This window comes from Amblyomma americanum, chromosome 6, assembly GCF_052857255.1.
Source record: "Amblyomma americanum isolate KBUSLIRL-KWMA chromosome 6, ASM5285725v1, whole genome shotgun sequence".
Classification (NCBI taxonomy): Eukaryota; Metazoa; Arthropoda; class Arachnida; order Ixodida; family Ixodidae; genus Amblyomma; species Amblyomma americanum.
In genome coordinates this window covers 9,251,584-9,500,435 of record NC_135502.1, presented here as the reverse complement: position 1 = coordinate 9,500,435, position 248,852 = coordinate 9,251,584, and the positions used below count along the sequence as shown (strand labels likewise).

General features: G+C 46.9%; 10 protein-coding genes across 12 annotated transcripts; 4 read left to right on the top strand and 6 right to left on the bottom strand.

The window, feature by feature from the left end:
* The first annotated feature begins 3,474 nt into the window (after positions 1–3,474).
* LOC144094545 (uncharacterized) lies at positions 3,475–4,951 on the top strand. The gene is made up of 3 exons (XM_077628463.1): positions 3,475–3,678; positions 4,544–4,618; positions 4,694–4,951. Exons 1-3 carry the CDS (start codon positions 3,580–3,582, stop codon positions 4,937–4,939), a joined length of 420 nt encoding a protein of 139 aa, XP_077484589.1. The 5' UTR covers positions 3,475–3,579; the 3' UTR covers positions 4,940–4,951.
* A 13,643-nt stretch (positions 4,952–18,594) lies between these two features.
* LOC144094462 (uncharacterized) lies at positions 18,595–29,170 on the bottom strand. The gene is made up of 6 exons (XM_077628394.1): positions 28,693–29,170; positions 27,081–27,193; positions 23,517–23,626; positions 21,991–22,140; positions 21,307–21,404; positions 18,595–19,239 (listed from the first exon to the last, which is right to left on the bottom strand). The coding sequence occupies exons 1-6, from the start codon at positions 29,100–29,102 to the stop codon at positions 18,828–18,830; spliced, it is 1,293 nt and encodes a 430-aa protein (XP_077484520.1). The 5' UTR covers positions 29,103–29,170; the 3' UTR covers positions 18,595–18,827.
* A 10,847-nt stretch (positions 29,171–40,017) lies between these two features.
* LOC144094544 (uncharacterized) lies at positions 40,018–49,229 on the bottom strand. Its single transcript, XM_077628462.1, has 5 exons — positions 49,083–49,229; positions 46,951–47,015; positions 42,072–42,239; positions 40,991–41,083; positions 40,018–40,248 (listed from the first exon to the last, which is right to left on the bottom strand). Exons 1-5 carry the CDS (start codon positions 49,087–49,089, stop codon positions 40,168–40,170), a joined length of 414 nt encoding a protein of 137 aa, XP_077484588.1. The 5' UTR covers positions 49,090–49,229; the 3' UTR covers positions 40,018–40,167.
* Positions 49,230–51,319: 2,090 nt separating this feature from the next.
* LOC144094461 (disintegrin and metalloproteinase domain-containing protein 10-like) lies at positions 51,320–80,251 on the top strand. Its single transcript, XM_077628393.1, has 14 exons — positions 51,320–51,355; positions 52,790–52,946; positions 53,767–54,035; positions 56,323–56,637; positions 58,473–58,671; positions 61,237–61,421; positions 65,015–65,213; positions 66,335–66,491; positions 69,331–69,429; positions 73,414–73,601; positions 73,700–73,799; positions 75,425–75,692; positions 76,904–77,077; positions 79,906–80,251. The coding sequence occupies exons 1-13, from the start codon at positions 51,320–51,322 to the stop codon at positions 77,018–77,020; spliced, it is 2,289 nt and encodes a 762-aa protein (XP_077484519.1). The 3' UTR covers positions 77,021–77,077; positions 79,906–80,251.
* A 6,469-nt stretch (positions 80,252–86,720) lies between these two features.
* Positions 86,721–153,704, bottom strand: LOC144136270 (unhealthy ribosome biogenesis protein 2 homolog). The gene is made up of 29 exons (XM_077668479.1): positions 153,459–153,704; positions 153,338–153,371; positions 153,095–153,236; positions 152,870–152,981; positions 147,295–147,417; positions 143,725–143,865; positions 142,774–142,910; positions 139,803–140,127; positions 137,026–137,105; positions 136,824–136,917; positions 136,189–136,473; positions 132,570–132,840; positions 126,743–126,954; positions 124,485–124,715; positions 121,418–121,564; positions 121,166–121,329; positions 118,689–118,829; positions 116,324–116,585; positions 113,561–113,830; positions 110,107–110,220; positions 109,170–109,256; positions 106,716–106,994; positions 101,763–102,050; positions 96,110–96,235; positions 95,388–95,495; positions 93,678–93,873; positions 92,908–93,007; positions 88,671–88,782; positions 86,721–86,902 (listed from the first exon to the last, which is right to left on the bottom strand). The coding sequence occupies exons 2-29, from the start codon at positions 153,351–153,353 to the stop codon at positions 86,750–86,752; spliced, it is 4,716 nt and encodes a 1,571-aa protein (XP_077524605.1). The 5' UTR covers positions 153,354–153,371; positions 153,459–153,704; the 3' UTR covers positions 86,721–86,749.
* A 3,995-nt stretch (positions 153,705–157,699) lies between these two features.
* Positions 157,700–160,054, bottom strand: asun (integrator complex subunit 13 asun). Its single transcript, XM_077668480.1, has one exon. The coding sequence runs from the start codon at positions 159,867–159,869 to the stop codon at positions 157,767–157,769; it is 2,103 nt and encodes a 700-aa protein (XP_077524606.1). The 5' UTR covers positions 159,870–160,054; the 3' UTR covers positions 157,700–157,766.
* A 145-nt stretch (positions 160,055–160,199) lies between these two features.
* Positions 160,200–164,464, top strand: DCTN6-p27 (dynactin subunit 6). Its single transcript, XM_077668483.1, has 7 exons — positions 160,200–160,405; positions 160,496–160,563; positions 160,656–160,761; positions 161,268–161,344; positions 162,385–162,432; positions 163,527–163,669; positions 164,256–164,464. Exons 1-7 carry the CDS (start codon positions 160,371–160,373, stop codon positions 164,361–164,363), a joined length of 585 nt encoding a protein of 194 aa, XP_077524609.1. The 5' UTR covers positions 160,200–160,370; the 3' UTR covers positions 164,364–164,464.
* A 9,614-nt stretch (positions 164,465–174,078) lies between these two features.
* Positions 174,079–180,605, top strand: LOC144094543 (acetylcholinesterase-1-like). Its single transcript, XM_077628461.1, has one exon. It carries the CDS (start codon positions 175,279–175,281, stop codon positions 176,851–176,853), a length of 1,575 nt encoding a protein of 524 aa, XP_077484587.1. The 5' UTR covers positions 174,079–175,278; the 3' UTR covers positions 176,854–180,605.
* A 1,748-nt stretch (positions 180,606–182,353) lies between these two features.
* LOC144136266 (acetylcholinesterase-1-like) lies at positions 182,354–195,473 on the bottom strand. Of its 2 annotated transcripts, XM_077668473.1 has the most exons (3): positions 192,742–195,473; positions 188,646–190,186; positions 182,354–185,118 (listed from the first exon to the last, which is right to left on the bottom strand). In XM_077668473.1, exons 2-3 carry the CDS (start codon positions 190,184–190,186, stop codon positions 184,938–184,940), a joined length of 1,722 nt encoding a protein of 573 aa, XP_077524599.1. In that variant the 5' UTR covers positions 192,742–195,473; the 3' UTR covers positions 182,354–184,937. The 2 variants fall into 2 exon arrangements, with proteins under 2 accessions (XP_077524599.1, XP_077524598.1); XM_077668472.1 differs by having other exon boundaries at positions 188,646–195,473.
* A 1,545-nt stretch (positions 195,474–197,018) lies between these two features.
* LOC144136269 (acetylcholinesterase-1-like) lies at positions 197,019–242,717 on the bottom strand. 2 transcript variants are annotated; one of them, XM_077668477.1, is made up of 3 exons: positions 241,538–242,717; positions 198,687–200,228; positions 197,019–197,331 (listed from the first exon to the last, which is right to left on the bottom strand). In XM_077668477.1, the coding sequence occupies exons 2-3, from the start codon at positions 200,207–200,209 to the stop codon at positions 197,160–197,162; spliced, it is 1,695 nt and encodes a 564-aa protein (XP_077524603.1). In that variant the 5' UTR covers positions 200,210–200,228; positions 241,538–242,717; the 3' UTR covers positions 197,019–197,159. The 2 variants fall into 2 exon arrangements, with proteins under 2 accessions (XP_077524603.1, XP_077524604.1); XM_077668478.1 differs by lacking the exon at positions 241,538–242,717 and adding an exon at positions 228,710–229,067.
* Between the last annotated feature and the right edge of the window lie 6,135 nt (positions 242,718–248,852).

Genomic DNA, 248,852 nt, shown 5'->3' with positions numbered 1-248,852 from the left:
TTTTGCTATTAATGTTTTTGCTATCGTCAAAAGCGTTACCCATTGCCTTTTTATGGCAGTCTTAACTGCTCGATGCAAGCGACGGAAACGCTGTAAAAGAAAGCTTTTGCTACACATCAAAAGGATGACCCACTACCCTCAATATTTCCATAACAGTATCTTACAATTTTTGAATATTCCAAATTCTTGTCCGAGAATGTTGGACATGTTTGGGATGTTTTTGTATCTTTGGCTCCTACACGCATCTGTTCCCCGATCTTTGCGTTCAGGCTAACAATATGATCTAGAAAACAGTAAATAAATGTAACACTTGTACCCGGAAAACGCGATTTTGCTACAGCAGCCGAAAACAGCAATTTCACACTGGTATTCTTTAGCTGAAATTTGAGATCGTCCGTCGGGAGAGACGGTTAACGTGTGAGACTAAAAAATTGATGACCGGCAGGTGCCGAAGAGAGTATGGCATGGGTCCGAATGCCGTTATGTGCAATGCCAAAGTCGCATTTATATCCAAGAGAAGGAAGTTGCGCCGGTCTCAGAGGCCCCCGCAGATGCTCGCGTCGGGTTCAGTGGCGGTGAGAGCAATATAATCACGTAGTGCGCTCCACTGATGCGTGCAAAGCTCAAGGTACACTCGCAGCAAATGAAGCCTTGAGCGAAGCAGTGTCATTTCATACTCACCGGCACGGCTTTCAGCCGCACAGCACGAGTTCACGGGAGCGAATGCCGGCCGTGGCGGCCGTAGTAGTAGTAGTAGTAAAGACTTTTATTCGACCATAATTTATAGGCCGAGCATGTCGACCGCCTGGGCGACCAGAAGCCGCTGTTCTTCTTCCCCTTCAGCGCCAAGCCAGTCGTATAGTTTCATGAAGGCGCAGCTCAAAAACTCCCTCTTGCTGTGCGTCGTCAGCGCACGTCCAAGAACTCAAGGTGGCCAAAATGTATCCTGAGCACACCACTGCGGCAACTTACTCTCTCTCTCTTTCATTCCTTCCCATTCGGCGCCGTTCAGGTGTCCACCGAGAATGAGATATTTACTGCGCCCTTTTTTTCCCCTCAGAAACCAAAGCGCTTGTACCTTCTTCCGGCCCGTGTTTTTCTGGCGCACTGCTCCTTAGTTATGGCACACCAACTGGCCCAGTCTTCCGTTTTACCGACTCAGAAACCAAACAAGGTTAGAGACAAACGAACGACTTCATACTGCGTCTCAGCACTGCATGCGTAATGCCTACCCCTGATATCGACACAGACATCCGTTTCGAAGAGGAAGGACACTTAAGCCAGTCCGAGGAGAAAGGCCGCCGGCCTCCTTAATCTTTGGCTTGCTTGGCCCGCGGACTACGTCGCTGCAGACGAGGTGCAGCAGGAGTGGGTGGGCGATGAGACAAGCAAGGCTATTTGTCGCAACGAGCGCAACAATCGAACGAGGAGGTGCTGTAGCGCTATAAAGTAGTTGGAATGCGCAGCAGCCTGTTTGATGAATGCGTTGCTGCTGTGCAGGCGGTGCGTTGGTCCTGGTATGAAAGCCAGTGCAGTTCTCCATGCAGCCGCGAACATTCAGTTCGTGGTGTGTGCGGCGCTGTAGACAGAAACGAGTACAGTGAGGCATAAACACAACGGCGCTGTTCGTTCATTTTGTACTTCGTCGCTCAGCGCTGCGCGACACGAAATAATTACCAGCCAACTTGCCCCGCAATATCCCATCCCTAGGGCCTTCAAGGTAATAAAATGAAATGAAATGAGTTGTTCACCATGCAAATGGTAAGCACTCGATGTGGCATTTCGGATTCAACTCGTTGTATTTAACAAAAAAGGTTGGCCTGGCTACTGCGCATAGAGTCCGGCCAATGTCGGAGCACGAGTGACGTCACGCACGGCGCAGGCGGCCGCCGCCGACTCCGTCGCCTTTTCTCTCTCTCTCGCCCCCTAGAAACACCGAGCCACAGGTGTTCCGCCACTGCGCAGCGCCACGCCTTTCCTCAAAATCCTACTTTCAGTTTTTAGTTCTCTCTTTCTTCTTTCTCTCCCTCCTTTATCCCTTCCTTTACGGCACGGTTTGGGTGTCCACCGAGATATGTGAGACGGTTACTGTGTTATTTCTTTTCCTCAAAAACCAAACAAAACAAGTGAGCCGACGGCGTTCATAGAATTCATTTGCGTTGACAACTTTGCAAAGGCTGTTCATTTTCACGAAAGAAAAGGCGCACAACCGGCTCCGTGGGACAGTGGAGACCTCAATCTCGCTTTCATTTGCATGGCGTTGGTGTCAAAAGCCTGCTTTGATTGCGTTCCGCACATTGGATAGGCAGCGCGCCCTCCCTGCCACCCTGGGAGGTCGCATGCAGTTAATGGTTGATCGCGAGAGATTGATCACCAAATGAACGCTACGGCCTAGCTATTGCTGCAGTGCCGCATGTCAGCCACAACGCTGTCAGTGCTAATTCATTCATTCCACATCTCTCTCTCACCACGAATCAAAGCACGAATGAGGCGTCCACATATCCAGGGAGCCATTTATGCGCCCTTCCTTTCCTCAAAGCCATCGCCGTCTAGAACATTGTCAATGACAACGCCAATGAACACAGTGAACGCCGATATCTTTCGCTTGGTATATCGTGGATAACTGATCTAATCCACATTAATTTTTTCTTATCGAGTTGCTGGATGCAACGGACGCCGGACAGATCCATTGCCGTGGGTATGAGCCATTAAAGGCTTTCGCCGTAAAAGAGTTAAACAATGATGATGATAATTGGTTTTGGGGGAAAGGAAATGGTGCAGAATCTGTCACGTATATCGTTGGACACCTGAACCGCGCCGTAAGGCAAGGAATAACGGAGGGAGTGAAAGAAGAAATGAAAAAAGAGGTGCCATAGTGGAGGGCTCCGAAATAATTTCGTCCACCTGGGGATCTTTAACGTGTGCTGACATCGCGCAGCACACGGCCGCCTTAGCGTTTTTCCTCCATAAAAACGCAGCCACCGAGTTAAACAACCACTTCCATTTTTTTTTTCTGCTGAAAAGACTATGCAGCGGCAGCATATAGCCTCTAAGTCAGCCGTGAGGGCGCACGTGCCGGTGAGCTGGGTGCAGCAGGCCTGGCGCATATAGACCGTTTACAGAGAGCAGTTCGCCTAGTCGACACTCGCGGCGCCACCGCCGTCGCGACATCAGTGGCCTTCTGGATAGCAGGCGACTGCAGGTGGTGCCTACGGGCTGCTGACTTCGCTGCTGTATCCGCTATGCTCTGCGGCCAAAATGTGGAAAAGCAGAGGCAAAACGTGTTCCGTGTTCGATTGTAAGAACTGCGACGCAGATTTGAAGGTTTGGAATGTATCTGTCTGCGAAACGCACGGGCCTCAACTTCACGAAGATTGAAGCAGAATTGACATCTGAGCTAGTTGGTTGTTCATTTTCAAAAATTATATAAAGCGCACTTAGGACAACAGACAAGGGAGACCAAGGGAGACAGACAAGGGAAGCGCTGTGTTGTTTGGTCTCCCTTGTCTGTTGTCCTAAGTGCGCTTTATATAATTTTTGAAAATTCACGAAGATTGTCCGTGCACTAGGCCTTTTGCAATGCATAGATTTCCGCAAGGAGAGAAGAACAAGTTGGTACGACAGCACTGGATTGCGAATCTACAGAGGAAAGACTTCAACCCCGGCTCATCGGCTAGGGTGAGTACACATGATAAAAGTGAAAACACCGGTTGCTCGGGTTGTTTGCTGACGGTATACCTGTAACGCCGGCAGTCACCTGCGCGCTCGAGCCGCTGTTCAAATGAATTTCTGTGCATGGTCTGACGGAAGGTTTTGGTTTGCCAGTATCGTTTCAGTCACCTTGCATTCAGTGTTCATCTGAGAGTAGGGTAGTACGGCTTAGAGCCTGCTGTTTTAATTGTAAAAATGATCTAACCTAGGACCGAGCTAAACGGGCTGATGTATGTACATGATGTACGTACATACATGTCCGCGTTTAGTCGGTGCCTTTCGAGTCGGCTGTGCATTCGCGCTTGAAGCGTAGATCCTTTGCATTGTAAGTACCTTATCTCTACCATCTCGTTTCGAAATACTTACGCGAACGTGCGGTGCTGGCTGCATTTCATTTTCGCCACAACGGGGAGGTACTACGTACGTGTGTTTGCGCACGTGAGATAGGCGATTTCATATTACGGCCAGAAGCTTTCCAGGCATTGTGCTGGACTTTTTTTCGTTTATGAATATTGGCATCGCACATCCGAGGAATGCTGTTGGGCTATCTTTGAGTGAGTGCAAACGCCGGTTGAAAAAATTTTTCTTGGTTGTGTGCCCCGGTTTATGGAAAACAAAACTTCTCAAATATGCATTGTGAAAATATTATGGTGCAATATTTCTGAAGAGCACAAAGGAGAAGTGCAATGCCTGGACAGTTGCATGAAATGACCATATTACATGTTTAGTTAGAATGACCATATCACATATTTTCTTGTATTTGTGGTGTTTGACGTAGTCCGCTTGCACTGGTTGTCAGAACTTAAGTGGCCTTCATACACATTTCTTGCAGGTATGCTCAGTTCATTTCATTGATGCGCGTCCCTCTAAAGACAACCCGTACCCAACACTGCACCTTGGAACACCGGTATGGCTTTCGGAGGTTTGTTCTGAACTGCAGTTTATTTATTTTTTTGTATTTTCATACTCTGCAATATTTTAGACTGCTCACCACAAGGGAAGAAGGAAGCTGGTGCAGCACGATGTCAAACCTTTGGAGCCTGAGACCTGTTCAACAGCTGAACCTTTGTCACACCATTTATCAGACGAGCAAGATGAAGAGAGTGCTGCAGCTGATGATCACCTGCCTATAAACATTCAGCAAATCCTTCAGCAAATTCTCTGTATAGTTGAGGGATGGTTTGCCATCTGTGTCAGGCATTTCAACCATGTAGTTGTAGACAACTGAAATAAAGAATGATATCAGTACAGTATGTCATCATGTGTGCTTTTTATGTAGCTAGTTTTGTGGTAATAAAACTTTGTCCCCATGCTGAAAGTCGGATGCCAAGAAATCTAGTAAGGTTCTGCATAATACACTTATGCTTTCAGTTGCTGACAAATAATGAAAACATTATTTGTGCCTGATCGGCCGCGTCAGTCATGCTGCGACCCACCGCATATGTTTACGATGGTTGAACGGCTGGTATTAGCTCCTGATGTTCGACTTTGCAAAACCAAAATAAAAGGACTGCTTATTAAATGTCTCCACAGTTCCAACCTTTTTTGATCTAACATGACTGGCGCAGAAGCATGCAGTGAGGAATATTGTCACTTGTGCTGATAGTTTTACGTCGCATTTTACTAGCGGCTGCCAGTTCTGGCTTACTGTCCACGCTGGAAACTTCGCTTATCGTACGCAAGGCTAGCGCAGTAGATTGCGCGATGCCATGCAGCAGCTGTAGGTTAAACGCAGGTGTTGGGGATTTTTTGCAGAATGAGGCCGTTACGAGCCAGCTGCACAAAAAGTACAACTTTGCGCAACTAACTTGTGCTGCAATCAAATCTGGGAAGTTCTCGCTTTAAACTCACGCACGAAAACAGTCATAAGCACACCAGGACAGAAATCCAAGCAGTGTTTTTGGCTTTAGAAAAGCGGGAAAAGACAGACAGCGAGCATACCATCGTCACCAAGCAAAGCGATGTGGCGTGAAGGCTCACACAAAAACAAGAGCAAAGAGTCCTAAAATACAAAAAAAAACAGCGCACTTACACGGCCGCTGAAGCTTCGGCCAAAGCTTGGTGTCATCCACCCATCCTGCATCCATTTTGCGAGCAAAAATAAGTACTATCGCAGTAAAACGCGCTTGCAGATGAGGCTTCCGCACAGGCAGGCAGCGGAGTCAGAAGGCCAGCAATGGAAGAGTGGTCACGTGACCAAATATGGCGGCGCCCATGCTTCCGCGCTGTAAAGCGTCTATAGACCAACCACCAGCACGTGGGCACTGGCGGCGCGCGATGCGGTAGCGGTACGCGCTATGAAAAAAAAAATGGCAGTCGCTTAGCTCAGCTATGCCAGGATAGCGTAGCGAGAGCTGCAGCCGCGCGGTTCATGTTTCGGCCGATATGTGAGATATTGCGCCATTTCCTTCCCCCAAAACCAAATTTTCATACAACGCCGACCCGCCGCGGTGGCTCAGTGGTTAGGGTGCTCGACTACTGATCCGGAGTTCCCGGGTTCGAACCCGACCGCGGCGGCTGCGTTTTTATGGAGGAAAAACGCTAAGGCGCCCGTGTGCTGTGCGATGTCAGTGCACGTTAAAGATCCCCAGGTGGTCGAAATTATTCCGGAGCCCTCCACTACGGGACCTCATTCTTCCTTTCTTCTTTCGCTCCCTCCTTTATCCCTTCTCTTACAGCGCGGTTCAGGTGTCCAACGATATATGAGACAGATACTGCGCCATTTCCTTTCCCCCCAAAACCAATTATGATTATACAATGCCGGTGCACTTTGATGCGTTCAACGGAATGGTAAAGTGTGATCTATCGACGCCTGCCGTGGAGACCGACACCCAAACCGCGGCCGTAAGGGAACGAAAATGAAGTGAAAATTATGTTTAAGGAAAGTGCAATGAAGAAGACGACAGTGCGCCAATACCAACGACGATGAAGATGTTTGGGCGGCCTCGGCGACCGGCTGCCGCGCGCATTGGAGAGCTCGATCTCGCTCTCGACCACTGCCTACCATCCCCAAACCAACGGCCTCACTGAAAGAATCAACCGGACTCTTGGAGGCATGCTTGCCATGTACATTTCCTCCGACGCCTCCAATTGGGATCAAGTACTTCCACTCGTCACTTATGCTTACAATACTGCCTCTCAAGTCACAACCGGTTTTTCTCCGTTCTTTCTTCTATATGGCCGTGAACCTTGTCTCCTGGATACCATCCTTCCGTACCACCCCGACAGCTCGGAATGCACTTTTCTCTCTGGCGTTGCCCGTCATGCCGAGCAGTGCCGCCAGCTGGTTCGCTCGTTGAAGTACCACTCAAGGCCTCCGCACATATGCGAGTGACCGCGGCCAGTCCGCCCATGACTTTCCCACTGACTCGCTCGTCTGGTTGTCTGTGCCGGCTGCCTCTAAGTTTGCAGTTAAGTACCTCGGCCCTTACCGCGTCTTGGAGCGCACGTCACCTATGAACTACACCGTCTAGCCAGTGACCCCATCTTTGGATCACCGCTGTAGGGGCCGCGAAATTGTTCGTCAGCCGGCTAAAGCCATGCTACGACCCCCTTGTCATATCTTATTCTTGAGTCGGCAGGATGGCTCCCTCTTGTCGCCGGGGCAGTTGCAATGAAGAAGACGACAGTGCGCCAATACCAACGACGATGAAGAGGCTTGGGTGGCCTCGGCGACCGGCTGCCGCGCGCACTGGAGAGCTCAAACTTTACTCTGGAAGTCCGTACTGGTGTCGCCGCTGCTGGGTCAGTTTGCGCCACGGTTACAATAAACCGCTCTTCAAAAGGAACTTACACGTCTCGCAGAGGTCCCGGTGGCATCGCATGCGCATGTCATGAAATTGGGTTCTGCCGCGGTGGTTTAGTCGTTAGCGCACTCGGCTACTGACCCGGAGTTCCCCGGTTCGGATCAGACCGCGGCGGCTGCGTTTCGGTGGAGGCGAAACGCTAAAGCGCCCGTGTGTTGTGCGACGTTAGTGCACGTTAAAGATCCACAGGTGGTCGAAATTATTCCGGAGCCCTCCACTGCGGCACCCCTTTTTAAACGGAAAGCTTTTTAAAGCGAAAGCTTTACTGGCCGTGAACTTGCGATTTCGCCTTGGCGGTGCTCCGAGGAGGCACATGACGTCACAACGCGCGCCTCGCCGCGGAGCCGAACCGTTCTGGCTGTGCCAGCGGCGGCTGGCGCACTCGGCGCGAAATAGAGACGTGCTCCAAGTCTCCGCCAGTGCGGTCAGAGTGCGCTGAAGCCGCCGAACGCGTCGGCGGTCAAGCGCAGTTGTAGTATAGAGGGTCTCGCTTTGGCCGACGTGACGTCGCCGTGCAGCACGCGCGCGCGCGTTACGCCGGAGTATAAACGCACCTTAGCAAAGCCTGCGTTTAACCGCTAACCAACGTATTCGGTGGCAGCATCTATGGGAGCCACTGAAACCCCCACACACTCACTGAATAAATAAAAAAAAATTGGCAGTGGCTTAGCTCGACTATACCAGGATATACGTAGCGAAAGCCTTAATATATAAAACAAAAACCCTGTGCCGAGGCTCGGAATCGAACCAGGGCCTTTGGCGCTTGAGGCGGAGGCGCTACCCTTCCGCCACGACGCCTCAAGCTTGAACCATGAATAAAGGCGCATCTAGTGAATGCACTCTTCCGATGCAGAGGTCTCCGCACATTCGCTGCGTATATCCTGGCCTAACAAAGCTAGCTAGGCCATCAGCAATTTTTTTCTTTTCTTCTTTCACTCCCTCCTTTATCCCTTCCCTTAAGGCACGGTTCAGGTGTCCGCCGATATGTGACAGATACTGCGCCATTTCCTATACCCCAAAACCAATTTTTCATAAAGCGCTTCCCGCCGCGGTAGCTCAGTGGTTAGGGCGCTCGACTACTGATCCGGAGTTCCCGGGTTCAAACCCGACCGCGGCGGCTGCGTTTTTATGGAGGAAAAACGCTAAGGCGCCCGTGTGCTGTGCGATGTCAGTGCACGTTAAAGATCCCCAGGTGGTCGAAATTATTCCGGAGCCCTCCACTACGGCACCTCTCTCTTCCTTTCTTCTTTCACTCCCTCCTTTATCCCTTCCCTTACGGCGCGGTTCAGGTGCCGAACGATATATGAGACAGATACTGCGCCATTTCCTTTCCCCCCAAAACCAATTATTATTATTATTATAAAGCACTGGGGAACTTTGATGCGTTCAGTGGAACGGTAGGTGTGATCCATGCAACGCGTGCCGTGCAGACCGACACCCGAGCCGCGACCGTAAGGGAAGAAAAATGAAATGGAAATTGGTTTTTAAGGAAAGGAAACTACGCATGTCTCGCCTGTCTCAGATATCTCGGTGGACACCCGAACCACACCGTAAGCGAAGGAAAATGAAACCATGCGCCGCGCACGTGCTGCCCCGGTCTGGTTTCGCGCATGCGCACTATCGGCCTCCCAGGCCCACAGCGAAATGCTTAACTGGGTAGCGTAGTGTAGCTCTCGCTACAAAAGTGAATGCGGATTAGCTCAGCTAATCAAGGATATACAAAGCGAGAGCTGTCGGTGTTCATTGTGTTCATTGGCATTGGCGTTGACAACGTTCTGGACGCCGAAGATTTTGAGGATCCCAGGGTCAGTGGACGCTTCAATCGTGCTTTGAGGTACGTGGCAGTGGTGAAAGAGATGTGGGCTGCATGTATTAGCGCTGACAACGTTGTGGCAGACACGTGGTACTGCAGCAATAGGCTGCATTGATAGGCTGCAGCGTTTATTGGGTAACCAAGCTCTCGATCAACCGTCAACTTTCACCTGCCAGGGCGGCAGGGTGGGCGCGCTGCCTATCCAGTGTGCTGAACGCAATTAGAGCAGGTTTTTGCTGTTGGACACCAACGCCACGTACATGAAAGCGAGACTGAGGTGTCCACTGACCCAGGGAGTCAGTTGTGCGCCTTTCGTTTTGTGAAAACGAACGGCCTCTGCAACGTGTTCAACGCCAATAAGCCCAATGAACGCCGGCGGAGTAAATTGAAAATTGGGCTTTGGGGAGGAGGAGGATCAAATTTATTTTCAACAAAAGTAGCAGATGGTGTGGGGTTATAGCCCCGTCAAGTGGCCATGAGCCCGTGGCGTTCGGCGACATCTAGGGTCACAACCCGGATCTGTGTGTCCGAGTCGGAACTGAGCAATGCGGCCTCCCACTGGTCTGGATTCGAGAGCTGCAAACATCGAGGAGGGGAGTCCTATAGGGCAAGCCGGGAGTATGTGGGATAGAGTGGCATGTTGGCCACATAGTTGACAGGAGGGAGAGTAGACCCCAGGGTATATGCGGGTATATATCGCGGGGTTGGGGAAGGTGTTCGTTTGGAGTTGCCTCCACGTAACCTCTTTGGGTTTGGTTTTGAAAGGCGCGGCTCGGCGCAGAGGCGGAACACCTGTGGAACGGTGTAGCTGGTTGCTATGGTGACGGCGCATGCGCAGCTGTAACCTCGGGCAGGCACTTCGAAACTCGCTTCTACTAGCCTAATGTAGCTTTCACTACAAAAAAAAATAATGAGCCGACGCTGAGGCAGCGATCGAATATCGAGAGCTAACACACCTAACATAGGTCGCCGGTTCGAATCCCTGCCACGAGGGAGGCTCTAACTTAACTAGAAAGTTTATGCTGCACGAGACGCGAAATCGTATGCCACCATCCGAACACTCTTGCGATAAACGGCTCAGCCGCAATGTACTTATGAACATTCATGAAGGCGTGGAAATGGGGGGTACATAGATCGCCGGTTCGAATCCCTGCCGCGAGCTGACTGTAAGGACTGGTACCGAGAGCATATGTCATTCTCGGAAGCAAAAAAGGCAATGTCATCTGTATACACATAGGTTGTTACCATATAACTGCAGGGAATACTGATAATTAAGATGTTGAAGAGAACAGGGGAGAGACCACACCTTGGGGTACTCCTCTCGCTTGTCGAAATCTGCCAGAGGAAACATCGTTCTGGAAGCAGAAAATTTCTCTGTCAGCCAGAAATCCATAAACACGTGCCGCAAAGTACCTCGGAAGCCCTACAGCTTGTAAACTTTGCAACAGCGTTCAGTGCTCAACTCTGTCATAAGCCTTCGACACATCTAAAGTAAGAAGCGCGGCGTATTGTTTTCGGTGAGAAGCTAATTGTATGCGGCTCTCCAGGCCGGTATGAGCCCACCACATAGAGCATCTTGGCCTGAAGCCTATTCTCTGAAATGACTGATATTATTCGGCCATGCAACACTCTTTCAATTAGCTTTACAAGATTCAATGTTAAAGAAATCGGCTTTATATTGTCTAACACGCAACCGTCTCCGTGCTTTTTAAGTACAGGGATAACCTTCGCTAGACGCACTATTTGAAATCCATGGCCCTCTAAGCGAGTAATTTAAAAGCGCCAGTAAGTCGTCAGGAGATTCCTCTAAAAAAATTTAATCATAGAACAAATGGCATCATCACGGCCAGAGGCGCCCCACTTGGAATAATAATAATTGGTTTTGGGGGAAAGGAAATGGCGCAGTATCTGTCTCATATATCGTTGGACACCTGAACCGCGCCGTAAGGGAAGAGATAAAGAAGGAAGTGAAAGAACAAAGGGAGAAGTAGGTGCCGTAGTGGAGGGCTCCGGAATAATTTCGACCACCTGGGGATCTTTAACGTGCACTGACATCGCACAGCACACGGGCGCCTTAGCGTGTGATGTGCGATGCCAGTGCACGTTAAAGATCCCCAGGTGGTCGGGACACAGTTTTCGAGAGCTCAGCGATTGTTTGGATTGGAAAACGTTTATTTCGTCAAAAGGCAGATACAGACGGCCCGCACTAGATGGCCACCAGCCCATGGCTAGCGGCGACCTTAGCGGCCCACTCGGTGGCCAGGGCCTGAATGCCCGGGTCCGAGCTGACCGGAACGGCCTCCTCCCCCTGCTCAAGAGAAGGAATTTGTACTATATCCTCCGATGGAGGTTCTTCTTTACATTGCCGCAATATATGATCATATGTGGCTGTGCCGCCACAGAACCTGCACTCGGGGTCAAAATCATTCGGATACATTTTTGCCATTTCGTGATTTCTGTTTCGGCTGTCTGCCCTGTTAAGTCTCTGAATTTGTTGTTGTTGTTGTTAGCCTATCAAAAGATGGCACATCCCCACTCTGGGGGATTGGCCAAGAATCGGGTGGCTATTCACCTGAACGCAGTTAATAAAAAGGAAAAGCACGTGGGAGCGCAACACCGGTGAATTCTTCCTCATGAACAGAAAAGGGATGAGAGTTTTGATTTCAAAATTATAAGAATAATAATAAAGAGAGGGATTGAATTTATCTCAATCCGTGATCTTTGTCTTCTTCTACTCTTTTGTAGCGAAAGTTACATTGGCCACGAACTCGCAGTTTCGCGGTGCTCGCATTCCCACCGTGGTCGCACCGCAACACGTGACCAACCATGTGACTGGTCACGTTATCCACCGCGTGACGAACCACGTGACCAGCCACGGCGCCACCTCCTCGCCATCTGGCATGACGTCAGAGGAAAAGCCGCTCGCCGCGCCGTCGGTGTGACGGGGGACAAAGAGGAGCCTAAACCAAGCTATGCCTTTGCTTTCGCTACGTATATCCTGGCGTAGCCGAGCTAAGCCACTGCCATTTTTTTGTGCTTAGCCGTTTTGAGGGTGGTGGCTAAAATGTAATAGTCACTACCTAGTGCGTGCCCCGTGTTGAGCCATTCGACTCCCAGTATACTCCTTGCGAGGTTTAGGTCCGGGGACGTGTCGACGTTGACACTATTACCTAGCCACGTGCATTCCTGCGAGATATTTAATACGGAAAGACACAGGTTTTGGGTCGCTTGCCATGCTATGTTTCCTTTTTGGCTGGCCTTAACGCCTATCCCTATTCCAGATGCGGAGCGTTGAGGCCAACCGTATAGGCTTCTAACCAGTAGTTCCAGAATATCCTTCCCTCTGTCTCTCGGCGGGCTGTATAGGCTGAGAATCGGTTTCCGTAATCTTGGCTCTTTGGCACTATCTCGAGCAGGGCGTAGTCCTCCTTGGAGCTGTCTACGTTGTACTGTATCAGGAAGCGCACCTAAAGTTTGCCGCCACTGCATCAGCGCCGCCTCTCCCCTGGTGGTCATTTCTGAACTTCTGTCCGGGCACGTCGCCGGAAGCGCATTGAGTCAGCAACGTCTCGACTGGTACGCGTGCTGCTCGCACCGCTGGCCTTCTCTCTTTCATTGTGAGCACGTGCTGTCCTGCTCGCAAGTGCACAAAAGAGGGGTTTGCTGCTCGGTGTGAGTCGCGGCGTTCAGAGAGTGGAGAAACTTATTGTTGCGTCGCGGGCTGTCACAGTAGTTCTCAGAACGCCAAGGGCCAAGAGCTGCCCGCATAATTCGACAGATTTCCTGGACATGTCCTACATTCCTGAAAAAAAATTTCAATATTGGTAAATTCTAAGGTACTGTAATGGAAATATTGAAGGCAATGGTCCATCCTTTCAATGCGTAGGAAAATCTTTTAAAATTTTTCCATCGCTCGCATCGAGCGGTTGACGATAGCAAAAACTTTAATAGCAAAAAAAAATGCTACCCTGTAGATGGGATATTGTTATAGTCAAATCTCCCAATATATGAAAAAATGCGTTCATACACGCTTTTTCGTTCAAAAATGCTTATTTGCGGAACTGTTTGGTCCGAATCCGACTTATTGCCCTTATCACTTCGTCGCCGCATTGCCAGCTTTTGCTTGTTTCATAAATTTTTCCATATCTCACTAGGCCGCGCACCCTACGCAGTCCCTCCAGCCCGCATATCTCATCGTCTCGTCATCCTTTTCAAGTTCCCGACCTCGTGCCCGTACTACCACCTTTGCAGCATCATTTTTTCCCCGTACTGCAGCAGACTGGAACGACCTGCCCAACGACATCGCAGCCATCATGTGCTCATCCAAATTTTCCAATAATGTTACCAGTCATGTTTCGTTGTGTTAACACTTGCTCACCAAAATATATGTACCCACCCTCTATGTAATACCGTTCGTAATAAAATGAAATGAGATGGTTAAGAACCAGAGACGGCAAGCCTGGATAACTGCTGTGCACAAGGTGAATTAAGCTTTTTTCTCTGTTTGGTATGTTGCACGTGTAATGTTATTTCTGACCAGTTTCTGCTGTAATTCACTAAGCATGCAATGTTTAATTAGTAGAGCTCGCGCTAAGGAAACTCATTTTATTTTTATTTGTTTCTGCCAGTAAATCTCTCCGCCGGGCAGGTAAGGTAAATCACTATTTTGGAGACTGACATCAGCAGCTTTGTTATGCAGACGCGAGTGAGGCAAGGTCAGTGATCCCATCGTTGTTCCAACGTGTCATGGGTGTGCGTGCACTGTGATCGGCATTAAAATAAATACACCAACCGTTTATCTCAATGAACTAGAGAATTTTTTCTGTTAGCCACGCGAGCAGCTGGTAGGCGCATTTCGTGCATTTTTTCGTTTTTCTCTTCAGCCTCGAATATCGCCTTATGGGCACTTCATTTTATGTTCAAATAAATATTATTTTCATTAATCTGCAGCGAAGAACGTAACGAAATGCCAACAATTAGGCCAACAGAGTTGCGTGCACCGAACTGCTCAGCCACCCAACAATTTTTTTTGTGTGTGTGTGAGAAATGAGGGGATGAAGCCCCTCATTTCTGCCGCAAGGCTAGGCCTATTTTATGCAGAAATAAAGACAAAATTAAGTATTTTGCGAAAATGGCCGCGCGAAAAAAAAAGTGTTTACCTCGAATTCCACATCTAAAATGCACTTGTCATTTACTTGCGACACACATTTCGCCGTTAAGCCTGGACTCCATGTGCGCGAAAGAGCGAGCGACGCGACAAGGCGGCACGGCGACGCTCCCTCCGTTGCTTGTGGGCAACCTACATGCAAGCGAAGGCGGCAGGCGACGCGAACCCGCGACGTGCGCAGCGGACTCAAGCTTAGAAACACGCCCGTAACCTGTTCTCTCTCTTAAAATTTTGTGAGTGTGCCTCATAGTCAGGGCCAAAGGAATATTTCCTCTACGGCAGCGGTGTAGCGCCAGTGGAGATAACCAAGCCGGCGTGCGTGCGGAGACGTAGTTACATCACGGACTCACAGGGGAGGTGTGCTTTCGTTCGGTGCCTGTGCACTCCGGCCAAGTAAAAACACTTCCATAAACTGTCAGCGCAGTCTGATTGTAAGTGAGCAAACTATAGTATACCAGTAAGAATGTGCGCCGCGAGTGTTTCTGCACAGTTGGAGCGCAGCGGCACGGTGGATCGAACGCCGGTACCCACGGCTCGACACGCATCTCTCCCTGCAGTACGCCCGCTCGCGGAGCCCGCTCCAAATGCTGTTAGCCCTCCGCACCCAACAAGTGGATTGTTGTAATTATTTAAATCATGCGGGTCTGCCTCTCAGCTACAAAACCAAATATTTTCTCGACGGTGGCGATGACCAAGACGACGGGCAGGTTTCGTGAGATGTACCCGTGAGAAACCGTGGACAAACCGGAAACGGCTTTGGGGGGCTCTGATTGGCCAGTCGCGTGGGGGACTTCCGGGCGACGCGCGAAATTTTCTGTGGGTGCAGATCCGAGCGACACGGCAAGCGACACATGCATTTTGCTTCGCGCGACGGCGTCGCTCGTCGCTTGCCGCCGTCGCCTTCGCGTTCGCGTGAGTTTTCGTGTACATGGAGTCCAGGCTTTACGAGGTAACGGCGTTTTAGTCGACAATCTTATCCACAGAGTGGACCTGACCCATTAGCAGTTCTTTTTTCAAGTTGACCCTGGAAAAAAGTTCACTGTCCGCTATTTCTTTAAAGCCGCATACCAGAGTGTACTGTACATTTTCATAATCGTCTGACGCTCGTCAGCGCTCAAGCACGAGGGAAAAAGTACACGACTGCGCAAACAGATTTGCAGGCAGGCCATCGCGTGCAATGCATGTGCAGAACTGGCCTTTTTCAAGAGAAAGCGCGCTCCTCGCGCTGCTACTGAATGGGAGGGGTGACCGGCCTATCCGATCAATTGTGGGAAGTCGACAGGAGAGGGGGCTTTTCGCTGGCACCTGCAGCGCCCCCCTGCCGATCTGCGGTCGGTGTGACATTACGCTCCACTAGCGTGGCGCAAAACGTGCCCGTGACGGTACGGCGTCATATCCCGGTGGTAGGTATGGTGTGTTTCCCGGAAGTTTTGCTGCTTTTACTGCCCGCTAGCTTCTTGTAACGCATTAACATCTGGCGGACGCTTTATGTTTTATATATGGCGCTGCAAGTTCCCCGCTTAAGGCGGAAGCCTCTGCAGTTCCACTGGCACACATCAATTTGCTGTGCCATGATGTTGCGCAGCGATTACTGGCTGCAGACCAGGCAACGGAGGAAGGCGTGCCTCCAGTTCACTTAGTTTTTCCATCACTCGTTGGAATTGTGACCTCATAAAAATTGTCCAATGTGCTGACAAATCTCGGAGGAGAAGAAAAGCCGAAAACCGATGCTCAATTCCTCTGCACATCTCTTCTAAAGACTTAAAAAGTTCCGCGGTTGTCTGAACTAGGTAGACTGTGTTCATGGCGGTCGGGATTAGTTTCCTGGACTTAAGGTAATTACATAGAGCACGCCTATTATCAGATTTAGAAATAAATTCGTAGTGTGGAGTATCGTACAACTAATTCGCACGAGACACGGCGTGCTTAAACGTAGCCGCAATGAACTTACAATCAATCCAATTTTTCGGGGCACTGATTGTGTAGAAGTTCCTTCGATGCAAGTGCACTCTGCGCTTCACCAAAAACATGGCGGCTGTCTCATATTTGCCTGGACCAAGAGCTCAGATTTTTTTCGATCTCCAAGGAAAACTGAACAAGGGGGATGACATTGTCCCCACTGTTCGAATTACATAATGCTTGAATGATTTAAATTGAGGATATTTTTAAAGCTTTTGAAATTTATGAAGGTGCGCCGAGGACTGGTAGGAGTGGTCATCTGGCACACAGCTTGGAAACTGATCGGAAAGTGATCACTATTAGAGGCACAGTCAACTGGCGTCTAAGCGGAAACAGTTACTCTTGGGGAGGAAAATGTCAGGTCCGACGCTGAGTGAGACTGGCCTCGGACAAATGTGGGGAGACCCGAATATAGGCAAATGAGGCTATTTCCACAAGCCCAGTCTCACAAGCGTGTACCGCAGCGATCTGTTCTAAACTCCCACGAAACATCGTGCGAGTAGAAGTCCCCAAAAATTAAAACTTGCGTCCTGTGGGAGGGCACAACCAATTTTAATGGCCGCCATCTTGGACTCGATAAACCGAAACTATGTCGCCATTTCGTTCCTTGACGTCATACTCACATAGTTCCACCCCTATCCACCATATTAGACCGTGACGTCATCATTGGCACGCGGCAGGTGGTTGTTTCTACAATGCTATTGTAGATGGCGCTACAAGTCTCAGTGCGAGATGTGCTGTTTTCTAGTTGCTGCCACAGATCGCGCTGTGATCTCAGGTTGGTAGCAGACCCCACGAAATCTAGAAACGTGATGAGTAGTTGCTGCCACAGATGGCACTGTGATCCCAGGGTGGCAGCAGACCCCTCGCAATCTCGAGACGTGATGAGCAAGAGCTAACGCTCTTAAAAACAGCTAGTTGGCTGGGCTTTGGAAGCCACGAGCGTCATCGACTGCCGGCCACTTCACGAGACCAAGAACAAACGCAAGAATGTGTTAAAGTTCACCACCACCACTACTTGAAAAAAACTGTGCTTTCGCGCAATATTTTGTGCTTCGCAGTGCTAACCCACCAGCCATTTTTTGCCTCGTCTTCGTCTCGTGCGTCGCGTTGGATTGCAGAGCATTTATTTCGTCAGAAGGCAAAATGCAGATGGTCCGGGCTAGGTGACTATCAATCAGTCCACGGCTGACAGCGACCCGAGTAGAACCTCGAGATGTTCGACGATTTATTTCTCCCGCCAAAAGTCACGTATCTACTACGTCACGTTTTTGTTTTAAATTTGTGGGCGTTCTTACTATGCCGTTGAGCCTCCTTTGTGGTCTAGGCTGTGAACTCCGAGCTCCGGGTAACGCACACCACGCGCGGCCGTTCTCACGGCGGCGCAGCGGAAATGCGAAATAAACACAACACGGAACAGGACGCTTTGCCCGGGGCCAAACGTTTATTGGTTTCTCCCAAAACCGCTGGCTGCTGCATCTGCGGCCCTTGCCGCCTGGCTTGGTCATGCGGCTGACGGGGCAAGATGGCGACAACAAAGAGGGAAGACGGGGAGGCATTTACCTGACCTCCTCTCGCTGTCGCTGCTCGCTAAAGTATCTCCCCGGCCACGGCCGGCACCCGCCGATCTCGGCGCATTTGCCCGTTGTCACTTTCGGCCAATCAGCGACCGTTCCGGCGGCACCTGGCGGTGCGTGCTTGCGACCGATTTGAGAAAGGAGGCGGCGCAGCGCTCTCGAGCGGACCTTTTGGCTACTCGTCCGTGGGGAAGGAGGAAAGCGGCCGCTTTCCTGCGTCTCCACGGCGTGCCCCGCCGGCCAGGGAACGATAGGGCACTCCGAAACTCCCACAATTATGTGCTTTAACTGCCTACACGGTTCGATCGTTTTGGCTTCTATGCAAGCTACACTACATTCTTCATCTTCCTTTGTTCAGAAGCCAATCCGCGTTCCTTCCTTTGTTCCTTTATATTCGTACTCGAATATTCGCGCAGCCCTAGTGCAAATGCCTTGCTAGCCACAGACAGGTCGCTAAGGCTAACTTTACAATATTCCAGGCCAAGAACCGTTAAAATGAAACGAGGGGATTATTCTGTGTGATTTTCTTTATTTCAGTGCAACCAAAGTAAAAATGCGGTTAACACAACAATAAAAAACCTAACTATTGCACAAATTTCTTGCCAAAACACATCGCAAAGCAATCTCCAGAATGAACGGGATAGATTTACACTTTGGAAAAGATGCTGGGACAAGATGCAACGGAATGAATACACTAAGTTAAAAAAAAAACAGTTGTACTTAATTAAGTGAAGAAAAAAAAACCAAGCAAACGGTAAAACAGTATCGTCAAGTTCTAAAGAAATCATCTGGTGCTAAAATTTAAAAACAGTGTTAAAGGAATCGCTTTTTTCAGCCCATTTCGCTGGGGTGTCCTCATAACTGCCGGCACGAAACTGAAGCAGCTTGTCCTCGTCGCTGTTGCTCCAACGCTGCTGCGAGGCTTCCCCCGAAGACGCCTGCTGCAGCTCCAGGTGCTGCAGACGCAGGGCGGCCTCGGCGTCCAGGTCTCGGTAGAAGACCGCGCGGCCCCTGGGCGCCTCTACGTCGTGCGGCGCGGGAGACTGCTCCCAGCAGCGGCATGCGGCCGCAGTCGGCGCCCACAGGCTCGAGTCTTGGCAGCAGGCCAGCGCTGCCCGGACATCGCGGTTGCGGTCCCAGCTGCAGGGGAGAGGCCGTTCCTGTTCGAAGGGGCGTCTGCCACAGCACGTGGGCGGCGAGCGGGCGCTGGAAGAAAGCGCCAAGGGTAAAGAGCGGTGGAGGAGGTGGAGCAACCTCATGAGGCGCCATCATGGTACTGTCTACTTAGCAGTGGTTCAGCCGACCATCTGTATTACAGCGAGAGCTCTACCTTAGACCTTCCTCGGCCGACTGTCACACCTAGGATGTCTGCATCGAACGGGACCACCCCTGCATGCAGCTGTAACAGAAAAACGAACCTGCCAAAATTTGAACAGGGATCTTCCGATCCGTACCAAGACGCGTTATCGGTCGTGCCACACACTGCTCCTTAAAATTACTGAGTGGGAAATGTGGCCCAAGCGTTCATGCGTTTCTGAAAAGAAGACTGTTCGTCTAGCAAGGGCATGCCGGGAATATGAGGTTTTGCATTTGGCTTCGCTATTGTATTGGGCCGATAGCGTGTATTCTGCCGTGGAACCATGACTCCACAGTGATAGCGCGGCTGCAGCCGCGATGTTCTCCACGATGCGCTGATTGAATTCTTCTAATAGAGCATGTTTTACTTATGAAAATGAGCGTGAGCAAGTTGAGCGTGAGCAAATGGGCATCAAGCTCGAATGGAAATTAACAATGCATTCCTCTGATATTTGGCTCTGGAAAATTAATATTCTTACGACTGAATCCAAGTTTTTGGCGCAACACTATCCGCGCTAAAAACGAAACCTCTTCCAGGCATGCCCTTGGTGGGTGAAGTTCACCCCGCCAATTTTTATCTCAAGTGGTTCGCAGTGCAGTGGAAGTTACGAGCGCTAGGCGACGCCGTGCACAAGTGTGTTATCACGCGCTCGCGAGTCACCGAGCGTTTACGCCACTGCGAACCACTTGCGAGATTGAGCATAGGGATGCATGAGAATATGTGGTGCCACACGGCCAGACGCACTCGTCCATACTGCAGCGCCATGCGCCTATATGGCCCGCCGAGGTGGTTGAGTGGTAATGAAGCACGGCTGCTGAGCACGAAGACGCAGGATAAAATCCCCGGCGCGGTGCTCGCGTTGCGATATAAGCGAAACGCAAAGAGACACCCATGTGCTGTGCGATGTTAGAACCAGGTGGCGAAATTGATGCCGAACCCTCTAGAATCACTGATGGTTTTCCCAAGTGCCGCGCTTCTTTTCCTCGCACAGCTGGGCTTGTAATATATATGCCTTCCGCGGCCCAATGTTGTCAAAACAGCAAATACCGTCATTTGCAGGAAGATTTTCATAGAGCGGCGGACTTCCAACGCCTCTGGGCTTTCCTCTAGAACCAGCATACATGCGAAAGATGTTTTAAAGAGCTGAGAAAATTATTGTTCCCCGTTTATTCTGAGTGTACATTCACGTTCTCATAAGTATAATATGTCACTGATTATAACGACGTTGCAAAGGCGGATACAAAAGGAACCACGGATGCGACTGCGGCGTTAAGCGCTTGAGTCAGGGCCAGCCAAGAAGCTTCCTAATCCGGTGGCGGGGAAATGAGGATTGACCCGCAGCGGTGCCTCAGTGAGGGCATTCGGCTACTCAGCCGGAGTTCCCGGGTTCGAACCCGGCCGCGGCGGCCGCATTTCGATGGAGGTGAAGCGTAATAATAATAATAATTGGTTTTGGGGGAAAGGAAATGGCGCAGTATCTGTTTCACATATCGTTGGACACCTGAACCGCGCCGTAAGGGAAGGGTTAAAGGAGGGAGTGAAAGAAGAAAGAGGCGCCGTAGTGGAGGCCTCCGGAATAATTTCGACCACCTGGGGATCTTTAACGTGCACTGACATCGCACAGCACACGGGCGCCTTAGCGTTTTGCCTCCATGAAAACGCAGCCGCCGCGGTCGGGTTCGAACCCAGGAACTCCGGATCAGTAGCCGAGCGCCCTAACCACTGAGCCACCGTGGCGGGTGGAGGTGAAACGTAAAAGGCGCCCGTGTGCTGTGCGATGTCAGTGCACGTTAATGATTCCCAGGTGATCGATATTATTCCGGAGCCCTCCACTACGGCACCGTTCTCTCTTCTTTCACTCCCTCTTTCCTCCACGTCCGTAACAACGGGCGATGGCTACATATAATGGCACGAACCTTAACGGCAGTTGAAGGGCGCCAGCTTTCCAGAGCGAGCCTTGAGGATATGTCAGGTCCTGGATATCAGGAGGGATGGTTCCCGGTCGGCTCATCCCCTGTGAAGTAACAAAGAAAAGTTTGCCTCATTTCACCGAAAGCATAAAAACTGCCAGTTATATCCGATGGCAAACAAAGCCTAAAATTCCGACACTACATGTTGAGAAGGAAGCCAAGGAGTCTCTCTCTGGTTCTTTGTCAATACAAGTGTCTGAATTTCGCGTTTCCTTTTGCTGAAAGCACGTACCGATTAGGACGCCAAAAATTCAATCTTAAGGAATAATCGTTATCAGCAAATAATAGACACTACGTCTCATCGGCGCCGCACATGCCACAAAACAGCGGCGAATCCTAAATAAGCAGGTCTCGAGGCTAGTTATGAAACGAATAAGTACTGCTATACAGAAGTAGTTGCTATCAAAAATTGTGGATCGACAGGCTAGGCGTATACATATTGTCTGCATGGCATCTTTCATTACAAGGGTAATGTGTAAGCATAGAAGATTACATCTATGTTAGGTCTTATCACCGCTAATACTATAGCGGGACTAAATTTTAACCGTGAGTTTAACGATAAGCTCGTGGACAGCGGTTCTACTCTGCCCGTGCGGTCAAGGGCCAGTACGGCAGAATCTGAGCTCTCACCTTGCCTGAAAGCACTTCATGAAGTGAGCCTTCCTTAAGGAGAATCAGCACCGGCTCCTCGCCGCTTGGCCAACAGTCCTCGGCGAGTGGAAGAATCCGCGCTGTCACCCGGTAACGAATGTCCCACTGTCGAGCTGCATGCATCGGTAGCTAAAGGGAAAATGAGATGCACGAGTACTGGATCCGATTATGTACAGTAACAGCACCACCTCCTCCCGAACCCACAAGAGCGGCACTCCAAGCAGCTCTTCAATCACGTGATCGTGCTGGACACACACTCGAGAGAAATCATTCCTCGTCCGACTTGGCATCCTCACTTAAGGCACCTGCCTTTCCGCCACCTTAATTTTCCCGAGGCGGGCAAAAATATTGATAGTAGAGAAGCCTGGGAGACCCTCTAAGAAGCCCGGACCCTGAGCTACAGCGCACCACCATCCATCTGGCGGAAGAGGCCGCTACCAGTCAAGGACTGCCAGCCAGCCTCTAACCGCGGACGCGCAACTCCCCGTCTCCCAGGCCCGCGTGCTGGGGGTGGGAAGAAAAGTCTTTTCTGATGGAAATAAAAGTTGTTCAATCAATAAAAAAATTGGTATCTTCACTGGCCAGCACGTGGGCGCCTGCGTTCTTGGTTACGAAATAACACGACTCTCATCGCGGAGAGCACGCTGCATATTGTTATCACTGAAAGCTGGTTCATAACCATCTGTGTTAAAGGAGGGCCAGCTACATCTATGCAGCCGATTGTGAATAACAGATCTGGCACGCTTGGAGCAGAGGTGAACGTCACCTCCTTCTAGGTACGCTTTGGCAATCATATCAACGCTACGAGTACACCGCAAGAAGGAAAAAGTTGCGATTACACCCCTGGTATAGTGCGGATGATGGCCGCTAGATGGTTCGCATTGTACTTTTGCAATTGCTGCATTTGCTTTCACGCATGTGTGTGCGAAGATGTTTGCTTTGTCAGGGTTATCACGAGTGCTTCACGGTGTGAGAAATGCTTTGGCACGGACCTGACCGTCTTGTCGGGCAGCGTCCCGAGAGCGTTCGTCCTCTTTTTTTTCCACGGTCAGCCTCGGCTGCATCCATGGATCTCCTGAAACACGGCTCATGTTCCACGGCTTTATCATAACTGCTGCGGCTCCTACTGCGCAGGATGGCGCGCGATGCAGTCATTTCAGTACGTTTTCTGGAGCGGCCTTGGGCTCCGCCTCGTTGCAGCCGCATGCCCCACCAGACGACGACGAAGTTCATGCAGGCGCGAGGCACTGGGTGGTCACGACGGCGGCTGCTATTACGTGGAGGCCGAGAACATTTGCTTTAACAGCCAGCTTTGTTAAAGGCGTTAAACCCGTTGAGGAGCTCAGCCGGGAAATGTAGAAGTGAGATCCTCATTCAGTAAAGAAACGTCGCCGCTGCAGTTGAAGCTTCTGAACGCGTTGGCGCGTGTGACGCGAGCACTGAATGCCCGAGACTCCAACAACTACGTGCTGGATTCGCCACTATGCAATCACCATGGCACTCACCGAGGTGCGCTGAGACCGCTCACGAAGAACCGGCGCCAAATCGAGCGTCAGTGGCGAGTGGGCCCAACCGAGGCCGTCGAGCAGGTTTGGCTTGGGCACCAAGTAGGATGCTGCGTGGAAAGCAGATCACGTTAGACGGCGAGAAAAGTAATCTAAACCGAACGAGGTGTGGACAGCGACAGTGAGGTGGACGAACAAAGCTAAGAAAAATGAGCTCACGTAGAAACGCCATATTTAAAAAACTCACACACACACGAGCACGCTCGAGTGTGTGTGTGCGTGTTTCTCCCTCCCGTCCTGTGTTATTCTGCGCAAAGTTTTTTAAATATGTCGCTACACCAACTGGCCCAATGTTCTGCCCTATTAAACGTATAAACGCGAATAGCCGGCGTAAATTACATTGAAAAACAAGATAACGGCGACATAACGTTGGAGGCTCCGTAAGTTGTTGCGTCGAAACAAAAGTGCGTCTGCCTACTCCCACGGGTGATATGATGCAAGTAGCAGCGAACCCGGCCGGGGCAGTTTTAGTGCGAAAACGCTACTCCATGCGATCAAACTCAACCTTAATCTCGTGGCTTACACGGCCTTGAGAGTGCAGAAATAAAAATATTGCAGCGACTGGGTTTCGAACCCGCGGCGGCGCAAACAGATCAGCTTTGCTGGCCACTGCACGGGAGCACTGTGCTCTCGCCACCGCCGATCACGCCCCCTGTTAAACTGCAACACGCTCCCGCGCTGTGCATTCCACATCGCTGTCTTATCAACTTCCAGCCGCAGCGCGAAGAGTAACATTGTCGCAAGACTTGCCGATGACCCAGCAAAGCAAACCCATTTGAAAAAATAAGAGACGCCGACCAGTGAAAAAAAGGTTCGTTCTTGACGTTTCGGCTTCCACACGGAAGCCTTGTTCACAATGAATTCATCGCTGCCCAAAATCCACAAGCCAGACGCTCCTTTGCGTCCCATCGTGGATTACACTCGCTCCCCCCTGCATAACCACTCGAAGTTCTTGCACCAGGTCCTTTCTCCGCTCCTTGGCCAGAGTCCCAGTCACGTCCGCAATTCGTTCGACGTCGTCGAGAAGAACCCCAGCACCTCAATCGATGAAGATGAGGTGATATTGTCGTTTGACGTCAAGTCCCTGTTCACGAGCGTCCCGACAGACCTTGCTGTAAGCATTTGCACCACTGCCCTCGAGGCTGATGTTACTTTGCCAGAACGACCACCGATAGACGTACCGGACCTGCTCAGGCTTCTAGACTTCTGCCTAAAGAACACGTACTTCGTTTTCATGGGCGATTTTTACAAACAGGTGCATGGGACTCCCATGGGCTACTCAGTTTCGATTACGGCTGCCAATCTCAGCATGGAAAAGCTGGAACAGCGGGCGTTGGCCTCCTTTGTCCCTTCCCCGAAGGTATTTTTCCGCTACATAGACGACTGCTTCTGCATCAACCAAAAAGGCGTGGTGAGCAAGTTTCTGCACAATCTTAACAGCCTGGAAAGAGCCATTCAGTTTACTATAGAAGAGGAATTGGACGACAGACTGCCATTTCTTGACGTCCTTGTTTCACGGGAAGGCCAGGGTCTATCTTTCAGCGTATACCGAAAGGAGACGCACACTGGTCGCTACCTATATTTCAACTCAGTGCACCCTGCCAGCCATAAGAAGGCCGTTGTTAGCACGTTATTGCAGCGTGCGAAAAGGTTGTGCACAAGGCCCGAGAATGCGACCCTGGACGCGAAAAAGGTACGGGATGATCTCAAAAGCTGTGTAGGCGCTTCATCGACGCGGTAGAACGTCAGTTGTCAAAACAAGGACAACCGGACGCCCGCCCTCCGCTCAAGAAACGGGCTTCTGTGCCGTATGTACCTGGTACAAGTTAATGCCTGGCACGTGTCCTACGGGAATATGACGTGCAGGTGGCACATGTTCCGGCCAGAAAGATGCGCCATCAGCTTGTGAAGGTGAAGGACACATTGCCGAAGGAAAGATTCCCCGGTGTTGTCTACGAAATCCCCTGCGCAGACTGCAACGGTGTGTATGTCGTGGAAACTGGGAACTACCGGAAGCGATTACAGCAGCACGCTCGGGACGTAAAAAATGAAAACACTCGCAACAACGCCTTAGCGGAGCAAGCCGTCGTGAATGGCCACAAAATTGACTGTGACAAGGCAAGGATCATCGCAACCGAAAATGTAGCAGCATCACGACTTCATCTGGAATCTCTAATCATGCAAACTACGTCACACACGTTAAACCGGAACGACGGTAATCTACACCCGATATACGCACGCTCCTTGCGCCGATTATTCAATCAAATTTAAACGACCCTTTTTTGGTGATGAATTCAATGTGAACAAGGCTTCCTTGTGGAAGCCGAAACGTCAAGTAAGAACCTTTTTTCACGGGTCGGCGTCTCTTATATTTTTTCAAATGTACGCTCCCGGCCAGACGGGATTCCATCACACGCTCAACTTCAAAGCAATACCATGAGCCAACCAGGCTAAACACATGCTTCGTACCATTTTTTTTTTTACTTTGCCAGGCGAGCCCGGTTCACGGGTAATTTTGCAGACACTTTTTGCCTTCACCGTTCTGTACGGATCCGCTGCTTCATTTGGTTTTCATGGCGCTTCCAAACAGAAGCCACGGGGCGCGAACGGGGATTTGGCACTCCAATATCTAAGCCACCGTAAAAATTTCTGCCAAGTGTTGCCTTCAGTTTGGCATTGAGCGGCTTCAGTGACTTGCGGAATACTGTGCTACGGATTGGATTATCCGCTGGTAAAGAGCCTGACGCGAGGGGTGACCTCTATTTGTAACAGGCAAAGGCAGGCTAGTTGGTGGTTAACAATAGAGTGCATATTGAAACCGCGCAAAAAGAACGACGAGGGACGAAGCGGGACGCGTTTTGTCCTGTGCTTCCTTCTCTTCGTCCCTCGTCGTTTTGCGCTGTTGCAATATGCACTCCATTGTGACCGCCATTGACCTTATGCCACTCGATGGTCCGACACTCCTGGTGCAAAGATGCACTCGTTATCATTCATTTGCTTTACGTATTGTTACCCGCGCTTCTCTTTTTAATGCAAAAGCATTATATGTCCCATTTAGCGCAGAAGCCGTCCCCTTTCAGCCGCTGTCTATGACACGAAATTCGGATGACGCAGTACGCCGGTGTACGATGTCGTAACCTGAGCTCGCAATTAAAAAGTCAAAGGGCCTCATTCCTTTCTGGCTCATCTCGTTCAAACACCCCAACATGAATAATAATAATAATAATAATAATAATAATAATAATAATAATAATAATAATAATAATAATAATAATAATAATAATATTACACGAACGAAGCGGTTAAAGAGGCATTGGCATTAACCTTGATTATGGCCGGGTATGTTACCGAAGTTACGACGAAAATGTCACGGCCGCTCGACCTTCCGCCGGAGTGAAAATATTCTGACGCACCCATTTGGCAGTGCGCCACGTGAGGATGTGCATGATAGGGCGACCCGTACTCAGTCATTAACTGGAGGTGTAATCCTGCACTCGAACGTACCACTTTCAGAACGGTACGGATCGCCTCGCTCGCCATCCAGTTGGACATCCACGGCGACGAAGTAGCGCTGGAGGATATGGAGCCCCCGAAGCCGCACGTGAAGGCAGCGTAAGCTGCGCGCAGAACAGAACAGCAGGAACACGTCAGTGCATGTTGTAAGTCCACACTTAGCTATACAAGGTGCAGTTAACGAGAGATGCAGCATGCGTATTTCCTGTGGTCGTGGCAACAGAGTGCACTCACAGGTCAGGCAACGTGGCACTGCATGCGATCGCCAGGAGATAGTTCACTTTACATTGAAATGCATGTGGAACGAAGTGCGAGACTTTTTGGATCACTCAACACGTAGGTGAAATTTAGTGCATGAATAATTTTTTTTAGAAAAATGAAAGGCGCAGTAACTCGCTTCTCGGTGGACACCCCAACCGTACAGTAAGGGAAGGGATAAGGCGGGAGTGAAGCAGAAAGATCGAGGTATGTACAGTATTGGACAGCTCCGGGTTAATTTCGACCATCTGGGGTTCTTTAAAACCTTTAACGAAATCTCGTAACATAGGGCCGTCCTTTTGCATTTCGCTTACATTGAAACGCGGCCACCGCGGCCGAGATTTGATCCCGCGTTCCTGCGCTCAGCAGACGAAAACGCTTACCATTGCGCCACCGCGGCTTTTTTGTAGCGATAGCTATATTACTGTAGCATTTCGAGCCTTCAGCGTGGCGGCGGCGGCGCTGCCACGCCATGGCTGCGCCTCCACGCTGTCACGTTGTTGGTCACGTGATGCGGAGCAGCTGCCGGCAGCACGGCGCCGTGGCTGATCGCGGGGTTCGTCGCGTGGTTGGTCACGTGACCAAGTTCCACTCAGCCAGCTGTGGCTATTGCGTCACTCCAGGTTTAACCAGAGCTAAACCACCGCCAATTTTTTTCCCAAACGCCGCTCTAACAGCTAACGCCATAAAATGTTTGGTTCATGCATGATATCGTAATGACTCTCAGAACAGAGCAGCGTCTTGCGAGAGATCTCACGCATGCAGCCTTGACGGCTGCAGGAATGACGGAATGACGGCTGCGTATGAAACCTCAGCAGGAATGACGCAGGAATGACGCAGGAATGACGGCTGCGTATGAAACCTCGACTCATGATGCGGCAGGTAAATAAAGAGAATGTTACTAGTCATAATGGCCGATGTGCTGTCTTTTTAAGAGAACTAGCATTGAGAGAAACGATTGTTATCGTCAACTGTTCCGAAAATTTTAAATGCGAAAAAAAAAAACAGTGGACGATTTCTATCTTCCCCAACTGAAATCATCCGCAGTTAGTAGAAGTGGTGGAAAGCAAGGAAATACCAAGCCCCGACGCTAACCATTCGACTACACACTTTGCTCTACCGTGAGGCTGGGCTTTCAAGGGCTTTCCTCTCGAAAATTGCTTTACAAGGTGTTATTTCGTCAAGGGCTAAAGCACACTGGTACAAAGCGGGCGACAGTTGCAACCAAGCACCGTACTCCCACCAATCCTGCGTCGTCTTACAAGGTTCAAAGAACACTGCAAAAATGATAAAAGTCTTATTTGACACGACGATTACGTGTGCAACGAAGGACAGAGAGGCTCACCTGCCGGCGACGCTGGCGGACACCAAGCCATCAGTGCCGACGACAATTTCGGCAGTCGCATCGGCCCACTCGTTCCGAGCCCGACAGGCGAGGGACGCCGGCTGTCTCCGGTGAGCCAGTGCAACCAGCGTGCTCACCGTCCTCGGCACGGCCGTCCGATGGAGAGGAACAGAAGGCCCAGGCCCTTCCTCCACATCCCTGCGACGCGCGTCCTCTTCCAGGAGACAGCGAACACCGTTGCAACCCCGAGGATATTCCTGGTTTCCTCGGTAAGTTTGCGCTTCGTCCGGAAAGCAGCCGTGCTCAGCGTTGACCAGCGAAGCAAACGCCCCCTTCGCGGTCCTGGCAATCGAATTCCACAACAGGAGCCTGGGAGACGGCCCGCCGCGATCGGCCATCGCTGCTTCCATCAGCTCAGCAAGTGACCACAGCACCGCGCACGACGACAACGCACCGCTTAGGCCAAGTGGCACGAAACACGGTTGCGGCGCTGACGTGGCTTCCAAAGCTCACGCGGCTTCCGAACACGATGTCACGTGGCCCGGTGATAAGCGCGAAGAAAGGCAATCGTGACGTCACTGAGAAGCGTTCACTAGTTGTGGGAGGCGCTGCTGTGTAATGCTTGTATCGAATATCGCTGCGAATTTAGCCCAGCCTGCTCTAGCACTTTTTCAGTGCACTTTGCTGGGTGAGGTTGGGAATCATTGTGTGAACAATTTTTTTTGCTCTCTCTTTTTACTGCTAGTCTGGTGTATTTAAGCGCACTTACAGAATAAGTCACTCCGAGGGTTATCTGTTGTTGAAGCAGCTGTCGTTGTCACTTGGGCGGACGCGGTTGCTGCGACGCGCGTCTCTCAACCTTTCATCTCACATCTTCCAACTGTCCTCTGCACGCTGCAGTGGATGTAGCGTCTCTCAACCTTTCATCTCACATCTTCCAACTGTCCTCTGCACGCTGCAGTGGATGTAGCGTCTCTCAACCTTTCATCTCACATCTTCCAACTGTCCTCTGCACGCTGCAGTGGATGTAGCTCATTTGGATCCAGTCGTTGTTGTTGTTGTTGCCTTCGTGACATGGCACATACCCACGACGGGAGATTGACCAGGGTTCAGTGGGGAGACCCCATAGAATAGGGTAAACTGGTGCCAAGCTAATGATTGTGCCTGGGGTGAAATTTGAGAGTAAGTAAAAAGAAAAAGAAAAAACCTGATCCACTCGGCGTGTCTGTGCACTTTGCTCTTCATTCTCCCTTCAGTCGCAACAAATAAATCCAGTTGACAGCGATGGCTCGTGTGCGCAGCGCTTTTTATTGTTCAGTGTTAGAGCTACTTTACCACGCTTAATAAAACCGAATGATTATTGAACGGTGTTGATATCCTTCGGCAGTGTTATGCAAAGTCGCCGCGACCGAGGATTAGTAGTAGTAGTGGTTTATTAAAATAACAATAAAAAGGAAGGATACGATTTTTGCTAGCCCCGGCATCCGCCATCGATAGTGAAGCACCTGAGCTGGGGCAGCGGAAATAAAGGATAGCAGGCAGAATGGAGAAATGAAATGAAAGAGGTGGGGGGACAGGAAGAGAGGATGGGGGAGAGGTAATATACACAAACTATTGACACTTTAAGAAATGCGTCCAGGGGCCAGATTCCGCAACTGCGACAAATTCTGTCACAACTTATTGAAGTGACGTCAAAATGACGACACGATGAGACGTCACCACGTGATGCAACGAGGAATCAGCCGATTACAGCACGGCGGCGCCCCGAGAGCATTCGAGAGATCGTCTGCTTAATTTTTTTTTAAGAAATAAGAAATAAGCAGCGATGAAAATAACTAATATTTTATTTTGCAAAACATTGTGTTTAGAATTTGAAAATATTAATTAAAACAAAAAGCGTTTGAAGTTGTGCTCTTAAATTGGCTGGTTGGTAACTTTCGGTGCGGGGGTGTGCTGACGGCAGTAAAAAGGCCGCATTGCACGAAAGCAGCTGTTTCACGCCGTGTTATTATTTTTTGCGCGGCGTCTGGAATCGAGCTGCTGTGCGGTTGACCTAAGTGCGCAGAAAAATTTCAACGAATGCAGTGAAGGCTAGGTGACTTTCGAGCGAACTTGCAAGAAGCGCTTGGTACGAAATCGACGAAGACAACTTGAAGTCTGTGTTGTCCGGCTCCTTTGATCGATGACAAAAATGCCAAACGGTGAGGCGTTGCAGTATGTGACGAGTGGTTGTTTGTTTATTTTCCTGGCTAGGGGCACCGACCGTGTGAGAAGAAGGAAGATGGACCTCTTCTTTCTCGTCTGCTACTAGCACCTTTCTAGAGCATTAAAAGTCTTTCCTACCTACCTTTATTTTCCTTTGGGAAACAGAAGACGACCACGAAGTTCGATTTGCTAGGAAAAATAAAGTGTTTTGCCAGCATAAGCTTGTCTTATTTATATGTAGCTGTGTGTCACAGAGGTGACGATGGAACCCACTGCGTACTAACTTTATAAATTGCCTCCAACACTCGCGGTACGTATTTGCTCACCGCCGGTTGTGCGATGCAGACGTACGCCTCATTACCAACGGCAGCCTAAAAGCCGCCCGTGGCAAAAAAACCCCGTCCATATAGCACATGCCGCCGCACCGACAGCGCACTCGCGCGCAAACCTCCAAGTTCATCGGCGACTTCGTCGCACAGCCACTACACAGTCTGCTTCTCCAGTCGAAAAAGCATCGAAACAGCTCGTCCGGCAAATCCCCAGGTGGTCGAAATTATTCCGGAGTCCTCCACTACGGCACACCTCTCTTCCTTTCTTCCTCCACTCCCTCCTTTATTCCTTCTCTTACGGCGCGGTTCAGCTGCCCAACAATATATGAGACAGATACTGCGCCATTTCCTTTCCCCAAAAACCAATTAAAAAAAATCAAACGCGTCTTCGTGCGCCCTCCTTCGCCGTTGCACGCGCCAGCGCAGCCGCCTCAGTCGTATCGCCGCGTACACCGCCGCCATTTTCTGTCACAAAGGCGACGGTCAAATTGACGGCCTCAAAACTGTGACAAAAAACTGTCAAATAGCGGCTGCATAATTAGGTGTGCAACGTCATCACTTCTGCTACATCCGTGACGTCATCTGCAGCCACCCATGACGCAAAAGAGCAAAATGGCCGCCGGCCACGACCGAACAATAGGACAGAGGCATACTGACACTTTTGTGACAAGTTTTTTACAATTTTACTAATTGACAGTTACGTAATCTGGCCCCAGGTTGTGCGCGTGATTAGTTCATGATGTAGCACTCGCGCACAGAACTATGTTGACTACAACTGGAGTAGGGCGTCCAGTTGTTAACCGTCCAAGGTAGAACTCGCGGAGAATTTCGGTCACTGCGTGTAACTAACTTGCGGAGAACAGACGGGACCGAGTGCACTTTTACTCCCCTCGATTAGGGTGGAATGTTGAGGGGCTGCACGGACAACATTCAAAACAATATTGAAATATGGCGAATCTTTTTTTTCTCTCTTCTTTCACTCCCACCATCCTCACTTCCCATAGGTACGGTTCGGGTGTCCACATAGATACGAGACAACTGAGACATTTCCTTTCCTCAAATACAAAATTTCAAATTTTCGCCGCGGAGTTACCATGACCCTTTCCTGTCAAGCTCCAGCTTCCCAACCTGCACAAGAAGCCATGAATGCGCACTCAGTGTTGCACCTTCAGGTTTTCATAAACCCGTGTTCAGGTTGCAATGCTTTTTGTTATAGATTTAAATAAAAAGCTTCACGCAATGGCTGTACCTCATAAATAGAAGGAGATTTTGCCAAATGTTTGAAGGATCGAGTCTGACATTTTAGTTCAAAAGAAGAAAAAAACTAGTACGCCTACGGTGGTTTCATGCGATTGCTTAGGATTCACACAATACTGTACTCGGCTGCAATGGCATTACGTGACGTGACGTAGTCTGTCCAGAGATTATCTGACTTGCACCGACAGAGATACATGTTTAGAGCGGAGCTCCACCGAAAAAAAAAATAGAGGACGCTTAAGCTTCGTCTTTAAGAGTGAGACGCGACAGCGTGTCGCAGCGTTGCCGAGGAGTACACGGAACGCCATCGCCCGTTCGGCGCGACGCGTGGCCCGTTGGACAATTGAAGGAAAGGACGCCTGTCTCACATAGCTCGGCGGACACCCGAACCGGGCCGTAAGGGAAGGCAAAATCAATCGATCGATCAATCAATCAATCAATCTATCAGTCAATCAATCAATAGATCGATCGATCAATCAATGAATGGTCAATCAATCCTTAACGCTATCGCGTTAAAATTCCTTTCCTTACAGCGCCGTTCAGGTGTCCACCGAGATGCGCCATTTTTCGCTCACGGCCAAGGACGCCGGCGCCGACGACACCGGCTTTTCTGCGACACGCGCTCCTTAACGTTGTCGCGTTAAAATACGCCTGCCGGAGAGCGTTCCTCTGCTTTGTGCGCCCAACGCGTCTCAGTCAGACGCAGTATGGGCTGCGAGCGGAGTCGGAAGGAAGAGAAATCGCCAATAATAAATGGCCAGAACCTGCTCCAGAGATTGTTTCGCTCATCATTTCACCGTCAAGGTTTTTTTTTTTTGAATAAAAGAAATGGCGCAGTGACTGTTTCACATCTCGGCGGACATCCGAACCGCGCCGTAAGGGAAGGGATAAAGGAGGGAGTGAAAGAAAAAGATGCCTTAGTGGGGGGCTGCGGAGTAATTTCGACATAGCAGAAGAGGCCCAGGCTCGTCGCAGCAGCTTTTTCCGCACACTTTTAGGTGCATTAATATGCTCTAGCTGATAAATGCGCTGGGCCGCTGCGCTTAGCTCTACCAATATTCCCCCCTACAATACGCCTCAAGTATGACTGACTTGTGATACGACTTTCTTAATACGTCCGAAAAAAAATTGGAGGACGCTTAAGCTTCGCCTTTAAGAGTGGAACGCGACAGCGTGTTGCAGCACTGCTAGGGAGTCCACGGAACGCCATCGCCCGTTCGGCGCGACGCCTTGCCCGTTAGGCAAATCGCTCTGTTACGTACGGTGAAACGGACGCGCGGAGCGGCAAACCACGTCGCGTCGCGTTAAATATTAAAGCCGATTTTAATACCCTCAAGTCGTGGCTCACAGTAATGATTCTTCTCATCTTTGCAAGAGCGGCAGAAGGATATTGCACAGCACACGGGCGCCTTTTGCGTTTCGCCTCCATCGAAACGCGGCTGCCGTGGTCGGGTTCGAACCCGAGAACTCCGGCTCAGTAGCCGAGCGCCCTAACCACTGAGCCACTGTGGCTCTCCTCCGCTCCTTCTGGCCTCTAAATAAAAAAAATACAAAATGTCTGACTGCTGGGTTCGTGAGTACAATTCCTTTTTCTAGACACGAGTTTCCGAAAGGTGAATTTGTGGGACACCATATATGGACATCCATAGTGTGTCCCACAATCTGAAAAGTTTGGTTTATGGGAGTTTAATGTCCCAAAGCGACTCACACTATGAGGGACGCCGTAGTGAAGGGCTCCGGAAAGAACCACCCGGGGTTCTTTAACGTGCACTGACATCGCACAGTGTACGAGCCTCTAGTATTTCGCCTCCACCAAAATGCGACCGCTGCGGCCGGGATCGAACCCGCGTCTTTCGGGTCAGCAGCCGGGCCCCATAACCACTGAGCCACCGCGGCGGCTCAGTCTGAAAGGGTTTGGCAACAAATATGGCGTGCCGATGGTGTTTTCTGCATCAGGCAAATTGGCCAAGATGTGCCCCAAGGTCAGCAGTTGCGGCCCTGTGAGTTCGGGCTGTGGAAAGTATGGTGTGCCACTGGTGTGGTATATGAAATCCCTTTTCATGTGGCAAGGTATATGCCAGACAAACTGGTCGCTGTGTCAACGAACGCACCAGGGAACGCTGAACGATCTCTAGATAACGTTTCAGAATCGTTCCAGAATCTAGCCTCCCACTGCCGCTCTTGCAAAGATGAAAACGATCATAACTGTGAGCCACGACTTGAGGGTATTAAAATTTTAAGGCGAAGTATGGACAGATTAGCCCGCGAATTGTCAGAAGCGTCTTTTATCAAGGAAAGAGGCAACATGTGCGTCAGCACCACATCAGTCTCCCTGCGAGCCAGTGAATTCAGATTGCTAAATGGCAGTAATATGCAGACTGCTCACCTGAATTTACTAGGGTTTTCGTTTTTTTTTTTCGCTGCCATGAATGCTCATGCGCTCAGCACCTTCATGCTTCAATACAAGTAGCTGCAGTACAACGCCCGTCCTGTCAAGTTCTTTCTGTGTCCTCTTAAAGTGTAGCGCTGGGTTACGTTTCAAGTAAAAGGAAGGTTGAAGCGCTTCTGACTCGCAACTTGAGGGACGCAGGTTCGAATCCTGAATAAAAGCTCAAAATTTTTCTTCAAGTTGAAATCATATACCTTATGAAGTTACATGACGACATATGCGGTGACCTTTAACTCACACTACATATGTTTTTAATCACTCATACAACGAGTGACATCACTTGACATCCCGTGCGACGTTAGTTTCGCTGCATGACGCCGACAGTACGACGGAGATTTTTGCGCTGAACGGCATAAATGCGTTGTGCTGCCTCGTGCCATTGTGGGTGACATACATTTCCTTGCCCGGGTTTTTATAACCTGCATTAGGCATTTCTGCGCAGCAACAGGAGACCGTATGTCTGACTTCATTAGTATGGGTATACGCACGCACGGTTATGTGTCACTCCATGGACAGCATCGCTGACGCGACTGTGGAGTTCGCTGACCTTTCCGCGAACTGGTCGGTCTCGTGTTCGCAAAGAAGGCCGCAGCAGTGGGGTCGGAAGTTGCCAACAAAGGGGCCCGTCCCGTCCTTGCCTCTTCTTCGTGCGGCGGACGTCCTTGACATGTGACGTCCTTGACAGCTGTTGACATGTGTTCGTTGTCAAGGTGTTGCCGAGGCTACGGGAATGCACGAGATACGGCTGAGTATTAGCCGAGTGACCGTGAAACCCACTATTCCCGTAACGACTGTCTTCTCTTTCGATGTTCTGTAAACAACTCTAGTGATCGTCTCGTCGGCATATGTTTGTCGCGTGTGCGAAAGAGATAGGAAAGTGGTAACGGCTGTGCCGTGGGAGAGGATGGCCGCGTTTAATAATAATAATAATAATAATAATAATAATAATAATAATAATAATAATAATAATAATAATAATAATAATAATAATAATAATAATAATAATAATAATAGGTTTTTGGGGAAATGAAATGGCGCCGTATCTGTCTCATATATCGTAGGACACCTGAACCGCGCCGGGGCGCTCGGCTACTGATCCGGAGTTCCCGGGTTCGAACCCAACCGCGGTGGCTGCGTTTTCATGGAGGCAAAACGCTAAGGCACCCGTGTGCTGTGCGATGTCAGTGCACGTTAAAGATCCCCAGGTTGTCGAAATTATTCCGGAGCCTCCACTATGGCGCCTCTTTCTTCCTTTATTCTTTCACTCCCTCCTTTATACCTTCCCTTACGACGCGGTTCAGGTGTCCAACGATATATGAGACAAATACTGCGCCATTTCCTTTCCCCAAAAAACCAATTATATGAACCGCGCCGTAAGGGAAGGGGAAAGGAGGGAGTGAAAGATGAAAGGAAGAAATAGGTGCCGTAGTGGAGGGCTCCGGGATAATTTCGACCGCCTGGGGATCTTGAACGTGCACTGACTGCACTGACATCGCACAGCACACGGGCGTCTTAGCGTTTTTCCTCCATAAAAACGCAGCCGCCGCGGTCGGGTTCGAACCCGGGAACTCCGGATCAGTAGTCGAGCGCCCTTGTGCTGTTTGTGTATTTGATTACAACCACTCCTTTCCCAAAAGTTTAATCAGTACTCTTTCCCCAATCTGTGATTAATTGGCGGAAGCCTTATTTTCCTTTCCCTGTAATCTTATTTCTTGTAATCTTATTGGTTGCAGTCCTCGCTAAGGGCGGAGACAGAGGGTTTAAAAACAAGCTCTCTGGGTTGAACGGGGGCTGAATTCGTCTGATAAACGGTTTAGTCATGTTGTGAATAGTTTTCTCCTTGCTTTGTTTCTTCTTGTTTTATTTATGTTGTAAATAAATAGTTAACCTTCTTCTTTCTTCGAGTAACGTGAATGCTTGCGAGCTAGAACTACCAGGTCATCAAGAAACCCCGATTTCATCATCAGCAAGGTGTTTCCTCTCATCACCACCTGAAGGGGGAAACTCAACTGCGACCCTAACTAAAACCGCGGTAGTAAGGCTACTTTGGAAATTCCTGGCGGACGCTGGCTTCACGGGGCACTGGTACGAGGAGAATTTTGTTTAATTTATGGACGACGTGGTCAGTGTAAAACACTAGCAGCACTGTCCCCTTAACGGCACCACCAGCGCCACCGTGAAGTGACCATCTTGACCTCAGGAGGGTGCACGGCGGCTCCATATGTTTGTGGGCAGCAGAAAATGTGCCTGGAGGCTGTCTAGGCTCCCCTATCCGCGCCATCGTGCACCCCCTTTTCCCCGCGGGGAATTCGCGTAACCGACTGAATAGGGCGACTTCTTTCGGAAGCGACATGTTCCTTCGAACAATCACACCTGACACCTGCGCCCAGTTCTTTTGGCGGAGTCCTATGGTTTGCTCACGGTCGGACACGTTACCTCCTGCGACTCCGGTGCGTGGTGATCATTAAAAGTGTGCGCTCGCAGGCCAGGATTCTTTTTCAAATGGTACTGTCCAGAGCATGCAGATCTATATGCCTGTGGCACTTTGACAGAGTTTCACCGTGACTGTGAGCAGTGATCAGAGAGCAGTATAGAGGACTTCCCATATAGCCTTATATCTAGAAGAATTTTTATATGAGAACACTTATCTTAATCTTCAGGAAATGGCAAGCTCTCAAAATAATAATTCGCAATAAAATAAAACCGTGATGGCTCGAAATTACATTGTATTAAAGGGACGTATTGTAACCACGGCAAGATAAGTGAAGAAAACGAGAACAGCGCTTTCTCTCGTAGCATTTGCCTAAAATGCGCTGTCTTGTCAAAAACGCATTTTCTAGTGAAACTATCTTTGTTCCTTTGCAGACACGACTGCGTTATTAGCTTGCAGTTTATCATTCAAAATGCAAGCTGGAAAATTCAGGGGAATTTCGCGGAAAATACAAGCTTTACTGACGCTTTCGACGCACAGGGTGGTCCAATCTTAGTGCGAACACACGAGCGTGTGACCGCTCTCTCTGGAGGGCCACTGCCTGCGACACAGCCACCCATCGTAGCAAAGTGGCGCAGGAGAGAAGATGGACCTGGACGCGATGCTTCGCGTCGCCTGCCATTTCGCTTCGATGCGCGGCCGTGTCGGGCGCAGTAGCGTTCCAATGCGCTCGCGTGTTCGCACTGAGAACGGACGACCCTGCAAACGAGGTTGTGTAGAAACAATTGACTCTTAATTTCCAGCTATTTTCCCTAATTATAATCATTTCACATTTTCTTGTCTGGTGTTTATCAAATGATGAAGCCACCCCGCGCAAGAAGTATTTTCTTAGCAGAGACTAATAGAAGGGCATAAGTGAACAGTGCTGTAGTGAGCTGACCACCGCCGAAAACTTAACGGCACTTGTGACAATTCTACCGCTCTCAGGACGGTGAAGGAATAGTCCAAGGAGCGGTAGTTCCTTTTAGTACAAAACTTACCTCCGATCCACACAGGTTTTTTGCGCCATTCATCCTGCGTACTATTTTCGGCGCAAAAGCACCATAAAGGACTGAGAAAGATCTCAATTCATTATAAAATTCAGTCTGAGCTGAGCTACAGTATGCAACTCAGTCTGATGAGCAGTGGAACGGAAACGGCTAAGATTAGCCAGCATGCAAGAACTGCAAAAAGTGCACGCCGCATCCGTGCTCCAAGTCGTGTGGCGATATGGCTGAGGGGGGCCGTTCGATTCACGCTGAGCTCGAACTAGCGGGCGTTAGAACTCCATGTGTGCGAACTTCCGAGTAAACTGCGAGCAGCTCAATTTCCACGCCTCCGCTCAAAAATGTCATACTTGTCCGGAAGTAACTCATATGCGCTTCCGGCTTCGCGGTTGCACCTCCCCAGTCTCTCTTTATAAGTACAGTACGTCCTCAACTAGGCAGGCGCATTGACTTATGGCCGTTGGCAACTGTAGGCCTCAAATAAATTCGACATATTTCTTTTGCCATGGCTGCGAGGCGGAATATAAGATTTTGCCGGTAAAAGAACTGGAATGACATTTATTGCGTATTACGTACGAGGGCTCCGGGGGATGAGATGCGTGCTGTGCCGCTCGATCCCCAGCAAGCGTACCGCTGCGCTCCACAAGGCGCCGAGCAATTGCCGCCGGCACAAATGCTATCGATAACTTGCTTAAAATACGCAGAACGAGGTGACAGATTACGAGATTGTTTACAAACCCGGACGAAGGCAACCAGTGAACAGACGTCTGCTTGCATACGTCGCGTCGCTTGTCGCTTGCATATACGACCTGGTGTGAGATAATAAGGTGGACTGCTGAGCTAGTTGGTACATGATCAATTAAAGCAGCAGCAGAGAGAAACGAGGACGATGCTGCTTGAACTGAATATTTCTTAGAAAAGCCGCATTTTTATCCTGAGGAACTGCTTTGTGTATGCCAGTTGTGTATGTGAGCTGGCGTGAGTGACGGTAATGCTCGCCGCGCACAACCGCGCACAACCGCGCACAACGTCCGCCGCACCTTTATTGAGAATGAACTGGGTCCGTCGGACGTGTCTTTTGACACTTCGTTAAATAAATGCTGTGAAGTTTAACCGAAAAAACGGAGTCATCATTTTCTCTCGGTTGGTACTTTCACTCTCCCGATCTGGCCTTTAAGACGGGTAACCAGTTATTCGCCGCTCTTCAGCGACCGCAAGAAAAAAAAAACACGAAATTAATCACGGCAGAATAAAGTTCGCTCAATGTTTACGTCATTCCACAGCCTCGGTTCCGTCCTTAAATGCACATCTGAAAGCTACATTTCCGCAGCGCAATTATTTGGCATGAACAAAAAGAATGCTTTTATTTGACGATCACCGCTACGAGAAATGGCAGGTGGCTTCATCAGAGAGCTCACCGCATACTATAGTATATGAATGCCATTTATGCGCTGTCGGTTACATCCCAATATGTAAATAGAATTGCAACGAATAATCTCCGTGAAGACGACATGAAGGAAATGTCCGGCGTGTGCGCGCTATCCGCTCTTTGTTCGCTGTGATCTGCGCCCTCTGCTCCGGTCGTCTTTGTGCCTGCCTGGACTTCGGGCCACGTAACAGCATGTTAAAAGACTAAAGCCACGCGTATGCAAACACGCGTGCCAAGCCTTCTGCGCAGAAATAAAATCGGTTCGGTCTCCGACAGCGGCCACGGCTCGCAGCCGGCTGAGCGTGCGAGGCCTCGTTTATTCGCCCAGGCTACCCCTCCTTGATGTACTGCTTGTACACGATGTAGCCGCTGTGCGCAGCGTGGACGGAGCCGCACAGGATGGCCACGATCTGCGAGCAGAGAGCGGCACAAGGTTTGGCTGGCGACAACAGCGGCAATCCGAGCTCTGGCACTGCACTCTGTGTTCGACAATAATCATCAGAACAGAAAGTACGGCGATATAACAACGTAGCCAGACCATTCGTGCGCCTGATTAAAGGCACCTCCTGCAAGCATGTACAGCAGAACCTCGCTGGAACGAAACAGTGTATAAAAAATAATGGCTATAGCGAGGAAACAGTATTGCATTTACGAATTTTTTTTACAAGTGGCTCAAACAAACCCCAAATGAATTACGTTGGCTACTTCGCGCTGAGTATGTCGACGTGTAAATGGTGCGCAACAGCTGCGTTGTCGTTAGATGCGGCAAACTGAAATTACCCCACATAACCTGTGCTCTCAAGCGCTACGCGAAACCTGCGCCAATCTTTTCCCGCCTCAAGCAGGTCCCGCATGGAGTACTTCTCCACACAATTAGTTTTATACGGCTCTTTGTTTTCGTTCAAACACTCCCCGAGTTCTAGAGAAGGACGAATGATGCGTGGCTGAGTAATATGGTTTCGCGGACGCAAGACTTCCGCAGCCTCCGCTGCGTTGCCTGCTGTGTATGAAACGGAGTATGGCTACGTCAAATGACGCCGAATATTCAGTGCGTTTAAGAACGATTCGACCCCCGTGCAGACACTTCTGCCCCGCATTGTGGTGCACTGTGCCTGCACTAAGAACAAGTGTGCGTCCCCGCGTTGCACCCACCGCTTGCATGGTGTTGCCTCCCTGCTTGTCGGCGATGATCTTCACGCCGCATACGATGAGTGCCAGCGTGGCCGTCCACTGGAACATGTGGTACTGCGAGGTACCGCGCTATCAGCACGAGGCACTGCTGCGCGGGTTGCCGCCACGGCGCGGCTATCACGCCGCGTTTACATGAACTTGACAGAATGCGGGTCGAGTGATCAATCGAAAGAGCAGCTTTTGAGAAGCAAAGTCGTGACTACTCCTCTACTCTCTTACACGATGTTCTTCACTTTCCCTCAAAAAGTGGACTCAGTTCGACTTTTGTCGAGTTCATGAAACACATTTGAGTCCGGACTAGTCTGTTCACGGGGTAGCTCCCAATGTAGAATAAAATGGTTTGTATCAAAGTTCGAGCTCGGACTGATTGGTCATTTCGTTGGTTTTGTGGCAATTGGTTGCTCACGCGAAATAGTCCTATATGAAAGAAATGCCTTGAAAGTCACATTTCTTAACCATCATTTCATCGTCTGTCAGTCTTAGGTGCTGTGTGTTGTCTCTTGTAATGCTTTTCATAAGCTTTGATTTCTCTCGCTCTTCTCGTCACTGCCAGCGCGCTAGAATCTAAGGCAGAATCCCTGTTACCCTTCGTCAATCATGCCACTACCGTCATGCGTCTGGTCCAGCTTGTCTCACTCAACATACATTTGCTAACATACTCGCCTCACAACTCTTAATGCGAAACCGCTCAACACTGGCACCTAATTTTTAGTGACGTAACGCTGCATGTATTGATGCAACATAAGATATCACGGGTGGCGAGAATTTCAATCATCTTTTGGAACGGCAGCTCAGCGCGACATTTCAGGGCCCTTTAGTAATAGACAATGTGACACTCAGTGCCGTGAGCATACCTAGCAGAGAACGGTTACCTGCAAGCCTGAACCCCTTTTGAAATGAGCAGGCTGCTGTGCTTCGGGAGCGATACGTCCAGAGAAACGGGGTGTAGCAGACGCATCTGGAAGGCTCTTCGACTTGCGACACCTATCGTCGCCAAAGGACTGAAGAAAAAGACACGCAGTTCGCATCGTCTGCTGCTTACGTAGAAGATGAAGGGCAGCACTGAGGCAGTGTCATTTGACAGCACGGAAGCGGTCATGAAGAGCAGCCCGTTGACACCGTAGCCCATGCACATGCTGAGCAGACACCTCTGCGCGTCCGTATCCAGGGTGCCCATGTACAGGAACAGGAACAGCAGCATGTCCCCGGCCTGCCAGAGAAAGCTTGTTCCCTTAGTGCTGATAATACGACTATGACAAACGTCATAGCTCGGAAAGTTGTGCAGTTATGGACACCGAAGGTAAATATCAAACTAAACAAGACAAATAAATTATTCCTAGAGAACAGCATCGACGTTTTCAGAGCGTAAAGGTGGCTGTGTTGCAGAGAAAATCGCAAATGAAAGGTCCCGAAACCCTTCCGCATTCAAATCGCCCGCGTTGAATGGTGGAGTGACCTCATTTCTGTGACGCATTTGCGATGGAGCTCTACAACCAAACAGAGGCGTCACTTCAGAAGGAAGCAAACACGACCGGAAACCAGAACTAGCCCGCCAGCCCGAAAAGAAATTGGTTTATTTCCCCAAGTTTCACGAGAGATGCATTCATATTGCCGCGAAAATTTGCAGTGTTTGTTCATTCTTCAAATCTGCCGCCACACAACTTTATCGCTTTGTTTGCGACGCAAGACGCGTCTAGATTATTCTCGATTGATCGCAGCCAGGCAGAGCTGATTCTACGTTGTTCCGGAATGTTCTAGTAACTTTGCAGGCTTTATCTTGAAAGTTCGCTATCAGCTTTAAATTGAGCACGGCCGACAGCGGCGGGCATTCTGTTCGACGACCGCCGAGCACGCTTGTCGCTTCGCCGCCGCCGAGTGATTCAGTCCATTTTTGGTGCAAGTCAGCCCAATAAACAGTTTTCTTTTAGAAGACCTTTTGTCCGTCTTGATCGCCGCTTCGACTGCCGTCACCACTACGTGACAATGTACTTTCACGACTACACCAATCAGTTTATTTTTATTTTATTTTATTTATTTCACCCTCAAGGCCTGGGGCATTACAGAAGGGAACTGGAAAGGAGGATCTATCCGCCATCAGACAAAAAGCTCGACAAAAGCCGGGAGGTAACGTGGCGTCAGCTCCAGACGCGAGCCTTCTTCAGCCCATCGAGACTGGCACACATGTATCCAACGCAATACAATCCGGCTTGCAAAGAATGCGGCGAGATAGCCGGATACGACCACATTCAACGGAGCTGCAAAAAAGAAGACCGCCACCGTCTGGAAGACGTTGCAGTAACGAGCGGTAGCTGTTTTGTTCAATAGATGAAGAAAGCGAAGAAGAACGCACCGCTCGTCTCGAGAAACAGAATGTAATACCCTTTGAAACGGAGTGGATTGCCACCACGCTCGGGCTATGCGTGCACGCACGCCGCCTAGCAGAACGATCACCGCCTAGCGCTATCTATCAGAGAATTTAAGATGCACGTCTACCCATTGTCGAGTGGCACCCCCTCAAGATAATTCCAAACGGAATTTGTTTCGTTTGGGGGGTCAAGGTGGGCCCAGAATTCGGCTTGCGGTGCGATATGGTAACGCTTCAACAAGTAATTGCATGTATACAATGCTTACCTATTAATTGTGGTTTTATGTCTATACCACAACCCACAGTGTTTTATTTGCCAACCAAATTCGGTATACAACTGTCCCTGGATGGGTGCCCGTTGTTGTTGGAGTACATATAGCGGAACGAATATATGCTTGTATAGTGGTCCCGTAACGGTACAGTTTTCCTAGCCGTTTTAGAATATTTTTTAGTGAGTGGGGGAGAAAGGGATGAGAGGGCATAACAAGTTTTAATGACCGCCATCTTGGATTCAAGAAACCGAAACTATGCCGCCATTTCGTTCGCTGGCGTTATACTCGCATAGTTCGACCTTTATCCACCACATTGTACCGTGACGTCTTCATTGGCACGCGGCAGGTGGTTGCTTCTACAATGCTATTGTAGATGGCGCTACAAGTCTCAATGCGAGATGCGCTGATTTTCTAGTTGCAGCACAGATGACGCTTTGATCTCGAAGTGGTAGGAGACCTCACGAAATCTGAAAACGTGGTGAGTAGTTGCTGCCACAGATGGCGCTGTGATCAAGGGCTACAGCTGGCCCCACAAAATCTCTTAAAAGGCGCCGCCACCGGCGGGCCTACTACCAGTCCCTTCTCTAGTGCGGTGGGAGTCTATACTGGCCAGCTCAGACCCGTTGACGCAAGTCCGGGCCACTGAGTGGGCTCACAAGGTCGCCGAGAGCCATCGGCTCGAAGCAATCTAGTATAGAGCCCACTAGTGTTCAGTGCTGGCAATAAACGTTTTCCAATCCAATTCAAGAAATAAAAGGCGCAGTAGGTCACTTTTCTTTCGACTCCTGAACCGCACCGCGAGGAAAGGGAGGAAGGTGAGAGTGAAAGAAAGGAAGAGAGAAAGAGGTGCCGTAATGGAGGGCTCTGCAATAGTTTCAACCACCTGGGGATCTTTAGCGCGCACTGACATCGCACAGCACACGGTCGCCTTTTGCGTTCCGCCTCCATCGAAACGGGGCCGCTGTGACCGTGTTCGAACCCGGGTACTACGGCTCAGTAGCCGAGCGAACTAACCACTGAGCCACCGCGGCACAGGGAACAGATGCCTAGCCCCCTCACCCCCATCGAAAGGCAGATGCTTTCCGCTGCATCGCGTGCGGCTGAGCCTCGGTGCAGCGTACGCTTACCGCAGAAATAGGCTTCGTAGGTATGTAACAAACTGCGTGAAGTTATCGAGGGCAGCTGCAGACTGTAGAACAAACTGCCGATCGCGCTCACACACGTATACATCGGCGGCGACGATGCTAGCGTATGGCCTTCGACGCGTTGTGTTATCGTGACGTATACATGCGGGCTTCAAGGGATCCTCAAATGCATGCGAGCAGCAGTCGCGCCTCTATGGTATTCCATTCAAGGCCATATCTCCGAGAAGAATTGCAAGCCAGCTGCTCATCACACGGCGCGCTCTGCTGTCGATTATCGTGCGTTTGTTGACCTACGCAGTAAGTATGGTCGCAGAGGAGGAGGAGGAACAAACGTTTATTTAAATGACGATGGTTGAAGTTCTTGTAGTAGACGACCCTTGTGAATGACTCTGCTGTGGTTGTTGCAATTTCTACCTTCGTGTATCAGGGTACGCTCCGCCTGGCTGTATGTTGCGCCTGTGTCAGCAGGGAATGCACGCATAATACTGGCGAACACACATCAGCTAGTTGAACGTGTTTCTTGTGGAAGCGAGTGCATCGTTAATACCACTTAGGCTGCATAACGTACCTGTATGCTTCAGACTCGCCGTATACAGAGAACGAACACTCGAATGAAAACCACTAAAATCAGGCCTTGCGTGTATGTATGGTGCATGTATGGTGCCCGCGCTGGGAAACTTTTCTTATGTGATGAGCGAAATCGGAAAGGCGACTGTGCATGCACGCGATTTTTCAACATATCTCAAAGCATTTTCGCCTATTCACAGAAAACACGGACGACCACGCGCTCGCATCGCGCTTCATGCATTGACGACATGCATGTCTGCATGCCTACTAAATTTCAGAAAAAAAACGGACACATTGCAATTTCAGAAAGCAGCCCGCAAAACGCAGCCGGTTCTACGGCTGAAGTGAGAACGAAACCGCTTCGCCAGCAGCGTAGCAAGCACAACATGGGTACAAGCTTTATTTAGGGTGAAATGCTGGTGAAATGGGTCTTTGACCCCACCTTGAGAAGAAAATAAGTTGCGCCATGGCGCTCTTTGGCCACAGATGCCCTTGCGCCGTAAAAAACCATCATCATCATCATCATCACCATCATCACAACAGTGCGAATGCCGTTGAGAGCTTGTAGTTTCAACTTACTGCGTACAACGGTCACACGCTATACCTGAGCGCTCAGAATGTGAGGCGAAATATTTTGCGCTCGTTTTTGCGTCTTGTCTGTCTCTCGGTCGTCTGTTTAGCGCTGTTTGATAAAACGCCTACGCTGGCCGCGCTGCTTTGGTCGTATTTCGACGATAATTGCCCATTAATGGCTAAATAGCCCTCCTCGATAAAGCGCACAATACATTACCAGCCGCAGTTGGACGATTTCGCGGGTGGCGCGGCGCCAAGTGTACTTCGATTTTACGCTATCTTCTGGCTTATAAAAGCTTCGTTTTCTGGAAATATTACATGCTTGCATTACGTGACGATAACCTCAGTCTAGCCTGACTTAGTATTCCCCCTTTAATGTCCCTTTAAGCTGCCTGTTAGCGTTGCTAAACAGTGCCTGCCAAGCTGCTCCAGAACTAATTGCTGACTTGTCACGTCGGAATATAGCGTCAGGTTAAGTTAGGTTAAGCCATGCTTCAGGTAGTGTAGGGTCTGTACAGGAAAAAAATACAGGGTGCGTCAAAACTCACGAGGCCACAGGGTATGCTTCCTTATAGTGGGGCGTTTACAACAGCCACAAACCTCGAAGTCTAAGCAGAGGTAGGAGAAGTGTCACTCTCACATCTTGGAACCTGGTAGCTTCACAGGTTACATGGGTGCCAGAATATCCTGCTGAAAAGCAGACCCTGTGGCCTAGGAACTTTTGACGCGCCCAGTACCTGTCGCGGCTACTAAGAAACAATCAGAACGCGCAGTTGATCATGCTCTGTGACTGCCAACCTGCCTGCACATGATGTAGGGCCCGCGTGCGGCGGATTCTCAGGCACCAAAAATCAACTTCCATAAGTCCTTGCTAGCGACGCTAAATAAAGACATCAGCCAATGCCACAAGTTTAGCCGTGCACCTCGAGCCCTTCCTGTGATATCGGCAACAGGCCTCTTTGACAAAATCTCCTAAAACAAAAGAAAAGAGAAATTTACCGTTTCTGTTACGTTGAAGAATCCGTGCCAGGTATCGAAGTACGTCTTGACAGCGTTTCCTACCGCTGCAAATGCAAGGCGAGAAAATTAGAAGCACTTGCACGTCAGATCAATTATAAGCGTTGTTTTGCATTTTCTCTTTATTTCCCATTTACAAATTATCGCGCGGCGTAATCGTTGCAGAAGACATTACAAAAGGGTGTTACAGCACGCACGTACACACATAAGTACTATACGTCGTCATTAACATAAATCGCACTTCAGTCAGCCGATTCTATATACTGCGCCGTTGTTAGGCAAAAAAACGAGTCCGCATAAATGTCATTCATTTCATGGTGCGCACAAATTTTAAAAGTATGTATATGCACCTAAAAAAGTGCAGCTGTTTTATGTAAATGTCTTTATTAATCAGGGTATTATATTTAAGTATTGAGCACAAACGCTTGAATAATAGCTCTGTTCAGAAAAGGAAATTATTTTCAGTTCAGCTTGCCTTCGGTTGCTCGTGCGCTGTCTTTTCTCTCATGCTATCTCAAGAACGCGGCTTCGATGTTTTGAATTTACTCCAGGTTTTTGTCGGTGTTCTGCTCCAGGGGTAATAGGCAGCACGGCCATGTTCCGGAATAGTCCCAAAGCAAGTAAGTTAGGACGTGTTTAGTATCTACATTTCCGCTGAACGAAGCGTAGTTATTTTTTTTTTAACTTTAGTAAAATTTAGGAAGGGAGGGGGGCGTCCCTTACTTTTGCTCACGATAGTACATGCAGTCTAGTGCGATTTGAAGGTTACAGAGTTCGTTCTGGCCAAAAACGACTAATACATTTTTTTGTTGTTGCTGGCGGGACAGTCGCTTCGTGTGCAACAAAAAGGACAATACTGTATAGAGAAATCATTGGACTACAGCTAAGATCTACCTCTTGCGAAAATAAACCTCGTTAGTGCAGCTTATTCTGAGTAGGTTAAGCGTGGGTTATCATCTTCAAATCAAGCAGGACTATACATATGGCTGCGTAGTGTTGCCAACCCGTCTCTGAAGAAAGCTTTTGCAAGTCTCTGTCTACTGCCGCATAGGGGAACACATAATTCTATTGTTGCAGCCAACTCGTTTAGAATGTGTAGCCGCAGAAAGACTGGCCTTTCAACGTGTCGAATGCTAAGCTTGACTGCGCTTCTTGCCAGAACGAGCCCTATAGGCCCCTTTATATGACCTTTCATATGACAAAGAATACTGCTTCTACTGACAATTTTCGATGGCCTCAATTTGGGAACTGGTTTGTGCAACGATTAAATACCTGATTAGACGAAATGTTCTGCTCTATGAGCCTCGACTTCACGAAACGGATAATGTAATATTCATCGCAAAATGCGCTTTTAGCAGGCATACTACCCCGATTGCACGTACGGTGTCCTAAGGATGTTATCCATATCTAAATTCAACGACATCTCACTTCGGGTCTAATAGCCGTTTTGCCGCGGCAGAATAAGAAAACATACCCTTTAATAAAAACCACGACGACAGCCAACACAATAAAGGTTCGTGAAAGAAAATGTCAAAAGTGTAGCGCAGCATTAGACAGAGGCGAACAGCACGCGTGCTAACAGCACAGCGCTCATGCTGTTCGCCTCTGTCACTGTGTCTTTCGTCTACCGCTGCGCTAGTTGTTTTTTTTCATGAACTATATGCATCAACAAGCCCAACAAGCCACGATGTCCACCTATAAAAGTGCAGCTGGTTACGACGAAAGAGCTTACAAGAAAACTAAACGCGCCGAGGTAACTTAACAGAACTCGAATACACGGAAGAAAAAGGCCTAAAAACACTTAATTGTAGTGAGTGAGAAACGGCTGCAAGACGGCTTGATGCCCTGACAGCGCGGTATACTTGAGCAATAAAACAGCTTGTGTTCGAGAGGGTATCGAGAGCGGTGTTCGAGAGGGGTGGTGCTTATAAAAAACGCCAATTAAGAAATGAGTCCAAGTTTACACAGGATTGCTATGCAGTGGCGACTGGGAAAAAGGCAGTCGCAGTGGTGGCATAGCCGACAAAAGGGAGATAGAGTTGGGGCATCAGGCTGCGAGCAGCTCCATTGGGCAGACAGTGTAAGTGATGGGAAAATGAAACCACGGCACTTACACGACATTGTGACGAGTGAGTGGCGGAGGCGAGGAAATGGAACAGCGGGGTTTCAGCTGCAAACTGGCCGCTACACAAGCAGTGCTATAATCGTTGGCGCGTGCACCGTCTTCTTCGCTGGGCACTCAACGTGGCAGGTGGCGCTCGCAAATGGTGTGGTGGAATCTGACAACTTGCGCTCGCACATTGCCGAGGTGCGGTACCCCACCTTGAGTTAAAAAAAAAACCTTGTGCCATGGCGCTCTTTGGCTACAGATGGCCTTGTGCCATAAAAATTATCATCATCAGCAGCGTAGTTTATTTTTCTTTCAAAAAAATTTGTTTTATTTTTTCTATAATTTATTTTTACTTACTGCATGACACTCAATGCCTCCTTTTAATCAAGTCGAACGAACGTTCCTCAGTGGTCGAGGGGTAGTGCGTCCGGCTCATGACCCAAGGAGTAGGGGTTCTATAGTCCCGGCTCGACCATTTTTCTTTCTGTGCAACTGCTTTTCTTTCTTCAGAGGCACTACGTAATGATGGTGGAATGACGCCACGACCCTGCAGCCCAATAAGGAGTTGTGTAGTGACGTAAACTCTGTTGTACTGTGAGATCGTTGTGGGGTGTTTGAACTACACGTGCGAGGTCATGTGGAAGTGACGTCACGACACTCTCGCCCAAACGGACTTTCTCGTCACAACGCGGGCGCTGGGTTTTCCACTGAGCAGGACCCTTAACGCTGTCGCGTTAAGCGTTAATACAGTCGTACTTTGCGTAGGCATATTTTGCAGTTGTGATCTAGCCAAAGCGCTATTGCTATGGGTGAGGACCAAACTTAACTTTTGGTACCTGACGTTCTATAAGCAGTACTCTGATGGACGTTTCGCTTTAGTGCGCATGCCGAAAGTGAAGACGAGCTTTTTTTTTTTTGTTCCTTGTTCTGCGCAGCATCAGCAGCCGTGCTCAGTGCCCGGATATCACCGAAGGGTTTATTTTCTTATTTGTTATTTATTCATTTATTTAGGCTACATGTTTATCCAGTACATTCCGCTTTCAGGTACGACACTGAGAATAGTGAAATTGCCCGATCCTAAGTACTTAGTTTATGCCAGCCAAAAGCGACGGACAATGTGTACGAGCAAATAATTGCACGAGTCCACGAGATTTCGTTGGTGACGTGTCAAGGAACTTGAATAAAGTTCGCAGAGAAAGAAAAAGCAGGAAGACCGGAGAGCTTGGAAATTTTTTTCTTCTCCTCATTTTTTTCTTTCTTCGATGATCGTCCTTCATTTCACGTGGTCGTTAATATAACTGATGGAACTTTCAGCTTGCACGTCTGTTTCCTGCTCCCCACCCGTTGTTAGGACACCAGTCAGGCGGAGGCCTTCCCGTCAGCAGCTCGAGCCAGTTCCAAGGATGAACCAGAAGCCAAAGAGAATGAAGTGTGCGATGGAGCCTGGTGTGAAAGCTACCGCTTGCTTGCTTGTCCTTATCGCCACCATTGCGACCGAAGGTAGGAGCTGCGCAAAGGCTTTTCCGCTTGTTCTCTCTACTCCCTCTCTGTTCCACGCTCGGCAACTTTTCCGATACACGGCAAGGTTCACGTATTAGGCAAATGCACAGAATTAAAACGGGAAGAGGGGCTACTGGTGAACGATAGCCAATAAAGACTACTCCGCCCAGAAAGACACGGGACAACAGAGAAAGGGTCACAACACGGGCGTTTTGCTGTGTTGATTTTTTTTTCTTTCAACGCTGTTCGTATTTGTTCGGCGTTGCAGTTGAGGAAGCCTCCCTCTATGGAGTCGATGTGAAACGACAACATAACAGCAGTACGGTGTAATTAAAAGCAGCTGTGCGGCTGCACAGGAAATCGATGCAGTCGTCCAGTTGAATTCCGCATCTTGGTCTGGGACCCAAACCATGGACTATGCACTGAGGCCAGTAAACATGTACGGCTAACAGACGGCAGGTCGCACTAAACAGCGACTCAGGGCGATGACTATCGTCTGCAGCTCGCCGACTGAACGAGTGGGTGGCGCACTTCGAGCCGCTGTGGTACGAGCCGCAACGCGTGCGCAGGGACCACGTGCGACTGCGGCGCTCCCTGCAGCAGCAGCAGCGGCGACAGCTCACGGGACTCGTCTTCCTGCGCTTCTGGGCTTTCGACAGGCAAGCTTTCCGAAACACGCACACGACGCTTCAGAAGGTCGCGCGAAATATGCGCCGAGAAAGAACCGCCACAACGGCACCGATGCGAGCAGTCGGCGGAGTGAGGCGCGAGAAGCAGGTGATCTGAAGCGGCTTTCAGGTACTGAATTCTGACTGGAGCAGCCCAGGATGGGGCAGACGATGGGCTCGTTAGGATCGTTAGGATGCGCGTGTGAAAGGCGGCAACAGTGTCTAGAACCAGGTAAGGCATAGAAGTATGTTCATTTTATTAACGCCATAGCGTTAAGCCTCCTGTTCTGCAGAAAATCCGGCGACGCGTTGTGATCTTAAAGCCCAAAAAACCATAAACCCCACGGTGGCAGCACCTGCCATTGCAGGGCAGTGGCGCATCGCTTAACCACTGCACCACTGCGCCAGGAGTCTTATGAGGACTTCCAGCGATCTATGAATGTAAGGAAGAGAAGGACGAATTCCGCATATATGGGCATTAACGCATTAACGCTATCGCGTAATGCCCTTACGACGAATCTTAGGTGTCCCCTCAAATTTTTTGCTTTGAGGGCTGATAGAAAATGACGAGGTCGTCTTGTGTACATATTTGCTTCTGCTTTGTGAAAATAAAAATTATTTTATTTTCCCAAAAAAAGAATAAATAAAATCCCTCAAATTCTTTCTTTGGTTTCTAAGATTGCTGGTCTCTTTCCTGATCTAAGCCTGCTGCGGCAATTTGTGTTTTTGTACACATGGGCCGAAGTGACCGTTCGCTATATTAATTCGGAGTTTGGCGTCACGCAACCTACCATTATGTTGTAAACTAGTCCGAAAGGCATGGCAGCGGTGTTTGCTTGGCCGCTCACTCTCGCTGACATGTTTGGCGCGCCGTGCTTTTTGTATGGTACAACTCTGCGCTGCAGAACCATAGTGAGCCACTATAACCTCCCTTCTCTGAGCACGCGGGAACAGAAGTTGCGTGTCTAAAACATACGCCAATATTGCACTTTGCACGTGACACTTCTATGGCGTATTCCATAGCCGGCACCAGCACAACCGCACTCACACCACACTTCGCTCTCTTTGACGAAAAAGTAACAGGAAGAGCTGACTAGAGACTTACTTTGCATTCTACAGCTCTAGAACATTTGATGTCCATCTGTCATTGCATTATCATCTATCGCCCTGACTGGACACCGTCTCCGACTCGCTAACCGTCAGTTATGGTTACGTTCGGTGCAGCTAAAACTGGAGGCGTGAAAAGCCTCCAAAAATGCGATGGGCTAAAGAGTACGCCCGCGAACGAGTTAAAGAATGCTCTATAAAGAATTACCAGAAAAGAGGTGTGAGAGCGGAGCCAGTTGCATGAACCATTTTATTTCAGAACTGCTCTAAGCAAGGCAAGAAGTAAATGGGTAGGTACAGAGAGAAGTCACCGTAGTTTGCAGCCACAGTGCGCAGAGGCATCGGCTGACTTTCAAAACTTTCTCCGGCATACATGCATCAGGTGCTTGGAAAGAGCACAGACATTTTTCTTTGTGCTTTCCACCTTTTGAAACAGACGCCAAGTCATGTAAATACAACGTCACTCTGCAGGAACTTCATCCTGAAGCTGAGGCCAGACGCGTCCGTCTTCCACGAGAACTTCACGCTGGAAACAGAGACGCTGGGCAGGCTCATACCAGACGTTAGCCACATCTACAGCGGCCAGCTGTTTGGTCAGTACTGTTCTGGGTTGGTTCTGGGGCCAGTATATAGTACGCAGCATGCCACTGCGCACAGCTCTTCTTTGTTGAGAAAAGGCATTGTCGCGTTGTGCAGGGCCGTTCAGAAGTGCTTATGGCGGAATAATGAAGGGGGCGGATGTGAAAAAATTCAGAAATAAAGAACTGCATCGGCCTTCTTTTCTTTAGGATATATAGGTCAATAGTGGCCGTGTTTGGGCGAGTTGGTTTTCCATGCTGAACGTAAAAGCGCAAAAGACAAGGACAGAATAAGACAGACAACACGAGCGCTCGTGTTGTCTGTCTTATCCTGTGTCCTTGTCTTATTGCGCTTTTACGTTCAGCATGGATATATAGGACCTGATTACCCACCGCCTCAACTACTACTTCGACCGTTTTCCATGAGTACGCCCCCCACCCCCACCCCTGCCTCTACAACTCTTAGGGAGGTCAAGAAGAGGTTTCGCTGCCGAAATTTAACAGAATGCGGCACGAATCGTGAAAATCGCATCATATGAATGGTGTAACACATTAGCGAGCTGCATTATTTTACTGCGGCAACAAAACAAATTGGCGGTGGTTTAGCTCTGGTTAAACCTGGAGTGACGCGAAAGCTACAGCTGGCCGAGTGGAACTTGTACACGTGACCAACCACATGACGAACCACGTGATCAGCCACGGCGCCGCGCCGCCGGCAGCTGCTCCGCACCACGTGACCAACCACGCTGGAGGCTCGGAATGCTACCGTAATGTAGCTATAGCTACAAAAAAAATAGAAAACTGAACGATAACTTTGTTATTTCCGTCGCCATAGACGATCCTTCGAGCCGTGTGTTCGGTGCGCTGCACGGGGGCGTGTTTGAGGGCTCCATACGCTCCCTTCGCGGACGCTTCTACGTGGAGAGGTCGAGCAGACTCTTCGGTGGCCAGCGAAAGCCGCCTTTCCACTCGCTGGTGTACGCTGAGAACGACGTGCGACTTCCGAACGGAGCCGACCCCGAAAGAGGGGTTCGCCTCTGCGGCCTCAGCGGCGGCGCCAGGCGTTGGATGGACGCTGCGCTGGACGGAATGGCGAAACGCCCCGTGAGTATACCATTGGACGCGGCCGCGGTTTTGTTCGAAGCCTGGAGAAAGAACATGCGTAGTTCAGCCATTCCAAAAGTCAGGCTGAGAACGCTGAGCGCTGCGATTCGAGACAAGCCGCCAGCTCGTCTTTCTTGAGGATCCAGATTTCCAGCGAACTATGGAAGCAAGCGTGTAACTTGTGGGGACCTGCCCTGCAGCCCCCTGAGTTTGCTTTCCCGCGAGGCATCGTGCAGCGGCAGTCTCACCTCGAAGCTGAGCGCATTCCCTTGTCAGTTACAATAACTGGCAAGAGAGGGGGCCAGCACCGCTTCGCGGGGGACTGCCAAAGCCCGCGCGCGGGAGAGGGGGCTTGGGCTGGGATCTTCGGCCCGAGCGGACGTGTCGCTCGCGGCTCCGCTCTTCGCCGGCGGGGCGAGGAAGTGACGGGGAGACGGCCTCCCGTACTCGTCCCGTCCGGCCTTCGAAGTATATATCCCTTGCCCTAGCGCGGGCGAACATTCGCTCGGAACCTTGCTGGTGAGTCGGACGACCTCGATTCATTAGCGTACCTTGTTGCTAGCTGGCGTTATTGTAGCTGTAGCAATAAATGCCTGTTTGTGTCAGCCAATATATCGTTCCTTTGTTCCCCCAGAGCAAGGCCCGCCGTGGTCGGCGATCGTTCCGTAGCGTACGCGATCACGGGGTGAGGTTCGGGCGGCTTTGAACCGTGTCAGCCGCGATTGAGTGGGGAGAACGTACTTATCTCCCCAATTCAAACCCCACAAACTAAACCGTGTGTTTGACCCGTAATATGCAGCTTCTTTAACAGCAGTGCAGCTGCACAAAGTTAGTATCGAAATCCAATGGAACCAATCAGTGCCTTTCGCACGGAGCGCATTGTCAGCTGAAAAGATTAGTTTAAACCCTTAATTTAGAAACAGTCCAAAATGCAATATGTGTTGTGATCCTTCTATTGCAGTGAATTCTTTCTAGTAAATCATCTGCTTATTTGCTTTCTCTGTTTGTACGAAAAAGCAGTTGCCAACACAGTTGCACATATGCAGCTAAAGACTTCGATGAAGTTGCTCGTCACACTTCCACGATTCTTCGACATCAAATTTAATCGTCAGGCAGCTGTGAAATATTGCAAGGTACTGTTTGGAAATATTGAACCTAATGGTCCATTTTTCCGATGCGAACCAAAATCTTTCTTTTGAAGTGGAAACGTTTCTGACGGTAGCAAAAAGAGGTTAATACCAAGAAAATGCAAGCCTGCCAGGGGGACATGTGCAGATATATGATTCAGTGATATCATACGATATGTGAAAAAAAATGCGTTCATGAACTATTTCCCGTTGAAAAATGCGCTTGTCGAGATTTTCAGAGTTTCTGGGTATGAACATGTTTTATAACAAAAGAAATATTTTCAATAACGGGCATTTTTTCCACATTTTTTTAACGCGATCGACAGCGTTAAGAAAATCCGGCGTGGGTCGGCACTGTGAGCGAAAAATTCCCGGAGCAGCAGCCTAGTTGGGACACCTAGGTCACGTGACCCTGTGGCGTCATCACAACCAGCCCACCGGATTGTGAGCAAATTGACCACCGCGGCAGGTGGCAGTTATATGATTGACTGCTCGCGAGAGTTTGTTCAGGTTGCGCAGAGGTTGCTGCTGCACCAGTGCGCCAGAAGTGGTATCAGGATCTCAAGGATCTATTAATGTAATTCGATCGAGAATGACCCATTACGCACATATGGGTATTAACCCATTAACGCTATCGCGTCGTACTCTTGAAGGCGGAGCTCAAGCGCCCCCAGCTACGCGCGCTAGCGCTCGTCTCGTGTCCCTCTCTTGTCCTTATTCTATCGAGCTAAGCCTCCCTTTAAAGTGATGCCTTACCAATTAACCCAAACTTCCACTTTGATCAAATTCTTTCCACTTTGCGTGTTCCTCGTTCAGTGTTCCTGCCAACAGTTCAGAGCTTGCGGCCCGATTGTTCAGGTTGGAGTGTTTCCGGAGCATAAAACCGAACAAACTCTGGTACGGAAAACGATTGATAGCATGTCTCTACTTTCTTCTATAAGCTTTGTAGCGGTCCTATGCAACTGACTTCCACTCATGTTTTCGATGTAGTGGTAGATGACTCCAACGTGTTATAACGAGCACTTGTCCACGTATCAGTTAAGGGCGAGGCTTAGGTCAAGCGTCCAGGAAAATGCTTGTCACGGTGTGACAGGGTACGACAAAAGAGGTTTTCCCTGGACGACGTGACGACAACCGGTGTACGGGCCGCTCGTGCGCAGGTCCAGCAGCGTCCCGGTGCAGATGCGAGGCGACGTCGGCTCTTGTGGGCTCAAGACTCGTCCGAAGAACAGCCCGAGAACGCCACGGGTCGCGGGCTTCGAGAGCGGCCTCCCCGACGAGTGTGCAACCTTGAGATCACCATTGATCACCTCCTGCACGCGCACTTCTTGGACGAAGCCCGCGGCGAAGCTGGGCGCGCGCGGGAGCGCGTCACGGCGCTTGTGGCGCAGCACGTGGCGCGTGCTTCGGACGTCTTTCGAAGCACCAACTTCGGGGGCATCGAGGATGTGAGCTTCACCGTGCATAGGATCAAGGTCTGTTCTCCTCTGGCAAAGACGGAGTAGCACATTCAACGCGTGGCTCATTCAGTCGTAGCTGAACGTGATTTTTGTTGGGCACGCGGTGTTACCAGGTATGCGCGGAAGTCAAGTAGGCATGAGCTGTGGCTGCGAGTCTCTGTACCGTGCAAAGATTGGATTTCCAGCCTCTCACAGATGTTTTTGTCTCCAATACGAAGCAACAAGCGACTTCTGTAGAGGTCTTATTCTGCACAGAATCTATCCTTGATTCATTATTTTACCCCCTACCACCGTTGCCTGTGACGTCAGGACTGAGAACTGAGAAGAATGCAGCCGTTAGCGCCGGTGTCAAATGCTGGGCTCTGTCTGGCCAACGGGAGGAGGAGGAAAAACATTTATTCAGTGCATAAAAACTGGGTGGGTTCAGTACGAGAACCCATTGGTCGCCATCATAATCCGGCCCCTCTCAACCAGCGATTTCTGGTCGAGGGGGCTGTGGCTATGAAGGGTTGCCTCCCAGCGCTCATAAGTCGGATCGGGATTGCTGTCCAAGTCTGGGTTTGCTTGACATTCCCAAACCGCGTGAAAGAGTGTGCCAACTGCTCCACAGGAGGGACAGGACGAATCGCAGGTGTCTGGGTACCATTTACTCATTAGGTAAGGATTGGGCAGAGTATTAGTTTGTAGTCGCCTGATTATGTGCTCTTCATACTTAGGGTTTTGTGAGGAAGCGGATATTTCCTTCTTGTGATCTTACAGTACTCCGTAATTTCTGCGTAGCTTAGTAAGGGTGAGGGGTTGTCAACTATGTCAGAGAGAGGCTGCGTGCCAGATGCTCGGAGGAGGAGAGCTGGAGCAGCTGTGTTGGCCGCCTCATTGCCCGTCGTTGAGAGGTGCCCTGGCGTCCAGATGATCTGGATGTTGGAAGGATTAGACCTTTCCAAAATTTCCCAACACGGAGCGCCAACGCGGCCTCTGGGGTAATTGCGTACCGCTGCTTGTGAGTCGAGGGATATCATTGCAAGTAGCCTTATCCAAGCGGTGGATACCACATCGGCTGAAGAAGCAGCTATCGCACTAGCGATATCAAAGAACAGCGAGGCAATGGCCAACGGTAAAAAGCGTAAGAATTGATTGGGACAAGAACCGTAATAAAATGCGGCGCATATGAACCGGCGTGCTGCGCATCTTGAAGAAAGGGCAGGAATCACTTCTTTCCTTCCAGTATAGGCGCCTATCCGCTGCTGATATTCAGCAGCTAATTTTCGGTTTCTCTGAACGACCCAAATGCACGTTGCTACCTAGAAGAGGCATTCGGAAGAAGTACAGATATGACCCACTGGTGTAATCTATTTGCTGTTTCCTCTTAGATTTCTCTAAAATATAATTAAAGAACATTTCTCGGACGCAGGTGGATTAAAAGTTTCTGACCGACCGTTAATACGAAACAGTGAAACCAAACCACCGTGTTGAACTCTGCAGCTTGCCCTGGAGGTGCCTCGGCTAGTTATAAGGCACAGGCAGAGGTTATGCTCGTACTTAACCTCCCTCTTCATATGCGCTTCATCTTCTGCGACCCATGTGCATTGTAATCCTCTCAGAGCGGCCTATTCCAGATACGTGAGTGCGCTTTCGCTTATACGTGTAACTTCCGCTCGTTCACGTCCATACACCACCCGTGGCAAGGATGTAGAAAGAAAGCGGACATGTCGGTCCCAAGAGAGCCTGCATTTGTGCTCCCCGGTTTCAGCTCGGAACCGAGGGGACGTTTCACGCGATCGATCGGGTTCACGAGATGCAGTGCTAGCAAGCTACAGGAGCACAAACTTCACCTCCCTCTCGGCGCGCAGATCAACGACTCGCAGAGCTGCGCTGGCAGCGACAGTGCTGCTGGCGCTAATCCGTTCTGCGCGTCGGCCGCCGACATTGCCTACTTGCTGCACCTGACGTCTCTCTCCAACCATGACGAGTTCTGCTTGTCCTACACCTGGACGTACCGGGACTTCTTCGGAGGACTGCTCGGCCTCGCCTGGGTCGCCAACGCCGACAGTGAGCGCACCAGTGACATATATAACGTGGGGGGCGCTCGCCGACGCCGGATACGACTGGCGGTGTAAAGTAGGGTTAGCGCTCATAAGAATACATATAAGCAAAAGTTTTCAGAGCAGTTTTCTGATTTCACAGTGCTTCACGAAGAAAATTCAGAGGGCCCTTACGACTGCTTACGTGCTGTGAAGGCGAAAACATCAGTGAACATTGTGAGCGTTCGACATCGACGCAGGTTGAGCACTGAGAAATGAGACGAAGACGCGGCTCCGATCGCTGGTCACTAGAACACTCGATTCGAATACCTGTCGTTAGCTAGCCTCCAACCTAAGAGACGTATGCTATATGCAATGAGAAATCGCATGGCACCACCCGCAGCGATGTAGGATGAGCGAATTCATCACAATTTTAATATGAAAATTGGCTTAAAAAAAAAACAACGAAATCACGCAGTAACTGTGCCACATCTCGGTGGACACTTCAACCTCAAGAGGTAAAAAGTCTGGGAAGGCATACTATAGAAGGTGCATATGTCGTCGGTTCGAATCCCTGTCGCAAGCTAGCCTCCAACTTGACTAGCACATGCAAGCTATATATGCAACGAGAAATCGTATGACACCACTCAGAACGCTGTACGGCAAACGGTCGCTCACTATTTTGGTACGAATATAGTCGGGAAAACTGGCGCCACACTGAGGTCAGCCAGTGGGGCGGGAGGGGATATATGTTGACGAACGACACGTATATGATTGTCTGAAATGCTTGCTGTGTACTTCCTACGGCTGCTTGGTGGAATTGCCCTATTTTTCTCGTCATCGCTTGGAAATGTGATGTATTTCTAAAACACCGCGATACGCGCGTGGGAGTCAACCGCCGATAGGGTATACTGTCGTGAGCTTTATGAAAGGGAACGCGAGAACACGTGGCAGATAGTATCGAACCCTACTTGTGGCGATACGTGGAGGCCGCATTTCGCAACAGGAGACACACATCAGGAGACGCGCGCCGGCACGCGCACACGCACGCACACACAACTGCTTTTTACTCATTGCGCTTGGTATCAGAATAGCACTTTTCCGCAACATTTTTCGGGCATTTTTTTTTAACTTCACACGGCATTTTCGTCCTGAAAAATAAGTCGCGGCATCAAATAATTCCGGTTTAGTTCCTGAGTGTGAAGTGGCTCTGTGATATCACGAACACCGTCACAGATAACTTCCAGATCGCGCGAACTACAAAGCACGATTACAAGCGCTTTCCTGCAGGGAAAAAAAATGCGTAAAAAATTGTGCAAACTTCACTCAAAATGATGCACAAAATCGTCTTCAGAGCACCTTCCACGATCACCAGAGAAAAAATTACTGCCATCTCTTGGTTCCAGAAGAGGGTGAGGAATCCGATACATTTTTTTCGTTGTTTTCTGCTGGACCATCAGTCAGCCGCATGCGCCCAGTATTCGTCATCGTAACACAACTGTGTTCCAGGACTGCACTACTGCACTAAAGAGGAATCTGAACTCGTCTCTTTATCGCGGGAACTCTATCTACACGTTCCGGGCATTCTTAGAAACATGTAATTATTGTCATGTGCGGCCGATTGCCTTAATTAAATCGTTTTAAACGTCTCGGCTCCCGCCTTTTTTTTTTTTTTGAACTCAACGCGGCAGGTATAGGAGGAGTCAACCAACGCGTCAGCCAGTCCCGTGGCGGCTGGCCGCTCTGCCATCGGCGGAGTGATACGTAAATCAGAGTCCACGTGTATTTTTATTTCCATGTGCCTATTTTGCGACTATGTTGTCTGTGACTGGAACTGTTTATTCACAGAAACCTACAAAACAAGATAAAAGCGAAAGCGAAGCCGCCACTGGACTGGCTGAAAGGCACTCCACGCGTTGGCTGACTCCGCCTACCTACCGCGTTGAGTTCAAAAAAAGGCGGAAGCCGGGACGTTTAATGCGATTAAATTAGGACAATCGGCCGCACATGACAATAAGTTTCTAAGAATGTCCGGAACGTGTAAATAGAATTCCTGCGGTAAAAAGACGAGTTTAGATTACTCTTTAGTGCACCTTTAACGACACACTTAGGACAGCCCCGTCAAATATTTATGCTTAGTAAAAATCGATTCTATGGCTCTTTCTGGGTATGTTGATATTCGTCTGGCACCAAAAGCCGCATTTAATGCTGCGAAAATTACACTATGAAATCTCCCCCCAATTCGATTGCAACTTGTAATAGCTAAGAAGGACTCCGTGATCGCCGATTTGAAGGAAATGACGGTGTGGCCTAACCTCTGGGATCCATGCAGTAAAAACTGTGGACGCACCGCAGCTAACTTGAAAAATCGCCCGGTGTGCACGTAGAGAAATCTATCTAGTGTTTGGCCTTTTCTAGTTAATAAAAGCTCCCTAATCAGTGAACGTAATCTCGCTGTCGTCAGAACGCGATAATCTAACGACAAAGGCCAACTTCAGTTTGTCTCAGCATGCCTTTAATAGATTGATCTGCATGTGATTTACGCGTCAGTTCTTCTTCCTGCTAACTTCCCTCGCGCGCACGATTGTCGCAGAGAACCAGGGCGGCGTTTGCGAGAAGGCGAGGCCGTCCGCAGTGTCCGTTGGCGGCAGCGCCCAGGTGCTCACACTAAGCACCAATGTTGGCGTGCTCACGTTTCTCAACTACAACTCGTTCGTGGCGGCCGCGGTCTCCGAGATGGTCTTCTGCCACGAGCTGGGGCACAACTTCGGCGCCGAGGTACCCTCGCCATGATGCGCGATTAGGATGCGGCGGCAACGGGGCTTGCTACGCTTGTCACAAAACCTGCCTCCTTAACGTAACTTCACTCCTACGATCACTCAGGCGAGAGTGGGGTGAACAAATTACCAAGTGTTTGCGCTCTTCTCCGTAACTCGCGAATCTCAGCGAAAGGTCTCGCTCTGCTGCCGCCTGCCTTTTGCTAATGGTCAAGACCCACGGAACACTCAGACCTTGTGGCAGCCTGGGCCACCATAATAAACGCCATGGGCGCATGATCACATGCTGGCATGAGACCGTTACGTGACCGAACCTTGACCGTCTACGTTTTACGGGGAGGGCTCTGTATAACAACGTTCACTGCGAAACCGGCACGAATTTCCAAATAATCGCGTAATATTATTTTTGACAAGTATCGGCAAACAATACGGAGTTATTTGCTACCGTCTTTCTTGGCATCGTGCTCAGGAAATAAGTAAAGGCCGGCTAAAGCGGAACACACACAAAAAAAATTTGACGGTATTAGGAAGTTCGAAAAGTATCGTGCCCCGATCCCAGGCAAAATAAGAAGCCCCACTAAAGTAACGGAACTATCAGACTTGCAGTGAATGCATGCGAAATTGGTTCCATGGACGCCAACGCAATCTTGTGAGCCTGTTCACGTGACAAACACTGTTACGAGACACAACCCGGTAACTGTTCCGTTCCATGACCCGGTACAAACGTGGCAGCTATACAGCCGGGCTTTGTGTGTTGCCTGGTCGCCTGGCTGCTCGATTGTCTTGGATTTCCTGCCTTCTTAGCAGCTTTGTCTGTTTTAGTTTCACAGTTGTTGCCCTTTCGCTCAGTCCTGTTCTTCCCATTCTTGCTAGTCGGAAAGGGTGCACCACTTAAATCCAAAAGAAACATTGTAGAATTTCTGCAGTTGGCCTTCTTTCATTTTTTCCTTCTGTCTTTAGACACACGAAAAAGCTTAGCGTCGCTATGCTGCTTAATGCTCTGCAGAGTTTTCTCCATGTGTTCGTTGTGCCTATCGGCAATCACTCAACTTTTGTGGCACGTTCGGGCCATCCTAAAGACCGGCAAGGCAGAGGTGGTGTGTAGAGCTAGCAATAAAGCCATTATCGTTACTTTATATCCAGGAGAACAAGACCTCAGGTATTCCCCACTTGTAGCCTGCTGCTACTGTAATTTTCTCTTAACAACACGAGGAGCAAACCCTCTTAACTTTTTCTTAAGCTGAGATGAATAGATAATTGTAATAAACAAATGTCGAGTTTTATCTTCTGCGGTTGTACTGCACAGTACCGAAGAAGGTAGTGTGCGGAAATTCACTCTTTTTTGCACCGCTTTCTCGTTCAACGAAGGCATGCTTCGCAATTTTTTTCTCTGCTTGGTAAAAACCAATTTGTTCTATAATATACATTTTCCACTTATTTTTCTTAAAAGGCTGAAGATTAAAGCAAATTTGGCAGAAGAAGGCTGTCTATAATAATAATTGGTTTTGGGGGCGAAAGGAAATGGCGCAGTATCTGTCTCATATATCGTTGGACACCTGAACCGCGCCGTAAGGGACGGGATAAGGGAGGGAGTGAAAGACGAAAGGAAGAAAGGGGTACCGTAGTGGAGGGCTCCGGAATAATTTGGACCACCTGGGGATCTTTAAGGTGCACTGACATCGCACAGCACAAGGGCGCCTTAGCGTTTTTCCTCCATAAAAACGCAGCCGCCGCGGTCGGGTTCGAACCCGGGAACTCCGGATCAGTAGTCGAGCGCCCTAACCACTGAGCCACCGCGGCGGGTAAGGCTGTTTCAGCATTCATTGAGTTCCTCGTGGCTTGCTACAGGTCTAGACAATGTTTGAATTTTTTTGTTCGAAAACCACAGATTTTGGTTTTGAATTTTTGCGATGCCACGACCGTTGGTATATCTACGGTTAGAATAAAATATACAGGAAATCTCAAATTCAGAAATTTGAAAAACAAAAATGGTCTTGACCTGCGTTATGGTCCAAGGAGTGCAACAAAATAAACTGAGATAGTTCGATTGAACAGTTGTGAAGAAATATGTTCCGCAAGGTCGCTATCTATCGGCAGAAAAACCGACACAGAGAAAAACGCCGCTGTTTGAGCGTTTTGCCCCGCAATGCACAGCCGCCACTGTTTACGGAACAATATTTTAGAGCACTTGCCGATCCATTTTAACAATGAAACTTCGGAGAACATAAAAAAGCGAGTCATGCAAGCTGATAAAACATTTACCAAAAAATCAATTTTTTGGGTATTACAAAGCAGTGCACATATGGCCGTAGTTTATATAATAAAACTACGCTACAGGACGGGACAGTGGAACGTAGCAGACAGGACCCATGCAGACTTACAACTGACGTAGAAGTAAAGCACCTGTGTTCTATGATGTGAGCGGCGAGGCTTGCATCGTGATCAGATCTTAAATAATTCCTGGGCTCGCGCAGGTGATTATTACCGGACACTGTATTAATGATGGTATGCGCGAGTCCGCACTCATCATAAAACATAAGTGCCACCCGTTGTTTGACAGACATGTATGCTCGGAAGCGCCAAAGATCAACTAGAGCGAGTGACATTTAAAGCTGCGCAGATCGCAATATTTGGCAGTGACATGAGCGCGGTACGCCCTCGGTGCATCTTTTTAATAGAGAGCTAAGGTGTCATGATGCAGCGTGAGGTGTGCTTCATGTTTGTTCATGCTATATTCAAGAGCGCATACTCATCGGCACTGGTATAAAAAGACGTTCCTCGCATTTAGTGAGTGAGTGAATAAAATTTTATTGCCCAACAGAAAACGCGTCCCCCCCTGGCGCTAAGGCCAAGGAGGCGGGAGGCACCGCCTAGACGAAGGTAGGGAGGTCTTGTTCCCTGGAGGCGCAAGAAGCCGCCGCCTGGAATAACCGTTACTGGCAAGTCTGCACGTGTCCCGCCTGCTCCTTTCCTGTCCCGTGCTTTAGCAGTTTTATTCTTGAAATGCTTCACCAAGTGGCCCCTGACCATACTCTGTTGAAATCCATTCAATTTGATTGCATGTTTTGGGGTTAGGTGGCGCTAAATAACAATATCGCGCTTTGCCCCGCTCCCCCTATTCGTAAGTCGTCTTGTAGCGCCTTTGCGTGCAAGCTCGTGCGTGCAACCATCCAGCGTCTGCGTTCGAAGGCCAGGACGAGAAGGAGGAAAAAGCTTTATTTAAAAGGCCACCACTGAGTCCCAGTGAAGAAGAGAGCTTGCTCAGCTAAGGCCTGCTCATAATCTTCCAAACTCAAGTGAAGCCAAGCACTCCAGGAGGGGGGGTTGGAAAGTAAGGAGAGGTAACGGCAGAGTTACATGAGAGGTACATGTACTACATGAATACATGCGTTCTGTGTCTGGACCGAGGCTGCGGCATCGCATAAGCGTCGCTTCTGAACTTTGCTTGACCTGTAAAGCATTCATTTAATAGTGCATCGGCAGAGGCAAATTGGGTCACTGGGAAGCAGTGTCTGTGCGGAGGCTTTTTGCATTCTTAAAGCACACAACGGTCGCGCAACAGCGACAGAAGACTGTGACCGTATGTCTGCGCAGCACGATGCTCCCTCGGGCCATTCCTGCTATGGCAAGTGCGCCCCGTGCGGCGAGGTCGGCAACTACATCATGTTCCCGTCTGCCGCTCCAGCCAAAAAGCCCAACAACGACAAGTTTTCGCCTTGCAGCCTGGAGAGCATCCGCAGCGTCCTGGTGCCCATGATCGCTGGTGACAGCCCTCGCGAGAACTGCTTTCTTGGCAAGCATCATTCGCACACGCAGGGGGTGTTTCACGGCTTCGCGGGGCAGGATCAATCAGGACCGGAAATTCCGCTATCTGGTCAGGGGTGACAATGGTGACAGTGAACCGACGTCCCAGAGCTATTTAGAGCTATTGGCATGCTAGCGGAATCTGGTGGTTATAAATGCAGCTGTCCCCACAGACTTGTGGTGTTTTTTTTTTTCTGCTGCTAACTTCTACTGCGTCTTTTCGTCTAATTCGTCCTTTCAAGCGCATTTCAAAAAATGCTGCTGCTTCTAAGTAACGCTTCTGTAACAAAGCGCCGCTCGGGAACTCTCAGCGCTTGGGCAGCTCGCGAACGCCCATAATGAGGCAACTCGCTGACACACCGGTCTCACCTGGCATGCCAAATCTCACGACCATGCTGAGGAACAGCGCTAGTAATAGTACAGTCGGATACAAGTAAAAAAAAAACGGCTAGCCGGAGATAAGGTTTTAAACTCACTCTTACTTTTTTGCCGTTTAGGAGCCAGTGCTCGAAACCTAAAAACACTCCGGAAAATAGCGAAATTTATTTTGCAAGGACCGCAACAACATTCGTTGTCGAACAGCAAAAAGAGCTGTGCGTTAACTGTGACCGATTCGGCCTCTGATTTGAGAAGCAGACAAGAGATGTGCTGTTATCGCGTAGTGAAATACACTCAAGCTCTTGACGGATTGTGACGAGCGTTTGTCTTGCATTCGCAACATTTAGAGCGCTGGCATTTTAGGGCGAGCCACAATGCGCAACTCTCACGCAAACCTGGCGGTTTGTGTGTACTCGACAAAGGCTTTACGCTCCTCTGTTTACCAGTGTCTCACATCTCTACCGTGGAATGCAAGCCTCAACATGCCACATTTAAGTCGTCTTTCATACATCACCCTGCGCTAATGAACTGCGTGGGCGCTGACGCAAGACTTACAAATTAACTGCCGCTTACCGAGCATGTTTCAGCGTGGCTACTTAAGCTTGGCAGTGGAGCGCATTAAAAAGTTTGTAGCAGACACTAGGGGACCAAAACTGTACCACTAGGCTCCCTATAGCAGCCCTGCGGAGGCGACTTGCGGTGCATTAGAGGCCGCCTCATGTGTGCCCGCAGCCGACAGCGGGCCTATCTGCGGCAACGGCGTCGTCGAGGAAGGCGAGGAATGCGACTGCGGCATCCACGACTCCGACTGCACCGAACAGTGCTGCCACGCGAGGCACAACGCCGCCGGCGCTCCTGCGTGCACCCTGCGCGTCGGCGCCGACTGCAGGTGAGCAGATCGCCCCTCTACACCAACGGCAGACGAACCGGTTGCTTCAAGCTCGCTGCAGCGTGGGTAGGGGAGACACTTAAGCAGATGGACTCTTCTGAAGGGCGAGTAGATGTGTTTAAGTGTCCCAAACGAATTCCATCAATATGCACGCAATAACGGTTTATTCTCGATAACTATAACTCGAATTGGTTCGAATTAAGCGGAGTTCGAACTGAGGGGAGCTTTTCCAATACACACGATGGAAAACCGAAGTGTCTGCTCGAATCAGCCGCAAGTTCGAATTAAGCGATTGCGCCTAGATACCACTGTATGCCATAATCATCATCATCATCATCAGCCTAATTACGTCATGTTCAGGACAAAGGCCTCTCTCCCCCATACCCACCATTTAACTCTGTCCTGTACCAGCTGCGGCCGCCTGATCCCCGCAAGCTGACCAATCTCATTCGCCCATCTGACTTTTTTCCGCCCCTTACTACGCTCGCCTTCTCTTGAAATCCATTACGTTACCCTTAACGACCATCGGTTATTTTGCCCTCGCATTGCATGCCCAGTCCATGCCCATTTCCTCCTTTTGATTTCGACAAGGAAGCCATTAACTCGCGAATATTCCGTCCCAATCTCGCTGAAACTATCCTTACGCCAATTGCACCAAACTGCGCCATCCCGATAAAAATTGGCACAATTGCGCCTAATTGCTCCAAACGCAATGCTTTCGAATAGGAGGAGTCGTGCGCCGGCTGTCCAGGCAGAAATAAGCACAGCCGTTTCAAAATGTTAGGGTCCGTTGAAGCCCACTTGTAGCAAACATAACTGCCTCGCGACATTATTTTCTTATGTTCCAAAGTTTGCAGTAAATAAAAACGAACGCCGTAAGGCGGACTTCAGTGGTGTACTTTTAACGCCACGCATGTACGAGCCACTTTCGGTCTGGCGAAGGTTTGGCATGCGTTTTCGAGCCACTGCCCGTTTCTCTCTCGCTTAGAAAATGCGAGCATGCATGCATCGAGGTGGAGGCCGATCGACGTTCCCAGGTTTGCGTGTCTTTAGAATATGCTTTTCGTTGGCGTGATGCCGACTAACGGCAGATTATGCCTAGCGTGAGGCAAACAACCGAAAGTTGCGTTCGTCCAAATAAGTAACGAATCAGACATTTTTTGAACCAGTCTATTGTTTAGTTTGGCGCTGGAATTTTTTCGGTAAACGCCATAGCAGAATTTTTCAATTTATTTTTAAAGTGGAAAAAAATACAGAAATACTGAGACGTATTGGGTACAGCCATCAAGAACATGGCTGAAGCTTCCTGCACCTATTATGCTACGGTGTATTTTTAATCCTTGGTTAAAGTTAGCGGGGATACCTGGTATACCACTCTCCAAGGTGCCCGTGCATGCCAAAACACCAGCGCTGTGTTATCGGACCTAAATTTGGGGGTTGGAGGACTGTCAGGAAACTTTCTGCATTCACATCAACTGCCCGAGGCTTATAGACATGATGAAGGCGAATGCTGTAGGGCGCCGCGAACACCTGTCAATCAAAGCCAAATCAAAATCAATATTGTTTTTCAACAACTGCTATGTCGGCAGTCTCCCAGGGAAAAAGATGTGAAAACAGCCTGACGGGAGCCAGGCAGCCGCTTTCTGGGCAGCACATGGGCAGCCCTATAGTAAACCACCTGTTAGCCTCCAGAAACTGGTCATATATAAATTTGGCTTGATTTTTATGCGGAGTTTTGTAACTGGTAATATTAGAGAACCCTTAAGGTGTACGACTGATGTAATAGCAGTTCATGTGTGAAGTTCACTTCGTGCATTTACTGGCTGTCTTGGCTGCATTTAAGCATACCCGGCTGCTCAAGGTGCCTGTGTACGTACAAACATCTGCGCGAAAAAGCAACACCGGGACATTGACCCTTGGGCCCCACGATGCACCATCTTTAAAAATATCTGCGCCTAAGAGAACAGCCAAGCTCGTAGCGGCTTCCCGCCCTATACTGTGCCTCCCACTAGAGTGTTCTGGTTTGACGACGACGCAGTAGTGTCTCCGTCACATCATCACGACGAGACGTATAGGAGAGAGATTCAGCGCCTGTGACAACATCGAGTAATTCCGATGAGCTCCGCTTGCAATATGGCATGTTTACACCCGACACCATCTTAGCTCTGCGCCAACGCTTTTCTGCAGCTCAAAAGCGTTTGCACAGAGCTAAGCAGCCCTCACCCGACAGCGGCAACCGCACCCTCGCCGGACGAGAAGGTGATCTGTACTTCGCGTGCAAGAGAACGGCCGGGGTATATAGGACGCGTGTGCTACACAGCTCCACCACGGATGGCTTGGATAAAGACATTTCTTGTGTTTCACCTGCTCTTCTCGCAGTAAGTGCGGGGTTCGACCGCAGTGCCACCGGCTACCGACAGGTTTTCCAAAAGGCTCAAGCTTCCCCTGGCTTGGTGCTTTTCTCTGGCCTTGCGCCGTTAAAATCATTATCGCCATGTATTTCTGACGGATCAGGCAGGCTCAGTTATAGTCAGACGCTGCCAGAGGCGTCGCAGTTCCCTACTACGCCTCGGAACAAGAGCACGGGGCAAGCGCAAGTCTCGCGCGATTAGAAGGTTGTACAGTTCGTTCCGGCCAAACACGACAAATAAAATTTACCTAGCGTGTCGTTTAGACTGCAAAAAAAAATGACGGTGCAGAAAAAAGCAACCATTCGGCTAGCTAAGCTCGTGTATTCCATTCAGCCTTCCTGCGTAAATCAACTGCGTTAGAGCAATTTAGACCGAGTGTGGTAAGCCTAGTGCGAGCTGCCTCTAACCTTGCCTGCCCTCGTCTGCAGCCCGTCGGCCGGCCAGTGTTGCGACGAGCAGTGCGGCTTCAAGAACTCGTCTACCGCGTGCGGTGAGGAGACCGAGTGCAGGGGGCGCTCTTTCTGCGAGTATCCTTTTTCTAGCGAGAGAACAGAAAAACTACACGAATGCGTTCACGCCATAGAGCCGACAGCTGCAGCCAGGCAGTGCGGCGCGCTGTTCAACCTATAACACTTTAAATTCTCGCCAGGAGGCTGCAGTGCTTGGCTGCAGTGGCGCTTTGACGCGAATCGACTTCGGAAGTTCTCCCCGAATTAGGTCTATCAGATGTTTCACATTGAAGGCGGCCACCGATCAAACATCGAACAACACTGAAGAAATTACATGCGCGAAGGAAGCCAACAGTCATTGATACCACGGAAAGCAGCAGGCGGCAGTATTTTTAATGCAATAGCATTTATATATGTTGCCATGCTGTTTCCGGTTTTTCTGTAACGAAATTCTCCGATTGGTCGAGAGAGGTTACGTGACCTTGTCGTGTCATCACAACCTGCCCTGATGGACCATCCTTACTGGTCAAGAGAGGTCACGTGACATTGAGACGTTTCACAACCTTCCCACCGAGGCAAGTGGCAACCTGGCCACCGGATTGAGAGCAATTTGACCATCGTGGCAGATGTACCTCCAAAATTTGGAAGTTTGCTCACCCCCAAAAACTCCAAAGGACCACCGAAATTTTTCACGTAGGCCCAGCCGACAAAATGGTTTAAGGTGGATTAGTGGGTGGATTAAGGTGGATATGTAGGTTGGATTAGTATAATCCCATATGATAATTCAATGGAAGGTACTCGAACATTCTAGGAGGAGCTGACTGATGCATACCATATTAGGCCAATGGAACCACTTCCAACCTGAGTATTGACGGGAAAATCACAAAAAAACATTAGAAACTCATTGCAGACACCATAGCGGGAAACAGGCTATCGCACTTTCTCCTTTAAGAATGGGGCTAAGAAGGCCCCGCAGTTAACCGTTGCGTGTTCGCCGGAAACTTGCTTTGTGGACGGCATGCCCACCTGAAACCGTGGCCAACCTGTAGCTGTATAACATACTAATTTTTAAAAATAGGCGTTCTGAAGTAAAGAGAAGCTTTTTGCGGCATAGTAATACCTGTGCTGCCGGACGTCAAAAAACAGGTGAAAAATGTTAACTAGTGAAGTGATTAATAAATTCTAATAGGTAACTTTTTTACTATTACCGACAGGCACCTGATTGCACTTAGAGATTTGTGGCCGGCCGTCAGTAATAGCCATATCAGTTTATAGAATCTCGAAAACGCGATCGCCCTCAGCGCTGTGGCTCGAAAAAATATGGCTATTTCGACTACTTATGTGCACTGGACTGGATGCTTTGCCAGCAAGCTTTTCGAACGCGCATGTATTTTGGCACTACGTAGCCAAATTTTGTCGAGCCGCAGTGACAAGGGTAATCGCGTTTTCGAAATTCTAAAAACTGATATGGCTATTACTAACGGCCGGCTACACATCTGATTGCAATCAGGAGCCTATAGGCGTAATTAAAACCTTAACTATAAGAATTTAGTTAATCCCTTTACTAGTCAACATGATTCGCCTGTTCTTTGACGTCCGGCAAAATTGGTACTATACTACATCGCAACAAACTTCTGTTCACCTCAAAAACACTATTTTTTTTAAAAAATAGTGATTACCTTCCCTGAAGCACCTTGTATACGGTATATATTCCCAACCATTAATGAATTGGGCGCGAGAGGTTGCTCGGAAAGAGCAACCTGGGTCGCACAAGCTCCACCGATGGCAGCATCTGCTATCGCAGGGCAGTAGCGCAGCGCCTGTACGCTGAATGCACTACTGCTCTAGGAGAGGATCTGTGAATTTAAAGTGAAAATGACCCATTCCGCGTATGTTGGCATTAACCGACTAACCCAGTAACCGGTATCTTATTTCTTGTATTGAAATCTGCCGGCATTGCACTTTGCATCATGTACCTTGTTATTGTTGTCTGTGTTGTTTGGCAATATAATTTGTGTACATTGACCTTTTTTTAGCTTATGTTTCGCATTTCACTGATTTAGTTCTGTATTGAAATTTATTCTAATGGAACATCCCACCTGCGGTCTTGTACCAATGGGCATCTTGCTGTATATTCTTGTGACTTATTTTGGAATCTCAAAAAAATTTCAACGCTATCGCGTCATATGCTTAAGGCGGAGATTAATTGTCCCCTCTATTAATTTTTTTTGGGGGGTGGGGGGGCGCTAGAGCTTGATCAATATTTTTCTGAAAGGTAACTGACTGCAGAGAAGAAAGGACAACCACAAAGCCGCCCGTGCGATCGTGGGCTCGGGTCCGATCAGCGGCGTGTGGTTCATGCGGTTGTCTTTTTCTACTTTCTAGTCAGTGATGTTGCAGGTAGAAAATTACACCCCCAATTTCCCGTTTAGTAATTACAAGAATAATTTCCTAATGCTCTCCTAGGTTTCAATGACTGCAGTCACAAGATTGCCTCATATGCACGACGCAATTAACGAGCCCTCTGTTTTTTTTTTACCTTTGTCCGCTCAGAAATGACGGACTGCTCAACTAGGGCCGCTTGATGTAAGCTGACGATGTAAAGTGGGCACTCGAACTACCAAGGACACCATTTCGATCCGCAGTTTACAGTGTTGCTCTGGCTGCTTATCGTTCATTTGCTGCGGACGACACCTTGCAGGCTGATCTCTGCGTTGCCTTCACAGATGTTGGGTGGTTCTAGATAACGCCAACCAAAAGGTGATTGGCCGACCTTTTGTTATGTCATTGCCTGATGTCTTGAGGCCGAAAGCAAGCCCTGTAGCAACACGTTCGCTCGGTGTAGCCGGCCTTGAAGTCTTAGGGGAGGCATTCATACTCCCCGTTCCATGTATCAATGCAGCATGCATGCAGTGTCTCATCTCCCTTCGAAACCAACGCAGAGGCGGGCACAGAAGGGACAGCCCTGAGAGGAGCTAGTTTGTTGCGGTCAGAGCATGGTGCTGAGGGGCAGCGTTCGCGTGCGCTAAAAGAACCGGAAGTCCCGAGCGTCGCTATATAAGGTCGGTGCTGTGTCCGCAGAAAGAGACCTTCCCTGCCTGTCCTTGAAAGTGCGCTGTCCTCCGTCTTGCACGGCGGCTTCATATGTGTGACGCGGTCCTACCGGCATTGTTTCAGGAGCTGCTTCAAATTATTGCGTCTAGATTTAGGAATTGCTTGGACTATTTTCGCCATTTAGCTACCTCTTTACTGTCCCAGTGTTGCCCGCATTCTACAGTAGTCTCACACAACGAGTTTCCTCAGAGCTGCACGATGTGCCGAACCTTGCGCAAGGCACTCATTGGAGGGCTGACGCTGCTACAGTGTCAAAATTATGCAAGATGTTTTTGACTAATCTAAACGTTGGTACACAGAAGAGTATGTGGACAAAGTGCGAAAAATATCAAAAATATTTTTTTCTATTGTCAGAAGTTGTTGTTCTGTGTTATTTCGAATTTTGTGCGACGATATGTCGTCATTCGTTAACCCTATAAACATGAGCGTCTCTACATCAATGGACATGTTTCTGTAAACACAATGTACAGTTATGAAAGTTCTGGCACGCTTCTTGAGATGCAGACCTTCAAAGCAGACAAACTCTAATTGGGCCAAATTTGATAAATTTTAGTAAAAAGACTGAGCTCTTGAAACAAAGATAACAAGGAACAGACTAAAACATCCTTAGTTTTCACTGTAAAATTTTTTAGCTATTTATTGATATTATAGGTTAATTTAGTCATACCCATAAATTTTCCAGAACAACAAAGCGCGCTAGCGTGGCACTCCACCTCTACGTACGTGATCAAAAAGTTTTCTGTGCTTTGGGAAAGCTTTAGGAAGAAGCCAATCGCAGAACTTTATTACTATTCATCAGGCAACGACATATAAAAATATCGAGCAAATTTAAGAGATCGGCCAGCGATCCTCCGGTTGACTTGATCTGGAACCACCCTGTTGTGTCTCGCCTGAGTGTTACTGAAACGAACGCGTCGATAATGTGGTCGTCCTTGACGGGGAGCGCAGCGGAGGCCACGCGCAATGCGCACCGGGCCCAGCCAGGGCCGACATGACACCGTGCGCCAATGGCAGCCGCGTCTGCGTCCAGGGAGAGTGCTCACACTCGGTGTGCCTCAAGTACGGGCTGCGCGAGTGCGCGCTGACCGGCGCCCACTTCACCCCCCAGCAGCTCTGCCTGATCGCCTGCCAGGAAGGTATACGCCACGAAGCGCGCACCGATGCGGTAGCTGCCACTAGCTCCGGGGTTTGCTTCTTCTATCACTTGTGTTCACTGCACTGACAACCCGCGCAGGAGTCAAGGACAGTGATCACAAAATGCGACCGCTGGCTATTCCTTTTTTCTTTATTCGGGGCTCGTACTCTGTTAGTATCCGTTCAGCAGTCATGCCGAAGTGCGTGCGGCCTAAAAGGCACGTTTTCTAAACGCCAAACGCCGCCACCATCGTCTTGGATAATGGAAGTTGCACAGGAGCTCCCATCGTCTTTAAATTAAGCACCTGACGCCTTTTCCCGCTTCGGAACGCTTTAATATAAATCGCAGTTTTTTGTAACACAAGTTTTCTGATACTCGATCACTTTTGCACTTGAATTACTGATGAAATAGCAAGTGCACTTCCAGCCTTGGCCACGTAACAGGGAAAAAAACTGGCAGTGACTTAACTTGCTTAGCCCTGGAATTCAGCGAAAAGCAAGCACGCTTGCAAAGCGTCTGAGGCTCGTCCATGGCAGCTCCGCTACACGCTCGCGACAGCCGTTCATTATATGTCCACACGACCACGTTGCTATGACGTGTATCGCATGGTCTTACGACATCCACGTCGGATCTCATCACGTGGCTTCACATCACCCCATCGAATGTTCTTAAGGTCAAAGGTCACCCAAGATCAACTAAAGGTCGCGGGTCAAGATCAGGGGTCAAGGATTCGACAGCATAACTGTACCTAAGGTCTAAGGCGCCCGTGTGCTGTGCGATGTAAGTGCACGTTAAAGATTCTTAGGTGGTCGAAATTATTCCGGAGCCCTCCGCTACGGCACCTCTTTCTTCCTTTCTTCTTTCACTCCCTCCTTTATCCCTTCCCTTACGGCGCGGTTCAGGTGTCCAACGATATATGAGACATACTGCGCCATTTAATTTTCCCCAAAACCTATTATTATTATTATTATTATTATTATTATTATTATTATTATTATTATTATTATTAATTGCTCTAATCTCTCGCCGAAGTGGACATTTCCGTTTAGTGGATACTAAAAACAATATACTCACAGGCGGGAACATACCGGTTTCTGTCAACATCATACAAGGTTTCAGGGCCATAAAAAGATAAAAGTATAGAGGAATTCTGCTTCAAAAAGTATGTGACGGCCTTTTTTGTCTATTCGTAGCGAATTGTCTCCTTAAAAGAGCCTAGAAATGACAGGACGCATCAAGAAATTGTTACCCAAATGAAGTATCTATTTTTTGTCTAACTTTTACAATTATTTCATCGCGTACGTTGCCCCTCCCATATGCAACACTTCCGCGAATATACAAGAAGTTGCTGTCTTTGCTTGTATACACTGCGAATACATTCGTTCAACACCAAAGCGACTATTGTAAACACATAGCAGCCATGGAGACGGAGCTCGTTTTACGTGGGTAGCACTTCATCATCAGATGTTGTCGGTGAGTCATGTAAGCACATATTCTGGCCTTTAAAATACATTAGCTTCTTTTCGACCTTATATATTCAGATTAAGCCACTCCATGATAAGCGTTAAAACAATCAACAAATAACCGAATCACTGCCCTAAAAAGAATGCAAGGCATCAGCTAGTCTTCGTGCGGTTCCTTAAGCTTTGTGCAGAGGCGAAGTACACTTTCTTGAACGTACATTTTGGTGTGGAAATTCCGTTTGGACAGATTTTTCATAAATCTCTCGGAGCAAGAAGCGGGCGAAACATCGTTTTACCCGAAAACGAAGGAGAACTACAACCACGACATGCCACCGGACTAACCTGTCTGACTGCGCCTCAGCTGCCGAAGTGAAACGCTGCAGCACAGCCCGGTCTGTTTCGACGCAGAGTCCGGCTCGTGCAAGCCCGGCTGCGAGCTGTCCTCGCCCACGGCGCGTGCAGCGTTGTGCGGCCTGCAGCTTCCCCCGGGCTCGCCCTGCAACGACCTGGCCGGCTACTGCGACGTCTTCCTGCGTTGCCGAGCCGTTGATGACGAAGGCCCCCTGACGCAGCTGAAGCGGCTCTTCTTCGGGGTGCGCTCCATGAACGCCGTCAGGAGCTTCATTGTGGTACGAACCCTTCGCGTGTTCTCCAAATAGAGAGAGGCCCGCGTGGCACCGCCGAAGATCTATCTGCCTGACAATTCCACGTGCGCTCATTGGTTGCGCAGCATTGGAAATCTAGTTGCGGCCACTATAACCATACGCAAGACCACAATGGAAGTATTCGGAAGATTATCAGTTTTTTTTTTCCTGTAAAAACTGAGAATGATTCGGGGCTTCGTAACTGGAGCTGACGACCTGCTATCTGCGTAATGTGGTCGCGCTGAAAGCTGATATGGACGATTAAAACGGCAGTTGCAACTGGTCAGAGGTAACCGACGCCATGCACATTCTGCGATTAGCCATGACCCCTGACAGCAGTGGTTTCTTGAGCGCCTGTTCTTGCCTGCCACGGGGTTATCTCCGCAAAACAAAGAATGCACCTATTTTTTTTTTTCACTTTCATGACCTTATTTTTCTGTTCAGAACGATACCAGCTAGTTGCGCATGATACGACCATCGTCAGGATTGCCGAGGTAATTATATCATATTTTTTCTTTGTTAGATCTCAACTGCGTTGCCTTTAAAGCGCTCGTCACGAGAGCTAGCACTTCGGCCATGACTTTAAACGCATGCTGGACATTTCCCGTGGCGCACCACTACGGGATCCGATGTAAATGGTCGAGGTCAAACGCCCAACAGCAAACAAATGCCGAAGTTCTGATGTCACGGGCGATAAGCCATGCACTTCTCGCAGTGGGCTCAAATGCTGGCAAGTTTTGAGCCCGAAAATATCGAAGAGTGACGGCAAACTGAAGGGCCCTGCAGGAAAATTGCATTCGCATTGGTGCTATGAGAACCTGAGTGGCGCGGTCCCATCTGACGTTCGTTCCGCCTTATTGTAGACATATTCCGCTATATACAACAGAGGCAAGTACCAGACTCAAGCGCGATACCGACCGAAGTAAATCGCCGAACGGTATATCTATGTGTAGATTACGAACGCGCACGAGTCTGCGGCATAGCCGGCAGTACACAACGCTTTCTGAGAAGCGACAGTCCCCATGCCACCTCAAGGATTTCTGCTCACGACCAAGTGGCAACGTTCCGGAGATCTGCTGGATTCCCGTGTTCTCTATAGATCACCGTTAACCCGCGTGTGCTTCACTGAGCGAGCGCTCTGCCCATGAGCGTAAATGTGGCTGGTGCATCGAAACAACCCACTTACACGCGTGCAGTCGAACCCTCCGCGGGCAGTGCTGGTGTTGACGCTCTCGTGCTGGCTGCTGGCTCTAGCCTTCCGATGCTGCGCGGCCGTAACGCCCACCAGCAACCCGCACAAGCAGAGCGGCTAGCATCTGCCAAGACTGCCCACCGCCCCCCGACGCTAGCGGAAGCACAGCCGGCTGCGGGTAAGCGCAGAGGCCATCGGGCGTAGAATTAAGTTTACGCTCGTGTAAAAACTTGACGAAACGAAATGCGAAATGAGCAGCTTGCTCAGTGTTGCCAGCTTCGGAAGCTGTCGTTGTGTGCGCTAGCCCCATCTTTCGTCGCTATCCATCGACCATGCATTCCTGTCTCGACGCCCTTACCCCCTAACTAAAAATGGGTAAATTGAGACTAACTGCTCCACTTAGTCCTCGCGAAGATGGACTAGTCTGTGGGGAGAGACTCAACTGTCAGACCATGTCTCTGCAGTAACCGCTCAAAGGGAGTAATGGTTACTCTTTGAGGGATGATTGCGGCGACGCAGTGGCTTGTACCTACTACCAAGGCTGCCCGTCGCGCAACAGAATGACACTACGCGGACTATTCGCAGTATAGTAGCTTCAGCCACCAATTCGCTGTCAGCAGCAGAACACCTACAGTGGCCAGGCAGCTTCAAACGTCAGTTTATACTTTATTTGTGGCGTTGCTTTCACCTGCCCCCACATTTCCAGCGAAAATAATTATATAGCCTAATTATTCGTGTTGTTTTCGTAAAGGGGCGGGGTGTCACTAAAGCTAGAAAACCTTTTTTTGGCCTCCACGCTGCAGAAGCGTGCGTTTTGCGACAGCGGGGCCGAATTCATGGCGCCTTCTCGTTAGCTGTAACCAATTTCAGCTGGTAAGGCGTTTCGTTGTATGTCAGACGTATAGTGCCATTGAAAAAAAAATTGCAAATTGGTTTTTGAAGAAAGGATAATAATAATAATAATAATAAAAATAATAAAAATAATAATAATAATTGGTTTCGGGGGTTTCGAGGAAAGGAAACGGCGCAATATCTGTCTTACATATCGGCGGACACCTGAACCGCGCCGTAATGGAAGGGATGAAGGAGGGACTGAGAGAAGAAAGGAAGAGGTGCCGTAGTGGAGGGCTCCGGAATTATTTCGACCACCTGGGGATCTTTACCGTGCACTGACATCGCACAACACACGGGCGCCTTAACGTTTCGCCTCCATCGAAACGTTGCCGCCGCGGTCGGGTTCGAACTCGGGAACTCCGGATCAGTAGCCGAACAACCTCAGCACTGAGCCACCGTGGTGGGTTAGTGCTATTGCCCCAACACATATCCCTCATTCGTAATAACCAAGCATTCGTTATAACTGCGGCCGCTATAGATTCGACTGTACTGTAAATGACTTCATTTTCGCGGCGACCTAATTTTAGCGTTTTCGCAAACCAGACCCAGGCAAAATTGGTACCGCCGGAGGCTCCAAGACTTTTGAGTGAGGGGGGAAGATCTCGAGACTTTATTTTATTCATTGAATGTTTTGGTTTGTGTCTTTTTTTCCCTATTCGGCAATGTCCAAAAGTACATTTGCTTTACTCACATACAGCTTAAAACTAAATTCGCAGCTGTATAAGGATGTACACGCGAGGAGTGATCGACTGCATTAAAACCTTTTGCGCACAGTCTTTTAATTCTGTTAATCATGCTCATGAAGAGAGGTCAATAAATCAGTAACTTCTGTTGGGACATGATTACTTTACTAAAATGAAAAGCTTCATATGAAGACAACCAGCTCAGCCATCCTGTGCTTTACATTAATGACGTTAATGATGCACTAGAATTGAAGCGTTTTTCAGAAATTAGGTCTGAGCACAAACAGTTCGCGACTGGGAGGAGGAGGCGGAAGGCGACCGCCTCCAGTGCCGCCGCTGCTCCGGAGTTTCTGGGTCCCGCGAATAACCTGGGCTATTGCAGCGATAAGGCCTCTATCCACTTCTGCTTCGCGAAATTTAGTGCTCGCGAAATATTGTGATTTGGTGACTTTGCCAACTTTGTCCCAGTTCGCGAACTATACTGAGCTTGCGAAGAATTGGTCATTCGCAGTATGTTTTGAAGGTTGAGCCCGACGAGTCACACGTTTCTAGGCTCTTCAGGATCGTATTTTATGCGTACTTTCGCCTCAAGATAATTACGTGTTCCCGTCGGGTTCCATTCAGCAATGCGATGGCGATAGCTAAAATATTCACGGATGCCTTTGTAGTAAGAAGCGCCAACAATACGGCGGTTCTCGTGGACACGATCAACACGCAAAACGACCTTACAGTCCCATTCAAATTTGTTCTCATTGTGCAGCACCCCATCCGAGCTAAAAAAGACTAATTCGAATTGGCGAAAGCAGAATTGGAGGCAGTCGGACTCAGTTCGCTCCGATGGTAGTTTGGCTGGTTCCCGATGGTCTTTTTTGACTGGGAATGACGATCAAGCTTCACTTCGCTTATGGTCTCCATCGTCATGTCTAGAACACCGCGTGTTTTAACGCGATAGCGTTAAGGAGCTCGTGTCGCAGAAAAGCCGGTGTCGTCGGCGACGTTGGCCGTGAGCGAAAAATTGCGCATCTCGGTGGACACCTGAACAGCGCCGTAAGGGGATTTTCCTTCCCTTAAGGCGCGGTACGGGTATCCAGCGAGAATTGTGAGACAGGCGTCATTTCCTTTCCTTGAAACAAATTTTCATTTCATTTTTCTTCCCTTACGGCCCGGTTCGGGTGTCCACCGAGATATGTGAGACAGGCGTCCTTTCCTTAAATTGTCCAACGGGCCACGCATCGCGCCGAACGGGCGATGGCGTTCCGTGCACCCCTTGGCAACGCCTCAACACGCTGTCGCGTCTCACTCTTAAGGACGAAGCTTAAGCGTCCTCCAATTTTTTTTATGATTGCATTGTCATATGTTTAAGGTGAGAGAGCTTTGCAACAGTTTATTCGAGCGACGCCCTTTCATTTTGCCTTCCAACTTTTTCCAGTTTTCGATGCCTTTCAGCAGACCCCTACGCTTCGTCGGCTGCTCAAGGAACGCCCATAACCGTAAAGAACGCCGGGAAGTGGCTGTTCAGGAGCCGGTGCCCATCATCTGGAAGCCAATGCTGTGCTACAGCCGAATAGCGACGCACTGTTACATATATACTAATATAATGGCATCTCAAGGTATATCGCGGCGCATTTACTGCAATGGCTGCACGGTTTGCCATTGCAGGCTTATTTCTTTATTCGTGTTATTGAGGCTCCCCAATTGCACTTTCTCATTGTTGTCGATCGATTGCCTGACCTATAGCGGAAACAGGCAACCTCAAATTCCAATAGTATGTAGCCCTAAACGTAGAGCAAAAAAGCCATGGGTCACCGAAGAGTTACTGCGCAAAATAAAGCAAAAACAGAGGCTGTACGGGCAATTTCTGAAGTCTAGGGATCTCACAAAACTGAAACAGTATAAAAAATTCCGCAACCTCCTCAACAAGGAGCTACGCAACGAAAAGCTTGCATACTTTACTAAAAAGTTTTCTAGATCGCCCAGCGAAACTTTTAAACTGTGGGATCATCTGAATAAAATTTTGAATTTTAATACAAAGACTGCAATTGATAGTATCATAAGGGATGGTAAACTTATTAAGGGCGAAGAGCTTTCAAATGAACTAAAGTTTTTTTTGTTAATTTCACAAAGGACCTTTGCGGTACTTTTACTGGTGCCACAGGGTATGATTATCAAACGCCAAGTGTTCCTGAGTCGATGTTTTTTGAGCCTGTAACAGAGCACGAAATAATAACGGTATTCACAAACCTAAGAACTAGTAAAGCAGAGAACAAAGACGGCTTTCAAATCAGGCCTTTCAAGTATGTGATTAACTTACTTGCACCGGTACTGGTAGGCATTTACAATCTTGCTCTTTCCACGGGAACTTTTCCAGACCAAATGAAAATCGCTAAGGTTGTGGCTATATATAAGGGTGGTGCGAAAACAGAACTGTCCAATTATAGACCCATTTCAGTTCTTCCTGTACTATCCAAGGGCCTAGAAAAAATTATTTATACCAGAATAACCAAATTTTTAGGAAAACACTCCGTGCTTTCTGACTGTCAATATGGATTCAGGCAAGGAAGGTCAACAGAGATCGCGCTTAATAAACAAAAGGAACTGATCATAGATTCTTTTGAGGACCGAAAAATCGTTCTTGGAATTCATATTGATTTTACAAAGGCGTTTGACTTAGTCCACCATCGTCTACTACTGCATAAGCTACTCCATTATGGAATCAGAGGAATAGGTTTATCCTTAATGGAATCCTACCTAGAAAACCGCATGCAAATGGTTGTCAATGACCGCACATCATCAACATTAAAACCTATTTTTTCTGGAGTACCACAGGGCAGCATTTTAGGCCCCATACTCTTCAATATCTATATTAATGATATATTTTACATGCCCTTACCTGTGACTTTAATAGCTTACGCCGATGATATCACAATGGTTTTGCCCGGTGATAATGAAAGAAATCTATTACTGTATGGAAACCAATTTTTAGAATATTTGTGCGAATGGTCGAGAAAGAATTGCTTAAGAGTAAATGCTAAGAAAACTAATGCCATTATCTTCCGTCCAAAGAACAAGCCTATCTCAATGAGTTTTGACCTCATGCTGGGTGACACTAGAATTGAAATTGTAGACACTATAAAATGCCTTGGTGTGGTGCTCACGGGAACCCTGAGTTGGGACAAACATATATAAACATTATCCGCAAGAAAATGAACCGAGTCAATGGTGCCCTGTGTCGACATAAATACACACTTCCAACAAAGATAAAGATTCTTATATATAATGCGTACTTACTTCCAATCATTACCTACTGTATAAGTGTCTGGGGTACCACAACGAAACATAACAAACGCAAGATCTTAGTTGCACAGAAGTGTGCTGTCAGATTGATTGAAAATGTACCATGGCATTCCCATGCGTTTCCTTACTTTAAACAATATGGTATTTTGTCTGTTGATATATTGCACCCGTTCATATTGTTATGTGCATACAAAAATGCAGTTAAAACAATCGACTGTTCCTTGCAGCCTTTAATCTACATCAATACACACCAGTGTACAATACCCGATGTCTTTTACCTTGGCTTCTACCATTTTGCCGTACTTTATACCGTAAACAGTCCTTATCCTATAACCTAGGAAATTACCTCAACACATTGGCAGAGAATAATGTTTGTATAGAAGACATCTCAAAGAAACAGTTATTATCTGTCATGTGCATTTTCGAATCTATTGTGGCATCAATGTAAATAGGTTTGGTGTATTATATTGTCTATTGTTCCTATTGTTTATGTGCATCTCTGTTGTGTACGCGGTCAGGGTTACACTATTGTTGTCCTTTTTCTTTGTTTTGATGGGGATATTCAGCTCAACTTCAGCCTGATGTTCGCGAAACACACTGCTGTCGTTGTATTCATGGGGCACTGGGTGCTACTTCAAGCTGCATTATGCAGCTTTTTGCCCAGTGTCCCCTTTTTCCACTGTAATGTGTGTGGAGAAATAAATTTTCAATTCAATAATAACAATATTAATATAATAATGTTTCGTACAGTCACATTGCTGTAAGAACAAGCAAAAGCGCTTTTGTCTATTTCTTGCATGCCAGAAAGAGGGAAAAATAGCACCTTGATGGCGGCAGAGCACATCTTAACGTTTTACTTCTTTCCATCAATGCAACATTTTGAAAACGGCGCCAAATGCCAAAAAATAAAAACAATGATGTTTTTCCTATTTTTTAGAGTTGGGAGCCGGGCTTGAAGCTGCGGGCCTGGGCTCCAGTATGAGGCCCGTGCAGTGCTCTTAGTCACGTTGATTACCGCGGAAAGCCTCCCATATAAAGAGCTTTCGCTCTAAAAATACAGCCGCTTACTATCAGGCTGCGACGAGTGATCAGTGCTAATTGGTTTGAAATCTGACTAACACGATGATGACGCCACGCATGACTGCAACTGTCAGTAAAAAGTCACTGATCAAACACAAATAGCCGCAGTAGCCTGTGATCGGTTACTTTAGTTTGAATTTGGTTGGCCAAGTTTGAGAGCGCTAGCTCATAATGGCAAGCTCCCATGCTTCCACAGCGCCCACGTTTGCGTTTGCACCAGCGCACCCGCGACTGCACGACCACCATCACAAGCGCGAGGCAGAAGGAAAGACAGAGTTTTGCTCTGACCAGTTTTTTTCGCGCCGACGTCGAGGCACCCTAGTCGAAGCGGAGTCGCCGCCGAGACGCCACTGCGCCTTCCAGAAATGCATGCAAATGCAAAAGCAAATCGCAGAGAAGAGAAAACGGAGTTGTGGGAGCCTGAACAGAGTGGAAAGAAAAATCTATGAGGAAGCTGCAGTCCTTTAGCCGAAGGGATTGAATACCCCCACGTCGGGTACGGAGCGTTGGAATCGGCCGATACCAGCGTGTGTACCCCCTTAGTCCTAGCCGCTCGCGCCACTTTTGGTGCTGTTCGGAATATTGTCAAAATGTACTTGCCTGCCCAGAGGTCTAATATAAATATTCAGAATACGAAGTGGTTTTGGACAGGCGGTCTGACGAGGGATTGCTTCGGTAGAGTGTATAGAAATATGTTTTACTAGTACACTCTAGCTTCGGTATGTCAAGCAAGACGTGAGGAACGGCTTGGTCGTCAAGGGTTTGTGTAAAAGTAACCGTAGCTTTTTTTCCTTTAACCAGAGTCGCTGCTAGATGCGTTCGATCGTTTGTCCGAGTTGCAGTGTGTTGTGTAATCAGAAATTGGTGTAACGCGAAGTTCCTGCAGAAGGCTCACGTCGGGCGAAGGAGCCGGAACGACGACGAAGCACCCGTTGGCACGTGCATGAGGTGCGCTCAGGCGAGGCAACAACAACCACCTGTCTCGGCGATTAAAACATACCTTTCTTGGGTCCTCCCCTACACCTGACTGCACGGCTCGTTGGGTCTTGACAGTGGTGGACGTGCGGTCAATGCTGTCTTCTCTTGCGGACGACTCGGACGCGCCGGCCGCTCGCGAAATCCCTGTTCATCATGCAAGCCGGAGGCCCCGCGGCTTGTCCCCCGAGGTATTCCCTCTTGACGGAGCCCTACTGGCTTCCACTCCTCATCGCACCGGCACCGCCCGCCCTGACCGCAACTGCCCCTTCCGCCGCTCTCTCCTATCTCACCTTTCAGACCCTTGGACCCCTAAGCCCTGTCACGGCGATCAGTGCTCGGAATCTTCGGTCTAGCTGGCTCACTTCGAGCGGGATGCGACGTTCAACAGCCGAGACGATGCTGCGAAAATGCGAAACGTGTACTTTAGCCATGAAGACGCTGCCGGGACGTGGTTCGAGAATCGCGAGTTACACAGTCCACACGGCCGGCCTTCCGACGTCAGCTCCTGAGCATACGTCAACAATGACTGTCGGGGGAGCGCGGAGCGTGCCTTGACCTTTCGCATCCAACTTCGGAAACGAGGGTGTGGCAATGTTGTTGAGGATGTGAATGTGCCATCGCGGAGACCCGGCTATATGAGTGAAGGAGCCGCGGCACCTGCTGGGCAGCGTATAGGACCAGCTCTTTTCCGGCCTCGTACGGAATCCTCCCAACACCGTCGCGGAGTTCTGACCGACGCTGTACTTGTGGAGAAAATGCTGCAGTAGCGGTCCAGCCAGAATGGCTGGCAAATGCATCCAGTGTCCATGCAGACCACGCTGGTCCGGGTCGACTACAACTCCAGGACAAATTCCGAGCTCCCTTCTCGAAATCATCCACTCCATGGTCTACGAGGAGTTCCAGAAACTTCACAAAACGTTTGCCGCTGGCGTTGATTCCCCGACTAGCGTAATCTGCGAGGAAGTCCAGCACGCACTCAGGCCATCGGTCGCTGTGATCGTTTCACCGTCGCAATGGCCGCAGAGCACGTCCAATCTGCGCGCTGGTCGAGAAGAGACTCGGACAGAAAAGGCAAACCGAAACTATGCTGCCACACAATTTTTTGGCGCCGCGGCCCTCCAAATGTCGTCACGCCTGCAGTTTCCTCACGTAAGAGGTGTGCAGGGACCTCTCTGACGTGATATCTGACATGATCCGGGATATTAGCAAGATAGCTCGCTATGTAGTTATACAGCGACATGGCCTCCAGTCAGGAGCCCATCATAATTAACCGGTGCGGGCCCAGCAACGTCCGAATTAACGTGCGTCGGAGGCCATAGGCGTACGGTACATGGGTGTTGGCCGAGACCATGTCATGTCAACACCCCGGATTATCCGGATTTCGGAATTAACAGGGTTGGATTAAAGAGGTTGCGCTGAAATTGAAAAGCATGTGCATTAACGCTGATGTTGCATCATCACCTTCATCATCATCAGCCTGACTGCGCCCACGGCAGGGCAAAGGCCTCTTGCATGTCTCTCCATTTAACCCTGTCCTTTGCTAGCTGCGCCCACCCTATGCATGCAATCTTCTTAATCTCATCCTCCCACCTAACCTTCTGTTGGCTCCTGCTACGCTTGCCGTCTCTTGGAATCCACTCCATTTACCCTTAAGGACAAGAGGTTATCTTGCCTTCACATTACATGCCCTGCCCAAGCCCATTTCTGCCTCTCGATTTCGACTAGGATGTCATTAATCTGTGTTTGTTCTTTCACTCTCTGCCTACTTCCGGTCTCTTAACATTACACCTATCACTTTTCTTTCCATGGCTCGCTGTGTTGACTTTAACTTAAGCTGAAACCTTTTCGTTAGCCTCCCCGTTTATACCCCATAGGTGGGTACCGGCAAGATACAGCTGTTGCACACTTTTCCCTTGAGGGATATTGGTAAACTGCCATTCATGATCTGAGAGAACCTGCCATATGTGCTCCACCCCATTCTTATCCTTCTAATTTCCCTCTCATGATCCGGATCAGCTGTCACTACCTACCCTAACTAGACGTTCCTTTACCATTTTCAGCACCTCACTGCCAATTGTGAACTGCTGTTACTTAGCTAGACTGTTGAACATTACCTTAGTTTTCTGCATATTAATTTTTAGACTGACTGTTCTGCTCTGCCTGTAACTCACTAATCATGATTTACAGTTCACCTCCGCAATGACTCAGCAAGGCAATGTCATCAGCGAATCGCAGATTATTTAGGTATTCTCCATTAACTTTTATTCCCAACTGTTCCCAATTCAGGATTTGTGCATGGGTGCCATTTTATTCGAGTACGAAAGCGAACACAGCAGAGATACCTGTGCGCTGTTCTAGATTTTAAATTCGTCGAGTCGTAAGGTCGCAGCGAGATAGTAAACGTAACACTCATTGTTGTCCGTCGCGAATATCATTCTAAAAATGCGCTGCTTCTACAAGTCAGCCACACGGGCGCGCATTTTATCGCATCATGCCGGTGCGCATGCCGGCTCTCAAGCCATATCTCGAACATGCCTGGAAAAAAGAAGGCACAAAATGAAAAGAGGGCCACCAGAATGCTACTGCTGCAGCGCCGCTTGGCGTTTTGGCGAGCTGAAGCACGAAACATTGAGAAGCACGAAACATTGAGAAGAGTTAAGCGACGTGCCTGCAGATAAAGGGCTCCCATTGGCTGCCTCGATCCCAGATGCCGCCTGTAAATGTCGTTATGATAGTTTTCTGTTGCTTCGGCTCCCGCTGCATGGAGCATACCACTGTTGTCCCCGATAGTACATGCAGTGTGCATGTTTCATTTCTGTTACACGTCATATACAAAACAGGAGGCAGGTAAAAGAAACTGCACTACGCAATAAAAATCACACGTCTATGAAGAATGTTTCAGCATTTTTACTAGAGTTACCCTAAACTTTTCCTCTGAAGCGCAACCTCCTCGAGTCGGCGAAGAGAGTCTTGAACACTTCTGTTCCCTCCTTGGGAAGGGTCGCATGTACCATGGCTCTTCTGTGCTCATCGGCAAGCTCAAACAGTTTGTAGACTAAAAACTGCAGTGTTTTCTGTAAAATGAACCACAAACAAAATATTAACAGTAACAACAGTAAGTAATAGTAAGGTGACAGTAAGGCTCAGTAAGAAAGCATGTAATGAATCAACAAATATAGCCACCCAGTTGATTTGTGAAAAGTACTTAAAAACTGCATTTTTCACAATTTTTAGTGTAAATCAGGATCCCTAGACTTCAGTTGTGATTGTTATGCTTGATATAAAAGCTGCATTAGGCAGCGTATGAAAAACAGATTTCATCAGTCATCATTTGGTGTGGAAGCTCATTTAGAAGCACAAACTTTCTACATAAGTACAAGCCATTCAGTTTAAACCCCATGAGGGGCTCTAGAGCATTATTCAGCTTTTCTGCACATCTACAAGGCTAGAACAGCTGGCATATGCAGAACCTGAAACACGGAGTAATCAGGATCGCAGAACTGCAAGCACATGTATGCATTCAGCAACAGTATCGCTAAAATTTGCAAAAAGGGCAGTAAAGCACATCAACTTACACAGATACTGCAATATGTCACAAATCATTGATACAGGCCTAAGTATACCAAAGCATTAGCAGACTGGCAGTCTCGACAAAGGGCATGATACGATGCCATACAGCACAAAGTCAAGTTAGCATTTAGCCTTCAATGAAATGCGGTGGCAATGTTTTGAGGTTAGGTTAGGTTAGGTTAGGTTAGGTTAGGTTAGGTTAGGTTAGGTTAGGTTAGGTTAGGTTAGGTTAGGTTAGGTTAGGTTAGGTTAGGTTAGGTTAGGTTAGGTTAGGTTAGGTTAGGTTAGGTTAGGTTAGGTTAGGTTAGGTTAGGTTAGGTTAGGTTAGGTTAGGTTAGGTTAGGTTAGGTTAGGTTAGGTTAGGTTAGGTTAGGTTAGGTTAGGTTAGGTTAGGTTAGGTTAGGTTAGGTTAGGTTAGGTTAGGTTAGGTTAGGTTAGGTTAGGTTAGGTTAGGTTAGGTTAGGTTAGGTTAGGTTAGGTTAGGTTAGGTTAGGTTAGGTTAGGTTAGGTTAGGTTAGGTTAGGTTAGGTTAGGTTAGGTTAGGTTAGGTTAGGTTAGGTTAGGTTAGGTTAGGTTAGGTTAGGTTAGGTTAGGTTAGGTTAGGTTAGGTTAGGTTAGGTTAGGTTAGGTTAGGTTAGGTTAGGTTAGGTTAGGTTAGGTTAGGTTAGGTTAGGTTAGGTTAGGTTAGGTTAGGTTAGGTTAGGTTAGGTTAGGTTAGGTTAGGTTAGGTTAGGTTAGGTTAGGTTAGGTTAGGTTAGGTTAGGTTAGGTTAGGTTAGGTTAGGTTAGGTTAGGTTAGGTTAGGTTAGGTTAGGTTAGGTTAGGTTAGGTTAGGTTAGGTTAGGTTAGGTTAGGTTAGGTTAGGTTAGGTTAGGTTAGGTTAGGTTAGGTTAGGTTAGGTTAGGTTAGGTTAGGTTAGGTTAGGTTAGGTTAGGTTAGGTTAGGTTAGGTTAGGTTAGGTTAGGTTAGGTTAGGTTAGGTTAGGTTAGGTTAGGTTAGGTTAGGTTAGGTTAGGTTAGGTTAGGTTAGGTTAGGTTAGGTTAGGTTAGGTTAGGTTAGGTTAGGTTAGGTTAGGTTAGGTTAGGTTAGGTTAGGTTAGGTTAGGTTAGGTTAGGTTAGGTTAGGTTAGGTTAGGTTAGGTTAGGTTAGGTTAGGTTAGGTTAGGTTAGGTTAGGTTAGGTTGTACGAGAACTCAGCAGCAGAACACCCCAGTCATTAAGTTACCACCACGGGTAGTCCTGCAAAATACTAACTGTAGCCATTACACACTAACCTTCACAGGTGGATGCAGTACTGTGTTGATTGATTCCTCAATATAGTCTGCAATAAGAAATCCTCCCACTTTGGAAAATTCTTTCTTGTGCGAGGCTATCTCACCAGTCAATCTGTAAAAGAGAGTATGCACAATAAGTCAGTGTTCAGCAGCATTTCTTTGAAGATGCCTGCCTTCAAACATCATCCTACAGTAGTGTTGAAATCTGGGTCAGTTGGTACATGTTCAGGAGTAAACCAGCCAAAAAAAGACAGAACACAGCGAAGAGACAAGGCACACACACGACGACTGGACTAGCAACTGTGCTTTATAGAAGAAAACAGTCTCCCAGGAAAAGTGGAAAAGTTTGCGCAGCTAAGTTAACAACAATCTACATCTAAAGATAAGCTGTGATCTAACGCCGTTGCGAAAGGAAGCTAAGTTTCTTCTGCATGAGGTAGATAGAAGGACTGCTGACGCAATCATCTCCTTGAATACTAATGAGGAACCCTTCAAGGATTTCGCGCTCAACTTTTCCCTTGCCTCTGCCAACAATACTAACATTGGAAAATAGCGGGTAGCAACCGCATTCCCGGCAATGTCGAGGCAAGTTAGCGCCGTCAGTAGGGGACAGAGAGTTGTGGTGTTCTCTTAGTCTGTCACTAATACATCGGCCTGTTTGCCCAGTGTACACATTTTCGCAGGTCAATGGAATTTTGCAAACCACACCTGTGGCACAGTTGACGTAGCGGTTTCCATGCTGCGTCGAAAAAACCGGCCGATAAGTCCTGCCACGTGCAGCACGTGAGCACAGGCGTGAAAGCTTGCAGGGAGCTGAACACACAACATTGACACCCTGCTTTCCGGCGACCTTTTTGATGGTGTGGGCGACTTTATGCACATAAGGCATGACTTCAAAATTTCTCTTTTCCACTGTCGTTGGGTCAACCCTTTTGACGTCTCGAACCTTTATCTTTTGCAAGAGCGTTTCGGCCACTGCCCTCAGAAGTTCTTTTGGAAAACCGGCCGCCTCCAAACGTTCATACGGGATATCGAAGCTAGTCTTCATGCTGCGGTGGCAACTCTTTTGCAGTACATTACGGAAGCAGTTAGTAGCAATCCCCCTCTTGACAATCTTGGAATGAGCTGACGAGTACGGTAATAAGGACTTCTTAGTTCTAGGCATGAAGCACCAGCAAACATGGCCATCGTCACGAAATATTAATTGAAGTTCTAAAAATCTAATCGAGTGGTTAGCGGGTAGTTCATATGTAAAACTGAGGGCACTCGAGCAAGCTTATAAAGCTGTCAAAATCTGGTTTACAACCACATGCAATGAGTCACTGGGTGAAAGATTCAAAAGAATCATGTAGTCATCAACATATCTAAAAATTCTGCACACATGTTTGTCAAAAAGAACGCCTTGCAACGTGTTGTTAAACTTTGCTAAAAATATATGGCACAGTACTGGTGCTACGCTTGCCCCAATACAGATTCCTTTTTTCTGGACGTACATGTCATCCTTAAAATCAACAACTATAAAAGAAAGATAAATCGTTAACAGCTCAAGGAACGTATCCACAGAAACGCCACTAGCATTTTGAAAGGCGACTTGACCCTGTTGTTCAATCAGCTTACGCACCGCAACAAATAGATCACCATGAAGGATGCTGTAAAACAAGTCCTCAATGCCAATGGAAAACGCACTGTTGGCTCCAGGGATGCCTTTGTCCAGAACTTCAATCACTGCAGCCGCGCTCGCAACACAGTAAGGGTCCTGAACAGTGATGGACTGTAGATGTCTCTGCAAATGTCTCTGCAGCCGGGCCCGAAACGCCATTTTTTTAAAACATTTCGTCAGCGCTTGAAGAATTTCCGCCATTGGAGAGATTGTGTCGTCGTGCCTGACATCCTTCCCAATTGGTACCTCATCACTTTCCCTGTGAAGGACAACGGTTGCTGTGCAGCTGCTATAGAAATTTCCCAAGCATTAATTGTTGCATGGCTTTGTATTCTCTATTGCGCGCTCTACCGTGTATTATACCCAGGGAAGACTCGGGAGAAAAGTTGGCTGCCATCACTGAAGGCTATGAAAGCTGTTAAAAGTACAGTTTGAAGTTTTATTCAATCAAAGTGCACTTTTAAATAGAAGCAAAGAAAACAGGCACACAAATGACTACCAAGAACTCGTTCCTCAATATGGCATGGAAGATATTCCTAGCAGTTGCAAGGAATATCTGCCATGCTAGCATTGCTTATGACATTCTCTCGCTTTCTTGTATGTGTTTGTAGCTGGTTTCGTACCTCGCCCTTGGCTTGATCTTTATCTCTAGTTGAAAAAAAAACCCTGAGCCCAAAAAATTCCCCTCTTTCTATGCTAATTGTTAAGATTCCCTGAAAAGTCGTGAAGATTCTCTTTTCCCATGAGTTCCAATTTTAGACTGAAAATCCCCCAAAACAGAAAATTTCCCGATTGGAACACCGCTGCAGTATAAGATAGCCAGGTGAAAAAAAAATGCCATGGATGCAGTGTGCTGTTTGTAAGCAGTCGCATGGCACACTGTTGGTCAGAATATAACACTTGCAAATGAAGAGAAAAATCTACTTTCATGAATACATATATTAGAATAGGCAAGAAAAAGAAAGAAAAATAAAAGTGCTGAGCCTATGCCACTGTTCTGTGAATATTGTAAATATTAATATGAAGCACAGCAAACAATTAATACACAAACTGTTGTGTGTTCATGGCAAGAAAAAAGTAATCAAGTAGACTGCCATAAAAACTGTATGCCTTTATGGCATTTTTGTTATTTGCTAAGCACTGTCACTTACAATGTCTAAACTAGTAGCTTATAGTCTGAAATAATTCTTGGCTCAATTAATGAAATGATAAAAATTACAAAACGTGTGAGGCACATTTATAAATTTATATAATTTATAAAATGTGCCTCACAAACAGTGAACTCTCCTTTGTGTCAAATATATGTTGAGAAACCGGTGACAGTCTTTTCATTTGTAATACACATCTAGAACCATGCTGTTGTCAGTTTCTTTGACAAAGGAGTATTTTTATAAATTTTACAAAATTTCAATCTGCAGCTTCATCACAAACACAGCAACAGATGGCACCACCGATACTAATATATTTGGGAAGGTCTGAAACATAGCGCATTAATCTAGAAATGCAAAAGTGGGCCAATGGTGTAACTGAATCATGTAATTAAGAATATTAATACAGTATTAGAAAGCTGTACATTCAAATGATAAAAAATGAGTAAAGTAAAGGAAGGCTTCTGTTAAGTGGGACATGGTGGGTAAAGGGTGAAGCAGCTGTACAGACATCAAAGATGCTGGTAGGAATCCGGGAGAGCGTAGCCAACAATACCTGCAGCACCGTATCTATTATAGGCAACTGCGTTACTGAAGAGGTTGCATGCACATGCAGTACGAGTTGGCCAAGGGTGATAAACCACAAGTACAGTCTTGGTCAAAAGTCTTAAGGCCAAAGGCTTTTTGCTTCAACCCCATAACGGGGCCATTACGGCACCATTAAAGATTGAATGACCTTGAAATGCTAGCAGAAGGCTACTTCTTGCGGTAGAGAAGCTTCCTGCTTTACTTGTGTTTTGAATGATCCGCTACACGGAGCATTCTAGGAACATTCATTTCGCTGCAGCTGAATGCTGTGGCCTTAAGACTTTTGACCAAGACTGTACATTCTTAATGCTGGAGAATCAGCGAAAGAAATGTGCACTTTCCGCAGTGACTTCATTGAGTGAGCAGTGACTTGCTCAGCACAAAAGAAGCAGTAAAAATGGTGTCATGCAAATGAAAGCTGAGTGTACAAGATTGTGCACATCATCATGGTAACTGGTGACAATGCATGAATATCAGTGGCCAGTATGGCATCAAGAGGGACAGGTGCAATTTACACATGCAGTTTCTGAAAAGATGTATGTACTTGTGGTTCATCAATGCATCCTGGCTTGTGCTGCGCATGCGCATAGCCTAGCCAGCAACTCAGATGACTGTGATGAGATGGTGTGGCCACAACCTCCCATGTTCCTACCAAGTTCTTTGAAGATCTGCACTATGCAGTACGGGTGAGGCTATGATACATGCAACAGCTCAGATGGGTACAATCCACATGTCACTCAGTTATCACACTCTGAACTCTACCCACAGCAGCACAGTGAAGGGCCCTCTGCAGCTAAAACATATGGTGAGAAAAGAATAGAGGTAAAGCTAACATTCTCACCTTTCCAAGGAAAGTGCACACATGTGCACCTGATAAGCCACAACCGGTTCAGATTTCAATTGTTCAGATCCACCCACTCTGATGATGCTCTTGAGAAGATTTGGAGATCAAGGCAGTCAAGGCAAATGCAGCAACTCTGCCTCTACATTGAAGTTGTAACAGAGGGCTACAGCACATATGCCATGCTTAGGATTTTATGCAGAAGGTAGAGATTCAGACACTATTTCAAGAATAAAGGATATGCTAAGGCTACACTAGTGTGCCCAGTCTCGCCGTCACTAGCATAGATAGGATGCAACTAAAAACATTAAAGCATGATGATTTCAAGTTCTTTGGACTTTAAAAATTGTTACTGCCATTATTGAGGTTTCAACATTCCACATTGTTTTGTATACGCTAGTACTAGTGATATGAGAATAAAGAACAAAAAAATGCCTCAAAGAAAGAGTGGAAACCTCACTGAAAGATTGTTACTCGCAAAGTGTTTCATAGAGTACATTCTGCATGTGCTTATGCATGTTTTAAGCTACAAGAAAACTTTAACTCGCACAGTAAGTATCATAAGCTGTTTTCCTGTCAACAATCTGGTTGTTCAGTAATTATACTGATGTTTTAATTATACACCGGTGCTTACTGCATACAATTTTCCACAAGAGTATTGTGGCATCAAGTTTTGGCTGAGATACAAACAGCACATCTGAAGCAAATTAATCTCGAAACACGCACACTGCCAGGCACTAAGGCAGGGCAAAATAAGAAATAAAGGATATGAGAGACGCAGGTCTGGTAGGCTACCGTGCACCCAACAACCATTACAATCCTCTTGGTGAGGAATATGCTGAGCAGCCTGCATGCAGCTGTGACTGCCTGGCAGAAGTGCTCAGGACTGCGGCTCCACAGAGACAGCAGGTTGAGGCTGCTCAGTGACTGCAGAATGATCGCACCACCTCGATGTGAAAGAACAACCTGGAACAGAGTGCACCGACCAAATTGAGAAAGAGATCACAAATGTGACTCCAACAACAAGGTGCATGTAAAATCGCTTTTCTAATTATCCTGTGCTGCATATTACCCTGTGGTGCACATATTGGTAGGGCCATCGTAAAACTGTGATGTCAGTTTGCAGCCTCAATGCAGCCTGCAATGTATGCACCAGAGACCTTAACTTTTTAAAGCACAATGACAGCACCAAGCACTGAAGAACAGAAGGGCGCAACCATTGGCAACAATAGGCAACAAAGCTTAGCAAATTGCTGTGCTATGATGGATAATAAAATCTGCACAAGGAACACAACAGCACTACAGAAGTCCAGAATTGTCCTGTGCTGTTTTACTCTGTTGCGTAGTATTCTTGCTGCTTGTTGCATGTTTCCTTTTTTTTTTTCAAAGTTGGATGAGCATGTGATGGCTGCGATGTCGTTGGGTAGGTCATTTCATTTTATTACCTTAAAGACCCACGAGGGGTATTACATAAGGGGTTGCATGTCAACAGCAATCGGTATCAGTTGGTGTAAACTGCCATGTGAAGTGAGATCAGGCTACAGTTTGTGCATTGCAGATCACAACGAACACAACCACAGAGAAAGCTTACAAGATTTGAGCAGCAAGAATGCTACTTCTGTTGCAGGGATGAAGTCCTAATGCTGACACTGGTGGCGTGTTACTGCCTTGTCAGTACCTTTCACAACTCGTGCAGCAGTACACAGTCAAATCTTGATGATACAATCATGACTGACATGAATTTCAGGATGATACAAATTTGTAAAACTGCCTGGCCAGACTAAATTAAGTACATTTTGCAAAATTTCGTGCACTCTGAACACCTTCCCACATCACTATATGGAATACAAACATGCAGTACAAACCGTGAATAGTGAGCAATGCATGCAGATTTTGTGAAGTTTCAGATGATATAAATATTTTATGCAACTCAGTGAGGTTTGTGTCACTGAGATTTTACTTTAAACTGAGTGCATGCAAAGTGCTGTCATGAAGAAATATTGCTATGCTAATGCCCCCTGCTCAACAGAAATCAACTGCACTATAATTTCTTTCACTCCAGCAAAATAGCAGTAAATTAAGCGCCATCTATAGCAACATACACTTTAAACGTTGTGATAGTATGTAAAAACAGTTCTGATGAAAGTGTACACAGTCAGACCTCATAACAATAAACACTGATGTACGGAACTGACAGACAGACCACAGTAAACAGCATAAGGATGTTTTAGCGGATGACATAGAAAAGACTGGAACACGAGATTGGGTGCCATATCAGCAAGAGAAAAACAATTTATTATAGTTTCTACTCACTCCCTGATGCAATCTTTAAACCAGTCCAATTGCCGAACATGTAAAAGTGTACACGCTTCGTCCCTCGATCACAAGTGTAAAGATGCTAACCGCATTGGCAAGCAGCTCACAGTGCTAATCTCTCACTTGTGAATTGCGGCTGTTGCTGAATAATTCGGTTTTCTTACCCGCCTCATGGTCAGCAGTGTTGAAAAGAACTTGAGAACATATACAACAAGCTCAGGGTGGTTGGTGACATCGTACACACTCAGGATGACAGCAAAATGCTCGATAATCTGAAATAAAATAAAGATAACAAGAGAAATCTGAGACTCCTTTTCAACACCCTTGATATCGGCCACAGAATAAACAATTGTCATTTAAGTGGTCACACCTGTGACTATATGAGCCCTCTACACTTTTGTGACGTTCCGACCACTTCAGGACTAAACCTAGGCATAGCTGACATCGAGCAAAATTACTAAGGACACACCGTTGACAATTTTACAAATTTAGGTTGTCCTAGTGGAGAGACACATTATGAAATGAAGACTTAAGACATCATTTTTTAAGTCCTGCAGAAGGTATCAAATATCTGCTTCTCCATTTTGAACAAAGTAAATGACACGCAACTGTCTTGCTTCAACCACATTCCATAAGGCATCTGCTGGCCAAAATGTACGTCCCACGTTTCCCATCATAATCAGAGCAGTGCCAATTCAAAATTATTTCACTGCCACAAAAAAAAAACACTAAAATTTCCATACATTTTCCCTGACTTCAAAAACTGGCACTGCAGTTCTTGCTGCAAATGGTTAACACGCCCCTTGTTTCCCACACAAGAGTAGCAAATGCCTTTTGCTATAAGTAAGCATCTGCAGGTAGTTGCTCTAAAGAGAGCCACACCCACCCTGTGTATTATCAGCATGATGTCCCTGGAACTTCCACCTTGCCGCTGGCTGTCCACACATGCACAGACGAGCTGAAGAACCTGGAGATGCACCTTCATGAACACCGACTGCACATCATCCTTCATCTGCAAGCATAGGCAATGAAAAAAAACCCATTCTCATGTTGTCCTTTTTATTTTTTACTATGCCTGACACATGCTTTCAGAAAGAGTAAATGGAACTGTAAGCTTTGAGGGGGTAAATAAGGCTTGAAACATGGCTAGTCGACATTGCATGGGAGATTTAAGGATAGCGCAAAGCTTGTAAAAGTGCGGACAAGAACAAGAGCAGACAACAGTGAAGAACGACTGTCTTATGCACCCCATGTTTTTACAGTCCTTATCCAGTTGGGTACAGATGTAGCGCTGTCCTGAAATGAGTTCTGAGGGCAAAAAGCCATGTTTTACTCACTACACAATACACAAATACCCTTTTAGTACACTTACTACACCGTTTCTCTACATGTTTTGCACACAAGCGCATTGCGGTGTTAAGAAACTGAAATGTAGATGAAAAATCAGTCAGGCTTAGGGGACATGGCGACTATCAGTGGCAGATACCGTAAAGGTGATTATGTTGCTGTAAAAGCTGTACAAAGCTCATTTTACTTGAGAGTGTGTGGTACGCGGATACCGATACCATCTAAACCAACCAGACGATAACCATGGTGAGATTGCACATACATACGCCATGCAGGCCTGGTCGCCATTTTCAAGCTCTGCCCAGTTTGCACACAATCACATGCATTTTTTGTGTGTGTGCTGGCTAGAATGGGGGCACAGGCAGCAGCACATGCAGGGAAGTTGCACCATGGTGTATATCTTCTGCGCCCTAGACCCCGTGCCACAGAGCCCTACTACACTGTTCAGAAGCAAACTCCTTTAGATATTGCTGACAAAGGCAGTGTACTTGCATTACCCGCACCTCTGCAAGGTCTTCCTTTAATTATTACCTTTATTGCTTAACGACTGTTCACTGTGTGAACCCACATAAAGAACCTAAAGCTACTGCATCAAAAAAAGAAAAGGCACTTCACTTTCCTGTGCAACTCAAATCAACCATGGTTCATTACATTCATAGCTACTGTTTAATTTGAACGGACTTTGGTAATGAGAAGAAACAGCCTGCCATGACACAAAGCGACGCAGAATACGCTGACAGTAAGGACCCTAGCTTTCAAAGATTACACAAAAATTCAAGGATTTTACCATTTTTTGTGGAATTGTGTGTTTGCAGCCATATTTTTTTTTTTTGATGATGCAGTAATAGTTAGTTAATTCAACCCCCATTACTTTGGAAATCCAGAAAATTAAAACTGCCAGTGCTGTCCTGGCCAATACCAAAACAAGTCAATGGCGTCAGATGCTTGCTAATTCGGATGCTATGGGTGTCGCAATGGTTCAGTCGAATGGGCTCCCAAGGAAGGTTGCATCTAGAAATGACCGGCATGGCAAGCAGCCGTTGAAATAGCCAGACTCAAACCTCAGTTGCATGCTGCAGAGTCATTCATGCACCTCTGAGATGCACGCAACGGCCAGCATGACAAAAAATGGGTTGCCTTATCTCCGAGAATAATCCAACTGCGTAGTTTGGGTTCTGCTTTTCGGAACTTCGAGCTGGCTCAGGGCAATGATGGCTATTAGCCGCGCATCAGACAGCCAACCCAGCCAGGCTGCATGTCATTTCGGATGCTGATTGGCACAGCTGTGCGTTTCCTTTGCTTTCATCATGGCTTCTTCCAGTGTGCTCCATTCTTCCAGCGTGCTGAAACTGCACACTCGGCGCATACCATTTGTACCATTTGAAGTCCCATTGCATGCAATGCAACCGCTAGCGAGGGAACTCCAACCTAGAGCACTGCACGGGCCGCATTCCGAGGCCCAAGCCTGGCCTCAGCCCGAGGTTCAACGCCCAAAGCCCTAGCCTTGCCTAGGCTCACTGCTTCAAGCCTGGGCCCTGCCCAGGCATACTACATTATCACTCTATTGAGCCCAGGCCCGACTCGGCAAGCTCGATGTGAGGCCTCACCCAGCCAAGAAGTAAATTGCTCTCTGACTGCAAGTAGCCTCCTGCTCCACAAGTAGAGAAGTGGCCAGCGAAGGCACCTAAATCAAAATCACATGAAAAAATTGGTTTGCTGAACACAAAAGAAGATAAGATAAGGTGGGTTTGCCTGTGCATGTTTTTGAACAGTGATCCTGTTAGTGAATAGCCCTGAAGCTGTGATAGCCAAATCAAACGGGTTGCTTAAATGCGCAATAAACTCTGTGTTATCTCTATATTTTAAATCAATAATCTTAAGGCCCACCATGTCTAAATATTAAAAGGTCTTCAAAGCCGTAGCAGTGTTTTTTTTTTTTTTTAATGAGTATGATTTTGCAGGTTGAATTTATGGACGCGCTGGCCACGTTTCTAGTGAGACAAAAAACAAAAGCCCCTATTAATTGCGTAGTATGTGTTCGAAGACCTGAAGTGTCCTAAACTAATATGCTCTTCTCCAATGATGTTTCTCGTAGTTGTAAAAATGCGTTTTGAAATGAAAGAAGAGGATCAGACTACGTGGGAACAGACAGCTACCCATCAAGCATTCGAAATGAGGTCCTTCTCCAGTAGTTCTTATCAGTCAGTCCTTATTTCGCCTGAACAGAAGGCAGAAGACACAGAAGAAAAAGCTCTGATGAGCTTGACTGGCTTCTGGGCCCAATGTAAGAACAGGTACAATTGTAGTGGCTCAAATAACACAAAGAGCAAAACCAAAAAATTTACAGGCAGAGAAGAGAAATCACGGAAATGAACACAACCAATCAATGGTAAATAACAAGAATGGCAGACAATAACTGGTCCCATGAGCTTAAAAAAGATTAGGGTATGAACAAACAAAATTCCACAGTGTAGGCATTATACTGCAAGTTTAAAGCTGTAGAACAAATGACTTCAAATGTCCTTGAAATCAGACTTCAAATGTCCAGTTGTGAGTGGTAATACAAAATCGAGCAGATGCGGAGTGCCTTCTTGTGTTCAGTGTGGTGCGTGTGCACTGATAGCTGAAACAGGCCAAGCCAACAGTGCTGTGTACTTTAGTCAGCAAACGCACTCGTGCAAATAAACCCTGTGTCAAGAATTACAGTACTCCACAAAGAATGCTACTGTAGAGCAGCCTGCTGCTGGATTTTATGCTTTCTATTTTTAACTTCTCCTATATAGATCAACATGGCCGGGCATGCGCATCCAAAGTTACTTGGACAGAGCACTGCGAGCAATGCTGATTAAACTCTGTCCACAAATGAGCCTTTTTCTCATTGCATGTCAACAAAACAGTAGTAATTATTTGTTTAATGCACCCACTTTTTTTCCACAAAAGTTGACATCAATTTGGAGGGAGGGTTCATTAGGCAGGGAAAAAGGTTTTGGCAGGTTTTTTTTGGGCGGGGAGTCCAAATTTCATACAGCATGTCTGCCAATCTGCCCACCAGCCAACCTGCCTATTATCAACAAAATCATGCGGTGAACCACATTCGTGAGGCCCATGTTTAGCATCGTTCGCTTCAAACGGTGTTTGTTTTATCACTGGGCCATCTGCCAATTCTGTGACCGTCGATGGTGCCGGCCAATCGCGGCGAGCTAAAGCGAATATGCTTCAGTGAACACTGCACCAGGCCAAGTCAAGTGTGAATTCTTTAAGGAAGGTTAAAAAAATTTGCAGGATGGTTAAGAGTGTGCACTGCAAATGTTTAAGTGTTAGCTGTGGTGTAAAAGTGGTGAGGCATTTTCGCTCCCGATCTCACCAAATCACTTGAGGGTCTGGAGGTCCCGTTCCTTCCATGGCATATCAGTGCAGATGATGTTTTATAGTGTTCTGACTTAAACTGATAAGGTCCTCTCCAATGCTCGCGCGTTCGCTGGCTTTCTAAGCATACGCTGGCACAGCCGGGTGCGCAGCAGCACGCCGAGCAGGCCACTGCCCCCAGCACTCCTGTCACGATTACACAGCATCTTGGCACCCTGCCAAGTCCCCGCACCTTCACAGGAGCTCTCCTCAAGATGTATTTCGGAAAACCTGCTGTGATGCAATCAGTGCACACCATCTTGGCACGTTGGCATGTTGCCAAGGTCTGTGCTACGGACAGCGCAAAATTGAGAAACGCACTAAGAAAAGCTAATGCTTTTGTGGTATTGTGCCACCAGACCTCCGTGGGTAGCGTTTTCGCAACAATGGTGAACTCTGAACAATAAAAACTAAAGAACTGCAGCCCAAATAAATTTTGCACAGTTAATGAAACATGCACGTCTGATAAATGTGCCAACTATGCTTGTGTTTTGTCAATTTAGATAGGAAGCTACTAAGTGGCTAACATGCGTAGTTTTGGTCAATTTTGAAATTTTTGGTATTTTTTAAAGCACCCGTTCTAAATAACTATTCCACTGGAACCAGAAATTGCTCTCAACATTCTCAGATTAACATTTAAATGCCGCTAAAGCAGCCCTCTTTTTTTTTTGTGCAGTACTTTTCCCGAAATGTATTCTGCAAGCAGGCAAGTTGAACAGAAATGCTGCTTTAAGTATATTTTTTTCTCACTGCACTCGTACCAAAAATTACTGCTATTAACAACACATACCATTGAAACATAAATGCACTTACCTTTCTAATGAGCTAAAAATTGTTTTTCTATTATAAGCAGGAAGACCACACCAATCACACAAAGATTGTGCAAAATGGCCAGTGGCTGCAAAAAGGTGAGACCCCCACTTTAAGGTGACTTAAGCGTGCCCATAGTTTTTACAATATTACTATATTTATACCAAACCAAAATAATGCATTTTTTCTTTAAATTGCCTGCTTCAGAAAGCTCCTCGTGTTATATTTTGAGCCAAGTTACAGATATCAAGTGAACTTTTATACGCTGCTCTTTAAATGACCCAGATCTGTTATATTTGGCAGTGAAAAGAAATCAAAATAATGTTGCCCAGTCCGCACCGCCAGATGCACAATGGCTTTGAGAGACCTAAGTGAGTTCACCCACCAGGCTTGTAAGCTGTGAGGAAAAGCCAACTTCTAGTGGCCCTTGGATCACGGAGGCGAAGCACGCGGCATGCACTGGTGATAAATACGTACATAGTTGTTTAAACATGGGGATATAATAGCACAGGCCGTTGAGAAAGAAGAGGGGGCAGTAAAAGAGCCGTTCAAAGCAGGGACTATGTGGCACAAAACAGGCAGCAGTGAGGCAAGAAGCGATGGCTGTTACTGTGCACAAGGCTGTTTACGGAATATTGCAGAGTCTGTTTTCAATTCGTGGAATTTTAAATTTTCCACTGCACAAAATTCGAAGTCTTAGCAATAATTCTTGTTACAGCTAAAATGGCAAAACTATAAAAAACGGTTAGCAAGCAGCTGAAACTGAGCTAACCAATTCTGAATCATAGTTTCTGTAACTATGTAGTCGTGCTTTCTCAGCTGTTACAAAAGCTATTATTACGTATTCAGAGCCAACTAACTCAGTTACGGCTCCTTTGCTGACTGCAGGCTGCTTCAATACAAGCGTATGCATTCGTTTTCTACTGCACAACAGGACCCAAACGCGTGCATGCCCATAAAAAACCTCCAGTTCATACCAGCGCTGAAACCAAATCTCCAAGGATGTCCTTCAATTCCACTGCTGTGCAGGACTGGAAGAATTTCTCCATAAGCTTGTAGTGCTTGTCCCCAATGCAGTTCTCCAGAGTCACAACAGCAGTGCTGATGGGTGTCTCCTGCAGCTGTGCAGTGGCTCTCAGTGCAAGCTGTGTGTAGATGCCCTTTCCCAAAGCTGGAAAAGGCACAGAGAGGAGCTCCGGAGATCTGGTCCTACAGTGGGCTATGCGGGCCACGACTTCAATCAGCGTGTCAGCAACATCGCTTGCCTGCAAAATGGGTGACAGAAAAAAATTTGGTGAAGAAGCATCATGTAACATCTCAATAAGAGCCTGTTTTTGTAAGACCATTACAGAGTTAACACAGCTTGGGCAAATAGGTAGCTGACGTCCCACATCACCACTTGATTTTTGTTTTAGTGCTTCCGAACCTTCATTACTTTCACTAAACAATCTTTCACTACTACCTGCTATATGTTGCTTCCATTGTGCAGTCAAACTATGAACCTCTGCTTATGCCTTGCATAAGAACAAATCCCAAAATAATAATTAAACCAGTCTGCTTCTTAACTAAAAAGGGTCTTCATTCAGCACACAATGCTATCTAATCTCTTCACGCTGCTTTACTGCTGAACACCACAAGAAGGCTCCCACAGGAATGCTTCAAAATGAGGTTCGTTCATCTGCTCATTTTGAAGCAGCGAGGACTAAATAAAGTTGACAGTTATGCTTAACTGTACTTGACTTGCACTACAGCTAAGCCTGAATGCAACAAACCTCTAAGTAGTGAATTCGTTGATAATACGAAGTTTAACAATTCCGGCAATGCCGCTCCCATTGAAATGTGTGTATTCGAGAACTCTATGTATTGAGGGTGTAACGGCAGTTAATTTTGATATAACGAACTTGCTACACCCACTGCCTGTTAGCTAGTGGTGATTTACTTGAAACTGAGCTCAACCATGCAAAAGTTTCATGGTAGTGAAACAAGAACTGGCATGAGAGGAACGTCTATGACTGCAATGAGTGACCACAGTTGACATAACACGCCATACTCCAACGCCACCAGCACATCTATGCGGCAAACGCAGCAGTCACCACTGCTTTCACTTTTGGAAAGTCGCACCATGTAGCACTACAATTGTTCATGCTCAAAAGCAGCAAAAATTAATAGGACATACCAAAGGCAAAAAACATGCAGAGCTGAGCAAAGAAAACTTTAATGTGCATAAGCATACGAAATTAAGACAAGTTAGCTAGCGTGCCGCAGGCCATGGAGGCCATTGGTGACGCTGGCTCATTCGATGGCCTTGGACTGAATGTTGGGGCCATCACTGGACCTTAGCTTATCCCAAGCTTGTTTAGAGCGATCAGGCAAGAGTTCTGAGGGAGGATTACAAACTTTGAAAGCCCAGAACATATGGTCGTTCTTTCTCACCACAAAAGCGGCAGGAGAGATTGATACTTTTACTTATGAATTTAGATATGCACTCTGGATTGGGGACGGTCCCCGTCTGTAGTTGTCTCCACATGACTTGTTGTCTGGGCAGTGTTTTATGGGGTGGTAGGAGCGTTCTTCTTATTGCTTTGTAGTAATGTGCAGTGAGTTCATGGTAAGATATGATTGGCTCACCGAAGGGTTCCGGTTCCTGACTGTGCCACCGCTGAGCAGGCTAATTCTCGAACATGTTAATGGGCAGCCTTACTTTCCGGACTCCCCACATGAGAGCGCCCATCGACACTGCGTGGTTGCTCACATGATTTTGGCACTGATAGCTCTCGCGCATCGGGAGTGGGAACGGTGGAGACCGCTGGCGAGCGGGAACATGCGCTAAGAAGCAGGTGCTTCTGCGGCCGGTTTAGCAGAGACCGCCGGCAAGCGGGAACATGCGGTAAGAGGCAGGTGCTTCTGCGGCCGGTTTAGCAGTGGTGGCGCGACCATGCGGGCTCTCCACTAGGCCGTGATGCCTCAGACTCCTCCACCACTCTCCCCAATCCACTGGTAGCTAGCGGCATTGTGAGAGTCGCAGTGGAGGTGGTGGCAGCTGCTGCCCCAGTTGCGCTACTAATGCGATTGCAAAACATTTCTCCTGCGTTTTTGACTTCGAGTGATGGGAGTTCACTACAAACATTTCAAGGTGATTTCCCCAACATTTGTTTCTTATTTTGGTTTTCGTTCTGCACTGTCCTTTCGAGTCTTCACATGAAAACTGCATGTAATGGAAACCTGGACGTAACAAAAAATTGCAGACTTTTTTTTCAATTTCATTACAGTAGAATTTCGGTGTTACGGACACGGTTCACACGAACTTCGTGATGATACGAATTTGTAAAATTCCCCGGCCGTAGTGCATTGTGCACAATGTGCGGAATTTTGGATGTTCCGAACTCTCTCCCACATCACATCGGATGATATGAACACGCAAGCCGCGATTGCACCCTCGAGCACTGAGCGCAGCCATCACATCACAGAAATCGCGATCGCTAATCATGCGGTATGCACCGCGAGCAGTGAGCGGCGGTGCGCGGCCCTCACATCGCCGAAATCGCGATCGCTAATTGCGCGGTACACACTGCGAGCAGTGAGTGGCGGTGCACAGTGCGGCAGTGCACGGCCCTAACATCGCCGAAATCGCGACCACTAATCACATGGTACGCACTGCGAATTGTAAGCGACGGTGCGCAGGCCTCACATGGCTGAAATCACAATAGCTAATCGTGCAGTACGCACCGCGAGTAGCATGGCTGCACGGACGTGAATAAATCCCGTTAGCTGTAAAGAGATCTGCGTGCATGCATTTTCTATGCTTCTGCATATGAATTTTGTTCATTTGGATGACACAAAATTTCGGATGACACGAATTTTTTCACAACCCCATGAGATTCGTATCACTGATATTCTACTGTATATGCAATCCAGCTTTAACTGTAGTCCTAATTCAAACGGAGGAAACTAACTTATTATACTGAAAGTCCTCACACAAACAAGACTCCTTGGAGTCTACAGAGGAAGCATGATATACGCGCCTATTCTGCATGCAGTACGACTTCGGTAAATTAAGTGCACTGGAGCATCGATATGCAATTTCGTCTTGATAAGGTTACTACAAAAGTGGCCACAATGAACGACACTGCACTGAGACAACTATGGCGCCCATGTATCATCCGGCAAAAGCAACACCCAGACCAAATATGCAACTCTAGAATCAATAGCCAAACATCCCATCCTACAGCCTGCTTTTAAAGCCACACACAGAGTGCCAGAAAAACCATTGCTTTTACACTTGTGTGCGGGGCAAGCTCTCACCAGGGTTGTGAAACAATGAGCATTCTGAAGACCATTTATGTTTGCTAAGTTGACTGCCAGTACAGGAAGAATGACCTGGCATGCGGGTGGAAAGCTAGGCTGGTCAGCTAACGTGCGTGTTCAAAAGCAGAGTGAACCAACTGGACATTGCAAAGATAAGGAACAAGTGCTTTCCCATGCTTTTCATGCTTTTTCTGATATGCAGTTGTTTCACGCTGCTTTTGAACCTGATCTAACTTATGATATACGAGTTTATGGCTGATATACCATGTATATACTTGCAACATGAATGTTTTCGCATAATGAATGCACCCCCCCCCCCCCCCCCTCTCCAACTACTTTGGCTGTCAAAAATCGAATTTTTTCTTCCCTCCTGTAATCAATAAACCTCATTCTTTTGGCATACAGTCTGCTGCAGGTGGCAGGAAATGCTAGCAGGCTCCTTTTTTTGAATGTCGAAACTACTCAGTAATAATTTAGAGCTGCACCTGTCGAATCTCAAGACTATTATCTCTGCTTATGGGATGAATGGCCAATAAGCATGTTTCGCTAGGAACCCGTGAACCAATAAATGCTACAGCTGATCGCAAAGAGTTTCTCAGTGCAATCTGCCATATTAAGGATCGCAGTAACATGTTGTGGCTGGGCTTTCTGCTAAATTCTGTTGGTTATGCTAGAGTGACCTGTAGCTGTGCTCTCTTTACAGAATATTATGGGCCACTAAGCAAGTTATATGAGCTGGTGTAAGATAAAAGTTGCTGATGATACCCTCGAGCATGGAAACTACTCAAAAGAGTGCATTGTGTTTCATTAACGCCACAGCGTTAAGGGCCCCGTGTCCCAGAAAAGTGGGTCGGCGTTGGCCGTGAGCAAAAAATCCCAGAAGCATGTATGAATAAAACCAAGTAGGAAATAGGTCCAGTTGGGGAATCAGTCGAGTTGGGGAATGGAACCAGGGCCTCAGGAGTGTGGGAGGAGCACACTAGCCACTCTGCCGCTCCAGCTCCATGGTTTGGAATGAACAAAGGCACCTCTAGTGAATATGTGTTGGGTGTTGTTTTTATGTGGGCCCAGTTTAGGTGTCCAGCGCCCAGTCCAGGTGTCCAGCAAGAAATGCCAGACAGGAGTCATTTCCTTTCCTTAAAACCAATTTTCATTTCATTTTCCTTCCCTTATTCAGCTGTCCACCAGATATGTGAGACAAGCATCTTTTCCTTAAATTGTCCAAGGGGCCACTGCAGAACAGGATGTTCCTCTTACTCTTAAAGACGAAGCTTAAGGTCCTCCAATTTTTTTTGAAGGTGAATTGTACCATATCAACTATTTATTCCATCAACCTATGTTCTGTCCCATTTATACTGCTTCAAAGTTTTTCTGAGTATTTCCCCCACGTAATGAATACACACCTCAAATTTTGACATTTTTATAGAAGAAATAATGTGCATTCATTATACCGGTAAATACAGCAAAACTAAACGCATAGAAAAAACAGGGTTCCTGCAGAACATTCAGCACACTGAACAGTGCCCCTCTTCTGGGACGGCACACAAAAGACATTCTTCTGGAACAAAATCCTTGTATAATGCTGTATAATGGCACACAAGGCTGTCACAAGAGATCACGCTCACCTCTGGCTGCTGTAGCTCTGCCGTGGCCATTGAGAGGGCAGCCAGGGTGTCTTTGCTAAACAGGTCCTCTCTGATTTCCCCATCAGGGACCAGCCTGTTGGAACACAGTGCATACTGCACTTGCAAGAGAGCAATGGTGTAGGTGTGTCTTTGCAACTCTTCCGTGAGCTTGCCACAAGCGAGCAATCGCTGCAACCAGGATGCAACTCCTTCTGAGAGTGCATGTGCCATCTTCTGGATGTAGCCCTTGACATCATCATAAAGCTTCCTGTACAGCTCCTGCAGAAGGAAGGCAAAATTGCTTCTCAATCTCCTCAGCACACACAGGTCTACAGCATGACATGCTCACTCCGTGGCAAATTCACTTAATGTGATATCCATGACAGGAAGACACCATAACACGATCCACTGCCACCCCATTACTGTCTCCTTAAAACATAAGTTGCAACAACGGATGCACACTAGTAATGAATCAGCTCAGCAGTGAGCACCAACTAGCAAGGCTGTCTACTTCCGTGTGCCTCAACAGATGACAGAATTTAGGAGACATACCAATGTCCAGTGCTTTGCCCATTTTCTGGAGCTGAATCAGCATGCCTCGATTAGTTGCCCGAGCACATAGCATAAACTGGCCATTTGGCATGTGGCCTATCATAAAGAAGCCATGCCATTTTAACTTGAAGCCAAGTTGATGGAAATTCAGCTGTCTGGAAACGGGTCCTGATTCAAGTTTCAAAACAAGGCATTACAACATTAGCCAGAAGCATGCCATGCTTACAAAGTGGAGGGGAAGAAAAACAACCAGTGCATAGGAAGAACTCAACAGACGCCTTGTGTAACATATCATTGAAGGAAGTTGGCACCAAATTGGTGCAATTGACCCCTGGAGCACATAAGAAATTTGCCTGAGCAGGTTAACTGAAGCTAAAGCATGACCAAAGCTTGTCGGATTAAGCCATACACGGCTGCCATACACCATACACAGCCATGTACAGGCAATACACAGCTGCCCGTGTAAGCAACATACCGTATTTGCTTGCGTAATTTGCGCACCCTCAACTTTTTGCCCGGATTTTTTAAAAAGAACTTTTTACTCGCATACTCTGCACTCTCTGCTGCGCCAAACTACCAGCATGCACTAGGATGCGTGCACAGTATGCGTGGGAAGATAAGCACAGCCGCATCGCCGTGTGCGGCGGTGAAAGGTTTTAGTGGTGAAGCAATGAAATGCGCGGTGTTTACCAGGCTCGCTCGTGCTGGTGGTCACTTTCCCAAATGAATAGTTGCACGCATGCCGGAATTCGAAACTAGTGAGTCGTTTGCTGTTTGGTTAGCTGCTAATCAGCCAGGCCGCAGTGAGGGCACCGTTTTATCACCTGTTATCTCCATTTGCCTTTGACTGCTGGCTTCGCGATTGTATTGTGGCACATTTATTGCTTTGAGCTGCACATGTACCGTCATGCGTCCTATATTTTGAGTCAACATTTTTTTTTTTTTGCAAGCGAGGGGTGTGAGTTGGGGGGGTCGATGTATTTCATTTATTTCATTTATTTACCCTAAGGGCCCTTTCGTTCAATACATAGGAGGGCAATATACAATATATACTGCGTGTTAAGACCTTTGTAGAGTTTTGTAGGATGTGTTCACAAAATGTTCGTGTAACTTCCACACCCTGATTTTGAAACCTTAATTTAAATAAAATAAAGTGCGCAAATTATGCGAGTAAACACAGTATATACTGTGTATTGCTGCTTATATGTCAAACCCCTCAGCATGCACCCCTTGCTGGCCACAAAAAGAAGTTGACTCCAAATATAAGATGCACACCCCCTCCTTCCCAGCTCCTCATCATGTAGTTCCCCGCAGGATGGCATGACGGTGCATGTGCAGCTCAAAGCGATAAATGTGCCACGATACAATTCCGAAGCCAGCAGTCAGAGGCAAATGGAGATAACAGGCTATAAAGCGGTGCCCTCGCTGTGGCCTGGCTCTTAAATAGCTTAACAGCTACCATAGCTGGCTTTAAGTTTGCTCTGAAACACTGCAAGCGTGCAGTGAGCAGGACATCTGACAAGGATGACAACAGCATTCGGCATGTTGCAGTGCAAGGACTTCAAAGCTAGTGCCAGCTGGGCACATTGGTGCGCTGTTTTTACTTGAAAACAAAAACAGAACAAAATTTGCACATTGCGTACTGGGCTACACCCTGAAAATTGGCCCCCGAATCTGGAAAAAAAAAAAGTGCAGCCCTTACATACCCTTGTATGGTATACTGGAGATCAAAGCACTGTGGTGCAATCTATTGTCCACAGAAGAGATCACAAGGCTAAGAAACATCGAGAACTTGTTCCAGACAACATCGAACCAATCGGTACTGAGCAACCACGGTTCTGCCACATTTTCGAGGCTATAAAACAGCTGGAAATAAATTTAAAGGCTGTAAAGACAACTTACCAATACCAGCTCCTTGAAAAGTACCAGCACAGCTGTTGCCCATGCTTTTGATGGAAGACCTTGTTCTGCTGTAATCACTTCCTTGGCCTATGGCAATTAGAACATAACAGCAAGCAGTCAACAGAAAACTCCAGAACATCAGCTGATTTTTTTTAATTAGCTATGTCAGCTCAGCTGCAGCATGTAAAGAAGCAGCTTTGCAAACTGAGAGCTGCTTAATGCAAGGAACTGGGCATGTTGGTACTACATACTTATAGCCGTGGCCCAGTGGGTTGGGCGCCCGCCTCGGCTGCGGGAGGTGGTTGGTTCGAAACCCAGCGCCGGACACCCACCGGTAAAAATGGGTACAAGCGGCCCCCGGCCTGGCGCCCGGCTTTCTTTAGGGGTGTCCGCTTGGGAGAGGCTCCGTAAACCCCGCTGCACCCCTCGCAGGCCAAACCCTAATTTCGGACAACCTCGCAGCCTGCCACGGCCACGGCTACATACTACATACATACTTATAGAAACTGACAGCAGTGCAAAAAAGACGACAGACAAAGATTGAATAGAACGGCGAAAAATTGCAGCCAGTCAAAAATCAGAATGTGTTAACTAGTAATTTTTATCACTGAGAAATTAGAGAACTACATCATCATGAGACCTCTGGGCCATAAGGCACGTGAGACTCAGGTGTGCTGAATTTGAGAGCTTTCAGACTATCATAAAAAATGCAAAAGCCAGTGGCTTCGAAACTCCCAAAGAAACGATAGCTAAGCTAACACGCCACAATGCCGTAATGCAGCAATTCATATATGAGAGATTCTATACCGAAGGCTTCAACATAAGCCAGTTCCAAAGAATTTTTGCTTTCGCTACCGGTCAAATACTAGTAACTAAAGCTGCAATCTTCCATTCAGTATAGGTGACAACCATTGTGGCAGATGAACTGCGAGCTTACCTCTTTCACCAGAGAGTTGAGGGTCCTAACAGTGTTTTTCTTTTTCACAGCCTGGTGCACTAGAGCATCCAGTATGCTCTCGTACAGCTGTAACATGGACTTGTCCTCCAGAGCCTGCAAAACATAAGTGTGGTAAGGGGGAACTTGAGGAAAGCCATGCAAATTTATAGCACAGTGTAAAGAGCATCCAGTATGCTCTCGTACAGCTGTAACATGGACTTGTCGTCCAGAGCCTGCAAAAGTGTGGTAACCAGGGGGGAACTTGAGGAAAGCCATGAAAAATTTATAGCACAGTATAAAAGTGTATTAGTTGCAGAACTTAAAGGAGTAGAGACAAGAAATTTCGGTTGCGTGTTTTTCTTCTTTGGCATTAGTGTACATGGACCACCATGTGGTATTCATCTACAACCACTAAATAATTTATAATCGAATTTCTTCTTTGATCTGCTTCGCCTTCGGTTTCAACAACCAAGCGATGGCTGACTTCAAAGGTCAGTGCAGGTCATGTAAGAAATGAAGAAAACTGCAACATAATCGCTTCTTTTTCCCGCCGTGGTGGCTCAGTGGTTAGGGCGCTCGGCTACTGATCCGGAGTTCCTGGGTTCGAACCGGACCATGGCGGCCACGTTTCGATGGAGGGGAAACGCAAAGGAAGCCATGTGCTGTATGTCAGTGCAGGTTAAAGATCCCCAGGTGGTCAAAATTATTCAGGAGCCCTCCACTACCCCACCTCTTTTTTCCTTTCTTCTTTCACTCCCTTCTTTATCCCCTCTAGCACCCTTAAGGTGTCCCCCAATGTGAGACAGATACTGCACCATTTCCTTTCCCCAAAAACCAATTTTTTTTCACTGCTTCTTCACTTGTTGTGATCTGGACTCTTGAGGCAGGCTGGCTTTAGCGTTGTCGATTATATCACAATTTTTTTTCTCTCACGATCAGGGCACCAGCAAACATATGGATGGCTCTAACACAAAGCACAGAAGAAAAATGAAAAAATTAACTCCACTTTAAGGGTATGACGTGATAGCTTTAATAAATCTCTTCAGCTGCATGCGGCCCTCTTTGCATATCACTTCACAGACATGAACACTTCTTTTCGACGTGGAACCTTATACTGCTAGTGCACCATCTGTAGGGGCAGTGGTGCACATCAGATCACAGGAGTTTTCCAATGGGCTGTTGCATGCCGGCACCACTATGCCCCATCAAGCGAGGAGGATAACCAACACCAACATGCACTTTGCGACTCACTTAATTACTACTTCCATAATTAGAACCTCTCCAATTACATGCATACTCATTAGCATAGTCCTAAGATACCACTTTACATGAAAGACAACAGGACATACACATAAACCTCTGCTTGCACCTAAGCCGTACAAGCATGCCTGCGTTGCATAGGGGTAGTGTGACTTGCAGCCCAAGGTACGCAGGTTTGAATCCGGACTAAATTCTTGAAATTTTTCTTTAAGTGGAAATCATTTACTTTATAAAGTTACATCATTTGAGACATGTGGTGACCTTAATTTGAGTTACTTGTCATGTATTGCAATCACTTTCATTCCACTGATCCAAATGTGACTTGAGTTTCGCTGCACAACTACGCTGACAAGACGAAAACACTTCTTCCGCTGAACGGGATCCTTAATGAAATCGCGTTAATAAAGAGGAAGAACAGAAATCGAAGTGCTAACCTTGATGGAATGACACAGGGATGATGAACATAACGACGAAACAGAACGAGCGCTTCCATTGCAAAAATGCTATACCAACTAGCCCCAGTTATCAGTTTACATTCAGTTTATTAATAGAAATGAATGCACCACCAGCAGACAGGATAAAAACAACATAACATTAAATAAAGGGCACATTAAACTGCATCATCAAAAACAAACTAACCAGCCACCTCAATTTGCAGGGGCAACTGATGCTTTGATACTGCTTGCAGGGAAGATCAGCCTTCACCATACAAATACGGCAACCAAGTAAAAAAAATTGTGGGGGCACCTAAGCAATTTTTATGATGTGTAAATGTGAGAGCATTACTTATCACTGAGTTTTCACTGTGTTGGGCGGGGGGGTGAACATTGTTTTGCTGCAGTAGCTCGTGCAGCAAGTTTCAATGCATTGCGACGGCCTCGTACATCGTCGGCAGTGAACTGCGACATCCAGCCACGCTTTGCTGTCTCACCTGATGATGTAGACACGAGCGATTCAACTTTGGATGATGAAGACTCCATAAGGCCGCAACCTCACTCTCCGAAAGCTCAAGGCCAATTGACGTTGGCGGCGGGGACTTTCCCTTTTGTGTAATCTCTGGCCGTGTTTACATTAATACGACAGCGGCGTAATCGTATTTCCTAACGCATCTCACGGAGGCGACATGCCACTGTTTCCCTCGAGGAGGAGTGTTTCCCTCCTTTGCCTGGGAGGCGGTGGCGATACTCCACCCCTGCAGGAAGGGTGGTGCCGTCACTCGCATGCTGCATTTCTGCCACGCGTACCTGCCAGGGGCTTTCTAATGACAAACTCTAGCAACCCACTGCTGTCTGGTTAATGCGAAGTTGATGAGGAGGCCCAGATAAACTGTCACAATACAAGACTGCATTTGCTTTTTTTAACCTTCACATAGATTCCTCCAATGACTTGTAGTCAGTGTTCTAATTTAATCTTGCTTAACTGTTTTTTTTTTCTTTTCAAAACACAATAACCAATTCAATGAATTCTGCCAGATACTAGTGATGAATGCACTCAGGAGACAGAGAAGAAACACGATTATCCCATATATTCCAAAACTTGAAAGAATTACAATATTTTTGGACTTAGAATGTTTATTTTATTCCAAAACTCAGAATTATCATTTCATTGGTGCAAATATTTTTCTCAACACAGACTTTTGAGCCATCCTACAATGTAGGATACTAGGCAAATTTGCTATCTATTGCGTGTGGTAAAGCTTCAAACATTTGACATCGACTTTAAAATCCAATTTCTCCTTATGCATGGTGGTTACCTTATACACAAACAATGCACAAAATTATTTCCGTTTTCTTGCAGAATTTTCATGTAGTCGATGGTGCTGAATTTAAAAAATGGCATCCAGAGAAGACTGGTGGATCTTTCTGAATGTACACAATGCACAAAACTGACACACAACACAATCCTTGCACAGGAAAAGTTTTTCAAACCTATGCTAGCGGATGCCAGCTTTTACACAATAAGCTTGTAGAGTTACTGTGCAAAAAAGCGGTGTCCTACATGTAGGATGCAAGGCATATATGGATTAAGACATTTGTATTCGTATCAGTCAGCATATAGTATGAGAAGGAAGTATAGAACACACGACAAGCTCAGAGACGGGCATGAAGCAGAAGCAGCAAAGATGACGGTTTCGTTATTAGGGTTTCTCTGATTCAGGTGAGCACGACTGCACAAAAAAAAAGCGTGAGCTTGCCTGAGACAGGTTGCCCTCGAAAGCTGCGACCAGGCGGCTTATCAGTGCTCCTCCGCTGACAAAATCGAGGAGCCAGGACCTTCGTGGGCTCTGCAGCAGTGCGCAGAAGGTGTGTGCAGCATGCTTCACGGCATCCAGCCTCTTGTCCCAGAGTGGGCCGCTCTTCTTGACCACTGTTCCCTCGAGAAGAAACACAAGGCCCAGAAGACCAAGCATGCAGCGCAGCTGGTTTCCCGGAAAGAGGCTGTCCAGTGGAAGATGGTTCAAGGCCTGGCAACACACACGAAACAAATACAGACGAAGCTAAACACCACACTTACTTAATTCTATATGAAATTATCCCCTTCATGACCAGACTGGCTGTTCTTCAATGCCCCGTGGAGACTGAATAATCACACAAAAGGGCTCATACATGAAACACACTGGCTGTTGCTAAAAGGTAAAGCTGCAGGCACACTTTGGCCAAAAGAAACGGTGGCATTTAAGTTCTTGCGATGAACTGCACATATCAAACACCACATTCATGAGAAGGTTGGACTAAACTAGTATGTTAATTATTTTGACAGGAACTTGTAAAACGACGTTATGAGTTTTTTCAACTTTGTGCCCAGCGCAGCGACACATTGGCCATTGGTGAGCCCGCGCAGACATGCCATAATAAATATCGAACACAGTTTAGTCACTTCAGAGCCCTTTGAGAATCAGGTTTTCATATTCTAAGGTGGCCATCCCAGAGCTCTGAAGCCCAAAGAATCATCTTTAAAAAAACTGTGCCGTCAATTGTAGAAAAACTTACTTGAGAGAAGCTAGGCAGCTGATAATGTCTGGGAGCATTTGATGAATATAGCAAAAGCTCGTCAATTATACCCCTGTTAATCTGAAAATCCAGATAATTCAAACGGCTGGCACACTCCCAACCAACGCCCATGCAAGGCTATGGCATTGAACACTCGCTAATTGTCTCATACTGGTCAATTCGAACAGGCTCCCAAAGAAAAGCTGTATCTAACTAGGATTGACACGGCAAGTGATCTTCAATACAGGTCTACTCAAACCTTAACTGCATGCTGCAAAGTCGCCGGCGCACCTCTGACATATGCGCAATGACAGGCACGACGACGAACAGATAGTCCCATCTCCAAGAGTAGTCTGGCCACTTAGTTTCAGTTTCACTTTCCTGAGCTTGGCACCAGCCTACGTCAGCCATGGCAACAGTGGCTATTAGCCGTGTATCAGCCAGCCAATAGAGCCCAGCTGCACGCCATTTCAGATGCTGATTGGCGCCTCTGCACATTTCCCTTGCTTCCATTCACGTGGTTCATCCATTGCGCCGAAGCTGTGTGCTTGTCATGTGCCACTTGCTCTATGTGCTAAAGCCTCCTCACAAGTGACACAGCCACTTGTGAGAGATCTCTGCCATTCCAAGGGTGCCGAGGAGGCCCTTACCATTTTTCAGCGGTTCTGCTTCAACACTCCCGACAGTGTACACGCAACAAAGCATTGATGGAAATGTAAAAATGGTCATTTTGCACAGCTCTCATCTCTAAATTAAGCGATCATTGCCCAGTCTTTCACTAAATAAATTTACCATGATTCAAACGGTCCTTATCAACTTTTGGGGTGTTATCCAAGAATTCAAACTTCGGATAAATCTAATATTTTTTTTTGGTCCCTTGAAGTTTGAATTGACAAGCTTTTACTGTATAAATAAATCTTGTCTAGTTTTACTTTTTGATGCAGAACGGTCAGAAGAACAAGTCACAAACAAGGCAGTTCAAATGCATTCTGCAGTAGATAGACTGAATGGGAGTGAATCAGACAGCAAATTTTTTATTCAGCGAGAAAATGTTTTCACTTTTAGTAATTTTTTTACTTTCACTTACTTTTTTTTTGTAAACTTAACCTTTCGTACCCCATTCTTCAGTTTTCATGCCGTCCCCAGTGCAGAGCTTGGCAGCGCGCCAAGATGCTGTGTGCCACAGCATGTTTGTTTATCTTTTGAGGAGGGCTCCTGTGGAGGGGGGGCTCTGCGAACTTGGCACAGCGCCAAGACGTTGTGCACCCTTGACAGAAGCGGTGGCAGCAGTGGCTTGCTCAGCCCGCTGCAGCGCGCCCGGCTGCGCTACTATATGCTTAGAAAGCCAGCGAACACTCCAGCATTGGAGAGGAGCATACCACTTTAAACCAGAACCTCATAAAACATCCTCTACACTGAAATGATATGGAGGAACCATGACCTTCAGACCATGAAGCGATTTGGTGAGACTGAGATCGGAAGCGAAAATGCGGAACCCCTCACCATCTTGCGTGCTTCTTTCAACCTCCTGTAAACAACGTGCACCTGACCTTGAGGGCTGGTGTTTAGCATGCTCGTTTTATCTCACCGCGATTTGCAGGTGCCACCGGCTATCAAAAATCGTCGCATCACGCTGTGATACAGCAAACACCTTTCAAAGTGAACGATGCTAAACATTGGAAACATGGATGGATGGTTGCATGCACGGACGGACGAACAGATGCATGATATGAAATTTCGATTCTCCCAAAAAAATGTGTTGAAACTTTTTTCCTGCGTTACGAACCCTCCCCCAAATTGATGTCAACTTTTCTGGAAAAAAAGTAGGTTCATTACAGGAATACATACGGTAGAAGTTTTAATGAATAATTTTTAAAGAATAAATCTGGAGAAGGCTAGACAAATCTGCAATTTTGTCACCCAGCCTATCCAGAAGTGCCATGCAGCAAAGAATTCAATGTAATTACCTCTAACATGAACAACACATCCGATGTTTCGATCCTTTCAGTGAACTCCTCAGAGCTGGCTGCTATGATGGCCACGAATTTTTCAGAGGCACCATGTATGGCCGTCCACATCTTGTTGAGGCCCTCAGAAGTGAGCAGCTCTTTCGAACTGTAGTCAGCAACCGGCACCGTTTCTGCATGCTTCTCCCATTTGACTGGCCCTGACAGGGCATGCATCATGGTACAACAGAGCCCCGTGGGTTCCGCTTCACAGTCGTGCTTCCTAGAATGTTAAAGACCAAACTGTTGGCTCCCATAGTTGGTAAAACATACATGCTAAAACCACTCACTACAGTAGAATCTTGACGATACGATCCCAGCTGATACAAATTCGCAAAATGCCCTGGTCAGAGTGCATTGTGTGAAATGGTCAGAAATTTGGATGTTACAAACATTCCCCCACCCCACAGCAGCTGACAAGAATGTGCGAGCTGTGGCTGCACCCTCGAGTACCAAGTACTTGCTAACTGTACATCGCTGAAGGCGCGATCGCCAGTCATGCAGTGTGCACTGTGGGTAGTGAGCGGTGGTGAGCAAACAGCACAGTGCCGACATCGCGAGTCAGCAGCGGTGCGCAGCCGCAAGTAAACCCCGTCAGCTGAAAATAAATTTGCGTAAAATCTGCATACAAATTTTGTTCCTTTCAGATGATACAAATATTTTTCGTGACCCCCGTGAGATCCATATGATCTGAGATTTTTCTGAAGTGGATGGTACTGCGCTAGCCCCCTCTTCATACTCCTAAGAGTCATGTCCAGCTTACTAGCCTAATGAAAGCAAATTTCATAAACTTGAATCCACATTAAGAACGTTTCACAGCCACTCATTCCTTAACACTATTTCTTGACACACATTCACAACAGATAGGTAATGCAGCGCTACATCTGTAAACTGTGTGATAATGCAAAGGCCCTTACAAACACCATTTCTACGTAGTCATAACAACAATGATCTCCTAAAAGCCCTCATTAGAAGGGTATTATATAGGGGGGTTGCAAGTGCAAAGATGACAGGGAATATCTATCATGACAAACTGAACAGTGAACAAAACTAGCAAAATGGAATAAATGAACAGGCAACAAGTATCAAAATGTGGCAGAAAAACAACAGACAAAATGAACATAATGGCAACAAAATAAACAGTATGAAAAAAAATGTAACTTATTACGGTGAACAGAACACCACTAGAAGAAAAATTACACATTGCTTTCATTTTTTAAAAATTCATGAAATAGTTGTGATTGTAGAAGGCAGCCAGTTCCAGTCAATAATCCAGTTCCAGTTTTCCAGTCTTGGGAATGAAAGATTTAGCAAAAGTTGAAATGTGGCATGTGATGCATTTGATTTTGAAAGGATGGTCACGGCAACCGATAATGGTAAATTTTATGACAAAGTGTTAAGTGAGCGAGTCTGTGACAATGGGAAAAGTTATCAAGTCCAGCATGAGCTTTTAACACCGTGGCACTAGTGAAATGTGAGTATAATCTGAAAAAAATGAACCAAGCAGCACGGTTTTGCAGGGATTCAATGTTATCTATGATGTAGGCTTGATACGAGTCCCACATGACTGAAGCGTACTCGATTTTAGATCAAATTAAGGTAGTATTGGCAAGTTCTCACAACTGAGCAAGAGCATGCTGAAGGCTTACGTTCTAGGAAGCCAAGAGAACGGTTAGCAGCTGCTAGAATCAAGTTAATGTGATAGTTTCAGGTTAAGTCGGACTGAAGGTAAAAACTCCTAAAAAAAGGGGCAACCGCCTACGGACATCTTTGCATGGCTAGTGACGGCAGCAGGTGTCCCAAGGCCAAGCAGCTGTGCCCCTTCCTATCTGAGGTCGCGTGGCTGATGGGAGCTCGATAAATGTGCAGAGTGCTGCCATGATTTTGCACGGGGTATTCTATGGGATGTCTTGACTGTTTGATACAGACTATAATTTGGTATGTCCGGCATCAGCCATACAAAGAAAGTGTTGCCCATCTGCAGCCATCTTCAATGCACAAACCTTCTACATCCCTTAGAAGCCACAAAAAAGTAGGAAAAAAACATGCTTGAAGAAATATGTTTAATAAAATAAACAAAAACGTAACTCAACGTAACGTAACTGCAGTTAAGGCATGCATCATCAGCTTTCCACCAGCTCTAAAGGTGTTTTGTTGCAAGCTTTGGGCGTGGTAGATATCTTGCCATGATGGCATCTCTCAAGGAAGCATTTGCTGATGCCCCATTCCATTTTTCACCAAATGCAGCAACTATAGAAACTTTTGAATATTATGCTATGCTTGTACCGAGATGCCTCTTCCAGAGAAGCCTTGCCGTAGCCCTTACCTCTTCCTAGCCTTGAACATAGTAGCCACACGTCCCCAAACAGCTGTGACGTAGCAGGTCTGCATCAGCTTGCATTCCAGGAATGCCTGGCTGCTAAGGAATGTGGCTATGAGTCCTGCTTGGGTGAGACCATTCTTGCTGCTACAGAGTCATATTCATGCACAGAAAAAAAAGAAAGACAGTTGGACTTAAAGGAAGAGGCTGATATAACACCAACTGAAACAGGACAGTGATTATCCCTTAAATTTAAAACCACCCCCAAACGATAAGTACAAGGCAAATGCACAAATGACATCAACAGCCGAGTAGGAAGTGAAATCATCCTAGTGTCACGTAACCATCTCGATTGGCCACAGTATGCCACCTCCACTGAAGTGAAAGAAATCTGTGTAGTCAAAAAAGAAACTGCCACTGCAATGTAGCATGGGTTGTTCATTCAAAAAATATCAGGGGAAGAAAATGCAGCCTTCTACTAATAAGTGCTCGTGAACCTCAATGACTTGATGAATATATAGTGCTTGTGTTGCACCTAAGAAAAACACCACTAAACATAAGCACAAAACAAAAAGCTTATGTGTAGGTTACCTCAACTTCTACAGCTCTGCTTAATAGATTAATAGAAATACCAATGAGTGCAATGCAGGCTTTACCTAACTTAGGTAAACCGATGCAACTAGATTCATATAAAGTCCACACCACCAGGCCACTGAACCACATGCAGCACATTATTGGGACTTCAAACCTCCAGCTTAGGGCATTTCCAATAAACGAACCAAAACTGGAAATAGCAATAAACAGCTAAGCGTGCCCCTTAAGAAAAGTCACAAAGGAGCATAGCACTGGAGTCTCCATGACAGATTTTCTTTCAGACATACTGCAGAAAAAGACTGCCAGCCTATCCGACCACACAGTGGGTCTAAAACATAACATGTTCTTCCTTTCCGCATCACCTGCACTTTCTGCACAAGTCCTGCAGAACACTGTGGCAAAAGCTAACTATGAGTAATCAGTAGCCAGTGCTACTACCTGTCCACTTGAAGTATGGCTTATGATAGAGCAGAACTCCTCTGTTATGTTCTTACGTGACCGTGAAGAAGAAATGTACCAGCCAGGAAACATAGTAGCCGAAAACAATGGGCTTCAAACCCAGGCCAATGAAAACAGATCAGCTTCACTGGCCACTTCATTACAGCACTAAGCCATCACCGCAGCACAACACCCTAAATGCTAAACTGCCAGTCTCTCGCGCTGGGTTTGGGTATCATCATCTTCATTAACTTAGGGCACAAACAGGTCAGCTTTGCTGGCCACTGCATTAGGGTAGTACGCTATCACTACAGCCGAAGACCCCGCATGCATGCTTTTGCATTCACAGCAAATAAGTAATCTTAAGTGCCCTTCATAATTTTTTTATTTCCTGCATCCCCACCTTGCTTCTCCAGGATATCCAAGACTTTGCAGCTCTCATGATTGTTGTGCATGCACAGAATGTCCTAAATGCTCTGCGGTCGTTCCCGTCTCTATGAGCAGTTGTCAGTTAGAGAGGCAACAGCGAAGAGGGAGCATGTGAGTAGCTGAGATAATTTACGCATGTGTGAGCTCCTGCACTGTTTTCTTGGCGGTCACTTCAACCATGCAAATTTCTCGTCCATTGGAATCTTACCAACTGCATTTTTTAGGCTGCAGGGGGGAAGAAAAAGTGAAGACAGAAAAAAAAAGCCATGGAGCCAACCTGCCTGATCACATCTCACACAGCACTGCCCATATGATCTTCGAAAGCATATTTTCATTTTTGCTCCTTCCGTTGTATGCGCTAATGTCACGGTGGCGACGGAACTGCACCAATAGCTGTAACAAAATTCCCACCACCTGTGAGCATGCGGGGCACCGGTGTGGGGCAGAGTGCTGGTAGCCGCTGAAACGCTGTGACGGTCAAGCACTGATGGGGTTTAGCATCCCGCTTTCGCTGGCATGCCGTTGCCGCTCTACACACACTACACATAGGCCATTAAATTGCCAGCACAAGTAAAGCAGTAGTGGAAGGGGACAGTCACGATGCACCATGCAGGAATGCTGCCACAATTGCTATGCAACAGCAAAGTTTATATGCACAGGTTTCTATGGCAGATAAAATGGGACGGGCTCACAAAAACACAGCAGCCAGGAAAATGTGGCACCTGGGAACCTAACAGTGGGATTCTACAGTAAACTGTTAACATTCCTGCCACCACCACTTGGCACTATCCAACACAGCCAGCTGCCTCCTCATGTTCTTAGTACAAAACACAGGGGCAGTTTTATGACCAACTCTTGGAAGGGGAAGTCAGGGAAGAGGGAAATCCTACATACGCAATGCATTTCTCAAACTTCCTTCATTGAAATAACAGCGGCCAGAAAGGCTTCCTCATAAAACCAAAAGTGCCCAAGTGACCATGCTTGTAGCAAAGAGAAGAAGGACAAGGAAAAGGGTGTCTTGCCTGTCACCTTCATCTTTGCTTTGGCCATTAGCCATGACCTCCAGAAAAAAAAGACAAAGTGCTGTAGCATCTTTTGCTGGCAAATGAGGAGCTAGCAGAGGAAAGTTGACTAGAAGCGTGTGCAACGACACTACTGGAAAACGGCCCCCTGAAATTTCACAAACCTGAAATTGTGAAACAAACCAAATATTGACAGATCCAAAGAAGGCATCTGGCTGTCAAACAGCACAACACAAACTTACAAGTACATACCCTCTGAGACCAGACTGAAGTGGTCACGGTCATGTCGACATGTGAGAAAACTAATTTGGCAGCAGCTTTCAATGTTGATGCAAGGTGTTCATTGGTAACGTCAGTGAAGAGAATGAGAGCTCTGATCTTCTGAATCCACAGCAACATCTGTCAAAAAATGGAAAGCAGGTAAAGATGCGCTACTAGCATTTCACAAGGACAGCTGGTCCATTTCATTGAAGAGAGTATGTGTAAGTACTAAAGGATCTGGGTGGGCAGCTTCATGCAACCTCGTGCTGTGTCCCTTAGTTGCGCTATACAAAGATCCTTACTTCATCCCTCAGTTCCTACAGCTGCATTACCTAGGAGCTCAACTATCTGACATGCCGGAAGTTTCAGCTTTGATGGCTGCCAATGCAGCACTACCTCCTTAAGTCGAGGGGGCCAGCAAATTTCAATTTTTGCAGCTAAGTTCAATTTGGTTTCAGTGAATCTGAACATTAAAACCAATGGTACCTCTCTATAGTGGATTACAACTTGAGGATGCAGCAGAAGCCCAGTCTTCCAATGTTCACCGCAGTGGTGTACATCTGTTTGCAAATCGTGAGAATTTCATGAGGTGACGTCGCAGCCCAGTGATGGACGTCTTTGAAAATGGGTGCTCGCACTCCAAAGTGTGTCGTCACCTTGAATACCTGCGGCCAAGCCCATTAAGTGCATTTTGCGCCATTTTTCTTAGTGGTAGCCGTTTCCTTGCCATGCACCATTTTTTGAACACTGTGATGAGAAGTGAAACGCCACCAAGCAACAAAGGCACCACCTGATCTCACTGTGCACTGCCACCTCAGCGTCAATGACAATGCAGCAAACAAGCTCATTTTGTGCCATTTGTCATGGGTGCAAGGAAAAAGTGGTGTTTGAGGAAAGTCAGCGGACACCCCACTACCCCTTGAGGGAAGGGAGGAAGATGGGAGTGAAAGAAGAGAGAGAGGTGCCGCAGTGGAGGGCTCCAGAATAATTTCAACCACCTAAGGATCTTTAACATGCACTGACATCCCACAGCACTGACATCCCACAGCACATGGGCATGTTTTGCATCTTGCCTCCATCGAAACACAGCTGGTGCGGCCAGGTTTGAACCCGTGTACTCTGGCTCAGTAGTTGAGCACCCTAGCCACTGAGCCACCATGGCAGGTCATGAATGCCAAGTAGCATGCGCGTGGCAAATCCGAGTCATCCATTTCCATGCCATGTGTGTGTTCTGTGCATTGGAGTCGAGTCACAGCAGATGGATAAATGCAACTGAGCATCACCATCCCCGCATCACCATAGCTGATTCTGCTATCACGATGGGCTCAGCGTACTAACACCAACAAGCATATCGCAGTATTTTGAACTTGAGGAATGCGCAACTATTTAGCATAGACACAAAGCCTGCTCAATGCCAGACAGAAATAAACTTGTGCAATAAAAACAAGGTTAGTACAAGCAAGAAAAGCCTTATTAGTTTGTTTTAGCCCTAACATCACATGCGTCCCTGATGAACCCAAGTACTTCCCCATGTCATTCGTTGCTCAGGCTCTCCTTCGCAGTAGTAAGTACAAATGAAAAGTGATTTCTCGTGTGTGGCTTGTGAAAAAAAAACACTGCTAGTGTAAATCTTGGCCAGATGACTTGGTAAGGAGCTGAGAGCACAAAAGACATGCACAGCATGAAAGAAGTGCACTTTGATGCCACCAGCAAACTACGTTCGTGCAGACAACAGCGTATGCTGCTGTCATCTACAGACCAGCAAAGCATGCCACGTACTTGTTTATTGCTTTTGTTTCTTCTGATATTGTGACTCAAATACAAAAAGCTTTAATTTCTTTGAAAATAACCAATTTTATTTAGGTATATCAAGGAAACTGTGTGCGTTCACTTCTTGCGAGAAGTTGATCGCTCAGCCGTCCCATGCCAAGCTTTTATAGAACAAAACTTTTTGTGTTCCCCTTACAAACGACATATGCTCATAAAGGCATTTCACTTCCTACTTGTCGCTGTGAGCTTGCTCCAAATGGGTAATTTCTTCTGCCTAGCAGCAGTTCAAAGGACTGTTTTATCTGTAGGGGAGAGCCGGAAAAATGGCGAAAAATCTGTGGAGGCAGAGCCTCAGCTGCATTCTCAAGTTGTAACTGTCTATAGGTATTTCATCCCTAATGTTATGCGGTAGAATCTCGATCATATGAATCTCAGAGGGCCACAAAAAATATTTGTAGCACCAGAACTTTGTATCATCCAAAACGAACAAAATTAGCAGAATTTACCCAGATCTGTTTTCTGCTGCCGAGGTTTACTTACGGCTGTGCACCACAGCCAATTCGTGTCATCGGCACTGTGCTGGTCGTGCACACACCACAGCAACAATTTATTACAGAAGCGTACAGTCAGTGCGTGCACATTACACTTAAACATCTATTACAGAGGCAATAAATTCAGCTCCTAAGCATTTAATCTGTTTAATAGAGCTGAATAACTAGGCAATTTGAAATTATATTTCCCTGTTTTCTGCGCAAGAATCTGCTTTTTTTAGCCGAGCATACAATGAACCAAAGTGTTGAATGAACATGCCGAAGAGGTCAATGCACGATTTTGAGCATGATGTCATGAAACTGAATGACGTGTTTGAGATGGCCACACAAGACAAAAACAATGTGAACTTACTGTTTTGCTGTTAGAGGACATTTTGCATTTTGCACTATGTTTTTCAAACGTCCGTATAAACAAACCACTCAAAGCCATCAAGTACCTCATTTTGCATCTCAGTGTGTGCTGAAATAGGCAAGAAACCACCACACACAGTCAAGGGTATTCAACAGGCCAGCTGCCTTGAGAGACTGGAAGAGCGTCACAATCTGTGAGCTGATGCGTGGTGGGCACGACAATAAGGAATCATTTTCTCATATGTCTGCCAGTCATCTGGACGTGTGAATGTTGTGAAGCAGAGCTGCCTCTCTAAGCAGTACAGGCGGAAGTGGCAAAAAAAAGCTTGGTCTGTGGTCTATCTGCAAGGCAAAGAAAGGAAAAAAACGAGCAGTATTTAACTCACAAGGTAGTGGCAAACGAGCTTAGTTCTGTCCTCGTTCATCATAGCTAGCATGGAGTCCATCTTGTCCCCAGTGAAAGTGGGGTGAAGGAAAGAAAGGTCGGCAGCGTCCAGAGGTGCCAAAAGCTCGGGAGCTGCACATGCCTCGCCGTAGCTTTTCCGGTACAGGCAGAGGACAAGGTGCAGCTCTCCCCAGACATGAAACACACACAAGGCACACTGTGCATGTTGTGCCTGCAAGAAAGAGTACGCATGTTAGTACTATCTATATGAGTGAGACTACTACACAAGGGCGTCTGGTGAAACTGCTGCAGTGACAAAGCACAAACACATTTATTAGTTACTATGAAGTTACAGAGTGAAGGCCATTTCAGAAAAGATTTTACTGCTTCTACAAGATTTTGTATGACAGCCAATGAAAGCAATGTTATGCACAATGATTTTAAAAATGTGATGAAAAAATGTTTTGCAATAATCATTACTAACTAGCACAAAATACTCACATAGCACAGAATTATCACATATATCGCCTCAAGAAATGGTTTCATCACTATGCTTTTGCAGCAAGTGACTCGTGTTCTTATCAGAGTATGAAGTGGCACTGAACTTAGACTAATGCAGCCATTTACTATATCTGCCGTGCCGTGTATAAGTCAGTTGCAAATATAAGTCAACTCCCAGCTCACAGCCTTTAACCCCCCAAAAAATATCGATGCCAAATAGAAATCGACAGTGCCCCCATTCCCCCAGGCTAGCCAAAGGCAAGACAGATACTGAGCGCATAACCTTTGTTATGTAATTTCCGCTAAATCACATTGCGGCGCGCACACTGCTCAAAGTATCAGACATATCACGATGCAGCCGCAAGGAGGACTACCAGTCGGAAGCAAAGTGAGATCAAAAATGATAAAATAACCTTCTATGCCTTCCATAATTGCATGCAGCCAGGTCAACTCCAAACTGACGACAGTCCAGTAGTTTCAGATTCCAGCACGACTAATGCTCTGGAGGTTACCAAGTTTGCACTCAAGCTACCAATTGCTCTTTCGAGAAACTGACGGCCAGCACACATGAGCCAGGTAAATGAAGACCGTAGTTCGAATTATTGCAAGTGGAACTGATTTGCAATCCCGCTGAGAACGGCCACTGGCACTGGCTATGTGCTACCGGCATCTTGGCCAGAACTACTTCAGATATAGTAAGCCTTCTTTCCGCCCTGCTATAGCTACTGTAAAGGTACTTGGGGCCAGTCAAGCTGCCCCTGAGCAGCTTTTTCCCCTTGTATCCCCTAAAACCATTGTATCTCCTTGTTTGCGGAAATAAACTCAAACTCAAACATCGCACATAGGTCATCCCCTAACTTTTGGGTGGTCGCTTTTGTAAATAAAACATTGATTTATAAGCTTCAATGTATGGTACTGCATAAAATGTCTATGAACATAATGTCTTTCTCCCATTATTTGTTCTCCCAATCAATGAAAAAAAATCCTATCAATGAAAGCGATTCACTGTAGTTCTCGGACATCTTTTTTGCCTAGCTACTATTCTCTCCCATGAAGTCAAATTAGGCACTACACCATTAAAAAAAAGCCTGTATCAAGACAGGTCGTGAACATGCACTAATACACAAGTAAGCAGACAGAACACAGAAAGAACATTAAGAGGACAAAAAAGCAGGGCACACTGTAAATTAGGTAACTAAAGGATTAATAGAGTGACAAAATGGGCACGTTTGCTCTTGGCCAAGTTGATGAGCATTGAACTCAATGCGGATCTGGCCATGTTACACAAACAAGTTCAGCCACGACTAAGCCCAATCCTGCTCGACCACAAGCAAATTCCGCAAGAATGATCGAGGTTTTTGATCCAGATCGAGGAGCTATCGCTGCTACTCTCATGCTCAGAGAACATACTATAAGAAGAGGAAAGCACAATCTGAACTCACATGGATGTATATCAACAACAGTGCTTTTCTTTAGCCTTGCTAGAATAGAAACTCATGTTTGCTACAACTTATACAACTACAAGTGTATGTATGCCATATGGAATGTGGCAGGCCTATTCAAAGATACGAATCAAATGGCAACATGGGCCAATGCTGCATTCCAAGCACACTTATAAAGATGTATCTGGCTCTATGAAGACAAAAACTGCATGAGTGAATGAAACTGGCTGAAGTCACATCAGATGGCAAGCGTACACTACCAGTTCTTCATGCTACTGAAGCCCGCTCTGACACAAGATATTTTTCCGGTACTCACACTTTGCTTTTCAATACTCAGGTCCAACATGTGTGTGGCAAGTTCTGATGTGGCCTTCATCAGCTCAGTGATCTTTGTGACATACAAGGGAGGCGTGTTTGGGTTGACAGCCTGAATATGGTGAGCAAATGTGCGGAAGATTTCAGCCACAACGATGACCTTAGGGAGGTGATCCTCTTGTAGTTCAGGTTCTTCAATTTCAGACGTGCCTTCTAATAAACAAAAAAATAATAATACCACAGTATCAATATTAGCCTCACCTAATGAGGACAGCAACATTCTTAATGATTATTGTTCTAAGTCCATTTATTAACAACTAAAATAGGTTGAAACAGAAGCCATCTATAAAATTAATGCCAATTACATACATTGCAGATTATACGTGCTACCTGTGCGGAAGCAATCAAGTTTCAATCCTATTTTTTATTGTCGATATCGCTCATCCAGGCTGCTTCGGCCTTTCTACAAGTTTCTCGTCTTCAGTGCACTCGCAAGGCGGTGGTCACTTTGAAGAGCAGGACGCTTGGTGCCAAACCCCGCGACTCCTTGCCGAGTCACTGAGAGGGTTGCAGGGTTGTGCCTTTCATGCGTGTTGCTTTGTCAACAGTGCCAAGATTGTTCTATGAAAACACAAAGTGAACAAGAGATGGGAAAGCTTCACGGTGCTCGCCAAGGTTTTCGAAACTTTCCAAGGCCTCCGAATGCCGTGTCGAAACTTTGGCGAGTCCCCGGAGGCTCCCCCTCCCATGTTCACTTTGCGATGTCAAGAAACTCATCTACCTGCCATCTCTCTAACAAGGACTGTTTTATGGCTTTCAATCATGCCTCTCCACCATTTCTTGCGTTTTTCATTTCTCTTCGAAGCCTACACTCCACCTCATAAGCTCCTTGCAACACAATGGAAGCTAGAGACCTCCTGAGCCAATCAGGAGAGTGCGTTAAGGAAGGACGAAGGTCTTGAGACCGTGAAAAATCGTGACAAAAATTGATTTTTCTAAAACAGTTTTACATTCTAAACATACTTCAGACTATATTCACAAAATATACACATTGACAACAATCCCAAAATCCTAGAAAAGTTAATCTTTTTTAGAGCAGACCAGTTGAAAAACGATACTCCAGCTTCGAAGCGATGTTCCGCACCACACAATCGCATTTCCGAAACTTGGGCAATTGAAATGAGCTTGGTATCAATTTATTCAGAAAGAGAAGAGCTGTGCGGTGATGCTATTTTCACTGGCTTCTTTATTTTGCATTAAACTTAATTAGTTGTTTTCCTAAATTACCAACCAAACCATATTGTACATTCTGTTCCCAGGGTTACGGTATTTACCAATGTATTTTCGCTGAGGCAGCATAGCATCACCGCACAGAGTGCATCCTGGGTGATACAGTTCTATAAATTTTTCTAATATAATTTACAAACATTTTTTGGTAAACGGCCTGTAATGAAGAGCCCAATTAAAACCACAAAACTTCTTTATAGCTCACAACCAAGTTGAGCTGCTCAAAATCTAGTTGTATATTCGGACTCTACACAAAAACCACACTTTCATGGTAATGACGACAAGAATAAGGATTGTGCCAGAAATATAAAACAATAGTTTTAAGATCAGCAACCCCCCTAAAACGTGTTCCTCTATGCATCGCCATCTGCTTCTAGTCTGCTCGTGGCGTATGCAGATATGGTTGGAAAAGAGTATACTAAATAGACATCGTTTACTGAAGGAATATTAGGCAGTTTTAGAGTAGTGTATGCACGCTTATTATGCGGGATGTAACACTGTTTGCCACATGCACAACCGGAGACGCAGCAATGACTTCAACTTTTGTTGCCATGAGGTGTTAAGAACAGAAACCGTTTTTGTCAACACACTGATGCTCCTCTTCGGGCAGAGTGGCAGAATTGTCACTTGAAATAAAAAATACAGTGCAATCCACTTATAACGATACTGAGAAACCCTGAAAATCTGATCATTATAACAAATAATCGTTTTATTTGGATCAGCAAGAAAAAAAGCAAAAAAAAAGCACCCACATATTCCCCCACGCATGTAGGTATTACCCCATGCATGTAGCCACCGTCACCGGCGCTCCCGTCAAGGGCTCACAGCGTCTTGGTGGTCTCCCAAGTTTGCTGAGTGAGCCTCCCCGGCCAGAGCTCCCATAAAAAGATAAACATGCTGTGAAGTTATCGGCGCACAGCATCTCTGCGCTGAAGACAGCGCAAAATAGAGGAGCGTGCTAAGAAAAGCTAACGATTAAAAAAAATTTTTTTTTTCAACGTTATAAAAGTGGGGGAGTGGGGCTTAGAGATATCGCCTTGCACTTTGTTGCCGCCATTTTTACCTAGTTCACAAATGCGCAAATGGCAGGAAATGGCGGAAACTATGTGTGGGAAAGCATTGCACGACTGTAGCCACGCATGCTCTTCTCTCCTCCGTCCAGCGATTGTGATGAACAGCGCTTGGTTCCCAAGGCCGTACGCAATGCCCCTTCACGGATTTCGCCACGCCTATCTGATTGTGGGGTTTTTACATCATTAGCTTCAAAGAATTTTATTTATTTATTTTATGTCTTATCAAACCTTAAGACTAATTTTGGTGTTAAACACCGTCCGGGCGGCCAGAATCCTATTGTTGTATCCGTTATTTCGCTGAAAATTTGATCACTACATATGGTTTATTTTTAGATAGGGGTAATGGGAGAATTGATAAATCTAAAGAACTTGATCGTTATAAGCTATATATTGTTATATGTGGATTACACTGTAATGCCATTATCGCTCCTGGATTTTGCTGTAGGTGAGATGACACAAAACAAAAGCCCGATGCCGTAATTATGACCAGTGAACACACTGAAAAATCAAGTAATAACAACAAAGCACGCTACTTCAAAGCACGCTGCCATGTTGGAAAAGCTGTTTTAGCATATGCAGGAGTCACAAATAAGGGTGTGCGAATAAGTACTTTTTTCAAAGTGAATCGAATACGAATAGTTAAATTAAAAACTGAATTGAATATGAATCGAATGTTTGTGCTAATATTCACTACTCGTGCGAATATTTGTACAAAATGAGCAATTTAGCAAAACATTGAAGCGCCAGTGAAAGTGCCATGGTATGATGCTATAATTAAAAGGCTAAACACTAATCTCTACTAAGGGGCCGAAACACGAAGCCAGCATATCAACCCTATAGCCGTCTAGTAATATGTATAGGACATCTGCATTTTGCTCTTAATGACGAAAAAGAAACTGGAGCAGACAACAGCTAGTATGAGCCATGGCCTAAGAGATCGGGTATCAAGGCAAGGTTTGCTAAAATTGCCTGAGCTCTGCCATGTTGTCCAGTGCTAGAGATCATGTGTGAGAATTTAAAATGCCACCACACAAATGGACCACGTTGCGGCACTGAGTCCATCATACCGCCATCTCACACACACTGATTGTGGCATGATGGTACGTAATGTCGCTGTGGGTCTCGTTTTTGGAACAGCATATAAATACGGTGTACCTTACTCGAACCTTGAGCCAGTTATACAGAAAGCATTTGAAAAGTTTAGAACAAATTCAATCTGTTTCGAATAATTTTGAACATACCCTATTTGATTCGTTCGAATATTCAAATAGGAGGATATTCAATTCACTATTAGAAATTTTCTAATATTCGCACACCCCTGGTCATGCATGCTAAGCTCAGGAAATAGCTTAGGCAACGCACACACATACATTACGGCCTGACTTGAAATAGAGTTGTTTGCATGCGCACTTTAAAAGACTATAGACTGTTAATTTTAGTTGTGTGTTTTCTTCTTTCAAATGATGCTTTAGGACAGGGGTTCTCAACTTTTTTGCGCCAAGGAGCCCAACAGCCTTCAACATGTGACAAGGAATCCCTGCCCACCTCACAATCAGTCAACACAAGCATCACAATTGGTGAGTGTTGCTTGTGAACGGACCATAAGTGCTTTTTTTCTTGCTGTTTCATTCATTTTTGTAAGTACTTTTTTCTTCTAGAACTCACCGCTCAGTTTTTTATTCAATGTCCATCTCTAGTTCATGCAGACCTCCACCCTCAAGACAAGAATGCAAAAAGCTACGGTCACACGACAAACATTCTCCTGCATTCGCGCACTCGACTGGCTGGGCTATGCACAGAATCACATGACGCCTCATCCGGCTTTCATTGGATACCTGCTGCTCTCTGTTCTGGCATCGGCACAATGTCAGAATTTGTTTTTTTTGCCAATTTCAACAGATACTGACTTTGCGACACAAATGAGCTCACCGGCAGCAAAACTCCAGCCCAGTGCTGCCAATGCCATCGAATCGCCCAGAAAAGCACCCGATGAGATGTGCACGCTTTCTTTTTTGGTCTTGGATGGGCCCAGCTAATTCGGCAGTGTGGTCCCCACTTTCAGTTGCCTCGCGCTGCGCAAGTGCACCTAACATGCGTCGCTTTTTGTGCCCTGCCCCTACCATACCCCATCGCCAGCATTCTAAACATATGTGCACTGGCACAGTTGGGCGCAACAGTGTCTTGGCAGCTGCCAATTCCGCCGGATGAGCCACCACTGCCGGCGCTCCAGTCAAAACATAAACACGCAGCGCCGTTACTGGTGCTCAGTGTCCTGGCATGCTGCCAAGGTCTGCTGCAGATGGGACCGACGCTGCCGACACACACCTGAGGAAGAGCTAAGAAGAACTAATGTTCTGAAATTAATTCTAAAAACCAGGTAATGTGGCTTCTTCGCACACGCCCACTAAAAGTGTACTAGAAAGAGTGGACAGGCCAGTGTTGGTGCTCGCGGAACACACAGGTGAGAACCCCTGCTTTAGAATACATGGATCATCATGCAGTATTTGACTACGTCTACTAAATAATTTATTATTAAATTTCATCCATCATGCTGTTTCGGTTTCATCAATCGAGTGATAGTTGGCGTGCAGTTGGACTTTAGGTCACATGAGGAACAAAAAAACTGCAACGCTGATACACTGCAACACATAAACCAGCCTGTTCAAGAGCTGGAGCGACAACAAACGACGTATCAGCAGTTATACTGCTATTTTCTCCTGCCTCACGTGGCCTAGAAACCACCTAAACGTCACAGTCACCGTTTGGTTGATGAAACCGAAGCAATGTCCTGAGAGACTGCTCTGCCAACCTCTCTGGTGCCTGTGTTCTGGCCGTTTCTCATCACCCACATCCAGCACATCCAAGGGTAACGTGGTCCTACTCCGCCTCAGTTGCTACATAGCGCCCATCACCAGGGCGACTAAGCAAGCTCGAATATGAGCTGAAAAATATGTTTTCCTCTGTCTCTCAAGAAAATATTCAATTATAGCTTAGTGGTTGTAGGCGAATATCACAGGGTGATAAATGTATATTATTGTGTAATGCATCATTTGAAATAAAAAAACAAGCAAGCAAAAATTTGATGTCTATAGTCCTTTAAAGCATGCTATCCCATATGCCCCTTTTATACTGACACTACATTCCGCAGTATCAGAATGTCACTTTTGCACTCATCACAGCCTTCGTACTGCAGCAAGGAACTACTGAGATGGAGTGTAGCTGTAGCATTTGCATGCCATTCCTTTGTATCTGTTTTGTTTACAATACGAGCACGACAGCGGAGAAATCGTGTGACCCACTGCCTTTCGCGTTCAATAAAGGCACTTACCGACTTAAAAAGCTACCATATTTTCCAGGAACCTTTGCCCTAAGAGCTAGCCTAGCACTATAAAAGCAGTCTTGCACAGTACTAAGATAATCTCTTTATGAGAAGGCATCATATTGCCATCCCAAGTGCGATGGCCTCACCTGTGGTACTACTTCCTGCTGTCCAGTAGCCAAGCTGGTTGACAAGGAATTGCCATGTCTCAGTTAACTGGCCAGGAGAAAGGTGGATACAGCACTCAGCAAACTTGTGCAGAAATGACGCCGGAATGCTTGTGGGGGCCAACGGAGCACTGAGGTTACTGAACGATGAGAAGATGTTCCGGACGAGCTTTGGCACCCGGAAAAGTGCAGTGTATGTAGTCAGGATGCTTTCTAAGAGTGAGTTCCGGGCTTTCAAGAGGCCTGGCTTGCGCTAAATGGAAAAAGAAAGTGATGACATCAACAGTCTAGGTGGGTACAAGGACCGCATAAGTGGTAATGAATTGCGTACTACCTCACAGTCCTCTAAAATGCCGAAGCATGCACTCACTGTGTATACAGAGCAAAGAAGATGAAATTCTTGATAGCAAGTACAAGTTCGTGCAGTTCCAAGTTCAAAAACTTGAAAAAGTTTGTTCAAATCTGTTCTTCAAGTTTGTGCTGTCTAGGCATGCCATTAGAGTTCATAGTCAACGTACAGTCAAACCCGATTATATCAAACTCGGCTAGATCAAATTATCCTTCATATAGAATAATTTCTGGGCACCGTAAAGCTATAATGTGAATGTATAGGAAAATCTACAGCTACATTGCACAAAAATTAGCAGTCACATCTGATCAATCGAACTCCGGACAACTACGGTCAACTCAAGAAGCTGGCTTTCCCTCAGCACTTCTGCGGAGGTTAGCTTTCCCGCATAGGTATATATATACAGTAACACTAGATGTCACCATGCTGTACGCCGAGTCGAAGTACCACCGCTGGCTGCACATTGGTGCGTGAAGCATTGTGAAGTCCAATTAAACATTGTGCTGCTTTACCCTTTCCCTACCACGAAAAAGAAGAAAACTATGAAGAAAAAAAAAGAATATGAAAAAAATAATCTAAACGATGTAAAAAACATGCACATGAACAGCATCTACTTTTCTGCAGCTCCTAAAGCACAGTTAGTAGGCCATCTTTGTATGGTAGAATTCGAAGCAAGGCACAGCACAGAGGCCAACCCCACACCGTTCGCACCAGCACTGTGTTTCCTTCCTTTTCTTCTGTGAAGCATCTTTGTTGCCAAACTGGTAGCATACTATGCATCTCCGTGTGGGTGTTGCGTTCCTCCCTGCGGGGGAGATTTTTCTTGGGAAATGTCTTCCATAGAATCTTAGCAAGTTGCTTGGCGAGCATTTTCCTCGCTTTGACGTCTTCTCTTAATCTAGATTTGTCAGGTGTAATTCTTCCGCATGTTTCATACTGAAATCGAGATCAGTGTCTTTTCCTCCAGACTTCTCGTACAGAATAAAGGCATTGAAAATAGCCATATCCATGAGGTGTTGAAAAATTTTCTGGCGATACACATTTTGGCAATTTCTGGCAGAAGGGTAATACGACAAAATTTTAATCGCATTTGTCCACGCCACCCATGGTGTTGTTATAGTCTAATGCAATCGCTAGTTTTGACTTTACTTCACTCCGTCTGTTGATAATTCCCTCCATTGTCGCAGCATGGACAGTACTCAGAAAAGCCACCGTCTTCTTGCCATTGCATTGCAAGACACCGCACTGGTAAGCAACGATTTCACCCTCTTGGGGCTTTTGTTTCTTGCATGGAGGCATGCCCTTCCGCGTATGCCGGGCTGTGCCGTAAACATCTGTTCTCCACTTGATATGTGAATCTACTAACTCAGGAGAGTTGTAGTAGTTGTCCACTTTCACTATATAGCTCATGTGGAGAAAAGGCTCCATCAATGTTATGACAACCTTAGTTCCCATAGCCATTTCCTTGTCTTGCGGCACTGAGCCTTTGCCTATGTACAGTATGATATTGCAGATATAACCAGAGCTATATTCACTAAGGAGAAAAAAACTTCAGTCCGAACCTGGCTTGTTTTAGAGGCATGTATCTCTTCCACCCGAGTCTACCTTTGAAGAGCAAGAGGCTTTTGTCAACTGAAACGTCTTGCTCAGGTACATAGTATTCAGACAAAACCTTATCATTCAACTTCTGAAGCACAGGCCATAGCCTCCGTGCCCTCAGATTTGGATGGGCTGTCTTGTCTATTTCCGCTTCGTTATTCATAAAGTGCAGAAAACACATCAGCATTTGAAAGTGGTTTCGGCTCATTACCTCCCCAAATATGGGTGTACCCAGAATTGCCTTCTTCGACCAGCACAGATGAACCTGGGGTTTTACAATGATGCCTTGCAAAATTACAGGAGCCACAAACTCTTCCACCTCTTTCCTGTCGATGTCCGTCCATGATGAAGTTGAACTGGAACGAAATGATTTTCTTGCATGCCAGTTCGTTTCAGTGACAATTAAGTCAATTAGATTCCCTTATCAGAAAAAGTTCAAACCCCGCCACTACATCGTCAGTGTGAGGCGGTGCTTCGGTTATTCTAGGCATTTGAGAAAACAGGAAACATGGTCCATCCACAGAATCGCCACCGTCAGAGTCTTCAGATGAGAACACGTCACTTTTTGCCCCCGTGCAAAACTTTACAGAGCTGTCGTCTGATGAGGAGTTGTCAAAATACTTTCTTTTGCACGTGCATTCTTTCCCATGCGGCAGAAAGGCAGCCACGTTTCACGCATGGGTGTCAGAGGCGGAAATATAACAAAAGGCAAGACACAAATGGTACAATATGGACAAGTGTGGCCATCTAGTGTCAGAAATAACTAGATGCAACAGGACGAGTACAGTTGTCACCGATTCACTGTGTGAGAAATTTTTGTTCATGACAACTATAGTTGTCATTGGTTACATTCGTACAAAATCTCATGACAACGATACTCGTCAGCGGGTGAAAGAGGGTTAAAGCGGACTCGTGTACCTGTGAAGTGACGCTGCGCTACCAGTTGGAGTGAAGTGTCCTGTTCCTGCATAGCATTCCAGGTCTTCAAATTAGCCGAGCCGGTGCAAGCTCCTGCCTCAAACTATTCAGTAAAATTTAGTTTACAAATTTTGGGACTGCAGAAATGCCAAGAATTATTCGGGGCTTTGAAATAACTGAGGTCAAACAATTCAGGTTTACCTGTAATATGTTGTTTAAGGAGAAAAAGGGCCTTAGACTTTAAATTTTTATTAATCAAGTAATAACTAAGAAATCTTCAGGAGCATGTGTGTTGACTCAAAATGTGCCATTTAATTTAATGTAAAATAAGTCCTTGTGCACTTATATAATTTTATTAATGATTTTGTCATGAGCATTTCATGTCCTAAGTCGTGTCTCACAACATGAACTTAGGAAACCAAACGTAATGACCGCGCATTTCAAACTGCCTTACTGGAAGTGAAGGGACCACTTTTTTCTTTGTTCTGTCTCTTTGCACCACCTCGTCCCTGTTTGCAATAAAAAAAAAGAAGCTAAAATGGTCTTCATGTGATGTAGTTTCAGGATCAGCTCTGTGTGTATGTAAGGGTTTAATTGGTCACATGGCCAATGAGTCATATGATCCAATGTTCATGTGACTTTGCCATGTGATGATGTCACTTAGTGCATATGTCGATCAGATCTTGATGGGGGTCTAGCTCTAATAGGCGACATTGTAAAAAAAAAAACACTTACCAGGCCACACACCTCCCAGCATTTCTGAAGGGTCTTGATCATGCTGCCCTCGACAAGGTTGGGTGCAATGCGCATTATGGTGCCTAGGCAGTGGAACCAAGCAGCGCTGGTGTACTCGAGGAGCTGCAGCTTGGCGGCCAGCTCACCGAACCAGCGGCGTGGCTTGAACAGGCTGCGCTTGAACTGGGGCATCACCACCACCAGGCAGTACTGCTCGCTGGCCTGGTAAGCCTCCAACAGCTGGTACAAGAAGTACAGCTGCTGCTCGGCACTTAGCCCCATGTCCTGCAAAGATCAGAGAATGGAAAGGCATATTCCACACCTGCAAAGACAGTGAAAGTGCCAACACAAAGTGCATATTTTCCAATGCTTCTTTCTAAAATATGTCATAGCAAATTATATATTATAGCATGACTTCAAAGAGATTTCTTTTTATAGTGATCCACATCTGTTGCTCCAAATGTGTTTACATTTACACTGTCACTGGTTTGCTACTGTCAAAGCAGGACCTTGAGGCTCTGTCAAGCTGCCACAAGGCAGACTTTACTCCATGGAGCCTCTGTGGGGAGCTTCTGTAGGAAGTCCCGACTCTGTTCTTGTAAAACAAGTCGAACTTTGTCTCAATTGACACTTACTACAACTGGCGTTCCACTGAATGAGGTGCACTCCATTCCCAGGTGGTAGGCAAAGTAAGCCAGGAGCACAGTATTCGACTGGAGGTCTTCGGTTCTGCAAAAAGTGGCTGATTTAGGTGCAAATGAAACTAGAGGAAGCAACGACAAACATAAACTAAAGAGTTAAAACACCATTATGCATTCAAGGACAGAAAGTACCTACTTGTTAAAAGAGATAACTCCTTGAAGAAATACGGAGAAGAATTCTGGAAGGTAGTGTGCAGCTGGCGTTTTGGATGATGCCTGCAGAGTACAACATAGTAACTTTACATAAGCAAACAACGATTATTGTCACATGCTCTCTGCCCACTTGCTGCTCAAAGCTGGGCGCTGAGAAAGGAGCGTGTCACACCCAAATTACCCGAAAAAAAAACTGGAACTAAAAAATGTTTTTCTCAATAACCAGAATTGTACCCGAATTTGAGCTTAAAAAATATTTCCAACTTTTACCCCCCCGAATTCCAGAAAAATATAACCCAGAAACAAAGGACTCCATGCATACTGTGTTAAAAGAAGACAAAGCGCAATTAGCAGCATCATGTGTCAGTCGTGCTATTTTAGTGAGCAGTGCCCTAACTGCCATCATCACAATCAGCTTCCTGTAGAAGCAACACTTTTATTCAGCATTTCTTTCCTGCAGTCTTTTTGGTTGCCAATTTTTTGTTTTCCAGCATCTGAGAACCTGCTACCAGCTACCATAGTAACCGAAGCCGTTCAGAATGCCTCCTTTACACGGCATTCCAAGTTTATCATCATGGCCAGGACTCAGCCAAACTATAAGGTGCAAACAGAACGCTTTGTGCCAAGCAATTGCTGACTTTGGACAGCAATTATCTTTGTCCATTGCAAAATCTGCCCCCAGTGTTTGGTATACCTACGAATTTGGTTTATGCACGTTGGACTGATAATAATAAGCTTATAATTTTTTTTATTTAATGACTACCACACTTCACCTTCTCATTAGCAACTTTCAAAAATACCTGGACATAACCATCTTATTTAAACCTCAAGGCCAACTAGAGCAGTATTGTACTATGAAGACAGTGCAAACAACAAACAGTTTTTGATCACTAATGATGTGTACCACATTTGTTAGATGCATATTCAAATTAAGTCGCTGCTCGTTTTCTTTAAAACATTAAATATGAAAATCACAGGTTTCCATATTCAAATCTAGCTAAGTCACTGCTCATTTTCTTTAAAACATTAAATATAAAAATCATAGGTTGGTTAGCATTTGAGGATATAGTGTGAACCACAAACCACATGTCACTCTCACCAGCCCTTGGCCAATCACCAAACTAGACTTCAGTATGGCTAATGCTAGCTACTAAGTCATGATGTATGGTTAACCAACCATTTAAGGACCAGCTTCACAACAATGACTAACATTGGCTAAATCAAAAACACTGGACACTGACAGCAGCGAGTCACATTACTGGCAGACAGTTACACCATGTCACCATGGAAGAATATTCCAACTGATATGGCAGCACTGCCTTTCCACAAGTGCTACATTTTAAAGGCACTGAAAAGCACTAAAGAGAAAGCACATAGGGAGAAGACTGGTGATAAACAAATATGTGATATTCACAAAAAAGACAAGTAGTGAATGCGTGATATAAGTGAGCCAAGCATCTTCTTTGCTAGAATTGAGAACAAAATAAAATAATATGTGATATTGAAGGTCCACATCTTCGCTTCCTTCTCCAATTGGTTTACATTCAAGGACATTTTTTTTCTACTGTTCATTCCTAAGGTGTAACCAGAAGCAAGGCTGGGTTAAATTTGAACGTGAATGGACCATAAAATTTTCATCAGGCCAGTTGCTCGTTTGAGGAGTGGACCATGTGACTACAACCGTGCTTGCCTAAGAATGCACTGGTTCAGCATGCAGAAGAGATGCATTCCAAGCAATAATTCTTCAAAAAATGGAAGCTGTTAGTGGTATGTTCCAGCAGGTATCTCCGTGTCTTGACTTGCATATTTGCCTGTGCCCTCTAACCCTGCCATTTGCACCTTCTACCTGTGGTTTCAACACACCTCTCCCATCCAGATTCTGCACTCTTATTTGTACTGGTAGAATATCTTTTTACTGCGAAGGCTGTCAGTGGAACTGCAGCCTAATTTCATACTGTCCCCTGTGGCATCTGCATGTACAGCAGGGCTCCCCTCATTAAAGTGCACCAGAGGGGCATGTGCATTAGCATAAGCATACTGTACAGATCAGCCTGCAGATGCTTGATCAACATGGCATGCACATTAAGCACCCATTGCACTTTGAGTGATATAGCATTGGTTCAAGTCCAGGCGCTTGACAAACACGATGGTCACTACAATGACAATAGCACAACTCATCAGCCATCACTTTTGAACACCTTCCATGATAGTAGATGAGCCCGAGGGATTTTTTTTCTCCTCTTATAGATACACAAATACAAACTTGGTGCTCAAGGCAATGAACAGCTTCTGCCCATCACTGGTGTGCCTAAAGAAAGTGAGAACTCTCAACATGAACATAAGTATAATACTCGGCGAAGACAACTGTGACTCAAGGATTTGACAGTGATGTGCAAGAGATAACTTGGTATGGCACTGTCATTGCCACTGCTGTGCTTTCTGTAAGTACTATAAGCTGACATTCACATATGTGTCTTCTGTGTCTTTCCGTCCTTGTTCATTTACGACTGAAAAGTGCCTCTAATCATATTTACGTAAAAAGCAGAAATGGTTCCTCTCCCATGAGCGAGCACAGGCTGCATTCTATGGCTCTAACCTAAGAAGAAACTCTAATAAGCATACATTTCCCATATAACTGGAGATTTGCCATGCACTGGGTGTAGTCAGGCTGATGATGATGATGATGAAATAATTAAATACAGAGAATGCTAGTCACTGATCAGCAGCTAACGTTCATCACTGACTAGCATCAATACTCACCGTCTCTTTCAGCACTTCTCCAAAAAAACTCATGAGCTGCTCCAGAAGGTATTCGTCACCCTTTCGTGCCCCGCTCTGGCGATGAGGCTCAGCTTGGAGCACTTCCAGCATCTCTTCATTCACTTTCACATCTTCAACTTCCATTTCATCTCCTTCCCCAGCTTCCACTTTGTCCTCCTTTTCCTCACTGTTGCCCTCCATCGCCTCACTGTTGTCCTCGTTTGCCTCGCTGTCTTCTTCTTTGGCTTTGAGAGGCACTTGAGCATTCCAGCCATCCAGTCGAAGGTACTCATACAGGGCTGTCAGCCAAGCAGTGATATTGTTCCTGTTTTGTGAGTACACAAGAAGCAGTATGAGGCATGAAATGATTGTGGACTGCTATCTGTGCCGTGCTACATTTCCTCTCAATACAGCCTGCAGACAACACTGCATTGCTTACAAGTTGAGCAATACAGTTGTCCAAGGATAAAATCCAGGCTCTAGTGCCTGCTGATAGAGATAGTTTTGAGAACGCATGTGATAGCCAGTGAGCTGCCAGGAACAAGTCAATCCATGACAAGCATTCCTTGCCAAGTGCTACAGATGACCATAAAAATTTCACTGCGCACCAAACAAATCTGGTTATGTCAGGAGGTACTGCACTTGTGAGTCAGTATAAACGCAACCTTTAAAATAACATTGAAGTATGCTTTAAGGTATGTTTGCGATGCATACGTTTCACAAAATGTATAACAAAAAAAATGAATGCCAGGTACTGCATTTGCATAACACAAGAATAAGCGGCCGCACTTTACGGTGCTGAATGCACTGTTCACTGTGCCACAGACTGGCGCCCTCTATGAGCAGAAGCATGAACGGCGCAAGCCCTAGTTCCCACTGCGGCACACAGAGGCTGCCACAAATCAATGGCGCAGCGAATGGCGCAAGCACTAGCTCACACTGCTGCTCTCCCTTTACTCTCTCTCCTCGTTACTCCTTCGTGTCATGCCACTGAGGCCACAGAACAAGGAAATGTACCCTTAAGAGGATGCGGGTCTTGAGATGCGGATCTTGAGGGTGCAAAAAATCACGAAAAAGACCATTTTTAGAAAAATGTTTTTTGTACTAGATATACTTCAAGCTATACCCACACTCAAAATATCCACACTTTTTCAAAACGATCCTAAAGTAGGAAAAAGAAATGGTCGATTTGAGTAGTTAGGCCAAATGCCAATTAAGTGAGCTAGCAGTTCTTTTCCCTTTGGTTCTGGTGTTCATATCCAGTGTTCCCAGATGGCAGTTGTTCGGAGATAGCTATAATGGGTTAACGTCCGTACAGTATGCGGAATCGGTCATTCTCTCCATTCGCAGATCCTTGGGAGTCTTCCTATCATTCCTAGTGCAGTGGCGCAGCAGTCAAGTTAAGATGCGCCACTGCTAAGATGCGCCACTGCTCTTCTGTGGCAGGTGCTGACATAGGTGGGACTTGGGTTGCTTGGGTTAGGGTGCGACCCAGGTTGCCCTTCCCAACCAGCATCTCACAGTTAAATGAGCTGCCACCTGACACGGCGGGCAGATTGCCCACCACCCGGTGGGCAGTTGAGCAGCCTGCCACAAAACTTGCTTCAGACAAACAAAGAAACAGACAGACAAACAGACAGACAAACAGACAGACAGACAAACATACACACAACGGCTAATGCAGGGGTGGCCACTATAAGTGCTAGCGCACTAAAAAATGACGGTCGATATGCGCAGTTAGGTCAAATGCAAATGAAGTACTCTAGCACTTTGGTTTTCACTTTGGTTCTGGTGTTCGGATCAACTGTTCACGGATGGAAGTTGTTCACATAGCAATTATATGGTTAACAGCTATATATATGTGCAAATTGTTCATTCTCTAGTTTACATTCATAGATCCCTCAGAGTCCCGTACCATTCCTGGAGCAGTGGTCAAGTGGTTAAGTGATGCGCCACTGCCCTGCGATGGCAGGTGCTACCAATGATGGGGCTTGTGAGACACAGGTTGCTCTTCCCGAGCAATCTCTCGCGAGTTATGAATAATTGAAACGCCACTTGCCATGGTAGGCAGTATGCGTGCATATATATGTAAATAAGACCTGATGGTCAGCTGTACAGCCTGCCACTTCATGCAATCAAAATTCTGAAATTGCTCTTCGCCATTTTGCCACCGTTACAAAGCTTGCTTCACACCCTTTGGTTTGAAACCTAAGATGGTATAAGAGCAGCACAGCCAAAACTACAGCTGTTTTCTAGAGGCAGAATTTCCTGTGCCTCAATAGGTGCACACAGATTTCAAGTCTCCTTATCTCCGTTCATGATTTTACAAATTGAGCCTCTGCTTTAGGGCTTTTTCCCTGGTTTGCCTTGGGCAACTGATATGAGCTTGGTGCAAATTTACTCTGGAGAAGTACAGCTGAGTAGTGATGCTATTTTTACAGCCTTTTACATTATGCCTAATGTTTAATTATTTACTTCCCCAAATTACCAGCCAACCGATTTTTGTATGTTCTATTCATAAATTTTCACCAATTTATTTTCGTTGAGGCTGTTGTAAAAACAGCATCACCGCAGAAAGTGCACCCTTGTTGAGGCAGTTCTGTAAATATTTCTTACAATTTATGAACATTTTTTGGCTAACGGCCTGTAATTAACAGCCCAATGAAAACCACAGCACTCCTCATAAATCATATTGTAGTCAAGCTATTTGAAATATATGTGCCAATTTAGACTCCGCATAAAAAAGGACACTTTTATGGTAATTATGCATAAATAAAAAAATTGTTTTAGGACTTGCATCCCCCCTTAACAGCTGCCGTTGTAAAATGCAACTTTACGATTTAATGCAGGGTGAAAATCAGTCCACAAAACTATTTAAACTTCTAGATTGTGTGCCCACACTCCTACTTTTAAACGACCACCTTGAAGAGCCAGAGCTGAGCCCACAAAAGTGAAGAAGACACCGACATACCTGAGCAGCAGGCTAGAGTGCACAAATTTCTTGATTGTTCTGTGCACCTTCAGCACTGCCTCTGATGACGCTGCTTTCTTGAAGTGCAGAATGTACATCATGTTGTCAAGCAGAGGTTTCAAATGACCAAATGCCTCCTAAACAGCACACAGAGGAATATGCCATAAAACAATTTGACTAGTCATCACGGCTTGCTTCAGCTGCACACAGTTTGTATAAGCCACAACATGAAGCCAGCCCGCACTAGGTGACATATAGCTTAAATGTTGCTACTATTGAAAGCTACGAAGCCAAAAAATACATTATATAGAAAGCATTGCTTGCTGGTAGTCTTCTCTTCTCAAACAGTCTACACTCACAGTCTGCAAGACAGTGACTGAAATATAACAAGGCCACAAGCATAAGACGCAGTCCCTGCGACCACCTGGCAAACAGTATGCTATGCATGAAAACATTTACACCTAGTATTTGTCACACAGGATGTTTAACCTTACTGATATACAGCACTTCTCCAATCACTTAAGAAGCTACTGGTGAAGGTAAGGACTTTAATTCGAATAAATGCACTGGTCTCACGGAGACAGAGAGATGTTACAATGTGCATGGTTTACACAGGCATCTGTAACCTAAAATACTCTTAAAAAGCCCTCCTGAGCTAGCAAACAGGTAGTTAAACATGTTACAAATTATTCAAAATTCTACTGCTTTTTCATCAGACCAGAGCTAGCACAGAGCAAAGACTAAGAAATCTTGGAGTCTTCTTTCAAAAATAAAACCGCCAAGTAAGCAAAATTGTGAAAAAAGTAAGATGATATGAGCTACCAAATGGCCCCAGAAATTACGAAGTGGAAACTCTCCAAAACAATTGGCATGCTATTAAGCTGGCCATGTGTGAATTTGTTCAAGCGGCTGCAATAGAGAGCACACGAAGTAATAACGTTCCGCACACACCTGTATTGTGCACGGGTGCTGATACCATGAAGATATGACAACCTCCATTAAGGCAGACGCAGCGAGGCACAAGTGATCAAGCAACTCGGCCTGTTTCGTACACAAACGACATCGTTTCAGTGTTACAGATAGGAGCTTCACCTGCAACAGGAACCAACATATTGTTAACCTCAATGCTGCCCACAATGTGCGACAAAAAAAGTAAGAACTGATACAGTTTTTCAACTCTCATGGCACCATCAAGTCTTACTGCACATCTTATTCATAATGTTTTGAAGCATGTACAGATAGCTTGCCTAATGCATTTCTGTGCAAAAGAATAAATTGAACTGCTTGGCATGGTGCAACTAGACTTTTTATAGCAAACACTGTCAATACTGCAGAAAATCAAAACTACCAGCAGCTCTCATGCTGAGCTAAAACATTCAAGGTTAGTGAAACAGGCTCTATCCAGTTGCTTTACTTAAGCACGCAATTTACGGAAATTCTGCCATGTGAACCTCAATATACACCGCGAGTTTATTATTCAGATACGAATTGGTTTTTGTAGCGCTTCTAGTTTGGGCTTTTACTTTTTCACTAATAGTCAACACCAAAAGTGGCAAATGGCCCCAATCACTATTCTTCTCTCTTTAATTTCTAATTACTTTTAGGTGCTGCTAAGCTGCATCATGTGTCCGCTCCTCACTGCCATGCTGTATGATCTTCAATGATAGCTATGAAATTTTTAAGCACTTAAGGGCTCGTGTCCCTTATATTCACATCACAAGAAATTGACGTATATATCAGAATATATCATTTGAAAAGTCTTTCTGAAGGCATGAGCTTCATAGATGCATCTGAAACGTCTCAGGAGTTATGGCCCGCTGTATTATCTGCATGCTTGATACAGAATTACTGCACAGGCTGCCTATAAGCCAGAGTTTCGTGTTTATTTTCCCTATGCTACCTGCACCTATACTGGCCAAACGCGATCACAAGGTTCAAAAGCATCCATGCATTGAGGACAAGACACAATGTTTTGCGCTAGGCTCCTGATGAAAGTACATTAGATCCCCTACTCTTGTTGTCCTTTCCAGCATATATTTTGTCGGAATGCACTTTGTTCAGTAGAAAGATGTTTTCATATAAAAAAAACTTAATTTTATGACAAGCTTTATTTCACTGTAAAAAATGTAGACGTGCAAAAGCATGTGTTTAGCCTGGTTGGCTCCTGGTTTTGCTTTGCTGGGTCATCAGCACATCTGGTGACGATATCAGACTCTGGTTAAGCTCTGATCGAGGCTAAGCTGATCTGATTAGTTCGAGGCACAGGTGGAAGTTGATGATGACAACGATGTGCAATGCACAGCACATGAGTGTGTTGCAGCTTAACACGAGGTGTGATCGGCTGCGGCAACAGGATGGTGCCCTCGTGCAGTGTCTAGCGAAGCTAATCTGTTCGCGCCGCCGCGGGTTCGAAACACAGCCGCGGCAATATTTATTTTATTTCTGCATGGGCTGTTGCCATGCTAAGCTTTGCCACGGTCACCTTCAAGGACAAGTTTCACACAAATTCGGTGAGCCCGTCAGACCTCGTGAAGTAGTGCTTTCACACACAAAAAAAGCGCTTGCTACTTGTGCTGTTTACAAGAGATGGCACCACCCATCAACATGGCAAGTATTTTGTTCGTAACTCACTGCAATAGGTCGCGGTGGAGCCAGCACATTACTAATAAGCTGTGTAATTCACTGCAACAGTATTTTGGCTAGAATAAAGCACGTTTGCTAGCCAAAAATAAGCAGATTGATCCAGCACCTGCTCTAACCACTGCACCAAACATCTCTCCTGCATGCAAGAGTCCTGTCTTTCCCTCACAACTAGGATGCTTAGGAGAGCGACTCTAGCTTGATAGGGTATGTCGTGCTCTCTCTGCTTCGCATGACATCAACAGAAGGTACACGCGTCATGGATATTAAGGGAGTAATTCCTTATTAGCATCTATCCCAGCACAGCCATACAGCTATACAGCTGCAAAGCTATACAGCTTCCTCAGAAACTTCGTAGTTGAAGAAAAATTCATCCTGGTTCGGGTTTCGTACCTGAGACCACCGCCTCACCAGAGCAGTCAATCTACCAATTGAGCTAACCAGGCAGGCTAGTGTATGGTAGGGCAAGAGCAAGTCTATCGACAACTCGAAACGGGAAAGTTATTGGTCCAATGTTTTACATAAGTCCCCAAGGTGAAGTACATTAGTAATAAATAAGGGACTTATTAGTCATTAGCATCAACCAAAGAGCAGCCGTATAGCTACAATGGAAAGCCAGGACGAATTTTATTTCAACTACGAAGCTTCTGAGGAAGCTGTATAGCCTTCCACTGTAGCCATATGGCAGTGCTTGGGTGGATGCTAATGAATAATTAATTCCTCATTAGTCATTTCAAATCTGCTCTGCCTTGGAGCATTCCCCTAAACAGTAGACCATTCCTCATTGACATTGAAGATGATTCCACCATCGCACCAGCAAAGCAGGCGTTTTTCATTTTTCAACACTGATGTAGATAAACAAGGCACTTAAAAAGTGGTGATGCCACAGACCAAAGGGAACTAATGCCAAGAAGATAGGCAGGCAGACTTAGGCTTCAGACTCAAATGAACATCTCATTATTTGATGGAATTCCTGATCTGCAGTGTACCACAACCCCACACTACAGACATCCCGCAAGAGGTTTGGGCAGCAGAAAATACACAATCCTCTCGATACTTTAATTTTGTGGTTCCCAACCAACAATTGCGTTCATGATATCAACCAATGCATTTTAATAATAAAAATTATTATGTGCACCTGGCTGCGCATTAATCATTTGCAGCCAGATTAATAAATCTGACTGCAGATTTGTCTTTGCGAGATATCATGAATCTGTCATTACGGAGACACAAAAGCAGAAAGCATACTTTCACTGACAGCAACACAAGGACTAGTATGTGGGGTTTAATAACATCCCTGGCAACACATTGGCTACGAGAGATGCCATAGAAGAGCACTTCAATGTGCATAGTGTAACTGCTTATGTTAGGCAAAATCACAGCTGTGTCTTGCTCCATGCACTAGGGCAGTACTCAAATTAAGCCTAGTTTACTGGCTGCATGGCTCCATTTGCACTATTTGTGTACATTAAAGAACTGATATGAATGGCGCACACCAAAAGGAACACTTATTAGTGTACGGCATAGACATATGCACAATCATAAAATGACGTCTTAGGCTTCTATACTACTAAAGTATGAGATTGTGCAAGTGCCGACATTAAAGAACTGATATGAATGGCGCACACCAAAAGGAACACTTATTAGTGTACGGCATAGACATATGCACAATCATAAAATGACGTCTTAGGCTTCTATACTACTAAAGTATGAGATTGTGCAAGTGCCGACAGAAAGCAGCACCAGTACTAACAACATAAAGACGACAACGCCCACAAAATTTTTCTTCATTCACTATGCTTGCGCCTGCTCTAATGTCGAAAGTAACAAATTCTGAAAATTTGAACAAAGAACTACAGGCAAAAAATGCTGCAGACTTACCACTGCTGGGAGCTTTAAGGCCAGAGTACTCTGCGGTGCCTTCTGGACCAGAGCAATCATTGTTTCCAGCAAACACTCAGTATGCTTTATCCTTGGAAGCCGTTCAAGTTCCTTTTGAATTGCCTGCGCAGTACATGGTAAAACGCTTACGAAAGCTGCCAGTTTTCCCTCGCATGCTTGCTAAGATGCATCAGCAAACTGTATTTCGATAGAACCCTGCCGTTACATTTTTCACAGGACCACGGAAAAAAAAATGCACCAGCCGGTAAACGTAGTAGCCGGAAAGCATGCGTGAAAAAAATGCACATCGCTGCCATTTCCTTTTTTATTTCTAGTAAGGGCAGCATGCTTTTCTGGAATTGGCATGGCATTGTAGCTCTCACGATCGTTCACATGTATAGAATATTTTAGATGCCCTGCAATGGCTCTTCCTCTGCTTGAGCAGCTGTTGGTGGAAGGGAGGCCACGCAAAGAAGGTTAAGTGCGAGCACACGTGCATGCTTCTGCTCTGCTCTGTTTTCGCGGCAGCAGCTTTAATCTTATACAATCCTCATCTACTAGAACCTAGACCTCGTGTTTTTAAGCCATAGCCGATAAGTCAAACACGGATGACAGAAACTTGCCTCGAAGCCTACCCGCGCAAACTGTATATCGAATAGTGCTGCGTTTGCCGTGGCATAGTTTCATTTTCGTGCTTTCATTCATTTGCTCTATTTCCCCACCGGCAATGAAACTCCATTAACAGCCACAAGATTTATGGCGCCCACAAGTGCGCTCGGCGGTGCCAGTGTGGGTGCAATGCGCCAGAAGCCGCCGATCACGATGGTGGCCAAGTCATGCGTTGGCCAGTCTGCCATAGCCGTTCGGTGCATGCTAAACATACACCGTGAAAATGCCAGCATGTGGTAAACCACTACTGAGAGGCAACATTCGCGCGAGTATGCTGCCACAGTGGCAATGTAACAATCAAGCCTATATTGCATGGGTTTCTATGGGAGCATTGGACAGGACTGGCTCACGAGAGCAAAACAACCACAAAATTGTAGCACCGGGGAACATATCATTGGGGTTCTACTTTATTAGATACTGGTAAGAAATGCGGTCATATATTTTGTACTAAGGTAATGGTGGCACCACTACAACTGCAATGGCAGTAATGCTGAGCAAGTAAAGACGAATTAATGCAGTAATTCAAATGCAGTGTTGACCACATACTGTATGTGCACGGAACAGAAAAGGATCAACTAGCTTAACAGATATGCACTTCAGCATTAGTGTACAGCAATGAATATTACTTCTTGTGTTGCTAACATGAAGAACGGCACGCCAGAAGTTAACCTTTCGTAATCGCTATTTGCATGTGGGCTAACACCCAGCAGATGCTTTTCCAGCCTAGTATCAGCTGCTTTTATCAATATTGCTTTGGATTATTTGGATTTCAACACTCTGCCATCATTACAAAGGCCAAAAAGTTCAGTGTGCAGCAGAAGAATATATGACACAGTTGGGCAATGTTCAGAGGTTAGATGATGTACACTCCTGCAAGCTAATAACAGTGCAAGTTAAAAGGGAAACACAGGACTGTACACAAACAAAACAATACACGCAAATTCCAACATCCAACTGTTTGTTTGAAATGTTAGATATGTGCCAAACTGTTTTAAATCAACACTTGGTAGCTGGTACTGATGTTCATTGCTTTTCCATGTCTAGTTCTGCATGTATTTGTTCATTTATCCCACATTACGCTTCTAAATCTGTATGATAAATTTGCACAAGGCAGCAATTTATCACAGACACTTTCAAGCAAAAATAAATTCCAGAATGAAAAGAATGTCACGTGGCCAAAATGATGCTTCTTATCTCTGCAGAAAATGGACGTTTCACAAAATTCTGAGAGTCTAACTTTTTAGAAGGCTACGCACTGATCAAAAAAATTCCAAGAACGATTACGATACTCCCTAATGTGAAATTTGAGTGCAGCTCCGTACACGTTTTGATTTTGGATATAATGAGGCAAAAAATTTGAGATAGGTGTATGCATCTACAGCTACAAAGTAATATTTATTTTCCGCACACACTCTTTCTTCAAGTAACACTCCTCTCCCAGTCTTTGATTGTTAGGAAGATGGCTTTGTGGCTGGAGAAATGGATGGAGATATGTTCAACCTGCTGCACCAACGCCTGGTTCATAAGCAGACGGTTTATACTAGGAAGACAACGCTGTGAGTGGCATTGCCAACGAGACCAATGTATCGCATGCAGCACAATTCACAGCACCACCGCCAATAGAGCGAAGCGTGATGAGACTGCGAGGAGACAGCGCGTGGGTGCGCATGTCGCCTCCCCTCCCCTATCCACCCTATCTCCGCACATGCAGTGGTGATGGACACCACTCTGGCACCAAGTGGCGATACTTTCGTTTACTGGTCTTGAGGAGAACGCGCTTGCACTATCCTTGCTCTCCTCCCCTCCACTTGCTCCCCTCGCACTTGGTTACACCGATGGCCATGCAAACGGTGACGCGGCTCAACCTGCAAACGGATGCATATGAGCTGCACTCGAAAACATTTCCTCAGTCTGCATTTGAACCTCTGGCTTAGAACACAAGAGGGGAGCATGCTAGAAGGAATAAATTGGTGGGCCTTCCATTGCAACTGCTTTCAGCCTTGCATAGCAAAACAGCTTCTGCTTTAAAATAATTTACAGAAGGTAAGCTTAAGACAAGCACTGCTGGAATAAAAGGAGGTGGCAATGCACTTTTTTCTTTCCAGCGTTACCTTCTCCACGCCAGTTTGAAAGCAACTGGTAACTATCCAGGGATTATTCGGGTAAAGTAGGCCACCAACTACCAGAGCTAGTAAGATATAATATCTTCCTGCCATCCATTTTAATGCGATAGAATTTGGAGTCCGTGTCACAAAAAGGTTGGCGTCATCGTTGGCGTCAAGTGTCGTAGGCCGAAAGCAAAAAATCCTCGAAAAAATCCCCAGAGACGCAACTTATGTGGGCCCCTAGGTCATGTGACCTTGTGGAGTCTTTGCAACCTGCCCACCAGGTTGTGATCAAACTACCCACCATGCAAGGTGGCAGTTAAATTAAGGATTGGTCGTTAGAGGTTGTAGAGGTTGCTTGGGAAGAGCAACCTGGGTCGCACAAGCCATAACAGTGGCACATCACTTAAATGCTGCATCACTGAGCCAGGAGTGGTATGAAAATTCCTAGGGATTGTGGGGACGCACCCTACATCCCCTTTAGTTTTGCTTTCCCGCGATGCACCCTGCAGCAACAGCATTGCCTCAAGGCAGGAGCGAATTCCCTGGTTAGTTACCGTAACTAACAAGGGAGGACAGCACAGAGAGACTGCTTGCTGAGCGCACGCGGGACACAGCCCACAGCATTACCTTATTCGGCTGGGATCGTCGGCGCGAGCGGACGTGTCGCCCGCGGCTCCGCTCTTCGCCATCGGAGCGAAGAAGTGGCGGGGACACATGCACCCGCATCTCGTCCCGTCCGGCTTCGGAATATCCCTTGCACTAGCGTGGGCGAACATTCGCTCATAACCTTGCTGGTGAGTCAGACGACCGCAATTCCTTAGCGTGTTTGGTTGCTAGCTGGCGTTATTGTTGCTGTAGCAATAAATGCCTGCTTGTGTTAGCCAGTGTGTCGTTCCTTTGTTCCCTCAGAGCAAGGCCCACCGTGGTAGGCGTGTGCTCGGTAGTGTATGCGATCACGGGGTGGGGTCTGGTGGCTTTTAACTGTGTCAGTAGCGGTTAAGCGGAAAAAAACTATTTATCTCCTCTATTAAAACCCCACAGGATCAATGAATGTAACATAGAGAATGACCAATTCTGCATATACGGGCATTAACAATTAATGCTATCGCAAAATGTCCTTTCGTTTGAAACAGGTCAGCGCTAAAAAAGACAAACACGGCGAGAGAACGACGACACAAGGGTCGTCGTTTTCTCGTCGTGTTCGTTTTTTTTAGCGCTGACCTGTTTCAAACGAAATGCTTAACCAACTAGCCCAGCACCAAGTTTTGCAAAATGTCCCCTCCAATTTTTTCAAATATAAAATGCGAGTCCAAAATGTGAATGAAAGATGTTAATTAGAATAGAGCCTTGCACAGAAGCTATCTTAAGAGAACTTTGCAAGTTCTGAATTTATTCCATGGAGATATCTTTAAAAGGGGATAGACACCTAACTTTTGTGTGTGTGTTTTCTTCTTAGTAATGATGCATAAGGCATTATTATACATGGATTACCACGTGGTATTCTTCTACGACCACTAAATAATTTATAATCGAATTTCTTTCTTGTGCTTTTTGTGTGCTTATAGGCATGTACACAGGTCTCTCTATAAGTGGGGGCTGACGTTCATAGTAGTGCCTCTTCAAGTCTTCGGGGTAGCATGGAACAATAGGAGACAAAATTTGTGTTCATCGCCCTCACACTATTTTGGGCGGCCACTGTCCCGCCCCCTCCTCTGTGCACGCCTACGCGAGACATGAAAAAACTGCGATGTAGATATAATCGCTGCTTCATCGTTTTAAATCACTACAAGCCAGCCTGCCTGACAAGCCGCAATGACAAATGTAGAAGCAGTGATAATATCACAGTTTTTTCCATGCCTCAAGTGACATAGAGATGAACGATGTGCGCAAACTATAAGAACATTTTGGCATCACAGTCATCATTTGGCTGCTGAAACCAAAACATCATGACGGAAAAATTCAATTACAAATTATTTAGCAGTCGTAGGTGTATATCACGTGGTGATTCATGTATAGTAGTGTTTTCCACATCATTTCAGAGAAGAAGACATGCCATCAAAATTAGGTGTCTATACTCCTTTAACAAGGAACTACAATATATTCATCAGGTACGTAATTTTCAGTTAATGTGTAAATGTGCTAGTTTCATGAAAGGAATATACGACAAATATTAACTAGTAGAGCAGGGTGACAACTGCCACTTATTTTTCAGGCAGTTTAGATACTGGACAATGAAGCAGACCACTAACATTCACAATGTAAACATGTTCAGATTAAGAACACCATCTGCATGGATGCAACTTACAAGAATAAAAGCAGCAAGAAAGAGCATTTATTGCAGTACTGTAGGCAGTGCATTGTGCTGGATGTTTCATGAAATAAGCTCCAGGCAAAATAGGATTCGTTCGGCAATAACAAATGATAGGACAACACAGGGATACCAAGATGAGCGGTCGTCCACACACCTGTTTTGAGTGGTCGGATGCAGCGCTCTCCTGTGCATTAATGACAATCGCCACACCCTGGCAGGCCCGATACTTCTTTTTAAAGACATGAAAAGTGAAACACAATCGATGGGAATATGCGTGCAAGATGAGAGCGAGCTTTTAGCCGTAATCCACGCGCAAATGACACAAGAGTACTCCTCGGTGCACCGTTCGAGCGCTCTAGACAGATGTGTGGACGGCTGTACACTCCTTTACTGTTTACTTAGTGACACAGTAAAATTATCAAGACGAGCAAACGGGAATATCTTCAATTAAGCACTGCCTCGGATATAAAATATACCACCATATTACCAGTAAGAATGAATCCTGGATGACCACAGCAACTTCGAGGGGCTGCATATCCGTGACCAATGACCGCAGTGTGCCCCAAATAGCAGCAGCTTCATCGCTTGTCAACTTCGAGCTAGCATAAAAAGGGAGACACGCCGATCATCCGGTTAGTGAAGTTTAACACATGTCGTTATTGGACACTGCCGACGAAATAGGTGAGCATGTCTGCTCCTTGGCGTATCTCACCTTTCCTGCGACTCAATAGTCCGACAAATCCACGACACAATGATCTCTCGTTTCTGAGGGATGTATACAGGAGAGCGAAGCGCCAGTTGGACCAACTCAATGCTCCGTTCTACGCTGTTATTTGTGAGCTCGTACAGCAACGCTGATTGAGGACAAGAATTAAATCAAAGTAAAATGAAGTCAACAATACACCACAAGCGCAACGCTGTCACTGTAGTACCAAATTTGAGCCGCATTACTTACAGTTTGCAAGAGCCATCTTGTGTCAGATTTGATTCTGCGTAGTAGTTCATTGAAGAAAAAACACGAAATCAATATTCCGGCCAAAGAAAATGAATGCACAAGTGATGTAGCAAGTACTTACATACTACATACAGCGAGAGACTGACACCGCTGACACTGCAAAGCTCACACGGGAGGAAACGTAGAGCAATCAATGCGTCTTCTCGTAGCCGTCGCGCACTTGAAGAGCGACACAATGTTCACAACGTTGCATATCACATTGCTTTACATCTGATTAGTGACTTTGCTTTAGCAAGCTGTAAACAGAAACACGTGCGCTCACCGCAGCGCTTGCAGCGCTCAACGTGCAGCCGCTCTACCTATGGATGTATCGCTGCGGCCACTACAGCGCTCCAATCCTCCATGAATGATGATGATGCTGATAACAGCCTACGAGAGAACCTTAAAGGTGCAAGATAAAAATCCCAGGGGCTAGGAATTATTCGAAGGCCTTTACTATGGCATCTTCTTTTTTTCTGTCTTCTTTCCCACCCACCTTCCTCTTTTCACTAATGGCGCAGCTGGCGCCCTGGTTGAGGTGTCCACCTTCACTCTTCATTCCTTTCATCACGGTGCTGGTGAGGCATGGAGGAAAAAAAACTTCCTTCCTCCATGTGGTGAGGTGTCCACCGAGATTGCGTCTTTTTTTTCTTAGTGACAAACTTTTTTGGCGCCCCATAAGCTCTCGTGACGCGGATCACGAGAGAGAAATAACTAGAACAAGAATCCGGTGGAGCGCATTTGGCCTGTTCTTTCAGATCACTATAATGGTAGTTTTCCAAACTCCCTCAAGAGAAAAAGTTTGGTTTATGGGGGTTTAACGTGCCAAAGCGACTCAGGATGGAAGAATCCGGTGGAGCGCATTTTGCCTGTTCTTTCAGATCACTATAATGGTAGTTTTCCAAACTCCCTCAAGAGAAAAAGTTTGGTTTATGGGGGTTTAACGTGTCAAAGCGACTCAGGCTATGGGGGACGCCGTGGTGAAGGGCTCCGGAAATTTCGACGACCGAAATTTCTTTAACGTGCACTGACATCGCACAGTACGTACTACACGGGCCTCTAAAATTAAGTTCACCTCCATCGAAATTCGAGCGCCGCGGCCGGGATCGAACCCGAGTCTTTCGGGCCAGCAGTCGAGCTCCATAACCACTCGGCCACCGCGGCGGCTCAAGAGAAAAGTATATAACAGCTATATCTTTCCGGTTGTCACCTATGGGGCTGAAACATGGAGGTTGTACGAAAAGGGTTCAACTTGAATTAAGGACAGGAAGAGGGTAGAGTGGGTCAGGAACAAACGCGGGTGAATGACATCCTAGTCGCAATCAAGAAGAAATGGGCTTGAGCAGGGCATGTAATGTGAAGGCAAGCATAGCAGTAGGCGGCTAGGTTGCGTGGGCAGATGAGATAAAGTTTTTGGGGATATTTATAAGGTGGCCGCATCTGGTACAGAATCCACAGAAGGGGGTCAGCTGCACTCTGTGCGGTGGCCAGCGCGTCACCCCTGCTTCTCTTCCAGTGCACGGCGCCATCGCTGTTCTCCACTGCGCTGTTGAGCTCGCTCCATACAGATAATTCAGCAAACAATTGCATGAAAAACGCATTTGGTGAATATATCTTCATGTTCATGTTAGCAAGGCCAAAAAAACAACACCTCTGAAATTTGCTTTTCCAACCAAGGCACACATGAAGATGAATGTGGCAATTCTGACAGTGTGAAAAGAATTGCAAATTTTGTCTGAGCAAAACGTTTACAACGACATGAGTAGGAAAAGCTAGGAAGAGCTAAAATGGCAGCCGGCCAAGGACTATTTCAAGATATACAGAACCACTGAACTGAACCTTCAGGAATAACTAGAAAAAAAAAACACAATCAACTGCTGCAAACACCTTCCAAGCATGTGAAAACGTGTGTACTCATTATGCAGGGATGATCAAGGACAACTGAAGTATGAGGTGAATGGCACAATTAGGCCCTGTCAAAAATACAGAAAACAACTGAAATTATTGCCGTTGGAACAAGCAAGGATAAAAAAGCAACCATTCAAGAGAGCTCAGACAGATCCCAGAAGGCATCTAAATTAAATTGCAAGAATTGCAAGGTCACATTATTTATTACTGCAAAACAAACAGCTTCAAAATGTCTAGTAAGTCGTTTACTCCAGTATGTGAAACACCTCTGGACATGTACACACTAGCACTTTGGTCTGATTGAAGCACTGGAACTGACGGGATGGCAAGTGTACTTAAGTGCAGGCTAGACACTAATCGAGGAATTTCAAACTTTTGCAATGGAATCATTAGGATACTCAATTCTCTGTAAAGATATTTAGTGAGCCAATTTCAGCTGGAAAGATTACAGCAACAGCCTTTTAGAATACAGGAGGCATTTTATTACTAAATACACGCAACAGAAAACGATGACTGAAGGAGCATATGCTTCAATAATGAAGGCATTATGGAAGAAATCAAAGCAAAATGTCAAGTGAAGTTGATGACAAATGCATCACAGCAAGTCTGTTCATGACAACGCACCAGTATACAAGCCCTGTAAACACAAGCTGTCTGGGAATGCGGCTTCCTGGAGCTTAAGCATTGACCCTGCTGTTCCGACCTGGGTACCAGTGATTACTTTCTCTTTCGCAGCCGAAAGAAATTTCTGCTTGGGCAACAATTTCCTGATGATAATGCAATCAAAGAAGTGGTAAGAAGGCTACTGCAGCACCAAGAAGTCTCCTCTATTGTGAGGGCAACCATATAAAATGAAGTCAAATTCGTGTGTTGGTGTCAAGGGGTATTGCACTGGTAAGTAGTATTCAATTTTCTATGAAAATTTTGTTGTCATATGCAAGTACAGACAACTTATTGGCATTTGGTGAACAAATTCGCTCACTCAGAGTTTACAAGGAAGAAAAAAAAAAAGGCATATTTTTCTTCTCACCGCAAGGGCTGCAAAGCCGCAGATCTTTTCTTCAATTTAGATAATTTTTGCCAGTTTGATATCAACAGATTATAATGCAAAGCCTGGGAACCTAAACGTTTCCATTATAGATGTCAAGTAAATTTTGATAGGTTGCAAATTAGAACCACCGACCCTCTCATGACGCTCCAGGCACGGATATTCTGAGGAATATTTCGATGTCTAGTGAGAAAGTTATGCAAGATAAAAAGCTCCAACTAAGGGAAGAATGTGCACAAGTGCAATGCTGACCAAAGCATGGCGTCATCCAGGTCAATGTGTTCTCAGACAACTAATCAGAGAAGGCTGATAGTTTTGGAATTGAAACATTGTGCTCATTCACAGTTAAGAAAGGCACAGTGTGCCCCCTGTCCTTCCCTCTATGCTGCAGCTGCACCCCCTTAAGTTCTGCACCCGGTGCGGACCGCACCCTCCTCGTAACACCACATGGACAAAGCTAGGCATGGTAGAGCCCTTTGTCCTAAAGTGGACATAGTCAGGCTGATGATGCTCTAAATTGAGTCTGCTTTCGCAAGTGCAGTTACACAATAAGTTTGGCAGGTGCGGTGATGCACTTTCATGCTGCAAGCCCCTAAAAAAGATTGTCACAGTGCAATGACACCTTTTCCCCCCTTCACCGCTTTTAGTGCGAAGCATTATTTCAGGCGTACCAACCCCAAGTAAGAAAATATTATTGTCGTCTTGCGCCAATGGAAGGAGGATATTGCGCCACCTAGGTCACGTGACATTGTGGTGTCATCATAACTTGACCACTGGATTGTGAGCAAACTGCCCACCATGACAGGTGGCAGTTAAATTAATGATTGGCTACGAGAGACTGCTTGGGAAGAGCAACCTGGATTGCAAAAAGCCCCACTGATGGCAGCACCTGCCATCGCAGGACAGTGGCACAACGCTTAACTGCTGTACCACTTTGCCATTAGTGATGTGAGGACTCTCAGCGATATATGAATGTTAAGTAAAGAAAGACCAATTCTGCAAATATGGGCATTAACCGCTAAACCTATACCTATTGTGTCATACCCTTAAGGCGGAGCTTAAGTATCCCCTCCAATTGAAGAATGAACACATGCTTTCGCATGTCTACTCGGTTTTACTATATTAAACCCCTACCAATTTTTTTTTCCTTATACAAAACACTACTGTGAGGCAATGCCTGGCAGAAGAAAAAAAACTTTCTTCCATGCAGCAAGGCATGGCAAACAATCTAGAGAACTGATGCACAATAAGTACCAACAGCGCTCCTCCTTGTGTGTCTTCGAACTAGTGTCATTTCGCACAGTTTTACTCAATGGCTTACCAACTCGCCCAAGCTTCCATTTTATGACTTCACAGTGCGGCAGGTATACAGAGCAAAGCTTTATTGGGATGAATCATGAATCATATTACACATATACATTCACATTTCATACCTCAAGACCTTGCTGAAGGGTTTGGTTTGGCCTCATTTTCATTATCATTGCCATCAAGGTTTAGGTTCGGATACAACTTTGCTACTTTACCATCTCCGTTCAATCGGCCAGCAAACTCCACGTGCCTCCTAGCGTTCTCTGTGCTAACCTTGTTTCTCCAGAGTTGCAAAAGAGACACTGAGCCTAGCATGTCTCCATTAAGGCTGCTAGTCCGTGCTTTCTTTGTCAAAGGAGGTTTGCAAGCTCCTTCATCCACTTTCTCTGTGTCTCCTAACTTTCCTTCCCGCCAGCTCAAATCAACTTCTGACCACTTCCCTTCAACCTTTTCATCCTTTACAGACAACCCTTTTTCTGGCGGCTTTTTGATGCCCACAACACCACCTTTGGAGTTATTTCCGCTAGCATCACTATCAACTGGTTTCCTGCACTCCAGGAGGCAGTCCAAAATGACATTGTGTTCAGCTGTCACACAATGCATCCGGATGTAGTTCTCCAGCTCATTCCACATAGTTCGATACTGTTCCTCACGCTTCGGTCCTTTCCCTCGCATCCCGATGGTAGGCACTGGCAGTGATGTCCCTTTGCTCTCCATGCTAACTAGCAGGTATATGACCTTCTTGCACTCAATTATCTCTTCTGGTGTCAAGGTCTCCTTGGTGATTAACGTGAGAAGAGGATCCAGTTGTGAGGCCATGTTGAATATTGTTGTGTGACTAATGACCATCGGCCAATACTGGGTGAGCCTTTGCAGTCGCTTCAGGGCACGCTCGATAGGTACCTCATGGCGGTCATTTGGGCCGACATTGAAAGGGACAAGCTTGTTGTCTTTCATGAATTCACCAAAGTCATTTATTCTATAGTCGGTCACTCGTCCACCGCAACCCTCACTGATGGAAGGTGGGTCTTCCAGTGTAGACCGCCCCGTGCCCAACGTGTGAATGTAGATCTCACCACCGTGACTGGCAAGCATATGAGACATCACTTTGGAACCTGACTTTCTCGGCATTTCGAGCATCACCGCTCGGCCACTGAGGAGAAAGTTTGTGAGGCAAGATGAAGGCCTGCTGTTGATGTCAACAGGGGTGATTCTGTAAGCTCCTGTGCAGTACTGCAGTTCCACACTGTTCGAGCGGGGTGTGCACCATTTTAGCGTGACTGTCTCGTATGTCTGCCCTTCCTTCACGGTGCTCACGTGCACACCCTCCGTGTTGCTGAAACCAGTCTTAAAGAGCTCCGTGTGTGCAGCAGCAGGATGGAGAAGCTCGACGTCGTAATTTGCAGAGGAGTTGGCATTCTGTTCCTCCTTCATGGGGATGCCAGTGACAGTTGTAGAGGCAAGGTTGTAGTGCACCTGGACCAGGTAGCCCAACTTTACAGCTAAGTGCCGCCCAGACCGGCATCTGTGCACTTCGCTGCTAAGAATGGATCCTACCTCACGCTTTGCAACTCCCGTAATTTCCAATTCCTTGCTGACAGGACAGGTGAGAATCACGACCAGCTCGCATTTGTGCACGGGCATAAGACAGTCGGATCCAGATGCAAGCTTATTATGCTCTGTGAGCAAGTTGTAAAACCGCTCCTCTAAGGTGCGTATCTCGGCGTCCGTTTTCATCGAAGTGATGCAGACGATGCGGCCTCTGTTGACAATCTTCCCGGCCGTCTCTGTGAGAGACGTGCGGCACTCGTGTTGTACTTCACTGCACTCGCAGAGGGCTTCTATAGCAGCAGTGAGTCCAGTGAGAATGTTGTAGTCTTTGGCAGCCCCGCTTTCTGAAGGCGCACCTACCTGAGCCATAACAGCCATAATATATGTCATGCTCTGGTCTTCCTGCATCCATGAGTTCAGATGGCGGCCAGAAGTGCCGCTAACGATGAATCTAATGAGTTTGTTTGTTGGAAAGACGTCCCACACGACGCGACAGTACTCAAACGCTGCTTCGACACTGCATGTCCAAAGCGACTTCGAGATGGGAGCCAATGGGATGATGCCGGGCTGCCGCGTCTTCGTGAAAATGTCGAACTCAATGTGCTGCTGGCAAGATGTTAAGAAGTACGGGCTGTGATCGAGCACAAACACTGTCTTGTGACTGACTGGAAACGTCATGGTGAACTTTCATAGAGCTCGAAACATAAAGCAAGAAACACGACGATCCAACTCCGACTTCGTTTCACGGCATTTCGATGCTGTGTGGTGGTTCGGTTGCGCCATGGAGGGTTGCGCTCCGTTGGCGAACGCCACCACCACGTTTGTTTTCATTTTGTTTTGCCGGCCATATTTGCGGTTTGCGGTTTCAGCCAGCTTATTATTCTGTATTGAAGCTACTTACCGCTGGAAAACTAAAATTAGAACTTTTATTTTATTTGATTGCATTGCTAAACAATAATTACTTTCTCCGTAAAAATAGCCAAGAAAAAATGTCAAAAAGTGCGCTCTAAAGCCATTTGAGCCATTCATTGCGGTATCCGCATCCACATGGCTGCCAACTAGAAGCGGGGTAGTTCTGGACATCAGTTGCGTTTTCATCTTACTTAATTTGGGAACGGTTATATGGACGCAAGCCTTCGTTTGTAGCTACTCTTTCTGAATTTTGGCGTTTTTCACACGATGAGCACGACCTCTGTGCCTAAGCCTCCAGGCGGGTGAGCGGATCACTTGAATGTGTCATTCAGCTTTGACATCTACTTCGCACTACAAAGCTGTTGTGAATTTTTTAACGTTTTCATTCACAGGACAGTGAAGATATACACCGGCGCTGTCGTGACGGCAGAATGCGAAATAAAAGGAGACGTGACAATCGGTCCGTGTCTGCAGCCACTAGTTTTAAATCCTTGCAATTTTCGGCAAAACGCTGCCTGGTCCTACCAAGCTAAATATGCTTTTTTAATGCAGGAAGTCGCACGATTGTTCACCCTGCTGCTCACATTATCGCTGAGGCTGGACCTATTATTATCGGAGACAACAACCTGATTGAAGAGCAAGTCTATATAGTCAACAGGTCTCGTCTTTTGATCCTTCTTTGTAGAAGCCGTCTGCTAGAAAGTTTTGCTTATCGTTTTCTTTTTTAAATCATGCTGGTCATGTCACATGCACGCATAATATTGGAAATAGCCTAATTAACTGTAGTGATCAAGTGCGATGAAAAGGTGAGGAAGGGTGCTCGACAGTGATTTGAGATGCATTTGTCACAGCCTTCCATACAATCACTAGGATAAAGCAGCAGCATAACAGAAAAATATTCTTTATGCAATGTGAAATCTGTTTTTCTGTGTTGCATGAGCTGAAAGTGTATTGGAAGAGCATTCCTGTCTAGACGATAAAAACATTTCCTTTTGAACTGGAACATTCTAACTTGGGTATGGTGCCTTTGTAGAGCACCTTGCTTGCTTGTATTGTGAAGCAGTGGTGCAGCAGACCTGTGGTTTCCCATGTTGTGTACAGTTATTATGTACAAACAGTGATTTGTTACGCATTTCTGCTAACTTTTCTTTCGTTTCATCACAGGAGAAAGGAGGGGGACCCACCCGACTCTGAAATTGTGATGACAATTGGGAACAACAATGTTTTTGAAGTGGGAAGTTGTATCCTTTTTGTGTGGTATTGAGCAAGGGCAAGAAGTTTGTTTTGAAGTGCTTGTGTCATCTTGGTTCCTTCTCCGTCTTCATCTTTTTGGCGGTTCTTGACCATGAATGCTTTGAAGAGTTGTAAGATTAATACTGTTACTGTTATTGTCATGTTGTCATTATTAATATGGTCACAAACCTTCTTTTTACCCTTTCTGTTGTTTCTTATTGCCCATGTAGTGATGGCTGGGCATATGCAGATGAACTGTCTTGCTTGGTCACATATGTGTGAAAAGCTTGGGGAATGTATGTACTTTCATATCAGTCTGCATGAAGGACATGAAACAAAGGAAAAACAAGCAGCTCTACTCTAACTGTTGTGCACTTCTAGAGGCCTCCATTTGCCACTTAGGCTCTATAAAAAAAAAAAAAAGCTCTAGAAAGAGTGCATGGACAGTCTGACATACTTTGTAGGGAGCCTCTGCAGCGTAGGAGCCTGGCACCCTTGCGATCTTAAATGGGCACTGAGAACGAATTGAAAATTGGCCAATATTGACTCAATACTGCCTTCTGATGACAAGAAGTCTGCTTGCACTGAAAACGGTGATTTTATAAACTAGAAAAAACCAAAACATGAAATGCAGGCATTGCCACCACTGGCATTTTCACTAACAAACTTTGATGACTTCGACAGATTTTCACGTTGATCTCTGAGGCCAGGCAAGGATTGCAACAGAATCCTTTTTGTTATTTATGTCATAAATTGGGATTGAGTGGGTGGAAAATTATTCTATCTTTAGATCCAATTTTCTGAGCAATAAATACATTTCTTGTAGCCAAACAAATATCAACATGGCAGCAATAAACAAAAAAGTTGATTTTAACTGAAAAAAAAATTGATAAAGTTGTGCTCAGTGTCCCTTTAGTGTTCACAACATCCCAGCTGAATTTTTTCCTGAATCATTTTTTTTGTTGCATGTCCTTTGCAGTTGAACTCAGGTTTATTGTTTCAGCCAAATGCTTTACAGGTATTATTGCCTTGATTATATCATACTCAGATTCTGAATCACTTGTAATTGGGAACAATAATGTCCTGGAATCAAAAAGTAAGTATGAACCGAAGCATTTTATATTGTAACTGTCATTCATGACATCATGGCTTGGTACAAGCCGGGCACATTAAGTGAGGCTGCAAGGATCGGTTGGTAATTTTAATCATTTCAGACGTCTGGAAATCCGGCTAGCTTGTAGGTATGCAGGTGTGCTTGTATGTGTCCAGGAGTATATTATGCCTTTAATATTGCCTGAAATGTTGAAACAAATCTTGAAACTATGTTGAAACAAATGAAACAGATTTTACATACTCTGTTTGAATGAGCTGTTGAAGTTCATAAATGGAGAGAAGCATGATTTGGAGGACCCGTGGTTTATTTTTTCGATCTTGGTGGAGGCGCAGTTGGCTGTGTACTCTAGACTTTGAAGGTGCAGCTGCTGTTTTGAGGCATTGACTAGGCAGCATTGTTTTGTAGAGTGTTGACTGTCATGACAGTTCTCTTCAGACAGTGGCAAGGTGCAGCAAACACACGGCAAGGAGCCTGAATATATTCTGCATGTCATTTTCCTTTAGTATGAAGCCCTGAATGTTACCCTAAAAACACTGTGCTAGGTGAAAAGATGCCTTTTTGTTTAGCTTTGGTGTGGCTCTGATGAAGAGCTAACACTATCATGAAGGCAGTGTCCAAACTGAGGTAAAGCAGGTGTAGGTGTTAGTATCCTTTTCTTTTTTTAATATGTATATTGTTTGTCTGCCCAATTGATGTTGTCCATGTGTTTGCCGTTCATTGACTAGAGGTATTTTTTTATTGTTAACATTTGCCCCAAGTTGACTTAAAGAAAATTGAAATGTATCAACACAAAGGACATGTTTTATGCCCTTAGTAAAGTTGTGACTGTGAATTGGCAGCTTCTTTTGTGCTTGTCCCATTACTGGCACTGCAGTATTGTGTTTGGTGCAGAGCTGCAGGCTGACAGAGCTTGGAAAATTAGGTGGACTGTAGTACATTCTCATGGGGATGTGCTGGCTACGCTCACTGAAGTTCTATAGCGTTCAAAGCACAGATCCAGATTTTCTGTTTTTTCATGGCTTTTGTCTGCATTTTTTGGTGTGTTGTAGGCTCTTGATGGTGAAACTGTTTTTTAGGCAAACTGGGAAGATACACAGAGTTGACAAGTGGCTGTGTCATCGGGGCCATGTGTGAAGTCAGCACTCACGAGAAGCTCAGGGAAAATACAGTGGTCTATGGCCGTACCTGTGAGAGGAGAATCCAGAATGAGAAGCCTGCGGTGAGTGAGGAACAGTGCCATGTGGTTTCATTCGGAAGCAAAATAAGATTTCTAAAACCTTCTTAGCTAAGAATTGCAGTCCTGGCCCTGAGATTGTACTTGGTGACCACTGCCAGACTAGGTAACACAGTAATGGACTTCCACACACAGTTCCACACAGTGGACTTTAAGCTTTTAATGTTTCCCAGGGCAGTCGGCCAATGGTGGCTGCTTCTGTGTTGCCTACAATAGAAGAGGGCCTTCAGTCCTCTCATTCCGGACAACCTTTTCGATTGCATAGCAGTCACCTGAATCCTACATACTCATGTAATTTACGGCACATCTGTTCAATCTGCTTTTGGCCTTTTCGTGTCTTCTGTGGTCAGTTTTTTTCTTTGCCGCCGAATTTGTCTCATACTATTCCATTTCCAGGGTCACAATATCTGCATGCAGTTTCCTCTAACTAGCCGACATGAGGTGTTAAGTGTGTGCTTGGCCATTTTCCTTGTATGCACAGACGCTTACCATATTTTGTGAAGCAGAACGCTGTCAATCATGTTTTTTTTTCTTCCTTTTTTGCATCGATATTTGGATTTCTGCATGGAAGACTCAGACACTGCAGCTGGACTTCTTGACCAAGGTCCTTCCGAACTACCACTACTTCTGGAAACCATCCAAAGGGGAGCAAGTTCTTCAGCAGCTGAAGAAGCAGTGAAGGAACATTTCATCAAACACTATGGTTTATTTTTATGGCAGCCTATCAGAGGCAGCTAAACAGAGCATGCTGGATGGAATAAAGTAACTTATCTGATGTGAGTGTGGATGTCTGTGTAGCTTCATCTTCTGCTCAAAAGTTCATTGCCCAAAGGCAGGTTTCTGCATGGACTGGCTACGTTGAGCAGTGCTGTACAATCATTCTCTCTATACATTGGTCAAATGTTTAGGGGAACCCCCCTCTATATATCTATACTTTTGTAGCGATCAAGCATTAGCCTGATGAGCGAAATGCTTAAATGCAGCTGCCTATGCTCTAGCATTCAAGTCTTGTACTGTACTAGTTGCATGACAAAGATGCTTTTTTTGTTGTTAGTGGTGGTTTCACTACTTTGTGTGAATGCTAAATGCTATAAAATTTTGTCATGTTCATATTCTTGGTAAAACAATTAATCTCAGGAAGTCTACTCAGTGTCAAGTAACCAGGGTTGATATCTTAAAATGATTACAGAAAGTCATGAGAGTTGAATGAGCTCAAGCTGCAATATTCCTTCCAGAAGGGTGATCCACAAATAGAACTGAGTATTATGCATAGTGTTGCTTACATGCAGGGAAGCATTTTATTTGCATGTTGCGATGTTTTCTTCATTGCCAATTAATCTGATCAAATGGATTTCTCATGCATTCCAGAGACCAGTGCAGAATGAATTATTGAAATTGGAGTATGCAAAAAAAGTTATTCCACTTGGAAAATTCAGAATTAAATGATAAGACAAAAACGCTTTCCACTTGCCCATTTCACTCGGCCAGTGCTGAGATTGGCTGCTACCAATCAGAACTGCGCCTAGCAAACGCACAGTGGAAACTAGCATGCAATTGTTGATCAGTGAAGAAAGTTGGGCGGGCTGGTACGTACTAATTATTCACGACAGCCCAGCAAACACTGATAAATGGGAGGCTAGACAAAACAAGCACTGCTTTCTCTAAGCTATTGGGAGTCGTGAATGCAATTGCATTGCCAGGGCAGCCCACAGCTAGTGCCCACCCCCCTCGCGTGTACCCGCCTTAAACTGGGCAGGGGCGACTACTCTACAGAAATTCCCTGAAGTTTCTTTGTTGGTAGGGGTATTTAATAAACCCCCCTTTTCACACATTTCACGTTTTTTTTTCAGTTGTTTTTCTTGCATTGATTTCTTTCTTTGCTCGCTGTTGACTTCGCCGCACAGGCTCCTTAACTTGTTGGGTGCTGACATGAGCACTTTTACACCAGCTCTTGCCCTTTTGAGACTGTGGGAAATGCCATTAATGCAAGGAATGACCGCGTACGGCTTCCTTTATTCTGATGTGGTTGTGATATATTTTCTGCCTCTAGGTGCTTGCAGAATCCCTTCTGCGACATTGGATAGCAGTCTCGTCGGGCAACCTGCTGCTTTCAGCCGACGGTTCTGGGTATCAAAACTGCCTTGAACCTCATGATGACAGGATCTCGTTACCGTGATCGGAGGCACATTTTCTGTCTGCTGTGACTCGAGCGGTGATGCATTTACAAACCACTATTTTATTGGTCCAATCTTTAGAGGAATCACCAAAGGTGGAGTAGATTTGTAAGGGAGCAATTACTTATTAGCATCCACCCAAGCGCAGACATACGGCTACAAAGGAAAGCTGGCTGTTTCCACATATATATGTGAAGAACAATCCGTCCTGATCTGGGTTTTCTTTTCCAGCTGTATATGGCTGCGCTTGGGTGGATGCTAATGAGTAATTACTTCCATATTCCATTATTTTGTTCTTCATCCATGTCTGGCAGATGTGCGAACGGAGAACAGTGTTTTTGAACGGTGAGTGACACACTACGATCGCCAGCCCTAAAAATTTGCCATGCGCTGCTCCACTTCCCTCATTCACATGGTGACAAGCGCCAGCTAGAATTAAGGAAATATCCTTGCCAACTTCCCAGAAAACACCAAACATCGTGGGGATGTCCTCAGATGGTCAGGACGTCCTCATCCCGAACAGGACATTCTGAGTACCTTTTGAGTCCATCGATGGCTAACTGTCCTCATGATAGTGTCCTCAGTTTATACTTCCTTGGACGACTTGAGGATGAAATTTCCTCAAATGCCCTACAGTCGTCATATCACAGGGCAATATATCGTGGAGTAGAACTGAAATCAAACCAGCTTTATCTCTCACACTAGGCCCTCATTAGTTAGAAACTGCAGGTTTATTAAACGATATGTGTGTACAGTAGTGCATGGTGTAATAAAGGGAACCACTGTCACCCCAAAATTATATACCTTGAGGAGATGTCTTAAAAATTTTTTGCTTTTACACCTGGTCTTATGTATCGCATGCTTCTGATGAGGTTGGACTGTTTAGATTTCTTGGCCACTCTTCTGATCCATTCAGGCAGCAGAACTGATCTCCAGAGAGAGCTCTGAGGCCATGCTCTGGTAAACCATGCTGTGCCTCCTCCTTTTGCTTATTCTGGTTAGCTTAATTCCGTCATCACGTTCTTTCTTCTCCACTTCTGTGTTTCCCTTTTAAAGCGACAACCTGCGAAAGGAAACCCTCCCATTGAGTCGGCGGCTAAAGTTTCTGACCCATAAACGCGCTCACGTGCGCTCGCGTTAAATCAAGCGATAATAATTGAGTATCTCGTGTGACCTCTGTCCGACTTCGGCTGAAAAATGCGGGCGAAACACGCTTGTTCAACCTAAAGCAGGCGTTAGTCAAGTTTGCACTGGCACAGTATCACCATTTCTCGATTACAGCCGGCCGCGCTCCTCGATCAATCTCGTCTCTTCCAGATAGGTGGCGACACCGGTCCGTACAGTGTCCTCAGCTTAAAGTCACTGGATGCCAGGCTTCCGGCTCTTTTTTACGCGACACTTGGCACTAGTCATGGTATTCATGGCGGTGTCACACAGAACTCACGACTATGCACGATTATTGACATCATCACCTCTACGAGTATGTTTTGCAGCATAAAAAAAAAAGCTACCTCACATAAGAGCCATGGACCGTGCTACGCTCGTATCATTCGCGGATAAACCTGTAGACAACACAACTAAATCTGCTGGAATTCCAACGACGGATTTCCAAGAAAGGTCCTGAGACGGATTTCCAAGAAAGGTCCTCCGGACGTACTTTCTTGGAATTCCGTCGTCTCGAGAACGTCCTCCACTGTTCCCCAACAAGACCTCACTTGGTCCTATTGTTTGACCTCATATCCTTTAGGACACTCTAAAACTCGCCCCAGAGGACCTTTTCGGCCTGTTTTCAGGAAATAAGATAACTATTTGGTGCAGAGCTAGTGTGTGCATTATTATAGTTTTTTGCAACGTTTTCGGAAAATGTGCAGCAGCTTTCTATTTGATTTGTGCCTGATTCTGGCAGAAACAAATTCGGAAGCCTGTTGACCACGCTCAGCAAAAGTAAGACTTCTGTCTATCTTTTTCTGTCGCTGACCACGGGTCACGTGGCAGGCTTAATTTTTTCATACAGGTTTTTCAGATAGTGACAGCCATGCATTGCCCTTTGCTATCTTTTATTCTGGCAGTGTTTAATTTTCCGCGACTACCGTGAGTACGTCTACTGGGCCACTGAAATCTAGAAGTCCAACCATCGAAACATGCAACGTAAGAGCGGGGTTAGACGGGAAATATATATTGACAGATATCCTCAAGACACTTCTTGGGCCATAATGATTCTGTTTATTGTATCACTATAGTACGTTATTTTGTTTCATTAAACTGGAAGTTTTTCATTTAATTTTATTACCTTGAAGATCCACAGGGGTATACTAAGAGATGGCTACAAACATCATTGTGATCAAGTGTTAAGACAACGCAAGTGGTTAGTAAGATTGTCGGCGAATGCGGATAAGCACGTACGTGATGATAGCGATGCCGTTTGATATGTCGTTCCAGTCTGCAAAAACACGGTAAAAACAAAAATAAAATGAAGCGGATGTATCGTGGACTGCGTAAACAGGTGCGCGTCTGCCGTGAGAAAGCAAGCGTGTTATGTGATAGGTGTGTGTGTGTGTGGTACTGCGGCCGTAGGACAGCGTAAACTCTCGTGCTCGAGCGAGGCCCTCTGGCGCTTCCGCTCCCACGGGCAGTCAGCAGCAGGAAGCCCGCCAATAAACACGGTGTGCTCCGCACGCTACTCGGCCCATCTTTTTTCCTTTCGACGACGACACGACGAAAGAGCGGCAACGGCACAACCACGTACGTGGTAGGGAAGGTTGGAAAGGATGACGAATGTGGTCAGATATGCTAACGGGGGGAAAGGGGGGGGTAAATGCAAGGGCTAGCAACGCAGTGAACTATGAAAAATTACGAATAAGAAAAGGCCAGAAATATGGCGGCGAAGTGAGAGGTCTAATATACCGATTTCCGCTTTCAAGGATTGCAAACTGGATTCGTAAGAATATGAAGAAAGAATATATCTGGCTGCACTGTTTTGAAATGATTCGAGCACCTTGATTAAGCATGATGGGTGTTCCCAAAGGGAGATGCATATCTCAACTTCGTGACAAGAGGTTTGTATGTAATAATAATTTTACATGTCGGAGGTGTGGGGATGATGACGTCATAAAATTCGAGAAATGATGTAACATGCGCAAACCAGGACAAGCCTTACATGAGGTGACAAGTTCCCCTATGTCAAAAATTTAGAGCCCATGGTTTTTGCTTCTGAGCCACACCGTGTGGCTTGTAATGCATCCTTAGTGATCGAAATCTCTTGAAGGTACGAAGATTTTAGTAGCGCCTCCTCCAACGCGTAGTACTTTTGCGAAATCTATAAAGGAGCCCCATTGCATGACTTAGAAGCAAACACCCTGGACTATGAAATTTTGGCAATGGCATATGCTGAAACAAACAGCACATGTCCATTAGCGATTACGTATGGGAAAACAAGCGGGTTACGCCGGAAGTGGAAGGACAAGCGCTTACATTTGTAAGGGTTAAGTTCTATTAATAAACTGTCATATCATTTCTGAATGAATTGTTCAGGTCGTCCGAAAGGTATGTTATTCGGAGGTGTTAGCAAATGAACGATAAACAACGCAGTCGTCGACGAACATGCAAATATTACAACACACATTGGTTGGCAAGTAATTAATATATACTGAGAGCAGCATGCACAAATAAAGCTAGATTGACTTCAGTTCAATGCCACGGTATTGCCGTGTGACTAACGTACTAAGGACGCCCTGTTCAGAATGAAGTCTGGACCATTTGAGGACGTCCTTACGGCGTGCAGAGTTGCCTAAACGTTATCACGCTGGATAACGTCAGGCACTATCTCCGATCGATTTGCGTTGCATGCAGTGCAAGACCCCAAAAATCCTTGCATCGCTGGTTCTTTACTTCAGTTGACAGTCCTTAAAATTTGTAGCAAGTGTTTTATCTTAGGCAAGTGAGTTATTCGCTGATTAATTGCTTTTAGTTCAGGACTGCGACCGATGTTTCGGAGCTGGCTTTGTCAATATAGCCTCCAATATCAACTAAGGCCAGTCCGAAAAATCAACTTTCAAGGATATAAAACACGTCAATTTGACCAGAAACAGTTCTGTTAGTTAAGACATAATTAGCATACACATAAAGCGGCCTTGTATACTCACCATGCACATTTCCGCATAGTGATAGCTTTCGGAACGAGCGAGTTCATTGGCAGGGTATAAGTAAATCATTACCGAAAAATAACACTCCGAAAGCGGGGTAGTTTCGAGGGAGGTATTAGTTCAGTTTAATATGAATAACACAGTGCAAGAAGAAAAGGAATCTAAACAGTGAATAAAGGACCCGGCCAGCGCAATCATGACGCACGGTTTAGTGACGTCACACTTCACTCGGGAGTCTGTCCGCTCTGGCATGAAATACGAAATCAATCGAAAAAGGAAAAACTTTCCACATGAAATAAACATGAAAATAATAGCGACAGGCCTCATTATTCAATTGCAATGACGAGGAAGACTACAGGGAAATATGATAATAACCATAAAAATTGCTGATGGTCTAGCTCTGTTAGGCCAGGATATACGTAGCGAAACGGCGGCGTCTACTGGATCGGAAGAGCTAATATAAGAAACCCGTGCGTTCACTAGATGCGCCTTTATGCATGATGAAACCTTGAGCCATCGTCGCGGGTTCAAGTTGCACACAGGTACGTTGCCGGTTAAAACATGGATGGAGGAGAAAGGATTGTTTTTACCATGGGGTGCTGACTGCTTGTTATGTCACAAACCAGAGTCAATAGAACACGTCTTTATTGATTGCTGGGATGCGCTGCTCTTTTGGGACGTGCTCCAGCGTACAATAAAGAAAGACTTGCCCTTGACATGGTCAAACATAATTGCGCTTTTAGACTGACGTGGGAGAACACAGGGACGACACACACACTGGTGCGCAAACTGTCAACTGAGGTTTATTGCGGTGTGCACACATATATAAGCTTAACATGTCAAAACATAAAAAAAAAACACATTTGAACCAGCAACTTTGCTATCGTATTGTCAAGCGTCAGAAAGACTTTGTCCCAGCAGATCGGTTTATGTTTGGTATCTCTTGTCCAAGAATTGCTTTTCCTGTTTGGTAAGCAAAACTGAAGGGTCACTAACACACGTCCCTTCTTTTCCTGAATCCAAGCAGTAGGCTTCCCACAGCTCCCTGGTTGTCTTATCTTTGGATTTCAGCAGAACTGCAGTCTTTTGGAAGTGGGGTTTACAGCTATCGCATCTGGCGCAATGTGCCGCCAGATTTCCAGGTGAGTTAATCTGCCGACAGTTGCGGTTATGCTCTCTGAGTCTTTCATTTAAACATCTGTCCGTCTGGCCCACATATGCTCAGCCGCAAGATAGCGGTGTCTTGTAAACCAGTCCTTCACAGCACTCGACGAACCTGTTTGTGTGCCTGACGCCACAAGACTCCTCTTCTCCAGGACCGACTTCTTCATTTACCTTCGCGCACATTCCTTTTAGTTTTCTTTGTGCGGAAAAAACTACTTGCACTTCATGCCTTTCGGCAAATTTTTTCAAATTGTGAGAAAGTGCATGAATGTACTGTAGAACCAAAGGCCAGAGATAAGACAACCAGGAAGCTGTGGGAAGCCTACTGCTTGGAATCAGGAAAAGAAGGGACGTGTGTTAGTGACCCATCAGTTTTGCTTACCAAACAGGAAAAGCAATTCTTGGACAAGAGATACCAAACATAAACCGATCTTGTGGGACAAAGTTTTTCTGACGCTTGACGATAAGATAGCAAAGTTGCTGGTTCAAATGTGTTTTTTTGTTTTGTCATGTTAAGCTTATATATGTGTGCACACCGCAATAAACCTCAGTTGATAGTTTGCGCAACAGTGTGTGTGTCGTCCCTGTGTTCTCCCACGTCAGTCTAAAAGCGCAATTATGTTTGACCATGCTAACTACCAACTAGCCCAATTTGAAACCCTCTTAATTACCCTTGACGCCGTATGGGATACGATTCCTGGACGTTGAACCGGATCTTTATAAATACAATACGATGTAATTTTCCTTGGCCTGCACAGCATTTGGCGAAGCAGGATGACTGTACGACACTGCGATGAAGATGCGCAGTCTGTCCGAGGTTACTTCAAAGAAAACATATTTAAGCTGCGTGAAGTGTACAAGGAGCTATGTTTTGAATATGAAGTTATCGAGTTGATGGGAGAGTTGTGTTCCTTGAAACAGTCGATTTTCTCACGTGAGTGAAACGCATGTCTGCTCTTGATGTTTGAGAATGTAGCGTAGAACATGTTTTCGATCTGTTGTAAACTGTCGAAACAGGTAATAAAGAAAAAAAAAGCCGTCGTCGCGGGGTGGTAGCGTCTCCGCCTCAAACGGCAAAGGCCCTGGTTCCATTCCCAGCCTTGTCACAGGAATTTTTTTTTAATCAGTGAGTGTGCGGGGGTTTCAGTGGCTCCCATAGATGCCACCACCGAATACGTTGGTTAGAGGTTGGGCGGGTAAGGGCGGCTCCGCGACGAGGCGCGTGGTGTGACGTCATGCCAGATGGCGCAGCGAGCGCGCGGCGTCCGCCCAGCAGCGGCGGTTGCTAGGTAACGGCTCTAGGCCTGTCTCTGTGCATCCTCGGAGCACCGCCACAGCGAAATCGCAAGTTCGTGGCCAATGTAGCTTTCGCTACAAAAATGTCAGTGTTATGGTAGGAGCACAGAGTACCCAAGCATTATGCTGTCTGGGTCTGTCAGCTAGGTTAAGGTTTCGTTTGTTACGCAGTCTGCGGGAGGCTGCAATTTTCGTACCTATTTCCCATGCCTACGTTCCGGCCTTTGTCAGAGTATAGCAACCATGCATACATACAGCAAAACACAAGACGGGCAAAACGACCGAACTGTGTGCTCCGCAGCTCCCAAACCGGCTGCGACCCGGAAGGCAAAAAATGACGATGAAAGCCTATGAAAGCCCGAAACACTCATAGAACGTGTTCTAGACAAGCGTTTTGCCCTCTGTACGTTTATACGGACGAATCAGTAACGCCAACCAGCCAACAGCGGCAGCTTTTAGACCCTCCGTGCAGACTGTTCACCGATACATTCTAGACCACAAAGCAATATCATTGTTGTTGAACTTGTGGTGATCAAGGTAGCCATCCGCTGCATCTGGGGTATTCCTCCTCCTTAAGAGTGCTGTGTAATCTACGAATCTAAGGCAGTGCTCTAAATACTGGACGGCTGTCTGCCTCCAAGTTCCAACAATACCTGGCACCGGAAATAGTTGAGCTGCATTCATCAACACAAGAAAAATACCGCCATCACTGTACGTTGCAGGCTGCACGGAGACGAACGTGCTGGCAAAGAAGCGAAGGTGCACGACCGCTGCTCCCGCTTTCAAGTCTTGCGCGGTGCCTTTTTTGGCATTGCTCTCACGCGCGGGTACCTCCATCTGATTGATCGTGCAAAATTTGAAAGTTGTACTTCGCGTCGTATCCTTGAGACCACGGATCCTTGAGACCGCGGCCTGTCTCTTGTAAGAGTGCGAAGGGTGCGTTTTGGGCGTCTGTGTGGCGGTGTTTTTTACACCATGCAGACCATTATCAACGGACTTAATACCGTGGACTTGGCCGCGGACACTTGGAAATCTCTGCAAACAGTTCGTTACTTTACTACCTGCGTTACCTCGCTTTTTAAGGAACACGATTCACTACTGATGGCTGTGATCATACCAATTGGTGATGCACTTGTATATATTCACACTTCTCTTCTGTCCTCACCCTCACTCATAATACCCCTTTTTATTTTCCTCTCCTACGCCGCCCGTGCTGAGTAACAGGCCAAAGCATGATCGCTCAGGCCTACCTGTCTTCCTTTCCTTCCAAATAAATCCCCTCTCTTTTTCTCTCCTTCCATTCATTCGATTGCTTTAGGCTTGAAGTGAATCAAGCAAAAAAAAATGAGCGCCTTTTTTATTGTCATACATTTCCTGATTATTTCAACCTGCGAAATATATTTCAGTTGTTCGTTTTTGTGTCTTCAGTGAAGAATCGATTTCATGCGGGGCGACATCGCGATTCTGCTTGTAAACGCTTTGTGCCAAAGCAGAGTAGGCGTCAATTTGTCCCACGTGTGTACGGCGCGGCACAGAAACAGTCGATGTCTCAGTAGACGGAGCAACCTTGGGCGCGGACGAAAAAGACAGCACAAAGCGACAGCGGACAGCACTTGCTAAATGGTCTCGCGTATTTGCGATGCTGCGTGTATCCACCTATATATCGAATTTTGTTCCACGTACAAGAAGCTCATGCATGAATGAATTCAGCAGATGAACTGTTTACTGAGGACGAATATTAACGGCCAAGTGAAATACCGCTGTTTTTAGTAGTATGGTTAAACATAGCAGTCACAGGGGGCACGTATCGCGAAGGTCACGCTTTTTCAAGCCTGACAAATGGTAAGCGTTTGGCTGACCATGCACGTGATGATGTCTATTATTAGGTCAGATTATACTTGCTGGGTTTCCTTCACGCCGATTAAATCATCACTACTTTTTCCTTGTTTGCGCGCGCTTTTATGCTTTTCTTCACTTTAGATTACACACCGTGCGCGCTTTCTCGGAACTTCAGTTCGTGCTATACGAAAAATAAGAGAACTTAGCATCTCAAAAAGTACTGCCGGCGCAGACAACAAAGCTATATTTTTTGTTGCTGTGCTCTTTGTGTGTCTGCGTGTGTGTGCTTGTGTGTGTTTCCACAGTCAAAGTTCTTTCGACGAATGGTCTCGGAAGATGGTTGTTTAAAAAGGTGTGACGGCCGATAAAAAGGAACGGCTGGTTCTCTGTGCGGGCGCATTAGATGGTTCCAGCTCGGTCACTCTAAAAAGCAGTGCTCACACGTGCCCCTCATTATAGCGCTGATAGTGTGCGGTGAGCAAGCTTCACTGTTGTAGAGGTGTTGAAGAACACGTGTTCAGACACAAATACGCCCATTCTTAAGAAGCTAGCTGGCTCCAGAACGGGTACATAAGCCACACCGTCGATCGGCGAGAGGGAACGTTTGCTCGAAGATGAGGATGGGCGTCTAGAAGTTACTCTGTGAATGGTGTGCAGTAGTTGAGTATTTTTCATTGAACTTTAATAGCTGGCCACTTCAAGCTTGTGTCCGATAGACAAGATCAAAATGTTCCCTCTGCGCTCGTTAGGTAAGTGGTACCAAAGACATGAATGTGCCTGAAGTTGGTGCCACTATGGTACAATGCAATAAAGGGTATAGGACTGCGGGAATAAGAGATAACAGGAGACATAGAAACCAAAACGCCCGTGGTGTTTATATTTCTATGTTTCCTGTCCTGTCTTATTCGCGCAGCCCTCCCTTTTATTGAAATAAACCTACTCGATGGAAAGAATATTGTACTACTATATTAAGCAGTAAATGTTTGAAAGCATGCATACAGAAATGGCGTGTATCCTGCCGTTCAACATGCCTTTTTTTTTCGCACCTTTCTTTTCAGCTTTGATCGTCAGCCTTTCATGCCTTTCGTTTAACTGCGAAGAATCTCCCGTTGTGTCCACTAGCTTGGGACTAGTTCTTGGCAAGCAAGTCAGCTTTCAGTCCCACTGCGCGGACGCGTATCTTGGTATACCTTTCGCCGAGCCACCAGTGGGAAAGCTGCGCTTCAGGAGGCCCGTGACAAAGGAGCCCTGGGAAGGACAGCTTCGCACACAGGAGTTCTCGAAGCCGTGCTTTCAGAGGCGAGGTAATGTGCCCGCGGTCCCCTGGCAGGCCAACGAGGCTGAGAGCAGCGAAGACTGCCTGTACCTTAACGTATGGACAACTCGGAACCGATCGTCGAACGTGCCGTTGCCGGTGATGCTGTGGATACACGGAGGCTCGTACAAGATAGGGTCCGCCGATTTGCACATGTACGACGGCACCGTGCTAGCCAGCTATGGACAGGTCGTCGTCGTCTCCACGAACTACAGGCTTGGCGCCTTCGGTTTCATGAACGCAAACATCACCGACGTGCCGGGGAACATGGGCCTGTGGGATCAGTACTTCGCTCTGCGTTGGGTGCACGACAATGCAGCCGCCTTCGGCGGGGATCCTTCGCGCGTTACAGTGTTCGGCGAGAGCGTGGGCGGGGCGTCCGCGGGCATGTTGGCCTTCTCGCCACTCTGCAAAGGACTCATCCGGAGGATCATCATGCAGAGCGGGACTCCCCGCTGGCCCCTGCCTTTGGAGAACGACGGCGGAGAAGCGGCCGGCCTGAGACTGGCGTTAGACCTCTCTCGAAGGGTGGGATGCTCGTCTAGAGAACATAACTCTTTCATCCCGGAGTCCGTCGCCTGTCTGCTGGACGTACCACCGGAGGAAATTGCTGAAGCGGAGCTGCAACTCTTCGCTGATCACATGTTCACCTTCCTGACCAGTTTCGGTGACGACTTGGTTCCTGTGCGTCCCCATGAGACCATCCGGGAGGCAAGAGGGCTGCCAGTCGACGTGATGCTGGGAACGAACGTGAGAGAAGGAGCTATTTTGTTTTTCTTCGGAAGCGGTCCGAATGGGGTTGCCAGCGACTGGACGAGCACTGCTGCGGGCATCGACGTCAGCTTTGGGCGCAAGTATCTCGCTCAGGTCTTTGCTGCCTTCCATAAAGAAGCCATTGACCAAATCACAGAGCACTACCTGGGAAGCATGACGGAGAGGTCTGCGCCAGAAGAGGTTTTCGCTGCGCTGGTGTCAGCAGGAGGAAACTTTTTGTTCAATTGCCCGGCACTATTTTTTGCCGACTCCTTTTCGGGCAAACACGGAGCTCTGCTGGCATACAAGTTTGACCACCGTGCCTTGTCCGCCCCTTGGCCGCAGGAATTCGAGTCAACCCACTCCGACGAGATTCAGTTCGTGTTTGGTGTCCCGCTGCGCCAACCGGAGAGATACTCGAGGGAAGACGTGCTCATCAGCGAGAAAATGATGTTGGCTTGGGCTAGTTTTGCGCACACGGGGTAAGTATGCAAGAGTTTTGCATGTGGCACTCGCAAGTTACTTGAACTACCGCATTAACCGCACTGTCGAATAGCAGGCACAGAAACAGAAACCAAAAAAAAAAACTTTATGCGATTTACGCACTTGTTTGGAACACGAAGTACATGTAAGATAGAAAATCGCATGTGAAACCATCCGCGGTTTAGGGTCAGTGCAAGTCCACAGAAAGTTTTCACTCTTCCCCCAGTTAAGCTGTGTAGCAAGAACACAAGGTACAACACATTCACAACGTCCCTTCTCTTGTTTTATGTCATAAAAAGAAACTCGGAAACCACAGATAGGACAAAAGGCGTTAGATTGAATATAACCACTATGAAGAAAGTAAATGAAACATGGAATGCTCGGCGAAAACTTGAGAGTAATTGTGAGGTGTTAAATAAAGCTATTGCGTGATGGTCACATTAGGAATCTGCAATAAGTGAAGAGCAAAGAATAAGTGGACAATCTCGGCGAAATGGTAACGTATGTATTTCCGCAATCTGATTTGCTGTTGCCTTTTCATGCGACTATATTAAGGGCTCCTACGGTACTTCGATATTAAAGCAATTAAACTAAAGAGGAGAACGAACAATTTATGTAGGACCCATATTAAGCGTCCAAGACGTCCATCATTTCACGCACCAAAGCTAGTTGGTCGTACAGCGTTGTTCTCATTGCTGATGGGAAGATGATCTGGCTCTCGCTGAATCGAGGTTAAGGTGTCGAACTCTCATCTTATTTATTTTTTCTTTTCGCAGGAAATCTCAGCTTCCAGGAGGGGAATCGTGGCCTCAGTACGACGAGAGGAACCGCTCCTATGTGGCCTTTCGCCATGGCTCTGTTTCCATCAGTCGTGGTCTCGAAGGTCAAAGCTGCGACTTTTGGAAAGGGTTAATTTGAATGAAAAGCAGAAAGCGTTTTCCAGACTACGGGATTCCGCAGAATGATGCAGGATGTATCGTTGCCAGTAAAGCTCTGAAAAGTAAAAACGTGCTGACTGATTTTGGCTGAGTCTATTCAGTCCTTTTGCTGTGCTTACTTAGCGGATACCTCTCACGAGTGTGTGCCGCTTGAGGAAGAGGTGCGGCGCGTAGCACAGTTTCAACACATCAGAGGTGATGTTCAGAAAGTAACTATTAATGCGAAGGCATTACTGACCCCATTGACAAAATTTCGTCGGCGACCGTCGTTGTTGAGGCCTTGAGATGGCACCAAAAAGATGACGCCATCACGCAGTTTCCGAGTGAGGTGCACGCGTTTAGCCGACAGATGGCGCATGCATACAGGGTGACGTAGTGTTCCTGTATATGCTCCCGCAGAGCATATACAAAAAAAGCGAACTCCTCTACAACACCAGCCCCGTCATGATCCCACGCCTGTGCGCTCGAGCTAGGAGCTTCTTTCCCGCACAGTTTGGAACAAAATGGCGGACCATCGCGCAACTCTGCTCCCTGCGGGAGCATATACAGGAACACTAGGGTGACGTTATGGCGCCGACTGTTCGCGCGGGCCACTCCGGCTTCGACTCGTGGGGGAGGTCGGCAGGTGAGAAGGAAAAGCGGTGCGCGCGTAGTGACGTCATCTGATGGATATCCCTGAGTCGGAACCAAGATGGAACCGCCCTCGCGCAAGGTACTCTCTTGCCGCGGCTGCAGCGCGCTTGGCCTCGAAGGATTATTGCAGGCGCGGCTCTGCCCAGAAGTAACATCACCTGCTCCTCCTGTAGCGCGCTCGGCCTTGCCTACGGTCACTGTGTGCAGTTCGAAGTTCCGAACGTGTGCCGGTTCTCGTGCACAGCAGACAACTCAGACGAACCATCTCGCAGAAAGAACCTTAATGAAAGAAACTCGGCCGCGCAAAAACTAATGTTTTCCCAAACGTGAGAAGCCTTAAGTGTTTACACCGAATTTTTTCCTTCGCCGAAATGCGATGCAGTTCAGATGACACTGCGACAGGAAGAGCCGTAGAGCTCGGAGCTTACTTTGAGCACTCACGTCGCAGTTTTCAGTACCCCCATTCCTTCTTAGTTAACGCCTTAAAGGGCACAAACTAGCTTTTGCCGAAGCAATCATTATTAATGCTTTTTCTCGCTAGTGGCCATGTTCGCGATGGGCTCGCCGTGATAAGTGCATTAGTGCTCAGCAGCTACCATCAGTTCAGGGTGCGCAGCTTTGGAGCCAACGCTTCAGAAATTGTTACTTGTTGCTATGGCCTATAAGGCGCAAATGCAATTTGACCTCAGCCGGGAGTGATGTGGGTTAGTTACCTGAGTACGCAAAGATTCGCTCATTCGTGTGTGGGATAACATGAAAAGAAGGAAGATTTTCTTTCTTTGCGTGCCCAAGACTAGCCGGCAGGATAAGCCGGTTCCTTCTTCCGAAGAATGAGACATGCAAGGTTTCATCCTAGACCAAGCGTTCATTGCTGACTGCGACCACGCCTGGTCGTCAGTAGCTTCATTGCCACTCTTCAGGCTGTTCACTGTAATGAATACGTTCGACTGAAAAAAGCTATGCGAGGCTAATGCACTGGCAGTCCTTAGTCAGCGTCATTTTCCCCGGTTCTGCTTCATCATCCGCGCTGACGAATGGCCAGTTTTAGAGATAGATGAGCGATGATTCGCCCAGGGGAGGGATAATGCAATGCCTTTGTTATAATCCCATCCCATGCTAACTTCTTTTCTTCCTTTGACACTTGCTAAGGCGAAGCGTCGCCCATCTATCTCTGGGACTGGCCATTCGTCATGCGTATAGCGGTGGCTTGCTTTCACTTCGGCTATGGTTTGCCTTAGCTGTGTTTACAAAGCGATCTGAACGAAAGAAGGTCTGACTGTGAGGTGGCGTGCTCCATGACACATTTGTGCCTACAAACTACAAAGCCACGAAACGCGCGCACGACAAGGTCGCGAAGGCACGCTGCGGCAGTTTCCCGCGTGCGCAGAGATTCTATGCGACATCACTGCGCGAGCGATTCAGTGCAGGAGATCTGGGCCGCGTGAGTGCGTCGCACTAATGACTGGGATCGCGAGCTCCTTAGTGCGTCGGGGCTGCACCACTCCTTATGTGTAAAATGACACGTTGCGTTCAGCGGTAAACGGCACCTCTGGCTGGTTCGCTGTCCGCTGGCTTAATGTGGCCACCGTGCACCAGACAAATAAACTTCGCGGAATAAGGCCATGAGCCAAGCGCGCCCAACAACCATATATTAGTCCATTGCTAGCGTCGCGTGAGCGGACATAACTGACAGTTTTTATGCGCTTCGTTTAGCCCGCGGTCGTCACTTACAACATCTTAAACCAACGATAACATGCCTCCGGCCTTTTGTACCGCAGTGCACCGAGACGCTCGTTATGGGTGAGCTTTTAAGTTCTGAGAAATGTGAGTGAGCAGTGGTAACTGGTCATATAGAAGACTGTAACTTAAGCGGCCAAGGTTTATGTCCGGAGGAGAAATGCCATCGGAGAAAAAGAGCAAATAAATGCGTTTCAGACGCAGACAAATACAGCATGGTAGCAAGACAGTGCTATTCTGCGTTTAAAAATGAAACTTTTCATAGAATTTCGAAAAGGTCTTGATTCCTTCATTATCTGTGTCTCCTCCAGTAAATATCTCAAATCAGTTTTCTGTTCGACAAAAGATTCTTGCATCTCATGTTGTTTAGTGGAAACAAAAGAAAAACGTTTGTTCGGAGTTCGCACATGCATACCATTTCGCCCTGACCGAGGCTTGGATTTAGAAAAAAAAAAAAAGGGAGATGGCTTTAGTCTAGAAATTTGATGTCGGAAAAGCATATCAGCCCCAGACGTTTCGGCGAAGACTTCAAGAAACGAATTGCGCAAATAATCTCGCCCCCCCCCCCCCTCCTCCCACCTCCTCCTTTAAGAGTTCATGTAAGGCATAGCTATAGCTTTCACCTACCATGCGAGCATGTCCACACTACGTTGGCGAACGTGCGCTGACTATAAAAAAAAAGATGGCTGCAAGTCCTCCAGATAACTCTTCAAAAAAAAAAAGAAAACAAATTTAAAGTTGAGACATCCTATTCACCGCCGACACCAGCAGATGCCCGGAATTTTCTTCACAACGCGGTTTGGCAACTATAGTGTACGCTTTAGTGGAGCCATGTTTTTTTATGCGTTTCGAAAAAGCAGAAGGCAAAAGTTTGCGGCAAAAGTTACCGATGCATCGAAGTTACCAAAAGGATGGCTTTGAGCTCGCTATACCGGCCAAGTAAGAAATAAAATGGCGGAAACGCAACGTGCATGTAGCTTTGTTGGGAAAAGCTTATGTACGGGCTTAAGTTTTGAGGCCAGCTCGACCATGCTTGTAACACACATATAGAAAGGCTTCCCCCATGGACGTTTCTAAACCTTCTTCATTGGCGCCGACTGTCACTTTTCTTGTTTTATGTCGAACGTGCGTAAGCGCATGGCTACAAGGCCTTGCTTATGCGTGAAATTCGTCAGCAACTTAAGCCACGCTGTGTCAGAAGTACAGATTACGCAGAGTGCATAGGCTTATCGACATTTAAAAATATACGAAGTCTGCTGCTCATCTCGGGATTTCGCTAGCGTCTAAGGGCTGAAGCAGATGTCCGCCAGTATATGAGGCGCACAAGAAAAAATATGAAAGGAAATGACGAGGCAGCGAGCCGCTTTTTCAAGGAATGTATCGCTTCAAACACCTCAGTTATCAAAATTGTGTCTTCGTGCATAGTTGCTGCCTTCGGAAATCTGTGTGCCGTCTCTCTTATGATATGATTCAATGTAACACAGAAGCTGGCGACTGGCCCTGCGAACCTCTCCTGGCATCCATCGCGTGTGAATCGTCAGCCCTTCGCAAGCAGCGCGAGCGCACTGCTGTTTACACCGAACTTGCACTTTTAGCACAAAAAGATGAGAACGCGTGGCTGGCCAGTCACGACGGTAGAGTTGGTCAGTAGTGCCGTTTTGATGCTGCGGCAGCTTGCACGATAGCATACACAATGTAACCTGTGCCGAGGTGCAGTAAACTGCAGGGCCCCTTCCCCCAGCAAACGTGAAAGGTCCAACAGAAACTGCTTGTTTCAGGAAATAACTTGTCATATTTGTTATTTTTCGTTCCAGAGACTTCAGGCTCCTCAAAATAGAAAACACTGGGATAATACAATGTATAAAGAAAGTATGAAAGTACGAATACGCGTGTTATGGAGGATGTAATATGCGTGTTTATGGGGCATAGGAAATGCTTGTGAGGGAAAGATTTGTACTCGACAGTTCTGAAACAGGGGCGGAAAGAAGACAGATATTGTAATAACAGGGTGATGTTCTGCGTGTGCACTCCTCTGAAATGCTTTATAAGCGAAAGGGAACAAGATGCGGGTCAGAAAGCCTGCCAAGCGCGGGAAGTAACAAAAAAAACAAAAAAACTTTGGGGCCTTCGTAACCGCATACTTAAAGAAAATGCGATAACGCTTAGGTTGCCTGCTGCGGTGTCTACAATGAGTGCCTAATGTTCTTCTTGTGATTTTCCGAAAAACTCCGGGTGGAGCAGGTTCCATCGTCCTTATATGGTATGCATGAATCATCACCTTCTAGAATGTTTGAGTAGCTTCCATTGGATTATCATATGAGATTATGCTAATCCGATCCACTAATCCACCTTAATACCTTTTCTAGGTTGGGCCTGCTTCCAAAGCTTCGGGAATCCTTAAGAAGTTCTTGGGGTGGGCCAGCTTCCAGATTTTGAGGGTACTCACGTTTTCAACCTTGGCGCCGCCCTATGATTGGTCCACTGGTGATCACACGTTGTTGACAACGTCACGACCCTTTCAATCGAGGTCATAGATCGCGTGAAGTCCTGATACCCCTGGCGCAGCGGTCAATCGACGAGCAACGCCATAGTGGGCAGGTGACAACTGAATTGAATTTGACAACGAAGCGCAATTTGCTCACAATCACAGGCAGGTTGGGAAGACGTCACGAGGACACGCAACCTCTCTCGACTAATCAGGGAATTTCGTGGGGAATCTAAAATCTCACGGTGCTCTCTGATTGGTCATTTGTAGTCATGTAACCCTGATGACATCATCAGAGAACTGACCAATCATTGATTTTTGTTACGAAGACGCCGGAAATTTGTTGTGAGACAACCTAAATGTTATCGCATTAGAAAATCAAGGAACGGGGGCAGAACATTTTCTATTTGTACATAATCATGTTCTTTCAAAAATGAAAGATTCACTGACTTATTCGGCCGGGTTTCAGCCTACCTTTAGTGGCCCTCGCAGTCCTCAGACAGTGTCCGCAGATTACCCCAGACCTGTCAAACACGGTCCGCCGCTGGCCATCAGGCAACGCAACAAAAATGTCGTACAGAAATCGAGCCTGAAATCGAACCGTAGATAGCGCAATTTAATATGTGAAATTATTGAGTGGTTTGTACATATTTTCATCATCGTCATCATCTTGACTACACCCACTGCAGGGCAAAAGCCTCTGCCATGTCTCTCCAATTAACCCTGTCCTTTGCCAGCTTCGCCCACCCTATGCCTGCAAATTTCTTAATCTCATCCGCCCACTTAATCTTCTGCCGCCCCCTGCTACGCTTTCCTTCTCTTGGAATCCACTCCGTTACCCTCAATGACCAGCGGTTATCTTGCCTTCGCAGTATATGCCCTGCCCAAGCCCATTTCTTCCAATTGATTTCGACTAGGATGTCATTAACACGCGTTTGTTCCCTCACCCACTCTGCCCGCTTCCGGTCTCTTAACGTTACACCTATCATTTTCCTTTGCATGGCTCGCTGCGTTGTCCTTAACTTAAGCTAAACCCTTTTCGTTAGCCTCCACGTTTCTGCCCCGTAGGTGAGTACCGGTAAGATACAACTGTTGTACACTTTCCTCTTGAGGGATACTGGCAACCTGCTATTCATGATCTGAGAGAACCTGCCATATGCGCTCCACCCCATTCTTATCCTTCTAGTTATTTCCCTCTCATGATCCGGATCAGCTGTCACTACCTGCCCTAAGTAGACGAATTCCCTCACCACTTCCAGAACTTCATTGCCAATTGTGAACCGCTGTTGCCTTGCTATACTGTTGAACATTACTTTGGTTTTCTGCATGTTAATTTCTAGACCCACCATACTGCTCTATAATTGTTGAATAAAATGTCCGTATCAGAACGAAATTGAGAAGACGTACTACGACGTGGCAAGAAATTTTTCTTTTTTTCCAAACATGAAAGTTTTTTTCCTTTGCGCATAAAATGCTCGTATGTATAATGGAAGATTTGTGAGCTACGTTCTCGCAAAGTCTCAGGAGTCTTATCCCATATTTGTCTCTCTCCCAAGGGCGGATTTAAAGAGAAGGGACGGGAGTACGACCGCCTTCACCGAAAGAGAAATTTATTAAAAAGAAAGCGCATTGGGTCACCAATTTTTCAGGGAAAAAGGTTCAATAAATGGATCACGGAATTAGGATCACCCGACCGACCTACTTCTTTAAGAGGTGCTCATAAATCCATCCTGCTCTCAACGGTGAAAAAAAAGAAGAAAACTACAAACTGGTCAAGCAGGTAAGCCAACCTGCGACCTCTAGGCTTCTAGCGCGACTAGCTACTGAGTCATCAGCGCCGGCATGCGCTTGAAAGGGCAGACTGACTGAGCAAAACTCTCAGTGCGGGCCCAAGACCGAGCATGGGCTTTGAAAGAATACGACGATGATAGCGATGCACAAGCAAAAATGGACGCCCGAATGTTGCCATGCATTTTACTTCGCATTTTTTTAGCTATGGCCGTCTTGCTGACATTCAATGCTGCATACGGCTAGTGACAAGGTCAATGCCATGATTTTAATGTTCTGCCAAATTTTGCAGCCACTAGATGAAAGGCAATAAATTATTTTCACTTACACGCGGGGAATGACTGTGTACTGATGACGTAATGCGAAGCTGAATCGTTGTATACGACAGCTTTTGCCGGAAGCCGCTTCAACTGATGCACCTTAACTATCAGCAGTGCGCATATGAAAATGAGCCGAACTGTTTCGGCGCCGAAAGTGCGATTATGTCTGAAAATATGGGACGCTGATCAGAAATCCATCCTAGCAGTGTTGCGCCAGAGATCGTAGTTATGGAATGTCCGCCAGAAGGAACAACCCTCATTTCTCGGTCCCGTCTCGGTGTTGAAGCCCCTGGTGGTCATGTCGAGGTACAATGGACGTTTCGCAGAGTACTTCGGCCATGGCTCTCCCGAAGGGGTTTTCGGCTTCCTGCAGACAGAAAGAATATTCGATGATTGTTACACGAAGCGAACTAAGCACTATGATGTGTGGATACGACAAAAGCATTCAGTGATTTTATTAGCTGGGACATGTCATTTATATTTTTGCGTGGAGGACACGTGGAATACTTGAACTCTTTTGTGAAAGAACTAGTCCCCAGTTAAATCAATGGCCTAACCTTATTAAGTACAACTAGCGACACCAAGTAGCGCAATTCGTGCTACCTTCTTGAGTCTTGCATAATGGTTCTCATAAATATCGCTAAAACTAAACATGTACAGCTGCCGTCGTGTCGCTGCACGCACACGGCTGCTTCTATAGTTGGATTCCAATAAAGCTTGCAGTGAAGTTCCGACCACACACATGAATGTGACACAATGCTCCTTCGCGATGAGAAAATAGTCCGTTGTTAAAACTTTTAAACTAAAAGGTAATGACAAAATGAAACTGTCTGCTCAAGCATTTTGACCGCTCTGATTTTGTTAACAGAGTGTAACATTAAAGGGACTTTCAGGACAAGTAGAAGTTTGGCCTTTATCGATAAGGTACTACGATTTAGTTACATAAAAAACACTAATCGAAAACGGAGCTGTTATAAGCTAGAAAAGAGCGGAAAACGGAAAACAGGCGCTGTCATCACCGGCCGATATCGCAAGTAAAATGCACCACCGGCTACGCTAGAGCGCCATTCACCGGTGGCAACCGAACCGCTTCGGTAAGGGCTTCATGAGTTTGAATAGACCGGCGTTAAAGCTTTAAGACGCAAATTTTTCGCCGATAAATGCGCCTTTGCTGCCAGACAAACCTCAACATATATCCAGAGAATCAACTTTTACCATGGAGTTGTACTCAGTGCCCCTTTAAAATGTTGGTTCCTTTTACTGCCGTGACTGGTTAGCGGAGTAATACTGCATCGGGCGGGTCATGGGCCGCTGTTGCCAGCTGCTGTTTTGTTTTAAAGATGTGTCCTTCTATATATAGTGGCCACTGGAGGTATTGGTATATAGATCCAGTTTTTATATTATAATTCACTCCATTTCAACAGTTTATCGGTGACGTCCTGTATGCACCGGTGGAAAGACGCAAGCCTAAATTGTGTACTGGGTCTAGTCGTTTAAGGTACGATTGCCTCGCAGATCCATAAACTATGCATCCGTAATCTAATGCAGAACGTACTACAGAGCGATGAATCCGTAAAAGACAAGTCCTATCGGAACCCCAATGTTTTCGTGAAAGTACTTTTAGTACATTAAGAGATTTAGAAGCTTTCTTTTTGAGTATGTTTATGTGTGGTAGGAATGTGAGGTTTTTGTAATAAGTCATTCCTAGAAATTTGTGCTCATCTTTAATTGGCAGTGCGACTTCATTTAAATACAGGGAGGGATCAGTGTGCAGCCCTCTTCTAAGCGAAAAAAGAACAGCTACTGACTTTTGCGTAGAAAACTTGAAACCTTTTTTGTCTGCCCATGTTGTTAGTGTATTTACTGTCATCTGTATCTGCCTCTCACACGATGCAACGCTAGATGATGTGCAAGCAATCTGGAGATCGTCGACGTAGACAGAATACATGATAGACTTTGAAATTATTTTTAGTAGGGAATTCATTTCTATATAAAAAGCGTGGTGCTTAAAATGCACCTCTGAGGCACGCCGTTTTCTTGAATGAAATTCTTAGAAAGAGTGGCACCCCGGCGTACTTGAAATGAACGGTTGGTCAAAAAGTCACTCAAGCATTTTAGCATTCTACCACGGATTCCGAAGTCTCCAAGGCCCCGCAGTATGCCAAACCTCCATGTGGTGTCATAGGCTTTCTCTAAATCGAAAAGAGACCGCAAGGCAGTGTTGCTTGTGTATAAATGCTTCTCGGACTGTGTTTTCTAGGCGGACGAGATGGTCGGTTGTAGAGCACGCCTTTTTAAACCCACGCTGATGGATGTCAAGAAGATCACGGGATTGTAATATAAACATTAATCTAATGTTAAGGACGCTTTCGAAGGATTTGGGAAGTACGCTTGTTAGGGCTATAGGCCTGTAATTGCCAGGGGAGGTAGGTACTTTTCCCGGCTTCAACAACGGTACAATAATGGCTTTTTTCCATGCCTCTGGAATCTCTCCTGATAATCATATTTTGTTAAAAAATTTCAGAAGCGAGTCTACAGCGTGTTCGGACAGGTGGGCAAGCATTTCGTAATGGACTTCATCTGGTCCTGGTGCAGTCTGTTTACCCGAAGAAAGTACACTGTTAATTTCTTGTAGTGTAAATGGGCTATTATATGCTTCGTGAGTACTGCCCTTTATCGGCAGTCTTTCTTTTTCGGCTGTGTTTTTATATTGTAAAATAATTTTGTATAGTTAGAGGAACTAGATACACGCGGGTCCAGTTTGAACTTCGTTTCTTTATAGTCGGAAAATGTGCCCGAAATATGATGACTCAGTGTGCTGCTACTTCGCTTAAAATTTTTGTGGAAGCGAGCGCTGCTGTTCAAACCGCACCGAGAAGACAGCGATAAGTAAAGCCGGTGACATACCTCGGCCAAAAGTGTGAAGAGAAAAGCCTTGCAGGCGGCGACGTAGGAGGCGAGGGGTATCGGGGTTAGCCATCCAATCCGACCAACGAACAAAAATTGGGGAGCTTCCTCCGTTGAGTCCGTCGCGCCTGCCCAGTCTACGACAGGTACGCGGAGGGACGACGCCGTCGGCATGCGCGGCTGTGGGCTCCCTTGGATGGGCAGCATGCAAGGTGCCACTACTCGTATGCGAGGCCCAGTTCGCGTTGGTAGCGCCCGATCACAGCATTGGGCGCGTGAAAAGCGTTTCCGTGATCTTTTTATTTTAAAATTTCTAAGTGGAATAACTTTCATTGTCATGCTCCAATTTCAATAATTGTTTACACATTATGAATACATTTAACCAGAATAATTGGCTCTGAGGAAAACGGCGCAGTGCCCCTTTAAAGGGTGCGGCAGGCGATAGCGAAATAATGAAGGCTGACATGAACGTCATATAGGCTTGATAAAGGATATACGTCATTTGGCGACCATGTTCTCTATTATTTCGGATGATACTAATTAATTGTGACTGAAATATGTTTCGGTGTCCCGGGAAACCCGCTGCATCATAATTATTTCGTTTGGAGTAAATTTATGCATGAAGAAGAGCAAAAGAATGACGGAATTACGCGTGCTCCTCCTAAGTAATCCTAGCACAACAGGAAGCGGCGCTGTTTTCTTTAAAACTCAGCTGTTACCAGTCACTTGATGTTCTAACCGAGAACATCTGCGACTCTAAAGCAGCTAATACCCACAATTCATCCCCCAAGAAACTATTCAACAGTGTCAAAACCCCCGCCCACATGAAGAAGTCACTTTGTGTACAGTGAAATTGTGCAAAAGAATGAACGCTCCTATAGAAGGAATCATACACTTTGGTTTCTTGTCTCACACACTGAGATAAAGCAAGCTCTATAAATGTTCAAGTATGCCCTCAAGTGATCGAAAGTGCTGACTGTAGCTTACCCGTTCTTTGCGAAGGAAAGCCAGGAGTCCATCATGGCAACACTCAACTCCTTTTCCACTGTTGTGTACCTTTCCGGGTGACGGAGCGGACGGCCAAAAACAAACGGAATCTCGTCGAAGTGCGTCGCTGAAGCCCACATTGGCCTTTCCTGCCGAGCAGTCCCATGGCTGAACCGATAGAAATACACGGTGGTGTTGTGATCGGCCAGGGCCTCAGCGAAATACCTTGTCGGGCACGTGTACAGGTAGTCGCCGATGAACTCGAAAACATATTGCCTGTTGTGTAGGGCGTCCAGGCCTCTTAGGTTGGATGCAAAGTAGTAATACACCCCCTCCGTGGCCTGTGAGCCTAAATGCTTCCTAAAGCCGTACTCGTTGAAGAACAGCTTTATGTAATTCAACAGCTTCAGAGACGTAAACTCAGTCGAGTTGACGAACGTCCGCCACTTCATGTGGCGCAGGAACTCCCATGCTCCTTCGTTCACGTTAGTGCCGATGAGGACCTCGGCCTCGTTGAACAACCCCATGCTGTACGCCATGTGTGGGTTTAACGGAAGAAACTCGTTGTCGAACGTGGGGCCGTACATGTGGTACACGTCTTCGACGCCGCGCCGCAGCACCGCGTCGGCGAGCGCTTGCTCGAACTCGTCGTCGATCTGCTTGCGCGTCCTCAGCGTGCAGTTGCGCACCTTCTTCACTGACTTTGTATTGAGCGGCACGTGGCCTTCCATCATAGAACTGGTACGGAGCTTCCAGAAGGGCCCGCCGCTCTGCAATATGGCACGCCTGAAGAGTCCTGTACTCAGCGGCGATATCATGTGCATGGCGATCGAAGCCGCGCCCGCGTCTTGTCCGAACAGAGTCACAGCACTCTTGTTGCCTCCAAAGAAGACGATGTTGTCGCGGACCCATTTTAATGCCATGTTCTGATCGTGTAGTCCCTGATTTCCGGGAGCCTCGTCCGAAGCAGCGTTCAGGAAGCCGAGCCGCCCGAGCCGGTAGTTCATGGAGACAACAACAACGTCTCCGTACGCGGCGAGCATGCCGCCATCGTAGAAATCCCAGCTCGACGACCCGAGCAGGAAGTCACCGCCGTGTATCCACACCATGACATTCCGCGGTTCGGCGTTGTCAGCTTGTGCCGGCGCCCATATGTTGAGGTACAGACAGTCCTCGCTGCAGTTGAACGACTTTCCGGGCATGGGCGGCCAGCCGAAAGGATTCTGCGGGCACTGGTTGGGCCTCCTGGTTGCATTCAGGGTCCCAGGCCAAGGCTCGACGGGCAGCGGCTTCCGCAGGCGAAGGTGACCTACTGGCGGTTCCGCGTACGGAATGCCCAGAAACACGTTGACGGTCTTGCCCAGGTATTCGACTGTCTCTCCGGCGATGGCTCCGCTCCTGGTCGTCACCACGGGAATGCTCTTGGGGGCGTCCGGTATGGAGCGACCAATAGCGACCTCGGTGGCGTCAGATGTCCACTCGGCGTGAATCACCAGACATAGCACCGCGATTTTGTACGCAACCCAGAGGAGGCTGGCCATCTGTTTGAGAGGAGAAACGAAAGCAGAGGAGACATGTTGCTCTGCACAGCAAAAGTTTTGCGGTCCGAAATAACGCATCTTTTACGCCGAATTTGAGAATTATTTGTCTTTTCTTTCTCTAGTGTGGCGGCCTTCATAAGATAAAGCAAGCGAAGTTGAATTGCATTGCTAACTCTTATTGCCGTGCTCGAGCTTATGTAGCACGATAAATGTTCTGTGGGCGGGTCAAGAAATTTATCATAAGTGGCTTGTACTAGAAGAATACTATCTGCCGCTCACTAATGTAAGGACGTTGAAATGTGGTCTACAAAGATATCATATTAGCCTTGTGGGCTTCTTTTTCTCACCCATGGCGGAAGGTTAGGCGCAATGTGAAACTGAGAAGATCGATGAGTAGCACAAGAAGGTGACGTAAACTCAATATGTTTCTCCGGAGCAGCTCAAACGACACTGACATGTCACAAAGACGTCCCGTAAACGATTTTCAGTGAAGGAGTAAGCCGGAATAGTTGGTACATTCTCTGCATGGAATGTCCCGTCTGCTGCGCTGTTTCCATGCAAAGATTTTCAGTGGCATACACTGAAGTGACTAACCGGATTGGGGAATTTCAGAACTCGTGTTATGCAGTAGCTGCAGCCAGGTTTGTATTGTGAGTCTAAGATGACCACGCTTGCCAGTTAGCAGTTGCAGTGTGAGCATGCAATCTACATCGCTGAGAACACAAGGTTACAAATTTTCTGGATGCCAGGGGGCATCAAGAAATGAGCAATATTACAAAGCAGCTCTTTGTGACTACTGCGCAGCTATGCAATAGCGGTAGCGATGCGCTCAAACTTCTAGCTGCTAAGCTTGAAGGTGGAAAGTGCCTCTTCTGTTTCTTTGGAAACTTTTGTGTTAAAAGGAAGCTACAGCTCAGGCGCACCGATATAGATAAGCGAGGATGGTGAATTGCAATTGCTTAGCGGCTGCTGAAATAAATTAGAAAAATCCTGAGGTTTTAGGAAAACTGAAGTGCAGTCCGTTACAAAATTTTGATTCATTAAAAAAGTCTTCCGGTCTGCATAGGCAGAATTTAAATTTAAACAGCTCCGAGGGTCCATAACAGTAACACATGTTTACGCCCTTCGTAGTGGCTACGGAGTTCGGCTGCTGAGCCCCAGGTTGCGGGATCGAATTCTTGCCGCAGCAGTCTTATTTCAAAGGAGGCGAAATGCCAGAACGCCCCTGTGCTGCATGACCGACGTCAGGGTACATTAATGAACCCTAAGCAATCGATATTAACCCCGATCCCTATACAAAGACGCCTCTCAAACCTCACGCATGCTACTTTTCGACGTTACACCCCACATACTATTCGAGCAAAATAACAATGTAAACAATATCTTTCTAGCAAAATTTTGACATTCATTCTCGTGACAAAGATGTTAAGTTACAGAAATGGAATCTTAATGATCATAACGTGTGTAATACTTGGCCATTTTCGAAAAAAATTCAACGCCTGAATTAAAGTTCTGCTTCCACCAGTCACTGTATTTCAATTTTTTTTTCAACGCAGCAGGTGTAACCTAGATCGTCGAAGCTGTTGCCGAACGAGAGTATTGCTGTGTTTCTCACCAACTGATGGAAGAACTGCCTTTGTGTTCGCGTTAAATCTCTCTTATTGCAGTGACTCTGAACCGTTGAAATCGTCGTATTAGAATTGCTGTACCGCTTGATCGCTTGATTATATCAAAGCCTGCAAGATGACGGCATCGTAACACACGCTTTGGCGAGATAGCGGCCGCTTTTCCTTTATTGCTCGACAGCGCTGACACACAAGTGAAAAGAAAAAAAAAAAGACAAAACAGCCGTGGGAGCGTTTTACCGCCAGGAAACCGTGACTTCAGAGGACGCCGACATTCAGGAGTACATTTTCTTTGTGTAGTTTACGAGTGAGAACGTCAATTAGCGCCAATTAGACATAGAAGCCGCTTGTGGAATGTCATAAAAATTCACTAAGGCTCGCTGTGCAAAGAAACATGAAGCCAGGGCCGATGTACCGAGTGTTCCACCCAGTTGCGTGTCCAGCAGTTATCAGTTTAAGATGAATTCAGAGCATGCCCCTCGAAAACGTGTCACTTATTTCGAGGATTCCTTGTTAAAGGAACAGAAAAACCGAAAAATAAAATTGCGAATTTGCCAGTTTTATCATATTACTCAACACGCCTTACAACTGACGTCTTCTCGGAGCAGTGCGTATGCACCACACAGCATGTGACTTCAGCTGCGTAAAAGACCGGTCGAATTGACAAGACCTATCTTAAATGCAGCGCTAGCCACTTGTGACAGTCAGTGGCGTAATGACTAAATTATCAGAGCCATGGCAAACTCGCTGACCAATACCGAGCTCCACTTACTCGAAAGACGTGCTGCGAGTGCCGTCCCTGGTCTTCCCGTGTTGCCTAACCATCTAGATCACGTGCTGCCTGAGTTAACCGCTAACTATATATAATGGCCTCACGTGCAAGTCGACGACCATTCTTGTCGGGCGCAGAGGCGCAAAAGAAAATCTCACCTCCACTCAAGAGGCGTGTCCTCGGTCACTCACGCTGCCGGCCGTGACCGCGATGGGAAGCGCAGTCAATGTCAAGGCTACGCGACCTCGGACGCGAGGCACCGCCGGGTTCGTTGTCGTCGCCTCGACACACACGGCGGGACTCTTATCGCACTCGCACCGCGGCTGGGGGACAGGTTTTCTTGCTCGCGACCCCCTCTCGATCGACGGAGGGACCTGTCAGCTGGCGCGCAGTCTTCCGCGTGCTGTGCCGGCGGACCTCTTCGGCTTCGTGGAGCCCACGCGCGCGCCGGTATTGGTGGGGCGTGGCGTCCGGAAATCGCCCGCATGCATGCATCTTAAAGTACTGAGCATGCGCGTTGGAGGTGCGAAGAAGACATTCCTGGGAGGCGTTGACCCTGGCATTGCTCGACCGGGCGAAGAAGGATGGTCCGGGCGAGAGCGCCGCCACCGGAGGGGAGAGGAGAAAGCGCGACGCGGACCCGAAGTGGCAAGGCCAAAAAACCCGGAAGGAGCGAGGCGAGAGCACGATTCGAGCGCCGATTATTTTCCACGTTGACGCTGAGAGATATCCGGCGCCTTCTTCCGGCGCGGGCCGCTCTGCTTTCTACGCCGGGCGGAAGAAGCGAAGGCGCTTCCTCGTGGGTCTGGTGGTGACGCTCGATTAGAGCCCACGTGCGCGCCCTTCCAAGCGTGTCGCTCGGCGATTTACTCAATTCCCTTGCCGTGCGACCTGCGCTCGTAAGGAAAGGGCGAGCGCTTTGTCAACAACTAGCGATAGAGTCGCCTTGCCGCTTCGGCAACGTTGAAATTACTGATTGCTTATGGCGTATTACGGTCGGCGATCCGAAGCCGCTCACCGATTCCGCTAAGGAGCAAGATAACCGCAGCGGTACAGTCGAAACTCAAGATGTGAATTCCAATCGCCCATTGAGACACGCTTTCTGGTTTGGAGGAGAAAGAGCACCGGATAGCCGATAGGCATACTCGATTAATGAAAGGAGAGCTCTGACGTGGAAACATATGCGAACGTCATTTTTTTTTTACAGGTCTTTTCATGTATGCTGCTGGAACAAAAAAAGCTCTTTAACCAACTGTTATCAATGCACGAGCTGATAGAGTCACCCATGACACATACCGATGCAAGCTATACCAGGCAGATGAAATCCGAAAAAAAAAAACTCACCTGATAATGCAAATGCAATTATTGCAGGTTCAAGAAGAGTTGATCAAAACTTTGAAATTTCTGTCTGTTGATTTCTGTGCGCACCTTGTCGAACTAAATTGGACACTGTTCAAATCTGAAAAAGGCCTGAAATAATCGGTATCTATATTGCGACCATAAAGAATCAACGACCGAAGCGCTCCACGTTGGTTTAATCCTGCGCTCAAAGGTCTTAAAAACGAAAAAAAGGAACGGAAATTCCATTCTGCTAGAATTACCAAAAGGTGGCTGGCGCGGCAGAATTACCGCAATGGGGCCAAATTATTCGACTCCAAGGTAGGAGAATCTAAACACTGCTTTACAAAACATCTCTCCCCAACTTGCTTCTCACTAGACTGAAGCAGTTCTGGACAGCAGTTAGTTAAAAAAAAATGTCAGCTCAAACATTTTTCATTCGCCTTCTTTTAATCATACAGCCAAATTACACTGATGTATCATCTTATTAGGAGTGTTTGTGTTGTGTTCAGACTTGCCATTTGCATTTCAGCCCATAGCTGTATGCATTAAGCTATGCCGGTGTAGATTTAACATGTGCACTCCACATCGTCGTCTTTGCGTCAAAACCTTGCTAAAAAGCTGTGTTGCTTGGAATCGCGATCGCAGACCTTTGTTCTTGTGGAGTCTCCAACTGAGCGCATGCTGCATGCTAGCCAAGAGCTGACCTCTATTACGCTTTCGGGCTATGCGCAGGAAAAAGCGCGCGAATGCGGATTCCTGACTTCCTTTAAAAGTTGCATTCTTTGTTCCCCTTCCCGTCCTTGAACATAAAGTGAAAGAAAGGGCTGAGGATCACGCTTACATGAGATAGGCGAGCGCTTGCGTCAGCGCCGCTACGCGTGTGCACTGCGTAGGCATTAAGGTACAAAGAGAGCCATTTATTTATTTTTGTTCGCCCCTCGAAACATTTCGTTTTTGGCAATTGTGCAACAGGGAAACTGCGCCGGCCTTGTCGCGAGCATGCGCGGAAAGTTCAGGTGTGGCATTAGCTTTCTGCTCCTCTGGCTGCGCACATTTCCCACGGCGGCAGAGTGGGCGCTTTTTATTACCCCAAGGCGACGCGATCGGCGTTCCAACTAACGCCTGCAGGAGCACTCTTGCGAGCGAATTGTCGGGGCGTAACGACTTGCTAAACAGCAGCGCTCCACGCAGAAAATGTCAGCAAATGCTATTGATGCAATATTGTTCTTTTTAAAGCAGACAGGCCTTTAATGCTGAAATCGATGCATTCTTATCGCCGTGGAATTCTGTGGGTGGATCTTTTTCTACCGCGAATGGTCTCAAGTAGAGGAGCCGGTACGTCGGAGCAGTCGGACACTCTACTTGAGAGAGATTTCATGTAGCGCAATATATGTTAACTCTTCTACCTTGATTTTTTTTTAAATTTTGCGTGCGTTACACGGTTGTGTGCTCCATTAAAGTTTACGAAGTGGCGGTTTCCCCTCACGTTGCAAGACATCGACAGTGCAAACGTATTTAATGCACGCGAGTGCCACGAGTGCAAAGCCTTTTACAACACGAACCTTTGGTTATGTTTAGAGGTCGGCTTGCTTTAGGAAAGTAGCATTTATTTGGTTAGAGCCTTGCAGTATCGCTTCCACTAAAACAAAAAAAAAAAATACTTCCCTTGTGTTTTCAGAACCGCAGATATATATGCCCATTATTTTTCAGAACAGCTGCGGTATGATATAAAGTGATCGCACTTTTAAATATGGATCACAGTTAAAGTGAACCAGACAAAAAAAAACTTAAAGCGCAGCGCTTATGTTCGTGCTAACTTTGCATTCTCCTTCAGCTTCTCTTTTTAGCTCACGTTTACTTTTTGGCAGTTCTGCATGCCAGCGCGCCGGAAGCCGACGCACTGGAGGACCCGTTAATGTTCATTCTTTTCACCGCCCCAATCGAAATGGCAGTAGGTTTCTTTTGCGTGTTGCGCGGAACGCAGACAATTTTTTTTCGTCGTATATTTCACAGTTTGAACTAAACTGTGAACACACGTTGCGACAATTCTTAAACTCTCATTATTTCGCCACTATTCTCCGGTGGACAAAAAAGACCTGTCCCATAGGTTGGGTACTGGTAATGCTGGCCTTTGGGCGCATCTCCATCGCCAAGCCTCAGCAAGTCTCATAGAGACAACTACTGAGAGACACTTTCCGAAAACCCGCCATATATATGCTCGCGTTTACCCTGTAGAATACACTCCAGAACACCGCCAGTGTGGTGACCGAGCCACACTCGCCCACATTCTGCTTGTATGACTTAATGACCCCCTTCCGTCGGAACTGCAGCTCTATAGTCCTGAAGAGGGGGAGGCCGCATTTCTCAGTTCCGACCCGGACGTCCAGCTCTGGGCCGTGGCACGAGCCACCAAGGTCACAGAGCGCCAAGGGCTCAAAGCCAGCTGACGGGGCTACCAGCCCACGCGCGATAATTACGCTGGTCCACGAACAAAAATTTTTCCTCCTCCTCCTCTGGCACTCATGAGGGTCAAGCCTGGTTAAGCAGAAATAGAGAAGACCCAGAGGCTAAAAGGCTGAGGTGCTCACGTGTGAAAAAGATCTACGTCAGGCAATCGCCAAGACGCCTGCTAATAACAGTTGTATTCAGTGTGCTTAGGGGAAGCATTTTTTGTTGAGGTCTTTAATAGTTACGCTGCAAACATAACGAAGTTTTAGCCTTGAATTCAGAATCCAGGATGGCCCTCGTTTCCAAGGCGTGCTTCGTGCAGATGGTAATTAGGAGGAATTAAGCTTTCTAGAAAGTCGTAGCCGCAGAAAGGGACCTTTCCGCCTCCTGTACACTTCTGTGCATCAATATTTTCTCGCTGCGCTTAGAAGGTTGTAAATAATTGAATACAACTCAAGAACGCAGCGGCGAGTGGCCCTTAGAGAAGACCCTCGAGCCAATAGCGTCGACTGGCTCTCACGACGTCGCAGTAAATCCGCAAGTGTAATATCACTGGTGGCTGGCAGGTGCCTCTATGAAATGTGATTAACCGCGACGTCAAGCCAATGAGTCGACGCCATTGGCTGGAAGGCCTCCTTTGAGGGGATTTGCCACTGCGTTCTTCAATGGTATCCGGCTTTAGTATAAGACATCAATGAAGTGCTGCATGATGTATATATTTTTTTCCGACAATGTGTGAGAGGCATTATGTACAAGGATGAATGGGGATATGCCGCGGTCTTCTTCTTCATCGTGCTGTTGTGGTCCTGCTCTGGCCGTGCAACCGAGATCTCCAAAACTCGCACCGCTGGTGCGAGAGCGGCGACTTGATTTGTGACTCCGGAAGGTTCAGTTCGACGTAGCTCGGATGGGATGCGTTGAATGGCGGCCACTGCTTGCCGTTGATTGACGGCACTTGCCTGCGAGAAGAGAATGGAGACAAGACGCCAACAGCGACAGCGCAGAGGCATCGTTAGGGCAAGCCTCTCGACATGGCTTGTAGGCGGAAATGGCTGAGGCACACACGTTGCTGATGACGCAGTCACAGTCGCACGCCACTGTCACTGTGAGGAACGGTTAGACACGGCGAGTGTGGGCTAACATCGGGATTCCTCAGCATCGTTTAGACTTTACATTAAGCTTTACATTAAGTATATGCACCCAAAGTAAGAGTGCCCCGTCTTTTATTTTTAACTTCATTTCTGACTCAAGTTTCCGCGCTCTTGGGGATGCTTGTTGCGCGCATTATGTTCATAAGAGACGGCTATAGCAACAAGCAACACTGTGCTCTTGCCCTTAGGCTCACATGTAGCTCACAGCGAGGACGATTGCGTTTAAAAGATTTTTAAAGATGTGTGTTAGGGCTTAATGGCGTAATGCGACGGGTTTGGCCACGAAGTATTAGAAAGAGCGTGTGAGAATGCTTGGTCATCAACATGCCTTATTGCCATGGAATGATTTCAGGGTAGCAAAACAATAGGCTGCCTTCCACAGGTAAAAAAACAACTGATTTCTGTGTTAACATCTGACTTAAACCACTGGTGTCTGGAACTTTGCGGCAAAATTTGAAACTTTGCGGCAAAATAGGAAACTCTTGTCATCTGATATTCATTACGCTGTCATTCATCTGTCGAAGAGCATCAAGGTTTCCTGCCATGACAAGCCATACCAGTCTATAGGTCCTTTCACTGCAAGAGTTGAACGCGTGTGGTACTTTGCTCTCGTCACAGCATATGCCGCACGGACAATGCAATGAGCGGCTCCCAAAATCTTAGTTCATTAATAGCCGTTTCACCGCTTGTTCTCCATAACATCAGCGTAACTTTATTTGAGATAAACAGTGCCTATAGAGCTACTCTTAGTATGTTTTCAAATGACTAGGTCATATATCCATAATTTTCGACCATAATCACTTCAATTTTCACTGGGCTTACGCCGATGTAGTGCGATGTCTTTCTGCTTATACCATGCCCTACGCTTTGTCAGGTGCCCTTCTCACAACTGTTCATTTCTGTGTGTGGAATTTAGGTTGAAAGTATTGCACTCTAACCAAATCCTCCAAACACCGCAAACGCTCCCTACCCCAACTCTTTGCCCCTGAGCACTAACGGCCATTGTGCTCTCATCACAACAATAAAGATTAAAAGAATGGGCAGACAAAATGAAAATCCTACTGCACTGACTACTGGAATTTCTTCACTAACATAAGAAGTAACTGTTTTAAATACCGAATATTTGCGTTGCGTTTCATATCTTACCGTTTTCTCTGACTTACCCAGTTTTGGCGAAATGCGTCCACGTATACATGATGAAAAGAGTAAGCGCCCTTTCTTCTTGGGTAATGTTGAAGAGGTCGTTGTCAAGGGTGTAACCAAACACGAATGGAATCTCCTCGAAATGGGCTACACCCGCCCACGGAGCGTTCCACGAGTAGCTTGGCCGGTGAGCGAATTCATAGAAGTAGACGCTATTGTTCCTCCTGGCGTAGTCTTCGGCAAAGTACATGAGAGGGCAGAGAAACGCAAAATCGCCCATAGCGTTGGAGGCGTTCCTCAGGAAGCTACTTGGCTCTTCGGTCGCTGTCTCAAGATAGAAGTCCCGTATTCCCTGCACTTGTTTTTGATGCAGGAACCTGAACAGCAGCATGAAATAAACGTCCATAGTTCCCTTCTGAATCTTGGAGACATCCATAAAGTCTAGAACAGGTGACATATAGTACTCTATGAAGACGCTTCCTTCATCCTTGACGACACCAACAAGAATGTCGACGTCATTTGCAAAACCTTCCCTTATGGCCTTTGGAACTTCTTCGGGCACAAGGTCATCGCCGTGAGCAGGGTGGTAGGTAAGCTGTACCCGACCGTTCCTGGACTCAAGTGCAGACAGGATGGCCGAGGCATTCTTTTCTTGCAGGCAGCTTAGTACAGAATCAAAGTCGGTGATCTCTTCCACTCCCCGATCGACGCAACTGAGCTTCATGGCTGCCTTGATGAAGCTGTCCTCTTTCTCCATCTGCGCTACTGTCCAATAAGGGCTGCCACTCTGCATGATGGCGCGTTTGAAGAGGCCTTTGCTGGATGGCGAGACAAGGTGGTAGCCAATGGAAATGGCACCCGCGCTCTGTCCAAAAAGCGTGATCATATCGTCGTCTCCGCCGAAGTAACGGATGTTTTGCTTGACCCACCGCATCGCCAAGTTCTGGTCATGCAGCCCCTGGTTTCCCAGGGACTTAGGCGGATTCTTCGCGTTCATGAAGCCGAACGGACCTAAGCGGTAGTTGACCGTCACCACCACCACGTCCCCCAAAGCGGCGAGCTTAGAACCATCGTAGAAGTGCCAGTTGGTACTACCGAAGAAGAAAGCTCCGCCATGGAAGAAAATCATCACGGCTTTCAGCTCTTCCTTAGGTCCCGATGACTCGCGTGACGGGGCCCATATGTTAAGGTAGAGGCAATCTTCACTGCGCTCGTCTCCAGTTATGTTGATGAACTCGTTGAAATACACCGAAGGCTGGACGCAGGAAGGAGGAAAGAAAAGGGCCTTGAACTCTCGAAGCCACGGCTTTGCCGGCACTGGGCGCATGAAACGCAGGCTCCCAACTGGTGGCTCTGCATACGGAACTCCCAGAAAGATGTCGACGGGCAGACCAAACACCTCCTCCTTGAAGCCGCGCAGTAAGCCCGACTGGGTTTTAACCACAGGATCATGTTTAGTTATCTTGTACGCTGGCACCAATGGCTCTGCTGCGACGAGCAGCGACACGATGAGTATTGAAGCGTGCATCGACATCCTGGCCATTCAGCGTCGGGACAGTGGCCTGAAAAGGGAAAAAAGTATTCTGTGTGCTGATTGAAGCAGAACAATTTAGTACTACAGTAAAAAGCTGTTGAAGATGGCAATTACTTTAATATTTTTTATTTCCTTACAAATACTTCAAACAGTGCTTCCCTCATTGAAAAGGGTTACATCAAATGAGGTAACGACAAATCCATGAAAAAGTTAACACGAAAACTGAACTATCGATGTCGGCAAACTGTTCCGCGGTTTAATTGCGTGATTAAAAACGATTTTTCGAAATGATCACTTTGGTCAGCTTACCGAGGTTGTGCACCGGATGCATAAATTTAGTTCCAACACAGTTCTATTATGTTATCGTAAATACAGAAGTTTTAATTCGGTGATATGTTGGCGACGAAAAGGGGCTCTAGCTTCAGTCATTGCAAGCGTACCAGTGACCAGTAAACAGTATCGATATTCGGATAAGAAGATGAATCTGGCAGCGAGACTCTGAATGCGCTCTACCTTTGGACAGCGGTCGGAATAAAAGTTAATCCACTTCAGATACCTACACTAAGACTGGGCGAATTACAAAGTGGTGTACCCCTAACGACACACCTGAAGGCGGATATTCGATTTATTTGAGAAAACATTGAATGCTGATAATAATAATAATAATAATAATAATAATAATAATAATAATAATAATAATAATAATAATAATAATAATAATAATAATAATAATAATAATAATAATAATAATAATAATAATAATAATAATTTATTTTTCCACAGTAACCATGCGAATAGTAATTAACAAGTTTTAAGTTGAAAAATAAAGAGCAAAGCAACGATTCTGAACATCCGATTACATGCTTGACGGCGAAGCTTTGCCACTGAGTACACGGATGAATTACTTAATCGACATCTGAATAATGCTACGCGCACTGAAGCCTTCCTTTGGCTGACTTGACTGCTTTATAACTTTAGCAGAACGATTAAACTTCTAATAGCCTCAGCAGAACGGTGTGGAATAGAAAGGAGCCATGTAAAGAAGGTACGATCAAAGGGTGGACAGTGGTGCCTGTATAAACGTTAATTCTTCAATTCTTCACCGTTATTTATGAAAATTACTGGTCCTCGTGTTCACTTCAGAGGGTGATCCGTGAACCTTTGCATTGGGCGAGGGAGATGTCAGAAACGCCTCCTCTCCAGATTGTCGGTAACCGTTTCCTGACTGACTAAAAACTTTAATTTCAAAATATATACAGGGAGCTAGTGGAGCGGTCCTTAAGGGTCCGTTCCTAACAAATGCTAGGTGGGCTGCTCATTACAGCAGCCATTGGCGGTAGGTGCTGCTCGGGCGCGCCCGAGCAGCGCCTTTTGGCTCGCCAGGTCAGAGCAGCCGAGCAGGGCCGCCTCCCAGTCCTCCCGGGCAGGGTTGGGGATAGGGGGAAGATGCGGAGTCGATTGGCATGCCCACACCATGTGGTAAATGTCCGAAGACTTTTCCCTGCAGTGCGGGCACTCCCCTGTGCACGCAGGGTCGAAATGTTTGATTACTGCCGGGCACAGAAGTGTTTTAGTATAAAGGCGAAGGAGTAAGTGTTCCTCCGCCTTCGTGAGGCACTTGCAGGGCTTAGGAAAGATTGCGTGGCCGAATTGGTAATACTGGATGATTTAATTGAAGGCAAAAGCCGGATTAGGGTCAGAGTCCGCATCGGGGGAGGCGAGGGTGATGCCCGGAGAGTGAGCGCGCGGGCAACGGCGTCGGCCTTCGTTGCCCTCGAGATCCGTGTGCGCGGGAGCCCATACTATTGTGCGGGACGCGGGAGCCCCGAGATAATTACTATGCTGAAGAATTCAGTATGCCAAATAGGGAATAGAGCCCCTTTCGATGTTCCTGCAGGCCCCCCGCGAGTCGGTAACGATGACCCGCGAGTCCTGATCGGCGGCGGCGAGCGCGATTGCCACGTCTTCCGCATGAGTAATGTCTTGGGCTTTGAACGTAAGGCTGTTCACTGCGGTGTTTTGGTGGACGACTGCGGCTGTGTACCAACCCCCATGATGTGGGCCGGTGGCGTCCACGTAAAATACTCCGTGTTTGTTTCCATAGTAGCGTGAAAAGCCTTTTATAGATTTTTCGCAGGCTTTCGACTACATCAGTTATAATATACTTTTGGCAAAACTTTTCGACTACGGCTTTAGGGGTCGTGTTCATGCGATTCTTTCGTCATACCTTGCACGCCGCTTTCAGTTTGTAAGTATTAATAGCTGTCCATCCTCAGTAAAAAAAAAAAGTAACTGCTGGCGTACCTCAGGGAAGTATCCTTGGACCGCTTCTTTTTAACCTATATATAAACGATATCGTTAATCAATGCCTGCATGCGAAGTGTGTTATGTATGCAGATGACGTCTCACTGTTCTTCTCATCAAGCGTATGTGAAGATATGATAAACTAGGCAAATAGGACACTAAGTGCACTCCATCAATGGTCCCTTAATAACCAGTTGAAAATTAAGGTAACTAAAGCTAAGGCTATTATGTTCAAACTAAAAAATAAAAACATTATTCTACCATGCGATCTTAAGCTTGGTCTGGAAACGATAGAAATGATAGACAATATTAAAATATTAGGGGTATATTTCAACAGCCAGTTAAGCTGGGATAATCACGTTAACGCTGTCATCAGTAAGCTTTCTCGTGTCACAGGTATCATTAACCGGCATCGTTACTTACTTCCATGCAAAATTAAACTTTTCCTTTATCATTTTCTCTTTATGTCCCAAGTAAACTATGCGCACTTAGTTTGGGGAACAACTACAGTTACCAATAAAAATAAGATTTACGTTTTACAGAAAAAGGCTCTACGTGTAATACTCAACGTCGGTTCAGATATAAACACATGCGACTTATTCCGCCAGTTCAAGGCCGTAAAAGTATCTGAAATGTATAATGTTAGGCTGGCTGAAAGATATAAAAGGACCTAAGACAAAATGTGAATTACTTGCGTGATACGGCACACCTTTCGCTAAATGTACAAGTTTACCCAAGCAGACACAGCGAACTATGGCATATTCCAACATGCCGCACAATATATGGTACATATAGCCTAGCAAACACGCTGCCCCGTCTCTTAAATAAGTTTCACGCCGCAAAAGTTGATGTATCACGAGCATGCCGCAAAAATATACAGGATGTCTGTGCTACTTTTTAGATTTCATCATGCTTTCACTACTTCCTTATCTCTTTCGTTGCATAAAGTGTTGACCTGATTTGAATAATCAATGACATGTTTTTCTGTGCAGTATATTTTTCTGCTGCTTTTTTTGTTATCATTTTTTTGTGTACGCTTCATTTCCTCATTGTCTTTTCTGATAATTTTTGTGTATGTATGTTGCCTGCTGCCCTGCAATGTAGGGGCCGAGGGTCATGTCAAGCCACAAATTCTGGCTTTTTCCCTCGACCCTCACCATGTATACATGCGAAATAAATTGAAATTGAAATTGAAAAGGCTTCTGCCCGCGCGAGGCGCCGGCCACTATGGTCGTCTCGTGTCATGTTGGCCGGAAGAGGGCGTACATGCAGGGCGTATCTCCAGATTTCGGGGATGCGCACGCGCTCTTCCGTTAGTGCTGGATGGTGGATGTGAAGCCGGGCAAACAGGCGACGACCCGACGGCGTTGTGTAGTGGTTTGTCAAGTGTGCTTCTCGGAGCTCCATGAAGGTGTTGACCATCCCCAGGCCCAGGAGGCGCTGGTTGGACGTGGTGACCGGGAGGTCGAGAGTGCGCTTGCAAGTCTTACGGAGAACCACCTCAGCGGTTTTCTCGTAACATTTGCGAAGATGGAGGTAAGGAGTCGAGTACAAGACTCGACTGGTTACGAATGCGTGCGCCAGCCGCAAGGAATCTTTGCACCATAACCCCCCGCGGTTATTGGAAACCCGGCGGATCATGCGGCCCACCTGGTCCCCCACCTTGCGAAATTTGGCCAGTGTTGTGTCGACACGGCGGTGTTTATTGATAAAGAGACCCAGTAATTGATCTCCGCGTATTCCAGCTGGGATGGGTCCGCTCGCTAGGGACAGTTCGATTTTGGTAGTGCACTTCGGCGAGGGCCGAATGTGTACAAATTCCGATTTGGCCGGGGAGCATTCAAGGCCGCAGCGGCGGGCGTAAGCGTCCACAATCTCCGCCGCTTGCTGCAGGTTGGCTTCAATGTCTCCTACCGATCCGTGCTTAGCCCAGATGGTGATGTCGTCGGCATATAGCGCGTGCTGTATGCCCTCGACACTTTCCAATTGCGCCGGAAGTTTCATCATTGCCAAATTGAATAGTAGAGGTGAGAGGACCGCACCCTGCGGGGTACCTCTCGTACCTAATTGGTAGGGGCCGTGTTCTTCATCTTGTATCCGGATATACGATTGCCGGTCGGAGAGAAATTGCCTAATGTACTGAAACGTGTTGTGTCCACAGTTGGTTTGGGAGAGGTGCGTCAGAATTATGCCGTGTGTTACATTGTCGAAAGCCCCTTTCAAACCGAGGGCGAGCACTACCTTGTCATTAAGGGAGTATTCGACGGGATTAAGAATTTCGCGGTCTAGTTGAAGCAGGACGTCCTGCGCGGACCGGTGCGGGCGGAACCCGAACATGGTGTCTGCGAATACATTTTGGTTTTCCAAAAACTCGGACAGCCTGTCTCGCATCATAGTCTCCATCAGCTTTCCCGCACAAGACGTGAGGGAGATGGGGCGGAGGTTGTCCGTGTTTATGGTTTTGCCGGCTTTAGGAATGAAGGTGACCACGGCGGTCTTCCATTCGATTGAGAGGGGTGCCTCACCTTGCCAGATTGAGTTTATATATGCGAGGAGTGTATCGTAGGCCGGATCGGGAAGGTTGGCAAGTAATTTCGCAGTTATTTTGTCTCTTCCCGGCGCCGTTCCTAGTTTCATTTTACTCAAGGCCGCCTTCAGGTCGTGGAGCCGGAACGGTTGATCAAGCTCCGCGTTTTCAGAACCTGCATACGAGTACGCTGGCCCTCGGGGGTCCTTTTGGATGCAGAGGTATTGATCGCGTAGTTTCTATGCTAATTTAGAGGTATCTCCGTCGAAGCTATGGATAGCCCGTTGGAGATGTTTTTGTGTCTCGGCTCTGGTTTTAGTCGGATCGATCAAGGCGCGAAAGAGACGCCAAGTGCTCCGGCTAGACATATGTCTAGCGGCCGTGTTCCACCGGTCCACCCAATTCGAGTCGGCGAGCTGTGCCGCGTAATCAGCCGCTCGTTTCTGCCGCTTCTATACCGTGCAAGTGCCTAGCGCTTACGGAAGTTCAGCGAGCAATATGGCGACTCTCAGGAAGCCCTTACTGCAAATGTCTATTAGTTTAATAAAATCCGCCATGAGCCCGACCTGAGCTCAAAGTAAGACCGCGATATAGTATAATGAGTGCACATCGTGAAATTGTGTCTACAGTTGCGGACGAAGGTACGCACAACACGAGGCTATTGTGCCTGTACGTGCGTTTATTGTTCTGTACAACTCTTGTTTTTACCACCATTTTCTAAATATTAAATACCTTAAATTTTGCTTCCTGTCAGATGTCTGATTTCTGTAATGATCGCGAGGAACCACGAGCATATCGCGGATTGTATATCATCTGTTTACTGAGTCAATTGCTTTGCAACTGACACTGTATTTTCATTGTATTTGCAACCAATTGTATTTGTGAATGGGCCTGGTTTATTTTCTGCTAGTGGCCGTACATTTCACTGCATGCATCTGTTGTGCTGCGGATCTAGAACGGGCAATAATTTTTATTCAATTATTTACGAATACTGCAGTCCCTTCTCGGCCTCATGCAGGAGTGGATACAAGGTAGAAAAAATTACATTAGCGGAATGAACTAGGGAAACAAGTATACGCACAAATAAACACAAAATAACCATTTTTTTCAATACAGAGGCATTGCGGTGGGAACGATGTTAGATCAAGGTGATTAACATGTTCTAAGAAAGATTCGACTGTGTTGCAGTTTACAACAGTAGATGGCTGTTTATTCCAGTAACAGATAACTAAAGGGAACAAGGAATATTTGTGAACATCAATGTTGGCGAAGTGCTTTCACACTGTTAGTTGTCGAGGAGTGGAGGAATGGTTCCTGAAGGTGAACGTACAAGCAATCAATGTTTGTTAAGGAACGGTATTACTTCATTATACCATTAAATTTCTCGGGCATAAGAAGGCAAACAAGATATATTCACATAAATTAGCTCAATATGCGGTCGCCTACTTGAAACCTTGGCGATTAAGCAAAATATCGCTAAATGTTGCTTACTTATACAGATGGGAGATTCGCATTTATCTAACATAGAGAAAAATAAGTGTTTGCAAAACGATTAAGCGTGAAACAGCAATCTAAACCCTTCGGAAGAGCACCTGAAGGGAACCGAAAATAAGGGCATTAACACTTATGAAAGCGCAATGTTAAGGCATGGGTGCGTTGCCTGAGAACGCTGTATGCTCCCCTTCAGGACTTCTCTACTGACAGAGGCGTTGTGCCTTGAAGGCTTTGCGCACTTACTTGATGAGAAAATTGCCTAACAGTAAGCTCATAATTATTGTGATTCATGACTACGCTAACTATGCGATTCCATATATACATATATATGAACGTGATTGCGCTACCGTATCGAAGAGCTCCCAAACGCGTTCTGAAAAAAAAACAAACCGTGCGCTCTCACCGTCTCGAAGTGAGCGGCCGACGCCGCTCTTAGCATAGTATAGCCTTAAAATTGCGTCAGTATATTCTTCCGAAGCATTCTCACAAGCACTCTGCTATGAATTGAATTATACGTTATCACACGTTATGACAGGACGACAGCCCCAATATGCAGCAGTGCCAAGTCGCATTCTAGGGAACTCAGCAGAGCACGGCGTTAAACTAAGGCTCGCGATAAAAAGAAAAAAAAAACGCAGTAATTAGTTTACCACGGCGATTTCCTTGAATGACAGCTCGAGAGCTCAGCTCAGTATTCAGAGGCTGTTAATTTCGCCACAAACTGTGCAGCACTGTTGCTATTCCGTGCTCTTGCATCGGCCACGCCATCTTCCTGCACTGAAATGGTAAAGGTCGAATTCTCGTCAACTCATTTGGCTCGCTCGTGCCTTGAGCTGCACATCTGCGCTGCACTGTCAACGTTTCCTTCGGGCGCGAACATAGTGGTCTACCTGTGCTCGCAGACGCGCGGTTTTCGGGGACCTTCATTTTTCAGGCCTCCGACTAATCTGCGGCTGTCCTTGCCCCACATCGCAGCTTCCATTCTCCCTTTCCTCCGGTCGGAGAGACGCGTGGCGCGTGCGCGGCCCCGTCATCTGATAAGGAGGCGCAGGACAAGTTTTAGTGGTTGAAATGAGCTTACCCTCCCCGACGCAGGCAGGGTATGTGCTCGGCGAGCCTGCTGTTAAGCTAACCCCGTCGCAGATTTTTAACTAGTTTGACTGCGCTAACCGCACTCTATTCACGCTTAATCGCAGTGCACGGATGGGTCTGCTCAGAGTAAAATCACAAAACGTTTAAAATGTCTTTTGGTGACATGGTATATGGAGTTTAACGTCCCGGAGCTGCACGTGGGCTATGAAAGGAGCCGTGCAGTGGACCCGTCCGGATTAACTGCGACCACCAGGGGTTCTTTAACGTGCACTGACATCGCACAGCACGCGGACGTGTTTCGCATTTCGCCTGCTTAGAAATGAGGCTGCCTCGACCGGGACTCGATCTCACGACCCTGAGCTCAGCAGCCGAATGCCGTAGCTACTGAGCAACCACGGTGGGCCACAAAATATTTTAATATTCTAAGGGGAAAGACGCTATGTCCAGTTTTCTGGCCAGATCCATTTGCTCATTTACCGCTTGGGATGTACTAACAGGAAGAAGAGAAGAACAAAAAAAAAATTCTTGCACACTGAGCTGCCTGTACATTGCATTTGATACAACACTGCTTCCGCGTGCTGAGATTAACAGCCCCTCACTGCTTTACGATCTTTACTGAAACTCCCTTCAAGGGGAGGCCTGACAGTGCGTTTCACGCGCCTGCCTGGTTATGAACTGAATATTGGCCTAGTAACAGCGTACATATGATAGTTGTAGATGAATAACGGCGAATTTCATATAAATAAATCGAGAATGCAACTTCTGCTGCACGCCGGGTTTAAATGGGTTTCATGGCATTGTTTAAGCTCAGCACTCTCAAAGGCTGTGTCCGTGCGACGCAACGAATAACCTAGGAAAAAAAAACTCTTTCACAACAGCCTTACCAAGAAAACTAAGCAAAATGAACAAGTGCAAACAACACGCAAGAAAAGCTTCCTTGTTTCCATGTGTGTGATTCTTACTGTGCATCGGAAGCACAGTATAAATAGCAAATGGTGTGGCTGCTAAGCGCCCTTGACCGCAACTGACGTCGCGTGCCTAAGAGTGAACCCTTTTTATTCTAAGCAAGAAATGACTTGAAGTGTTAAGCGCGCAGCTCTCTTTTTTCGGAAAGTACTGCGTAACCATGCACAGCTAACAGTCCCTCATAAAGACAGACACTGTTACTTTCTCACGGACTTACTGCAAACGGACCCCACCTCCCTCCTCTTCCGTTAGGCACAGTTATTCTCCTCGAGAGCTAACCGTTCGTCACGAACTAAGGGATACAGCTGGTCCTAATCCGCCCCCCCCCCCCCCTCCCCCGAAGGGGCACACAATAGTGGAGGTCTAAAATAATATGCGGCCCTACTGGTCGTTTCAGTCTATTCTGCGGTGCATGAAATGATTGTCAGATTGTGAAGAACTAAAACGGTGTGGGCTATATTAGAGTATGTGCAAATGGTATAACCGTTGGTCCGGAATGGTAACGAAGTGGATTCCAAGAGAAGGCAAGCGTAGCAGGGGGCGGCAGAAAGTTAGGTGGGCGGATGAGATTAAGAAGTTTGCGGCCATACAGTGGGCGCAGCTGGGAAAGAACAGGGTTAATTGGAGAGACATGGGAGAGGCCTTTGCCCCGCAGTGGGCGTAGTCAGGCTGATTATGATGATGATGAACTGCACGGTGAGTAGAAACGACGTTAGGTTTATGTAACCCAACTAACCTTCGTGAGCAATGCCATCAAAGACCAGTATCGCTCTCTCCACCACCAACGTTTTGCGCTACGGGATAACAGTACACTACAATCCAATGCACTACGAAGCGATAATGCCTACTGAATGGAAAGCGCTCACCCTGGCGTAGTGCAGTATGTGGAGGCCCTTGGAAATGTGCGTTGTAGCGACCACAGAATGGTAAGGTCTCTAATTAGCTTAGACTTGGAGAGGGAACAGAAGAACCTAGTGAAGAGGAAGTCCGTTAACGAGTTAGCAGTAAGAGGGAAAGTAGATGTAGATACCGCTGCAGAACAGATATTCGGCTTTAACTGAGGAAGCCGACCTTGTTGTTCAAACAATTATCGATAATCTCATAGCTATCATAACGGAGTGCGCAGTAGCAGTAGGCGGTAGTGTGGTTCGACAGGATAACGGCAAGCTCTCTCAGGAGGCGAAAAATCAGATTAAGAAACGCCAAAGTATGCAAGCGTCTAACTCTACAAACAGACTAGATGGTTTATGGTTTATGGGGGTTTAACGTCCCAAAGCGACTCAGGCCACGAGAGACGCCGTAGTGGAGGGCTCCGGAAATTTCGACCACCTTGAGTTTTTTAACGTGCACGGACATCGCACAGCACAGCCTCTAGAATTTCGCCTCCGTAGAAATTCGACCGCCGCGGCCGGGATCGAGCCCGCGTCTTTCGGGTCAGCAGTCGAGCGCCATAACCACTGAGACACCGCGGCGGCCCAGACAGACTAGAACTGGGAGAGCTATCAAGGTTAATAAATAAGTGCAAGGTAGCCGATATGAGGAAGTTTAATATGGCGAGAGTCAAGCATGCTTCAAAGAACAGAGGTAGCCTTAAAGCGGTGAAGAAGACGCTAAACATAGATAAAAACCAGATGCATGCGTTAAGAAACAAAGAGGGCAATGTCATTAACAATATGGATAAGATAGCCAATGCAGCCAAAGAGTTCTACACAAATCTATACACTGACCAATTTAACCAGAACGTTAATGAGAGAGGCAGTCGCTCACAGCAATGGGACATCCTGCCAGTAAAGAAAGAGGAAGTAAATAAAGCTTTTGGAGCAATGCAAAGGTGGAAAGAAGCTGGTGAGGATCAGATAACAGCATATCTGCTGAAGAACGGAGGAGAGAGAGATTGTGCTAGAAAAACTAGCCACCCTATATACGTAATGCTTTATGACCTCGAGCGCACCGCACGCTTGGAAGAGCGCTAACATTATCTTGATTCATAAGAAAGGAGACCTCAAGGACTTGAAAAATTACAAACTGATCAGCTTACTGTCTGTTGCCTACCAGGTATTTTCTAAGGTAATCGCTAATAGAGCCAGGACAACCTTAGGCTTCAACTGACTAAATGATCAGGCAGGTTTTCATATTGTAGACAACAGACCCTATTCACACTATCAGTCAGGTCGTATAGAAATTCGCAGAATATAACCAGTCCCTATATAGAGCGTTCATTGATTACGAGAAAACGTTTTACTCAGTGGAAGCCTCAGCAGACATGCAGGAATTGCGGAATCAGGGTGTAGAAGAGTCTTATGTGAAGATACTGGAATATATCTATAGCGACTGCACAGCTACCATTGTCCTCCATAAAGTCAGAAATAAAATCCCATTAAGAAAGAGTGTCAGGCAGGGAGACACGATTTCGCCAATGCTATTCACCGCGTGTTAACAGGAGGTATTCAAAGGCCTGGATTGGGAACAGTTGGAGAAAAGAGTCAATGGAGAACACCTTAGTAATCTGCGATTTGCTGATGACATTGCCTTGGTAAGTCACTCAGGAGATGAATTGCAAAGCATGATCAATTAGCTAGACAGGCAGAGCAGAACGATAGGACTAAAATTAACATTCAGAAAACCAAAGTGACGTTCAACAGTCTCGCAATGGAACAGCAGTTCCCAATTGGTAGCGAAGTGGTAAGGGAATACATCTACTTAGGGCAGGTAGTTACCGCTGATGCCAGATCATGAGACGGAAATAACTAGAAGAATAAAAATGGGTCGGAGCACATATGGCATATTTTCTCAGATCATGAATGGCATTTTGCCAATATCGCTCAAGAGAAAAGTATACATGATGATGATGATGATGACGACGACGACGACGATGATGATGATGAATGGAATAATAATGGAGGAATTTCACCAAGAATGGTGTGGTTAGGGATACTTTCCCAATGGTAGTACGGACAACTCTGCTCACTGCTGTGGGTTTTCAGTTTCCCCGTTGTTTTCTCTATCTGTAAAAAAATAAAAGAGCGGAAGAACTGCAGGCGGGTGCTACCTTCTTTTTCTCTATCTTTTTCTCTCGGTATAAGAAACTGTCGTGGACACCTGAAGTCGTTTCTTACATGTTCTTTCATTTCAATGGTAAATTTCACACTTTTTTTTACTGAGGAATGGAGTTGCAGGACCTCCTGGCCTAGCCCGTATTTTACATGCCTCACCTGAAATGGCCAGTTGATATTTGAGGTAGCCTTTCGGAAAATTCCCATTACGCTCAGAGCCTTGTAGCTGACTTTGTGATAACGCATGTTTTCTCAGACGCGGGGAGAGGTGCCTGGAGTCGTTTAAAACCGTGCTTAGTTCCTGCGCTATTTCATTTTATTGGAGGCTTGAACACTTTATGGCGCCGTAGTAGAGAGACCCTGGTTTCGACGGTGCTAGCAGCAACAGTTAATGGAGTAACTTGTAACCACGTCACTTATGTTGCAAAAGGTGAGGCGAGTAACGTCTTCGGCCGGGAGAAATTTTTGTTTCATCTACGAAGTTGTCATTTTGGAAGGCTCGTTTTCGTTGCAGCCAAGTGACCACAGCTATGGGAAAAAAAATGGTGTTTGATTTGCGTAGTTGGGCCAGATGCGAAATAGGAGCGCTAGCAGTTCGGTTTTTACTTCGGTTTCGGTGTTCAGATCCAGTGTATACACGGATGGCAGTTGTTCGGATAGCGATAATGGGTTAATGTCCATATATGCGGACTTGGTCATTCTCCACATTCCTATATCCCCGGGAGTCTTCCTACCACTCCTGGCGCAGTGGTGCAGTAGACAAGTGATGCGCCACTGCCGCTCTATGGCAGGTGCTGCCATCGGTGGGACTTGGGTTGTTTGGGTTGGGTTGCGACCCAGGCTGCTCTTCCCGGGCAGCTTCTCACGATTAATTGAGCTGCCACCTGGCAAGTGTGGGCAGGCTGTTTACCTGCCACAAAAACGGCTTCAGACAAACAGACAGACAAACACACAACGGTTAAATGCAGGGAATGGCCAATATAAGTGCAAGCGCTCTGAAACAGTTTTCATGATCCCTCATCCACGTCACCGATTTTTGTGGAATTTGTAACACAAATTTGCTCGATGATTTTTCGTACTGCACAGTTCGAAAGTGTGGCACCCTGAGTGCAATGACTCTTTGTAAGGTGCGCCGCCACTGAATGGCGCATGAAGGGTAGACAGTTATGCAGAATCGGGGAGTGCTGGACAATTTAAGGGCAAAGGGAACACTCGTCTGAATTAATACTGCATGCATAAAACAGTAGAGAGAGAAGAGCAAAACTACCAGTGTGAAGTATGTGTGTCCTCTTTACCACGCGCTTGCATCAGCCCTTTCACCGGCCTGAGTGGCCCCGTCTCTGTCTACCTCTGTTCAGAAGGCTTCATAGCGATCACCGGCAATTTTTTCCACAGAAGTGGAACTGCAGGCAGGTAGCTAATTGCAATGCCTACTGCAGCTGCTCATTTATTTCATATATTAAGCCGTCTTTGATCACACTTGAATCAATTATTTCCAGCTGATGGTGCTAGAAACCAAAGATAGTGGTCGACAGATGAAGCAGGCGATTCAGTGCGATGGCTGAGCGCTCATATAGAGCTATATAAGAAAAGTAATCAATTATCTTTAAGTAATTACCCTATTAATCTCTCATTGATGAACACCACAAATGAAAAAAAAAACATTCCCGGTGTTCCTTGGTATCTGTGGCTGTTGGCTTCCTTCATGTATACGTAAACGTGTTAATGAAAGTGCAAGCAGATTATACAGACCGAACCAGGGCTCATGCGAAAAGCAATTTCCAATACTGCTCCCTCGAACTGAGAGCCATAATCGCTCATGCTTTAAAGTGGCTGATCTGTATGCAGGACGGCGACTCCTTTCCCTTATGCAGGCTTAATGCTTCACTTATAATAGGGGAGAAAATTATGCACATAAAATATTTTCCTTCTTCTCCAGAAGTTCTGACATATTGATTTTAGTGCTGCAAGACGGACTTATTATTTTCGAGGGCCGAACGGCCTTCGATCTGCTTCCCTCACTCTTGGTGAGCCGTGTTTAAAAAAAGTAAGTGCTTTTCGTATTTGTTTCATAACAGTTACTGAGATCATATTTGGCTTCACCTAGACATGTGCAGTGTTTAAATACTAAGACGAACAATCTAATCTTCCACGTTTCTTTAAGACGGTTTATGGGGTTTAACGTCCCAAAACGACTCAGGCTATGAAGGACGCCGTAGTGGACGACTCGGCATAATTCCGACCGCCTGGAGTTCTTTAACTTGCACTGACATCGCACAGCACACGGGCCTCTACAATTTCGCCTCCATCGAAATTCGACCACCGCGGCCGGGATCGAACCCGCGCCTTTCGGGTCAGCAGCCGAACACCATAACCACTCAGCCACCGCGGCGGGTTTCTTGAAAACATGCGAAAGTATGACGCCTACCTGATAAAAATTATCAGTCAACGTGCATATAGCAGATACTAAAGGCGATATCCTTTCTAGCCCCATTTCGGAAAAAGCCGGCGGCGTGAAATGGTATAGAAAATCCCTGCGGTGGCATGAAAGAAAAAAGGGGTGTCGTGAAACCAAGAACCACCATTTCAGACAGTCATACGTATGGCGTTTCTTCTATATATACCCGCCAATGGCTGACCTCAATGTGGTGCAAGCTTTCCCAACTACATTTGTACCAAAATTGTGAGCAACCGTTTGTCGTACAGCGCTCCGGGTGGTGCCATACGATTCCTCGTTGCATACAGCTTACATGTGCTTGTCAAATTGACGGCTACCTTGCGACTGAGATTCGAACCGACCACGTAAGCAACTTCAATTGTACGCTTTCCCAGACTCTTTACCTCATCTCTTAAGGCGCGTTTGAGGTGTCCAGAGAGATGTGAGACAGTCAGAGCTCCGTTTACTTTCCTCAAAAGCCAATTTTTGTATTAAAATTGTGGCGCAAACCCTCACCTCTTTCATTTCATTTCTCCTTCTGCCTGCTATCCTTTATTTCCGCTGCCCCAGCTCAGGTGCTTCAGTATCCATGGCAGACGCCGGGGCTAGCAAAAATATTTTCCTTCCTTTTTACTATTAATTTAATAAAAAAACCACTCCAGCAAGAGTGGTATTTTGTAGCTAAAAGCAGTGTACTAGCAGTGCATCTAACACGCAAACAACGTCTCTCCATTCCCAGCAGGCATTCAGATTTAGCTAAGACACTGACACTGCGAAACTGTCAACGCTGTAAAAAAAATGAATGCATACTTGTAACATCGATCAAGAAAATTATTTGTTTTACTCTTCCAATCAGGCCTTTCCTTATAAAATGCAGTTATTTGAAACCAAGCATCGGAATCATCAGCTTCGAAGTAGCACAGAACAATGAATACGGTTTGCGAAGGTAAGCTATGATTTGCAGTTTTTTGAAACTTTATAGAGACACCTGATGTGTTCCTTCTTCTGGCCATATAGTTTCGAGCAGGTTTTTCAAAGCCTCCTGATGGATTATTTCTGTGCATCAGTCTAAGCCTGCCAGGCTATTTTCGCGCACATGCGTGCATAAATTTTGTCTGGCATGCCGTTTATGGCTAATCTAGAGATTCTTATCTGGCGATTCGTTATCGGTTTGAGTACTTAGGCTACAGCTTAAAGTGTGACACTCATTAAGTAAACGATAAAAAAGCATTACATATATAAGCAACAACCTGTACGTCGTTCGCTGCTCTCACGATTATTATCATTTTAGTTGTGCCTCCCCGATTATGCAAGCTCGTGTTGCACGCTTTATGCGTCTGTTGCCGATATAAATGTAGATGCACGATCGCACATATGCAAAAAGCGGTGTAGTAATCGAACAATTTCACGGAGGCTCACAGACAGGGCACTTTCGCGAACGCATTACAAAGACACCACGCGCAGCCAGCCGATAGACTCGCTGATTGCCGAGACCATGGCCTCGGGCTAAGGGCGTCAGATAGCTTGTGCTGGTTATGCGTGTCCTCTTGCGCCCAAGGCTCACTGGTTCAGCCTCGAATGCGCTCACCTGCGTGTACGGCTAACTGGCATTACAGGTCATGCTACTTCGAATGAACTGCCACAAACGATGATGCGTTTCAGACCAACGACTACAGAGAACCAGAAAGGAAGTTTCCCCTTGACAGCCTGACTTGAGGCCGCCGTCTTCGGAGCCTGCGGACACCAGGGTCAGGAAGAAGCGCTACCGGCTCCAGCTATCAGAAAGCAATATCGACTCGCTTGTTGTCTACATACGTAGGCCTTGGTGCCTTTCGCCTGAGTGAGCTCCCATAACTTTCTCTGCTTTTTTATTCGATGATAAAACAGTACGGTTTAAGTGGGTTCCTTGCAAGGCCATCTCAAGCGGGTATCAGAGGCATATTTTCGTGTTCGCATGCAGCTCACTCACGAAGCGGGGTCACACGCCGTGCCCTCTGCCGTAACCCGGACGTCGCGCCACCTCCGAGCGACAGGCACACGAGCGGGGGAAGCTTTGCGCCGCTATACTTGCTTTTTATGCAGTTCTATGCCGCATCCTTTCACGTTCGTCCCGTCGGCGAACGGAGGGAAGGGACATCTGCAAGGTTACTTTATCTTCTGCCTAGGAGAAAGTACTAACCCGCAACCACTTCTCAGCACAAAGCACAAAAACGTTGAAAACGGAGTGGATAAGTAAAGATCAGAAACACCGATTTCAGCTATCTATCAGGTTTGTTGCAGCTGGCTGTCAGGGGCGACCGCCTACTGTAACCGACCGGTTTAAGCAGAGACTAGTGTTATACAGCGCTTCAAAATTTCGTGACCTCCAAGTGAAACCTATAGACGGCTCTACAAAATCGGGAGCTGAGATCTCAAAGCTTAGCGCGCGTTAGAAAGGTGCATGATTGTCACGCTACTTTACCACCGTGCTCCGGAACATAAGACTGTCAAAGCAACGGGCGCGAGCCAATCACGATCCGTTTTCATGTGTGAAGTCCTTTGGTAGTTTCGCCCCAGATTTCCTCGCGCGAGCTGTGGTTAGAAACAGCGTGCTCATAGTAAACACAAGACGAGCAAGGGGCGGAAGGAAGCCTTGTGAGCAGCCTATTTTCTTTGCTCTCTCTATCTTCCCTGGGAACGCTGTCAGTGAACTCTGAGACACGATATACTTTGCCCTCCTCATTTTCGGGCTTTATTTTAACGCGTCCAGAGTCCCGTTCAGCAGAATACCCGGCGTCTTAGTCGTCGGCGGCGGCGCGAGAGAAAAATCACCACAGAAGCAGATGGCCTACTTGTCACCTGGGTCACGTGACGTTATGATGTCATCACAATCTGTCCATCAGATTATGAGCAAACTGAACTAGATGTTGAGCAGGAAGAGCGCTCTGGGTCTCGCAAGTATCGCCGGAGTGGCTCTGTTTAAAACAGTCACCTGCCGGGGCACTGGCGCATCACTTAACTGCTGCACAACTGCGCCAGGAGTGGTATGAGGACTCCCCGCGATCTACGAGTCTAAAGTAGACAATGAGGCGTTAACACATTGCCGCTATCACGCCCTACCCTGAAGGTGGGTTTTAAGTGCGCGTGGAAGTTATTTTACGGAATTGGGGAGGTGAAGTCGGGAGATATTTGCGGGCAATTTTTTTTAACCGCAAAAACAAGTGTTATGGGCAGTCGTCTTTGTGCGGAAGGTACAATGGTGCGTGTTTTTGTCAATCTGTTCATCAACATTATCGAAATAGCAGATGGAACTAAAAACTTGACCGTATCCGATGTTTATGTTTATCTTATTACAATTATTTCGTCGCGCGCATCACCATCTCCGGCCACGCGGGCGAGGCGCGAAGCGGAGCCAGTATGCTCCTGAACTGTTAGGAACCCTCCCGGGGAGCAAAAGCTGCGCTTTTCTTTCCGTGTAAATAAAGTTTATTCTTTCCCCTTCTCCTATTCCCCCTCATCTGCATCCTCCCTGCCAGACTTCTTGCCCGTATTTGTTCGTACACTGCGAGAACACTCATTTAACATAGCGGCGGCTGTTTTAACTGCACAAGAGCCTTGAAACAGCACGTCGTCAACATGAGTGGTGTTCCGAACAATGACAACAAAAAGACGGCTGGTCAGTACTATTGCTTTACAGCGCAGCTGTTAATAGCCCATTCCCTCAGTATCCGTCGTCGTTGGCGTAGCAGCCGTGACATCAGACCTGGTCACGTGACCAGCGCACTGACATCACCTGAGCGAGCACTCCAGGTGATCGCGCCGACGACGTGGCCCTATGCCGTGATGAAGCCATCAGACTCGGAGCCCTTCCGTAGCCCCTACGCCGTGACATCACCGCGAGTATGCCTCGAAGACGTGAAGATAAGAAACACTCGCAAATTCACTATTCGCGAAATCAAAAATTGTAAAGTAATAAAGCGCAATAGCCTAAATTGCAAAATCGTATAATAGCTGTACTTGCTAAACGCATTCATGAGGAGCACGACCATTCAGAAACGAGACGTGGAAAATTTTTTAGACAATTGTGCTCGTCATGAATGCGTTATTGAGAACTGCTTACAGGTTTTAATGGGTCCGCAAATAGGATTACATCACATTTGGTTTGGTTTTACAAGTTTAACGCCCCATAGCGACTCGGGCTATACGAAAGCCACCGTGGAGGGCTCCGGATAATTTGGACCACCTGGGGTTCTTAACATAAACTGACATCACACAGTACACAGACCTTAGCATTTCGCCTCTATCGAAATGCGACCGTCGAGGGCGGGATCGAGCACTCGACTTTTGTGCACAGTGGAACCTCGTTATAACTAAGTCAAAGGGGCCGGCGATTACTTCGTTAATAGCCATAGCTTCGTTATAGCCCGCGTTGACCGATCTTCCAAGGGGAATAGTCGCTCCTTCGTTACATCCTCTATATCATGATAAACCGTTTAGTTATATCGAGGTTCGACTGTATATGATGCCGGTGCACGTTGAAGAACCAGAGGTGGTCGAAATTATCCGCAGCCCCCCACTACGGCGCTCCACAGCGTCTTAGTAGCTTTGAGACGTTAAGGCTTTAAACCCATACCAAATGTGCCATAATCCTATTTGCTAACCCATTCAAACCTACATACATACATATACCAATACGCTCAAATTAAATCTCATTATGGACAACAAGCGTTGAAGCGGGTTTAAAACCATCAGTTGTCTGAAAGCATGATTCTTAAATAAGCGCAAAATATTCTACAGAACGCGCATTTTCTAATAAGAAGCCGGTTCAACCCGATTTTGAGAAAGTGTTGTTACTATTTTGAAACGCGTTCTAAGAAGGGCAGCGTGCTAACAGAAAATGTCGCTTAGTATGATGATGCCGTTGAACGCCTGTCACACAACTAACTACGTTATATGTTAATATATTGATATTGTATCTAGAGCAGGTGATATTTAAGGCTATAGTGCCTATCACCACCATCAAATTCATGTCCTGAAGGGTCTGTCTCTTTCAGCCTCACGGATACATTGTTTACAAACCAACATTTGCAGTAGTTCCCAGGCCATCCGGCCCGTTGCTAAAATGCGGTTGCAGGTGTATGTTGGAGCAACGGCTCATTTAATTTGTTTCGCATCGCCTCGTGAGCAATAGCAGAAATGCTCTTCCACACACTCAGCAAGAAAGCTTCCCAATGGTGGAGGCCACAGATTCGCCATCACGGTGTTCGGAAAAGCGCTCACAACGGGCGCAGACGTCTTGGGCTGCGAACTTTTGCAGCAGATGTCACCAGCGATAGCACCTGCGAGCACCCACCAAACCCATCACTGTTTTCCACTCCGCTTTTATCAAGCGCCCTCCGGGCATTGATAACGTGGGGACGAGTAACGATCGCAGCAGTTAACCAAAGGTTCAGATTCACACCTGTTCGGTCTCACACATGTAAATCGCACTCCTTTCTGCCTGTTTAGTTACAAAAGGAGAAAGCTGCCGCTGATGTGCGGCAGGACCACCCAATGCTTTTCATCTGCTTTCTCAAAAATAAAGGAACGCGATTCCGCTCTAAGCTCAGCTGCTGCCACCTCTAATCCCTCTCCAAATTTACCTCAAACTCAAAGACGCAAATCAATGAGTGCTTGATATATCATCCATGCGTTTTTCTGTCGGTATTTATTTCTCGTTTCGCTTAGTTTAAGGGTTTAACGTCCCGAAGCGACTCAGGCTATAAGGGACGCCGTAGTACAGGGCTCCGGAAATTTCGACCACCTGGGGTTATTAAACGTGCACTGACATTGCTCAGTACACGGGCCTCTGGAATTTCGCCTCCATTGAAATTCGACCGCCGCGGCCCGGATTGAACCTGCGTCTTTCAGGTCAGCAGCCGAGTGCCATATCCACTAAGCCACCGTAGTGGCTGTGTATTATTTCTACATTGAAACTATTTTTCTTACATTGTTAAATGCAATTAGTTTAAAATTTTGTTTCTAGTTTAGTAATGTGATATCTCTGGCTAACTCTCTATTTAATTCCAGTGACGGCCTTTCGTTATCATCATCAGCAGCAGATCAACATCGTCCACTTAAGGACTCCGGTCTTAGCCACTGATCTCCAATTAACCTTCTCCTGCAACAGCTGCGGGCAGCCTATCCCCGCAAACTTCCGCAAAATCTCATCCGACCACCTGATTCCGGCGATATATCGAGAGAGGCTGCGCGGGGCCCGGAAATCAGTGTAGACATGTCAATGAATAAAACACGGAGTTACAAATGATGAAAGCGATAAAAGCCGTGAGGTGTAAATTAGGGGTCGTCACGGAAACGACAGAAAACCAGTAAAATCAGAATGTGGTGTTTAAAATTGTGCTAAAAGGGATAAAAGTCGATAAAAACAAAGGGTTACCGGTAAAACACTTCTTAAGAGAAGTTAAACGTCACGAGGCCGGTGACCGCACGTACTGACAACGCATGCTCAGGCGCGCCCAGAAATTTCTGTTCTTCTTTACGCAAAAAGATAGACGGTGCGCTTGCACATCGTTCCTTGGCACGACGAATTTCGAGGGCATAGATGACCTCCCTGAACGTGCCATAGCGTTCTTCTTCAGTGAAGACGCATGCTTCGAATTCTGGCGTGCAAGTCTTAGTTTCACATTTCTTACAGTGCTTGGCAAGGTTCCCGGAAATTTCAATGTTATTCATTTTATCTGCGTGTCCTTGAATCCTGTTATTTATGCTTCTTCCTGTCAGACTAATGTATCTTTTCCTACAGGACAATGACGCTGGATAAATGACACTGGTGGCACAAGAAACATGGATTACCATGCGTCTACCCGATAACCGGTGTCCTGGTTTGTGGGTTTTTGCAGAAAAAAAAACAAGACATTTCCGCTGAAACGGTTCATAGACTTTAGGTTACATGCTAGAGTATACAGTCTGAAGGCCTTGCCTAAACGCAGCGCTCGGACCTTTACTTTGGAAAGGTGGGCAGGCATCTTTTTCGTAAAAAAACAGCCTCTACGGCGGTGATGGCTCTCCAGTTGTATTTATAAGTTGGAAGAACTGTGAAACCTTGTCTGAGGGTACCAAGGAAAGCCAACTGATTCGAAGAAAGGTCACGGCTCGGTGCACCGGAAGCTTCCTGAATGACGGCTTGCGCTTGACGCGGATATCCATGATCTCGGAGATGAACCTGTCCTTGTCGGAGTCTGGAGGTCGTTGTCGCACTTGCCTCACTGGACTCAGAAGTTCTACTGGTGACTTCCTGGGCTCCGCCGCAAAATTTGGTCCCTTTGTGACAACATCGCTCACGCCCCCCCCCCCCCCCCCCCCCCCCCCCCCCCCCCCAGCAGATTCTGTTGCCAAAGGAATTGCGCTGAGCTGTCCAGAATTCTAGAGCATTCTTTCCGCGTTCCGTTGCACGCATTACAGGAGCATAACCTCAGGAATAGAGCGTTCTTGTAGAGATGGCAGTGCCGCTGCCCCTCACACCTCAGAAGCTTCAAGATTCGTTTCCCAAGGGCGACTGAAGGGGCGAGCCCTAAAATATAGCCAACTCATCTGGTGGCAGGAACTTGGGGCGGATTCAAAAAGACAATGTCCGGTACTGGCAGATGGCAAAAGCGGCGACTGAGATGAGAAGGCCTGGATCGGAGTTGCACAGTTAATACATAGAGCCCGAAGAACAAGAAATGAAGTTTACAAGAGCGTTCAGAAAAGAAGTTTACAAAGGAAGTTTATAAAGCGAGGCATTATGCGCCTCGGCTTTCATAATGCCCTTCAAGGATCCAATGACCGCCACCGGCTTCAAGATAGCTATTACAAACGGAGCGCCTTCTTGCAGCGGGCAACCTCTTACACTTCTTGGTAGGACTAGGCGGCAGCATGATCAAGAAACTCGAAGAAGAAAATTCATCGGCTTGCAGTGAGAACGATCGCAAGAAAGTCATCGTGTTGCCCTATCTGGACAAAGTCAGTCATTGTTTGGAAAAAAATAAGTCAAAGTTGGATGCAGCTTTTTTGGCGCCTAACAAGCCCTCTTCAGTCTGTTGGAGAGTAAACAGTCACCAGGTTCATCCAGACCGTGGGCAGACGCATGATAATCCATACCTTATCATACCGATGACATTTGTTCAGTGCCCTTGTCCTGTGGGAAAATGCGCATTGGTCTAACTAGAAGGTGCTTAAATATCAGGGTTCAAGAATATGCAAACAACGCCAATACCGAAATCAATTTCCGGGAATCTTGCCAAGCACTGTAACAAATGTCAAAGTTAGACTTGCGCTCTATCATTCGAAGAATGCGCCATCATCGGAAAAAGGAGAGATCGCACATCCAGGGAGATCATTGAAGTCGTGGAAATTAGTCATGTCACCATCTCTCTTTTTGTCTAAAAAGTAGAAATTCTTGGATGCGACTGAGCATGCGTTCTCAGTGCGGTCACCTGCTTCGTGATGTTTGACCTGTCTTAAAAAGTGTTTTACCACTAACGCTCTGCTTTTATCCATTTTTAGCATCTTTTGATCCCTTTTAAGCACCACATTATGATTTTACTGGTTTGATATTGTTTGCGTGGCGGCCTTTTACACCTCACAGCATTGATTGATTTTATTGTTTTCATCATTCGCAACTTCATATTTTATTCACTGACATGACAACACTGAATTAAGCTGACCGCACAGCTTCTGTCAGTAGACCGCCCGCTTCGTGGACTACATATTGTTTGTGCCTCCGAGTGAGTGAGTGAAAAACTTTTATTGAACATTTGCGTAGTTCGGCGGCAGCAGGATCCGCGTCGTCTTCATATCAGGCGATCCCTGATCCCGTCTTCGCAAGGTCGGGCCCTCATTCCAGGGCTCCGCTGAGCCGCGCTGCCTCGTAAGCGCGCTGCACCAGGGTCCTTTGGACCGTGAGCTCGCTGCTGACGAGCCGGCTCTCCCATTGCTCCGCACTTGTGTGTTTGTGTTGGTGGAATTTTATGTTTCGCTCACACTCCCATGTGATGTGGTACAGCGTTGGTACCGCCCCGCACCACGGGCATGTGGCTCTGTATTGTGTCGGAAACCTCTTGTTTAGTATGTGTAAATTTGGAAAAATACCCGTCTGCAGTCTGCGCCACCCGGTAGCCTCTTCCTTTGTTAGTGCCTTGTGTGGCGGAGGATATTTATACCTTAAGCCCCTGTATAGGGCCAGGTGCTCTGCATACCCCCCGTCGCAGGCTCGGGTGCAAAAGTCGTCCGGTAATCCCGCTCGGAAACTCATCGCTCGAGCATGGCCGTCCGTTCTTTTATTTCCCTTAATACCTGCATGTCCGGGTATCCAAACCAGGCTGTGTATGTGTTTTGTGTCCGAGACACGCGCTTTTCTGGGTATGTTCATGGCTGCGGCACCTATCCTTCCCCTAGTGTAGTTCCTACATGCCTCTTTAGAGTCTGTAAGTATGTCTAGAGATTTGTTTCCCTGGGAGCCGCAAGCGACCGCTAGAGCTATGGCAACCTCCTCGGCTTCTGTTGCGTCCGCAGCCTCTGCCGCTGCACAGATGATCAGTTCTCCCTGGTGGTCGACTACTACAGCCGCGGCCGTGCGCTTCGTATCCACCAGGTACAGCGCCGCGTCCGTGAAGACCATGTTTTCCAGATTGGCTAAGCCTCGCTCGATATACTCGGCTCTTGCTTTCCGTCTTCCTTCGTGCAGGTTCGGATCCATGTTCCTGGGCAGGGGTGCGACCCGAATGGCTTTTCTAATTCCATCCGGGACGTCCCTGTACCTGTCAAGGCGCTCTTGTGTTTCCACCCCTATTCTTTTCAGCAGTTCCCGGCCTGTTGGCGTGCCTCGGAGTCTCGTATACTGTGCCCTGATATGGACCTCCCTCAGCTCTTGGAAGGTGTTACTAATCCCTAGCTGGAGTAGTTTCTCGTTCGGTGTGTTCCTAGGTAGATGCAGGGCGGTCTTATATGCCTTCCTTAATATTACATCTATCTGTTCCATGTCGGCTTTGTTTGGTATCTGGTAGGGCAGTGAATAGGTGACTCGGCTGACTATCAGGCTGCTCACGAGTCTGAGCGTGTCTTCCTCTTTCACGCCGTACCGCCTATGCGAGACTCTGCTGATCATTCTTCCTACCTGCTCTGCTGCTTTACTTATTATGCTGATGGTGTGGCTGCATTTCCTGCTTCTTTGCAGCCACATACCTAGCACCCTTATCATGTCTTTCTCTGGGATCCTCTGCCCTTCCAGGTAGACTTCCAGCTCCGGTTTAGTGGAATGTCTTCCGACTCTCAGCAGCTCCGATTTCTCGGTTGAGCATCTGAGGCCTCTTTCTCTGGTGTACTTCTCCACGCACGCGGCTGCTCCCTGTAGTCTGTCCTCCTTCTCCCCCAGAGAGCCCTGGGTGACCCATACCATGACATCGTCGGCATACATCGCGTGTTTTATCCCTGGTATCCTCTCGAGTTGCCGCGCAAGCCCGATCATCGCAACGTTGAATAATATCGGTGAGATGACCGATCCCTGGGGAGTGCCCTTGCATGGTGTGCCGAAAGGGACGCTTCTAAGGTCTCCAAGCCCGACTGTCGCAGTTCTATCGCTTAAGAAGGCCCTGACATAATTATGGACTCTTCTTCCGCAGTTGGTGTTATTGATTCCCTCCATGATGGCGTTGTGGCTGACGTTGTCGAAGGCCCCCTTTATATCGAGGGCCACGACCACGTTTTCCCCTGCTTTTGGCATCGTGGCTAGAACCTCCTCCTTAAGCTGTATTAGGATGTCTTGGGTGGACAGGTTCGCTCTAAAACCGTACATGCTATCCGGGTATAACCTTTCTCCTTCCAGATGTGTTTGAATCCTTTTCGTGATTATCCTCTCGTAGAGCTTACCTAGACATGATGTTAAGGAAATGGGTCTGAGGTTTTCGATCGATAGCTTTTTGCCTGGCTTTGGTATCATAACCACCATTGCGTGCTTCCACTCTGCCGGAACCGTGCCGGATTGCCAAAGCTTATTGAGGTACACCACTAGCTGGTCTATGGCGTTGTCGCTGAGATTCCTGATTAGTGAGTCGCTGATTTTGTCTGCTCCCGTTGCCGTGTTCTTTGTGGCCGCTCTTACCGCCTCGATTACCTCTTCCTGTCCATGTTTAGATTCTCGTCACCTTTATACTCTTCCTTGTAGCTTTCTATCTGATCCTTCCCGTAGCATTTTATCCTAACTTCCTCTAGCAGCTGTTCCTCGGTTCCATCATATTGATGTACCAGTCTCTGTAGCGACTTGCTGCCTTCGATTTTGCTTTGGGTTGGGTCCATGAGGGCTCGGAGAATCTGCCACGTCCTAGCCGTGCCTAGCGTGCCATTCAGCGAATTACTGAACTGCTGCCAGCCCTGCCTTGCCAGTTGTATTGCATATTGCTCTGCTTATTCAGTTATCTCAGCGATTTTCTTTTTAAGCTTTCGGTTTAGCTTCTGCCTTTTCCAGCGCTTGGTAAGCCCTCGTCTTGCCTCCCATAGCCCGATGAGCCTTTTATCTACTTCCGGTGTTTGCTCTGTTCTATCCACAACTTTCGTGCATCCCTCCTGGATTTGCCGAAGCTTTTGACTCCACTCCTCTACGGATTCGATTTCGCCCTCCAGCTGCGTGCATTGCACCCTGAAAGCGTCCCAATCCGTGATTCGTGCCGTGCCAATATTCCTTTTGACCCCCTCGGCCACCATGCAGGTTCTGACTATGTAGTGGTCGCTACCCAGGTTCTCGAGAAGGTTTTCCCATTCTACCTGCTTGTTGCCTCTTACGAAGGTGAGGTCCGGGCTCGTATCTGGGCTCACGCTGTTGCCTTGTCTGGTTGGCTGGCTCTCGTCGGTTAGGAGGTCGCACCCTGTGCTCTCTGCCGCTAAGCAGATGCCACGCCCCTTCTTGTCATCTCTGGGGTAGCCCCATCTTGGGCTTTTGGCGTTGAAATCGCCTGCTATGAGAAGGGTGTTTTGCCCTGCTAGTCGCTTCGCCTCCGCAAAGAGCCTGAGGAAGTCGCCATTTGTTTGCCTCGGCGGACTATATAGGTTAACTATTAGGGTGCTTTTGGCTTTCGCTTTCTTATTGGGAATTATCTCTGTGATTATGTGATCTATGTTTGTGTCCTCTATCTGTTTGTGTTCTATGGCCACCACCTTGTTGCTAATTAAGGTGGCAATGCGGCTGCCCTCTTGACATGTGTACCCTCTGAGTTTTGGTGTCGTGTTGTTTGTTTCCTGTAGTAAAATAATATCTGGTGTGGTTCCCCTGGAATATATGTACTGCTGCAAGAGGTTTTGCTTGCGTGCGTAGCCTCTGCAGTTCCATTGCCATAGCTCTAATTGTTGATTTCGCTCAGTCATGTTTGGTTAGCGCTACTCGTGCTGGGGATTTCAGTGCTGAACCTGCGCTCGTTAAAGAGCCTATCCCTCGCATCGTTGGTTGTTCTCTGCGTGGTTTGACTCTTAACGTAGTTCCTGAAGCTCTGCTCTTGCATAGCTACCTTCTGCTGTGTCTGCTGCATTTCGCTGCGCATTTCACTACGCATCCCCTGCATTTCGTTGCGTATCTCGTTGCGCATCTCCTGTATTAGATTCATTAGAAATCAGGGCAGGTTTTTTGCCTCCGAAATAAAATTCACTTGATAGAATCAGTGTGTATCTCTCACTGCTTGTCCGTTTTCTTTGCGTCTTGCGCTCTACATTCTCCATGCAGAACCAACTAGCCCGTCAACTCGGTCTTGCATCTTACTCTGCCCCACACTGTGCTGTGACGCTGTCCTCTTGAATATAAAGGCTCTTATGATAGATAAAAAAATCTCCCAATCTCTGGTAGTCTCTATCCGAGACCCAGACACAAGCGTCGCTGAAGAAATCGCCTTCGCCCTCGCCATAAAAATGAGTGACACCCACTCCAACAGCGTTCACATATTTAGACTCTCAAGCCGCCTGCCGAGCGTATACAAGGGGCCGTGTCTCACGACAGGCGCTACGCATCCTGGGACACACTCTCCATCAAGACCACATCATCACCTGGGTCCCCGGCCACGACAGCCTTGATTGCAATATCCTCCCACTTCGCCACCCGGCTTGAAACACAACGCCTTAATAGACGCCTCTACCCTTTTCCTTATCCCTATCTCTCCTCTGAAGACTCTGCCTCCTACGGCGTCTTCAAACAAACACCTGTGCCAACCTACACTATTTACATCGCCTACACCAAACACTTTACGAAAACAAATGTCCATGGTGCGGCGACACCCCAACCCTAACACCCATCACAAGGACATGTCCCCCAAAACTCGACCATCTAAAGCCGCGCAGTGCGCCGCCCTGGAGGTGTGGGAGGTGAAGCTAACGAGCGCACGCCCCGACGACCAGGCAGCGCTTCTTCTCATCGCCAGAAGGTCGGCAGAAGCCTCCGGAGCCCTGGACTCAGGGCCCACCCACATGCGTTGCGGCCACCATCCTCTTCAATGAACGTTTACTCACTCCCAATCTGCACAAACAACTGCGCATGTGCGGCTTTCCTCGTACTAACGTAAGCTGTCGGTGAAAACGAAAGCCCAGCACCGCTGCAGAGGCGAGACCTTCGAATAGTGATTTGGACTGCTCGAGCAGAAACAGTCACTTTCGCTGCTCCGTTTCTGGCACGCGCCGCAGACGAAGCCAGGTTGGCTCTGCGCTGGTGGCGAAGAAACTGTTCATGCAAGTCATGTCTCTCACAGGTCGACTACGTACACTTGCTTGGCTCTCGCTGGAGCCACGATAGCATCTGGCGGCGGGAGACGAGCAAGGTCTCGAAAAATAGGAATTCCTACTGTATTTCGTATTCTAACATAATTCTTCACGGTAAAAAAAACGCGGCCTTCCACAAGGAGAAGGCTGGGGCCTCTGCATGCACTGGGGTTAAGCAACTGTATAGCGGCATCAGCTGATTGCACGTTGATAGGTGGCAGAAGGCGATGCAGATTTGTCTCAGCCACTATTTGCTACTTCTGCTGTTAAAAATGCCCAAGTATGTGCAGATAGCGAAAGAGACGAAACAGAGAGAGAGAGAGAACATTTGTTCCAGCGACGCAGGGTATAGAGTTACAATTAGTCGCTCGTTCTTTATTCCAAACGCGAAATATGTTCAGGTACTGTAACATAACATCATTATTTCTTTATCATTGGTCTTTCTTATACGCCGTAACAACATACTTTCCCATGTTCATCTCATTAAAAAAATAGTAACTTATTATTTCCGATATCTCCTCTGTTATCAGTTGTCGAATCGTGCCTTCTTGTTTTGTTTATTCGATCTCTTCGATTTACATTAAAAGACTATCACCGTCATCCGCTAAAAACGCGAACACGCAAACACGTGCAGGAGACCTGTGTTGAGCATTGTATAACGAGAGCTTGATTCCTTCCCGAGGAAGTAATTTTTTTATGTTGAGGGAGCATTGCGGTACTACCATGACAAGACTTCTTGGCGTTCAAAAGAACGACAAAGCAAGGACGCCACACATAAACAGCTTCCAAGCTTTGCTCTTTCGGATACAAGAAAGTTTTGGAGAAAAATGAAGAGTCGATTTTGTGGCCGAAGGCGCTTGCAGCGATGGCAGAACTGCACACATACGCACCTGCTAGCGGCCACGTGTATGGCCCTTGAGTAAACAGTGCAGGTTCCTCGGCGCTGTATGCATGCCAGTCGATTCTGGGATCGCAGCCTCGCTCTCAGCCGCCGTTACTTCACGATGGCGGTGGGCGGAGGGGGGTGGTACGAGAAGGGCGCATTCTCCGGCTCGCTTCCAAACGACGTAGACCGCGTCGGTCGTTCACTTTACGCCAAGACAGCCGCGTGAACCTGAGCCAATGACCCCGGCAGCGCCGCTCGACGGCTGACAGGCTCCGTTCTGGACGGCTCGCGTTTGCTCCATGGCGCCTGTCCGGGCGCGGGGATTACGCAAATGAGACACGCGGCGCTTCGACGTCGATGCGGGGGAAAAATGGACCACTACAACGGCAGCGTCTTAGAGAATTCCGCAACGGAAGGAAGAGGAAAATAAACAATAAAAAACTGATGAAGGAGGGAGAGGAGGAAAGAGTAACGTGGCGGTCGAGCCACATGCATCGGCAATAGGCGATTGTGTGTCAATGGGGCGCCTGGTGGCGGATTTGTGTTGTTGAACGTGCACGTGAGGCGTGTTGCAACGCGCGAGACGCCGGGCGGTTTCCGCTGGCTGCCTCAGTTCTGACGGTATCAGGCCACTCCGTGAGCGGCGCGGACGACCTTGGTATGGTTAGCGCGGCACTTCCTCGCAGGGGGGCGGAAACCGGCCGCTTGCGAGTGAGCCTGAGCGGTTTGTCGCGCGGAGTTTTCATGCAACAGAGCGAGGCGAAATGGTTTCATGGTTTGGGTTGTTGTTTGCAAACAATCTGTGCAGCAATTCGATTTCAGCTCCGCTGCTTTCTGCCCCACCCCTCGTGTAGGGTAGCCTACTGGGCGTCGCCTGATTAACCTCCCTGCCTTTCCATTCTTTTGTTTCTCTCTCTCTCTCTCTTTTAGGTGTGACGAGAATTCTGTGTTAAGTTTTCACATGCGTGTCATCGCGGCTCCTGAGCTGCCAATTCGGATTCGCATTCGCATCCGCGATGAAATGGCCGTTACGTGCTAGTGAAGGCATATGGAGTAACTGAGTTCTGTAGGGTTCCTGGCTAAATTACTCGTATTAGAATCAGGTTGAGTCCGGTGCAAAGATGCATGACGCATATTAAGGACTGCATGCACTCCATGTCACGCAAAAAAGAGGAAAGAAAAGATACAGAATTGAAGAAAAAAGGAAAAAAATAAAACTTTAATTTTGAACGCGCAGAAAAAAAAATGCTTATGTCTGTAGAGGTTGCTTTATGCTGGCGCATATGGACCTACAAAATGCAGATGATTGTTTGAAAAGTTCTTTAGACCGAACAGTTTAAGTGGGTTACGTGCTTTCGGCCAAGCGTTCTACAGCGGCTAAATGGAGGAGCGGAAATAAAAATTGCTCGCAAAGAATCTACCAAGTCATCCTGATGCCTGATGGACGAAATCAATTCTTCAAGTAAGCGCGAAACCAGCATCGAACTAATAAAGCCCTAGGAACTCCTGAACATCCCTGGGGAACAGTTATACCTTAAATGAGATTATCCATAAAAGCGTGCACATTTGGATCTGGCAAGCTGGTAACTTGGTTCTGGCATCTTGGGATCACACGCACTGTTCTCCGTAAGTCTGCACCTCTTAGCTCATTCCGCAGTCAAAAATCTCGGCGGAACTCACAAGTCTCCTTTTGTAGCAAGGGAGTAATTACTAATTTGGCATCCACCCAAGCGCAGCAATACGGCTACAAAGGAAATCTATACAGCTTTCTCAGAAACTTCGCAGTCAAAGAAAAATTCGTCCTGGTCCGGGGTTCGACTGAGAAAGCTGTATAGCTTTACTTTGTAGCCGTATGGCTGCGCTTGGGTGGATGCCAAATTAGTAATTACTCCCTTACTACAAATTTACTCCGCCTTGGGGGATTCCTCTAAACATCTGACCAACACTGTTCCCACTTCAAGTTATTGATCAATCCACTCTCGCCCTACCATAAGCTTGCCGTTCCGGTTAGCTCATTTGGTAGAGCGACTGCTTCGGTGAAGCGGTGGTCCCGTATTCGAACCTCGGACCAGGAAGAATTTTTGTTTAACTGCGAAGTTTCTGAGAAAGCTGTATAGCTTTCCTTTGTAGCTATAAAGTGGCGCTTGGGTGGATGCCAATGAGTAATTACTCCCTTACTACAAATCTACTCCACCTTGGGAGATTTTCCTAAACATTTGACTAAGTCCCTTTTTGCCAATATGTTGCTTTTAGCTAAACCGCCCAATGGCGTCGATCGAAGCGTTGCTAAAGAAAGAGGCAAACTTCCGTTTCCCGCAAATGAATTACGTCAGCTGTTAAGCGCGAAGGCCTAAGGTGGTCATAAAGTGACGCGCAGGAAGGAGCCCGGAGCTCCGCTTAAACCGGCGCTGCTGTGGTTCAAGGTAAGGTGCGCGATGTGGCAATGAGCAGGCAGGCTCGTTCATGAATATGGAAATCGACCCGGCGTGCCTACTTTTCGGTTTGTCTTGAGTGCTGGGGCCCAGCTGTGATGACATGCGACCAGAAACATCGGTAGGAGAACACCCGGATGAAACCATGGGCCGAATCACGGTCTGGAAAATACGGTTTCTAATACATGTGTCTTACTCCACCAGGTTTTATGGACAGATACAGCATGACACGCAGGCGGTGTCCGTAGATTTCATCTAGCGCCAGACATTTCTCCTGGGCCTATGGTATGGGAGGGAGTTAAAGGAGGGACAGTTTACGTCATGTTGATGTTTTTGAAAACAAAATGGGAATTCATGCGCTATCTATTTCTTCGTTTTGGGATGCTGAAGGCACAAAGTGCATTTGGTGTCACGCGATGGTAGTAACGACCCCAGGGATAAGATAAATATTGTGCACTGCCACGGGCTTCAGCTAGAAACGAGGTAGTGTTAGGTTCTAATAACGGCCCGGTCCGAATACTATATTATTTCTTTTACAGTTCCATGGTAATTTCGCAACCGGTGTGCACGCGAAGTGAGGTAATGCAGCTGGTAGTTCGACATTTGGATGTCACCACTAGACGGTCCAGCTTATTTTAGACAAGTCTTCTGTGACCTTGGTGCTTTAAACGATGGATACTTCAGAGTATGAGTCGTGTGCTTGAAGTGGTAGCTTTGTCAGTGATGCCTCTTGCAAAATAGAGCTGAGGAGAATAGACCACAACCATGGCGTTGCTTTAAGCGGATTTAGCTTGGAGTACTGGTAGATGATCAGGTTTCTTGAGAAGATAGAATGGTACACAGTGTGGATGTGACTGTTTGGCGCCTATTCACTATGACGAGGTCTTTAATTTGAGTCTTTTGTTACTTCTTTAATACAACTGAGGCAGTAGTAAGCCATCAGAAACTACTGTAGCTAAAAAACATGCCCGCAAAAAGTGCAGTATTCAGTAGGTGAGCGGTTCCACGCACAAGGAAACACAACGAAGTGACTATGACAACACAGCGTAAAGAACAAGGAGAAAAAAAGAGAAAAAGCACTAATCCACAGACGAGCGTTGCATCTCCAGCGCTGACCTTATTTCTATGCGCTGTGTTGTCGCAGCAGACCATAAATTAGCACATCATCTCACTTTTGAAAACAGGCAAATTCATTAAATGGTTCGTACCTTGTACATACCTTGTGCATACACAAAATACTTTTTTGGATCTTAAAAACTTTCGCCGCAAATCATTTTGTGCAATATTTAAAAAAAAATCTCGTTGTTTCTGGTGAAATCCTTAATATCGCAGTAAACAGAGGGAAAATACGGAACATTCTCCTCATTAGTGAGCGAAAACAAATATTCCTAGAATGTATCCTTTCTTATTATGTTCAATTCAGAAAGGGGACGTGTTATTGTTATGAAACTCCAGCCTCAGTAAATTTTCGTGTCTAGAACCGAGATTGTTACTTGGTATCCCGCCTTCAGCGATAAACAGCAATACTTTAGTTGATACTCTCTGAACCTGCGCGAAAAAAAGAAATGACAATGAAAAATTTTACGGACAGCACTGACTCCATTTAGAGGAAAGAATAAAAGGTCTTAAGTTGAGTGGCGTTCAGTACAGGACACAATCAATAAATTCTTTTGAACATCTTGATCACTTCGACGTTAAGCCTCTAAGATTTTCTACGACAAGCTTGTGTGCATCTATACATCAAGAGGCATCATTTATCCAGACGCAGAGCATAGGCGAAATGGCGCACGTTAGTTGACACCGAATTTAGGGGTATTGGGATCCTACAATGAAAACTGGCCCCGTGACAAGCCATGCATGGTGTTTCTTGCGGTTTGGCCGGAAGGAATACCTGCTGCCGCGGTTATTATTGGGTTCATGTCCTCGAATAAACCAGCAGGAGACCTCGGCGAACGCACCGAACCTGCTGAATAACGGTGTGAATCTTGTGTCTGGGTTGTTCCCAAGCGCTTCGTGTGTTCCTCTTGTAATTGGCTGCGGTTATATGGCCCATCGCTTGCCTGTGAAGATTATCGTTTCCACAAATTATTTCACTTGGCATATAAGTGGGTTTCCACTATAGTGGGATTCATGAGCGGCCGAGGCCGGCAACATTTCTTGCTGCTTTATTTACGTTGAGTTCTGTGAAATTTATGTCGTTTTTCTGGGCCCTTTGACCTGGCACTTAGCGTGTGTTAATTCTTCTAAGAATAGAGCATTAGAGCGAGCCCATGGAAGGCATTATAGATAGGATTCAAGTGAAAGATTTTGCCATGCGGTTCACTTTCACCTTCCCTGAATGATCACAAGCACCTGAATAAAACAGCAGCTTCATGTCTGGCTTCTTTTCCGTTGCGGTCTTGGAATGAGTCGGGTCACGGAAACTGGCCGAAGAGTGGAAAAAAAAGAAAAAAAGGAGCGAAAATTCAGTCGCACGCTACCTGGACGCAAACGATTACGATTTTACAATAACAGCGAGGCAGTTTACGTTTGGAACGTCCTTCGAAGTCAAGCAGCCGCGCCATGCATCGCCACATTTCCATCATACAGCTGGGTGTTCTCTTCCCCTCCTCGGTCATGCACAGTGGCTGCGCCTGGCTGTTTACACCGGAGGATGGTCCGGAAGGCAGTCTCGGCTTGAGGAGGAAGAGGAGGAGGGCACGCGGACGGGCCTCCGGTTTCCTGTGCCACTTCTGCGCAAGGCCGCGCTTGCGTGTCCCATACCGCCGCGGTGCATCGCAGTTGACGCAAACGCAACGCGCACCCCGGTGGGAGGTCCTCCATCGAAACGCCGGAAAAGCAAGAAAAGAAAGCACCAAGTGAAACACGGGGAGACAGAGCTGAGGGGCTTCGTTGCCATTCGGCCGTTACGCGCTCGCTTTGGCGTAAGCATCGAGCGGCGGCGGGACGCAATATCTTCAGCGCGGCGCGCATCTCTGCGCACCACGTCCCAAGCTGCGTCGTTATTTACCGGTCCGAGCCTTTAGCACCGATTGGAACGACCTCGGAGGCACGATACGCCGCGCCTGGCTTGGCTTGAAACGCGGTCTTTCCTGGATTCAGACCCGCGCTTAGGCTGCTCTTGTGGCACCTAGTAAGTGCGGGAAAATGAAAAAGAAGAAAGCCGCGCAATCTACGGCTAGGCTTTACAGCGAGGTCCCTTCCGGCTTGATTGAGGAAGGCCGCGTGCACGAGGTCGCGCGTGCACCATTTGAGTGTATAGAGTTAAGCTGCCTGGGGAAGAAACAACGTGTGAGAACAAATGTCGCAACAGCGGGCTGTCAGGCCGTGTGATAAGACAAGCCTTGTTTAGACCATTGCCCAGGTTTCAGGAAGCCTCCGTTTAAGAACAGCGGCTTTGCTCGTGTGAGTCAAGCCTTGTGCCGCTTCTCTGCGTTCATTCAGAGCAGCATCCCACAAACGGCGCCCTTACGTTTGTTGCTCTGCGGCTCGGCTGTGTGAACGATCATTGCTACAGGCAGACACCGTCGGCCGGTCTTCAAATTCCCACCTTGGATCGATAGTAACTCAAGTAAGCGGCGAATGCACGTTCGCGTCGCATAAGTTTTTCAAGCGGTTTAAAAAGGCCGCATGCAGGAATACGCTCATCAAGTACTTTGGTTTGGACTAGTTGGTTCATAGCTGTACATGATGTCAGGAAGGCGCGAAAGGAACAAGGACGAGTTGCAAGTTGGCGCCTGTCCTGTTGTGTTCTAGTGCCTCTCTCGTCCTTGTTCTTTTCGCGCCGTCCTGACATTATCTACAGCAGGAATACATGCGATGTGTTATGCAATTTCTAATCTCGGCAACAATCTCAGGAGAATCGGCTTGAAAGCAAGAAGCCCCCCCCCCCCCCCCCTTTTTTTTTCGCTGTTGGGAAGCATGGCGGAAGAAAAAAGAAGAGAAAGCAGCAAAACACTACCACCCGAGCTGTAAAGTGTGGAATTCCCCTAAATATTTGACCAACGCTGTTTCCAATTAGAATTTTTGATCAATTCATTCTCGCCTTACCTTATGCTAGCCGTCCCGGTTAGCTCAGTTGGTTGAGCGACTCCTCTGGGTTCAAACAGGACAAATTATTTTTTAACTACAAAGTTTCTGTGGAAGCTGTATAGCTTTCCTTTGTAGCCGTATATCTGCGCTTGGTTTCATTTATGATTTATGGGGGTTTAACGTCCCAAAGTGACTCAGGCTATGAGGGACGCCGTAGTGAAGGGCTCCGGAAATTTCGACCACCTGGGGTTCTTTAACGTGCGCTGACATCGCACAATACACGGGCCTCTAGAATTTCGCCTCCATCGAAATTCGACGGCCGCTGCCGGGATCGAACCCGCGTCGGTCAGGTCAGCAGCAGAGCGCCATAACCGCTAGCCACCACAGCGGCTATGGCTGCGCTTGTGTAGACGCCAATGAAAAATTACTCCTTTATCACAAGGTGTGGTAAATAGGTTTCATATGTAATTAACGGACCAAATAATTTGCATGAGACAAAGCACAGAGAGCGCGGACTACATTATAGACGATGAATCTCTTCGTCTCACCGCGTCTAATTTAGATCGGCACGCGAAGTAGTTGACAGTGGCTCGATCAACGTCGCCTGTCCCCCAAGAGCTCACGGCCGGACACAGCTCTCCGCGATGAGTAGAGCTGCACGGAGAGCGCACCAAGAAAGTGGCGCTGAGAGGCGAGAGAGAGCGGTCAGTGCGGTTTGCCTCTTGCAGCCTCCGTTGTCCCTCAGCACTGAAACTGCGCTAAAGGCTACGCGGAAGAAAAAAATAGCCAACAAAATAACTTGAAAAACAATCATCATCAGCAGCCCAACTACGTCCACAGCAGGGCAAAGGCCTCTCTACTGATCTTCAGTCAGTCTTGTCCTATTCCACCTGCGGCAATCCTATCCCCGCAGATTTCCTAATATTGCAAAAACATCTTTGCCGGTTAGTCGGTGCATGCTCGGCTGTAATGGTTAGTGGAAAAAAACACAAAAAGATAGAAGAAAGGAAGTGGAAGCAGCACAGCACTAGTAACAATTCAAAATTTTACTTAAAGATCTCTCGCTTATATACAGCAACTGCTCTTCGAGAACAAAAAGGAACGCGACATACAGGCAAACCATATCGGCTCTTCACCGTTTTTCTGTTGTGCTGATAACTGCATGAATCAGGTCCTAGCGCGGTGCCTAAGGCAGTTCACTTTTTTTTTTGTAGCGATATGGAGTCCTCGCTCAAATACGTCTCACTGGAATTGGCAACTCCCACGACTTCAATTATTTCCCTTGAAATGTTGATTTTAATATTTCCGCAAAGCTGTACTTTATTCAAGCGCATGACTGCGCTTGCGGCATTCACGACAGTGTTCTGTCAAGAGGCTTCTCGTTGTTTCTGGGGTGCTCCCTTAGGCTTTCGATAAGACACCTGTCCGTCCAGCCTATGCAGAGCTCAGCACACACTAACGCAGGGATATTTCGTCTGTTCGCCTCCCTCTGCGCTCCCTCCTGCTGTGTTTACATTCTTTAGGGACTCACTACGTTACCCCCGTCGGTTAACTTAGTTTTTTTCCCGAACATACACTGGTATCTGCCGGTCTAAAGCCCTAGAAATGAGAGTATTCAATGCGACGGAGGCCGACCAACAGGAAACCGCGAGGCGCAGGTTTGATCCCGGGCGCGGCGGCCGTATTTCGATGGAGGCGAAATACAAAAACGCGTCTGTGCTCTGCGGTGTCAGGGCACATTGAAGAACCCCAGGTGAAGTAAAAAAACAACACACGAAGCCCTCCATTACGGCGTCCATCACAGCCCGTGTGTGGCTTCGGGATGTTAAACTCCACAATTTTCAGTTTACAGTTTAGGAAATCGTGAGGAAAGCAATGACCCAATCGCGTATAATGTAGTATCCTGCATTCAGACAGACTGGTACGCAATTTGTTGATTAGCTTTTACATACAACCAAAATCGAAGGGCACAAATAGTGTTCGCCTTACTTTGAAGCCGAACAGCGGACAAAATGCGAGGGGTACCCGTCGGAAGTTTCGTCAATAGCAGATATTCCATTTTTTACGCTGTATGAGGGTGCGTACGGAAGAAAATCAATTATTTTCCCGCACCGAAGCTAATCTGTGGCTCACGATGGATACCGGTACGATTAAGACTACGTGCGGCTGCTTAAGATGAACCGGGGGCTCAGACCGCGGACGTCCTTGGCATTTCGCCTGTGCAGCATCAAAACACAGCCGCCGAGGTCAGGCGTCAAGCCTGCGACCCCTTTCTCACGACGCCAGCTGCCCACGGCGAGCGCGTCAGCTACCCGGACACATTTTGAGTCGAATGTAAGCTCTGACGCACCCCCATACGGACTGTTTGACGCGGTGGTTTGTCTAGACGTCTACATGGACAGAAACTATGTCCACAAAGCAAATATGCCGGTGCTTTATTTCCTATTTATCCAGCACTGTGCGCAGTTCGTGGCCGCAAGACCCTATTGCGTGCGTCGGCGTTATTTTGCTCCACTGGCGTTGTTTTCTCCCTTCTGGCCTGAACGCTCCTCCACGCCTGTTCCGCCCGCGCGTCTTCGTGACTACTGGTAGTGAGGGCTGAACTAACTCTTGCGTATCCTCTTGTTTTGTTTGTGCAATGCGACACCTTTATTTTCCCCCCTTCCGTCTTCCTTCTCATACGCTGCGATAAACCCTGCTCCTCCGTGGTAGCAGCGTCAGGACGAGAAGGGGGGGCCCGCTGTCTGAGGCCCTGAACGCGCGAAGTTTTGATCCGGATTAGCCTATGCTGGGGAAATTTCCCAGCCTGCTTCAGCTATGTGATCTCGTGTGCCGTTCAAGTAACCTTGTTGTCGCGCTTCACTGAACTACCATTCGGTTGCCACGAAAAAAATTGACGCATTCATTAGAAAGCGCTCTCTCTGCCTTTCACCGCACCCCACTTGAGCTCTTTTGAAGCTGTCAGGTTCGTGGCCAGGTTGTGCTGTGTTTTGCAGCGATTGATACATTACGCTAGCGTTTCGAGCCTTCAGCGTGGCACCCCTTAAGCTCCGTGGCTGGTCACGTGGTTGGTCACGTGGTGCGGAGCAGCTGCCGGCGGCGCGGCGCGCTGGCGAAACCGAGTGGGGATAGCTATCGCGTCCCTCCAGGTTTAATCAGAGCTAAACCACAGCCATTTTTTACCAGTGTATGCAGGCAGACAAAGGGAAAAGCGAGAGGTATGAAAACATGGTGACAATCTGGCCCGCAGAAAGAGCAAAGCACGCACCATGTCTACATGTAGAAAGAACAAAGATTTACACGCCCAAGCAAAAAGCAAAGAGAAAGAATAAAGCCAGCAGTTCCCATCATAAGCGTTTGTTGCTATCATTACACGAATCCTTTTTATTCCAGAGTCTGCTTTTACATGCACAGACTGTGACATAGTTGGACGATACGCGATAAATGTTTAAACCGGTTCTCAACTCGGAGGAAGGTAGGTTTCACCACGAAGTAAAAAAAAAAGAAAGGCGCAGAGAGCTTGAGAGGAGGAGCCCTTTTATTAGTCCTCTCAGAAAGAAGAAAAACATAAATGAAAGAGAGAGGGAGCCCGGACCAGCAACGCTTTACCGGGCTGGAAACCAATACAAAAAAATAAAGGGAGCTAACCGCAAAAAACTAAGTTAATTTAAAGAGAAAAGCAGGAAAATAAAAACGACAAACAAACAAAAAAACGTGAAAACCCAAAGTCGCAGAACAGTCAGAGACAGATAATGTCACAGATAATGTCAAAGGCACAGTTAGTCCAAACACAGTGTCAGGCCACAGAGAGATGAATCCATGCTCAGCAAAGGAACACAGAGCGCTTCTCTGTGCAGAGCTTGTGCAGGAGGAATGAGAGTGACGAAGGTACTCATCGGGAATGTGTAGGAATTATGCTGCTGATGAGATGAACCATTTGAATCAGAACAGCACAAGCAGCAGGGTTATTCAAAAGAGAGGGGTAAGTATATAGACGGTGTAATGTCAGATGAGCAGAAAGACTTTAAACGGGAAACGAAAGGAGCAGTAAGGGAGGAGCCTGAAGCCGCGCTCCTGCTTTGTTGTGAAGCCTACTTTTCTCCGGTACAATATATGGCGATGTCATATCGATTGAATGTTATCGATTTAATGTCATGTCGCCCCTATGCATGTGTTGTTTTCTACATTACTCTAGCATTTCGAGTCTTCAGCGTGGCGGCGCCGCGGTCACGTGGTGAAGAGCAGCTGCCGGTGGCGGCGAAACCGAGTGGAGAGGGGGGTGGAGATGGGGAGAGGGGGAGAGAGGGGGAATGACGTCCAGGGATGAAGATGAAGAAGGAACGCCCATCGAAACGGAGCGGCGAAAGACTGACTTTACAATTTGGCTGAGCGAGTTCCTCTCGGCCAGCTGTAGCTATCGCGTCACTCCAGGTTTAACCAGAGCTAAACCACGGCCAATTTTTTTCTCGGCAGCAAAGTTGTTGATAGTGTCAGCGTTGAGCTTCGTACTTCATGTGCTTGTGTCTATCGCCGTGCTGACGCCACTTAAGCTAGGTGGGTGCCTATAATATCGGTAGAGGTTCCCTGCCCTTGAGAAAGCAAAAAAAAGAAAAGTTCTGCTTTAGAGAAAGATTTATGACCCTTAGGAACCGACACTACTGATATAGGTACGATTTCCAGAGCATTCGGTTTAACACGAACCGAGGAATGATTCTTTACAGCCAGACATTGCCGGACATACGAACTATTTGTAATGTGTTACATTTCTAGCACTAGAAATAAGCATATTTGTCGGCTTTGCGATGTGGCCAGAACTGGTTCACTGTTCTCTGCTGAAGCACGGGCTAATCACAGAGAGAAATCATGTTCGTCTGCGGAAGATGAGCACGTGAAGGGTGAGAGAAGAAGTCAGAACGACTTTTTATGAATCAAATAAAAGTAAAACTTGTGCACCCTGATAATACGTGTAGAAGAAGACCGAATTCCAGCAAGGCTCTGATTTGAGCTAGTTGTTTGTAGCATGACACGGTTTACGCAAAAAGTGTACTGGCGCTAAAAGACGCAGAAAACACACACAAGAAAGGACTGTATTGTGTGTGTTGTCTCCGTCTTTTAGCGCCAGTACGCACTTGCGTAAACCATGACAGAATTCTACAGCGAAAAACCTTTACACTGCCCACCCCACGTGCGCAGCCTCCAGGTGTTTTTCAGATAATGGGTGCCTTAAATATAGCGCTTTGATCTGGTCTGTTATTAGAATTGTCGCCTGGTTCCCCGCTATGGGTTGGTTGTTATCAGCCGGTCTAAACACCACAAGTTGAAAGGGCTGTGCAATACCTCCCTTTCCTCGACCGGCCGGCTTTCCTTCCATCTAACTGCCGCCCTCTCTTTCCTACACCCCTCACCTCCATTTCTCTTGAAAAAGGAAAAAAGAAAGATTTGACTAGCTGCCCGACGCGGTATATAAACTGCGGAATACGGACCTCTCCCCGGAACTAGCAGGACGCGAAAGCCGCAGGCCCAGTCTCCACAGCCAAGTCTTAGCGGAAGCAGAGGCGCCGCACTGGTAATGCTGCTAAACAACATTGTCCTTGGCAAGCATCCTTTTGTCTTCGCCACAGGACTCTCGCAGTTTGGTCCGTAGAAGGCGCCACATGATGAGCCGTGTGGCCGGTGAGGAGATCGCCAAGCCCGACTCCAAATATCCCCCGAGGTCGTAGTGAAATGAGCACGTCCGCCGTGCAAGAGACTCTAATTGTCCATCGCGGCCGAGCAGTCGGGAAGAAAAAAAGGGAGGGAAAATAAACGGGGTGGAAACAAGCCGCGGACGTAAATTACAGAGTCGAGCCATCCTCGCTAATAGCGCTCCACAGAAAACGCACGGGGCCTGAAGGAGGCTAAGCGGTCTTACACGCGGCCTCCGGTTCCCGACATGTAACGCGCGACGCCAGAAGCCAGTGGTGTGTGCTTTGCGCGGAGTTCTACCGCAGGGGTCATCAGCCACGCGGCAGCTCTCACGGCGAGCACTCACACTTTCCGCAGGGGTCCCCCTTCATGCGTTCAGCCCGCTGGCGCAGCCTTCGCGCCTCTAATAAGCTGTGCGAAACATCGCTTTTTTTTTTTACACAGGGCGACCAGCCGACAGCCATTCCGAGAGCCTCTTCCGAATTCCCTGCTCACTGATCTGGAGCTTGGGGCCAATCTCTTCTTTCTCCTGTCCCACGGCAAAAGGAAGAAGCTGCTCCGATCGACGCAAAAGGGAGCCATCGAACAGGGACATCGCCTCTTCTCCCTTGCCCCACGAAGAGGGCCACGTCCAGTACAGGCGTCAGTGGCGGTCAAGCCAGCTTACGGGCGATTCGACTCACCTTTCGTTAGCCGATCCGTTGACACCCCGTCACCGGGCGTACAGGAGTTAGCCGTGTAGGCCCCGCTGATCTCCGCGCGTCGCTTCCGTGGCACTCCACCGCACCCTTCTGTCGCGCGCGGTCGCTCGTCCGCACACCGGTGCTCCTGCGGCGGGGTTCGTCAAAGCTTTTTCGCAATATGCCACTTGTGCTGCAATGCCCGCGCCGACGGTGCGTCCCTGATCCCAAGAGTGCCCATTTCGCTTTTCTTGCTGTATTGGCGGCACCCTGCCTCCATTTCGACGCTTATTTTTCCTTTCGTTCATTCTTGCGTCCTTTTCGCCTCCTTCCTTTCTTCCGCTCCACTGCGAACGCGAAAGGTGATAGCTGGCGGCGTTCCCCTTCGCGCCAGCAGTCTCAATCAGCGGCGCACATCTAGGTTACGTGACATCGAGCGGCCGGCGGCTCCGAACTGTGGCTGTATGAAAACCGCCCTCCCCCGTCGTTCCTACACTTTCGCCGCTGCAGCCGTTCGCGCCGCAATTACGGAGGGTGCAGCGGCTGAGCAGCGAGCTCTGCTCCGCCGCCGCAGCCGTAGCGAGCCGGCGGCCCATCGAAGGTGTTCCGGGTGTAACCCTGACATGCAGTGGAATTCTCGCTCGAGGGGGGGGAGACGGCCCGGATACGGACGACTGGCGGCTTGCGCCCGCAAACAGAAACAGTGGTGTCGTCGAACGTCTCTTCGCGTTCACCCAGTGCTTATTTGCACGGTAAAAGAAAGGAATAAGGTTCCCTGCGAAGGCTGTTTTGCTCTCAAAATCTGTGTCGTGCTTTCAGTGGTGCAATAAAACAAAAAAATTAATCAGATTCATTTGCAAGCGTGGCAGTAAATACCAGGTCCCAGTTTTTTTTCTTTGCCTTAGAGGCGATAAAATCTTCGCTGTACCCCTGGCATCGTTATCTGAGCTTTAACCCAGTTTCTCGCTTTAAGCTATACAAGAAAAGAAACCAGTTGAAGAGACAGTTGGCGTTGCAGTGCACCTAAACAATGAATGCATCCGCAGATATGCACAATTACACCAGCTGATTTTTTCGGGTGCGCTGAAGGTGAGTAGGGTGACAAACAATTTGATTTAAATATTTTCTCTTTTTTTTTTCCCAGCATGTGCAGGCTACCTCTGGGCGAGTCGGATTTCGCCGAGGAGAAATTGCAAGAAACCACTTAAAAAACGTGATGTAGAAATAGCGAACAAAATATTATTTTTGTCAGAATTTGCCTGCCATTTGTGTTTCTTGATATTAGTGACCGACAGTAAGAAAAGTAGCTCTTTTAGAGAGAAAGAGGGGAAAAGAATAGCAAAGTGGTAAAGAATGGGGGTTAACAAGTCGCATCGTTTTTCTTCCGAGTGTTCAACACTCATTTCAGAAAATGTGAGGCCAACAGAAAGCAGGGGTTCTGTAAACTTCTGAATATATCATGAACGAAAGTATTATTATCTATTTTACTGCGCATTCTTTCTTTCGCGGTGGTCGTGATGAAGAGTGGAAAGGGCGTGTGCAGCGTATTGTGATTCTAAGGATATTGCCTCTGAACCTGAGCGAGAAACTGGTACGCGCGTACAGAGTGGACAATATTTCGCAAGCGGCGGGAAGAAAAAGGGTGGAGGGTGCGAAATTTATCTCGACTAATCTGCCTCTTTCTTCCGGGTAATTTCGCTTTTCTTCTATCACGAGAGCGAAGAATCACTGACTTGAAGTTACTCACCAGAAGAAAACTCCCTGGTCGTTTTGTATGTTACTTGCGAAGGAGAGGGGTATTTAAAAACTGAGCGCGCTAAAAGTATTTCGAGCGCTCCCTGCCAGCAACGTAGCAGGAGGAATAAATTTACTTCAGTCAAGACGAGCCGAGCTAAGGGAGAGGAAGGAAGAAATAGGCGAGAAAGAGGAGTGGAGGTGCGTCCTAGTCAAATCTAGGTTCCGTCTTTCTATCAAGGCTGAGCTCGTGTTATACTTATTATCAGTTCAGTTTTCCTAGACAAAACGGGGTTGGCACGCAGCAAATCAGGACGCCCGACGACATCAAGATTTACTCCCTACCTCATTTGAAAACCGAGAGAACACTGCGTTGTCTTACAAAAACAGACCTCATTGACCTTCCCACACTAATTGAAAACTATTTTCGTACACATAGCTAAGTGTGAAGGAACCCGAGGCAGTGCCATGTGCGTCCAGAGCTGACTGCGTTTCACGAGTACAGTGTGATGTTACCAGCGGTAGGCTAAACTCTCCTAGAGTTGGAGAATTTGAGTGAAAAACTGCCACTGCTCTTCCCAAAAATTGCTCGTGCAAAGTTTCTTGTACCAATAAGTGCACTGAACCCCATAATGCTGCAAATTCCTTTATTGTTTGTTTGTTCCTGCTCAAAGCTGCCGGCACGCTGCCTTATCATTTTATTGTGACACGAGATGCGACAAAATTTCTCTGGAATGATTGTAGCTGGGCGCGACTGCTTCTACCACGCCACGTGGGCTTATACAGCGCACATTCAGCCTGCTTTGGTAGCCCGCTGCTGCAGAGGTTGCGTTAGCGTCCCAGGTTCCTGAGGGAGGTCATGTGATGGTCAGTGCTATAGAAACGCCCAAGGGGGGGTGGGGGGAGGCGAAGGGTTGAAAGGGCACAACCAATTTTATTGGCCGCCATCATGGATTAGATAAATTGAAACTATGCCGTCATTTCGTCCCCTGACGTCATACTCACATTGCGAAAAGCGCGAAAAAAAAAACACTCGGACGCAAGAAAGACGAAGGACAAGCGCTTGTCCTTCGTTTTTCTTGCGTCCGTGTGTTTTTTTCGCGCTTTTCGTAACGTATTACCAACTAGCCCGCACCCACACCTTACCATACTCACATTGTTCCACCTCTATTCACCATATTGGACCGTCACGTCATCATTGGCACGCGGCAGGTGGTTTTTTCTACAATGCTATTGTAGATCGCGCTACAAGTCTCAATGCGAGATGCGCTGTTTTCTAGTTGCAGCCACAGATGGCGCTTTGATCTCAGGGTGGTAGGAGACCTCACGAAATCTCGAAACGTGATGAGTATCAGAGCTAACGCTCTTAAAAGAAGGAAATGTTATCTTACGTTAGGTTTGACGCTCCAAAGCTGCGTGGAGAGCTGCCAAAGTTAGTCCCAGGAAATCTGGACAAACCCTTCTAGTTTGCACGGCTGCCACCATGTGCCGCATGGCGCTGAACACCCAAAAATAACAGTAGGAATTTCGAATGTTCGGTACATTTCTTTGACTTTTTATGCCCGTCGGAAATAGTTGGTGTGTGTGCAGGAAGCCTTGTATATATACAGATTTTGCGGCGAGAAGGAAGAATCGTCCATGACAATCACCATGTTCGCGAAGTATCTCTCGAAACTCTAGTTTCCTCTTATTACGAGCCTAAAACATCCCCACTGAGATACGCAGTGTTTACTACTGGTGGCAAACAGTTGAGACCAGTTGCCGAATGTCCAGCAATGCGGCGCATGTGGAGGGCTCTGAATTAATTTCGACCACCCGAGGTACTCCCCGCGTGCACCGATATCGCACAGAACAAGCGCTTTTGGTTTAAGGTTTATGAGGGTTTAACGTCCCAAACCAACTTACGCTATGAGCGCCGCCTTATTGAGGGGCTCCGGAAACTTCGACAACCCGGGGTTGTCGAAGTTTCCGGAGTAACCATATTCTCATGTGTAACCAGATGCAAATTACGCATGGCCGGCTATATATCAGGTGTTTCAGCGAACACATTCAAATATTCCTAAAAAAAAAGGCTTTTAGACAGAAAAAGAAAACCTCTACTAGAAGAAACTCTCAGCTATGGCAGACGTAAGTAATTAAAAAGATATATTAACCACAGATCTAATTAATTAAAATTTACTAATCAACTTTACAATTAACGAAGTTTGGCGGTTATTACCAATGACGAGTTTGCAGCCACGGAGAAGAAGATGCCGTATCAGTTTTTAAAGCGAAGAAAAAGTCCTTTTTTAAATTTCTGCAGCCCGCTAAAATCTTTTTTTTTTCCCCGTACGAAAAGGAGTGCAGGAAATCTAGCGCAAAAGCAACATCCGCTGATGACGTGTTGCAAAGACTACGGTGACGAATTTGAAACGTCTGTGGCAATTTCCACAACTAGGGAGCCTCGACGCTCAGCCTCAGAAGTAAAACAAAGCAGCCTATGCCCGTTGAAATTGCACGCGTGGGACATTAGTGCATTTACAACTATTTTGAGTGACGAATGAATCCTCGCGCTGCATTGCTGAAGCCTTACGGGGCAATAGCATGGGGTAGACTGTTTTTTTTGTTTTCGGGTACTTTTTTAATGTTAGTTTTCTACGTAGTTTGCAAAAGTAGTCGTCATAACGTACCAGCCTTAACAGCTAAGATACTACGCCGCAACAGCGTGTAATTTCAATTAAGCAGTGAAATTCACAGTGCTGTCTCGTCGTTCGGCCTCTTTTCAATGTATCCCTTAAAGCAAGGCGTCATTTTATTGCAGGTGGCGCGTGGAGAAGCGCAGAACGCAATACGCAGCTGAGAATGAAAAAATCGATGAGATTATATGTGCCTTCCGGTCAGCTTGCGGTCATGTTTCATTGCATACTGGCTCAGATTACGGAATCTGCTGCGGCTAATATACATAATACACGCGTTAGAAGCTATCATCTGTTTTCCTTCCATATGATTTCGTTGCTATTAGCACAGAAGTGAAAGGCACTAAATAATTCATAGTAAGTTTTTCAACTCCGCTGCTCATGCAGGAAACTCAGTATCAAGGCTGTTGTCGAGGTGCTTACAGGAAAGTAGCTCTCCTTTTCTTCGCGGACGAACAGTGGATGAAAGCATCACGGAATGCGTTTTTCAAAAAGAAAAAAAAACATGCAGGGAACAACTAAGTGTTCTATGATTCGGCTGACGGACAGAGGTGCTCAACTTACAGAGTCACCGTTACATTGTGCTCAAACACCTTGCTTCGATTGCCTGCTGAGCGCTCTGTAAAATTAAGTTTCGCTGTGGCCCTCATTTCAGACTGCTTTCTCTAATTAAATAGACTCAGCTCTTTTCACTCCAGTGCGCTATAAAGAAATCACAGCCAGTAATCGGAGGTATTTGTAGAAGTGCAGATGCAACTAAACACTGCTTGTCGCCTTTTCAGGCTGGAACGGAAAATCGAAGAAGGCAGCTGCTTCCGTCACGAAGTTGGTTTTGCGTGCTTATTTACGTCTGACGCTCACTGACCAAGCTGGCATTGCGCCACTTAAATCGAAACATCATCAATTGTGTGCTTGCAGCTGTTTGGTACAGAAATGGGCACTCAGCCTCAGCGCTATATAAACGCCACAAGTCTATGCCGCGACCCCGGCCACAATTGCTCGGTGCCTGACCTTGAAATTACGCTCAGACGAGTCAAGAGGCGCTCCACTCCGCAGCTCAGTACGAAATGAGATGACAAAGTGCACAAAGGCAGTGCTACATCCACCTCAAATCAGCTTCCAAATTCACGCATCGATTTGTAGCTGTACCGATTGGAACAGCCCTCACGGCAATGTACGCTTGGCCTCGTTTGCTCCAAGAAGAGTACGGCCAGTCTGGGATTGAGGGTCTGCTTTCGCGACACACAACATTGCTTCGAAGCGCGTGTGCGTTGTCTTTCACATATCGATAAGAAGACGCACATTAATGGAAGCCTTCACTTTCCAGAGCGGCTTCATTCAGAGCGCGGGGTCGAACGCTGTCCTCGCCGGTACATTTCAGTGACACGCTCTAACAATAGAGCCCTCCACGGCAAAAGGTGAGGCGGGCCATCGGCGACGCGTGCGAAATTGGGTAAACAAAGGCCGAGCGGCTTGCCAAGGATGTCCTGCAGACATTCATTCCTCGACGCGCAGTTCCCGCACGTATATGGCCACGGCCGCTGCACAATGACCATGACGCCTCGTAGATATTAAAGCCTTGATGGCCTGTTTGTATCTGAGTCCGTTCATGAGTTGTGATCACTTAGAGCTGCTCCGGCCTCGGCAGTCCCATCAGGGTGTGGGCGGGACGATAGGGTCTGCCCGCTACTTGAATTACTGTGCACGTTAGAGGACCCTACTGGCAATATTCACGACCTACAGGTGGTCGCCTCAGCTGATCCAATACGGCGGCGTTATGGAGGACTGCAATCGGGGCCAGCCAATATAGAATCGCGTTTGTTTTGAAAATTCACAATAAACTCTTGCTTGTTTATCGATTGAAGCAAACTTTGCGTGAGTCAGTCTATTTTTCTCGAGGGTGAATAGGAATAAACGTGAAACAACGAAAAAAATCGCTGCCTGGCGTTTGAAAGCGTCAGGCGTGAAGGTGGATCGGTAGACGGTCGATGCGCTCTTTTGAAGACATTGAAAATAGATCACATCGACGTTGAAGAAGTTTGAAGAAGGATGGATAGGTGGGAGAGTTGGTCGCGAGTCAGCGCTCGTCCGTGTCCTCTTCTAATTTGTCTTTCGCCTCTTTCGCGCTGTACCATCCACAATGAAGAATTCTGCATAGCGGGTGAAAAAAAAAAAAGAGGAGTTCAGGTAAGCATGGCCTCGATCGTCAGTTTTTCAGAGTGTTTAGCAAAAAAAAAAAAAACAACCTAGGAAAGTTTGGCAGTCGACTACTGATCCGGAGTTCCCGGGTTCGAACCCGACCGCGGCGGCTGCGTTTTTATGGAGGAAAAACGCTAAGGCGCCCGTGTGCTGTGCGATGTCAGTGCACGTTAAAGATCCCCAGGTGGTCGAAATTATTCCGGAGCCCTCCACTACGGCACGTATTCTTCCTTTATTATTTCGCTCTCTCCTTTATCCCTTCCCTTACGGCGCGGTTCAGGTGTCCAAAGATATATGAGACAGATACTGCGCCATTTCCTTTCCCCCCAAACCAATTATTATTATTATTATTATTATTATTATTATTATTATTATTATTATTATTATTATTATTATTATTATTATTATTATTATTATTATTATTATTATTATTATTATTATTAAGTTTGGCAGTCACTCTCGCTCTGATTTTAAGTAATAAAGGTGAGCGCTTTTGCGCCTTTTTGTTAGATAACAGATTTAAACCATGTGATATACCGTAAACGGGTATAGCTCTCCAACCATATCAACAGTTGGAAAGTGGGACCAATGAGGCCGTCTTCTCCCACTCGCTGTCTTCTCGGAGTAACCAGTCGCACTTTGTGCCCTCAGTCTTCCCTATGCAGTGGATGGAAGGCATGTAATAAATATACGGGCGCTGTATATATACC

Excerpts from the sequence above, each read along its gene's own strand:
- LOC144094545 (XM_077628463.1), top strand. The coding sequence starts at position 3,580 with ATGCATAGATTTCCGCAAGGAGAGAAGAACAAGTTGGTACGACAGCAC. Across the intron at positions 3,679-4,543 it reads ACCCCGGCTCATCGGCTAGG|GTATGCTCAGTTCATTTCAT; the intron begins GTGAGTACACAT and ends CATTTCTTGCAG. Across the intron at positions 4,619-4,693 it reads CACTGCACCTTGGAACACCG|ACTGCTCACCACAAGGGAAG; the intron begins GTATGGCTTTCG and ends GCAATATTTTAG.
- LOC144094462 (XM_077628394.1), bottom strand. The coding sequence starts at position 29,102 with ATGGAAGCAGCGATGGCCGATCGCGGCGGGCCGTCTCCCAGGCTCCTG. Across the intron at positions 23,627-27,080 it reads TCCGTACCGTTCTGAAAGTG|CATCCTACTTGGTGCCCAAG; the intron begins GTACGTTCGAGT and ends CTTTCCACGCAG. Across the intron at positions 21,405-21,990 it reads ATGAAGTGCTTTCAGGCAAG|GGGATGAGCCGACCGGGAAC; the intron begins GTGAGAGCTCAG and ends GTTACTTCACAG.
- LOC144094544 (XM_077628462.1), bottom strand. Across the intron at positions 41,084-42,071 it reads TGCTGCCCTTCATCTTCTAC|TACCACATGTTCCAGTGGAC; the intron begins GTAAGCAGCAGA and ends GGTACCTCGCAG. Across the intron at positions 40,249-40,990 it reads GAGGCAACACCATGCAAGCG|ATCGTGGCCATCCTGTGCGG; the intron begins GTGGGTGCAACG and ends CTCTGCTCGCAG.
- LOC144094461 (XM_077628393.1), top strand. The coding sequence starts at position 51,320 with ATGCGAGCAGTCGGCGGAGTGAGGCGCGAGAAGCAG. Across the intron at positions 61,422-65,014 it reads GGCACAACTTCGGCGCCGAG|CACGATGCTCCCTCGGGCCA; the intron begins GTACCCTCGCCA and ends ATGTCTGCGCAG. Across the intron at positions 73,602-73,699 it reads CCTGATCGCCTGCCAGGAAG|GAGTCAAGGACAGTGATCAC; the intron begins GTATACGCCACG and ends CAACCCGCGCAG.
- LOC144136270 (XM_077668479.1), bottom strand. Across the intron at positions 147,418-152,869 it reads TCCAGGATTCATTCTTACTG|GCAATTCAAAAGGAACTTGA; the intron begins GTAATATGGTGG and ends TGTACTGCGCAG. Across the intron at positions 86,903-88,670 it reads TACTGCATCCACCTGTGAAG|AAAACACTGCAGTTTTTAGT; the intron begins GTTAGTGTGTAA and ends TTCATTTTACAG.
- asun (XM_077668480.1), bottom strand. The coding sequence starts at position 159,869 with ATGACGTTTCCAGTCAGTCACAAGACAGTGTTTGTGCTCGATCACAGC.
- DCTN6-p27 (XM_077668483.1), top strand. The coding sequence starts at position 160,371 with ATGAGCACGACCTCTGTGCCTAAGCCTCCAGGCGG. Across the intron at positions 160,762-161,267 it reads CAAGTCTATATAGTCAACAG|GAGAAAGGAGGGGGACCCAC; the intron begins GTCTCGTCTTTT and ends GTTTCATCACAG. Across the intron at positions 163,670-164,255 it reads TCCAGAATGAGAAGCCTGCG|ACTCAGACACTGCAGCTGGA; the intron begins GTGAGTGAGGAA and ends TCTGCATGGAAG.
- LOC144094543 (XM_077628461.1), top strand. The coding sequence starts at position 175,279 with ATGTTTGAAAGCATGCATACAGAAATGGCGTGTATCCTGCCGTTCAAC.
- LOC144136266 (XM_077668472.1), bottom strand. The coding sequence starts at position 190,264 with ATGCGTTATTTCGGACCGCAAAACTTTTGCTGTGCAGAGCAACATGTC. Across the intron at positions 185,119-188,645 it reads CTTTCCTTCGCAAAGAACGG|GAAGCCGAAAACCCCTTCGG; the intron begins GTAAGCTACAGT and ends TTCTGTCTGCAG.
- LOC144136269 (XM_077668477.1), bottom strand. The coding sequence starts at position 200,209 with ATGGCCAGGATGTCGATGCACGCTTCAATACTCATCGTGTCGCTGCTC. Across the intron at positions 197,332-198,686 it reads ACGCATTTCGCCAAAACTGG|GCAAGTGCCGTCAATCAACG; the intron begins GTAAGTCAGAGA and ends CTCTTCTCGCAG.